The 288,358-nt window shown below is 44.5% G+C and overlaps 3 protein-coding genes and 1 long non-coding RNA gene across 4 annotated transcripts; 3 read left to right on the top strand and 1 right to left on the bottom strand.

Moving 5' to 3' along the window:
* Positions 1 to 64,292: 64,292 nt before the first annotated feature.
* Positions 64,293 to 73,256, bottom strand: LOC129711429 (uncharacterized). The gene is made up of 3 exons (XR_008725841.1): positions 72,668 to 73,256; positions 67,739 to 67,777; positions 64,293 to 64,653 (listed from the first exon to the last, which is right to left on the bottom strand). It is a non-coding gene; the product is annotated as an uncharacterized LOC129711429 (long non-coding RNA).
* A 21,520-nt stretch (positions 73,257 to 94,776) lies between these two features.
* Positions 94,777 to 113,812, top strand: LOC129711761 (CD276 antigen-like). The gene is made up of 2 exons (XM_055659691.1): positions 94,777 to 97,224; positions 111,172 to 113,812. Exon 2 carries the CDS (start codon positions 111,239 to 111,241, stop codon positions 112,628 to 112,630), a length of 1,392 nt encoding a protein of 463 aa, XP_055515666.1. The 5' UTR covers positions 94,777 to 97,224; positions 111,172 to 111,238; the 3' UTR covers positions 112,631 to 113,812.
* Positions 113,813 to 162,212: 48,400 nt separating this feature from the next.
* On the top strand, positions 162,213 to 163,082 carry LOC129711414 (uncharacterized; the record flags this gene model as incomplete). The annotated part of the gene is made up of 1 exon (XM_055659023.1): positions 162,213 to 163,082. A coding segment is annotated over exon 1 (744 nt), but the record flags the coding sequence as incomplete, so codon positions are not given.
* LOC129711760 (tetratricopeptide repeat protein 34-like) lies at positions 163,069 to 276,569 on the top strand. The gene is made up of 7 exons (XM_055659690.1): positions 163,069 to 164,032; positions 174,532 to 174,757; positions 192,968 to 193,160; positions 217,952 to 218,118; positions 226,906 to 227,176; positions 237,478 to 237,692; positions 272,269 to 276,569. The coding sequence occupies exons 1-7, from the start codon at positions 163,137 to 163,139 to the stop codon at positions 272,788 to 272,790; spliced, it is 2,490 nt and encodes an 829-aa protein (XP_055515665.1). The 5' UTR covers positions 163,069 to 163,136; the 3' UTR covers positions 272,791 to 276,569.
* Positions 276,570 to 288,358: the final 11,789 nt, after the last annotated feature.

Below are 288,358 nucleotides of genomic sequence, written 5' to 3'. Positions count from 1 at the left end.
TGTCTAAATGATTTAACCCATTCCATCCTCGATAGTGAATGGTGCACAATCCTGCTTTAGATCAGGTCAAACTTAATCAAGATTAATGGGGCATACATCCTCTCTCTTTGATCTGTACCACCTCAACACTAAATAATTTGGGAGACTCCATCTAATTTTACTTCGGAGTCACGTGAGTGACCACGTGAAGAAGGGCCGTCCGTCTGCGTGCGCGTCATTACGTCTGAACGCAACGCACACGATGGACTGGCAGAGGCACTGCGTCCTCCCAGCCGTCGGGATGGGCAGGTAAGGAAAGTTGAACTACGTACCTGCGTTCTTTCGGCCTTGAAGCTTTTTGTAGTTTCAGAGCCCAGATGTCGAGGAGACGGTCCGCGGGGAAGTCGGCTGCCGAAGACCGCAGCATTCCCAGTAGCGGGTGACGGTCTTGTTCCCGACATTACCGCCGGCAGGACAAGACTTGGTGTAGGAGGAGGAGCTCCGTGGTGGTCCCGGCGGGACGTAAAAACCACCCGCAAGTCTGACAGACCCGTTGATTCGGATGAGTCCGGGGAAGAGGGATACCCTCCCTCAACTGAGAGCGTCTGAGGACGACTCTCCCACATGGAGCAACTTATGCAGAAGTTGCTCCAACAATGATCTGCTCCGATGGAGGGAGCAGTATCAGCACGGGCCCTACAGCAGACCGTGCCAGGAGCCTCGCACATGCGGCAGCCCAATGTCTTCCCCATTGGAGGGGGAAGTACATATGGACGAAACCACTCTGAATCAGAGTACAAAAGCACAGGGGGGAGGGGGGGGGGAACCTTCCCAGGGACAAGCAAAAGTAAGTAAGTAAGTAAGTAAGTAAGTAAGTTTTACTTATATAGCATTGTTTAAGTCAACTTGCATTGACACCAAAGTGCTTTACAAAAAATGAATAATAAGCTTCCATAGAAACAAAAGAAAATAAGTACTTCTGCAATCATCCAGATTCCACTGGGTGCTTCCCTGGATGGAGATCTAGCTAATAATATCAATTGCCTAGCATCCCATGAAAGGAAACATGAACAGGTACCCCCTCCACCAGCTACTGTGCTTCCCTGAAGTAACGGGATCTGGACGATGGTACGGGATCTGGACGATGAGGCAAAAACAATCCGCCTCAATAACCAGAGGTCAGGTTACCCAAAAGCGTCCATCGCCAAGGATGCATCCTTACAGCTCTCGGCGTTTCACGCCTAGAGGGCCAGGCATGGGAGGAAGACCCACACCGGAGTCAAGGTCTTTTAGGGACAGGGCCCAGCCGGCACACAGCGAGGATAAGGAGCGAACAACCACCAGTTCAACCTCCAAAACCTCGCGAATGAAAACCAGCGCTATACCGCCAGTAACGTCAGAGGTAAGCCAAACCAGTTCCTTAGGGAACACCCCAGACAAGCCTCACATACTGGTGGGAGGAAGGTTAAAATATGTTTTGAAAGAATGGTGTGGGGTCACAATGGATCCGTTTGTACCGCACAGTATAGAATGGTTCAAAATTGCGTTCATTTTGAATTCATCACCACCCACAACATTTCGCACATAGGCGTTCTCTCAACAAGAAACTATGGATACAGGAGGAAATTGGAACTTTATCTGACAAAAATGTCATTGAGAGGTCACATACAGAACCTCACCAATTTATATCCAATATATTTCTCAAAAGAGAGAAAAGATGGATGGTCCGCATCATTCTGGACCTTACGGAAGTCAAAAAACATATGTGCAATATAAAAATTTCAAAATGGACAATATTGGAACAGCAACTCAGTTGGTTTCCAAAAATGGTCACATGGCATGCATCGACCTCAAAGATGCATACTATTTGGTGTCTATTCACTAAGATCAGGAGATATTTGAAGTTTAACTGGATGGCATGGCTCTGCCAAATGGGTTGACATCAGCTCCTAGACTATTGACTAAACTACGGAAACCAATTCTGGGTCTACAAAGGTCTCAGAACCACATAGTAATGGCATATTTGGAGGACATTTTCATTTTGGAGTCACCAAGAATTGGCAGAAGCATCAGTCAAAGCAAACCAAAACCCTGTTTGAAAGACTTGGTTACCTCATCCATCCAGTTAAACAAAATTGACACCTACAAGGGTAATAGATTACCTAGGATTTACTATCAAACACGGTAAATATGTTGGTGACGTTGCCTAGGGGCAAACAACAAGATTTAAGTAAGCCTGCTATGACCTGATAGACAAATACTAGCCATCTATCAGGCAAACAGCAAGTGTAATTGGCAAATAGTAGCTGCATTTCCAGCAGTACGTCACGGGCCTTTGCATTACCAGAATTTACAGCGAGCAAAGGAACGAACACTCAGATTCCATGCTGGCCAAATTGGCAAAACTATGGATTGCCATCAGAGGCCATTGTTGAATAACTATGGTGGATAACAAACGTGAGACAGCTCAAGGGAAATCTTGCTCGAAAGCCATCGGTGGTTCTTCAGACCAATGCAAGCGGCTAAGGATGGGGAGCCACAAACACAGTCTAGAGCTGTGGGGGCAGATGGAATGAGCAGGAGTCTGTAATTCCCCAACACATGGAATCAATTATCTACAATTGTTGGGGGCACAATATGGGCTCAAGGTTTTCTGTAGCAATATGCAACCTGTGCTTGTTCAAATTCTGATTGATAACACTACAGCGGTGGCATATATCAATCACAAGGGTGGTGTAAAATCTCTATCTTGCGACAGATTGTCGAACCTCATTTGGCACTGGTGTATCAAGATTTGGGTTACAGCGGTCTATCTACCAGGTAGATATAACATGGTGACAGATGCTGGATCACGAATGTTTAATAACAAGACAGAATGGATGTTGAATCAGGCAGTATTTAACTAAATAACTACACGATTTGGCATACCAGATATTGATCTGTTTGCATCTAAACTAAACCATCAGTTACCCAGATATGTGTCCTGTGAGCTGGATCCAGGAGCAAAGGCAGTGGATGCTTTCTCCCTCAATTGGGGAGGAATGTTTATGTACACTTTCCGCCAATTTGTCTCACAAACCGATGCTTGACCAAAATCAAGCAAGACTAAGCCACAGGCATATTGGTAGTGCCAGATTGGCCTACTCAAGCCTGGTTCCCAAAAAGTTTTGGGAATTATAGTCCAGCCAGTTATGCCTGTACGCAAGAGTAGGGACCACCTAGTGAACCCAGTTACAGGGAGCAATCATCCACTACATGAACGTATTAACTTGTTGGTCTGCAGATTCCGAGGAGGCCATTTCAAGGCATAGGACTGTCCGAACAAATACAACACAGTTCGGATAACGGATCTCTTGGAGTTCCTATCAACTCTGTATTATAACTATAAACAAAGTTATAGTGCAATCTTTAGTGCCAGAGGCGCACTCTCCTCCTATCTGATGCTGGAAGCAGGGCACGGGTCGATAGGAACGCACCCCTTTACAACAAAATTCATGAAGGGAATTTACAATTTAATACCTCCAAGGCCAAGGTACATGGACACATGGGATGTGAGCATGGTACTAACCCTACTTTGACAGTGGGGACTGCCTATAACTAACCCTGAAGGTAGTATGCTGACAAAGAGTCCAGACACTGCAAAAGCTACGGTTGGACTACATGTCCACCAATATGAACAACATAACATTCGTAATCAGGAACCTGATAAAACAGAGCAGGCCAGGAATGCCAGGGATGAAGATCCAGTTCTTGGCATATCCAGAGGACCAACGGTTGTGTGTGTGGTAACATACTAACACCACTTTCTGAGAGTTACGGAGAACCTCAGAGGCTCAGAACAATCAGTCCTCATCAGCCATAAAACACCACACCAGAAGGTGTCAACTCAAACCATTTCCAGATGGTCAAAGGAGGTAATGGCGGTAGCAGGAGTGAACATTTATATCGTTAAATCTCACTCCACCAGGGCTGCATCTACGTCGGCAGCAATAGCTGTGGACATGCCCCTTGACGACATCCTAGTGGCTGCAGGATGGACGAATGAAATAACGGTCCACCGGTTTTATAACAAACCCATAACCGGACTGGGGGTGTTTGCACGTACCATTTTAAGTTCTGTTCCCTAGTTTTCCCCCCAAGATTGGGAGGGGTAACTTTTTTTTTTAAACTTTTCTTTCATTTACAGCATCAGTGTCTTTACTTAACTACGTAATGTCTGAATGCTTTAATGATTACACGCATCCATGGTCAATCCATTCAGTGTGTGACGCTTGGATTCGTAACCAGCGTAACATCACAGAGCTTTGAAATCTTCACGTAGTCACTCACGTGACTCCGAAGTAAAATAGTAAGATTAAACGATAACTTACCAGTTTGAAGTTTGATCTTGATTTTATGAGGAGTTACGATGAGCGATTACGTGCCCAAGATTGACGTGCACGCAGACGGACGGCCCTTCTTCATGTAATCCCTCATCGTAACTCCTCATAAAATCAAGATCAAACTTCAAACTGGTAAGTTCTCGTTCAATCTTACTATTCTTATTGGTCAAAGTTTGGCCAGTGGTCAAAATATAAAGAAATCCAGACCTTGTAAATCAGAAAATTGCATATTCATGTTTGATCCTGATATAGATTGGCAAATACTGAAAAGGTTCATTGAATTCTCTCATTGATATTTTTCACTTTCAATACAAAAGTCACCCGAGATTTCAAAATGCAATATCAGATTCTTCTTCTGCATTGGAATGTTCTTCCTGGATCACTTTGGATATATCTTATCCACCCTTAAAAGACTTTAAAATGCATCACTTTGATCGCCCTTTGGTCACCTCAGTTTGCTGACCTTTGATCTCCCATCGACACTAGTTCAACATTATCCCACTTTCACATCCACTCCCTACACACTAGGAGCAATTTAACCTACAAACACGCACATCTTCAAGATGTGGGAGGAAACCAGAGCACCCAGAGGAAACTCGTGCTGTCACGGAGAGAACGTGCAAACTCCATATAACCATATAACCATATAACAATTACAGCACGGAAACAGGCCATCTCGGCCCTACAAGTCCATGCCGAACAATTTTTTTTTCCCCTTAGTCCCACCTGCCTGCACTCATACCATAACCCTCCATTCCCTTCTCATCCATATGCCTATCCAATTTATTTTTAAATGATACCAATGAACCTGCCTCCACCACTTCCACTGGGAGCTCATTCCACACCGCCACCACTCTCTGCGTAAAGAAGTTCCCCCTCATATTACCCCTAAACTTCTGTCCCTTAATTCTGAAGTCATGTCCTCTTGTTTGAATCTTCCCTATTCTCAAAGGAAAAAGCTTGTCCACATCAACTCTGTCTATCCCTCTCATCATTTTAAAGACCTCTATCAGGTCCCCCCTTAACCTTCTGCGCTCCAGAGAATAAAGACCTAACTTATTCAACCTATCTCTGTAACTTAGTTGTTGAAACCCAGGCAACATTCTAGTAAATCTCCTCTGTACACTGACAGCAGCCGAGGTCAGGATTGAACCCAGGTGTCTGGTGCAGTGAGGCAGCAGCTCTACCAGCTGTGCCCCTTGGTGCTGCAAACTTGTCATTGAAGTGGTCATCAGTAACAGTAGTGGAGATGGGTAATAGCTATTACTGGCCAAGTATTGATGATGACATGATACCACCGCTCATTAGGAAGCATTCCCAAACAACTGGCTGTGAGCAAATGCAGCCCCTGGTGTTCAGAGCTGCCGATCCCACAGCTGATAGTCAGCTGGGCCCTCTCAGTGGAGGCACTCTGATCCACCCTCACAGCCCAGACCAGTGAGCCAATTGACCAAGTGCATTGCCATGATACTGCATTGCAGTGATACTTGCTGGCATCTGAATCCTCCCTGACTCTAAGGAGACTGTGATGGCTCTGCTGTTAAATAGCTCAGTCACACCTTTAGAGTTTTTAGAGTTTAGAGATACAGGGCGGAAACCACCGGGTCCATGCCGACCAGTGATCCCCGCACATTAACACCATCCTTTACATTTACCAAACCTGTACGTCTTTGGAGTGTGGGAGGAAACCGAAGATCTCGGAGAAACCGAAGACCACGCAGGTCACGGGGATAAATTACAAAATCCGTACAGACAGCATCCGTAGTCATGGATCGATCCCGGGATTCCGAAGAAGGGTCTCTACCCGAAACGTCACCTATTCCTTTGCTCCATAGATGCTGCCTCACCCGCTGAGTTTCTCCAGCATTTTTGTCTACCTTCGATTTTTCCAGCATCTGCAGTTCTTTCTTAAACAAGGAACTGCAGATGCTGGTTTACAAAAAATTGCTGGAGTAATTCAATGGGTCAGCCTGAAGAAGGGTCCCGACCTGGAATGTCACCAATCCATGTGTTTCCAGAGGTGCTGTCTGACCCCGCTGAGTTACTTTGTGCGTTTTTATTCCAATTGTAGAACTTTCTATCCCAACAATAACAACGTGCTTTTCCTTCTACTTTTTGCATAAATACATAAATAAAAAACATTTTCCCAATAGCCTTCACTGAGTGGCAATTCGCAACTATTTATATTCAGGCCAGAGTGCTGCTTTGTTAATATTTAATATGAAATCAAAGCATTTGGGGGCCACAACATCATATTATTTATTTACTTTGCTTTGTTTTTCAGCCGACCGTTGACGCGAAAGAGGTGCTCAGAATGTTAAAGGATTTGGGCTGAGCTGGAAATGAGGTCTTGTGAGGGTGAGGGTGAAGAGGTGCTGGGTTAGTGTGAGTAGGCAGCCTGCCACCAACACAGCTTAACTGGAGGCAACGATTGCTAGACAGAAGCCCGTCAGTTTACATTTAATTTATTGTAGGATATTCCTAACTACCTCCAGACCCAGACAGATAATGGTTTAACAGGCATTCTGGTTTGACTTAAGTCCTTGGTAGTATTTCTATGGATCAGATTTCATAGTCAATGAGTAAAATACTTAAGCTCATTCCTGCCCAGTAAGAGGACACTATATCACCAGAAACATTTCCAGATGTTGAGGGCAGTGTGGAAACAGAGGCAGGGTATTGTTGCAGGAACACATTGCCATCTGCTGTTGGACTGCAACCTTGGAAACAAATTCGGGATGGAGGGATGATGCAGTCATTTGAGCCAAAGTGGAGGTCTCCATCAATACTGAAAGTACTTACCCGGACTGAAGAAGCTTCCCGACTTGAAACATCACCGTCATAGCTGGAGTTACCCAGCGGGACAGGCAGCATCACTGGAGAGAAGGAATAGGTGATGCTTCTTCAGACTGCTCCAGCTTTTTGTGTCATGCTGCCTGTCCCACTGAGTTACTCCGGCTTTTTGTGTCTTTCTTTGGTTTAAACCAGCACCTGCAGTTCCTTTCTACACATCACCATCATGTTCTTATCATGTTGTGTCTTTTTTTTATAAACCAGCATCTGCAGTTGCTTGTGTCCATACTTATCCAGTCACTAGTCTTTGCTAATTGTGGAAATTGCCACATGCACATTGGGTGCTGTGTTTCCTGCATTGCAACGGTGACTGCATTTACAATCGGCATTGGTTGTAAAGTGCTCGGGACATGGTGAGATCATGAACGGCACAGAAGATGTGAAAGATCTTCAGTTTATCCAGCTAATATAATGATTCCAGGTTATCACACGGTGATGTCCATGGAGAGGAAGAACTCATTGGATGGTTTACTTTGGAAAATGTAAGAATTCAAAGGGAACCAGACAACAGCAATATTGATAAAGTAAGGAGAGGAAAGAACAATTGGGATAGTGGTAGAGATGCGGACACTGCCCGATACACTGCCCGATACACTGCCTGATACACTGCACCATACGCTGCACCATACGCTGCACCATACGCTGCACCATACACTGCACCATACGCTGCACCATACGCTGCACCATACGCTGCACCATACGCTGCACCACACGCTGCACCACACGCTGCACCACACGCTGCACCACACACTGCGCCACACGCTGCCCCACACGCTGCCCCACACGCTGCACCACACGCTGCACCACACGCTGCACCACACGCTGCACCATACACTGCACCATACGCTGCACCACACGCTGCACCACACGCCACACGCTGCACCACACGCTGCACCACACGCTGCACCACACACTGCAGCAATTTGCTACATCTTTCACGCCATCACTACAAACAAGGACATGGGCAGAAGGTGCATTGAAACAGTCACAAGTCCTTCCTCAACTCACATCATCTTTACTTTAAATATGTTATTGGGTCTTCATCATCACTGGGCTTCCATCTGAGAACTCACTACACAACAGCACTGTGGGAGCACGTCTACTGGAAAATATGCAGCAGTTCAAGAAGGCAGCTCACAGCACAGTGGTCCAGCAGGTAGAGCCGCAGCCTCATAGTGCCAGGAACCAGGGTTCAATCCTTACCCTGGGTGGTGCCTGTGTGGAGTTTGCACGTTCTCCCTGTGACCCATGGGTTTCCTCCGGGTGCTCCGGTTACCTCCCACGTCCCAAAGATGTGTAGATTTGTAGGTTAATTAGCTTCTGTAAACTGCCAGCTCTGTGCGTAGGGAGTGGATGAGAAAGTGGGATATCATAGAACCAGCGTAGACTCAGTGGGCACAAGAGCCTGGGCTTCCTTGCTGCACCTTTCAAACAACTAATCATCTTCCTAAGGGCCTCCATGGATGGGTAATATGTGCTGGCCTTGCCAGGGGCACCCAGGTTCTGAATAATAAATAATTAAAGAAACAGAGCTCTGGATGTTAAAGAAAGTTCAGTTCTCAGTTTTCCTGCTTTACTATGAAGGTTGTTCTCAGACTTAAGGCTTGCTGGCAAGAAAGGATTAAGCATTTGTGAGTGGAGGACATTGCAATATTGATGTTGATTCATGGGGAACTGCAATGGTTTTATCCTGAACCTCATTTTCTTGATTGACGAATGCAGCATGGAAAGGTGCCCTTTATCCATGCCGACCATCGATCACCCGCTCACACTAGTTCTGTTATTCCACTCACTACACACCAGGGGAAATTCCCAGAGGTCAATTTACCATGAACTTGCACGTCTTTGGAACGTTGGTGGAAACCAGAGCACTCGGAGGGACCCACACGATCACAGAGAGAACATACAAACTGCACAGATGGCAATCGAGGTCAGGATCGAACCTGGGTCAACGGTCGTGTGAGCCAGCAGCTCGACCTGCTGCACCACCGTGCTGCCCATAATAACATTTATTTTGTGATTTCAGGGTCCATCCCAACATTGACGTGCAGCTCAGGTAGGTCCTATCCAACTCAGCCTAGATAATCATCATGAATAAATAAATCCCTGCTTGTAGAAGCTATTTTGGTAGCTGTGCTTCTAGTTAGCAACAGTTACTTCATTACATCTGTAAATCTCTTGAGGATGAGGAAGGCTCGAATGAAATTCAAGCCTTTTTACTGCGCGGACTGGATTTGCTGTCTCCTCTATACACCTTGTCCAACAAGATAGCTTTACTATCTTTGGGTACTTGGATGAAGCTCAACTCCTTCCCACCAACCCCCAGCCCCTTAAGTTCTCTTTCCTGTTGTTTTGTTTTGATGGCTTCTCCTCACGTTTATTTGCCTTATTTTTGATTGTTCATTCTTGCATGTTCCTTTATTAAAAGCTGCGATTTTTTATTTTATATCCATCAGCACAGCCTGGTTGCTAACGCTCCCTGTAGGATTATCCAGCAATATTCAGAATATAAAAATTAATCTCCTGAATCCCATTATGAGCAGACCTGAAAGAAAAATTACAGGAGATATTTAACAAAGTTAGCAGAATTATATTATGCTATTTTTGATACTTATGTGTCATTATAAAAAATAAATAGCTGGGATAATTGAGGATCTGTGGTCAAAGATGAGAATTCGAGGGCCTGAGTTACAGCGAGAGGTTGTACAGGCTAGGACTTTATTCCTTGGCACCCAGACAGATGAGGGGTTATCTTAAAAAGGTGTATAAACATAGAAACATAGAAAATAGGTGGAGGAGTAGGCCATTCGACCCTTCGAGCCAACAACACCATTCAATATGATCATCCAAAATCAGTACCCCGTTCCTGCTTTCTCCCCATATCCCTTGATTTGGTTAGCCCTAAGAGCTATATCTTATGCCCCTGTCCCACTTAGGAAACTTGAACGGAAACCTCTGGAGACTTTGCGCCCCACCCAAGGTTTCCGTGTGGTTCCTGGAGGTTGCAGGTGGTTGCCGGAGGTTGCAGGTAGTGGAAGCAGGGAAGGGAGACTGACAAAAACCTCCAGGAATCGCATGGAAACCTTGGGTTGGGCGCAAAGTCTCCAGAGGTTTCCGTTCAGGTTTCCTAAGTGGGACAGGGGCATAACTCTCTCTTGAATACATCCAGTGAATTGGCCTCCACTGCATTGTGGCAGAGAATTCCACAGATTCACAGTATAAGATCCTGAAGGGAATTGACATAGTGAGTGCGCAGAACCTTTTTCCCAGGATAGGGGAATCAAGAACCAGCGGACATAGGTTTAAGATGAGAGGGGAAAGATTTAATGGGGCAAATTTTTCACACCAAAGGTGGTGGATAAAGGGAACGAGCTGCCAGAGGGGATAGTTGAGACAGGTATGATGTAACAGCATTTAAAAAACACTCGGACAGATACGTGGATAGGAAAGGTTTGGAGAGCTATGGGCCAAATGCGGTGAAATGGGCCGAGCATGTATGGGGCATCTTGGTTGGCATGAACAAGTGGTGCTGAAGGGCCAGTTTGCGTGCTGTTTGACTCTATGACATAACGTGATGCCTCCAGAAACACACACAAGTAAAGGTGTCAGCCCTGACTCTGCCTCTCCAGCTGAGTTCAACCAACACAACCCAGACCAGTGACTGAATGTGGAAACTCATTAGTCTCTCTTGTTGCGAAGCATTTACATTTTGCAATGAGTGCTTCGTTCATATTTTTCTTCCTTCCATTGTCGGGATCATATTTCAGATGGGGACATGTAACTGAGTCCAGCCAAAGCTTCCGAAGCTGGGAGATTAGTTTCTTGGGGCCCTGATGCTACATAGTTGCAGGCTGCTTCTGTGATGTATAGGCACCTCTTTCGTTCTTTACTATAGACTTTAGACTTGAGAGATACAGTGCAGAAACAAGACCTTCGGCCCACCAAGACCACACTGACCAGCGATCAACCCGTACACTAGCACTATCCTGCACAGTGGGTACAATTTATAATATTAGCTAAGAAAATTAACTTACAAACCTGCACATGTTTGGAGTGCGAGAGAAATCCGAGCACCCGGAGAAAAGCCACACGGTCACATGGAGAACGTACAAACTCCGTGCAAACAGCACCCGTAGTCAGGATCGAACCCCGGTCTCTGGCGCTGTAAGGCAGCAGCTCTACCTCTGCGCCACAGCACCACTGACGATTCTGTTCAAAAGCTTTTTTACAGAGAAAATCTTTTAAACAAAAATTGTTAACACAATTTACAGACATCTGACAGCATCCTAGAGTTGATAGTGGCTCTTTGAAATATTGTCACTATTGTAACTTTGATATCATGGCAGTGAGGTAGCACAACAAACTAACATCACCACAATATGTTAATGAACAGGTAATCTAATTTAGAAATATAGGCTGAAGGATAAAGGGACTGGTAGACCGTCGTGGGACTTGCTTGAAATAATGGCATGAAATCTTTCACGTGTAAACATGACCAATGTAGATGACACTTCAGTTAAACATTTCATCTGAAAGTAAGCATCTCCTATTGTGCAGCAGTGCCTCAGCACTGCATTAACACATCAGCTTGGATTCTAATACCCAAGCATCTGAAGTTGTTTTTGAACCAACAACCTTCTGGTTCAGACATGTGAATAAGGAATTGCAGAGAGTTGTGGATGTAGTCCGGTACATCACACAGACTAGATTTCCCACCACTGAATCCATCTACATTTCATGCTACCCTGGAAAACCAGATAACATAATCAAAGACTTGTCCCACTACAGTTATTCCTTCTTCTTCCTGCTCCCATCCTCAGAAAGCACAGGAGCTTGAAAGTGTGCACCAGCAGACTCAGGAACAGTTTCTTCCCCAATATTATTAGGCTTCTGAACCATCCTTCCAACACTGGAGTCTGAAGAAGGTTTCGGCCCGAAACGTTGCCTATATCCTTCGCTCCATAGATGCTGCTGCACCCGCTGAGTTTCTCCAGCATTTTTGTTTACCTTCGATTTTCCAGCATCTGCAGTTCCTTCTTAAACACTGGGGTACTGTCTGATTCACCTCCACCCCATTGCAGACATTGGCATTTGTCTCTGGAACGAACGCACTGCAACGCTGAGAACTATATTCTGCACTCTGTATCTTCCCTATACTTATCTATTGTGCTTGAGTATGATTTGATTGTTTCTATGTGTAGTTGTATCCGAGACAGACACAAAAATCTGGAGTAACTCAACGAGTCAGGCAGCATCTCTGGAGAAAAGGAATAGGTGAATACCCTTCTTCAGACTGAGTCAGGGGAAAGGAAAATGAGAGATATGGACGTTACTTGGGACAAATGAATGGAAGATTTACAAGAAGGAACGATAATCAATGAACTGTGGAGCCCTCAATGATAGGTGATAACGAGTTGTACAGACAGTGGAACTCAACAGGATGTCAATGAAACTAGTACGATGACTAGGGTGGGGAAGGGACGGAGAGAGAATTCAAGGGTTACTTGAAATTAGAGAAATCTATATTCATATACTGGGTTGTTATCTGATCTGTTTGATTAACTTGCCAAACGAAGCTTTTCACTGTACCTTGGTCCACACGCGACAATAATAAAGATAATGAATACTCATAACGGAACACAAAATTATATAGTTTGAATGCCAAGGCTTTTTCCAAGTGTAATTAATTAGTGGATTTACATAACAAAAACAATCTGGGCTTTTGCCATTGTCTGGGGAATGCTGGGACTGGTTTATTGCAAAATACAACATCGCTTGTGGGCACTCGTTCATCAGCACTGTTTGCTGCAGCTCCCTGGGAACAGGCTGGTGCTAGGTTGGTAGAAATGGTTCCCCTGGAATGGTACTGGAGCTATGAGGGGGTGACCATTCTTTGTTTTATTTGCAAGCAGTCTCTTGCCCTTCCATCACACCAACTGTTCATGCTGCACCTCCAACAAATATGTGCGCCATTGCTCAGATCTCAACCTGTTCACATCCACAGCGACAACCACTCACTGGGATAAAACATAGAACAGTGCAGTGCAGGAAAAGGCCCTTCAGCCCATAATGTCCATGCCAATCATGATGACAAGCCCATCTCTTATGTCCCTGTGCAAAATCCATATACCTCCATTCCCTACATATCCATGCCTGCACAAGTGCTTCTGAAATGCTATTATTGTATTGGCTTCTCCACCCTCTGTAAAATGAAGAACTCTGGTCTTTCCTCATCCTCTAAAGTCCCTGCAGAGACTGGTTAGCATTTGGTAACAGAATGAAACCAGTGGGTCAAATGGCCTTTGGGGTTGCTGTTGACCTTGTCGTTCAGTTTGCCATTGGGCAGGGTCTTTATTCAGCTAAGCAACAGAAGGAGAAGTTAGGAAAACCTTTTTTTGTCCTCTATTAATTAAGGTGCCAGTCTTGAAGTGCGAGCTTCCCTACAAATAAAAAACTGAAAAGTGTGGCATGCAAAAGTATTCAGCCCCCTTTACTCTGATACCCCTAAATAAAATCCAGTGCAACCAATTGCCTTCAGAAGTCACCTAATTAGTAAATAGAGTCCACTTGTGTGTAATCTAATCTCAGTATAAATACAGCTGTTCTGTGAAGGCCTCAGAGCTTTGTTAAAGAACATTAGTGAACAAACAGCATCATGAAGCCCAAGGAACACACCAGACAGGTCAGGAATAAAGTTGTGGAGAAGTTTAAAGCAGGGTTAGGTTATAAAAAAATATCCCAAGCTTTGAACATCTCACGGAGCACTGTTCAATCCATCATCCAAAAATGGAAAGAGTATGGCACAACTACAAACCTACCAAGACATGGCAGTCCACCTAAACTGACAGGCCGGGCAAGGAGAGCATTGAACAGAGAAGCAGCTCCTCCATGGTAACTCTGGAGGAGCTGCAGAGATCCACAGCTCAGGTGGGAGAATCTGTCCACAGGACAACTATTAGTCGTGTACTCCACAAATCGGGCCTTTATGGAAGAGTGGTAAGAAGAAAGTCATTGTTGTAAAAAAGCCATAAGAAGTCCCGTTTGCAGTTTGCCACAAGCCATGTGGAGGACACAGCAAACATGCGGAGGAAGGTACTCTGGTCAGATGAGACCAAAATTGAGGTTTTTGGCCTAAATGCAAAACGCTATGAGTGGTGGAAAACTAACACTACACATCACCCTGAACACACCATCCCCACTGTGAAAGATGATGGTGGCAGCATCATGCTGGGGGGATGCTTTTCTTCAGCAGGGACAGGGAAGCTGGTCAAAGTTGATGGGAAGATGGATGGAGCCAAATAGAGGGCAATCTTGGAAGAAAACCTGTTAGTGTCTGCAAAAGACTTGAGACTGGGGCGAAGGTTCACCTTCCAGCAGGACAACGACCCTAAACACACAGCCAGAGCTACAATGGAATGGTTTAGATCAAAGCATATTCATGTGTTAGAATGGCCCAGTCAAAGTCCAGACCTAAATCCAATTGAGAATCTCTGGCAAGACTTGAAAATTGCTGTTCACAGATGCTCTCCATCCAATCTGACTGAGCTTGAACTATTTTGCAAAGAAGAATGGGCAAACATTTCAGTCTCTAGATGTGCAAAGCTGGTAGAGACATACCCCAAAAGACTTACAGTTGTAATTGCAGCGAAAGGTGGTTCTACAAAGTATTGACTCAGGGGGGCTGAATACTTTTGCAAGCCACTGTATCTCCGGTGAAGGCATCTCACCAATGTTTTGTTTCAGTCCCCGGATCACCTGAAGGAAGGCAAGTTTTGAAAGCCTGAGTAGAGGTGTAATCTCTGTAAGTTTACACGTGATTTACTGCAGCAGAGATAACAGAGCAATAAAATGCCAAATACAGCAAATTTATGACAGTGGCTCACAGCTACCTACTCTATTGAAATTGACATTCTCCAGGGAAGCCTCCTTCCATCCTGTGTTAAATGGTTTAACACTTTCATTAAAATATCAGACAGATTAATTTCAAACAACCATGTTAATATCATCTAGCACCATTTCACCTGACCAAACAATTATCTATCCCACCGCTCTAATAGAGTGTCCCACTAAAGATAATTCCACATTAATGTAATGACATAACTCAGCTTCGGCCCCAGAGGGGGATTCTAATTAGCCAGGGTTGACAATTCCACTTTTCCCCACTCGGTACTGTCAAGAATTGCAAGGCCCTCCCAACGCACACTGCCAGTCTGTTCAGCGATTCTGCCTGACTCACACCCTGATGTGCCAGCTGTTAGTGACTGTCTCAAGCTGGGCAAGCAAGGGTTTCTAAAATGTGTCATTGGCATCCAGTTGAAGTAGAGAATCAGCCCAGCAGTACACCTGGCCACAAACCTCAGCCTAGGGATTTGTCGCTGCCAAGCCATGCACTGGCCTGCTTCAGCACATGAGCATTGAGCTGGGCTCCACTGACTGGTTGTCTTATCCATGAAGCAGGTCTCCCACTTGTAATGAAAGATGCTCATGTATGAATGGTCAAACCAAACACTGCTCACTCAGGTGGTACTGAATTCCTCAGAAGTAAACCACAATCATGCATTATATGCCTATGGACACGTTTGATACGGACACGTAACATGCATTGCATGTCTATGGACACGTCTCACGAATTGCATGCTTATAGACATGTGTCATGCTTTGTATGCCTTTACCCATATCCTGCCCCCTCCATTTATTTCTGTGTCACCCACACAGAGGACCTGGAAGCAAGTTTGTGAACTTTGTTAAAGATGCATTGAGTAAAATGTGATCAGCTTTCAGATGAAATTCAATAGAAAAGGAAACGTAAGTCGCAAAAGTGGAAAGATTAAATGAAAAGGGGCCTGGAAATTCTATTTGTCTTTGCTGGATATAAATACAGGTCCAGAGGTTAAAGACACCTCAGCCTTTACACTTTCCAGGTGTGTTTAAGAGGTGAAAACTATTTAAATTAAAGAAAACGCCAGATGGTTAAACTACCAACCGAGTTACGAAGACTTTAAATTATACCTGTCCTTAACTCATCGCCAAAATCCCAACAAAATTGCCGGACTAAATTTCACACACAGCTTTATATAAAGACAGGTGACCAAAAGGCCAACCTAAGCTGGGTGTAACGGAGCCAGAGAGAGAAAGGTTGAGCATCTGACGTGTTCCAGTGATGATGAGGCAGGATGATGGGGTGGGGAGGGAAATGGTGCCATATGCTTGAGGTTTAATGGGAAGTTGGCACTTGGCATCTTTCTTACCATTAGGACATGCAGTGAAGATCTTACAGTGGGTAATGTCAGAACACAGCTGGCAATTTGTTTATGCAAGATCTTATTAATGGAGATGTTAAATAACCATCTGCTTCAACATTAGTTGAGGAATATATAATTAGCCTGGAAAATGATTTTTTTTTAAACTCTAAATAAAACTCCCTCACAACATCAAACTGCAGAAAGGTAATACATTATTCCTGTTAATGCAGAACATACGGAGCTAGCTGGCCTAAGGGGTTTGGTTGCTACAATTTTGCTCAGATACAACAATTCACCGTCGAGAGAGTTGGGTGTCAGGGCATTTGGCTGTGAAACCTCACCTGAACTGCTGCATTGTTCCTGCCTGCACCTGTGGGCAATGGGCGCCATCTGCTGGGGTAACCCGGGACTGCAGCACCCCTGCTGCCAAATGCACACATGGCCAAGGTGACCCTTCCACTGTGTTAACCCATCACACACAGCTGAGCTAACCACATGTTTATGCTGGATATTAACAGCTGATTCTGAACAGAGGGACAGGGCAGTGGGAAGAACAAGTTGTAACCATATGAAGAAAGACTGGATAGACTCGGCTTGTACTCGCTCGAATTTAGAAGATTGAGGGGGGATCTTATAGAAACTTACAAAATTCTTAAGGGGTTGGACAGGCTAGATGCAGGAAGATTGTTCCCGATGTTGGGGAAGTCCAGAGAGTGGTGAATCTGTGGAATTCTCTGCCACAGAGGGTAGTTGAGGCCAGTTAATTGGCTATATTTAAGAGGGAGTTAGATGGGGCCCTTGTGGCTAAAGGGATCAGGGGGTATGGAGAGAAGGCAGGTACAGGATACTGAGTTGGATGATCAGCCATGATCATATTGAATGGCGGTGCAGGCTCGAATAGCCTACTCCTGCACCTAATTTCTAATTTTCTATGTAACGTATTTTTATTTCCTTAGTAAAGTCACAGAATCATACTGCATGGAAAGAGGCAACTTTGGCCTAACTTACCCATAACAACCAAGATGCCCCATCTAGACTAGTCCCACGTGCTTGAATTTGGCCCAGATCCCTTTAAACCTTTCCTATCATAGTAACATAGAAACATAGAAAATAGGTGCAGGAGTAGGCCATGCGGCCCTTCGAGCCTGCACCGCCATTCAATATGATCATGGCTGATCATCCAACTCAGTATCCTGTACCTGCCTTCTCTCCATATCCCTTGATCCCTTTAGCCACAAGGGCCACATCTAACTCCCTCTTAAATATAGCACTCCCTCTTAAATATTATCCATGTACATGTCCAATTATATTTTCACTGTTGTTATAGTTTCTGCCTCAACTACCTCTTCTAGGTGCTCATTCCATATGCCCACCACCCTCTGTGTGCAAAGTTGCCCCTCAGGTTCCTGTTAAATCTTTCCCCTCCCACCTTAATCCAACGACCCCTGGTTCTAGATGTCTCAATTCCGGCATGTGCGCTCGGAAAGGTGAATTGGTTTATTTGAGCAGAGATTATGCTAACACACTTACCTGTGTGTTAACCCATCATAGACAGCTGCCCACTTGTATACACAGGATATTAACAGCTGATTCTGAGTAGGGGGCCGGGCAGTGAGAAGAACAGGTTGTAACGTATTTTTATTTCCATAATTTGGGACCACAAAGAGAATTATTGCCAGAAATAAATTATAGAGCCGCACTCAACACCTGGTTGATGATATCCCTCAGTCTGTCAATGTCATCAATGCATAACATCCTTCACTGAAATAGAAGACAGCAGAATGACATGCAAGGAGATTAGAGCAAAGAAAGAAGCTATTTTGTCCATCTTGTATGGATTGCGTTCTCGTTTAAAGTTCTATTGTATTAGTTCTACTCCCCTGTGTAATTTAGTTTTAGTTTTGACATACAAACAGGCCCTTCGGCCCACCGGGTCTGCACCGACCAGCAATCCCCATACACAAACACTGTCCTACACACACACACACGAAGGCCAATTTACAATTTTACCAAAGCCAATTAACCTACAAACCTGTACGATTTTTGGTGTGGGAGGATACCAGAGTTCCCAGAGAAAACCTCCGTAGGTCACGGGGAAAATGTATAAACTCTGTACAGACAGCACCCGTAGTCGAGATGGAACCCGGATCTGTGGCGCTGTAATGCAGCAGCTCTACCAATGCACCACCGTGCTGCCCTGTTCTTTTCCCATGGCCCGGCTGAGCTGCACCAAGTATGATTCCTCAGCAGTGTTCCCATTGGCAGAAGCGTAGGGCACCACATTACACACGAGAGGGTGAATTGATTATACTGAGGCTAAGCAGTTACAGAGAAGGGGGGACAGGCAGGGGGCTTGACGACTGGATAGGGCAATAGAAAAAGAAAGAACAAAAGGCAGAGAAATCGTACAACATTTATTTAGTTAATGGATTTTTCAGTTTATGTTCCCCGTAGACATTGCAGAAACATATTCTGTTACAGTATGTGGCCACAGTTAGATCTAATAAAGAGATGAATATTTATAAGATACCTTAGGGCTGTGTGGGGATAGCTATCCAAGAAATGCTTCAATAGATAAATTGTAATAAAAAGAATAAAAGCCAGCATCTTAATTTCACCATTTGCCCTTGGGCAATTTTTCACCCTGCTCCAGTCTGAGTTCCCTGGTACCTGGCCTTTCAGCCTGGATGTTGCGTTACATTGCAGAACAATCCCAAGCACTGACATCCTCAGCCATAGGAAGACACAGTGGCTCAGCGGTAGAGTTGCTACCTCGCAGCTCCTGAGACCCGGGTTTGATCCTGACTATGAGTGCAGTCTGTACGGAGTTTGTACATTCTCCCTGTGACTGCATGAGTTTTCCCTGGGTGCTCAGGTTTCCTCCCGCACTCCAAAGACGTACAGGTTTGTAGTCACATTGGCTTGGTACAATTGTAAAATGTCCCTAGTGTGTGCAGGATAGTGTTAGTGTGTGGGGATCGCTGATCGGTGCGGTCTCGGTTGGCCAAAGGGCCTGTTTCTGCGTTGTATCCCTAAACTAAAACAAAACGAAACTAAAGATAGATCTCCTTCCACGAATTCATTCTCTCTGCAGAGTTAGCTTATTCTAATCACCGAGCTGTTACCCACAGTGTGTGCGGCAACGTTTTACTGGACTGTGGAGTCAGTATGGCTGGTTGATCGTATAATCACACAGTTGTGAACACAGATTAGGCCATTCAGCCCAACAAAATTAACATTAATGTCCCACAGGACCCTCACACCCTATTTCATCTAAACCCTTTATTTCAAACTCTATTCACTTCTCTCCCATGCACCTCAATCATGTGGTAGATTGAGCAGTCCCAGTATTGAAAGGAAACCTAATCAATAAAACACCTTCGTAATAAAAAGACATTCCCCAGAGTAAAGGACCACAAACTATTCATAAGAATGGAATAGTCCTGGTCAAACCTCACTACTGCACATAATGGGACTCACAAATATACAAACCACCATTCCTTGGCAAAATGGGTATTGGCTTATTACTGCCACGTGTACTGAGATACATCAAAAAGCTTTTTATCCAGGCACTGAGCCACTGAGCAAGGGCCCTGGTACTGATGCCAACATGCGAGGAAGGGGTGAAGAGTCTAGGCAGTGTTTGTCTACGTTTCCATGTACCCCTACAGCAGGAGCAGCTGAGGAGGAACCGTTACACTTGTCTGTTATAAATGAAAAGATAAAAAGACTCAATTAGATCTGAGTGCGTGCCCTTCCATTTTCATTTGTGTTTGAAACTCCCAGTAGCATTAGAGTGCACTAATCTTTCGAAGGTTAATTTATTCATAGATGTCTTGACAGAGATGTATGAGTGAACTGCCAAGCACTGGGAGAGCGGAGCAGCGCAGAATTGTACCACAGGAGCCGGGCTTCTCATAAACCTGACCTCAGGAATCTGTCGAGTTTACCAGTGGGACGTGCGCAGTCTCTGCCCTCGGCTCAGATCCCGTAGGTGTATCCAAAACCCCCGAGCACACAAACAGTGTCGGGAGGTGAGAGCAGACAGAGGCCTGATCAAACTGGATGCATTTTCACACAAGAGACACAAGAGATTGCTGATGCTGGAATCTGCAGCAACAAGCAACCTGCTGAAGGAACTCGGTGTGGGATCCTTCATCTAGTCCCATGGAGCGCAGCTGAAGGGGCCCAACCTGAAACATCAACTGTCCAATTCCCTCCACAGATGCTGCCTGACCTGCTGAGTTCTTACATAGAAACATAGAAAATAGGTGCAGGAGGAAGCCATTCGGCCCTTCGAGCCAGCACTGCAATTCATTGTGATCATGGCTGAGCGTCCCTTATCAATAACCCGTGCCTGCCTTCTCCCAATATCCCTTGACTCCACTAGCCTCTAGAGCTCTATCTAATTCTCTCTTAAATCCATCCAGTGACTTGGCCTCCACTGCCCTCTGGGGCAGGGAATTCCATAAATTCACAACTCTCTGGGTGAAAAAGTTTTTTCTCACCTCAGTCTTAAATGACCTCCCCTTTATTCTAAGACTGTGGCCCCTGGTTCTGGACTCGCCCCACATTGGGAACATTTTTCCTGCATCTAGCTTGTCCAGTCCTTTTATAATGTTATATGTTTTTATAAGAACCCCCTCATCCTTCTAAACTCGAGTGAATACAAGCCTAGTTTTTTCAAATTTTCCTCATATGGCAGTCCCGCCATCCCAGGGATCAATCTCGTGAACCTGCACTGCACTGCCTCAATCACAAGGAATGTTCTTCCTCAAATTAGGAGACCAAAACTGTACACAATACTCCAGATGTGGTCTCACCAGAGCCCTATACAAATGCAGAGCCCTATACAACTTCCGATGGTCTGTTGTATTTGTATGAAAATCAATGGGACTGAGTCTCAGGCAATGTACGGCAGGTTCCAAAGACACAAACTCTTTCCTTACCTCGTGTCGCCCACTTCACCCCAACATCTTTTGTATTCTTTGATTTGAAGCAAAAATGTGGAAAGATAGATGGCAGGCAGTGGGTTGTCAGAGTTAATGCCAGTGAAAGCAGGAGGAGATGTATTCCGGATAGCTGATCACCACTTGGCTGGGTTACACTTTCATCTAACTAAATCAACATTCTCCTCAGCACCATTAGAAGATTGGTGGGTTTGAAGAGGGCATTTCGGGATGAGCATTGTTTTATATTTAACATGAAGGATGTTAAAAAATTGGACTAAAAATGTCGGGGTGGGTGGAATACAGTTAGACCTGCAGCTGGGTGTGTGTATGAGGTGCTCGTCACACTGAACAAACCAGCTGTGTTACAGTTGCCATTTCAGTCCTGTGCAGTTTTGCTGTTAATGCCAGCACTCTCTCGACTGTGTCAGGAGCTTTGTTACAAATGCCAAGCGCATACTTAAACACATAAATCTGAAAATTCTAGTGTAGCCTGATGAGTATGTTGTGCGGTTCTTGCAGACTTCCAGAGCAAACAAAGATAAAGACAGGGGAGGCCAATGTGTCACCTGTGACTGGAGCTGGGTCCTGAGTCATTGGCTTGATCAGGCGAGAGGCAACAGTGGGAGATGACTGGCAATGCAGGGGAAAGTGACTGAGCAATCAGATGGATGGCCAGGGTGGGAGAGTGTAGGCTGAGGTTTGTCGAAACAGGGAAGGTGGTCGAAACAGATACAGTAGCAATGTTTTAATCACATTTAGACAGACACATGAACGGACAGGGCAGAGAGGGACACAGACCATGACCATTTGGCATTAGTTAGTTTGGCTTCAGGGTCAGCGTGGACCCGCTGGGCCCAATCGTCTGCCACAGTGCTGTATTATCAATATTATCCCTCCTCTGAGTACTCCAAGAGAGATCTGGAAATCAGAGGTCAAGGTGGTGGAGCGTGGACCAATCATCTAGGAACCATGGAGAAGATTGATGAAGTGGTAGAATCTATCAGTATTTCTCAGCACGACTGTGGGAAGATGCAAGGACCTGCCAAAACACACAAACCGCAGGCTTACTGGGACCTCTCAGCTGTGGTGGAGTAGGAGCTCACTGAGAGAAAGCCCGAACATCTCTTGCACCAGCTTGGACCTGATGCAGGGAGAAAATGGAACGATACATTATTTTACACATTGCACATTGTTCAGTGTTTCATCTTTTCAAAGTATTTTTGATTATTATTTTTTAAATGTAGTGAAAAATGTTTATTTTTAATTACTTATTTCATTTTAATACTTTGTAAACATTCCTGTACGTCATGACATTTGAAAATGTCAGCAGCTTTCGTCGACGTTCTTGGTCTCTGACTTCCAGGGGGGTTTTGTTGCCGAAGCTTCCCTTGGCCAACTGCATGACCCAGCTACACTGGTGGATGTGAATGAAGGAACTGCAGATGCTGGTTTAAACCTAAGATAGACACTAAAGAAACACAAATATAAAAGATGAAATAGCCACACATTAGGATAGCAGTAACAGGATCGGTCTGAGTCGGCATGGATTTACAAAGGGGAAATCATGCTTGACTATTCTGGAATTTTTTGAAGATGTAACTAGGAAAATGGACAAGGGAGAGCCAGTGGATGTAGTGTACCTGGACTTTCAGAAAGCATTTGATAAGGTCCCACATAGGAGATTAGTTGGCAAAATTAGGGCACATGGTATTGGGGGTGGAGTGCTGACAAGGATAGAAAATTGGTTGGCAGACAGGAAACAAAGTGTAGGGATTAACGTGTCCCTTTCAGAATGGCAGCAGTGACTAGTGGGGCACCGCAAGGCTCGGTGCTGGGACCGCAGCTATTTAAAATATACATCAATGATTTAGACGAAGGGATTCTAAGTAACATTAGCAAATTTGCAGATGACACAAAGCTGGGTGGCAGTGTGAACAGTGAGGAGGATGCTATGAGAATGCAGGGTGACTTGGACAGGTTGGGCGAGTGGGCAGATGCATGGCAGATGCAGTTTAATGTGGATAAATGTAAGGTTATCCACTTTGGTAGCAAAAACAGGAAGGAAAATTATTATCTAAATGGTGTTAAGTTCGGAAAAGGTGAAGTACAACAGGATCTGGGGGTCCTTGTTCATCAGTCTATGAAAGTAAGCATACAGGTACAGCAGGCAGTGACGAAAGCGAATGGCATGTCGGCCTTCATTAGAAGTGGAGTTGAGTATAGGAGCAAAGAGGTCCTTCTGCAGTTGTACAGGCCCCTAGTGATATCACACCTGGGGTATTATGCGCAGTTTTGGTCCCCTAATTTGAGGAAGGACATTCTTGCTATTGAGTGCAGCGTAGGTTTACATGGTTAATTACCGGGATGGCGGGACTGTCATATGCTGAGAGAATGGAGTGGCTGGGCTTGTACACTCTGGAATTTAGAAGGAGGAGAGAGGATCTTATTGAAACATATACGATTATTAAGGGTTTGGACACGCTAGAGGCAGAAACCATGTTCCCGATGTTGGGGGAGTCCAGAACCAGGGGCCACAGTTTAAGAATAAGGGGTAAGCCATTTAGAACAGAGATGAAGAAACACTTTTTCACACAGAGAGTTATGAGTCTGTGGAATTCTCTTCCTCAGATACTTTCAAGAGAGACCTAGATAGGGCTCTTAAAGATAGTGTAGTCAGCGGATATGGGGAGAAGGCAGGAACGGGGTACTGATTGGGGATGATCAGCCAAGATCACATTGAATGGCGGTGCTGGCTCGAAGGGCCGAATGACCTACTCCTGCAATTATTGTCTATTGTCTAAATAGCAGGAATTACTCACCGGGGCAGGCAGCGTTTCTAGAAATAAGGATTGTGTAATGTTCAGGTTGATATCCCTCAGTGTCGAATCTATGCTGTGGATGTCCTGACATTGGGCTGACCCTCACCACTTGCTTCTGGGACCCTCAACACAACACCATCGGCCTTTTTGAACCAAGAGTGGGTAAGTGCAAAGGATTGGGCGGAGTGAGCAGTGGAACAGCACTCAGTAACAATCCAGGCCACGAGTATTGAGTGGAGGTACTGTAATGGTTCATTATTGAGGTGACATATCTTCTGTTCTCCACATAGGAGCGAAGATTCTTCTGCACAATGGGGTCTAGTTCTGTCTACAATTAAATCACCATTCAATGCTGACTAGAATGCTGACTAGACTAGGTTTAGGTTTATTTCTGTCACAGGTAAAGGGAAAGATACAGAGTGCAGAATATACTCTAGTTCTCAGCATTGCAGCACATCAGTTCCATGGACAGGACAGTAAGCAATTGTTCATTAGTGGCCAAACCTGTTCTTACTTAATGCCCACATACACTTCCAGCAGAAAAGGGATGGAAATAGGAATGGGAACCTCAACAGATTTTTTTTTCTGAGATGCAAATTAAAGTGCCCTTAATCCTCACCTCAACTGGGGTTTGAGCCTGTGCCCTTTCCAGTAATGACACACCCATGTTTAATAAAACAAGCACATTCCCGATATTTTTCGGTGAGGCTAATCATACATCTAACAGCTCTCTGCACAAATGCATCTGTGATACCACGCTGAGCTGACAAACATGCTTTCACAATTCTTTATTTGCCCAGCAAACACAACTTTGAAAGGCTGGTAGAGCCGCTGCCTCACAGCGCCAGTCACTGGTTCGATCCTGACGGTGAGTGCTGTCTGTGTGGAGTTTGCCCGTTCTCCCTGTGACCACGTGGGTTTTCTCTAGGTGCTCTGGTTTCCTCCCACATCCCAAAGACGTCTGGGTTTGTAGGCCACTGTAAATTGCCCCTAGTGTGTAAGGCGTGATCGATTGACATGAACTCAAAGGGCCTGTTTCTCTAAACTGAACTAAACTAAATCTCCAGTCAGTGTGGGTGGTGATGGGGGGGAAGGCATTGGCAATGATACCAGGTCATTGTTTGACAAGGCAGCCTATGACTGCAACAGAACGTGTTACCAGACACACCAAATATATTTGGGCATTTCACTGCTCATCAACCATAGCTCAGCCTCTACATCAGAAGATTGTGGCTTCACACCACAGCCAAGCGGCTGAAGTACTATAGGTCTCGGCTGGCTTACTAACCATCACCAACTGGAAGGTTTGCGTGTTTGAAGAGTTTTTAAATTGGAGGCCGTGTGAACCCTCTGAATTGGACACAACATCATTGAAAGAAAACAGCTGGATTGTCTTTGGAGCCCAGGAGAATATTTAACAATGAGATGATTTGACCATCACGATGCTGCCTGCAAATTGGCTGCTGTGTTTCGTACAATGTAACAGTGATTATACAGCAGAAGGGATTGATTGCCTGCATTTTGCTTTGAGATGTCCTGAGGTTCTGAAAGGAGTTTTTAATTTGTATTGTTCAGCCTCCTGACAGAAAAAATAAAAATGCGTGTTTAATTCTGGGCAGGTGAGTCGAGTAAAGTCGAGAGTCACTGAGTGGTGATATTCATTTTTCAACAATGCATTATAAAGGTCTTTGTTGGCTCAATGCTACAAAGATGCATGCCACAAAGTTAATGTATTATCTTATATATTGAATTGCTCAATCCCACGCCGTGTGTGTGTGGCTGTTTGCCCGTGTGTGTGGCTGTTTTCCCGTGTGTGTGGCTGTTTGCCCGTGTGTGTGGCTGTTTGCCCGTGTGTGCTTCCACGCCTATGTGTGCGCGTGTGCATGTTTAGTTTAGTTTAATTTGGAGATACAGCGCAGAAACAGGCCCTTCGGCTCACCGAGTCTGCACCGACCAGCGATCCCCGCACATTAACACCATCCGACGCACACAAGGGACAATTTACACTTATACCAAGCCAATTAACCTACAAACCTGTACATCTTTAGAGTGTGGGAGAAAACCGAAGGTCTCAGAGAAAACCCACGCAGTCACAGGGAGATCGTACAAACTCCGTACAGACCACAATGGTAGTCGGGATCGAACTCGTGTCTCCGGCACCGTGAACACAGTAAGGCTGCAACTTTACCGCTGCTGCGCTACCGTGTTGCCCACGTGTGTGTGTGTGTGTGTGCATGCTCGCACCTTTGTGTGTATGCACGCACTCCTGAGAGTGTGTGTATGTTTGCGTGCCTGTGTGTGTACACACGTGCCTGTGAGTGTGCGCATGTGAGTGGGTTTGTATGCACGGCTCTGTGTGTGCGTATTGTCTGTGCATGTGTCTGCGTGTTTGTGTGTTAGGGATAGGGAAGGAATGGTAGTGGTGAGTAATGAGGGCAGGAAAGGTGGGGGATTCTGTGGTGACATTTGATTGCCTTCAGCACCCTAGGTTTTGGGCTGAGGTGTAATCACACTACATTCTAGATCCCTGATTGCCATTCAATAGCCACGCTGGGACAACTAACAGAATATTGGGTGCACATGGATCAAATCCAAAGTTCTCAATTTAGGTTCTGAACTCCAAACCCCACTATGAATTGTGCAATATTGAAATAGACATGTGGGGTTGGCTTGTCAGATGGACAAGGAGCTCCCCCCCCCCACTCCTGGCACTGCCCCAAGCATGAACCATGGAACAAGGGGAATACTGGTTCAATTGGCCTACAGACCAGGAACAAATAGGACAGGATGCAAAGCCTGGTCAGGCCTCAAAGTGTTAATGCATTCTGAGAGGAAGTTCCGCCATACCTCATAAATCCGAGGATTTCTTTGCAAGAAGTCTTTCCCGTGCAAGTGGCCGCTGTGAGTTCCTGGACTTGTACACTGACAGCTTGTAAAACTGGTCTGCAACATCTGAGAGGAATTAGCAGCCCAGATCTGGCAGAGTTGGAGCTGAAAGTGTCAGTAGCCCAGTCCAGCACCCTGCAGACAGGCCTCTGCCACTGCTGCATCCAATTTGATACAAGCCATGCTAAACCTGGATCTCATTCCTTTCTTTTACCTTCTCTCAGTCGCACTAATGAGGATGGGTAGCAATGCAATTGTTGACCTGCCCATCACTCCCACCAAGAGCTTCCCGTCAATGGAAATACCCCCGTCTCGTGCATCGGTCAAGCTGAAGTGGCTGCTGAAAAATATAGAAAAGAAAGGGTGGAATTTATTGAAAATGATTTAATGAATATATTAATGAAAACTTCGAAAACGGTACGGTCTCACCAGCCGAGCGAAGGGAAACGGAACGGAGCAGAGAATATGTTGAACGGAGCAGAGTGAAACATTCCTTTGTTGTTCCGTGTTTAGAACTCTATCCGTGTTTGTCTTTATATCAATCATTTCTGTCATAACTTCATATCTATTACACTTAAGGACTTGTCAAGCCTATCGTTACTTAATTTGCCTGTTTTATTCCCTGAATTTTCAAATGCTCCACACATGACTGCCTCTTCTGTAAGCAGAGAGGGAGAAACAAAATTCAAGGCAAATCAAAGCTTCCCAGCTCTGAAGTTTTTTTTTGAGCCAAGTCTATGTACAGCTATGCCTTCAATTAACATCATTCTGCTAAATCCTTCATGTCAGCCCAGGGCAATGAATGGAAACCTCTTCCTTCTTGTTTCAATCTTTCGCCAAGTCCATTTGCCTTGAGCTCATCTAATTGAAAGTGATCTTCGGTACGAGCCCCCTCCTGCCTAATCCTTGTCTGAAGTAGCCCACATGGTCCTCATTATAGCCACACCGGTCTCTTTTATTCAATTTCTCATTCGTTTCTGCCAGATGCATTTTTTAAGATGACATTATTAACTCCATGCTCATGAGTTCCTGTCCGCGACAGAGGCCAATAGATGTTATCAAGCAACATAGATGTATACTGTTACCTCTCAAGTATTCTATAGATTACATTTTGTGCAAAAGGCAATTGAGGGCTTTATAACTTTAATAAAATTGAAACCCAAACGCACATTTATGTAAACAGTAATATAGAAGAGTGTGACTGTGTGCCTTTGGTTTTAGTAATATGCGATGCAGTCAGATGTGTGCGATAGACATTTACAAGAGGGGAGCTCAAAGGGATTTCAAATAGTATTGTGGTGAAGGCTGCTTTGCAAACTTCACAATCTTCCCTGGCCAAAATCTTAATCAAATTAATTTTAACAGTGAAGCAATTCATTGGGCAAAATGTCCAGTTACTACACGGAGCGAAACGCCTTCGCAGCTGAAATGCAAAAGAGGTTTTTAAAAGTTGCTGATGCTGGATGCCGGCTGTCATCTGTGAAGTGTCCGTCTGTGAGCAAGTGAGAAGGAAAGCGGGCGGGCAGTTGCATTTAAGACTCGTTCATTTTCTGTTCGATCCAACAACAAATAAGGTCTAAGCTGACAGGTCAAATATGTAGGAAGTAACTTGTGCTTGTTTGTTCAAGGAGGAGAAACAAAAAGGGCACTGTGCGTTGAGAATCGGCAGAGGGAAAAGAGGAGGATCAATAGCAGGCGAAGGTAGACAAAATTGCTGGAGAAACACAGCGGGTGCAGCAGCATCTATGGTGCGAAGGGAATAGGCAACGTTTTGGGCCGAAACTCTTCTTCAGAAATAGGTGACGTTTCGGGCCGAAGGAAATAGACAACGTTTCGGGACGAAACCCTTCGGGTTTCGACCAGAAACGTTGCCTATTTCCTTAGCTCCATAGGCGCTGCCGCACCCGCTGCGTTTCTCCAGCAATTTTGTCTACCTTTGATTTTCCAGCATCTGCAGTTCCTTCTCGAATAAAACTCAATAGCAGGCGAGTCGGGCTGGAGAAGTGAAGACATTTTAAAGCAATGTCACAATCCGGAACATGTGGACGAGTGACAGAAGCAGGTTCAGTTTAGCTCTCAGAAAGGAATTAAATAAATATTTGTAAAGAAAATATCAGCGAGGAAAAGAGATTGAAACCGATGGGAAAGCTCTTCCAAAGAGGTTCAATGGGCAAAATGGCCTCCTCCTTTCTTGTGCGTTTCCATAGTTCCTTCTGGATGTTGAACATATGAGAAGGAAAGTTAAAACACTGAGGAGGGCCAACGTGTAATGAAGAGTATCAAAGTATAATGAGTAGACAAACGCTATTTTAGTATTTTAGTACATTGAAACACGCCATCACAGGGCCACAACAAAATATGACTCAGAAACATACAGGCGCGGGATTACAACAAAGTTAGGAATGTCACAGTAAGGCTGCAACTTATTCCGAACCTTCCAGCTTTGTGAAGAAACAGAGTGGGATCAAGCTTCTGGAAATTGTGATCAATGATCAATACCTCACTGTAAATGAGAAGTGGTATCTGATGGACCTGGAATGTACTTTCATAGCCAGGGGTTAGTGATTATTTTATGTGGACTTTGGAAGGGGTAGGATGGGGACCCACAGTCTCGTTTATAATATGGAGAGTGTCAAGAGCTTCAAATTCCTGGGCGTGCATATTTCTGAAGATCTCTCTTGGTCCGAGAACACTGATGCAATTATAAAGAAAGCACATCAACGCCTCTACTTCCTGAGAAGATTACGGAGAGTTGGTATGTCAAGGAGGACTCTCTCTAACTTCTACAGGTGCACAGTAGAGAGCATGCTGACCAGTTGCATCGTGGCTTGGTACGGCAACCTGAGCCTCCAGGAGCGGAAAAGGCTGCAAAAAGTTATAAACACTGCCCAGTCCATCATCGGCTCTGACCTCCCTACCATCGAGGGGATCTATCGCAGTCGCTACCTCAAAAAGGCTGGAAGCATCATCAAGGACCCACACCATCCTGGCCACACACTCATCTCCCTGCTACCTTCAGGTAGAAGGTACATGAGCCTGAAGACTGCAACGCCCAGATTCAGGAACTGAAACAAAACAGACCATTATCTGTTTATTTGCGCTTTATCTGTTTATTTATTCATGTGTGTATATAATTTATATAATGGTATATGAAAACACTGATCTGTTCTGTATTCATGCCTACTATATTCTGTTGTGCTGAAGCAAAGCAAGAATTTCAATGTCCTATCTGGGACACATGACAATAAACTCTCTTGATCTTGAATCTTGATGTTGAAAACTCTTTGTCACAATTTATAACTGCATTCAATCATTCAATCACCATGATCTATACTAGATCCCTAACTTCCACAATCTTTAACATGAGATCAGAATTCCCATTTCCTCAACTTCACCCTCACTTCATGCTTGCAATTGTTCCAGCTTTTGTATAATTGAGGTAGCACAGTGGTGCAGCTGGTACAGTTGCTGCCCCTCAGTGGCAGAGACCCAGGGTTGATCCTGTCTATGTGGAGTTTACACATTCTCCTGGTTTCTCCTGGTTGCTCTGGTTTCCTCCCACATCCCAAAGATGTGTGGGGTTGTAGCTTAATTGGATTCTGCAAATTGCCACCGGTTCGTGTAGGGAGTGGATAACCAAGTGGGATAACAAAAAGAAGTGTGATCGATGGTGGCATAAATGTTGTGGGCCAATGGTCCCGTTTCCATGTGCTACCTTTCAATCATTTCACTCAGATGGATGGTGTATGTTTGGAGCGAACTGTCAGATGAGGTAGTTGAGGCAAGTGATATAACAACATCCAATAGACACTTATACAGGTTTGTGGAAAGGAAACGTTTAGAGGGATATGGACCAAGTGTGGGCAAATGGGACTTTCTGGCTGGGGCATCTTGGTCGGAATGGGCTGAAGGGCCAGTTTCCGTGCTGTATGAAGGGAAAATAGGAAATACAGCAGTTGCTGATCCAGCATTGACGATATATGTGCAAGGCCTGAACAGAAGAACAGAAGTAGCAGCTTTTGGAAGGGCCTTCACTGCTGGTTTGGGGGCTGGGGAATCCTCACTGTCAGATTATTCATCTACTCTCAGTTTGTGGCAAACACCACAGAGTGGGGCGGGCCGGGGAGACCGTGTGAACTACAGGCAAACTGAGACAACGAAAGATGTAGAAAAGGAGTGAGGAAAACAAATGGAAAGAAGATGTAGGGGGAAAGTGGGAATAAAAGGGGATAGGATATCGGTGCCACATCTGTGGCCTGTGCAGGTTTCCGGTTAACCCCAGTTTTTGGTGCTAATCGTTGCCTCGGATGAATGGCTTGTAGCTGAAAATCTCACACCTCGGGATTGAGCAATGCTGACAGGTCTGACATGGAAAGCCCATCTGCGCACAATCAGCACTTGTTATAGTGCAGCAGGGCCAGAACCAGCTGAGAGAAAGAAAAGCCAATTCCAATTACAAGCAGACAAACATGTTGACAGCGCTCAACTCCGATGGTTGAAAAAACAAAGTTACTGAACTGGGAGAAACAGCAGTGAATAAAACGCACTGTATTCTGGTGAAGATGGGACAGGAAAGCCTTTTTGCAGCGGATAAGGGAATGAGAGTGAGAGGGTCATTTATGCAGGATTACATGTGAAATATTTAGAGCAAGGAATGAGAGAAATGCAGAACTTGTGTCAATTGTTAAATTTGCTTCCAGGGTTGAGAGAGTAGCAATGTCAATATTAAAGATTTTGGTGTGGCACGGTGGCGCAGCAGTAGAGCTGAGACCTGGGTTCGATCCTGACTACGGGTGCTGTCTGTACAGAGTTTATACGTTCTCCCTGTGACCGCGTGGGTTTTCACTGGGTGCTCCGGTTTCCTCCCACACTTCAAAGAAGTACAAGTTCTGAAGGTTGGCTTCGGTAAAATTGTAAATTGTTCCGAGTGTGTGGGATAGTGCCAGTGTACGGGGAGCGCTGATTGGTGCTGACTCGGTGGGCCGAAGTGACTGAGTCCGTACTGTATCTCTAGAGTAAAAAGTAAAGTCAACTGATGGAGAAAATAGGGAAAAGAGATTTGGGAATAGGATGAGTTACTTGGTTAGGAGACCTGCATGAAGTGTAATCACCAACATTAGATGGATGGGCAATAGGGCCTATTTTTGTCTGGCAATTGCAGTATTTTGTTCCTCACAGAGCTGGTATTACCTCTTGCCTGACAAACATGGAGAGAAGCTCACATTAACTAGTAGGCATAGACATCGCTGTGCTGAGCTAAACACACAAGGTCTCAAGTTCTAAAAGAAGAGCTGTTGGAGGTACACCGACCCGATTTGATCCTGTCTATGTGGAGTTTACATGTCCTCCTGGTTTATCCTGGTTGCTCCGGTTTCTGCCCACATCCCAAAGATGCGTGGGTTTGTAGCTTCATTGGACTCTGCAAATTGCCAACACTGTATTGGACATGACTAGGGTTGCTGCGACGTTTGAAGACCTCAGGACCTCTGAGCAATATGGAGCCACCGAATACTGGGGATCAAGTTGTCTGAGTTTATTCAGCCATGTGTGACAAGTGGATGTCCAAGAGGTTGCACACATGGTTCCAAACAAGAAGAATGATCATTGTAGAAAGGAATGGAGGACCATCAGACATACTTTCTTACAGCAAGCACATGAGGAGCAAACAGAGAGATGTGCAGAGTAGGGTGCCAGAGGTTCTTGGTTCTCACTGTTAAATCGGAAAACCAATACATTTAGATTGAACAAGTCCACTCCTTTTCAAAGCAGCATCACACGTTGCATCTACAATATCACCAACATTGCATACTTCCCAGTTGCCATTGTAATCTACACTCCCATCCTGTGTGAATGTCCCAAACTGCACAAGAGGTTTTACTTGTTACTTGTTGTTGTTACTTGTGGGCAGAGCACCAAGCACAACACCTGGAGGCTGCAGCGAATCGTCCAATCAGCTGAGAAGGTTATTGGCTGCAACCTTCCCTCCATTGATGAACTGTACACTGCAAGGGCCAGGAAGCGAGCAGGCAAGATCATCTCTGACCCCTCTCACCCTGGCCGCAAACTCTTTGAATCACTTCCTTCTGGAAGGCGATTCCGGACTATCAAAGCTGCCACAGCCAGACATAAAAACAGTTTTTATCCACGAGTAGTTGTTCTACTCAACAGCGAAAAATCTGTAGCCTTCCTTTGATCTGGTATTTTGTTGGTTCACATGCTTGATCAATGGTGTTTTATCATTAATGTTTTATTATTATTAATGTTTAATGTTTTCTGAGTCATTCGTAACTGTCACTGTATGTCATGTTGTGACTTGTGGGCGGAGCACCAAGGCAAATTCCTTTTATGTGGATACTTGGCCAATAAACTTACTTACTGACTTACTTACAAAAACTAACTTTTGTCTTCATAGAACATAAAATAGTACAGCACAGATACATGCCCTTCAGCCCATTATGTCCATACTGAATATGATGCCAAGTTAAAGTAATTTCAGCAGCTGCCAGCATGTAATCTCTATCCCTCCATTCCCTGCATATGCCTGTGTAAGGCAATCAGGACTTATTTGCACTCTGCATATATAGACCATGAAACAATACAGCACAGTGTCTGGCCCTTCGGCCCGCAATGTCTGTGCTGAATACAGTGCCAGACCACTCTTATCAGCCTCCATTGTCTGCATAAATCTGCCTATCCAAATGACACTATTGTATCTTCTCTAAAATGCCACTATGCCACACACCTGGCAGCTTATTCCTGACACCCATCACCCTCTGCGGAAAAAACCTTGCCCCACACATTTCTTTTAAACTTATTATAGCCGTGCTATTGATAAGGGACGTGAAACTGAATAGCCTTCAGTTATAAACTACCTATGACTATGAACTAACTCCCACTCCCCAAATTCCTGCAGAAAAATCTGAACTAGTTGTGGAAAAGTAGCCACATTTGGGACGTAAGGCACCATCATCTGCTGTTAACCAAACTGAACAGCAAGATGGCACCCAGATGCCCACAAATAAGGAAGCCAGAGATGGACATAAAAGCTGGAGTAACTAACTCAGTGGGTCAGAACAATGCTGTGTTGTTTCAGACTGTAGTTAGGTCTCGACCCGAAGAGTCACCTATTCCTTCTATCCAGAGATGCTGCCTGACCTGCTGAGCTACTCCAGCATTTTGTCAACCAGCATCTGCAGTTTCTTCCAACACAGCCCACCCAACGCCACCCTTCCCAACTGCCTGCCCATCTGCCTATATCCTATTAGATGTATTTAAATAAAGACAAGTCAGATGTAAACACATCAGAGCAAACCATGACACTGTTTGAGGAGAACTTATTCTAAGTCGGCAAACCTTGAGATTTCAGTGGAACTGTAAAATGTAGACACAAGGAACTGCGTGAGGAAGAAGGGTCCTGACCATATACATCACCTATCCATGATCTCCAGAAATGCTGCCTGATCCACTGAGTTACTCCAGTGCTTTGTGTCTTTTTTAGTTCAGTAGCATGGAGTTTATACTCCGTGATATAAACTCGTGGAGTAGATATCTGCATGGAGGTCCCTATGTTGACAAGAACAGAAGACTGATTATCTGAGGGTGTTCTTATCCTCATCTCGAACATGTTCCCCAGGATATCCTGGAACTCCATGTCAAAGGAGAAGGAAAATGGTTCTTGTTCTCCTGAACAAGGGGAACTTGTACTAAAGTCACTCTAGAAAAAAATTTAAAAGTAATTATAATTTGCGCTATTACAAATTAGCCTCAGGAAAATTCCTAGGAAATAAAACACTTCTACACTGGAGAGCCTTGTTATTTTTTTTCAGCTCATTGCTGAAACAGAATGGCCTTATCACTTCCTGGACGAGACTGGCAGCGGTTTCATGTGCGCTGATACTGATACAAGTGAAAATTAAAGTAGTGGATACCCGAAACATGCCAAGTCTGCTTTCAGTGATGCTGCCACAAAATAATCAGTTATTTAAAATAAACATGGCATTCTGATAGAGCAGCCAGGGTATTATATGACAGACAGGTGGTTTACATTTTGTGTTATGAAAGCGAGGCTTGCGAAAAGTGTAAAAAGGAAAAGGAGAAGAGATTCTCCTTGGTTCATTTCCAAAGGCAATTTGCTGGCCAAGCCCTCTAAACAATCAACACTAAACATAGATAATTGCACCCGAAAATTCCTGCAACAAATGAGCAATCCTGGGGGGATTCATGTGCAGTCCGATAGGTTTCAAATAGAGAAATAGTATTAGCCAGTAATTGCGGCATGAGACTTCTTCATTGGGATATTTAGGATCATTAGGATATTGCTGTTCATCAGGAGTAATATCCAGGTGTTGAATCCGACTGCACTAAGTTCCCACTGCGATCTGGGTCAGACAAACAAACCTGAAACTCTTCACTAGAGTTCTATTCCAGTTGTTTCCTTGTACAATGACCAGGATCAGGATAAGGCAGTGGAATAATATCCCAGCACGGGTCAGTACCTCCAGCAAAGGAGTGAAGAAAATGGGTGTTGGTTGAATTAGAGTTAAATTCAAATCCATTTCAGGTCCATGGGTGGAAAATATAAGTTTGCAGAAAAGGCAGTCTAGATGATGTTATGCAAACCAATTGCATTTCATTTGCATGATTCAAATCAGCCTCCTGCTTATGTATTAATATCTTTGTTACTACAACTTGATATTGTTACCATGAAGCACACTTAAATTGCAGACACACGAATGGAAGATGCTGAATTCTTCAGCAAAAAAACAAAGTGCTGGAGTAATTCAGCAGTTCAGGCAGCATCTCTGGAGGACATGGATAGGTGATGTTTTAGGATGGAACCCTTCAGACAAGAGTCCCGACTAGAAACGTCACCTAAGATAGACACAAAAAGCTGGAGTACCTCAGCAGTGCAGGCAGCATCTCTGGAGCGAAGGAACGGGTGGCTGAAAGTCACGGGAAAGGGAAACGAGAGATATAGACGATGATGTAGAGAGATATAGAACAATGGATGAAAGATATGGAAAAAAATAATGATGATAAAGTAAACAGGTCATTGCTAACTGTTTGTTGGGTGAAAACTGATGTGACTTGGGTGGGGGAGGGATAGAGAGAGAGGGAATGCCGGGGTTACTTAAAGTTAGACAGATCAATAATCATACCACTGGGCAGTAAGCTGCCCCAAGTGAAATATGGAATGCTGTTCCTCCAATTTGCATTGGGCCTCACTCTGACAATGGAGGAGGCCTAGTACAGAAAGGCCAGTGTGGAAATGGGAAAGAGAATGAGAGAGTTGAGCAACCGGGAGATCAGGCAGGTCCAGGCGAAGTGAGTGAAGGTGTTCAGTGAAACAATCGGCCAGTCTACATTTGGACTTGCCAAACTGTAAGGGCCCACATCTTGAACAATGGATACAGTAGATGAGGTTGGAGGAGGTGCAAATGAACCTCTGCCTAACCTGAAAGGACTGTCAGGGTCCCTGGACAGAGTTTTGGGAGGAGGGAAAAGGACAGGTGTTGCTTCTCCTGCGGTTGCAGGGAAATGTACCTGGGGAGGGGTGGTTCGGGTGGGAAGGGATGAGTTAACCAGGGAGTTGCGGAGGAACGGTCTCTGCGGAAGGCGGAAAGTGGTGGAGATGGGAAGATGTGATCAGAGGTGGGATCCCATTGGAGGTGGCAAAAATGTCAGAGGATTATGTGTTGTATGCGACGGCTGATGGGGTGAAAGGTAAGGACGAGGGGGACTCTGTCTCTGCTCAACTAGGGATACGGGGAGTAAGGATGGAGCTGTGAGATATCGAGAAGACATGAGTGAGAGCCTCATCTAAGATGGAAGGGGGATCCCCCATTCTCTAAAGAATGAGGAACACCACATATTGGGTTAGGATGCGGCATAGACGGAGGATTTGGAAGTAGGGGATAGATTCTTTGCAGGAAGCAGGGTGAGAAGAAATGTAGCCGAGATAGTTGTGGGAGAGTCGGTTTGTTATGAATGTCAGTCGATAGTCTATCTCCTGTGATGGAGACAGTGAGATCAAGAAAGGGGAGGGAGGTGTTGAGATGGTCCAAGTGAATTTGCATGCAGGATGGAAATTAGTAGTGAGGTTAATGAAGTCCATGAGTTCTGCATGGGTGCAGGAGGAGCACCGATGCAGTCATCAATGTAACGGAGATAGAGTTCGAGGAGAGGGCCAGTGTACGCCTGGAACAGGGATTCCATGTACTCCAGAGATGCTGCCTGACCTGCTGGGTTGTTCCAGCACTTAAATGCTGCCCACAAGGCTTAGTTATGGGATGCCCACATATTTGGCATCTATTTTTCATATATCTCTTGCAATGATGTCAGCCCAGCACACTGGTTCTGATGATGATGATCCATGACCATACTGACAGGAATGCTTTGGCTTTGCTTATTATCATAAAAGTTGACATTAGGAAACTCTTTCTTATTTTGGAAAACACTGACGCTAACTGCAAGGATGTCAATGTGAATATTCTGCAGGACAACCAAAATTTGGGGCAGAGCAAAATCCCTTGTTGTTGCATAAATTTAGTCAGGAAGATGCTTCAGGATTTGTGCTGAGCCAAAATATACTCCAGTATTCGAAAATCTACTCCCAGCTGGCTGTCAGTACATTAAATTGAGATGCACAAAAGTGGTTGATGAATGTTGACACAGATCCTGATGTCAATTTCATGACTGCCTTCTCATATATTTCCCAGATTCCAACTTAATGTGAGTTTTGATGTCAAATTCATATGTGGTACTTGCAGTAATTGCTGCTTGAAGCCAAGCTTTAAAAGGCTCTTTCCAAAACCTCATCAGAAATAGCAGCCAAATATTTTAATTACAACTCCTTCTTTCATTTTAATATTCCAATGTAAGAATTTTACAGTCGATATACAGTTTACTCTCCAGCTCTGTGGCACAGCCTGTGGAGCTGCTACCAGCAACCCAACTGCTGTCTGTGGAGCATTTGCATGTTCTCCCTGTGACAAACACAGGCGAATGGGATGATCTTAGATGGGGCACCTCGGCCAGAATGGATGAGTTATGCTGAAGGATCTGTTACAGTACTATGTGACTCCGCGACTGTGTGAATATCCTTCATGTGCTCCATCAAACATCCTAAACATGGTAAGTTTCACCTTCTTTCCCCTCTGCCCACACCTCAACGAGTCCCACAGGTCCCCTCCTCTTGGACTCCCCTGAACGGCCTTCGGCCCTCCCTTTATTTCTAACTACTGGCATGACATCAACCGCCTCAACTTTTCCACTCAACTTACCTACTCCAACCTCACCCCCTCCACTCACTCTGCAGCAATCTGGACATTATAATCAAACCCGCCGACAAGGCAGATGCCGTGGTAGTCTGGCAAGCTGATCTCTATTGGGCTGAGGCCAGGCGACAACTCTCAGACACCTCCTCCTACTTATCCTTGGACCATGACCCCACAGATGAGTACCAGGCCTTAATCTCAAACACCATTACTGATTTCATCACTTCTGGCTGTCTGCCTTCCACAGCCTCCAACCTCCTCGTTCCCCAGCCCCGCACGGCCTGTTTTCCTGCACAGACCTCTCTGTCCTCGGTCTCCTTGATTGTCAGAATGAGGCTAAATGTAAATTGGAGGAACAGCATCTCATATTTCGCTTGGGGAGCTGACAGCCCAGTGGTATGAACATTGATTTCTCTCACTTCCGGTAGCCCTGGCATTCCTTCCCCACCCTAGTCGCACAAGCTTCTCATTTTCACCGGACTGTTTCCTTTATCATCATTACTTTTTTGCATCTCATTCATTCATTGTTCTTTATCTCTCGTTTTCCCTTATCCCTAACCAGTCTGAAGACGGGTCTTGACCCGAAACATCACCCATTCCTTCTCTCCAGAGAGAATGACGAGTCGGGCTACAGACAGGTGGTGGGAGAACTTGAAGTCTGATGTAAAGCAAACAACCTCTACATCAACGTGGGGAAGACAAAGGAGGTGATTGTGAACTTCAGAAATGGCGGCAACACCCCCACCCCCCTCTACATCGGAGGAGAAGCTGTGGAGATGGTGTCCAGTTTTAAATATCTGGGGGTGCACATTTCTAACGACCTCACCTGGACCTGCAACACGGCTAGCATCATTAAAAAAGCCCACCAACGTCTTTACTTCTTGAGGAAGCTGAAGCGGGCTGGCCTCAGCACCCCAGTCCTGACAACATTTTATAAGTGTGTGGTGGAGAGCGTCCTCACATCGTGTATCACAGTGTGGTACGGAAACTGCTCTGCTGCTGACAGGAAGGCGTTGCAGAGGGTGGTCAAATCTGCTCAAAGAAATCACAGCTAACTGCTTCCCTGCCATTGAGGATATTTAAATCAGCAGGTGCTGGAGCAGAGCCGCAAACATCATGAAGGGTCCCACCCACCCGGCAAATGGACTCTTTGCATCCCCCCCCCCCCCCCCCCCCCCCCCCCCCCCCCACTCAGGGATTAGGCTGCGCAGCATAAAGGCCAGGACAACAAGGCTTAAAGCCAGCTTCTTCCCTGAGGCTGTGAGACTTTTAAACTCCCTACCTCACTGACCGAACCCTCACTACCTCAATGAACTGTCTGCTGCTCCTGCTGCTGCTACGGACATATTATGCTGCTGCCTTTTAACCATGCTGCTTTTTTAACTTTATACTATTTATTCATAGGCTCATTATTATTTAGATTTTATTGTGGAAGGTTTTTATATGTTAGGATTTATTGATGTCTTTGGTTCGGAAAAAAAGAGAGATCTACAATAATTATAGGCAGCATTGAGTACATGAGGTGCTTGAGGAGTATAAAGAATGTAAAAAGAATCTTAAGAAAGAAATTAGAAAAGCTAAAAGAAGATATGAGGTTGCTTTGGCAAGTAATGTGAAAGTAAATCCAAAGAGTTTCTACAGCTACATTAATAGCAAAAGGATAACGAGGGATAAAATTGGTCCATTAGAGAGTCAGAGTGGACAGCTATCTGCAAAGCCAAAAGAGATGGGGGAGATATTGAACCATTTCTTTTCTTCGGTATTCACCAAGGAGAAGGATATTGAATTATGTGAGTTAAGGGAAACAAGTAGAGTAGCTATGGAAACTATGAGATTCAAAGAAGAGGAAGTACTGACACTTTTGAGAAATATAAAAGTGGATACGTTTCCAGGTCCGGACAGGATATTCCCTAGGACATTGAGGGAAGTTAGTGTAGAAATAGCAGGGGCTATGACAGAAATATTTCAAATGTCATTAGAAACGGGAATAGTGCCGGAGGATGGGCGTGCTGCACATGTTGTTCCATTGTTTAAAAAGGGGTCTAAGAGTAAACCTAGCAATTATAGACCTGTTAGTTTGACGTCAGTGGTGGGCAAATTAATGGAAAGGATACTTAGAGATAATATATATAAGCATCTGGATAAACAGGGTCTGATTAGGAACAGTCAACATGGATTTGTGCCTGGAAGGTCATGTTTGACTAATCTTCTTGAATCTTTTGAAGAGGTTACTCGGGAAATTGATGAGGGTAAAGCAGTGGATGTTGTATATATGGACTTCAGTAAGGCCTTTGACAAGGTTCCTCACGGAAGGTTGGTTAAGAAGGTTCAATGGTTGGGTATTAATGGTGGAGTAGCAAGATGGATTCAACAGTGGCTGAATGGGCGATGCCAGAGAGTAATAGTGGATGGTTGTTTGTCAGGTTGGAGGCCAGTGACTAGTGGGGTGCCACAGGAATCTGTGTTGGGTCCACTGTTGTTTGTCATGTACATCAATGATCTGGATGATGGTGTGGTAAATTGGATTAGTAAGTATGCAGATGATACTAAGATAGGTGGGGTTGTGGATAATGAAGTAGATTTTCAAAGTCTACAGAGAGATTTATGCCAGTTGGAAGAGTGGGCTGAAAGTTGGCAGATGGAGTTTAATGCTGATAAGTGTGAGGTGCTACATCTTGGCAGGACAAATCCAAATAGGACGTACATGGTAAATGGTAGGGAATTGAAGAATGCAGGTGAACAGAGGGATCTGGGAATAACTGTGCGCAGTTCCCTGAAAGTGGAATCTCATGTAGATAGGGTGGTAAAGAAAGCTTTTGGTGTGCTGGCCTTTATAAATCAGAGCATTGAGTATAGAAGTTGGGATGTAATGTTAAAATTGTACAAGGCATTGGTGAGGCCAATTTTGAAGTATGGTGTACAATTTTGGTTGCCTAATTATAAGAAGGATGTCAACAAAATAGAGAGAGTACAGAGGAGATTTATTAGAATATTAGAAACATAGAAACATAGAAATTAGGTGCAGGAGTAGGCCATTCGGCCCTTCGAGCCCGCACCGCCATTCAATATGATCATGGTTGATCATCCAACTCAGTACCCCGTACCTGCCTTCTCTCCATACACCCTGATCCCCTTAGCCACAAGGGCCACATCTAACTCCCTCTTAAATATAGCCAATGAACTGGCCTCAACTACCCTCTGTGGCAGAGAGTTCCAGACTCTATGCATTACCTAGAATAAATTGCATACAAAGGCGCAATAAATTACATACAAAAGCACACTATGGTTTAAGATCAAGAATAAAAACAATGAGTGTCCTACCAAGTGATAACTATATCAATGTCTCCACAGCTGGGATTGGTAGCGTGTGGTGCTAAACTTTATGTTTGATAAGGTCAAGATGATTCATTTTCAGAGTCATTCATCCGGCAAATATATTTATACATACGATTTCTTAAGGCAGTTTGTAAAGTATTGACACTGGCAGCCACAAATGTTTCACTTGCACTACACCATCTTGGTCTCTTAAGTAATATTCTCATGGTATCGTTATAAGTTACTTTAAGTCTCTGTAAGATTGCTTTTCTGTAGTTTGACCACAGGTGTGCAGAATAGAGTGGTGTACAATATGCTCTGGACAGAGACATCTTCACTCCATCTGTACATGCACTAAACTTGCGTAAGATAATGTTTGCTTGTGCATACGTCATACGGCGTTGCCTATAAATATCCTCATCATCTGTCATTTGTTCAGAAATAACATTTCCAAGATATTTTACCTTATTACAAACACTAAGATTATTATCAGACAATTTAAAATCAAGAAATTTCAGACATTTATCCTCTTTGGTTCTACGGATCATAATAGCACTCTTACAAGCATTATATTTAATATCATGTTCCACACCATACACAGAACATAGTAAAGAGCTGCTGGAGATCAGCACTAGGCGGACTAAAGACCACAAGATCATCTGCATACATAATATGGTTCACTAGAGTATTACCAATCATGCACCCAGTATTACAGGCTTTCAAGTGCTTGGACAGATGATCAATACAAAGATTAAAAAGAACTGTGGACAAAATTCCCCCTTGTCTGACACCATTGCTAACCCCAAATGGGCCTATTGCCTCATTTTACTTCGGAGTCACGTGAGTGACTACGTGAAGAATCCGTCCAGCACGCATACGCGACATGAGCGTTCACGCAGTGCAACAGCAACGAACGGGAGTACGGGAGCTCCCGCTACAAGCTTGAAGGAATGGACCGTTAGGCAAGTACTTACCCACAGGTTCAAACTCACAACTTTGCTCCTCTTTGTGCACCAGGGGAAACTGCAGCAAAGCAGCACAGAGGGAAACCGCCCCCATTAGACTCCAGGGAAGGAGCGTTCCGTCAGTGGAGGGGGCGAGAGGCGGCACCTGGACCGCACATGCTGCGGTCCACAATCAGGGTACTGATCCGATGCCCAGTTCGCTAAGAGCTGTCTGACCAACAGCAGCAGACTGGAGGGAAATTCAAAAACCGGCCGGTAATCCATGCATACTCCGACAAGGAGACTCGCCACCCGAGAACGGCAGAAATGCCGCCCGAAAACGGCAGGCAGCCTCTAGAGCAAAGTTGGCAACCAAACCTCGGGCTGGAGACAGACACGGAAGATGGAACCGGCACTTCAAACTACCGCCCGAGAGCGAGTAAGTGTCTGTTTTCCAAGCCTAGAGAAAGGTCATGGAGTAAAAACTCCAGCGAGACTTGCCTCGGGAGCTGGGGCAAACTCGCCAAGGGAGCATAACACTCCCGCTCCAGTGCACTAACAGCACTGGCCATCTCCCTCATCAGAGGAGATCGATGGCGACCAGGGCTGGGCTGGTCAAGAAGAGGGGTCACTGGCTGAAGAACATCGGGAGTATGCTTGAGGTACAGGATCAGGAAGAGCTGCTGGGTGTGAGATACCGCTACGTGGCTACACCACGAGCGAGATGGCCGTTTCAGTCTAAACTGTCGGCCAGCTTACTACCTGTCTTTCCAAAAATCCTCTCCAAGACAGGTAGGCATGAGGCGTTGGATTTTATCACGCCTCCCCAAAATTGCATTTACTCAAAGTGCCTACCATTATTGGGGGTACATTGGGCAGGGCATTTAAAAACCCAAATATCTTAAATTGCATTTGATACCCCTGACGTCAGCTATCATTTTCGCATGCTCATTCCAGAGGGGCAGGGTAGTATGGCAAAACACCTGACCCTACTGTTCAACACAGTATGCGATCGCAACCTCTGGAAGGAAGTCATAAAACCTGCCCTCAACCTAAAAGATTCACAGGACTGTGAGAACGCCGACCTCACAACCACAGATCCTGCTATCTGGTAAATTTACCAAATCAAGTCTAAAAATTGGACGAAGTATCCAAGATATTCGGCATCATGAGGGCAGGGCCTGGAATGAGCAAACCACACAAAACCAGACAGCAGTACCTCCACGCATCCACCAGTAGGTGTCTACTTAATGGTACTGGTGAAAGCTCGGGGCCCGCATGCCAGCCCCCGTGATTGAATTAAGAAAATTGAATTAAGAAACTTGCCACCAGTTCAGCATGCACCCCAAAGGGGTTTACCCTCCCACTAAAAAAAGAACATGAGGGACTAGCTGAACTGGAGAAGATATACAAAGGGGTCATAAAGAAGTCTAATATGAACCTTTGGTACCAAAAAACCCAAAGATGGTGAATGTCGCACCGTCATTGACTTAACCACTTGAATATTTTCACCAGGTATACACACTTTAATGGAAAACTTGTAACTGCTAACCATGGATTTCCTAGGATACTTTATGGTAGACATCGACTTAAAAGATGCATACTATTCAGTACCCATTCATAAAAGATCTTCGGAGATACCACAATTTACCTGGATGGGGTAACTATGGCAGTATAAATGATTGACAATGGCTAAATATGAGCCAAAATTGTTTTCCAAGATATTCAAATCAGCCCTGACACTATTAAGGAACATATTGTCATGGCATGTCTCAATGATATTAACGACAGACAAATCCATGGAAATAGCTAAATCAGCAGCATTAGCTACTAAAACCTATTTAGCCTGGGCTCTGTCATACAATCCAGATAAATCTACGTTGACACCGTCCACAACTATGGACTATCTGGTATTCAATTAACTCTATCCACTTGTCTATAACATTGCCAAAAGGAGATTCAGCGTATGGCACAACCTGTAACAAATTAATGGCAACAATCAACCAACCATTCAACAAAGTGGCAAGAGTAATTGGGAATTAGTAGCAGCATTACCAGCTACTTAACTTGGACCTTTCCATTAGAGCTAAGGTGCTAGCGTTTAAACAAAATAACCCATACCCAGAACTGGTGGTAAATGGACTAATCTGGAGTCATCACTGCAGACACTGGGCATAAAACCTAGTTCGAAATATTGAGTGCGTTCTGTGGGTAAAAGCATATTGTTCAGTAGTACACCATTTTGCATGTTTGTTTATAAATTGACAACATCACAGTGGTATACCAAACCACTTGGGCGGAATAAAATCAATATCATGTGACAATTTATTTAACAATTGGTAATTGTAAGTCGTCAAACATATTTGACCATCAGCAACTTACCTACCAGGTGAGCTAAATACTGTAAACAGACATATTAAACCAAAGTATTTGCTGAAATTACAAAGCAATATGGAACACCAGATATCGATTTCCTTGTATTCCAACTGAATCACCACGTACCGATGTATGTCGCATGAAACCAGACCTTGAGGCAGCGGCAATGGATACATTCCCACCGAACTGGGCGGGGGAATCTAATCTCTATGTTCTCCCCTTTACTACCTCATCAGTCAGGTACTACAGCCTCATCAGTCGGGTACTACGCAAAATACAGATGGACTCTGCTTCAGGTATTTTGATATTACCCAACTAACCTACACAGTCATGGTTCCCAGTGGTCCTCGACATGGTCATTAAAACCCTAATGATTTTTCCCAGTAGCCCAGACTTATTAACTCACCCAATATCAGGCATAAGCCACCCATGCCACGATAAATTAAACTACTGGGTTGCATATTTGAAAAGACCACTGCTGGGCCCACTGCTAGGCTTGCAGATTTTGAAAAGACCACTGCTGGGCCTGGATTTGTCAGACAGCACTATCGACACGATGACAGCATCCCATCGCATATCCACAAGGGAACTATACTTGGCGAACATCAAGGAGTGGGAAGATACTGTTCAAATACAGGAACTACATATTCAACTACAACAAAACCTGTACTGGAGTTCCTGGCAGGTCTTCACCACAATGAAGGACTCAGCTACAGTGCCATTAATACAGCCTGAAGTGCTCTGTCAGCCTACCTAACTCAGGCACCAGGACAACAGGCCATAGGGTACCACCCACTGGTGATCAAACTCAGGAGAGGCATATTCAACTCTAATCGCCCAGACCTAGGTACACCCAAATCTGGGATGTCAGTGTGGTCCTGACGTACCTTAGGGGATGGTCACCAGCCAGGTCCCTCACCCTGGAACAGCCTACCCTGAAGACGGTCATGCTGATGGCCTTGTCTCAGCACAAAGAGTCCAATTCCTCCATCTACTACGATTGGACAATATGGTTGTAACACCAGACCGTGTCACATTTACCATTCAGGGGCTGGTCAAACAGAGCAGACCAGGAACATCAGGTCCAGTCATGGAATTCCGGGCATACCCACCTGAACCACGGTTATGTGTCATGACCCACTTATTGAATTACATCGACACAATAAGAAATCCTCGAGGGAGAGAAAAAGCCTTATGGGTCAGCCACAAGAAACCTCATGGTCGGGTGACGAGCCAAACTATCTCAAGTGGCTCAAGCAGATACTGGTAAGTTCTCGTTTAATCTTACTATTTTACTTGCATAGTCTGGTGGGCATACCAGTAAGTCGGAATTCTCACAATGTATTTAGGCACCCCTCTTTGACTCAATCCATGTAGAAATTACAACAGTGTTTATACATAGTCCCCCCATTTCAGGGCACCATAATGTTTGGGACACAGCAATCTAATGTAAATGAAATGAGTCATGTTTAGTATTTTGTTGCATATCCTTTGCATGGAATTGCTTGAAGTCTGCAGATGAGCTCCAAGCAAGCCCAACGGCCATCCACACTTCCGTAGAAGTTGTGGTCACTGTGTACACAGCATTGTAATGCACCGTGCCCAGTGATGTTTGCAATGATGATGATGATATTTGCTGTAGAATGAACCACCTGCTAATGAGTTTTGAGGAATTTGTTTGAACTTGAACAGCTAGGATGTGTCTATACACTTCATTATGCTACCACCATCAGCAGTTGTATCATCAATAAAGATATGTGAGTCAGTTCCTTCAGCAGCCATACATGCCAAGGCCAGAACACCCCCACCACTGTGTTTCACAGATGAGGTGGTAAGCTTTGGATCTTGGGCAGTTCCTTCTCTCCTCCATACTTTGCTCTTGCCATCACTCTGATACAAGTTAATCTTTGTCTCATCTGTCCACAATACCTTTTTCCAGAACTGTGGTTGCTCTTTTAAGTACTTCTTGGCAAACTGTAACCTGGCCATCCTATTAATGCGACTAACCAGTGGTTTGCATCTTGCAGTGTAGCTTCTGTATTTCTGGTCATGAAGTCTTCTGTGGACAGTAGTCATTGAAAAATCCACACCTGACTCCTGAAAAGTGTTTTTCTGATATGTCAGACAGGTGTTTGGGGATTTCTCTTTATTATAGAGAGAATTGTTCTGTCATCGGCTGTGTAGGTCTTCCTTGGCCTGCCAGTCCCTTTGTGATTAGTAAGCTCACTAGTGCTCTCACTAGATACGGTAGGCGGCTCGACTCTGGTCAGCAGCGGCCTCTGCAGCCCGTCCGCGTTTTTATTATTTTTTGTCTATGTTTATATGTAGTTTTTGTTATTTTTTGTTGGGGTGTGTGTGTGTGGGGGGGGGGGGGGGGGGGGGGGAGGGAGGGGGTAACTTTTAAATCTCTCCCTGCACTGGAGACCCGACCTTTTCTTGTCGGGTCTCAGTTGTCGTTGGGGCTGCAATGAGGAGCGGCCTCCAACAGAAGAAGCCGGGGACTCTGGTGCCGACTCACCTCACCGTCGCGGAGCTGGCCGAGTCCGGAGCGGGTGGAGCGGTGGTGGAGCGCTGCTGCTGCTGCTGCTGCTGCTGCTGACTCGGAGGCTGCAACTGCGGGTCTGCGGACGGCGGCACCGGGAGCCCGCGGGTCCCTGGAGGGAGACCGCTTTTAAGGGCTCCTGCAACGGCGACTTCTCTCGCCCAAGTTGCGGGGTCAAAGAGCTCCTGGAGCGGGGCCTTACAGCACCGCCCCGCGCGGTTTGGAATGGCCGCGGGACTATGCGAGCGCACACCGGGGGCTCCAACACCAAGACCCAGTGTGCGACCTCGCACCACCCGGCGTGGCTTTAATGGCCGCGGGACAATCGCCATCGCCAGCCGGGGGCTTTGACTTTGACTCTGTCATCGGGGGGGGGGGGGAGAGTGCAGTGGAGAGATAAGTTTTTTTTTGGCCTTCCATCACAGCAATGTGATGGATGTTTATGTAAAATGTAAATTATGTTGTGTCTGGGGTCTATTTGTTTGTAATGTATGGCTGCAGAAACGGCATTTCGTTTTGACCTCAAGGGGTCCAAATGACAATTAAATTGACTATTGACTATTGATTGACTCTCTTTCTTCTTAATGATGTTCCACACAGTTGATTTTGGTAAGCCTAAGATTTGGCTGATGTCTATAACAGTTTTATTCTTGTTTCTCCATCTCATAATGGCTTATTTGACTTTCATTGGCACAACTTTGGTCCACATGTTGATAAACAGCAATAAAAGTTTCCAAATGTGATGGAAAGATTGGAGGAAATACTAGGTACTGAGTACTCTCTTATACCTGCATTAAGGAGGCAATTAAACACACCTGAGCAATTACAAATGCCTGTGAAGCCATGTGTCCCAAACATTATGGTGTCCTGAAATGGGGGACTATGTATAAACACAGCTGTAATTTCTACATGGTGAAACCAAAATGTATAAAAATGGCCTTTATTAAAATCTGACAGTGTGCACTTTAACCACATGTGATTTTCTTCTAATACAAATCTCAAATTGTGGAGTACAGAGGCAAATAAATAAATGATAGATCTTTGACCCAAACATTATGTAAGGCACTGTAGTTCTCAGCATTGTAGCGCATTTGTTTAATTGACAAAGTCCAATATTCTCAATGGCGTAGAGGAGAATTGGTCAGACCGTTTTATGGAACGCCCATTTAGAAGCCTGATAACAGAGGGAAAGAAGCTGTTCCTGAGTCTGGTGATGCCGTTTTCAATCTTCTGTACCTTTTGCCCGATGGGAGCAGGGAGAAGGAATGACAGGGGTGAGACAAATATTTGATTATGTTGTCTTTCTTTGAACTATTGTAACCAGCACCCGCAATTCCTTCTGTCTCTGCTTTGAACTGTTGCTTGTCTCATTTCCTTTAGATTTGCCAAACCTCTGAATGGCCTAAGGATTGAAGAATGATTTCCACAGTATCTCCCCAGACAACACAGGAGCAATATCATCATGATGTTAAAGAATAATAGTGATTTTGAATGCCTTGGATAATTAATTCTGAAATGCAATGGGGATAGGGGAGACTGTAACTGTACATAATCCTTTGGATAATATAAAGTAGTTGACCCCTCCTGTTTAAGGGAAATAGGCTTCAAAATTAGATGTAAATGGACCTGGGGGTCAGGTGATGGAAGAGTTGTCAACCTTAGTCTGCAGTTAGTGATCACCACGATGGATCCTCTAGGGGGAAGGAGAGATGGGACATCTGAAAGGCAGGTTGTTCTTCAATAGAAATTGAGGGTGGGGACGCTTGAAGATTTTTCTGCTTCACTACCCAAGAGTTGCCGTGCACTCACTCTTTTTTAATTATAAAAATATATTATTTCCTTGAAAATCATTTCCATGTAGAAATCTTCACACAGTCTTTTCCAATCCACATCCATACATTCCCACATTACTGATGGATACTGAGCAGTCGTGTTTTGCTAAGATCAGCTCTGGTCTGCGTGCACATAATCCATATCCCTCTGTTCCCTGCATATCCATGTGCCTATGGAAACATCTCTTAAATGCCACTGTCACACCTGTCCCAACCACCAACGCCAGCAACACGTTCCAGGCACTCACCGTGTGAAAAAGTTGCCCTACACATCTCCTTTACATTTTGCTCCTCTCATCTTCAAGTTATGCCTTCTAGAATTTGATTTTTCCATTCTGGAAAAAAGATTCTGATTGTCTACCCTATCTATGCCTCTCATAATTGTATATACTTCTATCAGGTTTTCCCGTAACCTCTGGTGTTCCAGAGAAACAATCCCTGTAGCTAATACCCTCCAATCCAGGCATCATTCTGGTTAGACATGAAACTGAATGGAGTAGTTATGAGAAAAATGTATTTACACTGGAAGTATTTAGGGCCTGCAACACAAGGCTATTGGTAGTTGTGGATCAGGCAAACAACAGCAGCTAGTTTCCATGGCAACATGACCTGACCCATTCTGGGCAACACCAGGAACTTTACAACCACAGGTTTATCTACACACGATGTATGCCCAGCTTGAATTAGACACACTCAGACATAGTCAGTAAGAAAGGGCCATGCAAATGAAAATCAAAAAACTACAGATACCGGAAATAGTCATAGAGTTATACAACGTGGAAACAGGCCCTTCGATCCAACTTGCCTATACTGGCCAACATGTCCATCTACACTAGTCTCACCTGCCTACATTTGGCCCATATCCCTCTAATCCTACCTCTCCATGTACCTTCTAAATGCTTCTTAAACATAGAGATAGTACCTGCAATCTGAAATAAAAATAGAAAATGCTAGACTCAGCAGGTCAGGCAGCATCTGTGGAAAAATAAACAGAGTTATTGTTTCAAGTCAACATCCCTTCATCAGAATTGGGAGCGAGGGTAAACAAGTTAGTTTTAGATTGCAGTGAAGGTGGAGGAGGGGCTGATAGCATGAGGCCAGGGTTGGTCGGATTATGCACCTGTCCTACTTAGGAAACCTGAACGGAAACCTCCGGAGACTTTGCGCCCCACCCAAAGTTTCGGTGCGGTTCCCGGAGGTTCCCGGAGGTTTTTGTCAGTCCCCCTACCTGCTTCCACTACCTGCAACCATCTGCAACCTCCGGGAACCGCACAGAAACCTTGGGTGGGGCGCAAAGTCTCCAGAGGTTTCCGTTCAGGTTTCCTAAGTGGGACAGGGGCATAAGTTGTCGAGGTCATCTGGTCAGTGGGTTAATGGAATCAATTCCAGAGGGAGAATGCAAAGAAATGTGAGAAGGTGCATAATGCAGGATGTAAGATATGTGGAGGAGACCTTCTCTCCCCAATATATGGAGGGTTTTACTTTGTGTCTTCATAGGTAAGATCCAATCTTGGCTTCCAGCATTTTGGCTTACAGGAGCTGGGCATGAGGGTTACAGCTTCTCTCATATTCAGATTCAGATTCAATTTTAATTGTCATTGTCAGTGTACAGTACAGAGACAACGAAATGCATTCGTTGAGAGCTTCTCACACTGGTCATGCGGATCTTCTCCGACAATCAAGAGGGCCAGCCACTCTGCCCGTCCCAGTGTCTGCTGTAACTTTCACCCAGTTCTTGCGACATGTCCTGGCCTCTCCAAGCCATGTTCCCATCACCTTCAGTTACTGGCATCAAATGGTGAAAGGAACCACAGAACATGACCTTGCTTTTGCAGCAATTAACTCTGGCCCCCAAGGCCGTTTGAACTCAAGGCTCAGATCCACCAAGACAACCTCCTGCCCATCAGTCTTTGTGGCAGATCAGAAAACCTTTCATTTCCATTCCAGTCAATATGTCAACGTACATACTTGTTAAATCCATGGGGACGTTCATTAAAATGATATGTGCTTCTGTACTGCCATGGATACAGAATATCCTTTATGGAGCCACACAGACCTTGAATACATTTTTGTTTTCCAGCAGCCTCATATTTGCATAATTTATTCAGGATTAATTTCCTTCCTCATTCGGCACCCAGAAGTGGCCTGTGTTATTTTAATAATCTGTCTCGGTCTGAGTCTTGAGTTTCTGTCTCTGTGGCATTGTAAATATTTTAAGACAGCATTTGGGGGCATGAGTGAAATGGAAATAGTGGCAGATTACTTATGGTTAGTGGTGTGGCTGCCTGTCAGCAACAAGAAGGTCTGTTTGTGCCAATTACAAAGGCGGGTGAGAGAGCCAGGCATTTAAAGGGACTTCTTGTCGTTGTGCTGAAGGAAGGGTATACAACCAAGGAGAAACATGGTTCCTGGTTTCTGAATCTTGCTCCTGAGAGACTCCCATGTCTGCTTACAAGTCTCTGCAAAAGGTTTTAAACTCTACTTACATCCACTCAGCCCCATTCTTCGTCTTCCGACTCTTTAGCAAAGGGAAATGCCCAAATGAAGTGAAAATATACTTTTTTTTGCACAATGAAGGTATAACCTGGTCATCCAGGTGAAAAACAAGTCTCCCACTTATCATATCTCAGAAACCCATGCTGTGTACACCCACAACTTCCGCAGGCATTTTCCCTTTCTGCATTGTTCACTTTGGGAATATGGGTCTTGATCGTTTTTTTAGCAATGTAATTCGAACAAGAGCTAAGTGTCCAACTCCTGCCTGGGATTGCCATTGTTTGGCTTTGGGCTCTTATATTAGTAGCCCTTCTTTCAAGAGAGTTGGTGTGTATTCTGGGCGAGTATTGCACCAGAAGAAAATGATATGTTTGACAGTCTTCATAGTTTGAAAATTGATATAAATGTATAATTGATTCAGATGAAACGGGCACAAACACTGTAGCTTCATCCAATTGTGACAGAGTAACCCAAGTTTAATCCTAACCTTTGGTGTAAGTGGAGCTTGCACTTTCTCCCTACCACAGTGTGGATTTTGTTGTGCTCTATGAGTATTAGAATGAGATTTATTGGATCGTTCTGATAGCTGACATCAACTGGAAGGGCCAAATTGTCTCATTTTGTGCCAATAACAGAATACAAAAACCATTGTACCTTACCACACAGTAACGTGCAGTAACGTACCACACAGTAGCATCCATCATGACTGCACTGCTCTTTAAAAGAGCTGTTCACTCAGACCTCTTTGTTTGCTCTTATGCCATAGAGCACAGATCGATGTGTCCAAAACCCACGTTATTTCAATAGCACAATGCATCATTCAAGAGTGTTTAATAGTAAGATTAAACGAGCACTTACCAGTTTGAAGTTTGATCTTGATTTTATGAGGAGTTACGATGAGCGATTACGTGAAGAGGGGCTGTCCGTCTGCGTGCGCGTCAATCTTCAAAGCAGCGGTGTTAAATCACAGATTAAAAAGAAGACCTGAGAATAGTAAGATTGTGAAAAACTAGAACTTCCATATGACCTTGATAGTATGAGGGTGGGAGTGGTGGACACGTAATCGCTCATCGTAACTCCTCATAAAATCAATATCAAACTTCAAACTGGTAAGTTCTCGTTTAATCTTACTATTTTACTTCGGAGTCACGTGAGTGACTACGTGAAGATTTCAAAGCTCTGTGATTTCATGCCGGTTACGAATCCAGGCGTCACACACTGAATGGATTGACCATGGATGAGAGTATTATTAAAGCATTCAGACATAACGTAGTTAGTAAAGACACTGATGCTTCAAAACAAAGAAAAATAAATGTTTGATTAGCTTCCCCTCCGAACCTGTGGGAAAACTAGGTAACAGAACTTAAGATGGCACGAGCAAATACCCCTGGTCCGATAATGGGTTTGTTATAAAACCGCTGGAACGTTCTTACGTTCGCCCATCCTGCAGCCGCTAGGATGTCATCAAGGGGCACGTCCATTGTTCTTGCTGCCGACGTAGATGCAACCCTGGTGGAGTGAGATTTAAAGATATGAGTATTTATTCCCGCTACCACCATTACCTCCTTTAACCATCTGGAGATAGTTTGTGTTGACACCTTCCGGTGTAGTTTCTTGTGACTGATGAGGACCGATTGTTCTGAGCCTCTGAGGTTCTCCGTGACTCTCAGGTAGTGGTGTAAATGTGTTACCACACACAATCGTTGGTCCTCTGGATATGCCAGGAACTTCATCCGTGGCATTCCTGGCCTGCTCTGCTTGATCAGGTCCTTAACAACGAATGTTATGTTATTCGTATTGCTGGACATGTAGTCCAGTCATAGTCCATCTGGACTCTTTGGGCTGTTATTAGCGCCATCAGCATAACCACTTTCAATGTTAGTTTTGACAAAAATAAGGCCATTGGCTGTCCCCACTGACGAAGTAAGGTCAGTACCATGCTCACATCCCATGTGTCCGTGTACCTAGGCCTTGGGGGTATCGAATTATAAATTCCCTTCATGAATTTTATTACGAAGGGGTGCGTTCCTATCGGCCCGTGCCCTGCCTCCAGTCAGATAGGAGGATAGTGCACATCTGGCATTGTTGATTGCACTATAACTTAATTTATAGCCATAGTACAGGGCTGATAGGAACTCCAAGACATCCGTTATCCGAACTGTGTTGTATGTTATATCATTTGCATGGCAGAAAGCGTCCCACTTCTTAATATGAGTGGCGTACTGTTTTTTGGTACTGTCCCTCCATGCCTTTGTGATGACATCCACAGTTCGTTTGGATAGTCCAATATCTTCAAATGGCCTCCTCAGAATCTGCAAACCAACAAATTAATCCGGTCAGAAAGTGGATGGTTGCTCCCTGTAACTGAATTTACTAGGAGATCTCTCCTCTTAGGCACAACCATTAATGGCTGGACTATGATCCCCAATATTTTCGGGAACCAGGCTTCTGTAGGCCAATCTGGTACTACTAAAATGCCTGTGGCTTTGTCTTGCTTGATTTTAGTCAAGCATCGGTTTATGAGGCAGAATGGTGGGAAAGCATAAATATACAATCCTCCCCAGTTTAGAGAAAAAACATCCACTGACTCTGCTCCTGGGTCCGGCTCCAAGGACACATATCTGGGTAATTGATGGTTTAATCTAGATGCAAACAGATCCAAATCTAGAGTGCCAAATCGTATAGTTATTTCATTGAATACCGTACGATTCAACATCCATTCTATATTATCATTAAACATTCGTGACCTTGCATCTGCCACCGTGTTATATCTTCCTGGTAGATATACTGCCGTGACCCAAATATTCCTCTCGATGCACCAGTGCCAAATGAGGTTAGATAATCTGTCACAGGATACAGATTTTACACCACCCATGTGATTGATATATGCTACCGCAGTAGTGTTATCAATCTGAATTTGAACATGCACATGTTGCATGTTGTTACAGAGAGACTTGAGCCCATATTGTGCCCCCAACAATTCTAGGTAATTGATTCCATATAGTTGGAGTATTGTAGACTCTTGCTCATTCCATCTGCCTCCACAGCTCCTGACTGTGTTTGTGGCTCCCCATCCTAAACCACTTGCGTCAGTTTGGAGAAACACTGATGGGCTCTCAAGTAAGATTTTTCTTGAGCTGAGTCTTATGTTTGCCATCCACCATTGTAGTTCAATAATGGCTTCAGCTGGTAACCGCATAGAATTGCCAAACTGACCTGCATGCAATTTCAATGCTCGTTCCTTTGCCCGCTGTAAATGCTGGTAATGCAAAGGTCCGTAGCGTACTGCAGGAAAGGCAGCTACCAATTTGCCAATTACACTTCTTCAAGGTTTTGAGGCGGTTGATGTCACGACGGCAGTTATTGATAAAAAGTTCTAAAGCCGGAAATTGGCCACGAGGGGGTTTGAGGGTCCATAGTTGATGTCGCAGGAAAGGCAGCTATCAATTTGCGGTTTGAGGCAGGCTTTCCTCAATCTTGTTGTTTGCCTTTAGGCAAAGTCACCAACATGGTTGATGTCGCGACGGTTTTTGAGGCGGTTTTGATGTCCATGCGACGGAGAAGGGTTTCGGCCCGAAACGTTGCCTATTTCCTTCGCTCCATAGATGCTGCTGCACCCGTTGAGTTTCTCCAGCTTTTCTGTGTAACCTGCCAATTACGCTTGCTGTTTGTCTGATAGTTGGTTTGTGTTTTTCTATCAGATCATTGCAGGCTTTCCTCAAGTCTTGTTGTTTGCCTTTAGGCAAAATCACCAACATGTTTACTGTATTGATAGTAAATCCTAGGTAATCAATTACCTTGGTAGGAGTTAATTTTGATTTAACTGGATGGATTAGGAACCCAAGTTTTTCAAACAGGGTTTTGGTTGCCTTGACTGTTGCTTCTGCCAATTCTTTGGTGACTCCAAAGATGAAAATGTCATCCAAATATGCCATGACTATGTGTTTTTGAGATCTTAGCAGCCCCAGAATTGGTTTCAGTAATTTGGTAAACAGTCTAGGGGCTGATGTCAACCCATTTGGCAGAGCCTTGTATTGTCATAAATGACCCATCCAGGTAAACTTCAAATATCTCCTATACTCTTTGTGAATAGACACCGAATAGTATGCATCTTTGAGGTCGATGCATGCCATGTAGCCATTTTTGGAAACCAACTGAGTTGCTGTTCCAAAATTGTCCATTTTAAAATGTTTATATTGCACATATGTATTGAGCTCCGTAAGATCCAAAATAATACGGATCCCTCCATCTTTTTTCTCTTTTGGAAATAAATTGGATATAAATTGGTGAGGTTCTGTGTATGACCTCTCAATAACATTATTGTCAGATAATGTTTCAATTTCTTTTTGTATATTCATTGTCTCTTTTTGGGAAAAGACATATGTGCGAATATTAGAATGTGTTGGTGGTGGTGGTGATGAATTCAAATTGAACTCAATTTTGAATCCTTCTATACTGTGCAGTATGAATGGATCCTTAGTAACCCAACACCATTCTTTTAAGAAGTATTTTAATCTTCCCCCCACCTGCAAGTGAGGTTTGTCCTGTATGTTCCCTGAGGAACTGGTTTGGCTTATCTCTGTTGTTACTGGCGGCGTGGCACTGGTTTTCGTCCGCGAGGTTTGGGGAGCAGAGCTGGTGGTTGCTCTCTCCTCATTCTCGCTGTCGGCCTGCTGGGGCCTGCCCCTAAAAAAGACCTTGACTCAGGTGTGAATCTTCCTCCGGTGCCTCGCTCTCTAGGTGTAAAACGCCGAGAGCTGCAGGGGTGGAATCTCGTCGATGGACCCCTGGGTGTGGCCTGACCTCTTGTTATGAGGCGCACGGTTTTTGCCTCGTCTTCCAGGTCCCGTATCTGTCTTGACAGGTCTTCCCCAAACAGGTAGTTTGCGGGCTGGATGTCACTAGCTTTGCAAAGAGCTGCAAACTTTGAATTTATTACTGGTTTTATTGCCTCTTTCCGAATGCAGTTTATTTTGAAGCGGGCATTACATAGCAGTGCCATGGTATCCTGTTCCCGGTCAGTGAGGAGGCCTCCTTCCACACCTCCTGCAAACAAAGTGATTCCAGACCCCAGCAGGTTTAATACTTTTTGGAACTTCAGTTCCTGGTTCCTGATGATGGGACCTATTTGCCCCTAAATTATACGGTTCACCGCTTGAACCTTGAGGGAAGCACAGTTAGATGGTGGGGGGTACCTGTTCAGGGTTTCTTTCATGACGAGATCTTTGAGTTGATGAGACGCCAAGTAGTTGATGTTATTTGCTAGGTCTTCATCCAAGGGAGCACCCAGTGATGTGGTAATCGCAAATTTAGTTGATTGTAGAGGTACTTTCCTCTAATCTCCCCTGGGAGTGTTCCCCCCTTGTGTTTCCAAACTCTGAATCCGGGTAATTCCCGTATATACTTCCCCCTTCCATGGGAAAGACATATTGCTGCCCAGAGTATGAGGCAGCTGGCACGGTCTGTAGAAGGGACTCGTGCTGATATTGCTCCTTTTCACCGGAGTTTATCATTGTGGAGCAGCTTCTCCACAAGCTGCTCCATGTGGGAGAGTCGTCCTCAGATGCTTCCCGATGAGGGAGGGTATCCCTCTTCCCCGGACTCATCCGAGTCTACGGGTCTGGCAGACTTATGGGTGGCTTTACGTCCCGCCGGGACCACCACGGTGCTTTCCTCCTGCACCAAGTCTGCTGCTGCCGGTTCTGATGCCGGCGGCAATGTCGGCGAAAATGACTGTCGTCCGCTACCGGGAATGCTGCGGCCTTCGGCAGTCGGTTTCCCCGTGGACCGTCTCTTCGACATTTTTTGGGGCTCTGAAAAACAAATGATTCCTTAGCCCGAACAGAAAGCGCAGGGTAAGTGGTTCAACTTTTCTTACCTGCCGCCTTTTTTTAAATCCCAACGGCTGGGAGGACGCAGTGCCTCTCCAGTCCGTTGCGCGCGTTGCTTTCAGACGTAATGACGCGCACGCAGACGGACGGCCCTTCTTCACGTAATCACTCACGTGACTCCGAAGTAAAATTGTCAATATGTACCCACAACAGAGCAATGAAACTCCTACTTGCTCAGCATAACAGGTCTGTAAACACACTACACATAGATAATAATACTAGACAAAATTCACTATTAATAAGCATCATAGGTGTGTCAAAAAAAAACAAAGTACTTAGTGCAACTAAGGACAGTCCATAGAAGCTCATAGTTGACGTTAGTGTTGTGTAGTATTCAAGAGCCTGCTGGTTGTTAGGAAGAAGCTATTATTAAAACTTGTGGTCACCGTTTTCAGATTCTTGATAATACGAGTGAAATGAGAGCAGGGACAGGGTGGAGTGTGGGTGTTTGATGATATTGGTTGCCTTTTTGAGGCAGTGCCTCCTCTAGATCCCTTTGACAGTGGTGAGGTCAGTACCAGGGACTCTCACCTTGGGCATTCAAGCTGCTTTGCCAAATACAAATGCTAACACTGCCATTAATGAAGATGGCTTGTCTGGATAGCAGTGCATCTGGGAATAGTGTTGGAAGTTTGGACATGGAACCATCTCTCCTGCTCTCCATTAAAAGATGCTGTGGGAACTCTTACAGCTAGGCAGACAAATACCTTATTTAATATCTCAACAGACAAATAGAACTGTCGGCAGTGCAGCACTCCTCCAGTGCTCCTAGGCTCAAAGATTATTTTGTAAGTTGCAGATTGGAGTATATCTGTTCCAAAATGGTTTCCAACTGATATTAGGAGAACATTTCCACATGATTCTGCATTTTAAAATGTTGAATTTTGTTTATCTGGGAAAACTTGGCTCTGACATTCACCATCATGAAGTGCTTCAAGAGATACCATCCACTGGCCCTAAACTCAGCTCTGGAACCTAGTATCAAGATCACCAACATATTAACTACAGCTCTATCTTCAATCATTGTCCCATCCAAACGCAACTCCTAACTCCAAGACCTAGGAGTCAGAACCTCCCTCTACCACTGGATCCACAATTTGCTAACCCACAATCAATGAGGATAGGTGACAACACCTCCTCCAAAACAATTCTCAACACCAGGACCCTGCAAAGATGTGTTCTCAATTCCCTACTATACTCCCTATATACTTATGACTGTACAGCTAAATTGGGCTCTAACTCCATCTACAAGCTTGCAGATGTCACCACTGTAGTAGGCCAGATCACGAGAACTTACTAACACTTACTAACTCCTCTAGAGCTGTTTTGCTGCAATGCTGAGAACTATATTCTGCACTCTGATATTTATCTCTTTGCTCTAACCATAGAATATGGATCAGCACAGCACAAGAACAGGGCATTCGGCCCACAATGTCTGTACTGAACATGACGCCAAGTTAAACTAATCTCATCTGCCTGTACATGATCAATATCCCTCCATTCCCTGCACTTCCATGTTTTTATCTAAAAGCATCTTAAATGCTACTATCATATCTGCCTCCACCACCACCATTGGCGATGTATTCCAGGCCTCCCGCTACTCTCTGAGTAAAACACCAGCACCGCACATCTCCAATAAACTCCCCCCCCCCCACCTCACACCCTTTGAGCTTGTCTTTGACTTGATTGTAGTTCCATATAATATTATCTGATCCGATCGGATAGCACGCAAATAAAATCTTTTGCCATACCTCGGCACAAGTGACTATAATAAATCTAATCCTCACTTGATAGGGGCTTTGCATTGTTTGAAGCTAAATCACGGCTTACCTCTTTCGAGTGTGCTTGATTGGCATAGTAACGGGAACTTTACTCAGCACCTGATGTGCGATGTACTTAGCCTGGGCCTGTCAAATGTTCACACGAGGTGCTTAAACCACAAAATGTCACTTTCCTTGAGAAAAAAAAATATTCCCTGACTTTCATCTGCCTCCAATCCACATAAAAGAATATTGTTGCTCACAGGAGCTTCACACTATGAGATGTATGAACATCTGCTTATCTTTTGTACTGGAATGAAATCCATTAAATATACGATTTCAAATTAAAGGCTAAAAGTGAAGGTTATTGAAATGTATCTGAGATGAATTTATTATGTTTATAAATTAGTTTTGCAGCACATGGTTAATGTCTCAAAAGTCACATCTTTAATGTGACTTAAGTTTAAGTTGATAATTATATTAAAGGAGAATAGAAAGCTTAGACTTAGCAACTATCATCTCAGCAGACTGCCATGGATTAAGGAGCTCTGCCCTTTGCTGCCCAGTGGGAATCAGTATTCCTTGTCTACAAAAAAGGCACACACTACTGTAGATGAAATGATTGCTCTGGCCTACCTGTTCAAGAGTGCCTTTGAATTTCCATCCTTAATTTCCTGTTTAAAAAGTAACTGGACAGTTCAACAACCAACACTGTGAATATTCTATATTCGCTCCATTTCTTCCATGTACATGGCAATATTTGTGATTAAGTTTTTATGCACTAGATAGATTGGATTTGGACCAGGCAATGTTTTGAAGATGTAGACACAAGGAACCTCAAATGCTGGTTTACAAAAAAAGACACCATGTGCTGGAAGAACTCAGCAGGTCAGGCAGCTTCTCTGGAGAACTGGATATGAAATGTTTTGGGTCGGGACCCTTGTGGTGGGGTGCGAAAACTGTAAGAGAGGTTGGGGTGGGAGAAAACCTGGCAAGTGATAGGTGAATACAGGTGAGGGGGTGGGGGGGGGGGGGGGGGGGGGGGGGGTGGGTGGGCAAAGGCCAGAGATGCAAAAAAAGTCAAATGGCCGTGAGATAGGGAGAGAAGAGGATAAATGTCAGCATTCCTCACAATCTTGTCATGTATTCTCAACACATTGCTACCTATCCCTGAATAAGCCACAATACACAGGATTACAGGATATTCACTATTGTTTTTATGGATTGCATTCTTCAGTTCCATACAATCAAAAGTCAAATTTAAGATTTTTTTTACATGAGGTTGTGATATTTTTACTGCCATTTTGGAGATTATCTTCCACATGTTACCCATTTTGAGAAATGTGAGACCAAAGCTTTGAATATTTCCAGCAGGTAGTAATATTTCTGATGCTGTACACTAAACATCCATCTCCAAGCCACTTCACCTCTTCTCCCTGAATGTAAATGCTACACAAGTCCTATCCATACAAACATGCATTAAGCTGCCAAGGCCAAGGTCCTTCTTACTGTCTTGTTATCTTTTTTTTGTCCTATAAATGCCATGGGGGTTTTAAATGTTAAGAAAACATTCTTCCAGTCCCACTTATTTAGGTGAGTGTATGAACAAACATCACATTTCAATCATGCTTGCGCCCATATTGCCCAGATCAAGCCAAATGCGTTCATGGGAAACCAGATATGTTTATTCATATCAATCCAGCATTACTGATTTAATTTTAAAACATAAATGAAATGATTGACACATCCAACAACTTCTATTAAATAAACTTAGAAATCCGTTCTGATCATTCAAAAAGTGCACGCTCTTGCACTGAAACATCCATTTGTGACAAGATGTTAAGATGATCTGATAGGGTGAGTGTTAACCTGATCATTAGAGGCCAAAAGGTTCTGAGATGGGATCATGAGATTCAGGGAGTAAGGACAAAATAATTGTCCTCAGACAGGTTGCACGATGCAGAGGAAAAAAACAGGAAATCATGTGTTGATAAATAGAGGATCGGGCCAAAGTAAATGCCCTAAAATACTCATTAAAGCATGAAAATTTGTGTACGGACTAGTCCGTCAGCAATAGAGCCAATCTAAGCAAGAACTTACACATTCAGGAGAGGATGGAAAGGAGACAGTGTAATTTAGCTAAATCAGGGAGTGACAGGCAATGTGCGTGATCTTGAGCATATAAATAAAAGTGACTTTTCCCTTTGCAGCTTCTAAAAGTTTTTAAAAGAGGGTGCTTTCTTCTTTACAAGCTACTGCTCACTGTAATGAGCAACTTATTATAAAGCACAAGCAGAATGCGCCAATACATCAAGACTGGTTTCTTTGAAGGGGTTGAATTCACTGGTCATTTTCTACATCAGTCCTCTTCAATGAGTAACATTAGTCTATGTATCTTAGAAGCTGGACCATTTCTCACAGAAACAATGTGCAGCCTTACACATCTGTCTTTGATTTTCCCAAAAACTCTTGAACCAGTTTGCAACATATGCATCCCATTGCCAAAGAATCACAGAACACATGGACTGTGTGTGTAAGCACAGTCTATGAGCAATTAAACAAACACTAAAGTGAACCTGAGCGAGACACCAGTTCTCTCTAATCCATGTCATATCTATTTATTTCTTCTGATTTTTAACTTTGAGTGAGTGTTGACCCTGTCTGTAATGCACTAATCTGACACAGCAAAGGGAACCTATGGTTTTGATGTGAAATATCCAACCCCACAGGCTATCTGATTTGATGCGTAAACCTGGACCAAGCGCATGTAATATTGGGTTAAGATGCTGCAAGGGATACCCCGGTGACCTTTGCATCAGCCTCTGCCACTTAAAGGATCGTATAGTTTAAACCTTCACTGTAAAGACATGGAGACTACATGTTGCAGCTTTGAGATTCTCCAAGAACAAAGGCAAAGCCAATTGTCAAAAGCATTTTAATGTAAAGTTTAATATTTATTTTTCGAGGTGCAAGACATTGGAAAAAAGGTTACATTTTTGCCAAAGCAAATTCAAAATGTGTGAGACGCAGAATGCGTTCAAAGATCCTTTGTGAATCAGACTCATATATATGTCAAAGCTAATGTCAACAAACTGATAAATTAAATTTGCCATGTCTGCCAGTATCAATGACAATATACTGATCACTGTGACAGGCAAGCCTCTCAGTAACAATGATAATATACTGGTGGATGAGGCTTGCCAAGTAGAAGAGTTGCCAAGCTTGTCAGTATCAATGATAATGTACTCGGCAAGTGGACTCGTCTAGCCTGCCATTCTCAATGATAACTATTGGCTAGTGGAATTGGTCTAGTTTGCATGAGCCAATGGCAATTCATAAGGCACTTAAACTGTGCAGCCAAGATATATTTCAATATATCAACGAGTTCAATTCACCGATATATTGGTGACTGAAAATTGGCCAAACTGCTTGTTAATTTGTTGTTGTTTCAGTTTGGTGCCAGTGACACCTTGTGAATGAATTAGGTTTATTTGCCTCTCTGGATTTATACCAAATTATCAAAGGCCAAGGAACGTCAGTACTCACGGGGTTAGATGAGCAATATCTATTCTGGAATAAATCTGGTGCTATGAATGGGCCACCCATGATTGAAACCTTCCCAAGCTTTACACGGGTCAAGTTGGCAGTGTACCGCACAATGTTCACACTGGTGAGCAGGGACTAGGCAGATTGATGAACTAGCAAGCATAGCTGGTATGTATTTGTTGGTTTCAATTTAAAATGTTGTAGCCAGTTTGGTAATCACTCACAGCCAGCTGGCTCCAGGAAAGTGAATGGAGCGCATTATAGTTGAGAACATAATACGGCAAAATATGCACAATGAAAACAAGATGGGATAGAATCACTTGAATGGTTTGAAGCTGAAACTGAAATGAAATTGGACATTCTCACTTTTGATATCTTCTTCTTCTTCTTGCGTATGGCATGCACAGCCTAAAGTTGTAAGACAACTTGTTCTGTTTGATCTTCTGTTTGTACACGCCAGGTTGATTGCATTCATCGAAACAGGGCGGACCACGTGAAGGTTGCAATCTCCCACCCACTTTTGATATCAAATATGTGAGGTTAAGTGAATATAGTTGAGCAACGGTTGATACCAGATTTAATTGTAGAAAGATTGGTTTGATATTAAGGGACAAAGAGGTCGACAGGTTGGCAGTGTGTGGATAGTCTGAAACAGTGACAAAGACTGGCACCGGGGGCAGTGAGCAACACTGGTTGGTCTAATGTGCTTCTCTAAAGGTAACATTTGCTTTTGGAGCCCAGAATGTCATATAGGTTCCTGCTGGACATATACAGGAAGAGATGTATCAACAGAGCTATCTCCATCATCAAAGACCCCTACCACCCATCGCATCACATATTCTCCATCCTGCCATCTGGGAAGAGGTACAGGAGCATTAGCTGCAAAACCAGCAGGATGCCCCTCAGCTTCTTCCCGCAGGCTATAAGACTGATAAACGGACTTTGCCCCCTGCCAAAGTATCACGCACCAACCACCAACCTGGACACACTGCAGCAGAGCCACTGTCGTGCCGCTGCCGATCGGAACGCCTGTTGATGTTTAGTAGCGAGTAGAGTGTTTCATTTGTTCATGATATATGTTATTTTATTTCTATTTATTTTTTACTGCACACTGAATGGACACTGGTTGAGCAACGTTTTTTTGTTTCCTCTGGGTATGTGAGTACTCAGGAAAATGCCAATAAAGATATACTTGATACTTGATAGATTGAATTTTTACACAAATGTGAGGGATGAAACTGAAACTGAATCTGTAGCCTTTTAAAAGTTTAGTTGAAGATATTGAAAGTGTAGGTGAAACCAATGATACAACAAGTCCATTATATTCACCGCTTGTAGGACACTTCTTAAGTTATGACCAATGAGAGATTTGATGATTTTATTTGTTACTAAATTAAAGTAGGTGCCTTGAAAGAGAAATAACAGGTTGCTACTCAGCAGTTATATCAATCACCTCCCGTCCTGTCTGTAGAGGAGTCTGCAGTTCCCACATTGGCCTCATCAGTCGCCCCATAACACACATCCAGCATGGAATCAAGTCATCCTTAATCCAGAGGGAGTGCCTGAGAATGAAAGAAGATTGTAATATTGAGTTAGATGAAAACTGGATCAGGCTCTGTGGTTAAGAAGGAACTGCAGATGCTGGAAAATCGAAGGTAGACAAAAGTGCTGGAGAAACTCAAAGGGTGCAGCAGCATCTATGGAGCGAAGGAAATAGGCAACGTTTCGGGCCGAAACCCTTCTTCAAAAATAGGCAACGTTACGGGCCAAAGGAAATAGGCAACGTTACGGGCCAAAGGAAATAGGCAACGTTACGGGCCAAAACCCAAATAGGCAACATTACGGCCCAAATGAAATAGGCGTTTCGGGCCAAAAATTCGGCCCGAAACGTTGCCTATTTCCTTCGCTCCATAGATGCTGCTGAGTTTCTCCAGCACTTTTGTCTACCTTCAGGCTTTGTGGTGATGGCTTCCACTGTCAGACTGCTTTCTGACTCTCACTACCTGCCCCTCTCCCCTGAGGAAAGACTTTACACAGGAACAACCTCTCCTGAGGAAAGACTTTGCGCAGGGAGATTTTTCTTGGGCCGCGGGTTGGAAGGCAGGAGCTGTGGGCTGCTGCAGAGAGAAGCTGCTAAGCCTGACCTTACTGTTCCCACGAGGACCGGAGAGGAGGATGGAGGGAGCCAGCAACAGTGGACGTGAGAGCAAGGGCCGGTAAATGTGAACAGGGGTTTTAACTTCCGCGAGAGTGAGGACGGTTCACTGGATAATCCGGATGGAGGTGATGGCTGGAGGCCCTGCATCAGCCTGGGGCTCGCCTGGATCAGGTGCCGCTCCAGATGACTGAGTGCGTGGATCGACTGGAAGAGGTGACAGGTTTCGGACTTTGCTGCAAAACCTGGCGACTCCTACATGCGGTCGCAGTGGAACATTTCTTTACACTGTTGACTAATCTGGGATTGTTCTCAGATATGTTCTGAATACTCTACTGAACTGTATGCAAAAAAAAGTTTTTCACTGTAGGTTTGTGCATGTGACAATAAAGAACCTTTGAAACATTGGGTTCCAATGTCATCTTGGGTGACAGCATTGGCAGCAATGGAAGAGAAAATCAAGCAATGTGTAATGTGCCATTGCCTGCTGTCGTCGTTCAATTATTTTCATTTTACACAGACCAAGGATCAGAAATGGGATTTACCTGGCCTGTACTACAGTAAACTGTGTACTTATCAATTGTCCGAGACAGGAATGCATTTATACATAATTTTTCATTGATTAGGCCCGTGTCACCAGCATCTTTACAAAGTTACATAAAAAAGGTAAAAAAGGTGCATAAAAAATGGAACTACCTTTCATTCTGCACAGTGGAACTTACAAGCCACTAATGATAGGGTCTGCTATGCAGCAAGCTGTTTCACAATCCTGCTTGTCATTCTCTATACGAATCAGACTGGAAAATACAGGCCACTTTGGCATTGTGTTCAGCATTTAGTTTCTTTTGCTCAGTTCATTAAGAAGCATTCAGTTGTGGGCCCTGCTGTTTGAGTTAAACATCGCTCAGTCTCTTGTATTGTACTGGACGACACGCAGGCCTTTTGCTCTTCAATCCGGTGAGTATCAACAGAAAAGGCAGGCTTTGTTTGCCTGTCAGCTCCCTATTCAGATTGGGATGGATGGAGATATGCACAAGTCATGACCAATGCACTTTCAGTCTGTCACTGGAGCCACAGGGATTCACCTCGGCCCCTGCACTACACCACATCCTTAATATTCACCCTTTGCCAGCACAATGATCAGATGTCGTGCAAGTGCACACCTTGTAATTTATTCTCATTATGTCTTAGGCCTAACCTTTCAATACCCATTCTTTGTTACTTTGCAAAGAAACTGTTAATATAGAGGCACAATTTGGCTCCATGGACGGGCTGCAGGTCGAGGAGAGGAGGCAAATGCCATTAATTCTATCAGTCTCATTCCCCACTGGCAAACACCATTGAACAGCATTACAAGTTCAGGGTTTGGTGAATGCTGAGCTCTCAGCAGTCAAATAGGTTGATTTTTGGGACAGCACATCACAAAGGGACACTCATTCTGCAATATGGTATGCTTAGTTTTCTTGTGAAGTTTCAAGCACCTCTCTTTGACCTGCCCATTTACTGCCACAGGGACCCACGTTCAAGAAAGGAGGAGGAAAATTAAAAGAAAGTTCTAGTGATGGGGGACACACAAAAGGCACATGTTTATATTTTCGAAATTCATGTTAAACAGTAAAAATACGAAGGGAAATCTCACTGCAGTTAATGCCAATACTATTCTTATTGTCATTTTTAAATAGGGCAAACAAAACACAACAGAAAGGCCTGCTTGTTTCAGCTAAAGAGCATTTATAACAAAGCGAGGTACAGATTTTATCACACAAAGATTGCAATTTTGGGATTAAACAGCTGGAGCTCACCTGCCATTTCTGGTGGTGAAATTTGCTCTTTGTATGTGGGGACCACCGACAAGGAACAAATTATTGCCATTTACAGTTAATCCCACGGTAAGTGAGGTCAACCACACAGCATTGGACGAGCTACATATATCTGAACCCCTTTGATTTGGAAACATATTGGTTGAGGATTCTGAATCTCTATTTCAGACAGCACCCTTTGCCAGTCTGTAACAACTGAATAAACTGTTCCTGGGCAATAAGATTGGACAATTATTTCTGGTCTTTCCAGTGAAGGTCACATGCCATAAACATTTACTAAAAGCAGTGAAGAAGCAGATTTGAATTCCATCTCGATTGGTTTGATGTCAACCATTTACCAGGTCTTTATCATATCCACAGTTTATTGCTACACTATTGCCCTTCTACCACTATCCCTTCTTCATCTAAGCTTGGTTAATCCTCTCTTCTCCTGTCCCTTTCTGAACAATGTTTCATTGTTGTCAGTAGAACAATAAAAAATGGGCATCCTTTAAAAAATGCATGTTGATTCTTGCTCACCTACTTTGTGCTTGGAGCCAACCAGCATGCCCCACTGTCCCACAGTAAATATGCAGGAGAGGTGAACCTGCAGCATTGCTTTTATTTATTGCAACGTTATCATGTTCTCATATTACTGGCAAAGGAAACCACAACATAGAATTAAAGAGCTACCTAACTTCCCTGGAGCAGCAAATACAGGAATCACCAGAGCTGAAAGAGAGAAACAACCGTTGTTATTTGTGACTGAATCTTAAAGGTCACCCACAGTGCTGGCTGTGAGCGAGTGCACAACTACATGTGGCATTAATAACCTTCATTTAATTTTCTTGTGAAGTTTCATGCATCTCCATTTTATCAGTCTACTTAATACCATCCTTTCCAGAACCCCCAGCCAATATTAATTGATGCTGACATGATCATCTGGTTCAAAAAGGAACTGAAAAGATGTGTAGGAAAGAACTGCAGATGCTGGTTTAAATCAAAGGTAGACACAAAATGCTGGAGTAACTCAGTGGGACAGGCAGCATCTCTGGAGAGAAGGAATGGGTGGCGTTTCGGGTCGAGACTTTTCTTCAGACTGAAAAGAAAGAAAATTGACTGAAAATTTAGAAACAGGCTCAGAGAGGAACAATTCACTGTCTACGTGGCAATTGTTGGTCTTCTGCTGCTGGTGCAGGGTGGGAATGCAGAGAATGTTTACAGGCAAAACACACCTGGGCTGGAAAAATGGGACAATGAGTGAGTACTCTCAAATTTTGTTCAACCATGTGTGAATTTCAGGAAGTATTTGAGCAGGTTCCTCCTCCAGATGACTCATTAATTTAATGGTTCTGTAGAAGCACTGGGCTCAATGTGTTGAAAATGGATTAAGAGGCTTCTCATTTGGCTGCTCTGTCATCATTAAAATAATTTGCAAAGTTTGTGTTAACATTTTTAATTTATGCTGCATACCTTAAATATGCTAAGTTGTACCCAATGACAACAAAGGCAGCAGCAGTCGTCAGTTACCCATTCTTCCAACTTCAAGATTTCAGCCACTAGTTGTCAAATTTCTGGATTTTGACCTGCAGTTTTGATGATGGTTCCCATCCATTGAATATCTGGGCTTCATTAACACCATTGTCAGTGGGCTGATGACGGAAATCGCGCTTGAATGCCTGTTAGGTTTGGGACGAGCGTGGTGTAGGAGGGTGCGGATGATCATATCCCTAGGATGGGGTAAAGAGACCATCCTGGATTTGTGGAGACAGGCAGAGCACTCCTTGCCTCAAGCCAATGCTTGATCTGGACCAACAGTTGATACTGAGCAGGTATATACAGCACACATTTCACACAGTACAAAGCGTTGGATTGTTATAACCTCTTACACAACCTCAAGACAGTAAGGGCCTGTCCCACGAGCATGCGACTGCATGCGCAAGCGCTGCATGCGCAAGCGCGACCAAACTGGAAGCGGGAGGTCAAGTGAGTCACGTGAAGTCCGCAGGAAGTTCGCGCGTGACTTACGGCGTCAAGACGCTACGTTCGCCATCAAGACGCTGCGCACGCCCGTCGAGGCGATGTGTATGGCGTCGAGGTGGCTGCGGGCCGGTAGGCATTTGCCGCGCGGAATTTTTGGACAGTGTCAGTTTTTCGGAGCCCCGCGCGATGTCGAGACTAGCTCCGCACAACTCCATATGGCACCGGTGATCTAAGTGGGATCGGCCCCGCGAGGCCGTATGGCTCAAGCGACCACGTTAGGTCGCGCTTGCCGCATGGAGTCGCATGCTCGTGGGACAGGCCCTTTACAAAGCACTTTATAGTCTAATTAAAATATAAAGGCAATCTCCCACACATAATAGGAAAGCGATAATGAGTAGTTCAACTATTTTAATGATATTGTCTGGGATAATTGTTGACCAGGATATCAGAGAGAGCTGCATTGTTCTTTTACTACAACTGGAATTTCTCACATGAGAGAGTGGATAGAAGCTTGACTTAATATCATTTCTGAAATACTCCACCTGAAATGATTGTGGAGAATTCCTCAAAATTGGACACATTCAGCTCATGCTAGGAGTGGCTCTCGAATCCACAGGTTTCTGCATCTGAGGTGAGACTGTTAATGGTACAGCTAAGCGCTAGTATAAAAAACCCATCAGGTTCCAATTGATGTCAATAGAATTGCACTTCAAACAGGTCTACTTGGAGTGTGGAGGCTGTTAGCCCAGTAAGAGAGATGGCCACGACATCAGTCAACAGGATGGGAAGACCTTTCCTAATATTTCCGGGGAGTGAACTACCATATCTAGACAAGAAAGGGGACCTCGAAATCTTTCTCTGTCTGTTGTCCCATTTGGTAATCAGCTATTTTCATCAAAAAAAAGAAGTTTCAGAACCATTTTAATCCTTTCTCAATATGTTTCAGCCAGGCTAACTGTAATTCATAACTACGGAAGTAAATTAAGACAAAATGGTTTCCTTTCAATTAAGTGTGCAGTAGCCTCAAGTAACCAGCTGTAATTCTATTTAATGAAAAAATTAAATTATTCTCTTCACTTCATTGCCTTATGTGACACACACAGAGCGTGTGTTCATTAAATGGAATGGATTTATTTAATCTCCACCAAAAAAACTTATTTTCTATGATAAAAGTAACGGTCTGGTAATTAATTGAATGTACAGTTGATTACTCATAGTGGATAATCAAGTGCCTTCTTAAAAGTATCGATCCAACAAGTTGGCAGATGGATTTATGAAATGAATCGATAGCATTAAAATTCTTGTCAGTGTAACAAATCTTTCATGGGGTAATTACATATTGGGAGAGAGAGCACTGTGTAAATGCATGGAGGAGTAAATATATGTCTCAGTCACAGCAATAAGTCCACTTCTCAACTAGGCAGGGGATAACTATTGTTGAAAGTGTTAGTCCTCTGAACTAATGGACACTCCTCGAATCACTTGTATTCCATCCAAACTTGGTGCAGAATTTATGGTCAGCCTGGAGAACCAGGCTAGGAGGCACCAAAGGCACAAACAGGACAACAAGTTGTCCAGCAAACATAAATAGATTTCCCCAGTCTTATTCAAATGGGAAAGGCAGATTATAAATTTCAAAGTCTGTTGTGTCTTTAAATATATATATATATATATATTCAGATTCAGATTCAGATTCAGATTCAATCTTTATTGTCATTGTGCAATGTACAGTACAGAGACAATGAAATGCAGTTAGCATCTCACCCAGAAGAGCGAACATAGAATATTGAGCAGTAAATTATATATATGTGCAAACAGTAGCAGTAGTGCAAATTTTCTGGGGGAAGGAGTGTCCGGGGGGAGTGACTGGCAATCACCAAGGTGCAGAGTTAAGTAGTGTAACAGACGCAGGGAAGAAGCTGTTCCTGAACCTGCTGGTCCGGCAACGGAGAGACCTGTAGCGCCTCCCGGATGGGATATATATATATACTAGACCAAGTGCAGACCCGTTGGGTCTGTTCCCCCAATGTGCGGTTGTGGGGGGGGGAGGCGGCATGCAGAGGGGGGACACTAACTATCCTCCCGGGGGAAAGGTGGGGGAGGAGGGGAGGAGAGAGAGAGGGTGAGAGTGAGGGGGAGAGAGGGGGGTGCTGAGAGGGGGGTGAGGGGGGAGAGGTGGGGAGCAGGGAGGGGGGAAGGGGGTGGAGGGAAGAGGGTAGGGGGTGTGGAGGGGAGGGGGTTTAGGGGAGGGGATGGAGGGGGGAGGGGGGGAGAGAGAGAGAGAGAGAGAGGGGGGAGAGGGGGAAGAGGGGGGAGGGGGAGGAGGAGAGAGGGGGAGGGGGGCAGGAGAGAGGGGGAGCAGAGAGGGGGAAGAGGGGGAGAGAGAGGGGGGGTGCTGAGAGGCGGGTGAGATGAGGGGCGGGGGAGAGGTGGGGAGCAGGGAGGGGGAGGGAGGGTGGAGGGAACGGGGTAGGGGTGTGTGAGGAGGGGTGGGGGGGTTAGGGGAGGGACGGTGGGGGGAGGAAATGGAGGGGAGGAGGGGGAGAAAAAGAGGAGAGAGAGAGAGGGGGGAGAGGAGATGGGGGGAGGAGAGGGGATGGGAGTGGAGAGGGGGGGGAGAGGAGAGGGGGGAGAGAGAGAGGAGGGGGAAAGGGGATGGGGGGAGAGGAGGGGGGGGGGAGAGGAGAGGGGGAGAGAGGAGAGGGGGGGGGAGAGAGGATGGGGGGAGAGAGGAGAGGGGGGGCAGAGAGGAGAGGGGGAGAGAGAGGGGGAGAGGGGGAGAGAGGAGAGGGGGAGGGGAGAGGGAGGGGGAGGGGAGGAGAGGGAGGGGGAGAGAGGAGAGGAAGGGGGAGAGGAGAGAGAGGGGGAGAGAGGAGGGGGAGATGAGAGGGAGGGGAGAGAGGAGAGGGAGGGGAGAGAGGAGAGGGGGGAGAGAGGAGAGGGGGGAGAGGAGAGAGGAGGGAGAGGGAGGAGGGGGAGAGGAGGAGAGGGGGGGAGAGAGGAGAGGGGGGGGTAGAGGAGGGGGGGGGTAGAGGAGGGGGAGAGGAGGGGGAGAGGAGGGGGAGAGGAGGGGGGGGGGAGGGAGGGGGGGGAGAGAGGGGGGGGGAGAGAGGGGGGGGAGAGAGGAGGGGAGAGAGGAGGGGGAGAGAGGAGAGAGGAGGGGAAGAGAGGAGAGAGGAGAGGAGGGGGAGAGGTGAGAGGGGGAGGGAGAGCGGGGGAGAGGAGAGAGGGGGGAGAGGAGAGAGGGGGGGAGAGAGGGGGGGGGAGGGGGGGAGGAGGAGAGGGGGAGAGGAGAGAGGGGGAGAGAGGAGAGAGGGGCGGAGAGGAGGAGAGGGGAGAGGGAGAGGAGAGGGGGGGAGAGGAGAGAGAGAGAGAGAGGGGAGAGCAAATTGGCCTTATGCCAGAAGAGAGGGGGGAGAGGAGAGGGGGAGAGAGGAGAGGGGGATAGAGTAGAGGAGGGGGCGAGGAGAGGGGGGGGAGAGAAGAGAGGGGAGGAGAGAGAGGAGGGGAGAGAGAAAAGAGAGAGAGAGAGAGTGCCTTTTTACTTCAACCCAAACCCAAACAACCATTTGCAGGCAGTGCTTTTTTTTTTTACCTCTAACCATATTTTCATTTTCAAACCAAATTAAGGGTACTCACAGTGCTGTAGATATTTGTTCAGTGTCATTCAGAGCTCAGAGTGACAGAGACTAATTGACAGAGCTCCATCTTGCAGAGATTAATTGAGGCACACCACTTCCTGGTTTTATAGTCCCTCCCTCCTCCCCTGCCGCCAGTGGGGGCAGCAGAGAGAATGGGGAATTTTGTAAAAACATTAATATCTCTGTCATTATTCATCGACGGGAAAAATCCTCGGCACACATGCAGCGGAGGGGGGCTCTGAGCGAGGTGGCTAAAAATGACGGCCGTAGGTGGCGGCATTCTCTCGGAAATCGCAGCACAGAAGGCCAAAAGCGGTCAAGAACAGAGATTTAGTAATATAGATATATCAACACAGTGATTGCACATTGTAAAGGTTGCAACAATTATTTTCTATGTTCTCTGTACAACTGCTGCTAGTGTGTTTGACTTACCCAAAGCGCACGTTTTGATTCTATGACATCGAGAGTGGATGTGAAGATTCCAGAGTATCTTTAAAGGGACTAAAATGATATATTGGACTGACTGGAAGAAGGAAATTAAGTGGAGCGTAGCAGACTTTACTCATGGAAAATTGCTTTGGAAAGTCCTATTAATTGCAATGATTTAAGATTTTTGGGAATGGAAGTCTTAACTGATTAATAATGATAGTTTTGCACGTAATTGCATGCCATGTGTCACATTGGACTAAAGGCTATTCTTAACTGGAGATGAGATACAGAGACGCAGCATTAAATCTCAGTAGTCTCCCAAATGATCTCGTGGGTAAGTGTCCAACACTTACTTTGACATTGGTTGTTTGAGACAGGATCTGAAGGGCCTCCGTAGCAAGTACTGACAACATTAAATCACCATGGAGGACTAACTGGATGAGTCTGACTGGCTGGATAGATCTGTAGATGGTCTTTCTGTTTGCAGTAATGCATAAAAGCTGGTTTAAGTTGATAGACCAATACTATACATAGCCCTCTCTGTTTCGCCCGTACCCAGGAGAGAAACCAATGTTTCACTTCAATTTTCCACAGCTTTCTAGTGACCTTTGGAGAAAATCGGGGACTATATTCTTTGGCACCTAGTGTAGTTTCTGTCATGTAACAGCTAATTCATTCAAACTGTCTTGGTTAATTCCACATGGTGCTCAGAGACAGGGCTCAGAGTACATGCATTGTTGAATGTGATTCCGGCAGTACATATGCTCTCATTCTGCTGACTGCCAGACTGTTACATTATAACAAACAACCTTTGTTTCATTCTTGTCCAGCATTTCAACCAAACTTTCTGAAAGGGAAGAAGGTCAAACTTTACCTTGAGAATGGATTGTGAAATCAAAAGAGAACCTTTCTGGTATTGGCTGTTCTCATGATCTAATAGTTCAATTCCCAAGGGTCATTTTATAAAAAATAAATAGTTTCTTTAGCACATTGCACTAATTGAGGTAAAATAACAATCGATCCCAAAACTCGGGAGTCTTGAATATGCAATGGGTTCATTAACTATCTATGTGGACTGAAGGATTCTCCAGAATAGACCACCGATCACTGCCAAATGATCAGATCTGCTACAGAGTGACATTTTGGATGCAGCATTGCTTCAAAGCTGGGGAATGGAAAAATTCTGCTGGACTTTTCAGAGGTTTAGGCTTAAATTTACTCTTGTCACGAGCAGCTTCAGTGACAAGTGTAGGAAGGAACTGCAGATGCTGGTTTAAACCGAAGATAGACACAAAAAATTGGAATAACTCAGCGGGACAGGCAGCATCTTTGGAGGGAAGGAAGGGTCGAGACCCTTCTTCAGACCCCTTTTTCAGTGAAAAGTGGATCGATTGGGTCAGCAGGTGGGAAACAGCCAGTCTAAACCACAATACATAGATTACAGACAAAGATGCCAGCATTTCTTACAGCTGCAATATTACATGGCCGGACCAAATTACTGATTGAATTAAAGATACTAAAGAATTGTTCCACCGGTACTCATGTGAGGAGTGTACCTTAGAAGAAAAGGGGAGAGTATACAAGAACCAAATACAGATTCAATCAATGTACGGCATAGAGTTTACAGTCGAGTAATAAAAATACTTGTAGGTTCTTGAAGTTCCCATTGGCTTTTCCAAAGGAGAAAGGTTAGTTCATAGAAACATAGAAACATAGAAAATAGGTGCAGGAGTAGGCCATTCGGCCCTTCGAGCCTGCACCGCCATTCAATATGATCATGGCTGATCATCCAACTCAGTATCCTGTACCTGCCTTCTCTCCATACCCCCTATTCCCTTTAGCCATAAGGGCCACATCTAACTCCCTCTTAAATATAGCCAATGAACTGGCCTCAACTACCTTCTGCGGCAGAGAATTCCAGAGATTCACCACTCTCTGTGTGAAAAAAGTTCTTCTCATCTCGGTCCTAACAGATCTCCCCCTTATCCTTAAACTGTGACCCCTTGTTCTGGACTTCCCCAACATCGGGAACAATCTTCCTGCATCTAGCCTGTCCAACCATTTAAGAATTTTGTAAATTTCTATAAGATCCCCCCTCAATCTTCTAAATTCTAGCGAGTACAAACCGAGTCTATCCAGTCTTTCTTCATATGAAAGTCCTGACATCCCAGGAATCAGTCTGGTGAACCTTCTCTGTACTCCCTCTATGGCAAGAATATCTTTCCTCAGATTAGGAGACCAAAACTGTACGCAATACTCCAGGTGTGGTCTCACCAAGACCCTGTACAACTGCAGTAGAACCTCCCTGTTCCTATACTCAAATCCTTTTGCTATGAATGCTAACATACCATTCGCCTTCTTCACTGCCTGCTGCACCTGCATGCCTACTTTTAATGACTGGTGTACCATGACACCCAGGTCTCGTTGCATCTCCCCCTTTCCTAATCGGCCACCATTCAGATAATAATCTACTTTCATGTTTTTGCCACCAAAGTGGATAACCTCGCATTTATCCACATTATACTGCATCTGCCATGCATTTGCCCACTCACCCATCCTATCCAAGTCACTTTGCAGCCTCCTAGCATCCTCCTCACAGCTAACACTGCCCCTCAGCTTCGTGTCATCCGCAAACTTGGAGATGTTGCATTCAATTCCCTCGTCCAAATCATTAATATATATCGCAAATAGCTGGGGTCCCAGAACTGAGCCTTGCGGTACCCCACTAGTCACTGCCTGCCATTGTGAAAAGGACATGTTTACTCCTACTCTTTGCTTCCTGTCTGCCAACCAGTTCTCTATCCACATCAATACTGAACCCCCAATACCGTGTGTTTTAAGTTTGTATACTAATCTCTTATGTGGGACCTTGTCGAAAGCCTTCTGAAAGTCCAGATATAACACATCCATTGACCCCTTCTAATGCTGATTTTCTTTTAATCAGGTACTGGATGGTGCAGTGAGTTAAAACAACTTTAGAAAGGTACCGAGGGTGAGCTGAATTTCTTGTTCCCTCGGTATAATGTTGTGGAAACTTAATTTACCAATGTGGACAGGGTTTCTATCTAAAATCTCAGCTGAAACCACAGGAGTGATTGAGAAAAGCCACGAGGCAATTCCTCTCCTACATATTTTGGGCCTTCAATGATGTCACCTTTCTTTGCTGACCTCAGCATCCTAGCAGACTCACTCTGTCCGCAGGAGCTGTGCTCTCACTGTGCAAAGCCAGATTGGCTAATTTTGTCATTCGGACTCTGTTTTAAAAATAGATGCGGCACGCAGGTCACGTTGAAACCAGATGTGGAGATACAGCGCAGGAAATTTCACGTTACACTCGGTGATTGTTACTGCACTGTGAATTCTTACACTGGCATGGATAAATGCTTCTTAATTCCCAGCTCTGAAATTGTCCATCTTCGAAGAATGATTGTTTTTCAATTTCGTGGGCTGGACTGAAGTTTGAAGCAAATTGGCTCCTCCCATGAAATTGGGGCTGAGACAAAATCAAGCTTGTGAACAATGAAACAGTTATGTGGCCATCCTAGTCATTGTGGTTATTCTGCCTGTATAGTTAGCTCCGTTTCAAGTGTGTAATCCACTTTCCATCCATTTTTATGCACTTATCAGGAACACATGTACAGTATATGGCAATTCCTTCTGAAGAACTAAAAGGCATTATGTACCATTAGTGCCTGTGTAACAAAATATATGGGGAGCCTCACAACTGTGACATATTGTTTGACACCAAATACAGGCCTTCATGGTCGGAATCCATGCATTTTGTGTTAAAGTTTAAGAACACTTTCTGACACCATAGCCTTGAAATTGAATCCATTTGTGCGCATTTTTCATCTACCAATCCGTCGTATAAATTATTCTACTTGAGGGAGATCATGCTGACAATTATTTCAGGGTGAAATCGTGTCCACTAGGAAATTGGCCCAGATACTTCCAGGGTGACTCACCTCAGTTGGATGCTGTTACGCCATGGTAGTTGTACACTTAACAACATCAACAATTGCATGTAGCATATTTCTTCTATTGCCAGCATTAACAGGACCTTTTGGGTGTGACCAACATTTGGACTCTCAGGAAAACTGATCTAAATCATGCAGCCGACAGGATCTGCACAGTAGCACAGATATGTTGCACGCAGCCACTGGCAGCCTCTCTTTTTACTGGTCAGCATGATGGAAACTGTTCATGGAGTTGTACAGCAGTGATACAGGCCCTTCGGCCCAGCTTGCCCAGGTTGACCAAGATGCTCTATCTACGCTAGTCCCACCTGCCCACATTTGTCCACATCCCTCTAAACCTTCCCTATCTATGTATCTGTCCAAGTGCCTGAGATGGCGGGACTGTCATATAAGAAAAGATTGAACTGTAGTTTAGAAGGATGAGGGGGAATCTTATAGAAACATATAAAATTATAAAAGGACTGGACAAGCTAGATGCAGGAAAAATGTTCCCAATGTTGGGCGAGTCCAGAACCAGGGGGCCACAGTCTTAGAATAAAGGGGAGGTCATTTAAGACTGAGGTGAGATAAAACGTTTTCACCCAGAGAGTTGTGAATTTATGGAATTCCCTGCCACAGGGGCAGTGGAGGCCAAGTCACTGGATGGATTTGAGAGAGAGTTAGATAAAGCTGTGGGGCTAGTGGAGTTAAGGGATATGGGGAGAAGACAGGCACAGGTTATTGATAGGGGACGATCAGCCATGAACACAATGAATGGTGGAGTTGGCTCGAAGGGCCGAATTTTCTATGTTTCTATGTTTCTATGTAAATGTTGTGATAGATCTGCCTCAACTACCCCCTCTGGCAGTTTGTTTCATATACCCATCACCCTCTGTGTAAAAAGGTTGCTCCCCAGGTCCCCATTAAATCTTCCCCCTCTCACATTAAACTTATGTCCTCTGGTTCTTGATTCCCTTTTAGTTTAGTTTAGTTTAGCGATACAGCACGGAAACAGGCCCTTCGGACAACCGAGTCTGTGCCGACCAGCTATCCCCGGACACTAACGCTGTCCTGCACACTAGGGACAATTTACTTTTATTCCAGGCCATTTAACCTACAAACCTGTACGTCTTTGGAGCATGGGAGGAAACTGAAGATCCTGGAGAAAACCCACGCAGGTAACAGAGCAAACACGTGCAAACTCCGTACAGATTGGCCCCCGTAGTCAGATTCAAACACGGGTTTCTGGTGCTTTAAGGCAGCAACTCTACCGCTGTGCCACCATACTGTCCTTCTCTGTGTAAAAGACTCTGTGCATTCACCCTATCTATTCCTCTCATGATTTTATACACCTCTCATAGATCATTGTTTATTTTTGTAAACCAGCATTTGCAATCCCTTGTTTCTACTCCGTAAGATCACTCCAAGCCTCATGTTCTTCAAGGAATAAAGTCATAGCCTGCCTAACCTCTCCCTATAGCTCAGGCCCTCAAGTCCTGGAAACATCCTCATAAATCTCCTCTGCACACTTTCCAGCTTAACAATATCCTTCCGGTCACAGGGTGACCAAAACTGAACACAGTACTCCAAATGCCTTGTTTAATAACTGGTCCTCTGCTCCCTTGGCCATCCCACAGCTCACGGATGGGGAAGGTCATCATGTGTGGGGTGCCCAGATCGTGGTGTCCCCACTCCCACTGCAATTCCCATCATCTCCATGGCAGTGTTATAAATAATTGTTCCATGGTTGCCACAGTGAAGTCCCTTTAAGATTGACATTCTCCTCAATGACATTTGCACCCTATTGTAAGACAGGATTCTGGGTGCAAACTGCCATGGTGGTAGCTCTGATGTGTTTTTGTCCAAGTCCACACATTTCTGCGTGAGCACTAAGCAGAACAATTGTTTAGTGCATTAAAGGAAGATTAAATGTAGACAAAGGATTCCTTCTAAGAAGATTTTTATGCAAGTATTATTTATCTGTCAGATGTTAGATTCTAAAAAAATGGTGATTAGGTGAATAGTTGGGTTGGCATTTTGACTTTCCATGACAGTCCTGCACAAATTAGTAAGATCCCAACTCACCCATTGGCACAACCTGAATTACTGCAGGAGAGATCTATCTGGAGTGGTTAGCTGCAGTCCTTTGCAATATGTGTACGGGTCCATTTATGATTGGAGTTTAATCAACTACATATTACATGTAGCCTCATTGCCCCCATTGGGTTGTCCTGTGAATGAAAATATAACTAAAGGTCACAAAATCAGTACCCCGTTCCTGCTTTTCCCCCACAATCCCTTGATTCCTTTAGCCCTGAAAGCTAAATCTAACTCTCTTGAAAACATTTGCCTTTTGTGGCAGAAATTTCCACAGATTCACAACTCTCTGGGTGAAAACGTTTTTCATCACTCAGGAAGGGCCAAGATGGCCTGTTTCCGTGCTGTAATTGTTATATGGTTATATGGTCCTAAAGATCTCCTCTCATCCTTCTAAATTCCAGTGAATACAAAGCCTTGTTGACCCATTCTTTCATCATATGTTAGTCAGCCATCCTGGGAATTAACCTGGTGAACCTATGCTGCAATCCCTCAATAGTAATATTGTCCTTCCTCAAATTAGGAGACCAAAACTGCATACAATACTCCAGGTGCGGTCTCACCAGGGCCCTGTACAACTGCAGTAAGAACTCCTTGCTCCTAAACTCAAATCCTCTCGCAATGAAGGCCAACATGCCATTAGCTTTCTTCACTGCCTGCTGTACCTGCATGCTTACTTTCAGTGACTGATGTACAAGGACACCCAGGTCTCGTTGTACCTCCCGTTTTCCTATTCTAACCCCATTCAGATAATAATCTGCCTTCCTGTACTTGCCACCAAAGTGGATAACCTCACCTTTATCCACATTATACTGCATCTGCCATGCACCTGCCCACTCACCCAACCTATCCAAGGCACTCTGAAACCTCCTAGCATCCTCATCGCAGCTCATACTGCCACCCAGCTTTGTGTCATCCGTAAACTTGGAAATATCACATTTAATTCCCTCATCTAAATCGTTAATATATATTGTAAATAACCGGGGTTCCAGCACTGAGTCTTGCGGCACCCCACTAATGAAGACAGAACCAAAGTACTTGTTCAACTGGTCTGCCATTTCCTTGTTTCCTGTTATAAATGCACCTGTCTCTGACTGTAAGGGACCTACATTTATCTTTACTAATCTGCGTACTCAACCATGTACAAAGTTTCCTTCGTCCACAATATCCTGATTTGGAAATACATTCCTGCTCTTTCATCATTGTTGAGTCAAAGCACTGAAGAACTGAGGAAGTACATTCATAGAAACATAGAAATACATAGAAACATAGAAATTAGGTGCAGGAGTAGGCCATTCGGCCCTTCGAGCCTGCACTGCCACTCAATATGATCATGGCTGATCATCCAACTCAGTATCCCGTACCTGCCTTCTCTCCATACCCCCCCGATTCCCTTAGCCACAAGGGCCACATCTAACTCTCTCTTAAATATAGCCAATGAACTGGCCTCAACTACCCTCTGTGGCAGAGAGTTCCAGAGATTCACCACTCTCTGTGTGAAAAAATGTTCACAATGTTAAGTGGAGTGTTTCATTTGGAGATCCAACATAGAAACAGGCCCTTTGGCCTACCGAGTTCACGATCACCCATACACTAATTTTATTCTACACATTAGGGCAATTTTCAGAAGTCAATTAACCTGCAAACCTGCCGTGTTTGGAATGTGGGAGAAAACAGGAGCACCCGGCGAAATCTCACATGTCAGAGGAAGTATGTACAAACACCGCACAAACAGAACCTGTAGTCATTTTGAACCCATGTCTCTGGTGCTGTAAGCCAGCAACTCTATCTTCCGTGTCACTGTGCCACCCAGTGTCTACCATCAAATAATTTTAGGTTCCTACTTTACGGCAGCACAGTAGTGCAGTTGGTAGCTGGGTTCAATCCTGACCTCCGGTGCTTTGTGAAGTTTGTATGTTCTCCCTGTGACCGCATGATCCAGTTTCCTCCCATATACCAAAGATGTACGGGTTTGTAGGTTAGTTGGCTTATTGTCCCTAGTGTGTAGGGAGTGGATGAGAAAGTGGGATAACATAGAACTAGTGTGAACAGATGATCGATGGGTGGCGTGGACTCTGTGGGTCGAAGGGTATGTTTCCATGCTCTATCTCTAAACTAAACAGAACAAGGTTTTACAAATTTTACCCATGTGGCATCACTTGTTTTGCCACAGATTGTGCAGCTCCCTAAATGAACTGTGAGTTATTTGAGTCTACCAACATTTAACTCATTTGCAGTCATCATCACAGGATGAGCCAAAGCAATGTCATTTTGTGGGTAGCATTCACTTGCTTTTCACTTTGGAGCAGCCTGCCATCCCAGTAGAATCAGTGCACAAAGGTAAGTTTGTTGGGTGGCTATGGAGCAGTTACCTAATATGCAACTGAGAGTACCATGACCTGATAGGCATCTGAGAAGCTGTTATGAGATGCTGGCACCCACTCGTATGGTCAGAGAGCACACCACTGATGTTTTGACGCAGTATTTCAGATATTTGGCTTTTACTCCTGACTAGCATAACCACAAGGCAAACAATGTTTTATCAGTTGTATGTGGTCTAGTTTAGCTTAGAGATACAGCATGGAAGCAGGCCCTTCGGTCCATCAAGTCCTATGTAGACAGCTGGTTTACAAAAAAAGTGCTGGAGTTTCTGCCTTTGTCTTATTTCCACACTGGTTCTATGTTATCCCACTTTCTCATCCACTCCCTATACATTAAGGGCAATTTTCTTTCACAGAAGCCAATCACCCTACAAATCTGAGCGTTTTAGCAAAGTGGGAGAAACCAGGGCACAGGAGAAAACACATGCGGTCAAAAGGAGAGCATGCAAACTCCACCATGAGAGCAGCCGAGGTCAGGATTGAACCCAGGGCTCGAGAGCTGCGAGGCAACAGCTCTGTCTGCTACACTATTATGCTGCCCAGAGTATCACAGAATTGCAGAAAAGACCAGTCGGCCCTTTGAATCTGCACAACTCACCAATACTAATCCCATTCATTTGTATGATAACTACATCCTCTTATTAAAGGAATTAATTAATTCCCCCTTTGAAAATATTTTTTTGAACATTGGTCTGTGTTGGGAAAATCAACATTTAACTCGTATGTGTGAAGATTATTTTTTTCTAATGTCCTTTAATTATTTTTCTGGGGATGGGAAAAATAAGCTCTTTTATTGCTGTCCACATATCCAGAAGAAACAATCCCACAAATCCTGTAAGGGCTTCCCTTGGCCCCAACGACTAAAGTTCTGAACCCATAAGTAACTGCAACTATAACACCCCAATCCCCTTCCCCCATCCCCACATTCCTACTAGCCTCCATGTCATCTACACTCCACCATATACATGCATTCACAACCTTCCAATCATAAGATCTATTGTTGCATCTATAACATTTTCCAGTTCTGAAGGCGGGTTACTGACCTAAACTTTAACTTATTCTCTCCCCCCTGGCATTCTCTAAGGTTTCAGGCTTGCCAGCATTTTCTGGTTATCTATCAGATTAGGACTATTGCAGTTCAAAAAGGCAACTCCGCCATCTCCTTATGGACCATGTGGGGATGCCCACACCATATGGAATGAAATGTATCTTTTCTTCATAAATAAAGCAAATCATAGTCATTTTAATAAATGTTCACCAATTCCTCACCAATCAAAGAATCATATTTTGCCTGATGCAGCAGATAACACAACATAACCAATGTCGGCAGGGAAAACCAAAGGATGAAACACCGACATTTCTCCTCCTTTCCCCAACAACGTCAGTGCACCAGTGCCCTCTGCAGGAGAACCTTAGATCATGTTTTTATAAAGAGATCCCAGCCCCTCAGCCCACTTCAGTCAGCCCACATAACATATTTGATTGGTGTCCAGAAAACTGGCAGCATCAACTACGCTCCTCATTTGTGCACTCTAGCTCAATTTTTTATTGTGTTTTCTTGAAGCCTATGGAAGGCCAGATCAAACAGATGATATCCGGCGGTTCAAATACTGCTGAATTTTGTTCAGCCTCCAAACAAGATGACAGTTTTAGCAAGCAACTAGGAAAATCCCAGGGAATGCTTCTGGCATGATGGATTTCCCATTACAGCAACCCATGCTGAAGGCCTCACATAACCACGCCACCCATTGCCCTCTTACCATCATGCCTATGTCATTCCTGGTTTCCCAGTCCGACTTTTTCCCCACATCAGTTGCCCAATCTACTTTTGAATGTCCCACAGAGGGCGGCACGGTGGCGCCTTATGCCCCAGTCCCACTTAGGAAACTTGAATGGAAACCTCTGGAGACTTTGCGCCCCACCCAAGGTTTCCATGTGGTTCCCAGAGGTTGCAGGTGGTTGCCAGAGGTTGCAGGTAGTGGAAGCAGGTAGGGAGACTGACAAAAACCTCTGGGAACCGCACGGAAACCTTGGGTAGGGCGCAAAGTCTCCAGAGGTTTCCGTTCAGGTTTCCTAAGTGGGACAGGGGCATGACAGTGCCAGACCCGGGTTCGATCCTGACTACTGGTGTTGTCAGTATGGAGTTTGTATGTTCTCCTGGTGACCGCATGGGTATTTTTCCTGGGTGCTTCAGTTTCCTCCCACACTCCAAAGACTTACAGGTTTGAACGTTAATTGGCTTCGGTAAAGATTGTAAATTGTCCCAAGTGTGTAGGATGAAGCTAGTGCACAGGATCGCTAATTAGCACGGACTCTGTGGTATCTCTCAAGCTGAAAGGTCATTTCTGAACCTGAAGATTTTGTCCTTCTGTCCCTTACCCTGCCTGGATTGATTTTACCTTCTTCATCTCCTTATTTGACTAAGAATGCATTGAAAGAACTTAACTCCTGAAGATGGCACATGTGGCTGTGCAAATTTCCCCGGTGCAGCATTAGGGTGCGGGACTGAATTATGTGATAGTCATTAGTGAAGAAAAACAGCATAAAACCACGTTCAATCTTGCTGATTGATGTTAACACTTCAAGATGAGGATCTACAAGAGCAGGCAAAGGTCAGAGCTTTGCAACACATCTGTGTCAAAGTTCACTACTCTACTTGCTTTCTGCATGTTTTATGCTCCTTTATGTTCACCCGCCTGAACTATATTGAACTGAGTCATCAAAACTTTCACAAGGATGTCGGAATGGCTTTGGACACAGAAAGTCAGTGTTATACTATTGGCTCGGAATTTCCTGCCGGGAACAAACCATTCAGACTTGCCGCTGACCTATGTTGAAGGTATGAAATGTTATTGCCAACTTGTTGCTTATATGCAGCAGGGCTGGTTCTTGGTGGCAAAACCTTTGAGATAGCAGGGGCAGATAAATGCAATACATTGTGGTGGGGAGATGGAAAACAAGGCCTGCCTGCCAAAGAGCTGAAACAAAAATCATTGACAGCTCGCAAAAAAATCCTAAAATTATTCATAATTCTCATAAAAGAGCTAAGATTTGCACTAAAAATATTTAAGAATAAATTTAACTGAATTTAACATTTAAGCTCGTCCTCACTGTTCAAATGGGTTGAGATGCTTTCTTATACCAGATTGTGCCAGGTACAACTGAGGGATTACTTTACCATTGGACATGTGGAATTGAGAGTTGGAGTACTGTCAGAAAATTGCCCGCAGATTTGGAATTTCTGTATTTACATGGAAATCCCGAACTTGATGACACTTTTGTGGAAATAGGCCATGTGAAACTGCTGTTTTTTTCCCCTTTGTGATCCAGCCTATTATTACTCCTTTTATTGTTTCTTTTGGATTCCTTGAGATTTCCTTTCACTTTCTAGGAAAAGAGCAGCTGTGGAACTGGAACTTACTTAGCATGACCAGCTTTGCGTATTTGGTTGCAAGGCTCAGGAAGACATTTCTGCAATTGATCTGTTCCTTTTTTAGCTGCCTTTAGATTAAATTGAAACAGAATTTAAAATTGTTTTCTACTTTAACATTATTTCACATATTTTCAAAATATTTGGCCATCTGTTTTTTTCTGAATTATTCCCTTCCTCTTCTACTTTTCACAGGAAGGATCCCTATCGCAATCAGCAGATCAGTTGCACAGCAGTCATGCTTAAGGAAGTGCATTTAAGTATTCTGAGCAACTTTCTGTATGTGCCATCATCAGAGCCAGCATTTTTCATTTGTCCCTAAAATGATCGAAATTTGGTAAAAAAATAGGGCAGCAAGGTGGCACAGCGGTAGAGTGCCAGAGACCTGGGCTCGATCCTGTCTGTATGGAGTTTGTGCGTTCTTCCCGTGACCTGCATGGGTTTTCTCCAGGAGCTCCAGTTTCCTCCCACACTCCAAAGTCTTACAGGTTTGTAGGTTAATTGGCTATTAGGTTAATAAAATTGTAAATTGTCCCTAGTGTGCGTACGATGATGTTAGTGTGCCTGGATCGCTGGTTGCCATGGACTCGGTGGTCTGAAGGGCCTGTTTCCACGTTGTATCTCTAAACTAAACTAAATAGTAGACTTCCTTCTTCAGAGAACATTACTGAATCTGATAGATTTTCCACAAGCTTGTTTTTTCTTGGTCGTCATTACTGAGACTAGTCTATTATCTACATTCCAGATTTATTTCATTAGTTTAGTTTAATAATACAGCATGGAAACAGGCCCTCTGGCCCACTGAGTCCACGATCACCCATACACTAATTCAATCCTAGACACTAGAGAAAATTTACTGAAGCCAATTAACCTACAAACCTGTAAGTCTTTGGAAATGTGGGAGGAAACTAGAGCACCCGGAAGAAATCCACATGATCACAAGGAGAGCATACAAACTCCATACAGACAGCAGTACAGAGGTCAGGATCGAACCCATGACTCTAGTGCTGTAAGGCAATAGCTCTATCTCTGCACCACTGTGCTGCCCATTATTTGAATTTAAATTCCCAGCTGCCACTGCTGGTGGGATTTAATTTCCAGCTGTTTGTGTAATAATGTTCAGCCTCCCACACTATTAGAAGCCATCTGGGAATCAGGGAATCCACATGTTGTTTTTTTTTAGTTTAGTTTAGAGATGCAGTATGGAAACAGGCCCTTCAGTCCACCAAGTCCATGCTGACCCAAATCACGTATTCACACTAGTTCTGTGCTATCCAATTTTCTCCTCCATTCCCTACAAACTAGGGGAAACTTGATAGAAGCCAATTAACCTATAAATCTGCTCATCTTTGGGATGTGGGAGGAAACCAGTGCACCTGCAGAAAACCCACATGGACCCAGGGAGAAAGTTAAGACTCCACAAAGGCAGCACCCGAGGTCAGAATTGATTCTGGGTCTCTGGCACTGAGGCGGCAGCTCCACCAGCTGCACCACTATGCTGCCCTATTCATATGATATGGATTTTGTATTGAATATTATGTATAACCATATAACCATATAACAATTACAGCACGGAAACAGGCCATCTCGACCCTTCTAGTCCGTGCCGAACACATAATCTCCCCTAGTCCCATATACCTGCGCTCAGACCATAACCCTCCATTCCCTTCCCATCCATATAACTATCCAATTTATTTTTAAATGATAAAAACGAACCTGCCTCCACCACCTTCACTGGAAGCTCATTCCACACAGCTACCACTCTCTGAGTAAAGAAGTTCCCCCTCATGTTACCCCTAAACTTCAGTCCCTTAATTCTCATGTCATGTCCCCTTGTTTGAATCTTCCCTACTCTCAGTGGGAAAAGCTTTTCCACGTCAACTCTGTCTATCCCTCTCATCATTTTAAAAACCTCTATCAAGTCCCCCCTTAACCTTCTGCGCTCCAAAGAATAAAGCCCTAACTTGTTCAACCTTTCTCTGTAACTTAGTTGCTGAAACCCAGGCAACATTCTAGTAAATCTCCTCTGTATTCTCTCTATTTTGTTGACATCCTTCCTATAATTAGGCGACCAAAATTGTACACCATACTCCAGAATTGGCCTCACCAATGCCTTGTACAATTTTAACATTACATCCCAAATTCTATACTCAATGCTCTGATTTATAAAGGCCAGCACACCAAAAGCTTTCTTTACCACCCTATCTACATGAGATTCCAATTTCAGGGAACTGTGCACAGTTATTCACAGATCCCTCTGTTCACCTACATTCTTCAATTCCCTACCATTTACCATGTACGTCCTATTTTGATTTGTCCTGCCAAGATGTAGCACCTCACACTTATCAGCATTAAACTCCATCTGCCATCTTTCAGCCCACTCTTCCAACTGGCATAAATCTCTCTGTAGACTTTGAAACTCTACTTCATTACCCGCAACCCCACCTATCTTAGTATCATCTGCATACTTACTAATCCAATTTACCACACCATCATCCAGATCATTGATGTACATAACAAACAACAGTGGACCCAACACAGATCCCTGTGGCACCCCACTCGTCACTGGCCTCCAACCTGACAAACAACCATCCACCATTACTCTCTGGCATCTCCCATTCAGCCACTGTTGAATCCATCTTGCTACTCCACCATTAATATCCAACCATTGAACCTTCTTAACCAACCTTCCATGAGGAACCTTGTCAAAGGCCTTACTGAAGTCCATATACACAACATCCACTGCGTTACCCTCATCAATTTCCCGTGTAACATCTTCAAAAAATTCAAGAAGATTAGTTAAACAAGACCTTCCAGGCACAAATCCATGTTGACTGTTCCTAATCAGACCCTGTTTATCCAGATGCTTATATATATTATCTCTAAGTATTCTTTCCATTAATTTGCCCACCACTGACGTCAAACTAACAGGTCTATAATTGCTAGGTTTACTCTTAGACCCCTTTTTAAACAATGGAACAACATGCGCAGTACGCCAATCCTCCGGCACTATTCCCGTTTCTAATGACATTTGAAATATTTCTGCCATAGCCCCTGCTATTTCTACACTAACTTCCCTCAATGTCCTTGGGAATATCCTGTCCGGACCTGGAGACTTATCCACTTTGGATTGCGCATTGCTCTCTTCAGAACCAACACCAAGTGTATTGCACATTGCTCTCTTCAGAACCAACACCAAGTGCACCAGTGTGACTTTCCTCTTTCCCACAAAAGACATAATCTCAGAGTAAGAATGGTGCCAAATTTAAGGGAGTTTTGTCTAACATTGCTCAATTTAAAAGCAACTAGCCAGACTGCTCTATATGATTTAACAATGTTATAATGAGCAGAGTTAAACTTTTCAACTCTCAAAGATTCAGACTTTCAAAATAAGAGGTGAAAGAATATGTTAACTCTATGCCCAGAAAATTAATTTAACATAGCAATAGATTGAACTATCAACACCTTCATATTTTCCCATATTAAATAATTTCCACACTCATCTACCCCGACAGTGAACTATGTGCAAGAAGGAACTGCAGATGCTAGTTTAAACCATAGACACAAAAAGATGGAGTAACTCAGCAGGACAGGCAGCATCTCTGGAGAGAAGGAATGGGTGACATTTCGGATCGAGTCCCTTCTTCAGACTGAAGCCCCAAAACGTCACCCATTCCTTCTCCCCAGAGATGCTGCCTGTCCCGCTGAGTTACTCCAGCTTTTTGTGTCTACCTATAGTCATCTCTCTATATACTATTCCATCACCAGTGACCTCTCTTTGTACTGAGCAATGTACACATTGTTGGTCAAATATTCCAATCATATACAATCCACGTTAACCAATAAATGTATAATCATATTTGTGAAATACTGAAATAATTTGGTTTCTGTTTGAATGTTTTATTGAGAAATAAACATTAAACAAGTGTCATTAACTTTCATTATTTTCTATCATAACTACTGCTTTTTAAGTCAACCTAGAAATTAAAGCACACATGCAGTGATTATTTTATTTTATTCTATTCCAGAGCTATAATTATAATATTTCTGATGCCATTTGTGATGATGTGGGAGGGAGGGGGCAGCCACTGTCTTTGCCAAGTGCATGGCCCCTAACCCTCACCCTAGCGATCACATCTAGTATCTGATTGTGATTTAGCTTGGAATTTGCTCTCAGGCAGTATGGGAATTTGCCCTAGAATTTATTCCTTTCAAAGCTTAGTGATATTGAAGCTTTGAGGGACCAATTATGAAAAGCCTTCATTATGGCCAATTGCATAGAGCTGGCAGAGAACTGTGCTTACTATGCATGATCCACTCGTGGCCTGACATGTAACGGAGCAGCGAGTTTTCAACAAATAAAACCATTGTATTTACATCTACCTTTTACTATATAAGAGAGGCTGGCTCCTTTAATTAGGCTGAATGATATCCCTTTGATTGCTGCCAAGATTGCTTCGTACAAACCTGAAAGACAGCCTGTTCATTTATTACTTAGAACTGGAGGCATCCTGTCCCTTCTGTTATTCATTATGATTAATACTTACTGATTCATAGACCGCAGGTTTTGTGTATAGAGGAAGGGTTAATGTTAGCTGTAGTTGCATTTAAAATAAATAGCTTACTGCAAAAAAATGCTATCAAAAATAAGATCTTTACACAGCAAAGGCAAGGTTGGTCCAGCCAGTTAAAAACTTTTCATTGGCTCCAACTGGATAATGTTGAGAGTGTAGAAATTCATGATCTGGGCATCATGGAATGGAAATTGGGCAATGTGAGCCTACAGATACAAACCTGGGTACAAACCAAGACTCCTGCAGTAGAACCAACCCAAACTCATTTAAGTAAAATGGCGAGTCACTGCTAGAAGCTCCTGAGATAAACATCATTTGGTTCTTCAGAAATCTGCACCTAGGTCCTGCAAGAAGGATTTGAATATACATGGGATTTAGAGTGGTTGGTGGTATGATTGCAACTCAATTTATTTTTGGCTGACTGGCATCAATGATTCCCTCATTCCACACTCACCAATAATGAATAGGTGGTTCCTATAAATAATATTAGCCTCCAAATAACTTATATTGAGGCCAGATGCTTGACATTGTCACCTGCGTGAGACCTTTAAAATATTAAACCTCACATACTTTGCAATGAATATGCCTGCAGAGATTAGGTCTGGGCCATCCTGCTGCTAAACTCATTCACTGACCAATTCATGCCAACCTTCACTCCTGGTGTCCCAGATCCCCATCCAATTGCTTCAATTATAAATAACAAACCTTATCTCACACACAAGGGCAGTTTGGTAGTTTAAGGTTTAGATATTATAGACAATAGACAATAGGTGCAGGAGTAGGCCATTTGGCCCTTTGAGCCAGCACTGCCATTCAATGTGATCATGGCTGATCATCCCCAATCAGTACCCCGTTCCTGCCTTCTCCCAATATCCCCTGACTTTAAGAGCCCTATCTAGCTCTCTCTTGAAAGTATCCAGAGAACCGGCCTCCACTGCCCTCTGAGGCAGAGAATTCCACACTCACAACTCTCTGTGAGAAAAAGTGTTTCCTCGTCTCCGTTCTAAATGACTTACCCCTTATTCTTAAACTGTGGCTCCTGGTTCTGGACATTGATAACAAGTGCTTTTAATTTAATTGAGAAATCCAAGTAAGGCCTCAGTAAGTAGGTTAAGCAAAATAGAAGTGACCAAGTTCTCCATAAAGAAGATGCCAAGGTGCTTAGAGATAGATCATTGTGGATCATGCTGTTTTCTGATTACCAATCCAAAATTGACCATTAATCCCAGCCCTCTGTTTTTCCAAATTAGGCAATCTTTGTTCCTGCAAATTTAGCATCCCCAACCCTATGCATGGTATCAGTAGAAGTGATTGATTGATGGTAGCTCTTGGAAGCAAAGCAGAAACTTACTTATCTCAGTGCTCACCAAGTCTTATTAAATCATCTCACAATCTATACTGACCTGCAATATTTCCTTGCCCACTAACATAACGATTTATAAATTCTGAACCACATTTGCGAATCCTTCCATGACATCTGCCATTATAGCAATTCTTAGCATTATAACTTTGCAAGAACCCCAACGTTTTTGCAAATATGCTTTATTTTCTCACCCCTCGTAGTCAGAAATGCTTTTGATCATTTAATCCCTCAGATCTCAAGTTCCCATCTATCTATCACTCTCTTCTTTTAATACAATTCTTAAAACATGTGTCTTTAACTTGTTTATAATTATCTTCTCTGAAGTTTAATTGATAGTTAAGATCCAAGATTCAACAAAGTGTGGTTCTTGTCAACAGATATGCAGAGGTGTCCAAAGTAGGTGTCCAATCTCAGAATGATTTATAAATAAAATCAGTACCATTGAGGTGAAATATTTCTGAATATCTCTCCAGAGATTCTGGGGCCCAAATGTCAAGGTAAGTTGCAATACTGACCTCTTTCAATCCCGAGCAAAGAGCACTTGGGGCTCACACTGGATCCAGTTTATTAATCGTGTGGATAATACTGGGCAGATATAACTCCACGTTATTTTTTAAATTAGGGGTTTGAACAGAATGTATTACTCTCTAAACTAACCTATTGCTTGTACTAATAGTAGCTTGGAGTAGGGTTGTAAAATGCAAGGTTTGAGATGTACGACAAACTGATTTGAAGTGAAAAACAAATCACTATTAATAAGTTGGTAAATACAGTCACTGTTAGCACAGAGTTTTAATTTGGCATATAGGCTAAGAATGACAAGTATCCCAAGTAGCCTTATGGAATTATTTATAATGAGTTAACATGCAGGAAGAATCTTTTTAGGCAGCACCGTGTTCAAGTTGAAAATGTAATCTTTAGTGTACATATTTTGAAATTCTTTGGCTAGCTCTAATCAGCTGCAGTTGATGACTGAAAATCTATGATAAACCCTGTAATAAACACAGATATTGCTGAAAATACTCAGCATACCAAGCAGAAACCATGGAGAAAGGGTTAATGTTACATATTAATTCCTTTTATGAATTTCGAACAGATTTACTGACAGAAGCCACTTGTGGTGTAAGCACAATATTCAAGCTGGAGGACTGGGATCAGTTGAGTTATGCAGAGATCTGCTATTTGTGAAATATATATATAAACGACTTGGACATAAATGTAGACAGGTTTGTTCGTACGTCTGCAGATTACACCAAGATTCCTGGAGTTGCGAACTGCGAGGACTGTCAAGGTATGCAATGGGATAGAGATCAGCTATAGAAATGGGCAGACGAATCGCACATGCAGTTTAATCTGAGTAAGTGTGAGGTGTTACACTTTGGGAGTTCAAATGTAAGGGGAAGATACAACTAATGGCATGACCCTAAACAACAATGATGTACAGAGGGATTTGGGGTCCAAGCCAATAGCTCCCTGACAACACAGTAGTTCCAGTGATAAGGAAAGCATATGGTATGCTTGTTTTCAAAGGTCACGGCATTGAGTATAAGAGTCGGGAGGTGATAATACAGCTTTATAGGACTTTTGGTAGGCCGCATTTAGAGGATTATGTGCAGTTCTGGTCACCCCATTACAGGAAGGATATGAAGGCTTTGGAAAGGGTGCAGCGGAGGTTTACCAGAATGTTTCCTGAAGCAGGGGTATTAGCTACAGGAAGAGATTGGACAGACTTGAATTGTTTTCTCTGGGAAGCTGGAGGCTGTGGGGAGGCAAAGGTAAAAAAGATTATGAGGCATAGATAGGGACGACAGTCACAACTTACCAAGGATGGTAAAATGCTAGAGGGCATAGCTTTAAGGGTTGAGGGCAAAATGTAAAGAAGATGTGTGGGGCAACTATTTTTCCAAGGAGGGTGGTGAGTAACTGCAACACAATGCCATGGTTGGCAGTTGAGACATATACGATAGTGGCATTTAAGAAGCTTTTGGAAATGTAGGGAATGGAGAGATATGTACTATGTACAGGTAGATAAGAGATGGTCTTGGCATCATGTTCGGCAGTTATTGTGGGCCGAAGGGCCTGTTCTCGTGCTGTATTGTTCCGTGTTCTATATATTCATTTCAAGTCAAATCAGGTTTATTGTCATGTACACAAGTACAATGAGGTACATGTACAATGAAAATATTACTTGCAACAGTATAACTCACATAGACTCCGGCAACATACAAAACATTTATATCTAAATTGTAGATAGATTATACAAGATAGTGAAAAGTAAAAGACGGTGCAAAATAACTTTAGTGCAGAAACACAATTAGAAAACAGGACCATGGTAGTGCAAGAGGTGGCCCATAGTGTTATATTACTGAGGTAGGATTGGGTGTGTAGGTCAGTTGAAGAACCTGATTGTTGTAGGAAAATCTGATGGTGCGCGACTCCAGACTGTTGTACTTCCTACCTAACAGTAGCAGTGAGAAGAGAACATGGCCTGGATCGTAAGGGCCCTTGATGATAGAGATTTGAATTATGATTGATGAACTGAGTTTATAATCTATTTCAGCATCTGCTCCGTATAACTCAGACACATATTTTGTGCTAAACACTATTTAAATTCAGGATTGTTTAAAACTCAGTGATTTTGGAATTTAACAGTAGAAAATTGATTGTTAGAACTAATTGAATTCAATTGAACAAAGGGGAGTAAGCCATATAAGAATGGCTGCATTTAATTTCTTTTTTGATATAAATGGTTCATTTAACCCTTGGATTTAGTGATCTCCAAGCATTTCTCTCAATTGTGCACCATGCCAGGATGATGTACTGTATACGCCTATAGCCCATACATAAAGCTTCTAATTATCTTCTGAAATACAGGATTCTGCAATTATTATTTAAATGATCCTCCAGTTAAATCTTTGTGGGTTGAGGCTTAGTCAGCCATCTTGTCACCTCAGCTCTATGCTAAGGATTTAACATGAGCGGCCATGCTGATCTGGCTTAATTTTATGCATACTAATGTATCACAGTGCTTGCAATTTCTTGTAAAAAATGATTAAGCTGCTAATTAAGACTGTTTATAACTTGTTTCTCTCCATCTAAGCCATCAGCCTCTATGATAATTAACATACAAATTACCTCGGGGGAAAAAGTCACAGGGGTCCTCCGCTCTCAAGGATTGGCAAACTGATTTAATTATTGCCTGAATACCAAAGCATCACAATTATGAATGGTGGCATTTATTTTAATGGGCAATCAGATTATTACCCAAATGACATTTTGGGAAAGAAAACTTTTTTATTTTAATTTTTATAGCTAGTGGCTAAGATGACGAAGTTACATCAAACATTGTGATGTGCAATTTGCTTTATCCAATGATGATAAAATTGGTGGTACTAATAATTGAGTCTTAGATAACATCCAAAGGGCATACCTTGATTGAGATTAAAGACAATGCAGCTGCATTTGGAATGAAAGGCACATAACACTCCTGGGGCAGTAAAAAAACTATCTAAAGGTTGAAAATTATGACGAGGGCTATAAAATGATGCTGGTAAACTCTGGAAGTAATTGTGGCCTATGATTTTGTTTAAGAATTCTTTGTTTAAGTTTCTTGCTCTTTTATGAATATTTGTGATGTATAAAATAAAAACAATCCTCATTATCTTTGAATTTTGCAGAGCCTCTTTTCCTTGGCGATTATTTTGATTTTACACGGTACAATTAAAATCTAAAGAATTCGACTTTAATTGGCCTTAAGTGTGTGTGTGTGTGTGTGATTCCTAAATATGCATCAAAGAAGGATAATATATTATCAGTGCTGGGATAAAACAGTAGAGATTACTGAGTTACTCCAACTCACAGTCCAGACTCGGACTCAACACAAATTCTGTAAAATCAGAGATCGAAGCAGAAAGACAGAAGGCAGATGCTGCCTGATCCGTTGAGTGACTCCAGTCTCCAGCACTTAATGTATTTTTTTATAAAATTAATTAATTTTGGAACATAGAAACAAGTTATTTGCCCTGACCAGTCTTTGCTTATGTGCTAAACACAAGTCGCCTCCTACCATTCATCATAATAATAATAATAATAATAAATTTTATTTATGGGCGCCTTTCAAGAGTCTCAAGGACACCTTACAAAAATTTAGCAGGTAGAGGAAAAACATGTAATGGGAATGAAATAAATAGTAGAGACATGACTAGCACACAAAGTAAAGACAGAATTCAATTCAAAACACAATATGAGGCAATTAATGCACAGATGAAAAGGGAGGGGGACGACGTGGGACTAAGGATAGGCAGAGGTGAAGAGATGGGTCTTGAGGCGGGACTGGAAGATGGTGAGGGACACGGAATTGCGGATCAGTTGGGGGAGGGAGTTCCAGAGCCTGGGAGCTGCCCTGGAGAAGGCTCTGTCCCCAAAACTGCGGAGGTTGGACTTGTGGATGGAAAGGAGACCGGCTGATCATCCACTAAGTTTGCAGATGACACTAAAGTGGGTGGTATTGTAGATAGTAAAGATCATTGTCAAAAATTGCAGCAGGATCTTGATTAGTTGGGCAGAGAAATTGTTGATGGAATTTAATATGGAGGAATGTGAGTTGTTGCATTTTGGGAAGTCTAACATGGGCAGGACCGATACAGTGAATGGTAGGGTTCAGGGGAGTGTTGTAGAGCAGGGCAATCTAGGAGTGCAGGTACACAGATTCCTTGAAAGTAGTGTTACAGGTATTTCGACCTGAATCGTTGCCTATTTCCTTCGCTCCATAGATGCTGCCTCACCCGCTGAGTTTCTCCAGCATTTTTGTCTACCTCACAGGTCGATAGGGTGGTCAGAAATGATTTTGGAACATTGGACTTCATCAGGCAGAGTACTGAGTATAGAATTTGTGAGGTCAAGTTACAGTTATATATATTTCGTTGGTGAGGCCGCATTTAGAGTTTTTGACTTTTGTATTCAGTTTTGGTCACCATGTTACAGGAAATATGTTGTCAAGCTGAAAAGGGTGCAGAGAAGATTTCCAGGGATGTTGCCAGGACTTGCGGGCCCAAGCTATACGAACTTGTTGAGCAGGAGGATGGGGGGTGATCTTATAGAGGTGTACCAAATCATGAGAGGAATAGATTGGAATAGAACACAGTTTTATTTCCATAGTCGGGGATCGAGAACCAGAGGGCATAGGTTTAAGGTGAGGGGAGAAAGATTTAATAGGAACTTGAACTTGAACTTTTTTACACAAAGGGTGGTGGTTGAATGGAACGAGTTGAGGCAGGGACAATCGCAAAATTTAAGAAACATGGATAGGAACAGGTTTAGAGGGTAAATGGGCCAAATGCAGGTAGGTGGGACATTTGGTCAGCATGGGCAAGACCAAGGGGCCTGCTTCCACCCTGTATGATCATATGACACTACTACCTTTGTCTCATCTTACCTGCAAGCCTTCTACCTTTGTCCATCTGAAATATGTACCTAGATTTCCTTGAATTTCTCATTGTTGTTTGCATCAACTCTTTCTTTTGACATGTTTTCCTTGTGAACTTTCTCCAAAATTCTTGGATGGAGATATTGTTCCTTTCCATTTTTTTTTAAGGTTCGCAGTCTCAGCTCTCACATAAGTGAGGCCATCTGATGAAACAGTTTCTGGTTTATCAAACCCCATTTAAAGATGTTCATGGAGTCACATCTCAGCCACCTCTTTCCTCGAGAAATGAATCCCAGTCTGTTCATGTTCCAGCTGATTTATTTTAGTTCTGATATCGGCCCGCAAGTTACAACCACTCAACATCAGTGAGGTTTAGTTAGCAAAAGTTTAGTTTAGCTTTACCTCTTATTTATTTTTCTCAAATAGAACAGTTACATTTTATCAGAACAACAGGTAGACCCACTGCTTCACAGCGCCAGAGACCCTGGTTCAATGCTGACCTCAGGTGTTGTCTGTGTGGAGCTTGTAAGTTCTCTCTGCGACCCTGTGGGTTTCCACCAGGTGCTCCAGTTTCCTCCCATATCCCAGACATGCGAATTTGCAGGTTAAATGGCCTCAGTAAATTGTCCTTAGTATCCAGGCAGTGGATGCGAGTGGCAATTAAGATAATGATGAAGGGGGAGGATGACTGATTGGAGGATTCTTTGGTTTTGTGATGCCAATAAAGAAGCCTATGATGTCATCAAGCAAGAGGATATGGTTTCAATGATGAAACAATCTTATGCAGATTACATGTATTATTTTAGAGTTTTATGTTGTGAATCACTGCAAACATATTTTACTGGACCAGCTCAATATGATTGTCATAAGATTTGGGATCATGTAGATTCCTTTCAGCAGGTGAGATAAATCCTTAATGTAGCAGTGGTGTATTTAAAGATTATAAATATTAATTAGATCAAATCAAAGCAGCAACGCTGGGCAAGTATCATAACCTGGATGGTGAAATCATGGTGGATTGAGAAAGGAACTGAAGATGCAACTCCTAGAGCTTTATATAAATTACAAGGATTACCTTTCCCCGAAAGGTTCAATAGGTAAAGTATGAAGTAGTTCATAAATTCTTCTCTGTGACGCATGTTCCATTTAGTGATTTTTTTTTCAAATGCTCTGAGCTTGATGTGTGAAATTGTAGTGTTTGCCTGAGGAAAGTCTGGCAAGCCGTAGCAATTGGGATGAAACAAAAGAAAATCATATCAATTGGAATGTATGGAAATCTGGTTTGACAGGTTTGCAGCATTAGGCCCAGAAACAGTAGATATATATCAGAATAATATAACAGATGATAATAATGATGATTAAGAGAACGGGTAAGCCCAGAGCCAAATTCATGTTCCTTCTGATCCCATGGATTCATATAGATCTCTCCTCTAGCATGTTCCCTCTGCCCCATTCTCATTCAAATTCATATGTTCCACAATTCATGTCTTCAATCTGATGAACAAAGTCAGATACCAAGGATAAATTATATTATATTTTGTTAAGCTGTATCATTAGGGAACTTGCAAAGTATGAGGTGGGAGTAGGTGGGGGTCAGGATGTGCCCTCTTCCGAAAGGAGGCTAGACCTAACTTCATAATGCTGGGACATGGATCGCATGAGGACTTGCATAAAGGAAGGTTGCCACATCCGCAGCTGTGACTTCGGCTACCTAGTTCCTAAACTCTGGAAATTCTTCATATTTATTACACTTTTGGTCAACTCTCCATAAATATGTTTTTATATAGCTCAATGTTAAATTTCTGTTGTGAACCCCCCCCCCCCCCCCCCCCCCCTCCCTCCCCTCCCCACAATCCCAACCATAAATGTCACATCCATCTTCTCCAGAGATACAACCTGACCCGCTGAGTTACTCCAGCATTTTGTGTCTATCTTTTGGTGTAAACCAGCATCTGCAGTTCCTCTTTATAACATTTGATAAGTTATCTTTACAAAGTGGACTTTGGTAGAATTAACAGCAAATATCACATTTGAGAGATGCTCAATGAATGATCAGTTCTTGGGCCTTCACAGAAGAACTTCCACAAGTTACAGAAGGAAGGAAATAGTCACCATCCTCATTTGCCATGTAATGGATGGGTCTGCTTCTTGGGTTTTCTCAGTTACAGCCACAATGCCATGGATCAGTGAATCTAGTGAAATGATGATGGCTGGAGTCTACATGGCTGATGCTATCATTTCGTGGGACTGCAGTACATCAGTCCTCAACTTTCTCTCAGGGCAGACCACCTCCAGAACTTGGGAAATAACTTAGGTAAACTATTACAAAGCTTGTCAGATGGAGCTGGTGGCAGCCGCCTGCTAGGAACAGGCTTCCAGAAGGAGTCGCACAAACCTTTGAGAAAATTGAGTAAAGCCTCAAACCTTCTTTGAGGAAACCATAACATTTGTTAAAACTGTAATGATTAGAGTTCACTTTTGTTGTTCTGTTTTTAATGTAGAATATGCACCAACAGCTTGCAAAATAGTAAAATTTAAAAAGGAAATAGCTCAGTTAATGGCTCTGACTTATTTAATTGGGTAGTGGTTACCACAATGAAGTGGTAGAGAGGATTGCATTGTGGATATGCTCTGGTTAAAAACAAGAATGATGAGCTAATCCTTTGTTCGAAGATTAGGAAGGAAGCTGTAATGTACTAATGTCAAAACCAGACTGCATTAAACAGCTTACAACACTTCAGCAACACGAGGCACTCTAATGTTCTTTGGAACATTCTGAGTGAAGGTGATTATGAACCTCTCCTTCCATAATTACTAACATTGTCCAGGTTTTTTCACATCGAGAAGTTAAGCAGAGTTCAGAAGCATCATTCATGTAGGGAAACAAGATGTAATGAACAAAGGACCCTCATCACACCAGCAAGGCAGTAAAAAGACCGTTCTCATTAACCTCTCTTGTAAGGTGTGAAGTTTGACATAACACGCGTCTGCACTGTTCAAGATTCCTTGAATGAGATTATCAATCTTTCAGATGGGAGAGCACAAACTTTTAGAAGTCTTAGGGACCTAAACGATTCCATGGCCTTATTCAAGTAGGAGCCAAAAGAGTTCTCCCCATATCCTGCTTGACATTTATCTGATGCTATTCCATCCATTAATGTCCAATAACTTGACTTTCTATTCTTGCCTTCACTGATGGAAGTGATGTACTGATTGTTGCCTGTGGTGTGGGAAATGATGGTGTAAGAGGAAAGAAGGATTCCTTGGCTGCTAGTAGACCATACTGAAAACGTGAACAGAGTTTGGCTGTGCATAGAAAAGTCATAAACCACGTCAACCCAAATTTCTGACATAAACTACTGGGAAATGAATTTCTTGCTGAGTGTGCAGAGTTGGTTTGCTACTTGAGTGATTTGTTGGATTTTAACAGCACAAGCACAATCTGATAAAAGAATTATGGAATATTTACACATGAAGATCAGGATTAAACCTGGACCTCTGGAGCTGTGAAGCAGCAGTACCAACCACTGCCATCTTAAAATAATTTTCATACAGCCTATTTAAAACATTTATTTAGCATTATAACATGGCATCTGTACAATCTTCAGGTTTTGCACGCATACATCAACATGGATCATATAACTTCAGTTTTGTTTGTCAACTGATACCTCTGCACACCCAGTTATTTGCATGTAGTTTGCCAAGGACCACACACACTGCAAAATCCAGAGCTCATTTCATTTTTCATATGAATTGTTCATGACACAGGCAGAGGATTATTAATTTCCCTTCCTCTTGAACAGTTTGGCCATTCACTGTGATGTTATGCTTCACACAAGACTTTCCTGATGTAGGATGCTGATTCAGATCTTGTGTACATTATGAGAAGATCAAAGTTGCCGCAGGATAAGTAGTCCACATTTTGTTGGATGTCTGACACTGATATAGCATTTGAGATGTCACCAATTAAAAATATACTTCCTGAAATCTTGGCCTCAAGTGTAATATACTCGTTTAAAACTTTCCTGCAATCCAGTATCCGAAGACATGGAGTCATAGAGTTATGCAGCATGGAAACAGGCCGTTCACCGAACTTGTCCATGATGACTTGAGCTTGTTTCATTTGATCTTCAACCCCAAAACATTTCCTATCCATGTACTTGTCTAAACGTCTTTTAAATGTTGTAATTCTACCTGGGTCTACTGCGTCCTTTGGCAGCTTGGTCCACATTTCCAACACCTTCTGTGTGAAATGGTTGCTCCTCAGGTCTCCTTTAAATTTATCCCCTTCTCACCTTAACTCTGTGCTCTAGCATTAGATTCCCTTCCCTAGGAATTAGACTGTCACCATCCACTTTATCAATGCCCCTCATGATTTTGTATACCTCCATAAGATTGCCTCTAAGCCTCCTATGTTCCAAGATAAAATGCCCCAATCTCTTTTTGTAACTAAAAGTATTTTCTGTAGGAAGGAACTGCAGATGCTGGTTTAAATCGAATGTTAGACACAAAATGCTGGAGTAACTCAACGGGACTGGCAGCATCTCTGGAGAGAATGAATGGGTGACGATTCGGGTCAAGACCCTTCTGCACCCTTTCCATCTTCATGACTTTCTTCCTATAGGTAGTCAACCAGAATAGCACATAATAGTCCAAATGTGATCCAAGTGCACAGTTGAAACATGATTTCTCAATTCTTATACTCGATGGCCTGGTGTTATTTGCACTACCATCTCTACCTGTGTCCCATTTTTGGGAAACAATGTACTTCTACCGTCGGCCAAATGCAGACATATGGGACAAAGCCAGAATGCCAACTTGGTCAAGTCAAGTCAAGAGAATTTATTGTCATGTGTCCCAGATAGGACAATGAAATTTGTGCTTGTTGCAGCACAACAGAATATTGTAGGCATAAATAGAGATCAGATAGGTGTGTCCATATACTATTGAATAAATACGTGTGTGTATATATATATGTATATATATATATATATATATATATATATGTGTGTATATATATATATATATGTATATATATATGTATATATATATATATGTGTGTATATATATATATATATATATATATATATATATATATATATATATATATATATATATGTGTGTATATATATATATATGTGTATATATATATATATATATATATATATATATATATGTATGTATATATATATATTTGTGTATATATATATGTGTGTGTGTATATGTATATGTATATATATTTATATATATGTATATATATACACATATATACATATATATACATATATATACACACACACATAAACAAACAGATAAAGTGCAATAGGCTGTTATAGTTCAGAGTTTGTTTGAAGTTGTGTTTAATAGTCTGATGGCTGTGGGGAAGAGTTGTTCCTGAACATGGATGTTGCAGATTTCTAGCAGATTTTGTACCTTCTAACTGATGGCAGCGGAGAGATGAGTGTGTGGCCTGATGGTGTGGGTCCTTGATGATGCTGGCAGCCTTTTTGAGGCAGCGACTGCGATAGATCCCCTCGATGGTAGGGAGGTCAGAGACGATTATGGACTGGGCAGTGTGTACATCTTTTTGCAGCCTTTTCCGCTCCTGGATACTCAGGTTCCTCCTTGACATATCGACTCTCCGTAAACTTCTCAGGAAGAAGAGATGCTGATGTGCTTTCTTTATGATTGCATCAGTGTTCTGGGACCAGGAAAGATCTTCAGAAACATGCACGCCCAGGAATTTGAAGTTCTTGACCCTTTCCACCATCGACCATTGATATAAACGGGACTGTGGGTCCCCATCCTACCCCTTCCAAAGTCCACAATCAGTTCCTTGGTTTTGCTGGTGTTGAGAGCCAGGTTATTGTGCTGGCACCATTTGGTCAATCGGTCGATCTCACTTCTATACTCTGACTCGTCCCCATCAGTGATACGTCCCACAACATGGTGTCGTCGGCGAACTTGATGATGGAGTTCGCCCTATATCTGGCTACGCAGTCATGAGTATAGAGTGAGTACAGCAGGGGGCAGAGCATACAGCCTTGAAATGCTCCCGTGCTGATTGTTATTGAGGATGACACATTTCCACCAATATGGACAGACTGTGGAATGAGGAAGTCGAGGATCCAATTGCAGATGGATGCGCAGAGACCCAGATCTGAGAGCTTGGTAACCAGCTTGGAAGGGATGATGGCATTAAATGCCGAGCTGTAGTGAATGAATAACAGCCTGACATATGAGGTTTTGTTGTCCAAGTGGTCCAGAGCGGAGTGGAGAACCAGTGAGATCACATCCACCGTTGATCTGTTGTGGCGGTTAGCGAACTGCAGTGGGTCCAGATTTTATCGAGGTATGAGATGATTTACACCATGATCAGCCTCTCAAAGCACTTCATCACCACAGACGTTAGTGCCACTGGTCGATAGTCATTGAGGCACGTCACCTTGCTCTTCTTGGGTATTATTGATGCCCTTTTAAAGCAGGTGGGAACCTCAGACCTCAGAAGTGAGAGGTTGAAAATGTCCGTAAAAACTCCAGCCTTTTGGTCAGCACGGAAAAGAGCTATTTTCCCATGTGGCATATGGCTCTCTGTTCTACAACAATCTCCAGGGCCCTGCCTGTGTAAGTCCTGCTGTGGTTTAACTTACCAAAATGCACATTTTGCACTTGTCCAAGTTAAATTCCATCTGCCATTTATTGGCCCACTTTCCCAGTTGATCTAGATTCAGTTATGATTATAGACAACTTTCTTCACTATCAATACCCTGTACCACCAATTTAGGTGTCATCCACAAACTTACTAACCATGCCAACAACATTCTTATACAAATCGTTAGTATAGACTATTTTTCTAAATGGGGTGAGAATCCAGAAATCGGAGGTGCAAAGGGACTTGGCAGTGCAGGATTCCCAAAAATTTAATCTGTAAGTCGAATCAATAGTAAAGAAATCAAACTCAATGCTAGCATTTATTTCAAGAGGGCTTGTATACAAAAACAGAATGTAATGTTGAGGTTCTATAAGGTACTGGTGATGCCACATTTGGAATATTATGAACAATTTTGGGTACCATATCTGAGGAAGGATGTGCTAGCTCTGGAGAGGGACATGTAGAATAGTGAAAGGCTTGGATAGGATGGATGTGGAGAGGATGTTTCCATTAGTGTGAGAATCAGAATTAAAGGACGTTCTTTTAGGAAGGAGATGAAGAGAAATTTCTTTAGTCAGAGGGTGGTGAATCTGTGTAATTCTTTGCCTCAGAAGGCTGTAGAGGCCGTGAGTAGATATTTTTAAGGCAGATATAGATAGATTCATGATTTGTACAGGTGTCAGATGTTATGGGGAGAAGGCCCAGGAGGGTGAGATAGATCAGCCGTGATAGAATGGCGGAGTAGGCTTGATGGGCCGAATAGCCCAATTCTATTCCTATTCCTTATGACTTTATATGGATGACAAATAATAGAGACTCAGCTGCAATTCCTGTGGCATATCACTGGTCACAAGCCTCCAATCTCAAATATAAATCTTCACTACCACCCTCTGACTCCTGCCACCAAGACAATTTTGCAACAATTGGCTAGCTCATCCTGGATCCCATATGAACTAACCTTGCAGGATCTTGTCAAAAGCCTTGCTGAAATCCATGTAGACAGCATCTATTAACATCTATTAACATTCCCTTGTCAAGCCTCTTAGTCACCTCCAAAAAAAATCAACCAAATTTGTGAGATAGGATTTCCCATGCACAAACCCATGCTGACTATCCTTAATGAGTCTTTGCAATTCCAATTGCAGATAGTTTCTGTCTCTCAGAATCTCCCCCAGCAGGTTTCCCACCACTAACATTAGGCTCGTCAGTGCTGTTCCATGACTTGGCCTTGCAGCCCTGCTTAGCCCTTTAACCGCCCTCTAGTCCAGTGGTTCCCAACCCTTTTTAGCTCATGGCCCCCATGGGATTTTTTTAATTTTTCTGTGGCCCCCCGACATTATTAGCTGAAAAAAAGTACTTCAATATTATAATACCTTCCATAAAAATATCAGTGTCTATTAATTGCACATATATTCTCTTTTATTCCATTCCACAAACATCAAAAATATTTCAATTACATTTATTTAAATTTATTAGAACAGAAATTTAGGAGGCAACAGGGTGGTAGCTCTGTGCCCGCCTTCATTGAACCTGTGCCTCCCCCCCCATAAATCACAATTTTTTTTCTGTGGCCCCCCTGAAATTTGCCATTGCCCAGGTTGGGAATCACTGCTCTAGTCTTTTGGGGTACCACACCTGTGGCTAATGATGATACAAATATATCTGCCAGTGCCCTAACAATTTATTTCCAAACTTAGTTTAGTTTATTATTGTTATGTTTACCGAGGTACAGTGACAATATTTTTCTTGCGTGCAATCCAGTCAATGAAGGGACTACATGATTACAATCAAGGACTCCATAGTGTAGATACAGGGTAAATGGTATAACATTTTATGCAAAATAAAGTTGAATAAAAGATAGTTTGAAAGTCTTCAATGTGATAGATGGGAGGTCAGGACTCTAGCTGGTGAGAGGACGGTTTAGTTGGCTGATAACAGCTGGGAAGAAACTCCCTGAATCTGGAAGTGTGTGTTTTCAGACTTCTGTAGTTCTTGCCAAATGGGAAAGGAGAGAAGAGGGAGTGATCAGGGTGAGACTAGTCCTTGATTATGCTGGTGTAGTCCATGGAAGAGAGGTTGATTTGCCTGAAGGTCTGGGCGATGTCCACAACTCTCTGTGATTTTGTCTGGTCTGGATGGAGCTGCTCCCAAATTATGTTGTGATGCATCCCAATAAATAGCTTTCTACGGCACATCTGCAGAAGATGGTGAGGGTTGTTTGGCACATGCCGAACTTCCTAAGCCTTATGAGGAACTGGAGGCATGGGTGTGCTTTCTTGGCCATAGCTTCGATGAGGCTGGTCTGTAAAGGGACTCAGTCAGACACACTGTAACCTTTACTAGAATCTTTATTATAGCACATGACACACACGTCCCAGCACTGGCTGCATCCAGCCTTCAGGTGTACCAGGACAAAATGGGATGAAGGAAAGGGAGGAGATCATAGTTATACTGATATGAGAGGGCGTGTTAATGGTGATGAGGTAGCTACATTATAGGTTGCATGCATAAACCAGCTACATCCTTTCCCATACAATTTAAACAAGGTTGCAAGAATAGCAGGTTAATTATACAGGACCTGCAAAACTAAGCGAAGTCTCCGAAGCGATCCGGAGCTTTGACAATCCGACCCAAGTGAGTGCGCACAGCACCCTCACCCTCCCCACCTGAAAGAAGAGAGGGCAGAACGGGAACAAGAACAGGGGGGAGGGAGAAGGCCGGCGGGGACCCCAGCTGCAAGGGGGAACCGGCAGGCACCGGGGAACCAGGAGAGAGAGAAGGGGAGGAACGAACGGCAGGTGGAGAGAGAGAGAGAGAGACGGGCAGGAGCGGACCGGAGAGCGGAGACCGGAAAGGGCAGAGGGAGGAAGGCGAGGGACGCGAACCGACCGAGTCATGTTACGGGCAGAGGGCATGTTACTGGAGGGGGGCACCGCAGGCGGAGGAGAATAAGGAACAGCAGGAGGAGGTTTCGGCTCTCTGACCGCCAACAGGTGCTGACGGCTGCGCCGGTAGACAGTGCCCTCATAGTCAACCAAGTAGGAACGCGGAGAATCGTCGACCCCCACCACGGCAGCGAGCCTGGAGAAACCGGTAGACGTCTGCAACCGGACGACCTGGCCTGGCAGTAGCGGAGAGAGCGGACGGCTGGATTTGTCGTGCGAGCGGCGCTGGATTTCGTGCTTCTGAGCAATCCGCTGCTGGACGGCAGAAGGCTGCAGGACCCTGGGCACCAGAGACTGCTGGGCAATCGGCATCGGAGGGCGAATAACGCGGGACATGGGCCGTTAGGCAGGCGATTTCATGGTACTGTCTCGGGATATATTCCGAAGGTTCAACAACCCCTGGTAGAAATCACCATTAGAGAGATAGGACTGTTCAAGCAGGTGCTTTGCACTGCGCACAGCGCGCTCAGCCAGGCCATTACTCTGCAGGTACTCTGGACTGCTGGTGTAATGATCGAAGTTCCACTTCGCAGCGAAGGCTTTAAACTCAGCGCTAGTGAACTGCCGGCCGTTGTCAGTCTGTAACCGGACAGGAGATCCAAACTTTGCGAAGTGGCGACGGAGCTTGCTGATGACCATCTCCGAAGTGATGGCAGGGAGAAGGTCCACCTCGAACCAATTTGAGTAAGAATCTACCAAAACGAGGTACTACTTTCCACACCATTCAAAAATGTCGGCAGCCAGCGAGGACCATGGCATGTCAGGGGCAGGGTGTTGTAGCAGCGGCTGACGCTGCTGATGCGGGGCAAGAGAGTTGCTGTCCGGGCAGGAGGCCACTCTGACCTTGATGTACTTCACCATGCCAGGCCAATAGTACTGTTCCTGGGCATGCAAGACGATGGCGTCAGCCCCAGGATGCCCCATGTGGGCATCATTGAAGTACAGGTCGTATAGTGAGGCAGGGACAACTACTTTGTGGCCCTTGATGATAATGCCATCGATGAGCACCAGCTCATCACGAACCAGGAAGAAGGGGTGAACGCCAGCAGGTAAAGAGGTGCGTTTGACAGGCCACCCATGCCTGATGACAGCGGCAAGCTGTTGTAGATCGGGGTCGTCGGCGCTGTGTGCAGCTAGGCATTGGAGCTGCTTGGAAGGGACGAAATTCACGTTCAGCACCTGTAGGTCATCCTGCTCGAAGGGGTGCTGGACACGTGAGGTCCGGGGGGCCCGGGACAGCGCGTCAGCCACATGCATCTCGGTGCCCCTTTTGTAGACGATTTTAAAGTCAAAGCGCTGCAGCTGCAGCATCATTCGCTGCAGCCTTGCGGGAGCAACGTGGATAGGTTTGTTTAGGATCGTCACCAGAGGTTGGTGATCCGTCTTGACAGTGAAACGGTTGCCAAAAAGGAAGTCTCGAAACTTTGAACAAGCGAACACAACTGCCAGCAGCTCCTTCTCAATCTGCGCGTAGCGCTGCTCCGTGTCCGTCATGGTCCTAGAGGCATAGGAGACCGGCTGTAGAGAACCATCATCATTCGGCTGCAAACAAGCAGCACCCAGACCAAAACGTGAGGCGTCACACGTTACCACCACAGGACGCTGCAAATCAAAGAACCTCAGAGTGGGTGTGCTGATCAGCTTTTTCTTCAGCAGGTCGAAAGCTTGCTGGTGGTGTGGGAACCAGGACCAGGCAATGTCTTTTTTAGTAAGCTGTCGTAGGGGCGCGCGCAGCTCGCTGAGGTCAGGAATGAACTTGCCCAAGTAGTTGAGCATGCCCAGGAAGCGCTGTAGACCAGCAATATCCATGGGGGCAGGCAGTTCAGAGATGGCGTTCGTCTTTTGCGGGTCGGGCTTCAACCCTTTGGCCGTGAAAATGTGGCCAACGTACGGGACCTCAGGTACTCGGAAACGGCATTTTGACGGGTTCAACTTGAGATTTACCTGCCTGGCGCGGTCCAGGATTCTGCGGAGGTGGCGGTCATGCTCAGCCACATCTCTGCCGTATACCAGAATGTCGTCCACAATAATCGCACAGGGCAGACCTGCAAACAGTTGCTCCATGGAGTGCTGGAATACCTCACTAGCGTAGTTGATGCCGAACGGCATCCGTAAGAATTTAAACCTGCCGAAGGGTGTACCGAAGGTTGTTAAGTCAGAGGAGCGTTTGTCCAGGGGTATTTGCCAAAATGAACTCCTGGCGTCGAGGACGGAGAACACCGTTGCTTGTCCGACTTGGGCGGCGACGTCTTCAACGGTCCGCATTGGGTAGTGGGGCCGCTTGATTGCCAAGTTCAAGTCCTTGGGGTTGATGCACACCCGTATCTCAGCCTTTCCTTTTTTCATCGTGGCGACCATGGTGGAGACCCATTCGGTGGGCTCGCTGACTGACGCCATAACCCCCATATCAACCATGTCCTTTAGCATAGCCTCTACCTTGCCCTTCATGGCGAATGACACTCTGTGCGGTGGGCGAATTACAGGCACCACAGAGGGGTCAGTTGCAATCTTGTACACTAGCGGCAGCTTCCCTAGCTTACCGTCAAAAAGGTCTGGATACTCGGATAGCGGATCCATCACAGCTTGAACCTCGTGAACCGTCCGGTCGAAAGACACCAGACCGAGATCCTGGCAGGTCTGGTTGCTCAGCAAGGTGACACAGTCGCAATCCAGAATAAAGAACGACAGGTCACAGGATGATTTCTGCAGCACACAGTGGAAAGTGGCCCTCCCCACAGGTGTTAGTTCCTCTCCCCCATAGGCACGCAAAACAGAGCGATCGGCAGACAACAGCTCATTATTTCTTATCTTGTTGAACAGTGATGTTGACATAACATTCACTTTTGCACCAGTATCCAGCTTCGCAGAGAAGGACTTGTTGTTCACCGTAATGAGCACAGAAGGATCAGGGAGGCGATAGTGGCTGTGAAGGACTGTGTAAACACTTGACTCTCCCATGGAATATTTGATCACAGAGTCGTGGGCAGTGTCGACAGAGGACTGAGAGTCCATCTCGCTATCAAGTTGCTGAAGGTTGTTTAGAATTTGCCGAGTAGCTGGTGGCACATTCCCACGGGAACGGCATGCAGCAGCAAAATGATTCATTTTCTTACAGAAATTGCAGGATTTTCCGAAAGCCGGGCACTGAGACTGCACGGGGTGGGCATAGTTGCAATTAGGACACTTAGGTGCCCGCGGGTCCCAAGACGGACGGGCGGGCCGCGGTGGAGGGCGGGAGCTGTCCTGCAAACGTCGTGGCCCTGTAACACCAGTCAGATGGACGGGGCGGCCGTCAGATCCCCTCACCCCATGCGTAGGGGCTACCACCTCGGCGATGCGACACGCATGCATTGCCTGAGTCAGGGTCAGGTCAGGTCGTTGCAGCAAATCAGCACGTAACTTCTGGTCTAACATGCCAGTAACTAGAATGTCCCTGGTGAGCTGGTCACGCATATTCTCGAAACGGCACCGCTGAGCAAGGTAGTGCAGGTCAGCGATGAAACACTTGACAGGTTCATCTGGCTGTTGCTTCCGCGAGAACAACCTAGCCCGCTCCAATATGCGGTTGGAGGGCAGGTCGCAAATCTCGGCAAATTTACGCAAAAGACATACCGGGTCGTCGGCAGATTCCGCTGGCACGACGGGCTGGCCGTTGTCATCCAAGACCGCTGGATCATAGACGAAAGCCTGAGCTCTCTTCATGGCATCGGGACCTGCTAGATTAAGCAGGAGGGAGGCACGGACCGTAGCTGGGTCATTTCTGTGCGCAATATTGACGAAGTGGGTGTAGTCCATTATAAAAGTAGCCCATCGCTCCGCAATGTCCGCATCAAAGACAAGGGGAGAAGGTTTCCTGCACGAGGAGGCCATTAAAACTGACAGGGAATACCGGGCAAGAATAAAAGAAAACCGGTAAACGGGAGGCGCGAGTCTATCTGACACCATGTAAAGGGACTCAGTCTGACACACTGTAACCTTTACTAGAGTCTTTATTATAGCACATGGCACACACGTCCCAGCACTGGCTGCATCCAGCCTTCAGGCGTACCAGGACAAAATGGGAGGAAGGAAGGGGAGGAGATCATAGTTATACTGATATGAGAGGGCGTGTTAATGGTGATGAGGTAGCTACATTATAGGTTGCATGCATAAACCATCTACAAGACAAATTGCTGGTGATATTTATTCCTAAGAACTTGAAGCTTTCGGCCATCTCTATTTCTGCAAAATCAATGTCATCCAGAGTGTGTGTACTGCTTTGCTTCCTGAAGTCAACCACAATCTCCTCTGCCTTGCTGTCATTGAGGGAGAGGTTGTTGACTTACAATGCCCCACGATCTACTTGGGCAGGTCCCCATGGATTTATCCACTGTATGTGCTTCAGGATCTCCAGCACCAACTCTTTAGTAATACTGATATGGTTCAAGAAATACCATTTTTCTTCACTGAATTCCGTAGCTTCCATGATCCCTACCTCAAAGTTTCCTACCAACTGTTCTCTCAATGGTCCTAAAACTCTGTCGTTGTCGGAAATAAGTATCTGCTCGGTATTTGGCCACAGAGACTACCTTGGCTCAAATAGTACAATGGAGGATGACGCTACTCTGTAGCATTGTAAATGGTTGAAAGAGTGAAAATGATAAATGTTACAAATAAAAGGGGGCTGAAATTATTTTAAGGGGCTGTCCCACTTATGCGACCTTTTCGGCGACTGCCGGCACCCGTCATAGAGCGCCCAAAATTTTTAACACGTTGAAAAATCAGCAGCGACCAGAAAGACGCTACGACTCTCTGGTTGACAAGAAGACCTCTCATGACCATACAGGTGACCCCCTGGTGACATGCCCCCTGGTGACACACGCGACATGTCGCCAGGCGTCGCCTGTGTGGTTGTGAGAGGTCTCCTAGACACGCAAAGAGTTAACGTGTTAAAAAATTTCAGCGACCTCTGATGGGTGCCGACAGTCGCCAAAAAGGTCGCGTAAGTGGGACAGGCCCTTTAGGGTGTGTGGATGGATAAATGATGATTTGGGTTAATTAGCTTTATTTATGAGGAAAAACCAAACAGGATCTTAAATCAATGGGACTTTTAAACTATGATTGGGTAGATTATTAAGGGATTGGGGAAAGGAGATTGAAATTTTCATTTCCTCCAACTTTTTAATAATTTTGTAGATTGATATTTGTACTCCTTTTAAAACCAAATTACTACAAGGCCAAGATATCACTAACAATCGTGCTTATTTACAGGTGAACTGTAGAGAACATGGGAAGTTAAAATCCTGGTGGACAGTATCATTAATGCCGCAAAAGGACCATGAGACCTCTACCAGTGTTCTACCTGTATGTTTTGTACCACTTGTCGTGGCTCAGAAGCACAAGAATGAATGTATTATACCCGCTTCCCAAGACTAAACATCAGTCAGTGGTGGGAGTGCAAAAAGGTCAATCGTTTACAGCAATGTGCAATCTCAACAAGATTAAATCTGAATCTGGCTCCTTTGACGTCGAATGGGAGCGAACCACGGATGGCTACACTTTGGAGAGGATCTTGCATCACGCTTATAATCCTAATGAGCAATTAGTTCAATACCTAACTGAAAAGGTCAAAGCAAGAGTACGTGAAAGCTCTCTCAATTCGAGTTTCTCCATTTTGAAGATTAACCCAGCATTGCTTGAGGACAGTGGGAAATACTTTTGCTCCATCAATGGAGTCAAGAATCTCATCATTACTCTCTTTGTTTGTATACCATTCAAGGATATGTTTATGGACTATGAACCTAAAAAAGTTAAAGAAGGAACTAAAGTGACAATAACCTGTGCAGCTAAGGAAGGATACCCTGAACCTTATATTCGGTGGATTGCTTCAGGTAATGACATTTCACAAAAGGCAATCACTGTGATGGAGAGACTACCCAACAAAACATTTGATGTGAGAAGTTCTATTGTGGTCAGTGTCCGGAAGGGAGAAAGGTATGTTTGCAGCATTTGGAACAAATACATTGAAAATTTATTGATCGACTGGGTTTTGCCTTTGCCAAGTGTTAAAGTTTCAACACCATACAAAGATGTAGTGGGAATAGCTGGAAGTAGTGTTGAACTCATTTGTAATATCTCTGTTCCGGATAAAGAGCATCTCACTACTGCTGACTTAGGTTTCTATTGGTTCAATAAAGATCCGAATAGCAGAGAGCGCCTGGTGTACTCTTTTGTCAATGAGGAAGAAAATCTAATTGGCCAGCATCCAAGATATGTTAACAGGGTTTTCTTATACTGGGAGGACTTTCTGCATGGATCACCAAACCTGAAGATAAAAAACATCTCTATTGAAGACATGGGGGAGTACATCTGTAGAGTTAATGACACTGAACAGTTTATTGGTGAAGACCTTTTGGAGCTTCGAGTGGCAGCACCCTATAGTGATCCAGTAATTACATACAAAAAAAACAAAACTTCCAACTTCAAAGACATATTTCTCCTCTGTCACTCCCAAGGAGGTTTCCCTTTAGGAAGCGTCAGGTGGCTATCAAGTAATGGCAGTGACATCACCTCTCGCTCAAAAACTGTAATCTATTTGTCAAATGGATACTTCAATTTCAATAGTGGGATCCATATTTCAATAGAGGAAGGAACTCGTTACACCTGCGTCATATCAAATCCTTGGCTAGCAGAAGATGTAAGCTCAACAGTAACCTTTGTTGAAGATTAAGTCTAGATTTAATTACCTGTGGAATATTTGTTTGGAAAAATATTGTATGGTTTGTTATTAAATGATTGAAATTGCTGCCTTTATAAAGTATGCCTATAGCTTCTGTAGTTCATTAAAGCTTCATATTGCATTCCTGCAGCAAATTACTTTTACATCGTCAGGCAGTGAGTGTACCGATACATTGGCCGAATTATCACGCTGATCTTCCTCGTAGTCTCTGAAGGGAAATAAAAACCTATTTTCAGGCTTTCATAGTCACCAAGACGTAAAACTGACACTGTAGATCAGTTGCTGGACCATGGAAATGCAAAACCTGATGCTACTGCAGGCAATCTGCAGTTCACACCCATTCAGCACTATGCCTTTGCATCAACAAAGGCCATTAAAACATTATACTTACAACATGTCCACTTTCCATTCTTCTTCAGAAAATGCAGTTATTACTCTCACTAAATGTGATCTCATTTGCTCCATTGTAAAATCTTAGTTTTTTTTCCCCCCCTTCAGCAACTCGCAACTCTACTGAAGCCCAAAGCCTTCAAAGAGAGGACGACAAAATAGGTGACAAATAGTTCACGAGAAAATTATAACAATGGCTAAGAGAAAGTACTGGTGGCAAAAGTTAACAATTGAGCACAGGGAGTGAGAGCAGGAGAAACTGTGGTGATTGCAATAGACAGAAATGGCAGGAAACAACAGGGCAAGGATGAATGAGGAATTACCCGATTTATTTATAGGAAATAATATTCAACCGGAGAATTTATTCACTATCCGGAAATCTCATTAATACACTACAACAATTTGTTTGCAAATCCTCCATGATCATCTCCATTCCTGTAATCAACCAGTCATCTTCACTAGTTCTCACTTTTGCATTTTCTGAATCCAGATTTATTTCCATTTCATCATTATGGACAGAACCTTCACCTAAATATCACAGTTCTGAAATTCAGTTCCCAACTTTCTGTTTTGTCAAATGATTTTCAAACATTACAAATCTCCTCTATCCAGCTCTTGGACCTGTCCTTTGAATAACTTATTTCAAGTACCACTTGGTATCTGTTCCCCTCACCCTTTTATGATGCACCTTTCAATATTTAGCTCGATAAATTATTGCAAGTCCTTGAAATCTGATGATGGACTAGCACACCTTCATAAAGGTGGATTACCTGGAAATTATCATAGAGGTATTACTTCAATTATCATAGGTAGACAAAAATGCTGGAGAATCTCAGCAGGTGAGGCAGCATCTATGGAACAAAGGAAATAATCAATGTTTCGGGCCGAAACCCTTCTTCAGGCTGATGTGAGGGTGGGGGGAGGAGGAGAAAGGAAGAGGAGGAGCCAGTGGACAAGCTGAGAAGGGCAGGAGAAAGTAAGGACTACCTGAAATTAGAGAGGTCAATGTTCATACCGCTGGGGTGCAAATTGCCCAAGCGAAATATGAGATGCTGCTCCTACAATTTATGGTGGTCCTCACTCTGGCCATGGAGGAGGCCGAGGACAGAAAGGTTGGATTAGGAATGGGAGGGGGAGTTGAAGTGCTGAGCCACCGGGAGATCAGGTTGGTTAATGCGAACCAAGCGGAGGTGTTCGGTGAAGCGATCGCCAAGCCTACACTTGGTCTCACCAATGTAGAGCAGTTGACATCTAGAGCAGCGGATGCAATAGATGAGGTTGGAGGAGGTGCAGGTGAACCTCTGCCGCACCTGGAAAGACTGCTTGTGTCCTTGAATGGCGTCAAGGGGGGAGGTAAAGCAACAAGTGTAGCATTTCTTGCTGTTGCAAGGGAAAGTGCCCGGAGAGGGGGAGGTTCGGGTGGGAAGGGACGAATTGACCAGTTATCATATCTGTGTGATCCATTTAAAATGATGACCTCCAATTGTGATGAAAGCATTGATTCCACAGACTACTAGTTTTTGGAAAAGAAACAAAAGGGAGCACAATAGGATGTAGTGTACTATAATTTGATGTTAAAGTTAAAGCTGCACAAGCAGATTGGTTTGTACAACTGAATATTATTAATACATTAACAAGAGGAAATTTTAAGGTGTCTTACCTGCCAGCATTCACAGTCAAATAAAGAAAACTGATTTTTTAATATAACCATATAATTACAGCATGGAAACGGGCCATCTCGGCCCTTCAAGTCCGTGCCAAAATTTCCCCCCAGTCCCATCTACCTGCACTCAGATCATAACCCTCCATTCCTTTCCCGTCCATATACCTATCCAATTTATTTTTAAATGATAAAATCGAACCTGCCTCCACCACTTCCACTGGAAACTCATTCCACACAGCTACCACTCTCTAAGTAAAGATGTTCCCCCTCATGTTACCCCTATGCTCACAATAGAAATAAGTATTGTTGTGTCATTTTAAAAAGAAAACCCAAAATCACCAGATGTCCTTTAATTTTGCCTCTCAGCTGAGGGAAACAGGTTTGACTCTTACTCCAAATGCTACTTTTGAGAAGTTTACATGCTTTCTCCATTAAGGCCTTCTGTGGCAGAGAATTCCACAGATTCACAACTCTCTGGGAGAAGAAGTTTTTCCTCATTTCAGTCCTAAATGGCCTACCCTTTATTCCTCAACTGTGACCCCTGGTTCTGGGCTCCCCCAACTTGGGGAACATTTTTTCTGCATCTATCCTGTCCAAACCTTTAGGAATGTTTATGTTTCTATAAGATGCCCTGTCATCCTTCCAAAGTCCAGTGACTACAAGACCAGTCGACCCATTCTTTTATCATATGTCGGTCAAGCCATCCCGGGAATTAACCTGGTGAACCTACGCTACACTCCCTCAATAGCAATAATGTCCTTCCTCAAATTAGGAGATCAAAATTGCACACATTACTCCAGGTGCCGTCTCACCTGGGCCCTGAACAACTGCAGTAGGACTGAAGGCCAACATGCCATTAAATTTCTTCACTGCCTGCTGTACCTGCATGCTTACTTTCAGTGACAGATGTACAAGCATGCACCTCTCCTTTTCCTAATCTGTCACCATTCAGATAATAATCTGCCTTCCTGTTCTTGCCACCAGAGTGGTAACCTCACATTTATCCACATTATACTACAACTGCCATGCATCTGCCCACTCAACCAACCTATCCAAATCGCCCTGCAGCCTCATAGCATCCTCATCACAGCTCACACTGCCACCCAACTTGTGTCATCTGCAAACTTGGAGGTCACATTTAATAGTAAGATTAAACGAGTACTTACCAGTATGAAGTTTGATCTGTATTTTATGAGGAGTTACGGTGAGGTATTACGTGAAGATCCCAGCCCAGTGCGCATGTGCGGCATACTTCGAAGCAGCGGTGTGAAATCACAGGATAGACACAATATTTGAAGTAAGATAGTAAAGATCATGAGACATCAGTTTATTAGTTTGATCTATATATTGAGGGTGGGAGCGGAGGGCACGTAATACCTCACCGTAACTCCTCATAAAATACAGATCAAACTTCATACTGGTAAGTACTCGTTTAATCTTACTATTTTACTTCGGAGTCACGTGAGTGATTCCGTGAAGACTTCAAAGGTCTGTGATTTCAAACCGTGTAACAGTTTTTATTTCACTCACTGCCGAATTTTTTGAGGGAGTAAGTGTTATCGTAATCAACCAGTGGATCTGCTTTCACAAGAAACAGAAAGGTATTTGTTTAACAATAACAACATAAAGAGCTCCCCTGAGCTTAAATTAATATTGCAGTTTGTAATATTCTTTTTGCAATTAAATCAGGTTTATCAACGGTTTATAATAAAAAATGTTCTGAACGTCGTTCCCTTGATCATTCTGCCGTATTGAGAATGTGGTCAACCGGGATGTCCATTCGTTCAGCCGCTGATATCAATGCTGCCCTAGTGGAATGGGATTAAAATGTATTATTATCTATTCCGGCAGCTTTCAGTACCTGTTTGAGCCACCTTGGAGTGGTTTGGCTCGTACCCCGTCTTGGGGTTTCTGTGGTTGACCCATAGGCTTTCCTCTCCCTCTAAGATTGTGGGTTGTGTCTATATATTGTAGTAGATGGGTCACCACACTCAACCTGGACTCTGGTGGGTAGGCCCGGAATCCCACCAGTGAATAGGGCGTTCCTGGTCTATATAACCATATAACGATTACAGCACGGAAAACACAGGCGATCTCGACCCTACTAGTCCGTGCCGAACTCATAATCTCGCCTAGTCCCATATACCTGCGAGTTAGATTTTTACCAGACCTAGAATATGAACGTGATGCATCTGGGGTAATCACCATGTTATCCAGTCTAGTTTTATGGAGTGACTGGACTCTGTGAGCGTGTACGAGAGCCATAAGCATGAGCATTTTTAACATAGATTGAGCAAGCTGAGGGATCTGGCTGGTGCCATTCTCTGAGATATGTCAATATCACACCAATATCCCATACATGGGTATACCTGGGTTTTTGGGGCTTATTATTATAGTTGCCCTTGATAAGTTACCTTCAGTGGATGGGATCCCATGCTCTGCTGTCATGCTGTTTTAGATAAGCAGATAAGGCGCTCCATGCTGTATTTACGGCACTGTAACTCACCTTTTAGTCATGGTGTAGATGTTCCAGGAACTCCAATACGTCAGTGGTTGAATAGTTTGTTGTCCCTGCTTCGTGGCAGTATTTTACCCATGTTAGCTTTTGGTAACTGTTCGCAGGGATGCCGACATGGTGGTAATGGTTCCTTTGGATAATCCCAGTCCCTGGTAAGGTCTATTCAAAACCTGCACCCAGGAGTTTGATGTTTTTCTGGCATGGGTGGCTTGTGCCTGATACTGGGTTGAGTCAGCAACCATGGTCCACTAGGGAAATCCATAGGTGACTCGCCCACCGTGTCGTGATGAACTGGGAACCATGGCTGTGTAGGCCGGTCGGGCACGTTCAATATCTCGGAGACAGATCCCATCTGTATTGCGAAGTGCCCGTCTGATGAGGCAGAAGGGAGGAAGGCAAAGCAGAAATTCCCCCTTCCAGCGTGTAGGCATCTATCGCTGCTGCCTCTAATCTGGTTCCTAAGTCACATACATAGGTTACTGGTGATTCCGTCTTGTGCAACCAAATTGATATCTGGCTTTCAAACTGCTTAATACCTTTAGCAGATATCTTGGGTTTGACATCTATTCAATATTATCATAAATTTTACCCCGTGACATGGTGTCTCCCACTGTGTTCTAGCTTACTAGGACATAGGCAGCTGATAGTTAAAATGTCTTTTGACACACCATTGCCAGATTTGTTTGACCAATTTGTTGCACAATAATGATTATTATGCTCCCCATATGGTTGATATAAGCCACCACCATAGTATTATCAATCCGTAACCACATATGTACGTGCTGCATTTGAAATGCATATGCTTTTTAGCCCAATAGGCGATCACCAATCCCAAGTAGTTGATGCCCGGTATGTGTAGTAACGATGTTTGTGAATTGGTCCATCTGTTACCTGTGCTGGATATGGAGTTTAGTTGCTCCCCAGCTTAAAGTACTGGCATCGGTTTTTAATAACCAAGTTGGGATTGGTGATGATAATAGGGCTGAAAACTATGCCAAATATATGTCTGCCCACCACCGTAATTGTGATATAGCTTCAGTGGGTACATTCATGATTTGATTATAGTGACCCAAGTACCTTGGCAAAGTAACAGTCATATGGACGGAATTATTATTGAAACCCAGATAATCCATGGTAGTTAACGCTTCAATTCTGGTTTATCTGGGTGTGGGATAAACCTCAGAGCTTAGGGAGCTGTTTCGTAGCTAGAACTGCTGCCACAGCTAATTCCTTTGTTTCCCCTAATATGAGGATATCATCCAATATATGCCATGATTATGCTTGTTTCTTAATATTTTCATGGCCATTTTTGTAATATTTATAATAGTTTAGGCCTGAGGTTAGACCATAGGGAATGCTCTATGCTCCCATAGTTGCCCTAACCTGGGATATCCATTATCCAGGTAAAAAATTTTAGCTATATCTATAATGATCCTAGTGTATGGGTATAAGATAGTTAGCATCTTCCATATCAATGCTCCCCATAGGTATCCTTTGGAGATCAGATGTCTGGCAGTGACAAAACCCGTCTCCATCTTAAAGTGTATATACTCAACAGATTATTTAGTGATATTAGATCAATGATGATGCTACATTCACCATCTTTTGTAGTTTTGGTGAATATATTCGATACAAATTCCAATGGTTCATGTTTACTCCCATGATCCGTTTAGTAATGAGCCTTTCTAGTTCAGCTTGACCTTCTCACTTCTCTTTCTTAGAGGGAGAAAATGCCCTTTGGGCGCATTGCTGAACTGGCGGTAATATGCCCAATTTGAATTCGTTTTTATCCACTAATACTGTTGAGTATATTTTGGTTATTTGTGACAGCATCCCATGCTTTATCAACAAGTGTAAATGCCCCCCCCCCCCCGCAGTTAGTAGAACACCCTTATTTAGTGTAAACTGGGAGGAACCAGACTACCTACCTCCATGTTTATTGTTTTTTCATGAAGGCCTAGTTTGCTGGTATGCTGGTGCTGTCGGTGGGGCGGCGCATTTTCCCACGGCTCCGCTCTGGGCCCCTGTCTAAAAAGAACTTTGGGGGTAATGTGAAGCGGTCGCCAGGCTTTCACCAGTCCTTGTTTGATATTGCTGGTGGATGCCGAGGGGTGCTGCCAGCTGGGTGTTGCGATGTCCTGCTCGTTCCATGGCCTGCCCTCATGAGGCGCACAGGTTTAGCTGCCTCTCTTCCCGCAGCAGCGGTTTACATAGCCCCGTATATTTGGGGTTGCGGGCAGGTCTTATATGCACCATTGTTCAGTCTAGTATACCAAATTTGGGAACATCTTAGGCGTCAGCACCCTGGTAGTGCAACGGGATAGTCTCATCCTGGGAGAACCACCTTGGTGATCATGGCGTCTCGCCTGCCAGGTGAGTATGATCCGTGGAAAACGAGCAAAGGCGGTAACATCTTGACCCTCTGTTAGGAGCTTCAGAATTCGCTGCTTTTAGCTCTTGTCTGCGAGTCTGCTGACCCAGCTGCCTGCGGATTTGCCTCTAGAAAGGCCTGCTCCTGCAGGGCTTTGTTGGGAAGATGGTCGCGTGGAGGAGCCATGTAGTGGCCCACGACACCCAGTAGCTCTTCCTGATCCTGCTCCCCTGGCATACTGCTGTTCTCGTCCGCCTGCCCAGCGTTTAAGCCAGCCCAGCCCTGGCCTCCTTAGCTAGCCTCAAAAGAGGGAGCAAAAGGGTGTGCTATAAATTGGAGGAGGCATAGCTCAAACTCCGCTGTTGCATCAATCCCTCGTCAAGGGAGATGGCTAGTGCAATAGCACTGGGGTAGGAGTGTCAGCTCCCTTGGCATTCAGCCAGTGCCCCTTTTTCCCTGTAGGTTTTGAACTCCATGACCTTCTCTGGCTTGGGGAGACAGACATACTTATTTTTGCTGTCTCCAACCTGTTCCAGTTTTGGAGGAAGTTGGCTCCTGTAGAACCTGTTAAATTGGGAAGATTTTTATCTTACCTGTATGTAGAGGCTGCCTGCCGTTTTTCAGGCGGCATTGTAGCGGTTCCCGGGCGGCGATTCTCCTTGTCAGGAGTCTGCAGGGCTGCCGGTCGGGTTTTTAAATTTCCCGCCGGTCCGCTGCTGTTCACCAAACAGCTGTTCAGCGGACCGGCATCAGCGCAGCTCCCTGCAGCGGTCCGCAGCCTGTGCGGTCCCGTTAGCGCCTTTCCCCCTCCACTGTCGGCTCCTTCGCTGGAGTCGAACGGGGGCCGCTTCCTCTGCTACTTTGCTCCCCCTGGAGCAAAAAACCACAAGGCCCGATAAAGGTAAGTACTTACCTCACGTCCTTGGATGCGGGAGCTGCCGACTCCCGCTGGCCGCGTTGCACAGCTGTGCGATAATGCCGCACATGCGCACTGGGCTGGGATCTTCACGGAATCACTCACGTGACTCCGAAGTAAAATTCCCTCGTCTAAATCATTAATATATACTGTAAATAACTGGGGTCCCAGCACCGAGCCTTGCAGCACCCCATTAGCCTGCCAGTCTGAAGACCCCAATACCATGTGCTCACTAATCTCTAATTTTGCACACTAATCTCTGGTGTGGGACCTTGTTAAAGGCTTTTTGAAAGTCCAGATTCACCACATCCACTGGCTCTTCCTTATCCATTCTACTTGTTACATCCTCAACAAAATCCAGAAGATTGGTCAAGCATGATTTCCCCTTCATATATCCATGCTGGCTTTGACTGATCCTGTCACTACTTTCCAAATGCGCTGCTATAACATCTTTAACAATTGACTCAAGCATCTTCCCCATCATGTAAGGATAACTGGTCTATAATTCCCCGTTTTCTCTCTCCCTCCTTTCTTAAAAATGGGGTTACATTGGCTACCCTCTAGTCCACAGGAACTGATCCAGAGTCGTGAGAACATTGGGAAATGATTACCAATGCATTCACAATTTCTTGGGCCACCTCTTTGAGTACTCTGGGATGCAGACCATCAGGCCCTGGGGATTTATCTGCCTTCAGTCCCAACAGTTTACCTAACATCATTTCCTGACTAATTTGGATTCCCTTCAGTTCCTCCCTCCTACTAGATCCTCAGCCTCTTAGTATTTCTGGGAGATTTTTTGTTTTCCTTAGTGAAGAAAGAACCAATAGTCAATATCAATAGTTAATAGACAATTTAATTGTCATTTGGACCCCTTGAGGTCCAAACGAAATGCCGTTTCTGCAGCCATACATTACAAACAAATAGACCCCAGACACAACATAATTTACATTTTACATAAACATCCATCACATTGCTGTGATGGAAGGCCAAAAAAAAACTTATCTCTCCACTGCACTCTCCCCCCCCCCGATGTCAGAGCCAAAGTCAAAGCCCCCGGCTGGCGGTGGCGATTGTCCCGCGGCCATTAAAGCCACGCCGGGTGTTGCGAGGTCGCACACTGGGTCTTGATGTTAGAGCCCCCGGCGTGCGCTCGCAGAGTCCCGCGGCCATTCCAAGCCGCGCGGGGCGGTGATGTCAGGCCCCGCTCCAGGAGCTCTTCGACCCCGCAACTCGGGCGGGGGAAGTCGCCGTTGCAGGGGCCCAGAAAGGCGGTCTCCCTCCAGGGATCCGCGGGCTCCCGGTGCCGACGTCCGCAGACCCGCAGTAGCAGCCTCCGAATCTCCGGAGGTCGGGCCGCAGCAGCAGCAGCAGCAGCGCTCCTCCACCGCTCCACCCGCTCCGGACTTGGCCAGCTCCACGACGGTGAGGTGAGTCGTCGGCACCAGAGTCCCCGGCTTCTTCTGTTGGAGGCCGCACCTCATTGCAGCCCCAACGACAACGGAGACCGACAAGAAAAGGTCGGGTCTCCCGTGCAGGGAGAGATTTAAAAGTTGCCCCCTCCCTCCCACCCCACCCCCACCCCCACCACACACACACCCCAACATAAAATAACAAAAACTACATAGAAACATAGACAGAAAATAATAAAAACGCGGACGGGCTGCAGAGGCCGCTGCTGACCAGAGTCGTGCCGCCTACCGGTTTATTCGTTTAACTGTTCTGCCATTTCCTTGTTTTGCATTATTAATTCACCTGTCTCTGATTGTAAAGGGCCTGTCCCACTTTCACAACCTTTTTTACTCATGGACATTTTTCATCATGCTAGAAAAACGGCCCAACCTACTTGATGCCACGAGTACCTACCAATAGCATCACGGCCTGCTACGACCTACCTACGACCATGCTGCGAGTATGAGTCAAGGGCAAACTCGACAGAGGTTGTGAAGTAGGTCATGAAAGTGGGACAGTCCCTTAAGGTACCTACATTTGTCTTCACTAATCTTTTCCTTTTTACATATCTAAAGAAGTTTTAAGAGTCCGTTTTTAGAATCGCCGCAAGCTTTCTTTGATGCTCTTTCTCCCCCCTCTTAATTAATCTCTTTGTCCTCATCTGTTGAGTTCTACATTTCTTCCAGTCCTCCGGTTTGCTGCTTCCTCTGGCCAATTTATATGACTTTTTCTTGGATTCAACAATATCCTTGATTTCCCTCATTAGCCACGTTTGAGCCACCTTCCCCATTTTATTTTTTCGCCAGACAGGGAAGAACAATTTCTGGAGTTCATCCATGCTGTCTTTAAACCTTTCCCATTGCGTTTTCACTGTCAACCCTTTAAGTATTATTTGCCAGTCTATCCTAGCCAATTCCCGTCTCTTACCTTCAAAGTCTCCTTTCTTCAAGTTCAGGACCCTAGTCTCTGAATTAACTGTTACTTTCCATCCTTATGCAGAATTCCACCAAATTATGGTCACTGTTGCCCAATGGGTTTTGCACAACAAGATCGCTAAGTAATCCTTCCTCATTACAGGATGGCCTAGGATGGCCTGTCCGCTATTCGATTCTTCTACATATTGGTTTAAAAAACCATCCCATGTACATTCCAGGAAATCGTCCTCCTCAGCGCTCTTAGATATTCGGTTGGCCTAATCTATATGTAGATTAACTGCTGATAACTGCTGTACCTTTACTACACACTTCTCTATAATTTCCTGCTTGATGCTATTCCCCAACTTGCCTACTGCTGTTTGGTGGGTGGTCTGTATACAACTCCAATAAGCATTTTTCGCAGTTCCACGCATACCAATTCTACAGCATCCAAGCTAATCTCTTTCCGTGCTATTACATTAATTTCCTTTATAACCAGCAATTCCACCCACCTCTTCCTTTCTGTCCATCTTTCGTGTTCTTTTTCTATGTCTGCATAATACTTGAGAGTCTTCAAGGTACAACAGAAGTCTTTATTACATTACTCAATGCTGGCAGCAAGACAACTCAAAATGGCTGCACACTCACATTGGCTACAGACAGGAAAAACTATATACAAAACATCTTCCTTTGTCCTGTGCAGCGCCACCTGCTGCACGGGAGGAGCAATGGGTCCTCCCACCCCACACAGTCCACCAAACATCACACTATCCTTCCTGAATATCAATGCGGAGGGCCAGACCGCCGGCTATGGGAGTCAAGATCGTTCCGTCAACGAAAGACTCGAGGCCCCAGATCACGGGAGAGCAGAGAAGGGAAGAAATTTAAACTTTTTTTCGTTTTCCATCACAGTGAGGAATGTGGTGGATGTTTATGTTAAAATGTATTTTGTGCATTCTGTTGCTTTTAATTTGTATGACTGATTTGGCAAATTAAATTCCTCATATGTTGCAAAACATACTAGGCTAATAAAGTATTATTGTGATTGTGATTGTGTGATTGTGATCATATTCCTTAACTACTAACTGCACATTCAATTCATCCACCTTATTACGAATGCTCCTTGCATTAAGGCACAAGGCTTTCAGGTTTGTTTTTCTTATCTCCCTTCTACCTTTTGCTTCTGTCCTCATTTTATGTCCTCTGTCTCCTTGCATTGGTTCTCATCCCCCTGCCCTGCAAGTTTCAACATGATCTTTCCTACACTCTCTTTCCTGTTAACTGCACGCATGTTTCCACCTTGTAGAGTTATAGTTTGGAAATACAATTGGATGTTGACGATGAGAAGCAAGGTAAAGTAAAGAGAAGAAGATTGAGAAATATTGTATGAGGGAGTAGATTTTGGAAAATTATTAAAAGACCTTTGCTGCTCAACATCCCATGAACTCGCTCTCCATAACTAGGCAGGATGGGCAAATTCTCATAAATAAAAGTATAACAAGTACAGAGTTGCACATGCTCAAAATGCTTACACCACTGTTCTTGAAGTGTATGTGGCTCTACGACATACTAATTGTAGTTTACCAGACCTCTAATTTCTATATTTAAATATGATATATTGTTACAATAGAGTAATGCAGCATGGAAAAAAAGGTCCTTGGTCAACTTGCCAAATCCGACCAAGTCTCATCTCAAGATTCAAGATTCAATTTATTTGTCATTTGGACCCCTTGAGGTCCAAAGGAAATGATGTTTCTGCAGCCATACATTACAAACAAATAGACCCAAGACACAACATAATTTACATAAACATCCATCACATCGCTGTGATGGAAGGCCAAAAAAACTTAAAAACTTATCTCGCCACTGCACTCTCCCCCCCCCCCCCCCCCCGATGTCAGAGTCAAAGTCAAAGCCCCCGACTGGCGATGGCGATTGTCCCGCGGCCATTAAAGCCACGCCGGGTGATGCAAGGTCGCACACCGGGTTCTTGATGTTAGAGCCCCCCGGCGTGCGCTCGCAGAGTCCAGCGGCCATTCCAAGCCGCGCGGGGCGGTGCTGTAAGGCCCCGCTCCAGAAGCTCTTCGACCCCGCAACTCGGGCGGGAGAAGTCGCCATTGCGGGAGCCCTGAAAAGCGGTCTCCCTCCAGGGACCCGCGGGCTCCCGGTGCCGCCGTCCGCCAGACCCGCAGTTGCAGCCTCCGAATCTCCGGAGGTCGGGCCGCAGCAGCCGCAGCAGCGCTCCACCACCGCTCCACCCGCTCTGGACTCGGCCAGCTCCGCGACGGTGAGGTGAGTAGTCGGCACCAGAGCCCCCGGTCTTCCTGTTGGAGGCCGCTCCCCGTTGCAGCCCCAACGACAACGGAGACCCGACAAAGAAAAGGTCGGGTCTCCCATGCAGGGAGAGATTAAAAGTTACCCCCTCCCTCCCACCCCACCCCCACCCCCCCACACACACACCCCAACAAAAAATAACAAAAACTACATAAAAACATAGACAAAAAATAATAAAAACGCAGACGGGCTGCAGAGGCCGTTGCTGACGAGAGTCGCGCCACCTACTGAACACTAGTCCCATGCTAGTCCCACTTGGTCCTTTTGATCCTTATCAATCTAAACCTTTTTTACCAATGTACATATCCAAATGTCTTTTAAATGTTGTTATTGTATCTGCCTCAACTTTCTCCTCTGGCATCTCTTTCCGTATGCCCACCATCTTCCGTGTGAAAAAGTTGCCTCTTGGTTTGCCATTAAATCTTTCTCCACTCATCTTAAACCTACGGTCTTTGATTCCCCTAATTTGGGTAATAGATATTTGATATTCACCCTGTCTATTCCCTCATGATTTTAAACACCTCCGTAAGATAATTTCTCAGCCTCATGCACTCCAACCCAACGTCTCCCTATTGCTCAGGCCCTCAAGTCCTGGCAAAATCATCGTAAATCTTCTCTGCACTCTTTCCAGCTTAAAGACATCCTTCCTATAGCTATTTCTTCCTAGAGTTATTTCAGCACTCTGTAACCAATGTCTACAGTTCTTTCTTTCTACCACTTATACAATCATACACTCACTTACTCAGTAAAAGTGGAGAATCGGCAATAACGGACACTATTCTCCTCCCACCCCATGGACCATTATTGAATATATCTTATCCTTTAAAATCCTCTCCAGTAACGTGCCTACCACAGATGTTAGGCTCACTGGTCTATAACTCCCACTATTCCTGGCAACCCTTCTTAAAGAGGCACAATATTAGCCACCTTCCAGTTTTCCGGCACCGCACCTGTATCTAATGTTGATTCGTATATCTTTTAAAATGTCCATCTCCTCCTCAACCATAATATGGACTGTCCTCAAGACATGTGTATAATCAAACCCACATTTTGCATTTAACACTGTTAACATTATGACATCAGTTAAAAAATCAATTAGAATTCTTTGAGTAGTAGAAATATAATTGCTTTTTTGAGTTTAAAGTTTCACTTGACCAAATGAAAAAGATAATGATTAAATGCAACAGGCAAAACTACCTTAATGTTGAACACAAAAAAAAGCCTTTGTATTATCATCCCAAGTACAGAACCCAATATCATGGAGATTGTTACTCAGAGTAATCAAACTAACAGCCAAATAGCAACTTACTAAATTTTAGAATTTTTAGCACTGAAGATACATTTGGTGAAAATTATTTTGGCTAACAGTAGTCGTGTGGCTCTTCTGGTAAATGGTGCTTGTTGAAATGACTCTAGAATTACAAGATTGTGAATACCACTGTTCTAGGGTTCTTCCTAGGTCATCCCCGAGTCCAACATGGACCATAATAATAAGCATTCTGGCTGTCTACCTTTTGGTCTTGTCCATACGAAATTGCCCTGGACAATAATCATTTGGTTTTTAAAGCTTTCTGCAACAGTTCAATCTCGTAGGGAGTGGAATCTGCTCTATAAGTTTAGTTCTTAGGAGATGTACACATAAGAAAAAAGTTTGTTTGTTTTTACTTAATGATATCAGGGAACAAAATATCTTGGCTTTCAGAGTCCACAGTGACAAATATCTGCTTATTTTTCCATTTCATCTTTATTTTTACTTCAAATTAATTCAATATTTGGTTTTATCAAGTCAAAGCTAAAGATTTAATTTAAGAACCAGCAGAATTGATGAAATAATGTATTGGAGCTCAGGATATTTTATGCAAACTAGCAGTTCATGGCCCAGCTTACTGTCATATTGCTGGGAGAAAACTGATCTTTCCGTCTTGTTTCACATGACTTGTTTCTCTTTCCGTCTGCCTGCTCTCTCCCAGTTAAAGCCATTTCTGTGTGTAATTTTGGCTCAATCTCTAATTCCAGATGAATCCTTTCATTGCAAATCACCAGTAAAAAGTGGCAGTTAGTTTGGTTTACGATGGCAGAGCTACGGGGAGGCAATGAAAGCCTCGTAGAAGACCTTCTGCAGCACTAAGAATCCTATCAAATTAAAATTGTGGAAAAGTGCTGCTGATTAATACAGAAACTCACTGCAACTCTGACCTTGTTTTATCTGCATTATTGAGGTGATAATCTATTCAATTTAGAAAGAGGATTTTTGTTCTTATCTTTAGCTCACTGTGCTAGGCAGAATATTAAACAATTTTAAAAGGATGCCTATCTTCAGTATGAAAACAGTTAAGAGCTAAGACAATTGTTAGAGGAGTTGCTGACAGTGAAAAAGGTTGTCTAAGGATACAACAGGATATAGATAGTTACAGATACTGGTCGAGAAATGGCAAATGGAATTTAATCCGAGTAAATGCAGGGCTCTCACTTAACTTTTTCTCTCTGTTGCCAGCTGGGCAACCTAGGCAGCTTTTTAGGTGGCCAAATGCAAGTTTAGGTGGTCATTTAAGATGGCTTGCATGACGTGTGCGATAATGTGCTTGGACGAAGTGCGTAGTTACCAGTCGGAATTATGCTCAATGATGCATTCACATATTATTTCTGCTTCAAATAAAGTCACAAACTACACATATTCACCAATCAAGACATGATATATACCACAATGACATGCAGCAAAATTATAATACAGCATCTCAACTCCTTTTACACGTTGCAATGAATGTAATTTCTATTATTTCTTTCTTTCCACTTCCAAACAAAAATGTGGTTGGATTATTCAGCGTATGATCAACCTGTGTCAATAAATCCTGGACCATGGTAACATATATGCTTAACCATGTAGACTACAGATTGATGCAAGCATGTTTTCTGTGAAGGACCGAAAATTATCATGACATGGCCACAGCATGGGCCTTTTCCTCTTGATTCTTCAATCATCAATCTCTGTTGTGCCCAGTCACAGCAAGGTAAGTCGAAAAATAATTGAATCGATCTGTTTGACACCTTTGAAGGTAGACACAGTAACAACATCAAGAGGGGAACAATAGAGACATAATACAGTGCATTCAGAAAGTATTCAGGCCCCTTCACCTTTTCCACATTACAGCCTTATTCTAATTTTTTTTTAAATCATCAATCTACACACAGTACCCCCTAATTAAACAAGTGAAAACAGATGCTTAGAAATTTTTGCAAAGTCATTAAAAATAAATAACTGAAATATCACATTTACATAAGTATTCAGACCCTTTACTCAGTACGTACTTTGTTGAGGCACCTTTGGCAGCGATTACAGTCTCAAGTCTTCTTGGGTATGATGCTACAAGCTAGGCACACTTGTATTTGGGTAATTTCTCCCATTCTTCTCTGCAGATCCTCCCTCTCAAGCTCTGTCAGGTTGGATGGGAAGCGTTGATGCACAGCTATTTTCATGTCCCTCCAGAGATGTCCGATCGGGTTCAAGTCCCGGCTCAGGCTGGGCCACTCAAGGACAATCATAGATTTGTCACGAAGCCACTCCTGCGTTGTCTTGGCTGTGTGCTTAGGGTCGTTGTCCTGTTGGAAGGTGAACCTCCACTCCAGTCTGAGGTTCAGAACGCTCTGGAGTAGGTTGTCATCAAGGATCTCTCTGTACTTTCCCTTTCCCTGTTCATCTTTCCCTCGATCCTGACTAGTCTCCCATTTCCTGCCGCTGAAAAACATCCCGTAGCATGATGCTGCCACCACCATGCTTCACCGTAGGTATGGTATTTGCCTGGAGATGAGCGGTGCCTGGTTTCCTCCAGACGTGACGCTTGGCACTCAGGCCAAAGAGTTCAATCTTTGTTTTTTCAGACCAGAGAATCCTTTGAAATTTTGGGTCCTTTGGGTGTCTTTTGGCAAACTCCAAGTGGGCTGTCGTGTGCCTTTTATTGAGGAGTGGCTTCCGTCTGGCCACTCTACCATAAAGGCCTGATTGGTGGAGTGCTGCATATATAGTTGTCCTTCTGGAAAGTTCTCCCATATCCACAGAGGAACTCTGGAGCTCTGTCAGAGTGACCATCAGGTTCTTGGTCACCTCCCTGACAAAGGCCCTTCTCTCCCCCCCCATTGCTCAGTTTGGCCGGGCGGCCAGCTCTATGAAGACTCCTGATGGTTCCAAAGTTCTTCCATTTAAGAATGACAGAGTCCACTGTGCTCCTTGGGACCTGCGATGCTGCAGAAATTGTTTTTTTACCCTTCCCCAGATCTGTGTCTCAACACAATCCTTTCTCGGAGGTCTGCAGACAATACCTTCGTCTTCATGGCTTGGCTTTTTCTCTGACATATACTGTCATCTAGATAGATGTGTGCCTTTCCAAATCATGTCCATTCAATTTAATTTACCACTGGTAGACTCCCATCAAGTTGTAGAAACATCTCAAGGATAATCAATGGAAGGATGAACCTAAGCTCAATTTTGAGTGTCATAGCAAAGGGTCTGAATATTTATGTAAATATGATAATTTCAGTTATTTCTTTTTAATTACTTTGCAAACATTTCTAAATACCTGTTTTCACTTCTTCATTCTGGGGTATTGTGTGTAGATTGATGATACAAAAATATAATTTAAACAGTTTTAGAATAAGGCAGTAATGTAACAAAATGTGGAAATGTAAAGGGGTCTGAATACTTTCTGAATGCACTGTATATCCCTTCTGCTCTAGGATTTTGTAATTTAAAAGAAATAAAGAGAATGGAAGTGTACTTTGATTTTCTTTTTCTTGTAACATGAAACACCTTTGATGTAAGATGGCGCCTGCATGCGGCGACTTTTGCAGAGCTCCGGAACAAAGGCTCAATTACAACTTCCAACAACTCACCTGAATCAGGAAAATGGCAGAAATCTGTGCCGTTTAGGACATGCTGCTTGAGCACCTCAAGGCTCTCGCAATTTCGCGATCTCCCACAGCCGCGGGAGCCCCGGACTTTAAACTTTCCCACACTGGCTGGAAATCACCCGACCCGACGGAGGAACGCAGGTACTGTACCTGGAAACCCCGGGATGACCTCCAGAGCCGACGGGCTGGATCCTCCAGGAACAACGGAGCTGGAGCTGCCGTCTGTGAAGGAATCCCCGTTCCAGCGCAGGTCTGCAGAAACAGCAGGTACAGTGAACACAGTACCTGGAGACATAGGGGAAGCCTCCATTGTGTCCGGAAACGTGGCCGGCAGGCAGGACTTCAGGTCAGACTGAAGCGCAGGGGACTTCGGCCAACAGGAGTTGGACAGGACTGCCACGTCTGAGCACCACGCAGAGTTGACCATGAGGCAGACGCCCCCTCCTCTCCCTACTATCCTACTGGCAAATGTACAGTCCCTTGAAACAAAGTGGAGGACTTAAGGGCAAGACTGTTTTATCAAAAGGAGCTGAGGGAATGCTCTGTGTTCTGTTTCACAGAGACATGGCTCACCACCAGCTCCCCAGACTCAGCGGTCCAGCCTGAAGGTTTCTCTATCCACCGTATGGACCGTACACTGGCATCTGGGAAAGGGAGAGGAGGGGGCGTCTGCCTCATGGTCAACTCTGCGTAGTGCTCAGACGTGGCAGTCCTGTCCAACTCCTGCTCTCCACACCTCGAACACCTGGGGGTGAAGTGCCGTCCCTTCTACCTTCCGAGGGAATTCACTTCCATCATCCTGACCGTGGTCTACATCCCACCCCAGGTAGACGTCCATTTGGCGCTGGAGGTGCTGCACGCCGTGGTCAACAAACACCAGACGGCTTACCCCGAGGTATTTACCACCATTGCTGGGGACTTCAATAAGTCAAACCTCAAGAAATCACTCCCTAACTTCTACCAACATGTCTCCTGCTGCACCAGAGGACCAAACACCCTCCACCACTGCTACACCACCATCAAGAATGCCTATCGTTCTATCCCTCGCCCTCACTTCGGTAAATCCGACCATACTGGTGCTGCTTCTTCCTGCCTACAGGCAGCAATTAAAGAGCGCACCCCCAGAGGTGAGAACAGTACAGTGCAGAGGAACAACTCCAGGACTGTTTGGAGTCTGTAGACTGGACAATGTTCAAGGACTCGGCAACGGACTTGAACAAATACGTCACAGTCGTTACAGACTTCCTAAAGAAATGTGTGGAGGACTGCATCCCCACCAAAACCTTCAGAGTGTTTCCCAATCAGAAACCTTGGATGAACTTTGAGATCCACACTCTTCTGAAGACCAGATACCGGGCATTCATGTCTGATGATACAGTGGTCTACAAGAAGTCCAGATACGACCTTGGTAAGGCCATCAAAAAGGCCAAAAGGGACTTCTGCTTCAAACTGGAGGATGAGACAGATGTTCGGCAGCTGTGGCGGGGCCTGAATGCAATCACCTCCTACATGGCGAAACCAGGAGGCAGCTCGAATGTCGGCGAAACGTCACTCCCTGTTGAGCTCAATGTGTTTTACGCACGCTTTGATAGGGAGAACACCGATGTGCCTTCCCGAGTCCCCATTCGCTGTGATGGTATTTCAGTCTCAGTCACAGAGGCCGATGTCAGGAAATCCTTCAGAGGGGTGAACCCTCGAAAAGCGCCTGGACCTGATGGTATACCTGGTCGTGTTCTAAAAACCTGTGCGGACCAACTGGCTGGAGTTTTTACTGACATTTTCAACCTCTCACTTCTGAGGTCCAAGGTTCCCACCTGCTTCAAAAGGGCATCAATTATACCAATGCCCAAGAAGAGTAAGATGACGTGCCTCAATGACTATTGACCAGTGGCACTAACGCCGGTGGTGATGAAGTGCTTTGAGAGGTTGATCATGGAGCAAATCAACTCCTACCTCGACAAAAACCTGGACCCACTGCAGTTCGCTTACCGCCACAACAGATCAACGGTGGATGCGATCTCGCTGGCCCTCCACTCCGCTCTGGACCACTTGGACAACGAAAACTCATATGTCAGGCTGTTATTCATTGATTACAGCTTGGCATTTAATACAATCATTCCCTCCAAGCTGGTTACCAAACTCGCAGAACTGGGTCTCTGCGCATCCCTCTGCAATTGGATCCTCGACTTCCTCATTCACAGACCACAGTCTGTTCGTATTGGTGGAAATGTGTCAGACTCGATAACAATCAGCTCAAGGCTACATGCTCAGCCCCCTGCTGTACTCACTCTATACTCATGAACTCCATTATCAAGTTCGCTGACAACACCACTGTTGTGGGACGTATCACTGATGGGGATGAGTCAAGAGTATAGAAGCGAGATTGTGCGACTGTCCATATGGTGCCAGCACAATAACCTGGCCCTCAACACCAGCAAAACCAAGGAACTGATTGTGGACTTTGGAAGGAGTAGGAGGGAGACCCAACAGCTCCATTTATATCAATGGTTGAAAGGGTCAAAAGCTTCAAATTCCTGGGCATTCACATCTCTGAAGATCTTTCCTGGTCCGAGAACACTAATGCAATTATCAAGGGATTAAATCAACTTTAAATGAACAAAAACATATTTGTGAGAACTTGTGTAACTTTTCTGCTTCATATTTAAACCATCTCCAGAAAAGCAAAGTAAAGACAGAGCTGCTCAAATAAATCTAAAAGTCACTTTAATTGTCATCGGAGTCGCTCTCGAGCAGACCATCCTCCTCATCAGACTTGTCAGTGTCAGGGTGAGGTCCCGAGGCAGATGCTGCAGCTGGGTCTTCTCCTGTGTCAGGCCTCCTTGCCCTCATCCCTCCTGCATGCCATAAACTGATGGCTGGCCGGGGATCAAAGTCCTTGATGTTACTGGCTTGCAGCATGATGAGGAGCTGGTCCGTCACCCGGTCGTCCTGGAGAGAACTTCTGATGGTGGTCTTCAGCTGCTTCAGCCGGCTGAAGCCTCGCTCAGCCTCAGCTGAACTTGCCGGTATGGTAAGGATGAGGTCAAAGAGAGTGCAGATGATGGGTAACTCTTCTTTCATCACAGGGATGATGACTGACCAGGTCAGAGCCTTCTTGCTGAAGCTATGTAGTCATTAAAAGTTATTAACAATAAGATTTGTTCCATGAAAATATTTACTAGCAAATTAAATCTCTAGTTTACATCCAGTATGTACGCTTTTTTTGTCAACCACTGTTGTATTAATTTTATTAATTGTATTAATATTAATGGGGGAATTATTAGTTAGAAATGTTGGTAACAACAGGAAGTGAAAAGGTGATTTTTTACATATATGATACTATAGAATCAACTATCAGAAAATAAAATAATGTGATGATATAGAAAAAGTCAAGGCCCTTTATTAAATTGTTTTGAATTCTTCAAAGGTATGGCAATACTACAACTAGATAATTTAAAAGAATATTTGAACATTTACTTTGATTGGGAGCTTGATATCTTGAACATACCAATTTATCATTCTTAAAGTCACATACACTGAAGTTCACCGATCTGGTTAAATTTAAGACTGCGCAAATCATGTACAAAGCAAGAAATAATTTACTTCCAAGAAATATACAAAAACTGTTTATGGAAAGACAGGATGGATATAATTTGAGAGGGGAACATAATTTAAAAAAATGTCAGAATAACTCTTGAAAGTATGTGCATAGCAATCTGTGGGGTGAATTTGTGGAATGGTCTGGAACAGGAGATAAAACTTAGCACAAAGATAATTCAGTTTAAAAAGATGTACAAAAACACATTTTTTAAAGGATACTGGGATGAGGATAGGTGATTGTGAGTGGGATATTTGTTATACTGATTGTATTGGGAAGGGTGATTATAGGGTGATGGGTTGTATATATGACTAAGAGATACTGTATAGAATCTGAGGGTTTTTTCTTTCTTTTTTTCTCTCTTTTTTGTATGGCTGTAAATATTTGATTAGTGTATAAATGTAAATAATTTTGTGTATATATAGCTGCTGGTGTACATATGGTGTTCATATAGCTGCTAAATTTGTATAAGATAATTAATTATAAGCAGTTGAATAAGGGGTGGGAATTAATAAGCTTTGGCTTCTTCCTGCTCCATTTTCGACACATACAATTTCATTTATTTATAGATATTGTTTGTGACACTATACATATTCTTGTTTTGTTTTTGTATGCTGTTTCACACTTGCTTTTTATTCTTTTATTCCGTTCAAAATAAAGCTTATCCTCGCTTTCAGGAGGTCCCACTACCAGTTTTGTTGGGGCCACGTGTACTGTGTTTAGGTTGCACTTGAAGTGCTGTGCCAGTGACTGAACAGCTTCATTTCGGAAATCTGCAGAAGATAAACAAAATAAATATTGAATCAGTCGACTACTAGCTCTTAGGGCACATGCTTTCAACTAATGTTGGACTTAATCAACTGATGTCACTGTCAATGTGCAGAATATCTTCCTGATTTTTATATAAAATCTCAAGTATTTAATTATTGTTATAGACTAGTTGTAACTTTACCTTTAAGTTTACAGTAAAGTTTAGATTATGATCCATTGTAGCTCACAACAGAAAGCTTTATAAAGAAGTAATGTGCAGCAAATTCAGAGAGAATAATACAGTGAATCATTATCTTACATTATGATTTGTTCCAACTTTCCTCAACAGTGGTATTAAAAATACCTGACTCCTTTTGTAAGCTACAGGAACTAGGCTTTGCAATTAAAATTAATTACTTTGAGGTGAATGGAATTATATATACTGAACAATACATCATACTTTAAAAAATCTACACATTTTAAGATTTACTTGAGTTGTTCTGTAAAAATGCCCAGGAAACTTTTGCAACATTACTCTTACTGAAATATCACCTGATAGTTTGCCATCCTCTGACCAGAAGTTGAAGTTGACAATCTTCATTGCCTCGCAGACTCCGTCACTCACGTCGTGAATCTGCCTTGAAGATCAGACCATCCAGCAGTTGTGTCAGTCCAGCCTCAATGTCGGTGCTGCCGGTTAGATCTCCCTGAAAACGTGCTTGAAATTCAAGCATGTTTGGTGTTGACTTCCTGATGCATGAAAAAAAAATTAATAATGCGGTGATCAAAGATTTTTTTCCTGTTAGGTAGCACCCATATGAGCATGAAATTTAAAACAACTTCATTTTGCTAAACTGTAACAAAACTGTTGTGCAGAAATGTGAACCTATCTTTAAAGCATTACAGCAGAGTGTGTGCATGACTGACAAAAAAAATGCTGGGTTCAACATGGTTTCAGTGTTTTTTCTTCTAATCTTACAATTCATTGTATTTGACAAGAATTACCTTTCCTTGTACATTGCAAGCGTGGTTTCAGCAGCATGAATAGAAGCTGCAGCATCTCCAACCGTTGATGTTGACTTATGTGCAACAAAGGACACCTGTGCAATGATCCAAGCAAAAATGCACATCAAATGAATTAATGGACATTTATCATTACACACGGAAATGTTAGTGTACATTCTATCATTAATAAACTGTTTGAAATTAGCACATCCCTGCAGAAATATAAATGGAACTATAGTAACATGTAACATTAATTTGCCAATGTGGGACTAGCCAAAATGAAAATGCCTTCATGTGGCATTTAAGCATATTATCAGCAATTTTTGTGGGAGTTTTCGCTGTAAAATTAAAGTTTGTGGTGTAGCCTGAAATGGGAAGTGAAGTTGATGGCTGATTAGCGGAAAACCCCAGCAGTTGTAAAAGTGTTGAGTTTATGGTCATAATGCACCATTAGTTCATTGGTGATATTTATAGTATTCTTGATATTCATATTTTCAAAATAAAAAACACTCTGATTGTCATTCCGTAATGCTTGATATTGCCCACCTTGGAAAGTATGATGACAACATTGTACAGGAAAAGGATACACATCAGCACATCCCTGCGCTCCAAGAGATTGATGTATCCCTTCGCCTTTACCCTTGGCCTCACTGGAAGTGTCCACCTGTGCTTGAAGCTTCCTTTTCTATCTGCGCATAGTGCGTTCACTCAATGACAGGGTGCGGGATGCAAAAGCAATAGGCTTTTCCTGTCCGTCATTCATTACGTGGGAGATCACTACACCTACAACATAACTTGAAGCATCACAAGCAAATTTCATCTCGCGTGTCGTATCCCGTTGAACAAAAAGTTTGTCACTTGTCATGTTTTCCTTGCAGATGTCATATGCACGTTGCTGTTCCTTTCCCCACGTCCATTTCACATCTTTTTGTAGCAGATGATGAAGTGGCTTTAGCACAGTTGCTAAATCTGGAAGGAATAGTGCATCGAACTGCACCATCCCAAGGAATGATCGTAGCTCTGACACATTGTTGGGTATTGGAGCGTTCAATATTGCTTCAACTTCTGCCTTCACAGGGCGAAGTCCGTTGGCGTCTACTTTGAATCCAAGGTAGACCACCTCTGACTGTGCAAATGCACATTTACTTTGACGCCGTTCGACATTGTGGCAGTTCAGTCATGTGAGAACTTGTTCGAGGATTTCCAGATGTTCTACCATGCCTTCTGTGAATATCAGTAGGTCATCCTGGTTGCACACACAATGCAGAATGCCTTGTAATATTTGGTCCATGACAGACTGGAAATTTTTCAGGGAGGATTTCATACCATAGGGCAGCTTTGTATATGAATACAAGCTCTTATGTGTGTTGATAGTCAAGTACTGCTGACTTTCCTTATCGACATTGAGTTGGGCGTAAGCGTGATCACCACATAGTTGAACAGTTTTGTCGGCCTTGGGTTGCCCAGTTACTCTGGTCTGTCTTCACGAGTACTCCATTACGTTCTAATCTGTCCAGTTCTTCCTCCACTTGTTGCTTTAGTGCATATGGTACAGGTCTTGGTCGATAATACACAGGTCTCACATCTTGCTTAAGTCGAATGTGTGCAGAGTACCCTGTTATTCCCATGTAACTGTCAAGAGTCAAGAGAGTCAATTTAATTGTCATTTGGACCCCTAGAGGTCCAAACGAAATGCCGTTTCTGCAGCCATACATTACACACAAATAGACCCAGACACAACATAATTACAATTTTACATAAACATCCATCACATAGCTGTGATGGAAGGCCAAAAAAAGACTTATCTCTCCACTGCACTCTCCCCCCCCCGATGTCAGAGTCAAAGTCAAAGCCCCCGGCTGGCGATGGCGATTGTCCCGCGGCCATTGAAGCCACGCCGGGTGATGCGAGGTCGCACACCGGGTCTTGGTGTTAGAGCCCCCGGTGTGCGCCCGCAGAGTCCGCGGCCATTCCAGCCGCGCGGGGTAGTGATGTAGGCCCCGCTCCAGGAGCTCTTCGACCCCGCAACTCGGGCGGGAGAATTCTCCGTTGCAGGAGCCCCGAAAAGCGGTCTCTCTCCAGGGAGCCGTGGGCTCCCGACGCCGCTGTCCGCAGACCCGCAGCAGCAGCCCCCGACTCAGCAGCGGCATCGGCAGCAGCAGCAGCCGCGCTCCTCCACCGCTCCGGTCTCGGCCAGCTCCGCGACGGCAACGGTGAGTCGGCACCTGAGTCCCCGGCTTCTTCCTGTTGGAGGCCGCTCCTCGTTGCGGCCTCAACGACAACGGAACCCGACGAGAAAAAGTCGGGCCTCCAGTGCAGGGAGAGATTTAAAAAGTTTCCCCCCCCCCCCACCACCCCCCCCCCCCCCCCCCCCACACACACACACCCCAACAAAAAATAACAAAAACTACATTAAAACACAGACAGAAAATAATAAAAACGCGGACAGACTGCAGAGGCCGCTGCTGGCCAGAGCCGCGCCGCCTACCGCAAAACAGCAAAAATGTTTGCATGTTTGCATATGACATTTTCAAGACGTGATTTGGACAAATCGACGCTGAAAATGTTCTTCCAGTCTAATTCTATTCTACTCAGCCAATCCTTTCCAAGGAGGGTTGGTTTATTTCTGTAGCTGGCTACTATGATGGGCAGTGTTATTGACGGACCATTATGCTGAACTTTATAGTTCATTTGTCCACAAGTCTCCAAAACTTCACCCGAGTACCTTCTCAGCTTTACCTTACTCACAAACAACGGTATCTGTGGGAACTTTGTTTCATACAGATCTTTGCTCATGACCGAACAATCTGCTGCCATGTCAATACACATATCGATTAACTGTTCATTAATCAATAGTTTAGTTCGAAAGTCCTTGCCTTGGCTGGTTGTAGGCTTATCGATGTTGGTTGCATAAATGGTGTACAACCCAAGTTCATTTACATCTGGGTTCACCTCCAAGTTGTGAACTCCTATCTTGATTCCTTGCTTGCTTGATTCCCGCAGATTGTTGGTTTCCTGTTTTAAGCTTGGCCCGACATGCTGAGGCGATGTGGCCTTTTTCTGGCAGTTATAGCACTTGGCCATTTTGAACTGACAAAATTGGGATGAGTGATTACCTTTGCAACGATAACAACTGGCTGAACTCGGCTCCCTGCCATACTTCGGCTTTGGTTTAGCACCTCTAGGTTTGGCCATAGGCATGCCTTGTGACTGTAAACGGCCACTGCAGTTCGTGGTGGACGAAACGCGCGAGCATTCTTTGATGCCATTCTTTGATGCCATCTCCATTGTGGTTGCAATCTTGCATGGTTTCTCGAATGTGAGATCTGGAGTGTTCATCAGTTTAGACTGAATTTGTTCATCCACTAGACCACAAACAAATCTGTAGCGTCGTGCTCGTCCAAGAAAGGTTCCAGTTATAGTGTAAACTTAAGTTTTTCAAGTTAACAATATGATTAGCAGATTGATTGTCTCATTCTGCTTCTGATTTCTAGTGCCAAATTTATAGCTTTCTGCAATTTCCAGAGGCTTTGGGTTGAAGTGCTCCTCCAACTTCTTTATAATGCCATTGAATGGCACGTCTTTTGCCTTTATGGGTGCAAGGAGATTTACGAGTGTGCCATACACTTCAGGACCGATCTCCGTGAGCAGAATCATCTTTCATGCGTTCGCAAACGACCTTATTTGTTTCAGCCACTATCTCTCCTTCACCACTAATCTCCAATATATTGTTTGCCGTGAAAAACATGTTTGCTCTCTCCATATACGAGCTGAACGGCTCTCTACTCTTGTCAAAAGTGCCAAGGTTTCCAATGTAGCCCGTGGATGCTGCCATCGTGTAGTTCTCTTTTTTAAAAATAAAAGGTCCGTTCAAAATCCCTGAATGTTCAGGTGTAACAATTCACCTAAAACTTAGCTGTACAAAGACTATTCAGCTTGAGGAATTCGACAAAAAAAAAGTCAGTCTAAAATGTGTAACAATCTGAAGGATGACATCTTGCGACGTAGACACAACATAGAGATAGCCTGACAAACTCACTGACTTGTACAGCTGATGTTTTAAACTAGTCCCCTGCATAGAAGGATCTGCAGGCCTCTCATGTCCAGCTCACACACAACTGCGACACAACTCCGTATTTACTGTTTAAACTGTTAAACAATATTGCGTGTTGCAAAACAGTCCTGCACTGTATTTAAAGGATGAGTTCACAAACTCTATCCCATCCTCGTCGCCAATTTTGTTATATTCCGGACAGTAGAATGAATAATAACTTACACGCAGGCTGCCTGGATCACAAGAAAGATGGATTACCCAACATTCCCTACTTATATACAGCACCAACTCATTAGCATCTACATGAATATGCATGAATACATTACACCACCTTTGCCACTGCTACAAACTCCGATGGTACCATCGCATGCATGCTGGACATAGACAATCTCATCTTCAGTGATAGAAGAATCAGTTGTCCCATCACTGATGATGGAGACAAATTAAATCTGAATCTGACCTTCACACGTTGGACCATGCTGCGTCTTTCCACCTGTTCATGAAATTAAATACAAAATGACCTAATTCAGTCATTAAATTAACAGACCTGATTTAAAATAAAAATAGAAAGTTGAAGAGCAACTAAGCACTCATCATTGATTATTAATATATTAAAATCAATTGTTTTTTTTTAAATTATAATAGTAATTCAAGTTGATATAAACCAGTAATAAAGGATTAGAAATAACTTCAGTAAGAATAGTTTGCCTTGTGGACTTTAATTCTGGTAGGCTACTGGGCCTATGCAGTTGACAGCATCATTTTTTATAATTTGTTCTCTTTTTAAATTCAGCTATCCCAATTGTCCGTCTGGTCTTAAATATTTTTTGTTGTTTTCTTTTTGCCTTCATACTATAAAATAGTGACCCAGAACTAAGGCAATAATTAATATTTTGCCCACCTACCTTTGCCAAGAATCTTTGATTGCACAAAATATGACAAGGCTAGTCACTACTTTATCACTCAGGTAGAGTAAGAGTAGATCTGGCTATTTTCCAGTGGAATTCCCATACTCTGGATTTCTAACAGAATATATTGTGATAGTAAACATTCACATTGACACTTGTAATGATGAATATAGATATAGATTATGTCCCTAACTGATTTTCACGCTGAAATTTACGATGGATTTTTTTCCGTAATTTTCACTAAACTTCATGAAAAAGAGCACACTTGATTTTACACTCAACCAATCACGTAAGCATCTAGTTTCTCGCAACGACACTGTGATCACAGACTTTGAAATGTGTATTTTCGGGTCTTGAAATTGACTGAACGGCATGTAAAACTAGTCCTATTCTCTGCATTTTCATAATACCAGGCCACAGTAATATATGCAATGAGATGAATATTGTTTCTATCTAAGGAACACTATGCTATGAATTGGATGAAGACCTGCGCTGTACAGTTATTCTGGTAAGATGTGCCAATATCGAGACCCTTCGCGTTGTCTAACTGACACAGCCAGACGTAGTCGGTGAAAGGCCAGCATTGTTTAGCCATGGCATGGGCTTTCTTGAACAGATGTTCCAGCCGGTGAATCGTTGTCTCTTTCATTTTCTTGATCATCCTTTCTGCTTTTGATGATCCCGGCTCCGCATGTCTTGCTGCCATTATTCCAACTCCTTTTTGGTGCTTCTCGCTCTCTTCATGTTTCTTGACTGAGAGCAGCCTAAAACGCATATGTTACCATGAAAAAACATATTCTGTCTTTTCCCTGGCTATCCCGTCACGCTTGCCTCCCTGCACACTTGACAGAACATCTTCCCTTTCTTATCATCGTACCTCAACCATTTGTGATCACGTTCCCATTCCATTCTGTAACTTCTTGACCTTTTCTCATCCTTATCCCATTCATTTTTTTTTTTCGCTGCCTCATCCTTTGGGTTTGCCACATTTTTCACGTAACGCCACATGATCTCGATCGGGTATACAGACCTACTTATGGAAAGAAGCATGTGCAAGGGGTCCCATGTGTCACACTAGTGACGCAACAAGAGTGCTAACTTCAAATCCCATTTTTATAGCCCTTTTTGTTTTGACTGGATTAAGCGATCAGTTGCCTCACTCTTCCTGGAAAACTGTTGATGTGCCAAAGACTTGGTCTTACACAACCAGTGCAAGTCAAAATCGATCTCTGTAATTTCTACTTTTGAGTGGATCATTTCTGAATGTTTACATAGCTGTTCCCACGATCATTTTTTGGGGTTTTTTTGGTTCCTTTTATTTCATTGTCATTTTTTCCTTCCGTGAGTGTCTACATGTATCTGTTATCATGTCATTAAAGAAATCATGATAGAAAATTACAGCATTATTTGATAATGAAATCGCTTAATTGATTAATTCAACGAATGTCCTGGTGTGATGCCTTATAAAGTAATTTTGGAGAGATTTTAAAAAGTTTCAACATTTAAAACTTTTCTCAAAATTAGGTATTTAAACAATGAGCTACAGAATCCTTTGTGAACTTTTATGTCCTCACCACCCCGCTTCCCCCCTCTCTCTCTCTCTCTCTCTATCACACATTCTCACGCAGTATTCTCACTCTTTTACACCTCTCATGAGCTTGTCTTTTTCATTTTCTTTCTCTCGCATAACTTTCATATCATACTTTAAAGACGCTACAGACACATTTGCCGACTACTGGACAACCCCAACTGTTATTTATTCATTCAATCCATGCATGTATCAAAATTCCTTGATTTTTTTAAATGAATTAAAAAAATACAACATAAAAAAATATCCATATTACTCAAAGTCTGATCTTGACCACTTCCTGGTGTTCTGTATATTGATTTTAGAAAAAGCACTGCCACTTACGGCTGTGATTTTTGGCTATCTTCCTCAGAGTCCCCCTCCGCTGTGCAGGTCAAGAGGATTTTTCCCATCGATTAAAAATAACAGAGTTATCAGTGTTTAAAAACTGTTGAGATTCTCTCTCCTGAAGGCCACGCCCCTTCCAGAGGGACTATAAAACCCAGAAGTGTTGAGTGCCTCAGTCAGTCTCTGCAAGATGGGGGATCGAGAGGGTCATGTCTCTCAGTCCGAGCTGTGAATAACACTGAACACATGTCTACTAAACTGTGAGTGTGGTTTTACTGACCTTGAGTGCCCTTAATGTGGTTTGAAAATGAAAATGTGGTTGGTTTGAAGTGAAGCACTGCAAATGGCTGCTGTTGGTGGTGGTTGGTTTGAAATGAAGCACTGCAAATGGCTGTTGGTGGTGGTGGTTGGTTTGAAGTGAGCACTGCAAATGGCTGCCATTGGTGGCGGTGGAAACGTGACGACTTCCTGTTTGCACTGTATATTGATTTTAGATAAAACGCTATCACTTACGGGCTGTGATTTTTGGCCATCTTACTCAGTCTTCCACCGCTCATCAGGTACAGAGGATTCTTCCCATCAATGAAAAATAAAAGTGTTATTAGTGTTTAAAAAATGTTAAGAATCACTCTCCTGTCAATCACGCCACGAACGCCACACCCCTTCCGGTGGGAGTGGGAGGGATTATAAAACTCAGAAGTGTGGTGTGGCTCAGTCTCTGAAAGATGGGTGAGGGAGAGGTCACGACTGTCTGAGCTGTGAATCAACTGAACACAATGAATGTCTACTGAACTGTGAGTGTGGTGTTAATGTGGTGTTTTGTGGTTTGTGTGGTTTTATGGAGATTTCACCCTGTTTGAAATGGTATGAAACTACATTTGAATGTGATGGCCTTGCACCCTGCATGAAATGGTATGAAACTGCATTTGAATGTGGTGGCCATGCACCCTGCTTGAAGTGGTACGAAACTGCACTTGAATTTTTTTGCCTTGCACCCTGCTTGAAGAAGTATGACACTACATTTGAATTTGTTGGCCTTGAACCCTGCTTGAAGTGGTCGGAAACAGCACTTGAATTTGATGGCCTTGCACCCTGCTTGAAATGGTATGAAACTGCACTTGAATTTGGTTGTCTTGCACCCTGCTTGAAGTGGTATGAAACAGCACTTGAATTTGGTGGCCTTGCACCCAGCATGAAATGGCATGAAACTGCACTTGAATTTGGTGGCCTTGCATCCTGCTTGAAGTGGTAGGAAACTGCACTTGAATTTGGTGGCCTTGCACCCTGCTTGAAGTGGTAGGATACTGCACTTGAATTCGGTGGCCTTGCACCCTGCTTGAAGTGGTAAGATACTGCACTTGAATTTCATGGCCTTGCACCCTGCTTGAAATGGTAGTAAACTGCTTTTGAATTTGATGGCCTTGCACCCTGCTTGAAATGGAATTTCAAGGAATAGCCATGAGTCAACCGCCAGCCCACCTGTAGTGAGTGACCTGCCAGCATATCAGGCTTGAGTGACTGAGCTGCCGCCCCAAGAATCCATTTGGCCCACAGTGTCCATACTAGCCCTCTGGAAACCAGTCCCTTCAGACCACAACACCCATACTAGCGCTTCAGAAAGCTCCCCCTCCCCCACTGGCCACCAATATTGGAATTGGTGGAGAGGTGGAATATTGCGTTGGGGGACCAGCTCTCCCATGTGAACATGGGACCCAACGGGTCCCACTTAGTCTAGTAATGCTATATATTTTTCAAAAGCATTTGGTATATTTCTTTTTTTCAAAGGCTCATAATATTAATTACGAATAATATCTTAAAGAATATCTAATTGTATCATGAATAGTCCAATATATTTATTCCGTTTATCTCCAAGCTATTTTAAATTGCAGACTTCAAACCCATATATAGCATTAATTTGGTCATATAGAAGAGAAACACACTCAAAATGATTGATGTATAATTATGTGGATGGAGCCTCGGTAGCAGCGTGAGCCTTGGCAACGATGGGAGCCTCAGCCGTAGTGGGTCCTCAGCGGCGGCGGGAGCCTTGGTGGCGGTGGGGCCTCAAGTTCAAGCCACGATCAGTGGTCAATGAGTGTGAAGGGGAGAGGGGAAGACAATGGGGACCTGGCGTGGCAGGACCACCATGACGGACAGTGGAGAACAAAGGGGGACCCGGTGTGGGGGAGCTCACTCTAGTTTTAGAATCCTCTGGCCAAGGGATAAGCCTGCATTCAATTGTTTGTTCGTTCCAGTTAAGGTGCTCTGCACACGGCAGCCAGCCAACAGTCACTTGTCTTTTTCTTTCTGTTTCCACTTTTAATTTCAAGTTTTCGTGTACCTTGTTGTGTGTTGTGACTGTTGGCAGACCAATTTCCCTCTGGGGGTAAATAAACTTCTATTATATCGTATATCGCATCGTATGAGAATACATTCATGTAGTGTGCATTATAGAGAAAAAGCATGCAAAGCATAGAAATAAACATTAGTTTGTAAGATTGAAATCTCATTTCCAGTTTGTCTGCTCACCAATTCATTTTCAACAATATTATTGTTTTCCACGTTCCTCTTCCACTCTTTCCAAAGAATTGTATGGCTTCATAATCCAACAGTTGCTATCCACTTGTCCCTTTCCATAAGAGAGCAAGGACATAGTAGGCAGGTTGCATCCAGCTATCATGAAGGACCTTTACAGTTCAACCAACATTGGTCTGTTCAGTTGGCTCATTTGCTGTTCAGTTGGCTCATTTATTTTTCTGGACTTCACTGAGTACAATTTGGCTGCTCTGTTTGCTTTGCTATGTCAATGATTACACTTTGGGAGCTTGTTGCATACACACCTAAAATGAGATGTTTGACTAATTTCCCCTCCATAGTCTAGATGCCAATTGCAGTAAGCCTCAATGCTGTGACATGCCAATAGTTGCCCACTCTTTGCCAATGCTGCCTCCATTGAAATCGTTGTCTGGAAAGATATGTTTTACTATTAAATTATCAGTGCCATTGCCAATGACAATTTCATGATTAAAGGTTGGTAATAAAACCTGGTAGAGGTTTCAGAAATATGTTTCATTGACTCACCTGGTGCCCATAATCCATAATTTGTGATGATCAAAAGAGTTAGGACATTTTTGCCATAGCCATTCACACCAGTAAATGCTGTTATACACGCTTAGCCAAGAGTTTTAACATCAGGAGGTAGGTTATGTGGTTAGGAAATACATAAGGTAATAAGATACATACGATTATAATAACATGGTGGGAATTCACACACATTATAATGTAATTCTCTGTACTGTAGTAACAAACATTACCTTCTAATGGTTTTTCTTCAGTGATAGCATTGTTGGCATAGAGTCAACATCTGAGAGAAACATATATCAACAAGACTAGGAAAATTAGTTCTACCACAACCCAAGCCCATCCATTACTCCCAGGTGTTGACTCTGCACTATTTTTTTTTAAAGAGTGACTTGTCAGTGAAATAGATTTGTTGAATTCTGATGCCTTCAGTTAAATATTATAATAGTTAGTCACCAATGTGTGACTAATGGGTGAAGAGCAGGCAGATCATCAGAATCTGTGACTTTTATGAGCCGGGGGTTGAGTTTTGTTAATTAATATGAGTTTTGCACTCGACTCTCAACCAGAAAATTGTGCACGTCCCACCCAGGGGAATTGGAGCAGCAATGGGTGACGTTTCGGGTCGAGACCTTTTTTCAGACTGAAGATCTCGACCCGAAACATTACCCACTCCTTCTCTCCAGCGATGCTGCCTGCCCCACTGAGTTACTCCACCATTTTGTGTCTACCTTCGATTTAAACCAGCATGCACAGTTCTATCCTGCACAAATTGGAGCAGGAAATCTGTCTGACAACCCTGGGAAATACAAGAGCCTGCATAGATGAAAGTGATATCCTTCGAAATGGGTAGTAATCCATGGCTTTGTTTATTCACCCAAGTGAACACAGAAGAGCACTTGCCACTATTTTGAAGATCAGTGAGTTTTGTGTGCTGAAAATCTGATGAAAAGGGCAAAGATATCTCATAGGATTAGACCAAGTGGATGAATGTGCTTGTGCTTGTTTGTATTACTTTGTATTACTGGTTACCAATCACAACAGCACTGAGGAACATTCCCAGCAGGCCAGGCTCTACCAATGGCAAAAGTTCTCCGTGCTGTTCTGGTTTAAAATATATCCATTAAACAACTCACTGAAATTCATTATTTGGCCATTAGTATAGTGTTGTTTGTGGGATCTTGCTACACTCAAATTAGTTTGTTTTTTTCTTAAATTATGTGATAATTAAGAATTATTTCATTTAACGTGTTTGGGGAAGTCATGCGTTTGCGAAATGATCTACATTTCCCCTCACCATTGTTTTCCCCAAAGTTTCCGGTACCAACGTCTAACAGAACTTTCAATGTAACAATATCATTGGGAAATGGGTTAATTTAGGGAGCGAACATCCTGATCTGCACTCTCTCAATTTGTTTATGCAGCGGAGTCGGCGCCGCTTTGTGCTTGTTTGCAGCTATGGCAACGAGGGGCACGTGGCGTTGAAATGGATCAGCTGGCTTGTTACAAATTTGTATCGGACTATGAGGGGGTAACAGCGGGACAGGGGGAATCCCGACAGTAAAGCACCTAGCAGAAATTAGATCTGGAATCGGGTCCAACGATTGCAATTAAAAAAAAAAAAAACTTGCACACAAGTTTGGTTGTCAAAGTAAAGGTGGAGCCTATTTCAGTAAAAAGCCGCCCAGCCTTCAACTGGTAAGTGTTGCTGAAAAGAAACGTCATTAGCAGCCACTAGAGTACAGAAAAATTAATCTCTTCACTCGGAGTTCGAGGGAATTCCAAGTTAAGCAAACAAGCCCGCCGGTAAATTCAAAAAGTTATAATTCGAGTTACCCGGGCATAATTGGAATATAAATGGTGGCGTGAGTAGGATTGCAGATTGATTTGCGTACAAGGGAAGTTATGATCGTGTTTGTAATCGATGACTGATCTGCTTTTTAAGGAGAAGCGTTAGAGTCCGCAATTCTAATTACATTATTATACAGGTCAAGTTCAACCGGAGCAGCGTGCAATCGGTCTGGTCTGTCCTTTTTAATCATCCCAGTTGGGCTATTGTCAATCGACCTCAACAGATACGCCCGAAGACCAGCGAGTGGCTGAATCTCTCGCGAGGTTAATTCGAGGGCAATTTTGCGTCCCTCTAAATCGTCCGGTATTTTTAAATATCCAGCTGTTTCTCCACGGTTAGAAACATAAACAAGACTATACTTGGCGTTCATATAGTTAAATTTAACTATTTAAACAGCACATATAATGTTTCCATTTTATAAACTTCCCCATAAGTAATAGCGCGAGATCACAGGAGTAATTCGGTCTCGCCATGGAGTCGTTTTGATAATTGATGCTCTTTACAAACAAGTGATTTTATGTCGGTGTATTAGTTTCAAAAGTCTGTCAGTTGACAACCATCCTGGTTTTATAAAGCAATGTATATAGTGTTGGGGCGTACTTTTGTTCGTAACTATTCAATGGTAGTAACCGTCTCCTATATTTCTTTGTTAGCGGCACAGGAACAGACCCTTTGGCCCACAATGTCTGTGCCCAACATGATGCCATGTTAATCTACTCTGCCTGCAAGGCTGCGTGCAACCCGTATCCCTCCATTCAATGCACGTGCTTATTCCACTAGCGTATCTGCCTCCACCACCGTGACTGGCAGCGGGCTCCAGGCACCCACCGCTCTTTGGGGGTGGAGAAGAGTCCCGACCCGAAACGTCACCTATCCTTAGATCACAAAAAGCTGGAGTAAATCAGCGGGCCAGGCAGCATCTCTGGGGATATGGAATGGGTGACGTTTCAGGTCGACCCTTCCTTCACCCATTCCTTCTCTCCAGAGATGCTGCCTGTCCCGCTGAATTACTACAGCTTTTTGTGTTTATCTTCGGTCTAAACCAAAGATCTTAGAGCAGAGCAATGCTCTAAGATCTTTGGTTTAAACCAGCATCCGCAGTTCCTCCCCACACAAGGCGCCTATCCTTGATTTCCAGAGACGTTGCGTGACCGTTGAGTTACTCCTGAGCTTTGCCACTTTTTTTCATTCTAATGATGCTCTCCTTCCATGATGCTGTTTTAAGTGTCTGCTCTGATTTTAATTTGACTCCTGTCAATTAGTCCATTAAATTAATCATGGGAAGTTTAATTTATGGAAATTAAATTTATGTTTAATCAATTAAACAGTTTAATTTATGGAAATTAAATTCATGTTTAATCAATTAAATGATGCCTAGCCAATTCCACTTTCTGGCACTGGATCCATAAATCTGCAGTTTATGAATTTTAACTAAACATCTAAATACTGTTTAAACTCAAGTTTCAGCATCTACTTTCTGCTTGGGCAGTCCCTTGGCGTTGAGCTTGGCTTGCTGAAATTCCAATGGTGGAAATGTGGGAACTGGAGACTTCCACAGGTGGGACAGGTTTTTGTTCGGGTCGGAGGAACTCACCCAGTTAGGCAGCTTCGAAGGAAGCAAATACAATATTTTGGGTTGGGATCCGTCTTCACGCTAATGGAGTAGGGGTGGGTGAAGACTGGTATAAACAGTGAAGAAAGTGTGGCAAGAACTATCAAGTGATGGATGGGTTCAGATGAGGAGTTTGATTAGTAGATGCCCATGTGGGGGAGAGGTGATCAAAGGAGGAAAAAAAGTGCAGGTTGTGGAATCTGATGCGGTAGGAAGATGTGGAGTGAAATGGAGAACCAGCGGTATGGAGGGTGGTTGGGAGAAGTAAAATGAGGGGCCAGAGTAAGGAGGAATGGGAAATGATTGGACGGAAGATGGAAAAGGTGGTGGCGGCTGAGGACAAAAAGGTGGGAATTGAGAAGGAGAATTAAACCGGTGAGCAACAAGGAGCTCCAGCAGGACAAAGCAGAGGGCATACAAGTATTTGAAGTGGTTATCTAGTTTATGCTTGATCTCGCAGAGGTAGAGGGCATCGAGCACATCAAATGCTATAAATGAGGTTGGAGGCTTGCAAGTAAATCTCTCTCACCTGGAAGTGCTTTTGAGGTCCAGGACTAGAACCTCTCCAAGGGAGGAGATGTAGGGTCAAGAGAGTGCTGGTTGAAGGGAACTGATTAGGTCTCTGTTTTGGGATGAAACTGAGAGCCCTGTGGCCTTACTGATGAGGAATGGAAGACAATAGGTGCAGGATTAGGCCATTCGGCCCTTCGAACCAGCACCGCCATTCAATGTGATCATGGCTGATCATCGCCAATCAGTACCCTGTTCCTGCACTATCTAGCTCTCTCTTGAAAGCATCCAGAGAACCTGCCTCCACCACTGAGGCAGAAAATTCCACAGACACACCACTCTTTGTGAGAAAAAGTGTTTCCTCGTCTTCGTTCTAAATGGCCTACTCCTTATTCTTAAACTGTGGCCCCTTGTTCTGGACTCCCCCAACATCGGAACATGTTTCCTGCCTCTGGGCTGTCCAAACCCTTAACAATCGTATATGTTTCAATGAGATGCCCTCTCATCCTTCTAAACTCCAGAGTGTAGAAGCCCAGCTGCTCCATTCTCTCAGCATATGACGGTCCCGCCATCCCGGGAATTAACTTTGTAAACCTACGTTGCACTCCCTCAATAGCAAGAATGCCCTTCCTCAAATTAAGGTACCAAAACTGCACACAATACTCCAGGTGTGGTCTCACTAGGGCTCTGTACAACTGCACAAGGACCTCTTTGCTCCTATATTCAATTCCTCTTGTTATAAAGGCCAAAATGCCATTTGCTTTCTTCACTGCCTGCAGCACCTGCACGCGTACTTTCATAGACCGATGTACAAGGACCCCCAGATCCCGTTGTACTACCCCCTTTCCCAACTTGACACCATTAAGATAGTAATCTGCTTTCCTGTTTTTGCTATCAAAGTGGATAACCTCACATTTATCCGCATTAAACTTCATGTGCCATGCATCTGCGCACTCCCCCAACCTGTCCAAGTCACCCTGCATTCTCATAGCATCTTCCTCACAGGTCACATTGCCACCCCGCTTTGTGTCAGCTGCAAATTTGCTAATGTTACTTTGAATCCCTTCATCCAAATCATTGATGTATATTGTAAATAGCTGCAGTCCCGGCACCGAGCCTTGCAGTACCCCACTAGTCACTGCCTGCCATTCTGAAAGGGACCCGTTAATCCCTGCTCTTTGTTTCCTGTCTGCCAACCACTTCTCTCTCCATGTCAACACTCTATCCCTAATACCCCCAGTTGGAAGTATAAAGGAATGGACATCCTTGTAAGAATGAGTATAGAAGTTGGGATGTAATGTTAAAATTGTACAAGGCATTGGTGAGGCCAATTCTGGAGTATGGTGTACAATTTTGGTCGCCTAATTATAGGAAGGATGTCAACAAAATAGAGAGAGTACAGAGGAGATTTACTAGAATGTTGCCTGGGTTTCAGCAACTAAGTTACAGAGAAAGGTTGAACAAGTTAGGGCTTTATTCTTTGGAGCGCAGAAGGTTAAGGGGGGGGACTTGATAGAGGTTTTTAAAATGATGAGAGGGATAGACAGAGTTGACGTGGAAAAGCTTTTCCCATTGAGAGTAGGGAAGATTCAAACAAGGGGACATGACATGAGAATTAAGGGACTGAAGTTTGGGGGTAACATGAGGGGGAACTTCTTTACTCAGAGAGTGGTAGCTGTGTGGAATGAGCTTCCAGTGAAGGTGGTGGATGCAGGTTCGTTTTTATCATTTAAAAATAAATTGGATAGTTATATGGATGGGAAGGGAATGGAGGGTTATGGTCTGAGCGCAGGTATATGGGACTAGGGGAGATTATGTGTTCGGCACGGACTAGAAGGGTCGAGATGGCCTGTTTCCGTGCTGTAATTGTTATATGGAGGCGGTGAGAGCCAAGGAATTGGAAGTTCTTGCAGTGATGGAAAGTGCACGAGGTGACGGGGATGTAGGTGGGAAGGGTTTGGGCAAGATAGACTCGAGGGATGATGAGATTATTTGGTGGAGCAAGAGAAGGTGAAAACAATGGGACTGCTTCGGCAATCCTGTTTGTGGATTTTGGATAAGAGATAGAAACAGGCAGTGCTGTACTGGGGAAATATCAAATTGAATGTTAGCAGTGATGATATTTGTGATCGTATTGAAATAGTGCTAGTTGGTAACGTTATGGTGACAGAACTAATACTCCCATGGTGACAGAACTAGAATAGAATAGAATAGTTTCTTTATTGTCATTGTAACATGGGCCATGTACAACGAAATTTAAAATGTCAGCCAGTCAGTGCAGCATTCAAACATTTCTAAAGCTAACGAAACATCCACGGTAAAATAATAAAGATAAGCAAATAAATAAAAATCACAGACAAAGCACGCATACACACCCAACCCTCCATCCTTCTGTCGATTTCACCGTTACCACAGTCCCTTAGTCTGTATCGCCCCTGCGTTCCTTGGCGGCCACATTTAGTGCTTTTATAGCAGTGGGGTAGAAACTGTTTTGTAGTCTATTTGTCCTTGTCCTTGTGGATCTGTACCGTCTGCCTGACGGCAACAGTTCAAACAGGGAGTGTCCGGGGTGGGAGATGTCCTTTATTATATTCTGGGTTTTTTTGGTGCAGCGGGAACTGTGTAGGTCCTCCAAGGTAAGGAGAGGGCAGCCGACAATCCTCTGGGCGTTGTCAATGGCCCTCTGGAGCGCTTTCCTCTGAGCCACTGTGCAGCTGGTGTACCACACGCATACACAGTATGTTAGTATGCTCTCAATGGAGCACCGATAAAAGGACAGCAGCAGCCTCTGAGTGATGTTGTTCTTCCTGAGCACCCGCAGGAAGTGCAGTCTCTGCTGGACCTTTTTCAGCAGCGCAGTGGTGTTCACGCTCCACGTCAGGTCCTCCTCAATGTGGATTCCCAGGAAGCGGAAATCCGCCACCCTCTCTACACAGTCCCCTCTGATGGTCAGTGGTACCATGTCCGTTTTGTTTTTCCTGAAGTCTATTATTACCTCCTTCGTCTTTGAGGTGTTGAGGAGCAGGTTATTTTCTTCGCACCACACTGTCAGCTGCTCCACCTCATCCCGGTAGGCGTACTCGTCCCCCGCGGAGATGAGTCCCACCACTAATACTCAGCATCATGGAGGGAATAGAAGTCATTGAGGCATGGTCTCAGCTGAGGGAAGACCACTCAGCGATGGCGAGGGGGAATAGTGAAGACATAGCAAGTTACATGTTCTCTGAGCATCTCACATATTACTTTTCTACTTCGAATTTGTGGGTCAGAGATTCCCGAGAGTCAATAGGGACAATGCAATTTTTAAAAATCAGAGCTTTGAGTCTTTTCCTGGCAATCTCTGTGTCAAGTTTAGAATAGTGTCAGTTTTGGGAGTCTCTTGTCGGGTCTAATACAGCCAATTGAGTGTAGCTCTGGTCTCAATGCTAGGATGTTGGCCTAGTAATAGATACTGACATATTGTTCACCCTTCCAGTAAGGTTTATGCAAAGAGGTATATTAGTGCCTGCTATAGGTAGTCAAAGTCCCAGAAACGTATTGGTCAGGGATTATCTATCTTTTCAATCAATGTTTCAGAGCCCAACCATTGAAGGGCAGCACAGTGATGCAGTGATAGAGCTACTGCTTCAGAGCACCAGCGACATGGGTTCAATCCTGACTACGAGTGCTGTCTGTGCGGAAATTGTTCGTTTTCCCCGTGAGTTTTCTGTGCATGATCTGGTTTTCTCCCACATTCCAAATATGTGCAAATTTGTAGGTTTATGGGCTCTGTGAAGTGCCCCTAGAATGTAGGCTGAAAACGTGGGATAACATAGAACTTGTGTACAGAAATCAATTAATGGTGGGGCAAAGGGGCTGTTTCCATGCTGTATCTCTAAACTAAACTTAGAGGTGAATTTCCTCCTTCAATCTAACCCTTCCATCATACTTTAAATCTATGGCTCCTGTTCTTTTACCGTTCTCGTGCACTCTATTTAACCCTCTCATGGGTGGAAATCATTTTTAAAACATGGGGTTGGGGGCACAATGAGGCATGACATCTAGGACAGGGGTTAGCAACCCAAGGCCCACGGGCCGCATCCGGCCTGTAACCCGAAATCATGCGGCCTGCATGCGTATTTTTTTTCAATTCATTTTCGCGACCTAGGAACGGTAGTCAGTCCCGTGGCACAAAGCGACCTGGGCGCTAATGCCAGACCTGGGGCAAGCGAGCCAACCTTGGAACTGCAGTCAGTCTCGGGGCATGCAAGCGACCTGGGAACTGCAGCCATTCCCGGAGCACACAGACGACATGGGTGCTACAGCCATTCCTGGGGCACACAGGCGACCTGGGCACTACAGTCATTCCCAGTGCCGGCGAGCTGACCTGGGCGCTACAGCCAGTCCCGGGGCACACAGGCGACCTGGGCACTACAGCCATTCCCGGGGCAGGCGAGCCGACCTGGGACTGGCTATAGCGCCCAGGTCCCAAAACATGGATGGATTGTCCCCCACCTCGCAAATCATGGGGGGCACAGGCCCCCCCTTCCCCCCCAGGATTTCCGACTGAGTCATTCAGGGTATTCCTTGGCTTCCTTTGCTCAAAAGAAAACATCACGACCTTTCCAATCTTTCCCCAGATTAACAATATTAAATTTTTCGCATTATCCTCATAAATCGCCTCTAGCTGCATGCCAGTGCAAGCACACCTTCCATGAAATATGATGGCCAGAACTGTATGCTGTTACGAGTTTGAACATAATCTCCCTTCTTGGTTTTCCATGCATTGGCTAAAAAGGGGAAGAACATGTCATACCTTGTTTCTGCTTTTACATTTCTCCAATATTGCTGAACCTTGGTGAGCCCCCTCAACTGTAAGTCATGTTCTGGTCTTCACTTTCCAGAGTGGGTTACCACTGGTTCTCCCCACTTTAATCTGGAAGTATTTTCCTCTTGCCCCATTAAGCTCCTTTCCACAACTACTTTTTCTGTTCATCTGGAGATTTTGCAACTTCACCTTCTTCTTTCCCCTAAAATCTAAACCCCTTAGCCCTAATATAAAGTAAAATTATAGCTCTAACTCCAAATTTGTCTGCACACTCACTCAAATCCACTCTGGAAGTCCTTGGTTATCATCTGTTTATTGAAATTGGAGCAAGGGAGGTTCGTTAGATAATCTGCTAATATAATACCAATCTGCATTTAAAATCAGATGATTTGTTTATCATTGGTGTATTTTTTGCATGTCCAGTGTGTATAACTGAGAATCTTTTAGTGGATAAGCTAACTTTGCACCCTCCAATCATTCTGCAAGGGAAGAACCTTTTCCAGAACAATACATCCAATGCATCTGACAGCTCCTTTCATTCACAGGAAAGAATATAGTAATTATCTAACTTAGGAGCCATCTGTTTCTTGTCAAGCATATCCAATTCTGCCTCAGACAGGTCTGTTAAGCTTATGGGTTTTATGTGTACACTCGCCATTCAAGTTAAGGCAGAGAATATGTGTGGTATCACTGTATTAAAAGTTAATTAAATCGGTGTAGTGATAAACTGCACACTTCAGGCATATTGTATTAAGTTATTTGTGATAAAAGTTTGTATTAAAAGGGAATGATTAGAGTAATTAAATAGAGATGAACATTGAATGAAATGCATGGCATTTTCATATGAGCTCTCACTCCATTAGAATCCAATGGATTCAGATATTTGTCAATGTAATTAAGTGTTGAGGAAGGGAGCATTTGGCTTAATGATTTGCAATTTCCCCCACAACCCTTAATTCAGCCCACGCAATGGAAAAACATTTCCATGTCTGTGTGTAGCATTATCTCTGCAAAGGTAATAAGTTTAAATAATCAGAGGTGCAGCATTTTCATGCATAAAATTTCAGATTAGACATAACCAACAACAACCTGCAAGCTAAATTTACTTACCTACTTACTGCCTATTATGCCTCATGGCATGTAGGGCAGCAACAAAGGTCCTCCACTCAGTAATGTTGATTCCTTCAGTTGGTGTTTCTGTAACATTTATTTTACGAGACAGGGTTGTTAGCCCTGTGCTCAACCTCCAACCTGGAGGACCAGTGGATCGCTCTTCATCTCGCATTTACCCTTCGACCTGTCCAGCATGGGGGACCCTAACAGGAGACGAATCTCCTGCTGGCATAGCTCTAGGGGTTATTGAAACACACAAGCTCCCCGACCACGACACGGTACAATGGAAAATTCTCTCTAGGTCTGTTAAGGTGAAACGGGCAATCCACCTTACACAAAACTTAGATACTATGAACAGTGAAATGGGCCCTTTGCAATCCCAAATTGTAGAGCTTGTTGTGGAAAATAGTTAAAGAGATGGAAGGGTTTGAGCAAACTATGATGAAGGGTAACTTGGGATAATCAGGACCTGTCACACGGGAGGTGCTGGTGTGGTCATTAACAATGCAAAATATAGAGGGGCCTCTTCATGCTCAAGAATGGACACTTTGTTCTTATGGGCATAATCCATGTAGAGATGTACTTTTTAACTAATTGAAGGCCTCTGTCCTCTATTTAAGATCTTCAATGTTCAAGGTTTTTAACCACTTGCTAGGATTTAGGACGGGTGATGTCAACTGAGCATTGTACACCATTTATATCATGATATATGCCCAACACTCGATGCATACAGAAATGGCTACAGCAATTTATGTTAGTTTGTAAATGGTTCCCTGAATTCAAAAGATTAGGAACGCTAGGATTAGATATAGATAGATAGCCTTTATTGTCATTCAGTCCGAAGTCTGAACGAAATTGCAGCAGTCATACATATAATACAATAAAAACAACAATAACCACATATTAACATCCACCACAGTGAGTCCACCCAGCATCTCCTCACTGTGATGGAGGCAAAAGTCTTAGGTCTGCAGTCTCTTCCCTCCTCTTCTCCCTCTGCACTGAGGCGATACCCCCCGGGCTGCCGCCCACCAGTCCTGCAAACGCAGCCGCTGGCCCGCGGCCGAACCCCGGACTCAGGCCACCACTGCCAGAACACCGTCCCAGCCACCCTCACGTGAGTACCGCAACGTCTTCAGCCTCGGGCTGGGCCGCCCCGACATGGGCGCCGAACCTCCCCCGGGCCGGGCCGCCCCGACTTGGGCGTCGCTTCTCCCTCTGGCCGGGCTGCCCCGACTTGGGCGGCGCTTCTCCCTCTAGCCGGGCTGTCCCGACTTGGGCGTCACTTCTCCCTCGGGCTGGGCCGCCCCGACATGGGCGCCGAACCTCCCTCGGGCTGCGAGCGCCGCACCTCCCCGAGCTCGGCCGCTCCGATGGGAGCCTCGTTCCACCCTCGGGCTGGCCGCCCTCACGGGAGCGTCCCAACCTCTTCCAGCCCTGAGCCGGACCACCCTCACGGGAGCGAGCTCAGGGCGAGTCCTGACGGGCTCTGTCTCCGAAGCCTCGAGGTCGTCAGCTCCATTAGGCCTCAGTGCAGACGGAGGCAGAGAAGGGGAATACGACAAAAAGGTCGCATTTCCCCGCAGGGAAATCCCGTTTCAACCCCCCCCCCCCCCCCCCCCCCCCCCCCCCCCCCCCCCCAAACACAACTAAAAACCAAAAACTAGACTAACCAAACAAAATAAACAACACAGAAAAACACAAACAAACGGGACTGCCGGTGAGCCACTGCAGCCAGAGCCGCGCCGCCACTATGGAATTATTGGCATGTCTGCTGGTTCTATTGGTTGTTGGAGATTCCATGACAGTACTTGAGCAACAGGCAAGAGTTCTAAGTATGTCAGATAAATAAACAAGGATGCCCTGTTTCAAAGAGGATCCCCATAACCTAAATTAGTGTACTTCAAAATGTTTTTGTGGCATGTAGTTTCAGTGAAATGAATGGGCATTATTCATATTCAAATATTTAGAATGGAGAATTGGTTTTTCTCTTGTGTCACCTCAAGGACATTGGTACTGAATTAATTGTCTCCAACTTAATTCCGCCTCAATCAGCATGGTGGTGCAGCAGTTGAAGAATTTGCCTTCCAGCTCCAGGTCTTGTTTGGAATTTTCTTCCGATGACCAGGTTTCCTCTGGCCACTTCAGTTTTCTCCTACATTCCCAAATTGTTACTGTAAATAGCCCTTCAGTGTAGGTCAATGCCACAAATACAAAAGGGGCTAAAATTGCAGGGATATCCAGGAATAAGACAAAGGGGAATCAAACAAGTGGAATTGTTCTTCTCAGGGCTGACGTGAACTAGATGGGCCAACTGGCAACTTATTGTGCTGTAATGTGTGGAATTAAGTGTACATCATATCTCTACTAATGTAATAGCATTACACCAATTTTCAGGACAGACTTATCTAGGTATAAACTTTAAGAAACATAATGGGCCCAATATATCTTAAGTACAGGTTTGTAGGTTGATTGGCTTGGTAAATGTAAAAATTGTCCCTAGTGGGTGTAAGATAGTGTTAATATGCGGGAATCGCTGGTCGAAGTGGACTCGGTGGACCAAAGGGCCTGTTTCCACACTGTATCTCTAAACTAAACTAGTTATACAAACAAAATACATTAACCTTTTCTGTCCAAATTTCTCCTTGCATTTGGTACCTTTTATACACATATGAAAGTGCCTAGGTTCAAATTTTCTGGAATGATAACTTAATCACATTAGTAGGAGCTTGCAAATGTCAAAGATTGACAAAATGGGAAAGGGGTGATTGGTCTGGGAGGAAAGTCGGATTAGTTTAAAAGGGATGCCAGAGGTGACCTTGTATTAATTGTTTGAAGATATCTATTGCTGAGAGCATTTGATGGTACACTTTCCAGCACTTAATATATGAGCCCATTACAAAGACAATTGAAAACAGGTTTTCCTAATTGATAAAGGATTGAAGGTGATGTAGGACTTGGTCACTGGGCAGTGCAGCTGATCTACTCCATTCAGGGACTGGACACAGTACATATACCTTCATGTAGCCAATGACTATTCATGCCCCATAGTATATAGCATGCAATTAAGTAACCTGATAATAGTTATAATTTTTTTTGTTGGGGGGGGGGGGGGGGGGGGAGACTGCACCTGCTCCAACCCCATCCTTGTCCACGCTCCTATCTGCGCCTGCGCTTTCTGCTTTTTTGGGGAGAAAATCAGATTAAAGGCTATAAACTGAAAGGAATGGTTGAACACACATGAATTGATTTTCCTGGGCTGTTGAGGACTGAAGGGAGACGTGATGGAAGTATAAAACAAAATTTAGAAACACAGATTGAGTAGACAGTTAGAGCCTATTTTCCATGAGGGAAAAGCTTTACGTTGATGACAGAATTGAATGGCAACTAGAACAAGTGGGACCCGTTGGGTCCCTGTCACAGGGGAGGGCTGGTCCCCGAACGCAATATTCCACCTCTCACCCATGGCCCCTATCTGCGCAGGCGCAGCTGACGGCTTCACGTTGTGATGCCAGAGATCCCCGTTGTGATGCGAGTGACAAGTGTGCCTCGCCATCCCTCTCCGTACCTCTATCATCCTCCATTCCTCCTCATCCCCACCACTTCCTCCCCCTCCTCTCCCTCAATTCCCCCCACACACCATCTCAGGATCTGGATGTAAAGCACCAGCAGGCCCATTTTCTCCACCACGTCGGCGATTCATGAGGAGGGGGCTGAGGAACGGGCTATGGGGGGGGGCGGGTCGATCGGCAATTAAGTTATGTTTGAGGCGGGGCCGAGCGGGGAACGGGCCAAGCGGCGTGGAGCCAGGGGAGGGGGAAGAGAGACTGCACCGGCTCCAACCCAATCCTTGCCCCCCGGTTTATGCTGCTATCCTTGTCTGCGAACCCTTCCCGCAGGTTCGGAGCAGCAGATCCAGCCCCAAACTCAGCGCCCGGGTCGCTGGCGTGGCCTCTCCCGGCCCCCGGACACTGCACTGGCTCCAACCTTTGTGTGGCAAGGCAACGATAGGCGAAAGGAAGAAAAGATGGCAGTCTGAAATTATGCAAAGGCTACTGTGGTTGAGGACCAGTTGGGTGTCCTTTGTGATGCCAGTCAAAGAGATCCCATTGTGACGTCATACGCTGCTAATGGCAGTTTTACTTTTTTTAATGTTTAAACATCAATAACTTGTAAAATATACCATTAATCTGAACAAAACTTGATAAAGCATACTGGACAATGATGAGTAAGGTGGGCAAAAAATTGTAGTGCTATCATGTACCGTTTTGGCATAATTGAGGATTAACACAGACATACAGAATCACACACATAACAAACAAGATGAGAGTGTTTGTAATATATATATACTAGACCAAGTGGGACCCATTGAGCCCCATTCCCCCAATGCAATAATCCACCACTCACCCATTTCCCCCAATGCAACCCGTTTCCACCACTCACCCGGTCCCCCAACTTAACCAGTTTACCCCAACGTAATATTCCATCACTCACCCAAAGCCCCGATGGGAGGCCTGGTCCCCCAAGGCAACCCGTTCCCCAACGTAAGATTCTACCTCGCCCGTCTCCCCAGCACTGGACTTTAAAACAATTCCAATTGCACTTCCCCTGCCTCCCACAGAACTTCCAATTCCACTTCTCCGGCCCCCCCCTCCTGCTCAATCACTTGCTGTCAGGACCACGACTAAGTGTTCTATGATGGCAACATTGTTGCAAATGTCGAGTGGAGGATTGTGAGATCCCATTGTGACGTCATAGCTGCAACTGCCAGCACTGAAGCGTTGAAGTGATTATCAAGTGGGTTTCGTAAACTTAAAAATGTGATAACTTGTGAAATATAATGTCAATCTGAAAGAAACTTGATACAAACAACCACAAGTCAATGTTGAGTAATGTGGTGCAAAACCTTTCGCGTTATTGTGTACCGTTTTGGTGTAGTTCCTTGAGATTGCACGTACGCAGACAGACAGATGTCCAAACAAGATGAGACTTTCAGTAATGTACAAGACCAAGTGGGACCCATTGGATCCCGTCCCCCAATGCGGGAAACCACAAAGTTTTTTTTTGCTTTTTTAAAATGCAACTCAAAATGAAAATGTAAAAAAAACTAAACAAAATCAACTCGTTCTATGATGAGCACCAGGCCATAATCTCACAGACCATTTTTAATTTTTCACTTCTGGCTGTCTGCCTTCCACAGTCTCCAACCTTACCGTTTCTCTGTTACATTGACGACTGCATCGGTGCTACCTCCTGCACCCATGCAGAACCCATGGACTTCATCAACTTCACCACCAATTTCCATCCTGCACTCAAATTTACTGGGACCATCTCCGACACTGCCCTCCTCTTTCTTGATCTCACTGTCTCCATCACAGGAGACTATCAACTGATGTCTATTATAAACCTACTGACTCCCACAATTATCTCGACTACATGTCTTCCCACCCTGCTTCCTGCAAATATTCTATTCCCTACTCCCAATTCCTCCATCTACACCGCTTCTGCACCCAAGGTGAGGTGCTCCATACTAGGACATTGTCCTCATTCTTTAGCGAATGGGGGTTCCTTGCACCCCATCCCCCTAATTGCAATAGAGACAGAGTCCCATTAGTCTTTACCTTTCACCCCATCAGCCATTGCATTCAACACATATCCTCTGAATTTTCGCCAACTCCAACGGGATCCCAACACTAGTCACATCTTCCCATCTTCAGCCCTTTCCGCCGTCCGCAGAGTTCCCTCCCCAACTCTCTGGTAAATTCATCCCTTCCCATCCAAACCACCCCCTCCCCAGGTACCTTCCCCATGCAACCGCAGAAGGTGCAACACCTATCCCTATACCTCCTCCCCCGACTCTGCCCAGGGACCCCAACAGCCCTTTCAGGTTAGGCAGAGGTTCACTTGCACCTCCTCCAACCTCATCTATTGTATCTGTTGTTGAAGATGTGGACTCTTAAACAATCGACGAGACAAAACGTAGACTGGGTGATTGTGTAGCTGAGCATCTTCCCTTAGTCCAACTGAACTGACCTGATCTCCTGGTTGCTAAACACTTTAATTCTCCTTCCCATTCCCACACTGACCTTTCTGTTCTAGGTCTCTCCTCCACTGTCACAGTGAGGCTAAATGCAATTTGAAGGAACAGTATCTCATATTTCGCTTGGGCAGCTTACAGCCCAGCAGTATGAATATTGATTTCTCTAACTTTAAGTAACCCCGGCATTCCCTCGCTCTCTATCCTTCCCCCACCCAAGTCGCACCAGCTTCTTGTTTTCACCCAACAAACAGCTAACAATGGCCTGTTTCCTTTATCATCATTACTTTTTTGCATATCTCATTCATTTTTCTTTATCTCTACATCAGCTATATCTCTCGTTTCCTTTAACCCTAGCTAGTTTGAAGAAGGGTCTCGACCCGAAACGTCACCTATTCTTTCTCTCCAGAGATGCTGCCTCTCCAGCTGATATACTCCAGCTTTTTGTCTATCTTTGGCTTAAACCAGCATCTGCAATTCCTTCCTACACATCCAACCTGTAACTTAGCTCCAAATAAACAGCCTCCTCCCTACGTTAAAACTCCAATAGAAACCTTTTCCCTTCACCCAAGATCCTAATTGTTGTTCTACACAGCGTTTTCGGAATATTTGACATCCCTCAACACCAACCGCACCAAGAAAGCGGGTGTTGTGACGTCCTTGGGCATTCGGATTAAGGCCTCATCAGACATAATTTCTAAACTGCTGAATCAAGTTGTGAAAACGATGGCAATCTCACTTCTGTGTGTAGTTGACCAGCTCTAGACAGTACCCATAACTACTCAAACTGAGGGTGAAATTAGACCCAACGCAAGACCAATTTCTCTAATGCTACTGTTAAGAAAATGGTCGAGACAAGCAGCATGTAGATTACCTTTGCCAATTTCAGTGGGAAGTCGTCGAGTTAGGTTGACCCGAAGCGTCGACTGTAGATGGATGTAACCTGCAGAGTTTCCATGTTTCTTTTCCAGCCGGTGTTGTGGTGGCTCGTCCGTGGGCGATGCCAGCCGGGAATCGGGATGATGAACAGGAGCTGCCCGGACGAATGTTCGCCGACGGGGACAGGTACCTGGCGGGCGGCGATGCCTCCACGGCCGTCGCCTGTTACACGACAGTTTTCGGGCGGGACGCCGAGGCGACGGTCCATCACCTGCAGCGCCTGGGGGATGCCGGCCTTGGCAGCATCATAGCCGTGCTGGAGAGCTGGTGCGCTGGACAAACTTGGGTCCCGCCCCGGGCCGGGTGCACAGCGGACAGTGAGGCTCCCGTCAGCGCCCGGGTGGCCGCCGGCTTCCTCCTGCAGTTGGAACCCGGCAACCTGGTGGCATCGGTGCTGAGAGTGGAGGCGCTACTGCGGAGCGGGCAGCACGACGAGGCGGTGAGCCGCTGCAACGTCCTGCTCAACGCGCACCCGCGCCATTCGCTGGGCCTGCTGCTGACCAGGGCGCTGGCCTGGATCTTGTCCGACGGCCATTCGGGCAACGGCGTCGTCGACTACATGCAAGCCTTCGCCAAGCGCCAGGAAGAGACGGTGGCGTTCGTGAAGAACCGGCAGAAGCACGAGGTGCCGCGCATCGTCGGCGCCTTCAACCGCTACCTGTCGCTGCGGGACCGGGACCGGGATCAGGAGCGGGAGCGCGCTCGAGGCCCGTTGCTGGGCGACTGCCGCCGCTTCCTCGCGGCCATAACGGCTTCTGCAGGCGCGAGCAAAGATCGTAGAGGCGCGAGGGGCGAGGACAGCGCGTGCGCAGCGCGGCCTCGCGACAGTCATGTGGACAGCGCGTGCGCAGCGCGACAGATGGCGGAGCTGCCGGTGGTGGAGAGCGCGGGAAGTGAGGGGCCGCCGCCCGGCCTCCCCGACTCCAGCCCTCGGTACCGCACCTCCGGCCTGGTCAGCCGGGCCGCCGCCCAGTTCGCCATGGGCAGTCACCAGGGGCAGGTCATTGGTAACCTGGCCTCGGCCTTCGAGAAGGACCCGGTGCTCGCCAGGAAACACCTGGAGCGGCTCTTCTCCCCGCCAGCCGCCGCCGCCCTCCTCCAGCAGGTCAAGCGCTTCATCGAAGCCCAACTGGCTGAGTACCGGGAGACAGTGCGCCGCAGGCCGGACCTCCGGTCGGACACTGGCTCCGACCTCTTGCTACCCGTCCTCGACGCCCTGCAGCTGCAGATGCAGCTGGACACCCAGGCCGGCCGGGACACGCGGATCCGCCTGGCCGACTGCCGGCTGCTGACTGGCGATGTCCGCGGCTCGCTGGCACTCTGCCAGAGCCTGGCCACTGCCGAGCGGGGCTCCTCCTATCCCCTCACCGTGCTGGCACTCCGCGCCATCTGCCACCTACACGCCGGCGAGCAGGCTCTGGCTCTCGCCGACTGCCAGGCCATCGTGGAGCACGAGTTGCCGCATCCCGACACTTGCGTCCGGGCCATGTGCGGCCGCGGCCTGTTGAGGCTAATGGACGGCAAGCCCTACCTCGCGGCGTTAGACTACATCACTGCGAGCCGGTTGCGGCTGAATGAGACCGCATTCTTCGTCAAGGCCTACGTGCCGTGGAACCAACGAGGTCTCTTGTACAAGGTGCTTCAGGAGGAGGGAGAGAAGATGGTGCGGAAGAAGCTGTGCAATCCAGCCTCCGGCAGCAGACTCCGCAGGAAGGCGGTAGAGACGACAGCCCACGCTTGTTCCAACAAAGAAAGGTAAGTCCTTAATTGAAGTAAACGCACATTAAAACCATCAACGGCCAATTTGATTTATTTTAGGAATTAACTTATTGTGGTGGAAGTTCAGAATACTTCTAACTTCTGGACATGATTTGACACGTTAAGATTACTTGGGTAAAATCGTTTAATGAAAATATTTATGATCCTTACTGGCATTTGCTTTCCAATCCAAAAATGACTCTTCATCCCTGAGTCTTATTTTCTAACTGACTCCTCGTCAATGTTGCTTTCAAATCCACCAGCGACGATCTATTATGGCAGGTAGACACAAAATGCTAGAGTAACTCAGCGGAACAGGCAGCATCTCTGGAGAGAAGGAATGGGTAAAGTTTCTGGTCGAGACCTTTCTTCAGACCTATATAGTGCTTTATCGAAATGCTTTAACTAGCAATGTTACAAAATTTTGAGATTTAAAAAATCAAGTCTGCAATTTATCCCATCAGATAAAGCATAACAATAAGTTTAATTTGACACCTTATTCACTTTCATATCTCAAGTATTAAAAAAGTTATGACCATTTTCATACTCAGAAATTAGCATCTTGTTCCCTATTGATTTTCAATGGGCATTACAAAAAAGCTGTGATCTTGGATGGTCAAACGCACATTTCTTAAGGAAAGATTAACATTTTTAAATAGCCTAAGTGTCCAAAGATTATTCACAAATAATTCACAACATAACATGATTTTTATCTCTAATTTACATTAATTTATAGGCCAAATGGAAGGAATTTAGTGTTCAATTGCTGTAAATAAATGCCCATTTAAATCGGTTTTCCAGTGGGTTTCTGTGAACGCGCAGGTTTAGAACGTTGACAGCGCGCTAGATTAGTGCCGTCAAATGCTGAGAAAAATACTGCGGGATATAAAAAGCCCAAAATGAGCTATTCGTTATAGATAATTATAATTATAGGGTTATATACATGCCCCATTTAATGTAAAAATAAGGTACATACCTTTAATTGTTTGCTTTATAAAACCCTGGGGCTGCGTAAGCTTGCGAACTGAACGAGAGTTTTTAAATTTATTATATCTACTATTCGAGGCCTATAAAACTAATAATAGCTTTTGGGACCGGGTCTTGCAGCGATTCTCCGTTAATGATTTACTAGGCTGAACATCTGCGATTGGAACAGCCTAGTAAAAATCGGGTTTTAAACCCGCCCCCTCCAAACAGCTCCAAAATCACACACAAGGGGTGGGGCAGATGCTCAGCCACGATTCAGGTAGGTTTTGTAACATACCTACTTTAACCATACTAAACTTGCATTTCCTATCTTTGTTCGAGGTATCCCCGAACTCTACCTCCGGTATGTCAAAAACTGCATTGGTGCTACCTCCTGCACCCATACACAGCTCACTGACTTAATTAATTTCACCACTAACTTCCAACCGGCACTCAAATACACCTGGACCATTTCCGACATTTCCCTACCATTTCTAGACCTCCCTGTCTCCATCGCAGGGGATAGACTACTGACCGGCATCTACAGTAAACCCACTGACTCCCATGGCTATCTGGACTACACCTTCCCACCCTGCTTCCTGTAAGGACTCCATCCCCTACTCCCAATTCTTCCGTCTACGCCACATCTGCTTCCAGGATGAGATGTTCCACACCAGGGCATTGGAGATGTCTTCATTCCCCACTTCTACAATAGATGAGGGTCTCTTCTGTACGCCGTGACTCTGCTCTCACTCTCCTGTAGGCGATCGCTTCACCCAACACCTCCGCTCGGTTCGCAATAACCAACCTGATCTCCCGGTGGCTCAGCACTTCAACTCCCCCTCCCATTCCGTATCCGACCTTTCTGTCCTGGGCCTCCTCCATGGCCAGAGTGAAGCCCACCATAAATTGGAGGAGCAGCACCTCATATTTCGCTTGGGCAGTTTACACCCCAGCGGTATGAACATTGTCTTCTCCAATTTCAGGTAGTCCCTGCTTTCTCCTCCCCTTCCCACCTCTCCCTCAGCCCACTGTCTCCGGCTCTTCCTTTCTTCTTCCCGCCCCCCACCCTCACATCAGTCTGAAGAAAGGTCTTGACCCGAAACATCGCCTATTTTCTTCGCTCCATAGATACTACCTCACCCGCTGAGTTTTTCCAGCATTTTTGTCTACTTTCCCATCTTGATGATCTGTATTTCGATGGCAAATGCATTATTTGTAATTGCCAAATTACTGTACATAAATTAAGAGAGGTTCCAGGGGATTGAAACACTGTAAATGTACTAAATTATTCAGGAACGTAGGGAGATGGAAAGTAGGTGATCGTAGGCTAGTTAGTCTGGTATTTATTGAGATAATGTGGGAACCCATTATTAAAAAAGTCTTGGCAAAGCATTTAGAAAACAACTCAAGAAGGGTGGCCATGCTTTAAAAACAAAGACAGTTTTTCTAATGAGGTGGTAATAAAATAGGGTGGATAAATGGGAAGCAGTACATGTACTGATTGTATTGGATGAAGGGTGACATGAGACATGCAGAGGTGGTTGCAAAGAGATGAGAAATAGTATGATTAAACGAGAACTTACCAATTTGAAGTTTGATCGTTATTTTATGGGGAGTAACGTTGAGGGAATACGTGAAGAACCCCGCCAGGACGCATGCGTGTCATTCTTCAAAGCAGCGATGTGAAATCACAGATAACTAATGACTAAACATAGTAAGATTAGAGAAGAGATACCAGCTGAGTATATGATCAAGGGTGGGAGCGGAGGGCACGTATTCCCTCAACGTTACTCCTCGTAAAATAACGATCAAACTTCAAATTGGTAAGTTCTCGTTTAATCTTACCATTTTACTTCGGAGTCACGTGAGTGACTACGTGAAGATTTTAAAGCTCAGTGATTTCATGCCGTGGAAACGAGTCCATGCATCACATCTGCCTTGATTATGGGGAGAATAGTGTTAACATCATTAGACATCAATACGATATTGAAAAACCAATGATAAATTTATTAACACCAAATTATAGCCCCTATTTATGGGGTAAAATTATATTACAGAACTTAAAATTGTTTCTGCAAATGTTCCAGGTTCAATGACTGGTTTGTTATAAAATCGTTGGAAAGTTTTCTCCATTGACCATCCTGCTGTCTTGAGGATTTCGTCCATAGGAACATCCAACTTCATAGTGGCCGATGTAGCTGCAGCCCTGGTGGAGTGAGATTTAAAAATGCTAGTGTCTACTGCAGCCTTTATTAGGACCTGTTTTAGACATCTCGAGATGGTCTGGACTGTCACTTTTTTGTGTGGCTGTTTGTAGCTGATTAAAAGTGCCATTTATTTGCCTCTGATGATCTTAGTATACTCCATATATAATAGTAAGTGTGTTACAATACAGAGACGATCATCTGTCGGGTAGGCCCTGAATTCTATTTTTAGGCCTGCTGACCCCTGTCTGATCTGTTTGACTAATTCATTGATGTGAAAAGTTAAATTTCCAGATTTAATAGTCATGTTGTCCAGCCTTAGTTTCTGTAGCGACTGGACCCTTTGTGCCGTGACCAAGGCCATCAGCATGACTGTTTTCATAGTCAGTTTCTGTAGGGACAGAGCTGTAGCAGGAGACCAGTTTCTTAACATGGTCAGTACAATGCTCACATCCCATATTTGGGAGTACCTGGTTCTTGGCAGATTAACAATAAAAATGTCCCTCATGAGTTTGGTTACCAGGGGGTGTGTCCCAATGGAATGCCGCTCTGTTCATTGCCACAGGTATGTTGACAGAGCACTTCTGGCGCAGTTGATGGCACTATAACTGAGCCCCTCGTCGTAATGGAGGCTTGCCAGGAATTCCAGAACAGACGGGATGTTCATAGATCTGTGGGTGATGTTATTGTTGTGACAGTACATTTCCCACTTCTTGATGTACACCAAGTACTGTTTTTTGGTGGACTGTCTGTGGGCCACTGTTCGGTCCGTCAGTCCCAGGTGTAGCAGAGGTGCTTTCAAACTCTACAAATTAATAGGTTTGTATAATTATGACATGGGTGACTTTCCCTTGTTACGGGATGAACCAGTAAATTAGGTCTATGATGGATGGTGATGCATGGTTCTAATACCATGTCGAGTATCCCAGGGAACCATGGTTGAGTAGGCCTATCGGGTACTATCAAAATACCAGACGCAGAGTCGAGTCTTGCTGTATTTTCCTTAATACCCGACTGATGAGGCAGAAAGGAGGGAATGCATAAATAAACAATTTCCCCCAATGCAGCGAAAATGCATCTGTTGCTGCTGCCCCAGGGTCTGGTTCTCATGAAACATAATTTGATAACTGGTGATTGAGCCTGGATGCGAATAGATCGATATTTGGTGTTCCATACCGTGCTGTAATTTCCGCAAATACATTTTTATCCAACATCCATTCAGTGTTTTCATTGAATTTGCGTGACCTGGTGTCTGCCACTAAATTTAGTTTACTTGGTAAGCAGGTAGCTGATATCCAAATATCTCTCTGGATACACCATTGCCAAATTGTGTTGGCCAGATTGTCACATGATGTCGATTTGTTTCCACCCATATGGTTGATATATGCTACCACGGTGGTGTTGTCAATTTGTAGTCTAACATGCTGGTGATATAACCCAGAACAATATGACTTAAGGCCATGGAATGCACTTAACATTTCCAGGTAGTTTATGCCCAGTGTTTGTAATAATGATGCATCCTGTGCATTCCATCTCCCTCCACAGCTGGAGATGGAATTGGTAGCACCCCAACCAAGTGCACTGGCATCAGTTTGTAGTACCATAGACAGGTTGCTGATAATGATTGGATTGGAACAATGCCTAATGTTATCTTCCCACCATTTTAGTTCCATTAAGGTCTCTGTTGGTAGCTTCATTGGTCAGTCAAAATGACCACCATTAATTTTGAGTGCTCGTATTTTAGCCCTCTGTAAATTTTGAAAATGTAAAGGTCCAAATTGTGTGGCTAGAAACGCAGCCACTATTTTGCCAATTATTCTTGCTACCAGTCTGATGGATGGTTTAGTGATGTCAATGATTTTGCTGCAAGCCTCTATTAAGGCTGTAACCTTTTCTTTCGGCAAAGTCACTGACATGTGAACTGAGTTAATGGTGAACCCCAGATAATCCATTGTGTTAAATAACATCTGTGGTCACCTCTTATGGGTACTGTATAGTAAGCATCTTTTAAATCGATGCTTGCCATGTAGTAACCTTTGGAAATCAATTGCTTAGCAGTAACAAAGGTTTCCATCTTGAAATTAATATATTGTACGAAAGTATTCAAATTAGTCAAATATGATGATGCGGCCACCACCATCTTTCTTGTTTATGATAAAGATTTTGGACACAAATTCCTGTGATTCGTGTTGGGTTTTCTCAATTACTCCTTTTTTATAAAGCCGCTGTAGTTCAGCATGTGTTTTTGATTTTTCTTTGCCTGTAAGCACGAACATTCGGTTCGGTACATGCTGAACTGGAGGGTTATGTTTTTGTATAAATTCTATGGTATAACCCTATACTGCTTAAAATATAAATGTCGGTAGTTAACTTATTCCATGCATCCAGATAGAATTGTAATCTCCCACCAACCTCCATGCTCCCTTCAATTCGTAAGGAACCAGATCCACCTACCTCCATGGTTACCAGTGGTAGGTTTGTTACTTTTTCGGCATCCTCCGTGGATGTTGAGGCGCCGGGGTCGGGATCTGTAGTTGGGTTGGTGTTGAGGGTTTGCGCATTTTCCAGGAAGAACGGTCTGGGCCATGGCCTAAAAAAGACCGATGTTGAGTGTTCCTGGCCTTCGAGCTTTCACCAGTTTGTCTTGGCCGACTGGTGGGTGCGTAGGGGTGCTGTTTCTGGCCGAAGTGGTTTTTGGACGTTGCTTTAATGAGCCCCAGGGTTTTAGCCTCTTCGTCAAGTTCCTTTACCTGTTTGGATAAGTCGCCTCCAAATAGTAATATTGGTGGTTTGGAGGTTCCAGGTTTGCACAGGCCTGCAAATTTGGGGTCTAAAGCCGATTGGATGGCTCCAACATGTTTCCAAATACACTGGTTGACACTGGGAACATTCAGTGATTTGCAGTTCCCTGGTGGTAAATGTCTTGATGTGGTGTCCAATAATGCCTGTCCTTGTAGCTGGTTGAATGGCATGTAGTCGATACTTGCAGCTATTTTGGGCTCCAGGTTTTCGCCAGTTTGGTAGGGTTGAATGAACTGGGACACCATATCCAATAGGTTTTCTTGCACCCCATGCACACTAGGGGTATGTTCTGCACACCCCTCTTCAGGGTCAGCCCAGAATTGACCCCCCGTACTCCCCCCTGATGAGGGAGAAACACTGTGCAACCCTACAAGAGGTACTGCTGTAGGACTTACTAGCTGCCCACTGTGACTAGTCTCCATTTCCCGGAGCCTGCCACTTTGGAGTATTTGCTCCAACAGCCGCTCCAACCGGCTCCAATGCTCTCGGGCACTGGCCGCTCGCGGCTGCTCCTGCTCCTCAAGCCACTCCAACCGACTCCAATGCTCACGGGCACTGGCCGCTCGCGGCTGCTCCTGAAGCCGCTCCAACCGGCCCCAATGCTTACGGGCACTGGCCGCTCGCGGCTGCTCTTGAAGCCGCTCCAACCGGCCCCAATGCTCACGGGCACTGGCCGCTCGCGGCTGTTCAAAGTCGGACTCATCGGAGTCAACGACTCTGTTAGTTTTTTGCTTTGCTTTACCGCCCGGCCGTGGCCGGTGCGGGAGCGAAGTCGGGCACAGCTGTTCCCATTATGGGAGATTGGTGTGCCGTTGGCCACTGCTGGCTTACCGCAACTCCGCAGTTCTCCCCCCGCCAGCTTTTTCGCAGCCTTCTTGTTTCTTGTGGATCTGTCCATGCCTCCACCTGTGAAGTGGAAAGAACGCAGAGTCTCCTTACCTGCTGTTCCCGTCTTTCAAATTCTGCGACTAAGGGGAACAACGTGCTGTGACTCGTTGCAATGCGTGTAGCGATATATGACACGCATGCGTCCTGGCGGGGTTCTTCACGTAGTTACTCACGTGACTCCGAAGTAAAATAAGGGAATTTCACTCTTTAATTCAGTCTAGTTGAGGTTCAGTGTAGTTGAGAGTATCACACAATATGTGCTACAAGAATCCAGGAAGAAACCCATGCAATCTCACAGAATAACATCTTAAACCACGAGAGAAGCGAGAGATATACTCGTAGAAATACGAATATGAGAAGGACGTGTAACAAAAAGAAGGCCAAATACAAGCAGACTCAAGACATCAGAAAATTCACAGGAGGCTGGCCTGTCAAATTGTGGGAGCACTAGGAACATTAAACTGTACGCTTAACAAAGAAAAAGAACAGGGATCCTTCCACGCTAAACTAGGTACTGTCATTAATAAAGCAGACCTCAGCAAATGTGAATCTATAGTGGGATGACAGATGGTGAAGAGCAGATGAGAAAGATTGAAATGGGAAGAGGAGAGGAGGTAGGATACATCAAGACTGAGAAGCAGTGACCTGGAAGTAAATGTGAGTGAAATTAAGGATTTCTGCATGTATCCAAGGTAAACCGATATCTTCTGGCTGTACATTGATCCATATTTCTCTTTCTTGCATTTCCATGTGCCCATCTAAAAGCTTCATAATTGCCAACATTTTTGCCTCCATCACCACCCTTGGCAATGCATTCCAGACCCCCACCACTCTGTGTAAAGGAAACATTTGCCACACACATACCCATGAAACTTCCCCCACCCACTTTATAGATGTGCCCTCTTGTATTGGATGTTTCCTGGGGATAAAAGGTCCTGACTACCATCTCTGTTGTGAGGTTACACTTGGTAATCTGACTTCGCCAAGTTATCTAAATGTAATCCTGAATTTCAAGATCAAGAGGGGCTCGGACAATGACCTGCCCAGAACACCATCATCCCACTTCACTTGACTGGCCCTTGCGCGTCAGCCACATGAAGAACCATTCCTGCATATCCCCTCACGGATGCATGAAGCAGCTGGATGGACAACCACACGTACAAGGTGCATACGCCCTTGGGATTTACACTTAACCTGAGTGTCTAATAGGAAAAACTTTAGATGTCACACTATTAAAAAGGTTCTGTTTCTTGAGTAGTCTCTTGCAATTGAGGATGTCCAAATCCACATTCGTTTTGTGGGTCTTGAATGGTCAATCAGACCAGCAGGGATGGGAATAGATAAAAGAGCTCAGGATGGAATTCAGAATAGTTTCAAGAGCTGGCGATGGGCATGTTGGCTAGGGCTTAGTTGCTGAGGATGTTAGCCTGGGAATGAACACTACTCACTGCTTTTATCTTCCAGTGAATTTGGAACATTTGCAGAGAGTGTGTGTATTGTTTTTCCAGTAGATAGTCTATGTTCTCAAAATATGTAAATTGGCAGGGATCACAGCTGACCAATAAACCATGTTTTGCTTCTTTAATCATACAGCGTGGAAACATCATTCAGCCCAATTATATCCAGCCTAACATTCAAACACCTATCTGCATTTGTCATATTTTTTGTCTCCAATCTCCATCAACTGCCCTGCCTTCTCTGTAACAATTCTTCTGCAATCCATTTACGTTAAGGGCAATTTATAATGGGCAGCTAAATTAACAGACAGTATATTTTTTGCATAAGGGAGAAAAATAGAATCTAGGGAAAAGTGACATGGTCACACGGATAACATGCAAACTCTACATAGATAGCACTGGAACTCAAGATTAAATCCAAAGCTGTGAGGCAGCAAAACTAAACAGTTTGCCGTTGTCAGTCCTGAGCTCTTTATCTTCATATTGCCTTTTCTTTTGACTAAAGGATTACTACAGAAGGTAGGGTGGATGATTTGGGGGAAAACATTGCATATTACCATGGATAGCAGAATGGCTAACTAATAAAAGTCCAAATTGGAGTTCATGGGTCAATTTTGGATTGGCAGTCAATAACTACTGTGGTGCCACAATAGTCCATACTAAAACTCAGTTATTTACAACGTATATAATAATTTGTTGGATGAAGAGACTGTCTGTGTTGCAGTCAAATTTGTTGATGGTACAGTCTATTCAGAGACGGTAAAGCTTGCCCTTCTCTTTGGAAATTAGGAAGGACAAGTGACTGAAGTGTTGGTGGGTGAGTCTTTTAGGACCAGCGACCACAATTCCATTGTGTTTGAAATGGTTATGGATAAGGCCAGACCTGGTCAATAAGTTAAAATTCTGAATTGAAGCAAGGCTAACGTTAATAATATTAGATAGGAGTGTTGGGTTGTAAGGCACCTTAGCAAAATATGAGGTGTTGTTTCTCCACATTTAGTGTGGCCTCACTCTGGCAATGGAGGGGGCACTGTTATTGGAAAGGGTGTTAAAGTGGTTAGCAACCGGGAGATCCAGTAGGCCTTGGCAGACAGCGCATAAGAGTTCGACAAAATGCTCGCTGAGTCTACATTTGGTCTCGCCAATGTACAGGAGCCTGCATTGGGAACGCTTGCAGTAGAGGAGGTGCAAGTGAACTTCTGTCTCACTTGCAAGGACTGCTGGATCTTTGGTTGGGAGCAAGGAAGACTGGATGACGAGATACATTGAGGCTCTGGTCGGGGAAAAAAGGGGCATAGGCCAAGCATAGGCAGCTGGAATCAAATGTTTCCCTTGAGGCGTTTTGAGAACTGATGAACATACTGAAGAGGAAATCAGGATGGCAAAAAGGAGGCAAATGATAAGACGGGATTAAGGAGAATCCAAAAATATTTTAGAAATACGTTAAAGGAAAGAGGAAAAGACTAGGTTAAATGGGACATATTGATCGCAAGGACGATTTGGGCCAAAGGGCTTGCTCCATGCTGTATGACTGATCTATTCTTCCTTCCATAGTGGATAATTCTTAATTTATTTCATTTTGCATTTCTTACCTACTTACCCCACTTATTTTACCAATATGTCTTTGTAGGCTTTATGCCATTCTCACAAATTTCCAACTTATCTACCTTTGTATCGTCAACAATATACTTGGACCTTTCATCCAAGTCCTTAATATAGATTAGCTTTGTATTTCTTTCCTTGCAGTATAAGATTTAGACAAAATAGGCATTTAAAAGTGGTTTATTGGATCTTGAATAAAGTACATAGTACACCAAGTCTCTGGAGGCATGTATACAGAGCCTTTGTATGCACCAGAGCTTCCTGGGGAATTACTACTTAACACTGACAGTACCGTAGTGTTTATGAAACATTGAGCCATGCCATCTGAGAGGTCATTGAATATGTTCTGCTAATTATTTACTACCTATTAACGGAAGAAAGTTACAGAATTCCTTCTGTGAGATTGTATGTGTTCTCACAGCAAGTCACACCTATATTCATTCTAAATATTGGCCTTCTGAACTCGACCCAAGTTAGTAAATACAAGGACACAATACAAAAAATGATGTAGAACATGAATTTTAAAGGAGAAAAACGTATTAAATGCAAATGTATTTCCTTTTTTTTCTTTCAGAGATGCACTGGGTGTCCATTATTTGGCTTTGTTGCTGTTAGAGCTGGAGCCAACAGACGAGGTTTCCCGAATTTTATATGCAGATGCTCTCTACCAACTAGGCCGAATAGAAGAGGCTCATAAAACATTGCTGGTATCACTTGGGATGAACTCTTGGTGTTCCCCGGTCTTGGCTCGGCTCGCCCTTCTTCAGTTGAAGAAAAGCTGTACAGGTGAATCCAATCAGGTACAATATTTGATGCACAGCTGCAAGGCCTTCACCTTGCATCTTCCCCTTTATACCTATGTTGATTAATACAGAATTGTCTTGATCTCTGAATATCCACTCTTCCGTTGACTAAGCGGTTTGCACCCCAGCGGTATGAACATTGACTTCTCTAATTTCAGGTAGTCTCTACTTTCTCCTCCCCTTCTCAGCTCTCCCTCTGTCTCACTGTCCCCACCTGATCCTTTCTTCTTCCCGCCCCCCCCCCCCCCACCCTCACATCAGTCTGAAGAAGGGTCTCGACCAGAAACATTGCCTATTTCCTTCGCTCCATAAATGCGGCCTCACCCCCTGTGTTTCTCCAGCATTTTAGTCTACCTTCGATTTTAGTCTACCTCCAGCATCTGCAGTTTCTTCTTAAACACAGGATACTTAGAAACAGGCGTACTGCACATGTTGTTCCATTGTTTAAAAAGGGGTCTAAGAGTAAACCTAGCAATTATAGACCTGTTAGTTTGACGTCAGTGGTGGGCAAATTAATGGAAAGGATACTTGGAGATAATATATATAAGCATCTGGATAAACAGGGTCTGATTAGGAACAGTCACCATGGATTTGTGCCTGGAAGGTCATGTTTGACTAATCTTCTTGAATTTTTTGAAGAGGTTACTCGGGAAATTGATTAGGGTAAAGCAGTGGATGTTGTATACATGGACTTCAGTAAGGCCTTTGACAAGGTTCCTCACGGAAGGTTGGTTAAGAAGGTTCAATGGTTGGGTATTAATGGAGGAGTAGCAAGATGGATTCAACAGTGGCTGAATGGGAGATGCCAGGGAGTAATGGTGGATGGTTGTTTGTCAGGTTGGAGGCCAGTGACTAGTGGGGTGCCACAGGGATCTGTGTTGGGTCCACTGTTGTTTGTCATGTACATCAATGATCTGGATGATGGTGTGGTAAATTGGATTAGTAAGTATGCAGATGATACTAAGATAGGTGGAGTTGTGGATAATGAAGTAGATTTTCAAAGTCTACAGAGAGATTTATGCCAGTTGGAAGAGTGGGCTGAAAGATGGCAAATGGAGTTTAATGCTGATAAGTGTGAGGTGCTATTTCTTGGCAGGACAAATCAAAATAGGACGTACATGGTAAATGGTAGGGAATTGAAGAATGCAGGTGAACAGAGGGATCTGGGAATAACTGTGCACATTTCCCTGAAAGTGGAATCTCATGTAGATAGGGTGGTAAAGAAAGCTTTTGGTGTGCTGGCCTTTATAAATCAGAGCATTGAGTATAGAATTTGGGATGTAATGTTAAAATTGTACAAGGCATTGGTGAGGCCAATTTTGGAGTATGGTGTACAATTTTGGTTGCCTAATTATAGGAAGGATGTCAACAAAATAGAGAGAGTACAGAGGAGATTTACTAGAATGTTGCCTGGGTTTCAGCAACTAAGTTACAGAGAAAGGTTGAACAAGTTAGGGCTTTATTATTTGGAGCGCAGAAGGTTAAGGGGGGGACTTGATAGAGGTCTTTAAAATGATGAGAGGGATAGAAACATAGAAACATAGAAATTAGGTGCAGGAGTAAGCCATTCGGCCCTTCGAGCCTGCACCGCCATTCAATATGATCATAGCTGATCATCCAACTCGGTATCCCGTACCTGGCTTCTCTCCATACCCTCTGATCCCCTTAGCCACAAGGGCCACATCTAACTCCCTCTTAAATATAGCCAATGAACTGGCATCGACTACCCTCTACGGCAGAGAGTTCCAGAGATTCACCACTCTCTGTGTGAAAAAAGTTCTTCTCATCTCGGTTTTAAAGGATTTCCCCCTTATCCTTAAGCTGTGACCCCTTGTCCTGGACTTCCCCATCATCGGGAGCAATCTTCCTGCATCTAGCCTGTCCAACCCCTTAAGAATTTTGTAAGTTTCTATAAGATCCCCTCTCAATCTCCTAAATTCTAGAGAGTATAAACCAAGTCTATCCAGTCTTTCTTCATAAGACAGTCCTGACATCCCAGGAATCAGTCTGGTGAACCTTCTCTGTACTCCCTCTATGGCAAGAATGTCCTTCCTCAGATTTGGAGACCAAAACTGTACGCAATACTCCAGGTGTGGTCTCACCAAGACCCTGTACAACTGCAGTAGAACCTCCCTGCTCCTATACTCAAATCCTTTTGCTATGAAAGCTAACATACCATTCGCTTTCTTCACTGCCTGCTGCACCTGCATGCCTACTTTCAATGACTGGTGTACCATGACACCCAGGTCTCGCTGCATCTCCCCCATTCCCAATCGGCCACCATTTAGATAATAGTCTGCTTTCCCGTTTTTGCCACCAAAATGGATAACCTCACATTTATCCACATTATACTGCATCTGCCAAACATTTGCCCACTCACCCAGCCTATCCAAGTCACCTTGCAGTCTCCTAGCATCCTCCTCACAGCTAACACTGCCCCCCAGCTTAGTGTCATCCGCAAACCTGGAGATATTGCCTTCAATTCCCTCATCCAGATCATTAATATATATTCTAAATAGCTGGGGTCCCAGCACTGAGCCTTGCGGTACCCCACTAGTCACTGCCTGCCATTGTGAAAAGGACCCGTTTACTCCTACTCTTTGCTTCCTGTTTGCCAGCCAGTTCTCTATCCACATCAATACTGAACCCCCAATGCCGTGTACTTTAATTTTGTATACTAATCTCTTATGTGGGACCTTGTCGAAAGCCTTCTGGAAGTCCAGATACACCACATCCACTGGTTCTCCCCTATCCACGCTACTAGTTACATCCTCGAAAAATTCTATAAGATTCGTCAAGACAAGATTTACCTTTCGTAAATCAATGCTGACTTTGTCCAATGATTTCACCACTTTCCAAATGTGCTGCTATGCCATCTTTAATAACTGACTCTAGCAGTTTCCCCACTACCGATGTTAGACTAACTGGTCTGTAATTCCCTGTTTTCTCTCTCCCTCCCTTCTTAAAAAGTGGGGTTACATTTGCTACCCGCCAATCCTCAGGAACTACTCCAGAATCTAAAGAGTTTTGAAAGATTATTACTAATGCATCCACTATTTCTGGAGCTACTTCCTTAAGTACTCTGGGATGCAGCCTATCTGGCCCTGGGGATTTATCGGCCTTTAATCCATTCAATTTACCCAACACCACTTCCCGGTTAACCTGGATTTCACTCAATTCCTCCAACTCCTTTGACCCGCGGTCCCCTGCTATTTCCGGCAAATTATTTATGTCTTCCTTAGTGAAGACGGAACCAAAGTAGTTATTCAATTGGTCCGCCATATCCTTGTTCCCCATGATCAACTCGCCTGTTTCTGACTGCAAGGGACCTACATTTGTTTTAACTAATCTCTTTCTTTTCACATATCTATAAAAACTTTTGCAGTCAGTTTTTATGTTCCCTGCCAGTTTTCTTTCATAATCTAATAGACAGAGTTGACGTGGATAAGCTTTTCCCACTGAGAGTAGGGAAGATTCAAACAAAGGGACATGACTTGAGAATTAAGGGACAGAAGTTTAGGGGTAACATGAGGGGGAACGTCTTTACTCAGAGTGGTGGCTGTGTGGAATGAGCTTCCAGTGAAGGTGGTGGAGGCAGGTTCGTTTTTATAATTTAAAAATAAATTGGATAGTTATATGGACGGGAAAGGTATGGAGGGTTATGGTCTGAACGCAGGTGTATGGGACTAGGGGAGAATACGTGTTCGGCAAGGACTAGAAGGGTCGAGATGGCCTGTTTCCGTGCTGTAATTGTTATATGGTGTTATATGGTTATATTAACATCGTTTTCGGAAAGGGAAAATTGTGTTTGACAAGTTTATTAGAATTCTTTTGAGGCTATATCAAGTAGGGTGGATAAAGATGAATGCCAAAAGGAAGTTGCTTAACAAATGGAAACGGAAAAGTACGGGACATTGTGGAGAGAGATAAAAGAAAATGATTATCTGAAATTATTAAATTCATTATTTAGTCCTGAGTGCTGCAATATACCCAGAAAAAAGTGAGATACTGTCCCTCAAGCTATTTTTGAAGCTGAGGTTAGAGAGTCAGCGGGACAAAGAAATAGATGTAAGACATTGAAAGGTCATGGTTTTCCCTGCAGACCAAATGGAGGCGTTTTGCAAACCAGTAGCCAATCTGCCTGGTTTCCTCACTGAATGCCGTACATCAAATCGGACGGTACAAATGGCAATGTTTTCATCTCCCATAATTGTATGGGGAAAGTGCCATGGAAAGGTTGATGGTGATGTTAGTGTGGATCAGGCAGATAAGGATGGCATGGTCACTGGAATGTTGAAAAGAGAAAGGAGGGGAAAAACATTTCTGGTGGTGGAATCCAATTGAAGGTGGTTGAAGTTGTGGAAGATAATCAATGGAATGTGGAACATGGATTGGGGGAACAAATTGAGGCACAATTGAGAGCACTGCCACACTTGCACAGTGAGATAGTGGACAGCGTACTGGAACGGTCACTTAAGTTCTTTAAAAGAGGGGGGGGGAGAAGGGGTGGGGAGAAGGAGTGGAGACACCTTTTAAGAAGCCAGAGATACACGGTTGTGAAGCTCGGCGGATTTTAACATTACCGCACCGTTGTCAACCTATGAAAACCTACGACCTCCTGGCGACCCACTACCAATGCACCTGCATCACGAGAATTCTCGCTACTCTCCATGCTGAAAAATTAGCGCCGATCAGATGAAGCCGCGACTAGTTACAAGAATGCAGGAAATACTCACCACCATGCAGGCGACACTCCAGCAACCTCCGGCGACCTTATGGCGACCTCATAGTCGCCTAAAGTCGCGTAAGTGGGACAGGCCCATTATAGTTCCAGTAATCTGGTTTTGAGCCTGACTTCCTTTGCTCATAGATTAATTTAGTCATTCACCATAGAAATAGGACCTTTGGACTACCAAGTCTACACTGACCATCAAGCACTCATTTTGCTCACATTCTCATCATCTTAGCCCAAAATTCTATCACTCACCAATACACCGGGGCAATTAACCTACGAATTCGCATATCATTCAGATGTGAGAGGAAACCAAACTGTCCAGTGGAAATCTATCTAGGCATTTGACACAGCTTGCACAAAAGGCGAAGATCGAACCCCAGTCGCTGTAGTTGCGATGCAGTAGTTCCGTGAGGAATGCAGCTGAGCTGTCTGTGTAGTTTTTGTTCTCCATCTGATCGTATGGGTTTTCTCCAAATTCTTTGGTTTTCTCTCGCAGCTCAAAGCCCTGCTTAGTTGGCTACTGTAAATTGCCCCCAAGGTTAGATGGGATGGAGGAGAATTGGGAAAGTGTTGATGGGCATGTGAGAGAGAATAGGTTTCCAGGAAATAAATGGGGGTGCGGGGATGGATACAATCTCACTGAAGGCTAATGGCTTTATTATATGTTGTTCTGAAATGTGGGGGGGGGGGGGGGGGTGGCGGGGAAAGTAATATGACTATTGTATACCCGAGTTAAGGTAAAAGGAATGCAATGCAAAGGTAGTAAGAAACAGACAAGTGGAATTGAGTCAAGACAGGAAGCAGTGTGGCACGGGACGCAGTGAAGTTAGTTGTGGGTGCCAGACAGCATCTTCCACAAATTAATTGAATCTCAGACTGAATTTGCTCTCATGGAAACAGGACCTTTGGACTACCAAGTTTACACTGACGTTAACGCATCGTATTTTCGAGAAGATATGAAATGCGCACGAACATCCAATACACACACATCCAAGATCAGAGTTTTATAAGGATAAATGTGGTACGACATGTGTAGACTGGATAAAGGTGTTCTACAGTGACAAAAGAGTTTGCAGATGATACAAAAGTGGGTATTTTTGCAGATAGAATATAGAATAGAATAGAATAGTTTCTTTATTGTCATTGTAACATGAACCATGTACAACAAAATTTAAAAATGTCGGCCAGTCAGTGCACCATTCAAACATTTCTAAAAGCTAACGATACATACAAGGTAAAATATTAAAAGATAAACAACTAAAATAAATATCACGAAAATATCACGCATAAACACCCAACCCTCCATCCTTCTGTCGATTTCACAGTGTACCACAGTCCCTTAGTATGTCTCGCCCCTGCGTTCCTTGGCGGCTACATTTAGTGCTTTTATAGCAATTGGGTAAAAACTGTTTTTTAGTCTGTTCGTCCTTGTCCTTGTAGATCTGTACCGTCTGCCTGACGGCAACAGTTCAAATAGGGAAATAGTAAAGATGGTTGTGAAAAATTGTAGCAGGATCTTGATCAATTGGCCAAGTGGGCTGAGAAATGGTTGATGGAATATAATGCAGAAAAAATGTGAGGTGTTGCATTTTGGGAAGTTAAACATGGGCAGGATCTACACAGTGGATGTTAGGGCTCTGGGTAGTGTTGTAGAGCAGAGGGATTGAGGAGTACAGGTGCATAGCTCCCCAAAGGTGGAGTCTCAGGTAGATCGGGTGGTCTAAAAGGCTTTTGGGACATTGGCCTTCATCAGCCAGAGTATTGAGTATAGAAGATGGGAGGTCATGTTGCAGTTGCATATGACATTGGTTAAGCCACATTTAGAGTTTTGTGTTCAGTTCTGGGCACCGTGTTATAGGAAATATGTTGTCAAGCTGGAAAGGGTACTGAGAAGATTCATGAGGATGTTGCCAGGACTAGAGGGTCTGAGCTATAGGCAGAGGTTGTCAGCTGCGACTCTATTCTTTGCGGCACAGGAGTCTCGTGCCAGGAGTAGGTTAATCGAGGATCAGAGGGCATAGGTTTAAGGTGAATGGGAAAGGATTTCCTAGGATTCTGAGGGGTAACTTTTTCACACAAGGGTGGTGGATTTATGGAACAAGCTACCAGAGGAGGTAGTTGAGGCAGGGACTATCCCAACATTTCTGAAGTAGTTAGCCAGGTACATGGAAAGGACAGGTTTGGAGAGATATGGACCAAATGCTGGCAAGTGGTACTAGTGTAGCTGGGACATGTTGGCCAGTGTATGCAAGTTGGACCGAAGGGCCTGTTTCCACACTGTATCACTCGACTATTTAACAGCCATTTCCTGGTTCGGGGCCAATGTAGCCTACATGTTCAGAGATCATTTGGAGAGTCGGTGAGAAAATGCCACCAAGCAGTTCATCATCCTGAAAAGATGATGTTCTGGGGTTTTGGCTCCTGCAGTGTTTTCGGAAAGATGGGTTCACTGCAATATATTGCAGAGAAGAATGGTGTCAGAGATGCTGAAGATTTTTCCAAATGTATCTGGAATATTCTAGTAATATCTTGCATCATGTCACACATCAAAGATGGTACCCAGTTTTTCCAGTAGTAGGGGATATGCGTCTTGGACTGGCTTGGTAACTCGCCTGACCTGAATCTGATTGAGAATTTGTGGTTAATTATCAAAGGGAGATTATGAAAGGAAAAGGGCTGTAGTCGGAGAGAAGCTCATCGCGGCCATAGTTCAGCTGTGGTACCAAGATGGAAAAATCCTCTGTCACTGGTTGATTCTATGCCAAATCATGTCAAAGACTTGATAAAGAACCGTGGTGGACATATAATGTACTAAAGGCACAATTGTGTGATGATAATGAATGAAAGGTACACCTGCAACATGTATACTAACTTGTTATATCCGAGTGTATGCTTGATTCAATTAATCTGCACAAGGATGTACTATGAATATTTATGTAGCATATTCCCTGAGAAGGATGGAAATTGGAAGAAAGGTAATAGAATTTTTGAGTTCTGTACAAGTGCAGAAAGCAGCACCAATTCAGTCATCAAAGTAATGGAGAGAGTTGAGGGGTGGGAGGTTGTTCTGTGGAACAAGAACTGTTCCATGTAGGTCAGAAAGCAAGTTGTGATTGAGACATAATTTGCATTTAGTTAGAAATTGTTTATGTGGATTAAAAAAAGACTGAAGAAGGGTTTTGACTCGAAACGTTGCCTATTTCCTTCGCTCCATAGATGCTGCTCACCCGCTTAGTTTCTCCAGCATTTTTGTCTACCTTCGATTTTCCAGCATCTGCAGTTCCTTAAACATTTGTAATTTTATCCCTGAGCAGTTTTTCTTTTTATTAATTCATTGACCACTAGATGGCAGCAAATCTCTAATTTCTTCAGGCAGTCAGAAATATTTAGCACAGATTTGGTGGACATTGGTCTGGCATCTGTACTTGAAGCCATGTTCTCTCCTCCCTTGATTATATTTAGCTAAATGTGTATGGATTATTTTTGTTTGCGCTGTAAGTTCTGGAGTGTGTGTAGGAGCAGATCATTGAATGAAATGGCATGGGCATTTCATTGACAGTGAAACCTCTGTTAGATCTTTAAGAGCTGGCACACTTCACTCCAACTTTGCTGTTATACAGGTGCACAACCTTTTATCCGAAAGCCTTGGGACCAGACACTTGTCGGATTTCGGACATTTTCGGATTTCAGAATGGAAGATTTTTAGCGTAGATTAGGTAGGTAGCGCGGGCGGCTTGAAAAGTCTGGAGCAGCTGCCTCCTCCCCGGAGACCGGGAGAATCATTGCATAAATGTTAGTCAGTTAGTTTGGAGGGATTTTATGTGGTGGTGGTGGTGGTGTAGGGGTGAAGGGGGAAACTTTAATTCTTAGTCCCCTACCTACCTGGTCGGCGACTCCCAACCTCGCGGAGCTGGGGGCTCCGTCCGGCCGCGGGCGGTTGTACCTCCGACCCCGGCAACTCTACCCCTGGCTGCGCGGCTCCAAATCCAGCGATTCCGCGATGTCTGTGTCGGCGGCCAAGCGCTCCGGAGCTTGCCGCACGGCGACCCGGTAAGGCATTGCCCGCACCCCGCTGGTATCCCAGCGCTGCGACGCCGTCCGACTCCCCCACATTCGCGGAGCTGGGGCAATCTTCCCGCGGGCCGCGCTGGATTTGGAGCGCCTCGCAAGGGGTAAGTTTGCCGGGGTTTCTACAACCGGCCCGCTCAATCTCCCCAAATTCCACAGCGCTATAAAGCTTACTGCACGGCGACCCGGTCAGGCTTTGACCGCTCCCCGCCAGTCTCCGACCAGGTAGGGGACTAGAATTAAGTTTACCCCTTCACCCCCTCTTCACAATAAAAGCCCTCCAAAGATAACTGACTAAAACATTTAAGCAATGATTTACAGATGTTTAAGCGTCTCCCGGTCTCCAGGGAGGAGACAGCCGCTACAGTAGTACAGACCTGGGTTGACCGTGGGTCGTTTCGGGTCAAGTTTGGCGCCAAACGCGAGCTTTGGTGCGCAGACGACATCTGGAAAAAATGGCCGGTTTTCGGAGCTTTTCGGTTTCTGGAACTCCGGATAAAAGGTTGTGCACCTGTAGTTGTAGTTAAAGTTTATTAGTTTGCCAAACATTTTGCTAATTGCTCTTGTCTGGCTGATGAAGATACTCCCTTTATTTTGGTTGGGAGCCAGTAATGGCAAAACAAATTTCCTTCAGGTTGTGTCCAATTTGTAGGATGCAGGATTCCCATGCTCTGTTTATTTTAGCAGTGGTTGCAATTTTAGCAAATGTTAATAAAGGAGCCTTGTCGTGTAACCAGTGGATTTTGTAAATGGTGCATACTACAGATGTGGTGCATTGGAGAAAGTATAGGTGGCTTGGTTAATTTTAGGGATGCTATTTCATTCTGGACGGTGTCACACTTCTTAAATGCGAGAGCAGCTTTCATTTTGTTTGGAATTCCGCAAAGTCCATTCACTCCAATCTCACCCCATTTGCACACTCGGCAACAATCCGAACATTGTGTCCCCCTGAGAAGGGAGGTGCTGTTGTTTGCAACCACGGTGAGGCCAGTCGCCAGCTCTCGGACACCTCCTCATAGCCACCCATTGACCACGACCCCACAGACAAACACCAGGCCATCATCTCCCAGAATGTAACTGATCTCATCACCTCTGACCATTTACCCTCTTGGTTCTTGGTTTCTTGGTCTCCACAGCCTCCAACCTTGTTCCCTGCCTTGCACTGCCTACATCTATCTCCTTCTCAAAATCCACAGTCAGGACTAGCCTGGTTTCCAATAGCTTCCGATCTACATCCGAGGTACCTTGCAACTCCTCAATAACTTTCAATTTTTAGGGCCCTGTTGCCTTGCCTTTACCATTGACATCCAGTCACTTTACACCAGCAAGGTCTCAAGGCTCTCCGTTCTTCCTTGAACAGAGACCCTATCAATTTCCCTCTACTAACACGCTCCTCAACCTGGCAGAACTTGTCTTCACCCTCAAAAACGTCTCCTTTGCTGCCTTTCTTCAAGTTAAAGCTGCAGCCATGGGTACTCGCCTGCCTTTCTGTCGGTGACATCGAACAGCCCTCGTTCCAAACGTACGCTGTCTCTATCCGCCCAAATATATCACCTTTACCTCAATGACCATCGGGGCTGCCTCCTGCACCCATGCAACACGCTGATTTTTATTAACTTTACCATTAACTCTACCCTGCTCACTTGGACTATCTCTGACAACTGTCTCCCCTTTCTTGATATCTCTGTCTCCATCACATGACAGACTATCGACTGACCTCTAATACAAACCCACCAACCCTCACAGTTATCTGGACTACACCTCTTCCCATGCTTCCTTTTGCAAAGATGATATCTCCTACACTCAATATTTAAGTCTCTGCTACAGAAGGCAGGAACGGGGTACTGATTTGGGATGATCAGCCATGATCACATTGAATGGTGCTGGCTCGAAGGGCCAAATGGCCTACTCCTTTTGGCCACATGCACCTATTGTCTATCGTCTATCTGCTCCCATGACTTTCCATTCTATAACATCCAAGATGTCCTCTTTCTTTAGTTAAACTGCTGTCTTGAATGGATGCCTCTACCGCGTTTCCTGTGTCCTGTAGTTCTTCTCTTGTTCTCCCTCCCCATAGATAGAACAAGAGTAGACCTGTTTGATTGTCCTCTTGATTAAATTTAGCTTTGTATCTCGCTGTCACTTTCTCCCAGCTAAAAATGAACTATTCTACATTTTCCTTGACCTCTGTCCCCTTTGATCTCTCGTTTTCATACCTTACTCTTCCATGTCTCTGTCTCCCTCTTCCGTGACTGAAGAAGGGTCTCAACCCAATACCCTTTCCTTCTACTCGGATATGTTGCCTGTCCCACTGAGTTACTCCAGCATTTTGCGCCTAAAGAGTCGAGTTCCTCTGGTTCTCGCCTTTCATCCCACCAGCCTCCATATTGAACATATATAATTCTCTTGACATTTCCACCACCTCCAAAGTGATCCCACTACCAGTCGCATCTTCCCATTGCCACCCATTTCCACAGAGACTGCTCCCTCCTCAACTCCTTGATTCACTAATCTCTCCCCACCCAAACCGTCTCCTTGGGTACTTCCCCAACAACTACAGGAGCTGTAATACCTGTCCCTATAGCCCCACACAAGTATCCATCCAGGGACCTTGGCAATCCTTCCAGTTGAGACAGAGATTCACCTGTACATCCTCTAACCTCTTGTGCTGTATTCAGTGATCCCGATGTGGCCTCCATTACATCGGTGAGGTCAAGGGATAGGTATGAGGAGGTGTCTGCGACTGTTTCACCGAACACTTGCACTCGATATGCCAAGGCTGATAGGATCTTCTGGTTGTTAACCATTGCCATTCCTACTTCTATGTCCTGGGTGTCCTCCATTGCCAGAATAAGGCTACACACAAACTAGAGGAACAAAAGTCTTGCATTCAGCTTGGATAGCTTACAACCCAACGGTTTCAACATAGAACATAGAATAATACAGCACAAGAACACAATGTTTGAGTTAATTGAGTTCAGGGCCATAATATTTATGTCAAATATTCTGCCAAATTCAACTGACCTCATTTATCAGTATAGGATCCACATCCCTCTATTAATTGTACTTCCTCGTGCATTTACAAAATCCTCTTAAATGCCACTATTGTACCTGCCTTGACCACTTGTGGTGTTAAAAAAAAAACTTGCCCCACACATCTCCATTAAACTTTATCTTTCCCACCTTATTGCTATGCCCTCTAGTGTAGGACATTTCTATCCTGGGGGAAAAGGATTCTGACTCTCTACCCTATCGATGCCTCATAAATTTTATGTACTTCTATCCAGTCTCCCCTCAACCACTGACATTTCCAGAAAAAACAATCCAAGTCCACCCAACTTCTCCCTGAAAATCTCCAAACCAGGCATACAGGACTCCAAATGCAGCCAAACCTAAGTCCTTTAGAGCTGCAACAACACATTAAAATCTCCAATTATTGATGATAGCAAACTACACCCCCCACCAGCAAGATCCTGTCTTTGCCCTCAGCCCCACCTGGACGTCTTCCCATTTCTCCTCGCCCCCTCCCCTTCCAGCTACATTTATTCCTTTGGCTTCATAATTCGTAATTCTTTTATGTCTGATTCACACATTTTGTCTTTTCATCTCAGCCTTTGTTCAATCATCTATGCCTTTGAGGGGGCAAAAAACCCATGCCTATATCCATCTATCATACCAGACATGGTTCTGCCTCTCCTCTCTTCCAGCCTTCATTCCCCTCCCACCCCAATTGATCTGAAAAAGGATCCCGACCCAAAACATCACCTATCCGTGTTCTCCAGAGATGCTGCCTGACCCGCTGAGTTACTGCAGCACAGTGTTTTTCTTTGGCTGGGAGTGATGTTGGTATGTAGTGCTTAAGCAGTCTCTGGGTGGCCAGTTTTGTTTTCCTTGTTGTGATTTAACACAGCAGTTTTGATAAGACTGCATGGTTTGCTAAGTTATTTTTAAGACTGTTACATGTCAGCCATTTTACTACAGGCCTGGAAATTCACAAAGACTAGACTGGCTAATGGTGTATTACTTTATTTTCTGAGGGATAATAGTGAAAAGATGTTTTTATACCCGTCCTGGTAGATTTATGTGGCTTTCTGTTCCAGACTATTTAAATAATTGGATTTAGATTACCCAGGTACGTTTCAAACTTTTAAGTATCTGATATAAACCTACAAGGGTTCATCCAGAATGCTGCACAATGTATTGGCATCCTGTTCTTCTGTCCTCCTTGTACTGAGTCAGTACTCTTTCAAACTATAACTTTAATCTGCTGCATTAAATTACACTGCCATTTCACTGCTATTTAATTAGCAGCAATCCTTTAAAGATTAGCCTGTCCTTCATGGAAAATATTGTGTGCTTTTATGTAGTTTTCCTGCCAATTCTCAGTGGTTTGTCATAGTTATAGAATCACACAGCAGAGAAGCATCACATTTCTAATGATAGAGGTTCACCGACAACTGGCAATTGGCTATATTGGAAAGGCAAATTAAAAGCGCACACACAACTTGCATTGTATACTGCTTGTCAAGAAATGAGGTGATCGTTTCAATCAGACTTGTAGTTTCGATCTCTGATTCCACGATCCAAAGTGGTGTTCGTAGGCTTTCGTTTCATTCCCCTTTTCCGTAAGGTGCTAAATCTGATTTCCAAGACCCATTTTTATGCTGTTCCTCTGTTCTCCTCCAATATAGTACTACAACCTTGATATTCCAGTCCAGATCCGTCTATTTCTATTTTGTCTATCTTCGTCCAATTACAGTGCCCTCCATAATGTTTGGGACAAAGACTCATCATTTATTTATTTGTCTCTGTACTCCACAATTTGAGATTTGTAATAGAAAATTGTGGTTAAAGTGCATAGTCAGATTTTATTAAAGGCCGTTTTTATGCATTTTGGTTTCACCATGTAGAAATTACAGCTGTGTTTATACATGGTCCCCCCCCCATTTCAGGACACCATAATGTTTGGGACACATGGCTTCACAGGTGTTTATAATTGCTCAAGTGTGTTTAATTGCCTCCGCAATGCAGGTATAAGAGAGCTCTCGGCACCCAGTCTTTCCTCCCGTCTTTCCATCACCTTTGGAAACTTTTATTGCTGTTTATCAACATATGGACCAGTTGTGCCAATGAAAGTCAAAGAAGCCCATTATGAGACTGAGAAACCTGTAAGAGACATCAGCTAAACCTTAGGCTTACCATAATCAACTGTTTGGAACATCATTAAGAAGAAAGAGAGCACTTGTGAGCTTACCAATTACAATGGGACTGGCAGGCCGAATAATTCTCTATAATAATGAAAAATCCCCAAACACCTGTTCGACAGATCAGAAACACTCTTCAGGAGTCGGGTGTGGATTTGTCAATGACCACTGTCTGCAGAAGACTTCATACACAGAAATACAGAGGCTACACTGCAAGATACAAACCACTGGTTAGCTGCAAAAATAGGATGGCCAGGTTACAGTTTGCCAAGAAGTACTTAAAAGAGCAACCACAGATCTGGGAAAAGATCTTGTGGGCAAATGAGATGAAGATTAACTTATAACCGAGTGATGGCAAGAGCAAAGTATGGAGGAGAAAAGGAACTGTCCAAGATCCAAAGCATACCACCTAATCTGTGAAACACGGTGGTGGGGGTTTTATGGCCTGGGCATGTATGGCTGCTGAAGGTACGAGCTCACTTATCTTCATTGATGATCCAACTGCTGATGGTAGTAGCATAATGAATTCTGAAATGCATAGACACATCCTATCTGCTCAAGTTCAAACAAATGCCTCAAAACACATTGGCCGGTGGTTCATTCTACAGAAAGACAATGATCCCAAACATACTGCTAAAGAAACAAAGGAGTTTTTCAAAGCTAAAAAATTGTCAATTCTTGAGTGGCCAAGTCGATCACCGATCTGAACCCAATTGAGCATGCCTTTTATATGCTGAGGAGAAATCTGAAGGGGACTAGCCCGCAAAACAAGCACAAGCTAAAGATGGTTGCAATACAAGCCTGGCAGAACATCACCAGAGAAGACACCCAGCTACTGGTGATGTCCATGAATCGCAGACTTCAAGCAGTCATTGCATGCAAAGGATATGCAACAAAATACTAAACATGACTACTTTCATTTACATGACATTGCTGTGTCCCAAACATTATGGTGCCCTGAAATGGGGGGACTCTGTATAAACACTGCTGTCATTTCTACACTGAGAAACCAAAATGTATAAAAATGGCCTACATTAAAATTTGTCAATGTGCATTTCGACCATTAATATTTTCTATTACAAATCTCAAATTGTGAAGTACAGAGGCAAATAAATAAATGATGGGTTCTTGTCCCAAATATTATAGAGGGCACTGTATATCTGGACGATGGGTTGCTACACCACCATCTCCATTTTCCGTATTGCGGCAGCGGCGACCCGGCCTCGGAGCTGGAGCAGTGTTCCGGCGGCAGCGGCCACCCGACCTGACCGCGGGCCCAGTGGACGACATCGTCGGGACCTCGCAGGTCACAGGTTGGTGACCTGTCCTCCGGAGCTCCCGCAACAACAACTGCGTCTGCTGGACTGGAGGGTGGCAGCTTCAGCAGCTTCGCCCACCCTGGGCCGCGGAGTTGAACCGGCCCGTTCGCGGAGCTTGGATTCCGCCGCGGGACTGACATTACTTACCATCGCCCGGCGGGGTCACAACATCTGAAGCCTGGATCCCTTCGGCCCAGAGGGAGAATAAGAAGGGAAGAGACAAAGACTTTTGCCTTCCATCACAGTGAGGAGGTGCCTGGTGAACTCACTGTGGTGGATGTTAATTTGTGTTTATTGTGTGTTTTTGTCATTTTTACTATATGTAGGACTGCAAGGCAACAAAATTTCGTTCAGACCGCAAGGTCTGAATGACAATAAAGGCTACTTTACTTTTACTTTACTTTACCGATTGTGTAGCATCTTATTTATTGTTTCTGAGCCAATGAAGCACAGACGAATATGGACACAAAATGCTGGAGTAACTCAGGCAGGCAGCCTCTTTGGAGAGGGAATGGGTGACGGTTTGTGTCGAGACCCTTCTTCAGACCCGAAACGTCACCCATTTCTCTCCAGAGACGCTGCCTGTCCCGCAAAGTTACTCCATCATGCATTTTGTCTCTCTTCGGTGTAAACCAGTATCTGAAGTTGCTTCCTACACAGAGGAACGGAAATGATTGCTTCAGACAATTTCTCCACAATGGTCTTGTGACCAGGTCTCAGCATCTCCATTTTCCATATCACTGATTTCATGTTGTTGTCTTGTTTATCTTTTATCGTAACCAGCTCCGCTGCTTGCTGTTGAGACCTTGCAGCCATGGAAGAAGTTTTCAGAGAAGGTCTAATGATTCATATCTCCCTCCAAACACATGGTTCCTGTCATGATGTTTTCAGTTTATTACCACTTTGAGACTGAGCTCCAGCAAAGCCAGGCAACTCCCCAGTGAGAATAATGAGAATGAAATCATGTTGCTTTGCCTCTTTCCCTGTATAAAATTAGGTCCAGCTTCAGTCCGTAATTACACTGCAGAATAGAAATGAGTGCTATCGATGGCGTCTAAAAACAGTTTGTTTCATAATCATTACTGGAAGATTTGCTCTTTCAATTGTTGTCAATCTCGTATTTTACCGTCCTTGGGAAACTTTATGGCCATTAACTGTCCTTTTATGTGGCAAATATTTGTTCAAACTGAAAATGTTGTCCATTCTCTTGTTTCGGGATGCATTTATTAACCCCTTTGACAATCTCACTGCAGCATCTTTCAAGTGCTTATCTATAATAATCCCATATTCCTGAACTCGGCAAGTCGCCTTTTATGTTATGTTTCTTCCAAGTGTTTGTCTCAATATTTGTTAAATGTTGAGCGAGTACCCGCCTCTACCATCACTTTCTGCCTATTCCAGAATTCAGTCACCCTCTCGGTGAAAAGATTCTTCCTCAAATCTCTTCATGTTTTTGTATACTTTACTCTCTCTAAAGCTTCAAATCAATGCACATCAACCTGTATTTTCCTGAAATGTGCTGTTCACTCATGTCACATGACACTGAAAGGTTGGTAATGTTTTGTGAATGTGATCACTTAGTATGGTTTATGGTGTTGTGTTCTATTAGCACAAAAAGCATTCTGATCACAAAACCTGTTTGAGTTCTTGCCAAAACAGAGTTGTTGAGATTTTGATCAGATATTTTGATATGAAAGGTTTTGTACATGTGACAATCATAAACTCAACTGCTCACTATTTGTCCAGTCCTAGTGATATTTTTCTTGTAAAATGCCTAATGAAGTTTTGCTTCTCAGAATAAATGTTGGACTACAAATTGTGCATTGAATGTCTCAAGTATCCACAGTTTGCACACCAAATCAGATATGACACTAGAAAAGATGAATAAGGTTCCCATTAATCTGTACGAATTAAACAATTCAATCCAAACCTTTAGTATTAATTTCTGCACCATTGAGTTTTTTCCCCACATTAAACCAATGCCTTGCTACAAAAGCTTCCCCATTCTAACTGAAAACTAACACGTATTTGCTCCCTGCAATGGCCTAATACATTTTTATCCAATCACTTTTCAAACAATGCCATGGTTTGTCTGTATTTGTAATTTTGGTCTTAAATTGGCAATAAATTAACCTTTTTAACATCATAAGTCCTTTTTAATGAAAAAGAAATGGGATTTCAGGATTAGACTTTTTCAATTGATAATATTCCTGTCCAAGGGCAACATGTGCATTAAGTCTCCAGTTTAGTGCTTATTTTACAAATTTTGTATTTAGTCTGTATCAAAGAACATCACCAGATAAATGTGCAGTGAGGAATTGGATAGGCATCTTAGTACAAAGTGAGAAGTGTAAAACGAACCTTGCTCAGTGGAACAATCTGTTTTCACAGCATTTGTTATGTCACCCATGAACTTTAAAAAAATTTAAAAAAAAAAAAAAAATCTACCCTTTTAGCTCATTGGGATGGGATTTGAGTTCTTAAATGGAGATTGTAATACCTTTAAGTCTTATTTGCATAACCGCATGAATGTTTTTGGGCAGAGAAATTACATGGCAAGGTCAAAGAGTGTTTTGTGTTTCACCAATTTAATATAGTTGGGGTAGCCAAAAGTGCTGGAGAAACTCAGCGGGTGCAGCAGCATCTATGAAGCGAAGGAAATAGGCAATGTTTTGGGCCAAAACCCTTCTTCAGTTGGGGTAGTATCGTAAAGAAAGATTTGATAGTGAGGTATAAGGGAAAATGGGACAAAATAATTCTTGACTGGCCAGATAGTTTATCGTGATCGTTTCAGATCCTAAAAAGATGGTATTTTGTTGAGAAAGGATGGATGAATTCGTCTCTACGCATTCCTTGAGGTTTTTTAAATTTTTTTTTGTAGTTGATAAAGAAAATTCTTAAGATTGGGGATACCTCCTGTCTTCTGCCTATAATGGACATCTTTAAAGAAGAAGATCGAGACCTACTACAGCAACATTGTCATACCAGTGCCATGTCAATCCTACAAAATAAGGAAGGTGACACCTATGTAAAAGAAGCAGTGGCATATCTATCTTTAGCTATCATAACATCAGGTTAGTGGCAATTGTATGATTTTTCTTAAATTAAATTTCTAGTAGTAACCAAACCTCAATCCAAGTATGACTGCAGTTGGGGTTAGTGTATAGCGAGAGGGACAAAAGTTCATTAATCCAGAATTTTAAGAAGAGTGTAAAATTAAGGATTTAGCATGCAGGTAGTTCAACCTGTCCAATAACTGTTGGAACCTTTGTGAGAATTTTATCCATTAGCCTACTTGGAAGTATGGTATTTGTGGTTTTTCACTTTGGGCACTATATTGGTGCAATAATCCATATTGGAAACATTAGCATTGATGTGGTAATTCACCCCCTTAATTAACCATAATTCAGTTAGTTGAAGAATGAATTGTCTATAGCTAACCAAGAACTATTGATTGTAGTTTTAATCTCCACTGCTTTGGAATTCTTCACTTTTATCACCCTTGTTGTGAAAAGTAGGCTTCCTCATTCCCCTTGTGAATGAGTTAGCTTCAGTGTGAAGAAATGTACTGTAGTTCTCTTTTTCTCTTGCCGTGTGGAATTTGAAGTTCCTTCAGAGAAATAAAAATGCGTGCAAGCCGCTGGAAGCAATTTCAAGAGCACGATTTATTGAAATAACTACTTGGAATTTCTATAGTATTTAAAAAATTAAGCCTATGCAAAATGATCTCACCAAACCAAGAAGGGTTCAGATTCATTTCCTGTTGCGTTTGAGGTCTTAAGATTAGGGCTGTGTTTGCCATTGGAGCCTCTGATTGTGCAAGAGAGATTTACCTAGAACATGCATAACTAAATCATGAAATGATTCCTCTCAAGTTCATGCATGAATACAAGGTAGCCACAAAATGCTGGAGTAACTCAGCAGGATGGCAGCATCTCTGGAGAGAAGGAATAGATGACGTTTCGGGTCGAGACACTTCTTCAGTCTGAACACTTCGCCCATTCCTTGTCTCCAGAGATGCTGCCTGTCCCGCTGAGTTACTCCAGCATTTTGTGTCTACCTTCGATTTAAACCAGCATCTGCAGTTCTTTCCTACTCGTGCATGAATATATTTGGAAAGGATAAAATGAAATGTTTTCTTGTCCTTCCCTGTCCATAATTTAATGAGTACTAGGATTCTGCAGGGAGGCTGATAAAGGAATACTCCAATGTATTTTCAAACATCCTGTGTCATATTTCATCTCTATTAATTTGAAGTGTTTAAGCTTTAAATATTTGGCAATTTGTGTTAGCTTTGAGTAATGGGCGCCTTTCCAAGTAACTGTTATGCTTTATAAGATTACCTTTTATAACAAGCGGCTATAATATTTGATGTTAAATTTGCCAGTGAATTGGGTATCCCTATTGAAATTTGTAGCAATGTTACAACATTTTGAGATTGATAAAATCAAGTCTGCAATTTATCCATTCAGACAAAACATAAAAATAAGTTTAATTTGACAACTAATTCACTTTCATATATTCAGTATTAAAAACATTACAGCCATTTCATACTCGGAAATTAGCATCTTGTTCCCTATTGGTTTTCCATTGACTTAACACAAAAGCTGTGATCGAGGACAGTCAAAAGCCCATAACTTTCTTAAAAATTAAGAGAACCGAATGAAATTTTCAATTATTATAGATTGAAGCATTCTGAAACAAATATAAACCATCTTACTTGGATGGCCAGAGATTAAAGCATATAATTAGTTAATTACCTAATTGTAGCTAATTACAAAATTGACCGTTGTGAAGGAAATCGTAATAAATATCCAGACTGTCTTGAAAATTCAAAAATGTGATATTCTCAAGATCAGAATATTATTGTATTATATGCTGTAAGTCCATAACAGATAGGTAAATAAATTACAATTTCTAGCACTAGACCAAGTCTTTATGGAGAAGATCAGTTGCTAGCTGGTACATTGGCATGTCATAATCAGTAGCATCATCATACTCCTCAGATTGTAACCAATAAGCAACTCTGTACACCTTGTTTTTGCTCAACTTTTCAATTTTGGCATTGTAAACTACAAGTTTTTGCTCTTCAAACCACGCATGACATGCCTTTCTGCCCACTACTTTCCCCATTAAGAATGTCCTGTAGATTCCATTTCTTAAGAAAAGGATAATTTTTAAAAATAGCCTAATTATCCAAATAACAAACTAATCCCATTCACACAAGAATTCACAATATAACATGATTTTTAAATCTCACTGTCATGAACCTATATGCCAGATGGAAGGAATTTAATGTTTAATTCCCATAAATTAATCCAGAAACATTCACCCAAAATATAATCAAAATTATTGTTTTTTGCACAATACATGTGACTCAAACTGTTGTGAATATTTAGTTTAAAAATAATGATCATGGAGATTATGATCATGAATAATACAAAATATAGACAATTTAGACGGCTTACGGCATGATTGTCCAAAAAAAAAAGCATTTTAATAATCTTGCTTCTGGAACGCGGTGAATTTGAACTCCATATCGGCAGGAAAAACACTGCCTGTTTGTATGGGGTCCAAATAACATTTTCGCAACGTAAAATTAGATTAAAGCCATCCCAAGAAGCAAGATTATATGTAAAATAAACGACTTACCTTTGTTTTGTAGGCGTTGAGGGCATTAGAAGTCGCGTTTTATTTTAATCTAATTATTAAATTGTCTAGCGATTTAAAAAAAAAAAAAGAAAAACAGGAACGGAAGTCCAATCGATTTTGCTTCAGCAGCTAGCAGCCCGAGGAAATCCCTCTCCGACAGGCAGTACAAAACTGGATTTTAATCCAGCTCCCCCCTTGCCCCACAAAGGTGCCAAAGTCAGTTTAATGGCAGAACTGCAACGCCGCTGAAGGTAAGTTTTGTAACACCGCTAAAATTTGCATCCATTCCCTTGTCACCTCCCAGCCTTTTCCAATGTCATCCTTTCAAATATCAAATACTTCCCTTCAGAAACATAACTTGATGCAAACAACTTTGCCACAAATTCACCTTTGGTCACTCTCCCTGCCAGAAGCTGCTAAACCTCTATTCCCCATTGGAGTAAACTCTTAAAAATTCATTAAACTTTTGCATCTTCAGAAGCAGGGGTAGATTCTATCAGTTTACATAAGTGGGAAATGTTAGAAAAGGTGAGGAAATAATTCTCCTTGTCCTACATGTTACCATTTTAGCTTAAGTAATACCAGAAACATTGTGAAATTAAATGTGAACCTCTGGAAAATCTCTGTGTGGAACAACAATATGATTATTGAAGAGTACTTAGAGTGGCTTTCATCTATTATTGCTGGACACAATGATGGTCTGCTTTCCAGCACTCCATAGCAAAGGGAGCTTTGATCTGTAACCAAGAGTTTGGGAATTCCAGTGTCATGAATATGTATGATTTTTAACAAATGTTTTCCTTTTCGCTGCATTACATTGCCTTGAAAATGTTCATCTGAAGCTTTCTTTAAAGACTGTTCATGCCCAACAGGAATGATTATTGAAATGGCACTTCAGTTCAGCCATTTGCTAGTCATTTCAAATCATGATGCTAACATCTAGGTTTCATTTTTGATCCCTTACCTAATCCCTTACCTTTATCATTGTTATACCTAATGCTAATGCTACTTTCAAAGCTGACTACCTTCAAGGTTAGCTACCTTGAGAATGTAATGAGGCATGTATTTTCAAAATCAAGCAGCAATGACAGATCTTTCATCCAGAAAATCTTAAAGAGGGGCAATAGCAAAATAGCCATTGACTGCGCAACAGTAAGTAATCTATGGATGAAATTACAGCAGTGAATCTTCACAACTCCTACGGGTTGACATAGCTGGGAAATCTCTGAGAGGACATTAAAATTTGGTAAATAATGCTGGCTCTGATGCATGACCGGGGCAATATGGAAGGGTTCTTCAGCTTCAGAAAGAGCTTACAAAAAGGAGAGCTGCTGGCAGAAATCAGTGGGTCATGCAACATCTGTGGAGGAATATGGGCAGTCAACATTTTTGGTTGAAACTTTTCATCGGGACTTTTCTCGGGAGGGGGGGTGGTAGAGGTTGGAGTGGGTGGAGGTAGTAGACAAATCAATCGTCTTCAAAGTCAAAGTAAACTTTATTGTCAATTCAAATAATGCAACAAGTAGTTACACAGAGGATTGAAATTGCATTTCCCCATACTCCAAATGTGCAAGTAATATTTATAACACAGACAGACCATATACCAATAAAGATAGACAATGGACATATACATTATATAAAATATTCACAGTGTGCCAGAGTGTAGTAAAATTTTAAGGTATGTTATTAAGGTGCAATAATAAAGGTGCAATATAGAAAAGTGCGAATAGCATACTGCAGACATTGAGTTAAAGTTATTTTGACAGTCAGTTGGTCTTTGTTTGTGTAATGTTCATGGAATTTTCTTGAGTAGTCTGATGGCCTGAGGGAAAAAGCTGTTTTTGAATCTGGTGGTTTTGCTCCGCATGCTGCGGTAGCGCTTGCTGGATGGTAGGAGGGTGAACAGTTTGTGTGCTGGGTGGGTGGTGTCTTTGATGATATTGGTTGCTCTCTTGCGACAGCGAGATGGGTATGTCCTGGATTGCTGGTTGGGGTGATCTGGTGATCTTCTCCGCTGTCCTCGCCACTCTATGTAGGGCCTTCTGGTCAGCAGCAGAGCAACTGCCATACCAGACTGAGAGACTGCTGGTAAGAATGCTCTCAATGGCACCCCTGTAAAATGTGGTGAGGGCAGAAGGGGGGAGGTTGGCTCTCCTCATCCGTCGAAGGAAGTGGAGGCGTTGCTGTGCTTTCTTGACTAGGGAGATGGTGCTGGTGGACCATGTCTGATCATCTGTGATGTGCACTCCCAGGAACTTGGTGCTTTTCAAAGACTCCACTGCACTGCCATTGATGGTGAGTGGGGTGTGTGCTGTATGTTTCTTCCTAAAGTCCACAGTTATTTCTTTTGTTTTATTGACATTGAGTTGAAGGTTATTGATGCCACACCAGTTGATGAGTTGTTGTACCTCCTCTCTGTAGGCTGAGTCGTCATCGTGGCTGATGAGACCCACCATGAGATCTTGATGTCATGTTAGCAATTAGAAATGAAAATATTGAGACTGGATAAAAGGACAAAGCAATGTTTACAAGAGGAGGAGGAATGTTGGATGCAGGAGCGAGGGTCATCAGTGGGAGGTGGGTTTGAGGGCTCATTGACAAATGTATCGGCATGGAGGCAGAGGTGATAGAAGATGAACTCGACATCATGGCGGATTCGGTGTAGACAAATATAGTAGTCTTGGTAGAATATGGAGAGTTTGATGGGAGTGTCATAAGAATAAAATCGAATCCCATTTGAGTAAATTCAAATAGCTGCTTAACGGTTGGCATGGACTCAGTGGACCAAAAGGTCTGTTTCAATGTTCAATGTATGGCCCGATGACTAATGAGTCAAGAATGTATTAATGGGAGTATTTCATTTGGCTCAATATATTAGATCCACTGCAAATGGTGCTGAAGTGGAAATTGTTACTACAGCCAAGAAGCCACACCAATGTGTCTACTTCCTGAAGTGACTGATGAAAATTGGCATGTCTTACCAACTTCTACTGATGCACCATAGAGAGCATGCTGTCAGGCTGCATCGCCAGCTTGGTTTGGGAACTGCTCTGCTCAAGACCGCTATAATTACATGGAGTTGTAGAGATAGCCCTTTCCATCACACATACCAGACATCTATTGAACTGTAAGAGGGAACTGTGTATGTTAGTTTACATCAAAGATAGATACAAAATGTTTTGGGGAAAACTTGGTGTGGGTTTGTAATAGACGTCAGTCAATAGTCTATCTCATGTGATGGACTGTGGGATCAAGAAATGGGAGGGAGGTGTTGGAGATGATCCATGTGAAATACCCCACCGACTCCCACAGCCATACAAACTACACTTCTTTCCGCCTTGCCTTTCCACCTTGCAAAAGACCCTATCCCCTACTCCCAATTCCTCTATCTCCACAGTATCAGCGCCCAAGATGAGGTGTTCAATACCTGGCCATCTGAGATGCCCTCATTTTTTAGAGAACGGGGGTTCCCTCTTCTCTCAAAAATGAGGACTCGTACGTCTCCTCTTTATTCCGTAGCTCCGCTCTTTCTCCACATCCTCCCAGTTGCAACGGGGACAGAGTACCCCTAGTCCTCGCCTTTCACCCCATGTTGCATACAGCACATAATTGTCAGCACATAATTTTTGCCACCTCTAACATGATCCCGCCATTCATCACATATTCCCATCTCCACCCCTTTCTGCATAGTCCTTTCAAGTGGGGCAAGTTACTTGCACTTCCTCCAACCTCATCACCTGTATTTGGTGTTCTCAGCATGGACTGCGAGACCAAGCGCAGACTGGGTGAACACCTATGCTCAGTCCGACTTGGCCTACTCAATCTCCCAGTTGCCAAACATTTTAACTCCCCTACCTAATCCCATACTGACCTTTCTGGCCCAGGCCTCCTCCACTGTCAGAGTGAGGCGGCAAGCAAATTGGAGGAACAGAATCCAGCGGCATTCAATTTGATTCCTCCAACTTCAAGTAACCCTTGCATTCCCTCTCTCTCTCCATCCCTCCCCCACCCTAATAGTCCTGCTAGTTTCAATGTTTGTACCCCTTCATTATCAGCGTGTTTCCAGTCAACAATGGACTATTGTGGGCTCCACCTTTCCTGAGTCATCTATGCAGGCTCTGCTTTGTTTGGTGCTTTCCCATACCTTTATATTTCCCCCTCCCAGACTAAATCTGATGAAGGGTCTTGATCTGAAATGTCTCTTATTCACTCTCTCCAGAGATGCTGCATGACCTGCTGAGTTACTCCAGTATATTTCCACTTTTAATTCCATCTACAATTCGTGGTGCCTAAGGAAGGTAGTCAACATGATCAAAGACTTGTGCCAACCTGGTCATTCTCTCTTCTCACTGCTCCTGTTGGACAAAAGGTACAGAAGCTAGAAAGAATACTCCATCAGAGTTGGGAACAGCTTTTTTCCTTATCAGGCTTTTGGAAAATCCTATCCTAAGCCATGGCACTGTCCAATTCACTTTTACCCCCCCCCATTTTCTCCTCTCCTCCCCCCCCCCCCTCTCCTCTCCCCCCCCCCCCCCCCCCTCCCCCCCCCTCTTCCCCCCCCCTCTCCCCCCCCTCTCCCCCCCCCTCCCCCCCCTCTCCTCTCCTCTCCCCACACCCAACCCCCCCCCCCCCCCCCCCTCCTCCCCCCCTCTCCTCTCCCCCCCCCCCCCCCCCCCACCCCCCCTCCCCTCCCCCCCCCCCCCCTCCCCCCCCCCCCTCTCCTCTCCACCCCCCCCCCCCCTCTCCCCCCCTCTCCAACTCCCCCCCCTCCCTCCCCCCCTCCCTCCCTCTCTCCTCCCCCCCCCTCCTCCCCCCCTTCCCCCCTCCCCCCTCCCCCCCCCTCCTCTCCTCTCCTCTCCCCCCCCCTCTCCTCCCCCCCCCCCCCCCCCTCTCCCCCCCTCTCCCCCCCCCTCTCCCCCCCTCCCCCCCCCCCCCCCCCCCCCCCCCCCCCCCCCCCCCCCCCTCCCCCCCCCCTCTCCTCCCTCTCTCTCTCCCCCCCCCCTCCCCCCCCCCCCCCCCTCCCCCCCTCCCCCCCCTCCCCCCCTCCCCCCCCCCCCCCCCCCTCTCTCCCCCCCCCCCACCCCACCCTCCCCCCCCCCCCTCCCCCCCCCCCTCCCCCCCTCCCTCCCCCACTCTCTCCCCCCCCCCCCCTCTCCTCCCCCCCCCTCCCCCCCCCCCCCCCCCCCCCCCCCCCCCCCCTCCCCCCCCCCCCCCCCCCCTCCCCCCCCCCCTCTCCCCTCCCCCCCTCCCCCCCCCCTCTCCTCCCCCCCCCTCCCCCCCCCTCTCCTCCCCCCCCCTCTCCTCCCCCCCCCCCCCCTCCTCTCCTCCCCCCCCCTCTTCCCCTCTCCTCTCCCATTCCCTCACAACACACTCCTCTCCTGACCCCTGCTCTTCTCTGCTCCCCCCCCTCTCCCCCCCCCCCCCTCTCCCTCCCCCCCCCCCTCCTCCTCCCCCCCCCCCTCCCCCCCCCCCCCCCCCCCCCCCCTCCCCTCCCCTCCCCCCCCCCCCTCTCCCCTCCTCCCCCCCCCCCTCTCCCCCCCCCCCCCCCCCTCTCCTCCCCCCTCTCCCCCCCGCCCCCCCCCTCTCTCCCCCTCCCCCCCCTCCCCCCCTCCCTCTCCCCCCCCCCCCCCCCCCCACCCCCCCCCCCCCCCCCTCCCCCCCTCCCCCCCCTCTCCTGCGCTGGAGATCTGATGCCAATGCAACTGACTTCCTGCTCTGCCAGTAGAGTGAATGGGTCAAACACAAATGTCCTAAGATAAAGGGCTACACTTAGTGTGCACTCAGCCACTCGGCTTTTGAATGGAGTCACCATCCTTGATTAAAGACGCCAGAACACATTGGTGTTTCTTATTTATTTTATTTATATATATTGAGTTGTTGAATTTTGAATTGTTTAAAAGTTTATCATTGGAGCTTTTTGCTAACTAAGGCTATCCTACTTGTTGGTAGCTCCACATTACCAAAGCTTCCCACTCCCACTGAATCTGCAGGGCCACCAAAAGCAATTGCACTCATGAGGATAATGTAAGCAGTGGGTTGGATTGAAAGTATTCCAACCTGATATCTAGTGGAAATGTTGGTACAGTGTCACAGCTGGTAAAGCCGCTGCCTCACAACAGCAGAGACCCTGGTTCGATCCTAACCTCAGGTGCTGTCTGCGTAGAGTTTGCACGTTCTTCTATGGATTTCCTCTGGGTACTCCGATTTCCTCCCACGTCCTGAAGACGTGCAGCTTTGTACGTCTGTATTGGCCTCTGTATACATTTCCCATAGTGTGTAGGGAGTGTTGGACAAAGTGGAATCACATCGACCTAATGTGAATGGGTGATCAATGGTGGGCTTGGACACTGGGCTGAAAGGCCAGTTTCCACGATGTATTCTTCAGTTGATCAAATACAATAGCCCGCATATGATTCAGTTAAAGATCTCAGTTAGAAAAGAGGTGGTGATAATGCCTCTGGGTATAACTGTTTCACTGCCATTTCTGCAATCCTTTGAGTACTACTTGAAACTGTTGAGTTCCATATCTGGCAACCCACAGACAAATGATAAGTAATACATGTCAGGCCTCTGTCAAAATTGCTCATGGAACCAATAAATAGGAACTTGTAACTGGAACAGGTTGCTATTTATCTATTACAACATCGTTCAATACGATCATCCCCTCCAAACTTGCCACCAAACCCAAGATCTGTGCCGCCTTCTTCAACTGGATCCTTAACTTCCTCATTGGCAGACCTCAGTCAGTGTTGCTCGGTAACATCTCTTCACTGACCATCAATACAGTTGCACCTCCAAGTTGTGTGCTTAGCCCCCAACTCTCTTAACACACTTGACTTTGTGGCAAAGCAAAGCTCCAATGCCAGCTATAAATTCACTGATGACCCCACTGTGGTTGGCTGAATCTTGAGTGGAAATAAGTAAGTGAAATAACTTACTTTTTTCCTGGAATAACTGGCTAGGAGATGCCACAACGGCAACCTCTCTCTCATTGTCTTCCAGGCAAAAGAACTAATTTACTTCAGAAAAGGAAGAGAGCAATAGGAGGTTCAAATTCCTGGATATGAATTCCATGTCAGTGCATAGATGTAACCATGATAAAGGTATGCAAGTTTCTCTACTTCAAATAGTTTTATAAAATTGGACATGTCACCACATTAACAAACCTCTGCAGATAAACTGTAGAAAGTAACCTAACTAGTTGCATCACAGCCTGGTATGGCAATTCCAACCCTCAGGAACGCAAGAGGCTGCAGAGAGTGGTGGACTAAGCCCAGTCAATCACAGGCACAGCCCTCCTCACCATCGAAAACATCAAGAAGGCAACATCTTTCATGAATGGTCACCGCCATCTTTGCCATCTCCGTCCTTCGTTTCTCTGCTACAATTGGGCAGGAGGAACTGAAGCCTGACGTCAGATGCTATCAAGTTCAGGAGCTGGTACTTTCCGACAACTATCAGGCCCCTGAATCAACCCACACAACCTTTATCATGCCTGAGCACCAGAGCATTAGAGCACCATGAAACTTCTCCTGTCATACCCAGAACATATGTTTCCTAATTGTTTTGCACTAATGTTTTTTCTTTTGCACCATTTCTTTTCTTTTTACTGTCTTTTCAAAATTTGTGATTTATGTTCTTTGTGTTTGTCTGAGGTCATGTGCCTGTGATGCTGCTGCAAGTTTTAATTGTATTCATCTCACCATACATATGCGTATGACAATGAACTCTGCTCATAGAGTCCAACATTACGGAAACAGCCCTTGGGCTAATCTTGTCCATACCAACCAAGATATCCCATCTACATTAGTCCCATCAGTCTGCAATTGGCCAATATTCCTCTAGACCTTTCCTATCCATGTACCTGTCCAAATGTCTTGGTGATATAGTACCTGCCTCAACTACCTCCTCTGACTGCTCATTCCATATTCCCACCACCCTCCGTGAGGAAAAAGTGCCCCTTAGGTCTAATGTAAGAGGGGAAAGATTTAATAGGAACCTATGTCCTCTGGTTCTTGATTCCCCTACTCTGGGCAAACAACTGTGCATTCACCCTATCTATTCCTCTCACGATCTTATACACCTCTCGGATCACTTCTTGCCCTCCTGCTCTCCAGGGAATAAAGTCCTAGCCTGCCCACCTCTCCCTTTAGCTCAGGTCCTCATGTCCTGGCAACATCCTCGTAAATCTTCTCTGCACTCTTTCCAGCTTAACACCATCCTTACTGTATCATAAGTACCAAAACTGAACTATAACTTAACATCTCAACTTCTATATTCAGTATTTAAGAAGGCACTGCAGATGCTGGAGAATCGAAGGTTACACAAAAAAGCTGGAGAAACTCAGCGGGTGCAGCAGCATCTGTGGAGCGAAGGAAATAGGCAACGTTTCGGGCCGAAACCCTTCTTCAGACTGATCGGGGGCGGGCGGGGACAAGAAAGGAAAAAGGAGGAGGAGCCCGAAGGCTGGGGGATGGGAGGAGACAGCAGGGGGACTGAGGAAGGGGAGGAGACAGCAAGGACTAACAAAATTGGGAGAATTCGATGTTCATGCCCCCAGGATGCAGACTCCCCAAACGGAATATGAGGTGCTGTTCCTCCAATTTCCGGTGCTGCTCGCTGTGGCCATGGAGGAGACCCAGGACAGAGAGGTCGGAGACGGAGTGGGAGGGGGAGTTGAAGTGCTGAGCCACCGGGAGGTCAGCTTGGTTATTGCGGACCGAGCGGAGGTGTTCGGCGAAACGATCGCCCAACCTCCGCTTGGTCTCACCAATATAGATCTGCTGACATCTAGAGCAGCGGACGCAATAGATGAGGTTGGAAGAGATGCAGGTAAACCTCTGTCGCACCTGGAACGATTGCTTGGGTCCTTGAACGGAGTCGAGGGGGGAGGTAAAGGGACAAGTGTTGCATCTCTTGCGGTTGCAAGGGAAAGTGCCCGGGGAGCGGGTGGTACGAGAGGGAAGGGAAGAATTGACAAGGGAGTTATGGAGGGAGCGGTCTTTGTGGATGGCAGATATGGGGGGAAATGGGAAGATGTGGCGAGTGGTGGGGTCACGTTGGAGGTGGCGAAACTGACGGAGGATTACTTTTTGTATGTGACGGCAGGTGGGGTGAAAGGTGAGGACTAGGGGGACTCGGCCCTTGTTGCGAGTAGGGGGATGGGGAGAGAGAGCAGTGTTGCGGGGTATGGAAGAGACCCTGGTGCGAGCCTCATTTATGGTGGAGATGGGGAACCCCCGTTCCCTGAATAATGAGGACATTTCAGAGGTCAGTGGGTTTATAGTGTATGTCGGTCAGAAGTCTATCACCTGCAATGGAGATAGTGAGGTCAAGGAATGGTAGGGAAGTGTCGGAAATGGTCCAGGTGTATTTGAGTGCCGGGTGGAAGTTAGTGGTGAAGTGGATGAAGTCAGTCAGTTGTGTGCGGGTGCAGGAGGTGGCACCAAAGCAGTCGTCGATGTAGTGGAGGTAGAGGTCGGGGATGGGGCCCTGGTATGTATTGAGGTATGTATGGTATATATCCCCGCATATCTGCCTTCCGCAAAGACCGCTCCCTCCATAACTCCCTTGTCAATTCTTCCCTTCCCTCTCGTACCACCCCCTCCCCGGGCACTTTCCCTTGCAACCGCAAGAGATGCAACACTTGTCCCTTTACCTCCCCCCTCGACTCCGTTCAAGGACCCAAGCAATCGTTCCAGGTGCGACAGAGGTTTACCTGCATCTCTTCCAACCTCATCTATTGCGTCCGCTGCTCTAGATGTCAGCAGATCTATATTGGTGAGACCAAGCGGAGGTTGGGCGATCGTTTCGCCGAACACCTCCGCTCGGTCCGCAATAACCAAGCTGACCTCCCGGTGGCTCAGCACTTCAACTCCCCCTCCCACTCCGTCTCCGACCTCTCTGTCCTGGGTCTCCTCCATGGCCACAGCGAGCAGCACCGGAAATTGGAGGAACAGCACCTCATATTCCGTTTGGGGAGTCTGCATCCTGGGGGCATGAACATCGAATTCTCCCAATTTTGTTAGTCCTTGCTGTCTCCTCCCCTTCCTCAGTCCCCCTGCTGTCTCCTCCCATCCCCCAGCCTTCGGGCTCCTCCTCCTTTTTCCTTTCTTGTCCCCGCCCCCCCGCCCCCGATCAGTCTGAAGAACGGTTTCGGCCCGAAACGTTGCCTATTTCCTTCGCTCCATAGATGCTGCTGCACCCGCTGAGTTTGTCCAGCTTTTTTGTGTAACCTTCTATATTCAGTACCCTGACTGATGAAGACCAATGTACTGAAAGCCTTCTTGACCATCTTTCAAGGAACGATGGAACTGCCCTCCTGGATTCCTTTGCCCTATAACACTTCCCTGGCCCCTCCCATTCACTGTGAACATCCTGCCCTGGTTTGACATCCCAAATGGCAATACATTGCCCTTACCTGCATTAAACTTCATTATCTAATCTTCAGCCCACTTGCCCAACAGATCAAGATTCTGCTTTAATTTTTGATATGCATCTTCACTATCTACAATACCACCCACTTTAATGTCATCTGCAAACCTAATCATGCCTTACATATTCTCATCCAAATCATTGATATAAACCATAAGGCATAGAAGCAGAATTAGGCCGTTTGGCCCATCGAGTCTGCTCCGCCATTCGATCGCGGCTGATTTATTTTCCCTTCTCAATTTCATTCGAATTGAATTGAATTGAATTGAATTTCCTTTATTGTCATTCAGACCTTATGGTCTGAACGAAATTTTTGTGCCTGCAGTCATACATACAATGATACAATAATAACAACAATAAACACAAATTAACTTCCACCACAGTGAGTCCTCCAAACACCTCCTCACTGTGGTGGAGGCAAAAATCTTAGGGTTGCAGTCTCTCCCTCTGCTCCCTCTGCGCTGAGGCGATTCCCCACCGGGCGATGGTACAAACAGTCCCGCAGCTCACCGAACCCCGCGAACGGGCCGGTTCAAACACTGCGGCCCGGGGTGGTCGAAGCCGCCGCACCTCCAGTCCAGCACACGCAGCCGCCGGCCCGCGGCTGAACCCAGGACTCTGGACACCGCCGCCAGAACGTCGTCCCAGCCACCGGAGCACCGTCCCAGCCCCCGGACCGGATCGCCCTCACGTGAGTGCCGTTCCACCCTCGGGCTGGGCCACTCCAGCGGGAGTGCCGTTCCTCCCTCGGGCTGGGCCACTCCGACGGGAGTGCCGTTCCTCCCTCGGGCTGGGCCACTCCGACGGGAGTGCCGTTCCTCCCTCGGGCTGGGCCACTCCAGCGGGAGTGCCGTTCCTCCCTCGGGCTGGGCCACTCCAGCGGGAGTGCCGTTCCTCCCTCGGGCTGGGCCACTCCGACGGGAGTGCCGTTCCTCCCTCGGGCTGGGCCACTCCGACGGGAGTGCCGTTCCTCCCTCGGGCTGGGCCACTCCAGCCCCTCACCATGCCGCTCTCACGGGAGCACCGTTCCATCCCGGGCTGGGCCGGGAGCGAGCCCAGGAGGAGTCCTGTCAGCTGCCTCCAGAGTCCCGAGGTCGCCGGCTCCGCTAGGCCTCAGCGTAGACGGAGGCAAAGAAGGGGGATACGACAAAAAGGTCGGATTCCCCCGAAGGGAGTGACAGCAGCCCCCGTTTCACCCCCCACCCCCCTCCCCACATAAACACAGCCTAAAAACCAAGAACATAACTATACAAAAACGAAAAAAAAAAAAATACAAAAAAGTAAAAACCAACGGACTGCAGGCGAGCCGCTGCTGCCTTTTCCCTGCCCTTTCCCCTGCCTTTTCCCTGCAACTTTTGATGCAACTACAAACAACTGTGGGGCCAGTGAATCCTGAGGCACACCACTAGTCACAGGCCTGTAACCCAAAAAACAACCTTTCACCATCACCCTCTGCTTCCTTCCTTCAAGCTAAACTGCTATCCCATCGACAATCTCTCCCTGGATCCCATGCAATCAAAACTCGACTTGGTTTTGCTCAGCCTCCACATATACTTTTCTAGTAAATGTTGCTTTGGCCAAATGTGCGATCATGGAACCTTGAAAAACTGAAGGGATTCGGTATTGTGGGCGAGTTAGTTTGAGGGGGGGTTATTGGGAAGAGCTTTCCAGTGGTTGGAGTAATAACCTCTAAATTGAAAGATGGTTGTAGTTGTTGGAGATGTTGTTTTCAGGCATATTTTCAGGCCATTTTCTTAAGGAACTCTTGCAAGTGCCCAGGCCTAAGCATTTTCCTTTGATCTTAAGGTCGGAGATCATGTTTGCTGGTTATTGCATAATTATAAATCACTTGATCAGAAAATTGAGAAAATTACCTTGGTTACAGAATTGAACCCTAGGAAATGGTTATTCTGTTGCAAGTGACCTGTCTTCGGACGTTCCTTTGCTTTCCCACCAAGTAGAAGTTGCAAATCAGGAGTGTAATGGACTACTATCCTGTTGACTGGAGGAGTATTGATCCTGCAAGATTCGAGAAGCTCTGTATTACTTGGGTTACAGTAGCCATTTGCTAGGCAAGCCATCTATCATCTGAACTTTCACTCCACCCACCTCTTCCCCACTGTGGCAGCAGTGTATGGAATCAACGTCATGTATGTCACAATCAGCACCTCCCAAACTCTTGAACTCTGCCACCAGACCAAGAGCAGCAGGCACATGGAAGCTGAGCCATCTCATATCCCTCTCAAAACACAGACTGACTTGGGGTTACACAAAATGCTGGAATAACTCAACGGGACACGCATCATTCCTGGAGAGAAGGAATGGGTAATGTTTCGGGTCGAGACCCTTCTTCAGTCCATTTCCTTCTCTTCAGATATGCTGCCTGTCCCCATGAGTTACTCCAGCATTTTGTGTCTACCTTCAATTTAAACGAGCTTCTGCAGTCCTTTCCTACACAGACTGACTTTCATAGATACATAGAAAATAGGTGCAGGAGGAGGCCATTCGGCCCTTCGAGCTAGCACCACCATTAATTGTGATCATGGCTGATCGTCCCCAATCAATAACCCATGCCTGCCTTCTCCCCATATCCCTTGATTCCACTAGCCCCTAGAGCTCTATCTAACTCTCTCATAAATCCATCCAGTGACTTGGCCTCCACTGCCCTCTGTGGCAGGGAATTCCACAAATTCACAACTCTGGGTGAAAACGTTTTTTCTCACCTCAGTCTTAAATGGCTTCCCCTTTATTCTAAGACCGTGGCCCCTGGTTCTGGACTCGTCCAACATTGGGAACTATTTTCCTGCATCTAGCTTGTCTAGTCCTTTTATAATTTTATGTTTCTATAAGATTCCCCCTCATCCTTCTAACCTCTAGTGAATACAAGCTTAGTCTTTTCAATCTTTCCTCATATGACAGTCCCACCATCCCAGGGATCAATTTTGTGAACCTATGCTGCACTGCCTCAATCACAAGGATGTCGTTCCTCGAATTAGGAGACCAAAACTGCACACAATACTCCAGATGTGGTCTCACCAGAGCCCTATACAACTGCAGAAGAACCTCTTTACTCCTATACTGAAATCCTCTTGTATTGAAGGGCAACATTCCATTAGCTTCACTACCTGCTGCACCTGCACGCCAACTTTCAGAGACTGGTGTACAAGGATGCCCAGGTCTCGCTGCACATCTCCTTAGCCCAACCTAACCCCATTGAGATAATAATCTGCCCCCTTATTTTTGCCGCCAAAGTGTATAACCTCGCATTCATCTATATTACACTGCATCTGCCACGCATCTGCCCACTCACTCAACCAGTCCAGGTCATCCTGCAACCTCCTAACATCCTCTTCACAGTTCACACTGCCACCCAGCTTTGTGTCATCCGCAAACTTGCTAGTGTTGCTCCTAATTCCCTCTTCCAAATCATTAATATATATGGTAAACAGTTGCGGCCCCAACACCGAGCCTTGCGGCACTCCACTCGCCACTGCCTGCCATTCTGAAAAGGACCCGTTCACTCCTTCTCTTTGCTTCCTGTCTGCCAACCAATTTTCTATCCATGTCAACACCCTACCCCCAATACATAGAGCTCTAATTTTAGTCACCAGTCTCCCGTGCAGGACTTGGGATTATATTGTGTAAATAAGGAACTGATGCTGAAGATGCTGATTTACCAAAAAAAAAGGCACAAAGTGCTGGAGTAACTAGGCAGGTCTGCCTGACCCCGTGAAATCATTGGACAAAGTCAGCATGAATTTACGAAAGGTAAATCATGTCTGACGAATCTTATAGAATTTTTCGAGGATGTAACTAGTGGATAAGGGAGAACCAGTGGATGTGTTATATCTGGACTTTCAGAAGACTTTCGACAAGGTCCCACAAAAGAGATTAGTATACAAACTTAAAGCACACGGTATTGGGGGTTCAGTATTGATGTGGATAGAGAACTGACTGGCAAACAGGAAGCAAAGAGTAGGAGTAAACGGGTCCTTTTCACAATGGCAGGCAGTGACTAGTGGGGTACCGCAAGGCTCAGTGCTGGGACCCCAGCTATTTACTATCTATCTATCTATATATCTATAAAACTCTGGGGCCATCCGACCGACTGCCGACCGGCGCCCTTCCTGCCTTTCGATTCGTGCCCGATACTCGCAGATGTCCAATCGGAATGGCCGATGCTCGCAGATGTCCAATCGGAATGGATTCATTTGCATGTACGGCAGCCGGCTGCATTTCTTCCTTTGATTCATTGCCACGCCCAATCCAGACGCTCAATCTCCGAGATATTTTCCATTTCGGTAGAGATTTCGCTTTTCTTTCTAAGTATCCGCTCCTCATTACATTTTGTCGTGTTGAAGTACATGTTTTTAATCAAATCCTCCTCCCCCCCCCCCCCCCACCAAGTATTTTTCAAAAATAAACTGGCTTCTCCATTTACATGTCAGCTTCCAACACACTTCGAAACAAAGTTGCAAGACAGCAACACTCTGAACTTTTCACTGCTGCAGCAGGCAGGGAAGGTGCCACTGGATTTTTTTTTAAATCCATTGCTGAGGGAGGCAGGGCAGTGCTGGAATCTTACTTTTGAGAACGGCTTCAGTTCCATTGGAGGAGACGGGTGCATGGTGGAATATTGGGTTGGGGGATCACACCATTGGGGGAGCAGACCCAACGGGTCTGCACTTGGTCTAGTATATATTAATGATTTGGACGAGGGAATTGAATGCAACATCTACAAGTTTGCGGATGACACGAAGCTGGGGGTAAGTGTTAGCTGTGAGGAGGATGCTAGGAGGCTGCAAGGTGACTTGGATAGGCTGGGTGAGTGGGCAAATGCATGGCAGATGCAGTATAATGTGGATAAATGTGAGGTTATCCCCTTTGGTGGCAAAAACAGGAAAGTAGACTATTATCTAAATGGTGGCCGATTAGGAAAATGGGAGATGCAACGAGACCTGAAGCTCACCGTTTGACCTGTTTTTACAAAATGTTAAATGGTCAGCTAGACATAGATCACAAGACCTACACTAACCCCAAACCAATTAGGAGCAGACGAGGGCATTCGATCCAATTTGTGATCCCAACTACAAAGACAGATGTGTACAGCAATTTGTTCTTCCCACGCACAATTAAAGCATGGAATAATCTCCACCAAACTATAGTTACCCAACCAGATGCAACTAAATTTAAAGTAGCACTTTCTCCCCAATAACCCTTTCTGGCTTAATCCCTCCCTTCACCACCTCCAGTTTAAATTCCAGTTGGAATATTTTGGAGGACCAAGTAACCAAGAACCAAGACCTGTGTGTTATGGTACACCAGTCATTGAAAGTAGGCATGCAGGTGCAGCAGGCAGTGAAGAAAGCGAATGGTATGTTAGCATTCATTGCAAAAGGATTTGAGTATAGGAGCAGGGAGGTTCTACTGCAGTTGTACAGGGTCTTGGTGAGACCACACCTGGAGTATTGTGTACAGTTTGGTCTCCAAATCTGAGGAAATACATCTTGCCATAGAGGGAGTACAGAGAAGGTTCACCAGACTGATTCCTGTGATGCCAGGACTTTCATATGAAGAAAGACTGGATAGACTCGGCTTGTACTCGCTAGAATTTAGAAGATTGAGCGTACAAAATTCTTAAGGGGTTGGACAGGCTAGATGCAGGAAGCTTGTTCCCGATGTTGGGGAAGTCCAGGACAAGGGGTCACAGTTTAAGGATAAAGGGGAAATCCTTTAGGACCGAGATGAGAAAAACATTTTTCACACAGAGAGTGGTAAATCTCTGGAACTCTCTGCCACAGAAGGTAGTTGAGGCCAATTCATTGGCTATATTTAGGAGGGAGTTAGATGTGGCCCTTATGGCTAAAGGTATCAGGGGGTATGGAGAGAAGGCATGTGCAGGATACCGAGTTGGATGATCAGCCATGATCATATTGAATGGCGGTGCAGGCTCAAAGGGCCGAATGGCCTACTCCTGCACCTATTTTCTGTGTTTCTATGAGTTACAGCACCACTTCGTCATTCTTGGAATTATATCAGAATCAGAATCACACTTTATTCGCCAAGTATGTTTTGCAACATATGAGGAATTTCATTGGCCAGGTCAGTCATACAATTAAAAATAACAGATCACTCAAAAACACATTTCAACATGAACATCCACCACAGTGATTCCTACACATTCCTCACAGTGATGGAAGGCAAAATAAAGTTCAAGTCTCTTTTCCTCCCTCTGCTTTAAATCATGGAATTATTATTGAATATATACCATAATATTGAATGGAAATGAAGCTCTAAGCAATAATTCTCACTCTCCAATGGCTTCACTGTGGGTGGGTGAATGCAGCTGGTTGAACTACAATTAGTGAATTATAGACTGTTAAAGTGGGCTGTGGAAAAATAAGTTTTTCAATACTATCTGCAATAGCAGACTCAATTTTAATCTGATGAAATCTGTATTAATGAGTAGTATTGGTACCAAAATAATTCACTTGGCTTGCCACACTAAATAGCAATGATTGATCAGTTGTGACTTGAATTGAGGCCTCCCATCGGGTGTCCAGGACACCTGCCGAATGGCATAATTGCTGTATTTAGATTAAAATAGATGTTACAAGTTATATTTTAATTTATTCTTACAAGGGTTCAGAAAGGAATGAGGACCCAGAAGTCAGAAAATAGTTGCCGAGGGTGGGCTAAAGGAAGTGGGGAAAGCACTGGAGGCCAGGCAGGAGGAAAGAGATTAGAGATAAGGAAGGTTGAATATAGGCTGTGAAGGGCTTTCAACATGTGGATAATTACTTAAAGATTGAAGCATTGATAGACTGGGAGCTGTTTCTGGTCAGTGAGCACAGGGATCATGGGTGAATGTGTCAGGAAGTAGAGAATGTACTTCTGGACAAGCTCAAATTTATGGCAGATTGAAGGTGAGGGGTTAGCCTGCAAAGCATGCAAATAGTTGGGTCACTGTCCTTGTAGCTTTAATCACCACAATAAATCACCCACTCTTTTATGACTGGGCCACAATCTAATTACTAGCTGTACATTGCTTTTGAATTTGAAGCATTTAATCAAAACAAAACGGAAGCCAATAGTATAGAAATTGAATTGTTCTCTTATCTGCCAATGTCAGTGATTATGGCCTTGTTTGAATTTGAGTAATTTTTAACAGCTGGCTAATGAGAGAAATGCTTTGGTTTTCTGCAATGCATCTCAGCTGTCGTAGATGCTTTCAAACACTAATAAATTAGCTGCATTTAATTATGGAAAAATAAGACTAGCAATTTTTGTATGGCTGGGGTCTTGATGAATATACTGTTAATTTAAGTGTATGATTAATTCACATTTTGTCCATTATCTCAGTTAAACCAAATCATTTTATAATACATTCCATGTTATTAAAATTAAGATCGCCATTCTGAGACATTCAGTTGGAAAAGCAAGATACCGCGGCATTGTCTAACTTGATGAGATTTTTTGATGAGGTGGCGAATGTGATTGATGAGAGCAGGGCAATGGATGGTGACAACATGGATTTTTTGATAAAGTCCCCCATTATAGGTTGATCTAGAAGATTAACACTGGCTTGATCGTATCGATTAGTACCTAATTTACCGATAGAAGACTGAGGGTTGGGTTGTATTTATATGGATGACTTGGACGTAAACATAGATGGATTGGTTAGTCAGTTTGCAGATGACACCATGATTGCTGGGGTTGTGGACTGTGAGGAAGGCTGTAAAGTATACAGCAGGATGTAAATCAACTACAGAAATAGGCAGAGAAATGGCAGATGGAATTTAATGTGAGGTTAAAATGCACCCTTAAAAGCATTGATGTACAGAGGGATCTTAGGGTCCAAGTGCATAAACTCCCTGAACATGGCAACACAAGTAGGTAGAGTGGTAAAGAAGACATATGGGGTGCGTGCTTTCATAGGTCAGTGCACTACGAGTCAGGAAGTCATGATGCGGCTTTATAGGACTACGGCCGCATTTGGAGTAATGTGTGCAGTACTGGGTGTTCCATTACAAGAAAAATGTGGAAGCTTTGGAAAGGGTGTAGAAGAGGTTTACCAGAATGATGCTTGGATTAAGGGGTGTTAGCTACAGGGAGAGGTGGACAGGCTGGATTGTTTTCTCTGGAACACCGGAGATTGCGGGGAGACCTGATAGAAGTATATAACATTTTATGAGATGTATAGATTGGTGAGTGCCTGGAATGTGCTGCTAAGGTTGGTGGTTGAGGCAGATATGATAGTGGAGTTTAAGAGCCTTTTTTATATGTGTGAAATGGAGGGATATGGGTTATTTTCAAGTAGATGTGATAGTCTGGGCATCATGTTTGGCACAGACATTAAGGGCTGACGGGCCTTGTGCTGCACTGTTCTATATTCTATTATAGCTGTGTCATAGTGGTGGTCAGTCAATAAACAACAGAAGTTGTATCCATATAACCATATAACAATAACAGCACGGTAACAGGCCATCTCGGCCCTACAAGTCCGTGCCGAACAACTTTTTTCCCTTAGTCCCACCTGCCTGCACTCATACCATAACCCTCTATTCCCTTCTCATCCATATGCCTATCCAATTTATTTTTAAATGATACCAATGAACCTGCCGACACCACTTCCACTGGAAGCTCATTCCACACCGCTACCACTCTCTGAGTAAAGAAGTTCCCCCTCATGTTACCCCTAAACTTCTGTCCCTTAATTCTGAAGTCATGTCCTCTTGTTTGAATCTTCCCTATTCTCAAAGGGAAAAGCTTGTCCACATCAACTCTGTCTATCCCTCTCATCATTTTAAAGACCTCTATCAAGTCCCCCCCCCTTAACCTTCTGCGCTCCAGAGAATAAAGACCTAACTTATTCAACCTATCTCTGTAACTTAGTTGTTGAAACCCAGGCAACATTCTAGTATCCAGAATGCTACATCAAATTAAACCAAAACGTTACAACATACTAAGAGGTATGTTTAGCCTTTAAATTAACTTCAGATATTCTTATGAACTTTGAATTTTTTTTAAAGCGGGTAAGGAGTGGGAGTGTTTGTAGATTGGCTATTTCATACTAGCCAATTATAGTGTTTGTTAGTAGTAACTCCGCTTAGTATGTGCTTCATATTATCAAGAGCCTGCTTACGCTAGTTAGGAGTAGCATCTCGGAGATGTGATGACTGCAGATCCTTGCTGTATGGAGATTTAATAAATATGCGTGGTATCTTGATGTGTGTTCGAGTCGACTCATTACACGGTGTCAGAAGTGGGATTCGAACCCACGCCTTCAAATGACCAAATACATACGAGAAAAAAACCGAAGTTAGCTTGTTTAGCCGTCTGCAAAAGACTGATGCCACATCAGCAAATGCAGCCTTTACTTCTGCAACCGGTACCCCCCTCTCCTGTGGACCACGTTAGCTACTGACATCTTTGAATGGCATGGGAAACACTATCTGGTTCCTCTAAACTCTTACTCTGGCTGGTTCGAAATCGATTTACTCCAAACCACTACTTCTGAAGCAGTAATCGAAAAGTTGCCGCGCCACCTCTCCGTGCACGGCTCCCGTGCACGATCCAGCCCGACACCGGCAGACAGTTCACCAGCCAAGCTTTTCATAACTTTGCAAAACGATGGGACTTTAAACATATTATCAGCAGCACCGAGTTCTCACAGTCCAATGGACTCGCTGAACGAGTTGTCCGAAGTGCAAAACAACTCATGGAGCGGTCCTACCTTGCCAAATCACACGTGTACCTGGACTTGCTCAACCTAAGTAATATTGCGTGGGATCCCATACTGGGTTCTTCAGCCCAACGACTGATGTCTCGCCAAACCCGTGCTCCTCTGCCTGTGTCCCATCAGCTTTGCAGCCACGTTTGTTTCCTACCTGCAGTTCAGAAGCAACTACAATCCAAATGTGTCACGCAGAAACACTTCTTCAACAAGTCCAGCAAGCCACTTAAACCTCTCGCACGTGGACAAGTGGTCCGTCTCCAGGCAAGCAAGGGGTATGCACGTCTGGGACACATCTACGGCCCTGCCAAAGAGCCACGCGCTCTTATCTGGACGAAGCGGACGGAGTCATCTACAGACGCAACCATCAACATATCCTTCCGGTGAAGGAACCGCGTCCTGCGCCTCCTTATCCTGATATCTTGCGTTTCTTATACCCTTCCACAGTCGGTCCTACGTCCCCACTACCGCCTATCGTTCCCACCGCAGTCTCCCTGCGGCGTTTGGCGACTAGCTCGCCTATCTCGTCATCCTCCCTGTCTGTCAGGCCGCCAGTCGTTTCCCCATTTACCTCCCCGGTATCTTCTCCAGTGAAAGGAGGTGAGGCGGACTCGTACCGCACATGGACCGGACCGGTGGAGGAGCGCTGCTGCTGCTGCTGCTACCGGAGAGTCGGAGGCTCCAACGACAGGTCTGTGGACGGCGGCACCGGGAGCCCGCGGCTCCCTGGAGGGAGACCGCTTTTCGGGGCTCCTGCAACGGCGAATTCTCCCGCCCGAGTTGCGGGGTTGAAGAGCTCCTGGAGCGGGGCCTGACATCACTGCCCCGCGCGGCTGGAATGGCCGCGGGACTCTGCGAGCGCACACCGGGGGCTCTAACACCAAGACCCGGTGTGCGACCTCGCACAACCCGGCGTGGCTTTAATGGCCGCGGGACAATCGCCATCGCCAGCCGGGGGCTATGACTTTGACTCTGACATCGGGGGGGGGGGAGAGTGCAGTGGAGAGATAAGTTTATTTGGCCTTCCATCACAGCTATGTGATGGATGTTTATGTAAAATGTAATTATGTTGTGTCTGGGGTCTATTTGTGTGTAATGTATGGCTGCAGAAACGGCATTTCGTTTGGACCTCCAGGGGTCCAAATGACAATTAAATTGACTCTTGACATGGGTCTCTAGCACCTTGCAATGTATTATAACCATCAGTAAAGCCCATGAAGCCCAGTCTTTCACAGACACCTACCATTTCCTAAAGTACCCAAATCCCTGCATATCCACAGGAGCGAAGCAAAATGGTTTCAAATACCATGTACTATTTACAGATTGATTAAAAATGCTAAATTTTGCCACTGTAAAAGGAATATTTGGGAGGTTATAAGATCCAATCCCTTCTGAAAGTCAAAGAAGATGCTACTTCTGTTGTTTATCAACTGACAGCACTGTGACTCATCCATAGTCAAATCACTTAACAAGCACATCATCGCCGAGTCAGTCAAAATGAATGGGCTTCAATGATTCCCTTGGATTTAAATGAATAGCACTGCAAAATTCAACAGTCATTTGCGTGGATATTGGAAGATGGCAAGGTTGTTCAAATAATAATATTCTTGCCAAATTTTTCTGGCAACTATTTACATTTTTGAAAGCAAAGTTATGTTTTGAATATCCATGTTCTCCACCCCAATTTGCTGAATGCAACAAATACTAACTGCAGGTAGCAGACACAAGGGACTGCAGATGTTTGTTTACAAATAAACCCACAAACTGCTGGAATAACTCAGTGGGTAGGGCCACATCTCTGGAGGACATGAATAGGCAACATTTTGGGCCAGAACCATGCCTCAGACTCGCTGAGTTACTCCAGCATTATCCACAGCTTGCCTGGCACCTAAATCTTTATGATGACATCTAAAGCTGCAGCCACTGCAATTACAATTCTGACTTTGTTTGTAATGTCCATATTCTGACATTTAAAATAAAATTAATGTACTTTAAAATTTAATTTTTGTAAAGCTCTGAAATGTTATATTTGTATTATTCTAGGGGGCATTGATGAAGCTTCATTACTCACTAGAGCTCGATGCTATGCATATCTTAATCAGAAAAAAACAGCAATCTTTGACTTTGGCACTATCTTAAAGGCAAACCCAGCCCATGTGCATGCACGATGTGGACGTGCCTTCATGTATGTAGTCCTAAATAAGCAAAAGGTAATTTAAATTCTCTTATGTGGATGTAATTAATGAGAACAATCCGATCAATTACTAATGCTTTTTTCCCCCTAAAGTTTGTACTGTTGTTCCAGAGACTCGGTTTGAAAATACATTCTTAATATGTGGATTTAACATTTAATTTCTGTTATGAACGACCTCTTGTGCCGCATCTCCAATGGCTTTCTTTCAGACTAACTAAACTGTGTGTACATTTTATGCTTATACTGACTATTTTTGTCTTTCTTGCATTAGCTTTTTTTCATTTGTCATTTAAGATATTATGACCACAATCTTACATTGTACATGATTGTAGACTGACTAAATGGTGCCAGAACACTAACCTTGCTCATAATGTCAGTAAGACAAAGGAACTGATTGTGGACTTTAAGAGGAAGAACAAGGATCCACAAACCTGTCTTCATCGACGGGCCAGAGCTGGCTCGAGGGCCAAATGGCCTACTCCTGCACTTATTGTCTATTGATCTGTGCAGGACCCAGCACATTGATGTAATCATAAAGAAAGCCCATCAATGCCTCTACTTCTGTAGAAGAATGAGAAGATTTGGAATGTCAATGAATACTGTCTTGACTGCTACAGGTGTACAGTAGAGAGCATCTTGACAGATTGCTTGGCGGTCTGGTTCAGCAACTTGAATGCCCAGGAATGAAGAAGATTGCAAAATGAGGTCCACTGCCTAATCTATCATGGGTACTGACCTCCCCACCATCAAAGGGATCGGCAAGGGACGCTACCTCAAAAAGGCAGCCAGCGTCTTCAGAGACCCACACCACCACCAGGCCGCATTCATTTCACTCCAGCCATCAGGAAGAAAGTATAGGAGCCTGAAAACTACAATGTCCAGGTTCAGGGACAGCTTGATACCTACTATTTTACTTCGGAGTCACGTGAGTGACAACGTGAAGAACCCGCCCAGCACGCATGCACGACATGAGTGTTCACACAGTGCAACAGCGACGAACGGGAGTACAGGCGCTCCCGCTACAAGCTTTATAAAGACGGACTGTCAGGTAAGTACTTACTCTGAGGTTGTTATTGGAAAACCTTGTTCTGCTTTGTGCTCTCCAGATTGAGAAAAAACTGGAGAAAATTAGCAAAGCACGACAAGGAAAAAAGACCGCCCCCCATTCGACTCCAACAGAATAGGAGCGTTCCATCAGTGGGGGGCTAGAGGCGGCACCTGGACCGCACATGCTGCGGTCCACAATCATTGATACCGAGCCGAGCCCAGTACCGCTAGCGCAGCCTGACCCACAGCAGCGGACTGGAGGCAAATCAAAACGGAAAACTAACCGGCCGGTAATCTCTGATGACTCCGACCAGGAATGCCGCCTGAGCCGCATGGTAAGGCTCATGGAGCAAATGCTCCAGCGAGACTTGCTTCGGGAGCTGGAGCAGTCTCGCCAAGGAAGTTCAGGCACTCCCGCCACAGTGCCTTGCAATGCACTGCCCATCGCTTCTCCGTCAGCCGAGGGCAGCGTTGGCGACCAGGACTGGGCTGGTCAGGAACAGGGGTCACTGGCCGAAGATGTCGGGAGTACGCACGGGGTACAGGACCAGGAAGAGCTGCTGGGTGTGGTGAATCGCTACGTGGCTATACCACGAGCAGGGCGGCCGTTGCAGCCAAAATTGGCGGCCAGCATTGACTACCTGTCCTTCAAACCCCTGCAAGAACAGGTAGTCAATGAGGCACTAGAACTATATTCGCCTCCGGAGAACTGCATTTCGCTCAACGTACCGGCCGTCAACAGCCAAATCTGGGGGTACGGGGGTTGGGCAAAGTATCCGAAACCAGGAACTGAAATTGCAGCGTATCCTCAAGCTCCTGACGTCAGCTATTACATCCTATGCTCGTTCCGTGGATGGGGTGGACATGACCACCAACCAGCAAGACACTCTAGCTCTGCTGTGTAATACCCAATATGAAATAAACAACCTCCGTAAGGAGATAATAAGACCTGCCCTCAACCCCAAATTTGCAGGACTGTGCAAAACACCGGCCTCAGAGCCACAGATCCTGCTGTTTGGTAAGGACTTGTCAAAACAAGTAAAAGACCTAGAGGAAGAGTCCAAAGCATTCGGCCTCATGAGGGCAGGCCCCGGAACGAGCAGACCCACACAACCCAGACGGCAGTACCCCACCGCGTCCACCAGTCGACGTCAAACCCATGGGACTGGTGAAAGCTCGGGGTCTGCATACCATCCCCGAAAGCCTTTTTTAGGCATGGGCCCAGAGCGGACCCCATGGAAAATGCGCCACCCCAACCAGCAGTACATCCAGCAGCACAACGACGGATGAAGAAACCGAAGAAAAGGCACACACCCATAACTATGGAGGTAGGTGGGTCTGGTTCCTACCAGCATATGAAAAGTAGGGGAACTGTACTAACAGGGAGGAGATTACATCTGTTTTTGGAAGCATGGAGGTCTATCACAAATGATAGTTATATACTTAACAGTATTTGTGGATACAAAATAAAATTCATCCAAGAAAACATGCCACCAGTTCAGCATGCACCCCAAAGGGTCTTTACCCTCTCAGTCAAAGAAAAACTAGAGGGTCAAGCAGAACTGGTGAGGTTACTCACAAAAGATATCATTGAGAAGTCCAAACATGAACCTTTGGAATTTGTCTCAAATATATTTACCAAAAACAAAAAAGATGGTGGATGTCGCATCACTAAATACCTCACTAAATACCTTTGTTAATTATATACATTTCAAAATGGAAACATTTGTAACTGCCAAACAACTGATTTCCAAAGGATACTTTATGGCAAGCATCGATTTAAAAGACTACTATTCAGCACTAATTTTAAAAGGATCATCGCAGATCCCTGAAATTCACCTGGATGGGGCAACTATGGCAGTTTAAAGCGTTACATAATGAGTTAACATCAGCCCCAAGACTATTTACCAAGATATTAAAACCAGCCTTGGCAACATTAATAAAACAGAGACATATTGTCATGACATATCTTGATGATATTCTAATAGTAGGCAAAACCATGGAATTGGCTAAATCAGCTGTATTAGCTACCAGACAATTGTTTGAAACCCTGGGATTTGTCTTACATCCAGATAGATCTAAGTTTACGCCATCCACAACTATGGACTATCTGGCATTCACAATTAACTCAGTCCACATGTCTGTAACATTGCCAAAAGATAAAGCAGCAGAATTGGCACAGACGTGTAACAAATTAATGGTTAGCAATCGACCAACTATCCGACAAGTGGCAAGAGTAATTGGGAAAATAGTAGCAGCATTTTCAGCTACACAATTTGGACCTCTGCATTATCAAAACCTACAAAGGGCAAAAGTGCAGGCGTTAAAACGACATGCAGGTCACTTTGACCGAACCATGAAATTACCCATTGAAGCAATATCAGAGTTACAATGGTGGATATAGAACATTTGGCATAGTTCCAGCCCTATCATCAATAACCCAACGTTAACTATACAAACAGATGCCAGTGCTCAAGGCTGGGGAACAACTAATACCATATCCAGCACAGGTGGTAGATGGACTAACCTAGAATCATCTTTACTACAGACACTGGGCATAAATTATTTGGAAATGTTGGGTGTGTTTTATGGTTTAAAAGCATATTCTACGAATATGCATCACTTGCATGTTCGTTTACAGATTGATAATGCCACGGTGGTGGCCTATATTAACCATATGGGCGGAATAAAATTGATATCATGTGACAATTTGGTCAACACAATCTGGCAATGGTGTGTCGATAGACATATTTGGCTATCAGCAACTTACCTACCAGGTAAGCTAAATACAGTGGCAGACACCAGGTCACACAAATTCATGATAACACCGAATGGATGTTAAATCCCAAAGCATTTGCTAAAATTACAAAGCAATATGGCATGCCAGATATCGATCTGTTTGCATCCAGACTAAATCACCAGGTACCAATGTATGTCACTTGGGAACCAGACCCTGAGGCAGCAGCGATAGATGCATTCGCGCTGGACTGGGGAAAATATTTATTTTATGCCTTTCCCCCCCTTCTGCCTCATCAGTCGGGTACTTGCAAAATACAGATGGACTCTGCTTCAGGTATTTTGATAGTACCCGACTGGCCTACACAGCCATGGTTCCCAGTGGTCCTCGGTCATTGAAACCCCAATGACCTTTCCCAGTAGCCCAGACCTATTGACTCACCCGGAATCAGGCATAAGCCATCCATGCCATGATAAAATTAAACTACTGGGTTGCAGATTATGAAAAGACCACTGCTGGGCCTGGGATTGTCTGACAGGACCATCAACACGATGACAGCGTCCCACCGTATGTCCACCAGAAAACAATACCAATCGAGCATCAGGAAGTGGGAAAGATACTGCTCGAATACTGGAACTACATACTCATCTACAACCATAACCAATGTACTGGAGTTCCTGGCAGGCCTTCACCATAATGAAAGGCTGAGCTACAGCGCCATCAATACTGCCAGAAATGCTCTGTCAGCCTACTTAAAACAGGCACCAGGACAACAGGCCATAGGGTCTCACCCGCTGGTGATCAAACTCATGAGAGGTATATTCAACTCCAATCCCCCTAGACCTAGGTACACCCAAATCTGGGATGTCAGTGTGGTCCTGACATACCTAAGGGGATGGTCACCAGCCAGGTCTCTCACCCTGGAACAGCTAACCCTGAAGACGGTCATGCTGATGGCACTAGTCTCAGCACAGAGAGTCCAGTCCCTCCACTTACTGCGACTGGACAACATGGTTATAACACCAGAACGTGTCTCATTCACCATTCAGGAGCTGGTAAAGCAGAGCAGGCCAGGAACATCAGGCCTAGTTATGGATTTCCGGGCACACCCACCTGAACCACGGTTATGTGTCATGACCCACTTACTAAATTACATCAACACAACAAGAGGGAGAGAAAAAGCCTTATGGGTCAGCCACAAGAAACCTCATGGTCGGGTGTCGAGCCAAACTATCTCAAGATGGCTCAAGCAGGTACTGGGAGCTGCTGGAGTAAATACTGACGTATATACATCTCACTCCACCAGGGCAGCATCCACATCGGCGGCTAAGAGGATGGACGTGCCAATGGACCACATCCTGGTCCATGGAGAAAACGTTCCAAACGTTCTACAATAAGCCGTTGGCAGAACCTGTATTGTTTGCAGAAAGAGTTTTAGAATCTGCAAATATATAATTTAAGCGAGGGGGAGCATTTTTATTTTTGTTATTGTTTAATAAATACCATTATTGTTTTACAAACAGATTCATGGTTAATTACGATAACATACTTCCTTCCTTGAATGACTTCGGCAGCGAGTGAAGTATGAACTGTTATACGGTTTGAAATCACAGAGCTTTAAAATCTTCACGTCACTCACGTGACTCCGAAGTAAAATAGTACAATTAAACGAGAACTTACCAGTTTGAAGTTTGATCTGTATTTTATGAGGAGTTACGATGAGGGATTACGTGCCCTCCGCTCCCACCCTCAATTATAGAGATCAACTGGTATCTTAGTTCTCCTTTTCTTTACTATGTTTTATTTCAATTATTGTATGTCCTATTATTCCACACCGCTGCTTTGAAGTATGTCGCGCATGCTTGCTGGACGGGTTCTTCACGTAATCCCTCATTGTAACTCCTCATAAAATACAGATCAAACTTCAAACTGGTAAGTTCTCGTTTAATCTTACTATTAAACACTACACCCTCCTAATATCAGGCTATTAAACACTACACCCTCCAAATAGACTCCGAACTTCGCATTGCATTTCGTTGTCTCTGTACTGTACACTGACATGACAATTAAAATTGAATCTGAATCTGAATCTGAACTACATGGACATTATTTTTGAACTTGCACTGTTATTGTCCATTTATTGTCTGTTATTTTATATATTTCATATGTTTACTATTTCTGTTGTGCTTCTGCAAGTAAGAATTTCACTACATCCACTGGCACCCCTGCATCCATTTTACTTGTCACATCCACAAAAAATTCCAGAAGATTGGTCAAGCATGATTTCCCTTTCATAAATCCATAGCTTGTAGCTAAATAAACTCTTATCACCAGACTCTAATAGCTAAAAAACTTTAATCCGTACAAAGTCCCAGTGGACCACTTTTGTGCACTCTTGTCCCCATATCTTCTCAAAATGTTCCAAGTGTGGCCTTGCCCCCAATGTTTATACAGCTGCAACATGACTTCCTGACTTTTGATACTCCATCCCTGACCGATGAAGACAAACGTGCTGTACGCCACTTTTACCATTGTATCCACCTGTATTGTTTCCACTTTCAGTTAGCTATAGACTTGCACCAAGAGATACCTCTCAGATAACAGTGCTGCTAAGGGCCGTGCCATTTACTGTATATTTTGCTCTTGCATTTGACCTTCCTAAATGGGTCACCTCACATTTGTCTAGATTAAATTCCATCTGTCATTTCTCTGTCCAAATTTCCAATAAATCTGTCCTATATCGTTTTGCAACTTTCCCAACTTTTGTGTTGGCTGCAAACTTATGAATATCATAACAGAAATCCCAGCACTGATCCTTGAGGAACACTACTAGTCACAAACTTCATTTTAGAAAAACGCCCGCCACCATTACCCTCCATCTTCTGAGTCAATTTTGTTTCCAACGTACAAACTTTGATCCCTTGTGACAGTCTTTTGGATCTGTTTACCATGAGGGACCTTGTCAAGTGCTGTCAAAAGTTCATGTTTATAACATCCACTGCCTTGCCCTCATCAAGAATCTAAGTCACCACCTCAAACTAAATCTCAATCAAACTTGTGATTACCCCTACACAAAGCCATGCTGGCAATCCTACTAAGTCTACACTTCCCCAATAATTTCCTTACCATTTCTGCAACCCTCACCAGTCTGTCATTTCCAGGATTATCTATGTTGTCCTTCTTAAACATTAGAACAATATTGTCTATCGTGGCGTTGTTGTTCCTTCCTGTCCAGTAATCTCTTCCTCCAATCCTCCAAGCTGTTCAATCCTTTCAATCCTCCAAGTTGTTTGCACTGTTTCATTTTTAGTCTTCAATTTTAATAATCCCCATTAGAGGCCATTGTTATAGCTACTCAGCCCCTAAACTTTGGATTTCCTTTTGTAAACTTCTCTATATTTTATTACTGACCTCCTTTAGTGTCATCAAGCCCATCTCCAACCAAGCCTTTGATCCTGTTAAAACACACTGCTTAGCATTAGGTTTTGTCAAAACATGGGGAACATTTTGTGCATTAACAAATGTTCAAATGTAAGTTGTAACAACACTAAAAGCCCTGTCCCACTGTACTCGTGGTAAGCGCGTAGAATGTACGTAGCGGGTGCGTCGGAGCTCGGGGATGTCTCTTAGCGGCTCGTAACGCTAACGGCAGGTACTCGGGAAACACCGTAAGCTCGGGAAGACTCGTGAAGATTTTTCAACATGTTGAAAAATGTCCACGAGAGCCCTGAGTACCTTCGAGCGGCTAAATGTGAGGTTATCCACTTTGGTGGCAAAAACAGGAAAGTAGACTATTATCTGAATGGCGGCCGATTAGGAAAAGGGGAGATGCAACGAGACCTGGGTGTCATGATACACCAGTCATTAAAAGTAGGCATGCAGGTGCAGCAGGCAGTGAAGAAGGCGAATGGTATGTTAGCTTTCATAACAAAAGGATTTGAGTATAGGAGCAGGGAGGTTCTACTGCAGTTGTACAGGGTCTTGGTGAGACCACACCTGGAGTATTGCGTACAGTTTTGGTCTCCTAATCTGAGGAAAGAAATTCTTGCCATAGAGGGAGTACAAAGAAGGTTCACCAGACTGATTCCTGGGATGTCAGGACTTTCATATGAAGAAAGCCTGGATAGACTCGGTTTGTACTCGCTAGAATTTAGAAGATTGAGGGGGGATCTTATAGAAAGTTACAAAATTCTTAAGGGGTTGGACAGGCTAGATGCAGGAAGATTGTCCCCGATGTTGGGGAAGTCCAGAACAATGGGTCACAGTTTAAGGATAAGGGGGAATTTTTTTAGGACCGAGATGAGGAAAATATTTTTCACACAGAGAGTGGTGAATCTGTGGAATTCTCTGCCTCAGAAGGTAGTTGAGGCCAGTTCATTGGCTATATTTAAGAGGGAGTTAGATGTGGCCCTTGTGGCTAAAGGGATCAGGGGGTATGGAGAGAAGGCAGGTACAGGATACTGAGTTGGATCATCAGCCATGATCATATTGATGCGCGGCGCTGGATTTGGGGCGCCGCGCAGCCAGGGGGTAGAGTTGCCGGGGTCGGAGCTCCAACCGGCGCTGCCCGCGGCCGGACAACCGCAGCCCCAGCTCCGCGATGTTGGGAGTCGGCGGCCACAGCCCTCCGGAGCTTACTGCACGGCGACCCGGTAAGGCATTGCCAGCTCCCTGCCTCTCCGACCAGGTAGGGGACTAAGAATTAAAGTTTCCCCCTTCACCCCCCCCCCCCCCCCCCCCCCCCCTCACATAAAAGCCCTCCAAACTAACTGTTTAACATTTAAGCAATGATTTACAGATGTTTAACTGTCTCCGGGGAGGAGGCAGCCGCTACAGTAGTACAGACCTGGGTTGACCGTGGGTCGTTTCGGGTCAAGTTTGGCGCCAAACGCGAGCTTTGGTGTGCAGACGACATCCTGGAAAAAATGTCCGGTTTTCGGAGCTTTTCGGTTTCCGGAACTCCGGATAAACGGTTGTGCACCTGTAGTGTATCCATTATCCTTTTGCTTTAACTAACAGGAAGCAATTCAAGACATTGCAGAAGCCTTGCAAAGAGATCAGAAGTTGGCCATACAAGAAATCTCATCTCTGAAGCTGGAAGCTCAAAGTCTGATTTGCTGTTGGCTGCATGAATATTGTGTTAATGCCCTGACTGGAATGGTGGATGTCGAGGAAAAGATCTTCGGTGAAGATGATGTTAATCTACCTGCAATTGGCCAATCTCTACTCTTGATCAATGGCAAAAATTCAACCTGGCACATCCTGTACATTGATATATTGATTGCAAAAGGTAACAATCGTTTTTTTTTCAATATGTTCAGGTGCTAATAATAGGGATCACTTTATATTAAATAGACTCACAAGAAGCCAATTAGAATCATTAAAAAATGACAGTAAAGAAATGGGCTTTATGGGCAAGCCTTAGCCATGTTACGTACCTCGGTGAAACCCATTTGTTCACACTTAGGCCTGGATCACTTTCGACTTTCCTATCTAAGAACTTGTTCAAATGCCTTTTAAATGTTATAATATTATCTCCCTCCACCATCACCTCTGGCACATTGTTCCAGATATTCATTTTGCCAAAAACGTGCCTCTCAGATAACCTTTAAATTTCTCTCCCCTCAGCTAAACCTGCGCCCTCTAGTTCTTGACTAGCGATCTGGAGGAATAATATTCAGATGATCCAGTTAACGGCCCCCATAATGGTATAAACCTTGTTGAGGTCACCCTCAGCATCTTATATTACATGGAGAATAACCCCAGCTGTCCATTCTCTCCTTTTAATGAAGGCCCTCCAGAAAATATCCAGGAGAATATCTTCTAAACTCTTGCAAGGTTTATTAATAACCAGGTGTACCGAAGTACAGTGATGAGCTTTTGTTTGCATGCTTTTCAATCAATTCAGATAATACTATACAAGTAAGATCGAGCCACATTCAAGTATTCCCGTGTAGACAAAGAAAAGGATAGAGTGCAGAATATAGTTCTCAGCGTTGTAGTGCAACAATTCTTGAGACCAAGTCTAATGTCCGCAATGAGGTAGTGGGGAAACTACCCTAAGGCGCAACTCATTAGCCTAGAAGCAGAGGGGAAGAAGCTGTTTCTGAGTCTAGTGGTGCGCGCTTTCAAGCTTCTGTATCTTATGCCCAACGGGAGCAGGGAGAAGAAGGAATGACCAGAGTGGGACGTCTTTGATTTCCTAAAGCAACCTGAAGTGCAGATGCAGTTATTGTTGGGGAGTTTGGTCTGTGTGATGAACTGGGCTACATTCCAAACCCTGCAATTTCTTACAATCTTTTGCAGAGTTCCCAAAGTAAGCTGTGATGCAACCTCACAGTATGCTTTCTATGGTGCATCTGTAGAAGTTGTAAGAGTCTTCGGAGACCCGCTGAATTTCCTCTGCCTTCTGTGGAGGTAAAGGCATTAGTGTGCCATCTTGGCTGTCACATTAACATGATTGGTTGTTTACTGTCACATTAACATGGTTGGTAATATTTATGCCATGGGATTTGAAGTGCTCAGCCATTTCCACTTCACCACTGATGCTGATTGAGACATGTGCTCCTCCACACTTTGTGAAATTGATAACCAGCTCCATCGTTTTGCTGACATTGAAAGAAAGTTGTTGTCTTGAAACCTTGTTACTAAGTTCTCTCCTTCCAGCACCAACTACTGGTGTTGGTAATCCAGCCCACCGTAGTGGTGTTATTTGCAAACTTGCAGAAGGAGTTGGAGCCTAATTTGGCCGCACCGTCGTGTGTGTACAGCAGGGCTGTGGAGTCGATACCCAAAACACCCGATTCTGACTCAGACTCCGACTCCTTAATTTCTTGTGTATCCGACTCCACGACCCCGACCCCTAGGTTTGATCATTCTAAATCTGCTATGATGACTTTAAATAAAATGGCATTTCATAAGAACTACATGAATCATCAGGCTACCTTTAAAGCCCATGTCCTTATAGTTTTTAGTCCAATGGTTGTAGCTATGCTATTGTGTGTTTTTTAAAATTGTTTATTCTTTAAAAATATATAAAATTCATTATGTTAAAAAAAAAACTTATAGGTCAATGACAAAAGTAAAATTCCATTGAATTAAATAAAAATTATTAAAGTATTACTCCAAAATGTATTAAACTAAGGCCACAGGTATAATGATAATACATTTTATTTATGGGCGCCTTTCAAGAGTCTCAAGGACACCTTACAAAAATTTAGCAGGTAGAGGAAAAACATGTAAGGGGAATGAAATAAATAGTAGAGACATGACTAGTACACAAACTAAAGACAGAATTCAATTCAAAACACAATATGAGGCAATTCATGCACAGATGAAAAGGGAGGGGGATGTGGGGCTAAGGATAGGCAGAGGTGAAGAGATGGGTCTTGAGGCGGGACTGGAAGATGGTGAGGGACACGGAATTGCGGATCAGTTGGGGGAGGGAGTTCCAGAGCCTGGCAGCTGCCCTGGAGAAGGCTCTGTCCCCAAAACTGCGGAGGTTGGACTTGTGGATGGAGAGGAGACCGGCTGATGTGGATCTGAGGGACCGTGAGGGTTGGTAGGGGGAGAGGAGGTCAGTGAGATATGGGGGGGGGCAAATGGTGGAGGGCTTTGTAGGTGAGGACCAGGATTTTGTAGGTGATCCGGTGGGAGATGGGAAGCCAGTGAAGTTGTTTGAGAACTGCAGTGATGTGATGCCAGGATTTGGTGTGGGTGATGAGTCGGGCGGTTGCGTACTGGACCAGTTGGAGTCGGTTGATGTAGGTGGAGCTGATGCCAAGGAGAAGTGAGTTGCAATACTCCAGTCGGGAGGAGATGAAGGCATGGATGAGTCTTTCAGCAGCGGGAGGTGTGAGAGAGGGTCTGAGTTTGGCGATGTTGCGAAGATGAAAGAAGGAGGTTTTAATGACATGGCGGATGTGAGGCTCAAGGGAGAGGGTGGAATCAAAGATCACGCCAAGGTTGCGGGCCTTGGGAGATGGGGAGACAGTGGTGCCTTCGATGGTGAGAGTGGGGTTATTGATTTTGCTGAGTGTGGATTTGGAGCCTATGAGGAGGAATTCTGTCTTATCACTGTTTAGTTTGAGGAAGTTATGTTGCATCCAGGTTTTTATAGCTGACAAACAGGAGTTGATATTGGAGAGGGGGGGGTTGTGGGGGGATTTGGTGCCGAGGTAGATCTGGGTGTCATCGGCGTAACAGTGGAAGTCCAGGTTGAAGTGGCGGAGTATCTGACCAAGGGGGAGGGTGTAGATGATGAAGAGGAGGGGGTCGAGGACGGAGCCTTGGGGAACGCCTTGAGTGACTGTGGCTGTAGCAGAGGTGTGGTTGTGGAGAGAGATGAAGTGGGATCTGTTGGAAAGGTAGGAACGGAGCCAGCTGAGTGCAGAGCCTTCAATGCCGAGGTCTTTGAGTCTGGTGAGCAGGATGTTATGGTTCACTGTATCGAAGGCTGCGCTCAGGTCGAGGAGGATGAGGATGTTGAGGGGACCAGTGTCAGCAGAGGAGAGGAGGTCATTGAGGACTTTGAGGAGAGCAGTTTCTGTGCTATGGAGGGGGCGAAAGCCAGATTGGAGGGGTTCAAGTAGGTTATACGCAAGGAGGACATCCAAGATGGCGGCGCGCACGGTCGCAGCGGCTCACGGCTACCGGACTCGGTGCTCTTTTTTGTTGTTTTTGTACGTTGTGTTGTCCGTGTACGTCTTTGCAGTCGGTTCTGCGAACACCCGCTACACCCGCTACTCCCGACAGAACCTCGTGGATATCGGGGATATCGTTGTACAGCGTCAGCCTGCGGTTTCGGGTGCCTTCCACCGCAAGTATAACATCCCGGGCGACATAGCAAGACCACCGGGGTCCCCGTGGATTGTTGTCGGGTCTAGGAGGCGGCGCAGACGGAGGAGGGAGAGGAAGCAGAAGCGAGGCCGCAGGTCTGGAGCTTTGCTAAGGCTAAGGAATCGACCACACAAGCCACCTCTACCGAGCCTGTATCTCTCCAACGCCAGATCCCTGGTTCACAAAATGGATGACCTGGAAGTGCAACTCGCTGGGAATCGGTATGTTCGTGACTGCTGTGTTATGATCATCACCGAAACCTGGCTTCACCCGGGGATACCTGATGCTAGCATGCAGCTAGCAGGTCGCTTTCTGCTCCGCGGGGACAGGACTATGGACTCCGGTAAGAGCAGGGGAGGGGGTCTCTGTATATACGTGCATGAGAATTGGTGCAACAACGGGACAATCATAGACAATCATTGTTCCCCTGACCTCGAGTACATGTCTGTCTGTAAGATGCCGGCCTTTTTTTCTACCGAGAGAACTAACAGTCGTAATTGTCACGGCTGTGTATATTCCACCTGACGCCAATGTAAACAAGGCGCTCTCTCTCCTGCTGAACACCATTAACGAACAGCAGCGGGACCACCCCGAAGGTGTTCACATAATCGCAGGGGACTTTAATAAGGCCAACTTGAAGACTGTACTGCCGAAATTCTACCAACATGTCAAGTGTTCTACTAGAGGGGTGAACACGCTGGATCATGTTTACACCAATATCAAGCACGCGTATAGAGCCATCCCCATCCCCCAACTCGGCCAGTCAGATCATCTCTCCCTCCTGCTCTCTCCAGCCTACACCCCCCTCAGACGCAGTGCCAGGCCCACCATAAAATCTGTTACAACCTGGCCTGAAAATGCACTCTCCAATCTACAGGACTGCTTTACCCAGACAAACTGGGACATATTCGAACACCAGGACCTGGAAACTCTCACAGAATCGGTGCTGGACTATATCAAGTTCTGCATCGGAAATGTGACTGTAGACAAAAACATACGGGTTTTCCCAAACCAGAAACCCTGGATGTCCAGTCAGGTCCGCACACTCCTCAGAGCCCGCGATGCTGCCTTCAGGTCAGGTGACAGAGCTCTGTACAGGGCTGCTCGAGCCGACCTGAAAAGTGGTATTAAAAAGGCCAAGGCGGATCACAAGAGGAGCATAGAGTCCCACTTGTCCAGCAATAATACACGGGAGGTATGGCGGGGCATACAAGACATTACCAACTACAGAGGCTGTGCCACAAAGTCAGAAGACCTGAGTGCGCCGCTGGCAGAAAAGCTAAATTGCTTCTTCTCCCGCTTTGAAACATCACAACAGCAGCACTCACCTGCTACAGCCCTGTTCCCCCCCTCACCTGGCTCCTGTACTACCCCACTCACTGTCGGGGAACACGATGTCAGACGGGTGCTCCTGGCAGTGAACCCCAAGAAGGCTACCGGCCCAGATGGAGTCCCTGGTAAGGTGCTCAAAGCGTGCGCCCACCAGCTCACTGCCATCTTCACCAGAATTTTCAATCTCTCCCTGGCCCAGGCAGTTATTCCGTCCTGCCTAAAATCAGCCACAATCGTCCCTGTGCCGAAGAAGTCTCCCATCACCAGCCTTAATGACTACCGTCCTGTTGCCCTCACTCCGGTAATCACGAAGTGCTTCGAGAGATTGGTCCTCCAGCACATCAAGGACTATCTACCACCAGACTTCGACCCCCACCAATTCGCTTATCGCCAAAACAGATCCACAGAAGACGCCATCACCGTAGCTCTCCACTCTGTGCTGAGCCATCTGGAGCAGGGGCAGAGCTACGTCCGGATGCTCTTTGTGGATTTTAGTTCAGCCTTTAACACAATCATCCCGGACATCCTCATTGGTAAACTGGTCACTCTCGGCCTCCCCACTGTCACATGTGCCTGGATTAAGGATTTCCTCACAAACCGGCCCCAGACTGTGAGACTTGGCCCCCACCTCTCCTCCACTCGCAGGTTGAGTACCGGTTCCCCACAGGGCTGTGTGCTAAGCCCCCTCTTATACTGTCTCTACACCTACGACTGTAGTCCGGCCCACAACAACAACCGCATCGTCAAATTTGCTGACGACACTACTGTGGTCGGACTTATTTCAAAGGGAGACGAGGCAGCCTACAGAGAGGAAGTCCTGAAGTTGACAACCTGGTGCTCAGAAAACAATCTGGCTCTGAACACCAGGAAAACAAAAGAGCTCATTGTCGACTTCAGGAGGCACAGCACCGACTTAGTCCCCCTACACATTAACGGCGAGTGTGTGGAGAGGGTCAACACCTTCCGGTTTCTCGGCGTCCATATCGCTGCTGACATCTCCTGGACGGACAACACGACGGCGGTCATCAAGAAGGCTCAGCAGCGGCTGCACTTCCTGAGGGTCCTCAGGAAGCACAACCTGGACTCTAACCTGCTGCTGACCTTCTACCGCTCGTCCATCGAGAGCCTGCTGACATACTGCATTACAGCATGGTATGGCAGCTGCACCATGGCAGACAGGGAGAGGCTTCAGAGGGTAACCAGGACAGCGCAGAGGATCATTGGTTGCCCTCTCCCCTCCCTGATGGACATCTACACCTCCCGCTGCCTTAGCAGGGCAAAGAAGATCACCAAAGACAGCTCCCATCCTGCGTTTGGACTGTTCGACCTGCTGCCCTCTGGAAGGCGCTATAGGTGCATCAAATCCAGGACAAACAGACTCAGGAATAGCTGCTTCCCGAGAATTATATCTACCATAAATTCAAATCCACACATGCACTGACTACACCGCCCAACACGGACTTCCATCTGTATATATGTATATATGTATGTAGCGCCGTAGAATTTGTGCACCTATTCCCCCCCCCCCATCTCCCTTCTGTTTTGTTTTTCTGTTTCTTGTTTTTTGTGTAAAATTGTATGTATGCACTGAGTACGAGCAGCTTTCAGTTTCACTGTACATGTATAGTGACAATAAATGGCATATCTATATCTAGGTGGGAATGAAGTTGTGACGCAAAGATACGCTCCAGGGTTTTTGAAAGAAAGGGGAGGTTTGAGATTGGGCGGTAGTTAATGAGAGAGGAATGTGCTAAATGGCTAAATCATGACAAGAAAACATTCTCAAATGCAATAGAAATTGAAACTAAATGCATAGGCAGTTAAGTTTGTTACAAAAGTACAAACCTAAAATGTATTAATAACTTGTCCTTAGGAACAGAATTGCTCCTGCCAGATCCTCTTTCATTGAAGCCCTTTAAGTCGGATTTAATTATTTTTGGTGCGGAGAACAGTCTCTCCACGCTGACCTGAGTGGGTGGTATGGCTGTTACTATCATAGCTGCAAATTTTACTATTCCTGGATATGCAGGGACGACTTCTTGTGCTGTAAGTTTCAATGAGCGATCATATTTCTCAAGAAAATCTTGCTTAAATTCCATTAGTTTAACATCAAAAGGCTGTCTTTGCATGTTTAAACGGGAACGCTTTGCTCTCGACTGTTCAATTTTATCTAAATATTTAGCAAAATCTGACTCTTCATCATTTGGCGAGGATGAGAAGGATTTGGTTCTCCCATCTTCATTTTGTGGTTCTGACTTTTCAGGTAGTAGCCCTTTTATCCGAACTGCAACATCACAGAGGGCCTCTTTTGCTTTAGCAATTTGGTCTTCGCTCAACAAGATTTGGTTCATTGGATCCACGTGGACAGCAGCTAACAAGATCTGATTTTCAATTAGCTGACCCTCTCTTTTCTTCATTGACGATACAATTCCTTCAGCAATTAATCCTCCAGTTTTGGATAGGTGAAATGTTAATTGTTTTCACTCCTATAGGAATGTACCAGGAGTTAAATCCTCTGCTTGCAGCTTTTTGGTGACTGCATAAGGGTGAGCAAGCAGAGCTTCTAATTGTGATACCAACCTCCATTGACTTTTAGTCAATAAGACACTGGGATTATCAATGTCTTTTAGAAAGGGTTTTAGGTCAAGCAGATGATTAACCATCATATATGTGCTCCGGAGCGCTGTGGCCGCCGACTCCAAACATCGCGAAGCTGGGGCTGCGGGTGTCCGGCCGCGGGCGGCGCCGGTTGGAGCTCCGAACCCAGCAACTCTACCCCTGGCTGCGCGGCGCTCCAAATCCAGCACGGCTCGCGGCCGGACGCCTGCAGCCCCAGCTCCGAGATGTTGGGAGTTGGCAGCCACAGCTCTGGAATACCAGTGGGGAGCGGGCAATGCCTTACCGGGTCGCCGTGTGGTAAGCTCTGGAGCGCTGTGGCCGCTGACTCCCAACATCGCGGAGCTGGGGCTGTGGGTGGGCGGCGCTGGATTTGGAGAGCCGCGCAGCCAGGGATAGAGTTGTCGGGGTCGGAGCTACAACCGGCGCCGCCCGCGGCCGGACGCCCGCAGCCCCAGCTCCGCGATGTTGGGAGTCAGTGGCCACAGCGCTCCGGAGCTTACTGCACGGCGACCCGGTAAGGCATTGCCCACTCCCCGCCTCTCCGACCAGGTAGGGGACTAAGAATTAAAGTTTCCCCCTTCACCTCCTTCCCCCCCCCCCCCCCCCCCTTCACATAAAAGCCCTCCAAACTAACTGACTAACGTTTAAGCAATGATTTACAGATGTTTAAGTGTCTTCCCGGTCTCCGGGGAGGAGGCAGCCGCTACAGTAGTACAGAACTGGGTTGACCGTGGGTCGTTTCGGGTCAAGTTAGGCGCCACACGCGAGCTTTGGTGTGCAGACAACATTCCGGAAAAAATGTCCAGTTTTCGGAGCTTTTCGGTTTCCGGAACTCCGGATAAAAGGTTGTGCACCTTATCAGTGACGATGCATAGAATCTGGTCTTTCTTAATTTCAAAATTTCTTCCACTAAGTTCTGGAGATAAATGCTCTCATTATGTGCCTTGATGTCCTTTATTCCTAATGTCCGAGTTATTGTTTTCATCAACAAATCTATCTTTGATGGCAAAATAGTTACACTGTACTGAGAGTATAGTGGGGGACTGAGAGCGCAGCCTTGCAAGGCAGTGGTGTTGAGAATTATTATGGAGGAGTGTTATCACCTATCCTCACTGATTATGATCTGTGAGCAGAAAGTCAAGGGTCTAGTGGTAGAGGGGAGAGCCAATTCCTCGGTCCCAGAGTTTGAAGATAAGTTTGGATGGGATTATGATATTGAAGGTGGAGCTATAGTCGATAAAAAGGCATCTGACATTGGTGTTCTTGTTACCTAGGTTTCCCAGAGATTAATTTAGGCCAGGGAAATGGCGTGTGCTGCGGACCTGTTGCGAAGGTAGTGGAACTGCAGTGGATCAAGACTGTCTTGGAGGCTGGATGTAATGTGCACCATCACCAGTTTCTTGATGCACTTGGGTCATGGGTGCAGAACTAGGTCATTCGGCCCATCCAGTCTATCTGCCATTCTATCATGGCTGATGTTTTTTTTCCCTCTCAACCCCATTCTCCTACTTTCTCCCTGTAACCTTTGACCTTGCTGATCAACCTCCACTTTAAAAATACCCAATGTCTTTCCTCCATAGTCGGCTGTAGCAATGACTTCCACAGATTCACCACTTCATTCCACCTTGTCTCCATTCTAAAGATACGTCCTTTTATTCTGAGGCTGTGCTCTCCGGATCTGGACTATCATTACTGGAAATATCCTTTCCATGTCCATTATATCTAGGCCTATGGTGGATGTCAGAGCGACTGAATGGCAGCCACTGAGGCATGCTATCTTTCTTTTCCTTTGCACCAGGTTGACAGTGGTCTTATTAACATAGGTGGGGACCTCAGAATGGAGTACTTGAAGAGTAAAAACATCCATGAATACATCTACTGGCTAGTCCACATTCGTCCCGACCATTAACTCCACCCGGCCCAACTGCTTTCCGCAGAATCATTCTCAATAAGGCCGATCCTATGTCTGTCATAATTACTATTGGCACAATTGCATCCAAGACTAATGAGGCAAGTTACGTTCCTCCACCGACCATCTGCTCAAAGCCAGTGAAGGATGCATTGAGTTAATTGGGGAGGAACTGTTACCATTGGTACTGCCCATCTTTGCTTTATAGCCTGATATAGCATGCAAGCATTGCCACAATCTATGCTTATCCATGTTATTGCCTTGGGACTCAAGCCTGGTTTGGAATTCCCTCTTGGCATCCTTAATGACTCTTCAAAGGTCATAGTTAGATTTTTTTTGTGATTGTTTGACTTGAATATTGCAGATTGGGATCAGGAGTGGACTTCACAGTTCATCCATAGTGTCCAGTTGGGGAACACACGTTTTGTTGTCTTTGGTACGCAGTCCTCCACACACTTGCTGACAGCAGTGGCATATTCATCTAAGTTAGCTACTTGAATGTGGCCCAATCTACCAACTCAAAACCGTCATGAAGGGCTCATCTGTTTCCTGCGTTCCTGTCATTTACTCCATATGTTCTATGAACAATTGGCTCCCCAAATTCCATTACTTGCACTTACCTGGATTAAATTCCTAACAGCATTGCTCAGCCCAATTACCTATCGATCTATGTCCCGCTCTATACAATCTTCATCATGATCTATCTCCATTAATTTTTATGTATTCACACAGTGATTATGAGAGAACTCCTTTAGAAATTGGTAAATTTTCATTAAAATTCTCAAAAAAATCTTTATCGTTCCCTCTAAATGATTATAAATGCCCTGATATGATGTAAAATATTATCATAGATGCTGGAAATAACTATACATGCAAATCTTTTCTTTCTGCAGAAATGTATGATGATGCCTTGAAACATCTGCAGGATAATTTTGGGCAACCTCCTAATGATGATGCTGCCATGTCCAGGCATGGGCTCATTCAGATGAAGATGAAGAATGCACAGCTTGCCGTTCCGAATCTGAGCATTCTTGCGGAAAAGGATAACAAAGCTTTGGAATTTCTGTTAAAATACCTGGATAACAAACAACTTCATACTGTAGTTCAGGTAATGTTTTTACTCAGGATAACATGTATATTGACTTGAGGAGCTAAGCGCTCTCACCTATATCTGCTAGAAAGAGAATTCTACATACAAAACATAGCAAAGCAGATTTTAGTAGCTAAAACATTATTAATAAATAATCATTATTGTTTAATCTATTTGATGTTGGAAGTCTTGTCAAATATTACCTAAATTGGTTACCTCTACTCTACTTGGAGGGGTAAGGGGGAAACCGCTTCCCAGTCGCTTCCTGGCGAGGATGCGATTATTTCTCTGAGTCGCGTCCTCGCCCCCCCCCCCCCCCCCCCCACCTCGCGATCTACCACAGGATCAGAGCGGCCTTTCCTACTGGAGACCGAGGACTGGACCAGAGCTTTGGCAGCGTCGGTGTGGTACTGGATTCAACGCGAAGTGGGCGATACCTACCTAGATCGCCGTTTTAAGCTCGAGAGCGTTGGGCCACTGCTCCAACATCGTGAGGCTGTGGTTCGCGGAGCTCCCACGCGCGGGGGGCGCTGACCGATATCGCGGAATCCCTGGGGCCCTTTGCTGAGGCCCGCCAGCGTTGAATCTCTGCCCAGCGCGGCCTGGGGACGCCGGGAGCTGCGGAATCCGGTGGGAAGCGGCCGATTTGGAGGTCCAAGCCGCTGAGGTTGGCCTCCCCTTCCGACGTCGGAGCTCCCAACATCTCGGCGAGAGGGCCTGAACGGCGGGCTGCCCGTAGCGGCGACTGCGGAGGGCTCCGGAGGCCCCGACCACGGGTGAACATCAGAGGAAGATGACTGACTTTGGTGCCTTCCCTCACAGCTGGAAACTTGATTCTGTTGTGTGGGGATGTTTTCTGTTGAACTCTATTGTGTGTTGTGTTCTTTATTTTATTGTATGGCTGTATGGTGATCACATTTCACTGTGCCAACTGACACATGTGACAAATAAATGTAGCTTGTATCTATTAGTGTTGATTTACTTCACTCGAAAAGTATTGTTCCCACCGTTTTCTCGTATCTAGCGATGTTTTATCCAACATGTGACGGTGGACAGCACTCAGCATGAAGTTTGGAATATTGATTAAAGATCAATCAGGGTTAAAAATCCAATTTTAACTGGCATGGTCTATGTCTATCCTTGCATGTTCTGTTTATGCAGCTGGATATTTTGGTGGTTTAGTTACATTTGTTTTTCCTTTTTTCTCTTAAGACTTCCCTTGATTCAATATCAGTTCAGTCTAATGAAAATGTGCTGTGGGTGGTCCACAGCAAGTATGGTGTATTGAAACTGGTATGATGAGTTGTTTGGCCTGTAGTTTCAACAATGCTATGGCCTTTAAAACATAGCACTATGGCCACAGTGCTATGGGTCACAGACTGTTTGGGAAAATTCTCGTATAACAATGAGTCTTTGGAAGTGTTGAGTGCCTCAGTGGAAGTTGAGCCTTTGGTTATTTTTCAGGCAGTGGTAGAATTCTGGATAAGCCTAGTGGTGAAAAGTTACCAGTGGGCGGTAGAATTGCAGTTATTGGGATTGACCATGATTTTACAGAACGGTGGATGGGCTCAAGGGGCCGAGAGTTAGAGAGGGAGAGGGAGAGGGAGGGGGGAGGGAAGGACGGAGGGAATAAGGGAGGGAGGGAAAAAAGGAAGGGTGAGGGGGAGGGAGGGAAAGAAAGCGGAGAGAAGGAGAGGGAGGGACGAAGAGACGGAGGGAGGGAAAGGGGGAGAGAGAGGGAGGGAGAGTGGGAGGGAAAGGGGGAGAGAGAGAGAGAGGGAGGGAGAGAGTGGGAGGGAGAGAGAGCAGAGACTGACACATGAGAGCAGGTTGAAAAAACGAAGACAAGGAAAGGTGTTGGAGGCAACGAAAGCTGCTTTGCATAACACTGTACAAGGGAGTAACAGAAGCAAATAAATATGGTGCAGTTACATAGATCTGTTTTGCCTTGTTCTTCCAGTTGTTGACGTGTGCCCATGGGAAAAAAAAACAACAAATGGCACGCAGGATGCATTTTTGAAAATTTCAGGAAATACCATCAAATTCCAGGAAATTTGGGATTCTATTTAAAGACATTGTTTTTTTGAGGTGTGGAAGCACTGGCACAAGCACACCCAGGTCTTGTTGCACCTCCCCTTTTCCTAATCTGACACTATTCAGATAATAATTTGCCTTCTTGTTCTTGCCACCAAAGTGGATAACCTCACATTTATTCACATTATACTGAATCTACCATGCATCTGCCCACTCACCCAACCCTGCAGCCTCATAGCATCCTTATCGCAGCGCACACTGCAACCCAGCTTTGTGTCGTCCGCAATCTTGGAGATGTCACATTTAATTCCCTCGTCTAAATCATTAATATCTATATCTATCTATCTTATATATTCATAAAAGTCTGATCTTGACCACTTCCTGTTCTGTATATTGATTTTAGAAAAATCACTGCCACTTACGGCTGTAATTTTTGGCCATCTTACTCGGAGTCCCATTGATGAAAAATAAAAGAGTTGTTAGTGCTTTAAAAATGTTGAGATTCTGTCTCCTAAAGGCCATGTCCCTTCCGGAAGGATTACAAAACCCGGAAGTATTGAGTGCCTCAGTCAGTCTCTGCAAGATGGGGGAGCAAGAGGGTCATGTCTCTCAATCTGAGCTGTGAATAACACTGAACACATGTCTACTAAACTGTGAGTGATTTTACTGACCTGTCAGACCCCTTGATTTTAAGGACCTGCCATTGGTTTGAAAATATAGTTTGGAATTGCTAAAACTGTGTTGCCTTTGGTTTGGAAATGCTAAAGCTGTGTTGCCTAATTAAAGTTGCCTTTGGCTAATTAAAGTTGCCTTGGCTAATTAAAGTTGCCTTGCCTAATTAAAGTTGCCTTGCCTTCCATATAATTAAAAGTCTAATCTTGACCACTTCGTGTTTGCGCTTTATATTGATTTTAGGTAAAACGCCACCACGTACGGCTGTGATTTTTTGCCATCTTACTCAGAAACCCCCTCCACTTATCAGGTACCGAGGATTTTTCCCATTGATGAAAAATAAAAGAGTTATTAGTGTTTAAAAAATGTTGAGGTTCTCTCTCCTGTCATTCACACCATGAAGGCCACACCCCTTCTGGTGGGAGGGTGGAGGGACTATAAAACCCAGAAGTGTGGGCGTGGCTCAGTCTCTGCAAGATGGAGGAGGGAGAGGTCACGACTCGCTACACAACACCGACCAGCCATCCCTGGAATGAAGCTGGTGGCTGAGATCCGACACAGACAGTATGGGTCAGCTGTATTCAGCAGACCAAACCTCGCGATCGAAGAGGTCTGCACCCACACCACCGAAGGGCAAATGGAAACCATCACAGTTGCCCTCCCAAACATCTCTGTCACATCAGTGTATAAAACCCCCCAAAGTCCGTTCCTCCACTCTGAACTGCCAGACAGATGCAAGAGGAAATACCACATTAGCATTGGGGACTTCAATGCCCATAGCTCATTGTGGGGCTATGAAGTGAACAATCAAGATGGAGATGAAGTCAAAACCTGGCTCGAGTCGAAACACCTGACCCTGATCCATGACGCCAAACTGCCAAATTCTTTCCACAGTGCCAGATGGAAGCGAGGATATAACCCAGACCTTGTTTGTGTGAGCAGCGAACTATCATCCAGAGCTGTGAAAGAGGTCCTGGACCCTATCCCCCATACGCAACACCGGCCAATCACCATAAAGACAACGCCAGTCCCGTGCCTCTACGCCCTAGCTGGCATTGCCCCCCCCCCATATCAGACGATCCATCATCGCCCAAGACGAGCAGAGAGCACAGGAGATCGATACCAGGCACCCCCTGCACGGACACACAGCACCTCCATCCCGACTGAAATCTAGAGCCAGTTTCTTGCAGACAGTCCCACCTCCAGACAACCAAAGAAACAGCAAGGACCAACATCTGGAAAGATGAATGGAACCAGCTCAACACACGAGCCCACGACTGGACGGAGAGTGGGGGAGTGTGAAAGGTGAGAGGTGAAGGAGGAAGCGACTGAGGGTAGGGTCATCAGCAGCTTCCACCTCAGGGAGGGGGGGGGGGGGGGTTAAGGAAGGAGTGAGATTTTAAAAAAAATCTGATTCTTACAGAGGGCTTTCCTTTATAAAAACAAATTCCAGAATTTTCCTTGTAGGGGGTGGGATGGAGGAGACATCCACATGGCGATTTTCATTGTGGGAGGGGAGGTTTCATTTCCAGAACTTTTCTTTTGGGGGGGTGAGATGGGAATCCCGTTTGAGAAAGATTCAGCATTGTGGCAGTGAGAGCTATGCATCACAATGGGACCTGCCCGTGGACAGTCTTCGAGCCCACATGCTGGCAGTTGAAGATATGATGTCACAATGGGACCTCACAGTCCTTCACCCGACAAGAATTGGCTCCGGGGGGGAGGGGCTGTCTCCAGGTTTCATAGTGAGAGGGTGGAATAGGGGGAAATTATTGATATTTGTAACTTAAAAAAATAAAATGGTGCCCCCACTTGACCCGCCCCTCCCATGTTTACTTGACTGGCGTCAAAATGACACCCCACGGATCCTCAGCACGGCCTTTCCAGACCGCGGTGTCTCCCTGGGGGGTGGAGGTTTTCACGTGGGAAGGATTGATTGCCGTTTTTGAAAAAAAGATTACGGAACATTCCTCCGATGCCGATCCCCCCCACCCCCCATGATGGAAGGATTTCCTTGTGGGGGGGTGCGAGGGGGGGTCAGTGCCGATGCCCCTCCCCCCACTGAGGGTTTTATTGTGTGGGGGGGGGAATAGGGGAGAGGTTTCATTTCCAGAACTTTCCTCGTGGGGGTTTTCATTATGGGGGGTGGTTAATGTGTGTGGGGGGGGGGTGGGGACGTTCAGTGTGTGTGTGTGTGGGTGGTTAGTGTGTGTGGGGGGTGGGAATAGGGGAGAGGTTTCATTTCCAGAACTTTTCTTGTGGGGGTTGGGGTTTTCACGTGGGAAGGATTGATTGGCGTTTTACAAAAAAAGATTCCAGAAAGTTCCCACGTGAAAACCTCAACCCCCACCCCCCATCCCACCCCACCACAAGAAAAGTTCTGTAATGAAATCTCTCCCCGGCTCCCACTGGCTCTCCCTTATCCATTCTACTTGTGACATCCTCAAAAAATTCCAGAAGATTAGTCAACCAGGATTTCCCCTTCATAAATCCATGCTAACTTTGACCGATCTTGTCACTGCTTTCCAAATGCACTGCTATAACATCTTTAACAATCGACTCGAGCATCTTCCCCACTAGCGATCTAAGGCTAACTGGTCTATAATTCCCCGTTTTCTCTCTCCCTTCTTTCTTAAAAAGTGGGGTTACATCGGCTACCCTCCAGTCCACAGGAACTGATCCAGAGTCGAGAGAACCATATAACCATATAACAATTACAGCACGGAAACAGGCCATCTCGACCCTTCTAGCCCGTGCCGAACACATAATCTCCCCTAGTCCCATATACCTGCGCTCAGACCATAACCCTCCATTCCCTTCCCATCCATATAACTATCCAATTTATTTTTAAATGATAAAACGAACCTGCCTCCACCACCTTCACTGGAAGCTCATTCCACACAGCTACCACTCTCTGAGTAAAGAAGTTCCCCCTCATGTTACCCCTAAACTTCAGTCCCTTAATTCTCATGTCATGTCCCCTTGTTTGAATCTTCCCTACTCTCAGTGGGAAAAGCTTTTCCACGTCAACTCTGTCTATCCCTCTCATCATTTTAAAAACCTCTATCAAGTCCCCCCTTAACCTCCTGCGCTCCAAAGAATAAAGCCCTAACTTGTTCAACCTTTCTCTGTAACTTAGTTGCTGAAACCCAGGCAACATTCTAGTAAATCTCCTCTGTACTCTCTCTATTTTGTTGACATCCTTCCTATAATTAGGTGACCAAAATTGTACACCATACTCCAGAATTGGCCTCACCAATGCCCTGTACAATTTTAACATTACATCCTAACTTCTATACTCAATGCTCTGATTTATAAAGGCCAGCACACCAAAAGCTTTCTTTACCACCCTATCTACATGAGATTTCACTTTCAGGGAACTGTGCACAGTTATTCCCAGATCCCTCTGTTCACCTAAACATTGGAATGCATTTCTAGGGCCAACTCCTTGAGTACTCTGGGATGCAGACCATCAGGACCTGGGGATTGGCCCTTTAGTCCCAACAATTTACTAAACTCAATTTCCTGACTAATGTGGCTTCCCTTCAGTTCCTCCCACCTATTAGATACTCAGCCCCCTAATATTACTGGGAGATTGTTTGTGTCTTCCTTAGTGCACATAGAACCAAAGTAGTTATTTAACTGTGCTGCCATTTCTTTGTTTCCCATTGTAAATTCCCCTGTCTCTGATTGTAAGGGACCTACATTTGTCTTCACTAATCTTTCCCTTTTTACGTCTAAAGAAGTTTTTAGAGAGTTTTTATATTCCCCGCAAGCTTTCTGTCATTAAATTTTCAGAATTATCTGTTCCTCTGCACACACTGAAGACCAAGGAAATGGAGATGACAATATTAGCAAAAACTGTTAAATTCAATCGTATCAGTCACGTTGAAGTTTATTTCTGCTTAAGCCACCAGAGGAAAGCATAGCCTTTGCCTTCAGGATTTCTTTCTTTGTTAAATAAGAATGCTATAATCCATTCCAAAAGCATGATTACATAATGGAAATCTTGCCACATTGCCAATCTTAAATGGCTTAAAGGAATTTTTTGCTGTAAATATTTTTTTCTTCATCACAAAAAATGGGTCTTGATGGATTTAAATCCATTAACCAGCAAAATACTATTTCATATTGTATTGGCAAGAAATCTCATTTTACTTTGCACATTGTTCTATCGTGACATTGATCATGAAGACATAAATGCCACGTGGCCGTCTCATTAATTATAAAGACTGAAGCTGCTACTTTAACCTCAACATGAAATGCTTTTTTTATTCTCTCATTGCAATGCTTTCAGTTAACAACTTGTAATAAACAGAAATAATGAAAAGTGCATTATGTGGCATGGTAGCTCAGTGCCTTAATGGAAAAGCTGACATAGGTTTGTTTTCAATAGCTGACAAATCTTTGAGAGCCTTATTCTATTACTAGATTTCAGCAATTCAATTTTTTTCTGCTTTTCCACCACTGTTGAAGCTGTGTTAGACTATATTCCAGGCTTTTTTTTAAAGCGGGGAGTAGTTGTCTCAGTGCTGATATTGATTGTGGTTTTTGTGGCAGGAATATTGGCTTGGGGGTGCAAGTGGACAATCTATTATTCAAAGGAAAGCTACAATGCCCACAATGTGTCTGATGTCAAGAACGTCATGTTTGAGTCAGATGGGCCATCAGTTACAGTGAACTGAATTTTTTTTTTTTTATTGTCCTTAAATGTTTCTCAAGAGTGGGGAGAAAGCAGGTGGGGAGGGAAGAAGACAAGGAAGGATTTGATTTATTAACTCAGCTTTGATACCTAAGCTGTAGATAGTTTGTATCAGAATTGTCTTTGAATCTGCTCCCACTCCACTGTCCAACTACACTCAGTTGAAGTTTGTTAGCTCTGGGTTAAGCTATTACAAAAGTAACTAGATGGTAACTTATCTTAACAAAAAACAAGTAAAACATGAGCCTTGAATACTCTTCAATCATAATTGCCATAATAACGATTTATTTTCCTTGGGTATGTAAGATGTTTATATGGAGGATGGGTCCATATCTGGTGCTGAGGTTTCCTGTAAGGATGGTAGTCTTATATGTATTAAATGTTGCTGTGACTGCAGGAAATTTGGGATTTTTAAGCTAACTTGAAGTAACTTCAATATTTTTAGCAGTCCGCATATTTCAAGTTCAAATTCAGTGTAACTTATTGGCTAAGAAAGATCCCGACCCAAAACATAATCTGTCCATGTTGTTTAAAGATGTACCAGATTTGCCGATTTATTCCATAATGTTGTATTTTTTGTAAACCAGGATCTGCAGTTCCTAGTGTGTCTAATTGATTTGTGTAGTGATTCAGAGCATAATACACGAGTAGGTGCTTTGCTTTGGCATCAAGGATTCATGAGAAGACTAATTCACAATTAGTACAAATAGTTACTACCAAAAGTATACTGATCAACCCTAGAGCTAGAATAAGAAAAATAACTCGGGGGATTGATTGCCTTGAAAATAGTGACTGTACACATTGAGTGTTATCTGGTAATGTTGACAAATGAGATAATCAAGTAACTAATGTAGTAACTGATGTAGTGGAGGAGCTTCTGATAAACCTGACTATGACAGAAATTTCTTTCTATACATTTTGTACTAAGGCACTGTATATATCTTTTGAACGATACCTTAGACCAAGGTATCTGGTGCCCGTAGAAACATAGAAAAATAGGTGCAGGAATATGGCATTTGGCCCTTCGAGCCATTCAATATGATCATGGCTGATCATCTAAAATCAGTACCCCATTCCTGCTTTTCCCCTATATTCCTTGATTCCTTTTACCCTAAGAGCTAAATCTAACTTCCTCTTGACAATATCCAATGAATTGGCCTCCGCTGTCTTCTGTGGCAGAGAATTCCGCTGATTCACAACTCCTGAGTGAAAATAAAGCGCTCACAATAGAAAAAAAGTGTTTTGAATGAGTCATTTTAAAGAAAAATCCAAAATCACCAGATGTTCTTGCTGGCTTCCTTTTATTTTGCCTTTCAGCTGAGGGAAACGGGTTTGATTCCTACTCCAAGTGCTGCCTTTGGGAAGTTTACATGCTTTCTCCATGACAACATGAAGTTCCACAGTTTACCTCCCCACGTCCCAAAGATATGTTGGTACGTTAGTTGCCCAGTATAAAATATCCCTTACTGTATATGTAATTGGCAAGATCGAACGATTGATGGGCGCCTGAGAAAAAAAATACGGAAAACCAGGAGATAAGGGAATGAGACTGGGATTACGATATGATACGACATAACTTTTTCATCCCAGGAGAGAAATTCTGCCAACAGTCATAAAACACAAGAAGCATGAAATTAACATGATGAGTGTAAAAGATTGGGGAGGTGCAAAGATTCGGAATGGCATGGGGGGGGGGGAGGGAGGGAGGAGTCAGTCTACCCGATGACAGAAGGGGGAGGAGTTGTACAGTTTGATAGCCACAGGGAAGAAGGATCTGTGGCGTTCTGTACTGCATATTGGTGGAACAAGTCTGTGGCTGAAGGTGCTCCTCAGATTGACTAGTGTGTCATGGAAGGGGTGAGCTATATGTCCAGGATTCTCCGCAGGTTGAGGAGCATCCTCCCCTCCAACACCACCTCCCATGAATCCAACTCCGCCCCCAGGATGGAGCCATCCTTCCTGATGAGTTTGTTAACCCTGTTGGTGTTTAAAAGTACAGCCGGCTCTGTCCCTTCTTGTACAGGACCTCAGCTCCTGGACCAGTCCAGGAACACTCCAAGGTATTTGTACTATTTGATAAGCTGCACAGTCACGCCATTGATGGAGACAGGGAACAGGGATGTTCCTCTCCTCCTTAGTCTTGTTAGTGTTGAGCTGCAAGTGATTCAGCCCACACCACTCAAAGTCGTTGACCACACCTCTGTATTCAGCTTCTCTTCCCTCACTGATGCAGCCCACAATTGCAGAGTCATCCAAAAACCTCTGCAGGTGGCAGGAGTTTAAGTTTTATCTGAATTCCGAGGTGTAGATGGTGAATAGTACAGGAGAAAGGACCATCCCCTGTGGGGCCCCTGTGTTGCTCACTACCATGTCCAATGCGCAGTTCTTTAGTCTGGCATATTGTGGTCGTCCAGCCAGGTAATTGGTGATCCAGGACACCAATGCAGCATCCACCTGCATCTTCGTCAGTTTGCTCCCTAGCAGTGCAGGTGGGATGGTGTTAAAAGCACTGGAGAAGTAAGAAAACATGACTGTTGGGAGCCAACAAGGATCCTTTTGGCATAACGGTCTCCTCCTGAGTCATTGATGAAAGCATTGTCAACATTACTCAAAACAGATGATCTCGCAGGGGCCTTTCTTTGCGCAAAATGGCTGCCTTTCTTGCATGTAGTAATAATTATTACTTCCTGTTTTACGGTGAAGCCAATTAATCCCACACTCCTGCTTGTCCACCATATCCCTGCCATTCTTTTATCTCAACTATTTAATTCCATTCTGGAAGCTGTTACTGACCTTGTTTCTTTCACCTTGAAGATTTTGTTTTTCCCTGTGGTCATCCCTGCAGACCATCTATGCTTTCTGGATTTCAAATCTTACTTAATTTGCTCTAAGCTCTTCATGATTTAAAGTATCCCAATCTAATCTCTTTAGCTTGCTTTAATTTTAAAGATGATATGGGCCAAAATAGAACAAGTTCAGCCTTTAAATTTCTTTGTGAAACCACCCTATGTGGAAGCCTGTGCCTCTTGAACAAGAGGCTGAAACTTTTAAAAGGCGAGTGAAATTTAACTTGGTTAATAATATAGAGAGCAAAAATGTAGTCTTTAAAGTGTATCTAGTGCCTTAAAATACTGACATGAAATGATTTATCAAGGAATTGACACAGGAGAGCTGACATTTGCCACCTCTGGAATATGCTAATATTATTGGTTTCATGGTTTTAGTCCTCCCACATGGACTAACAATCATGAAATCTGTAGTGAACCCATGACCTGTTGTTTTCAATGGGAAGTTAAGCTGGCGTGGAAGATAGACCTGAGAATTGAGACTCTAATATTGGAACCCTGTTGGCTTCCACTTTTTGGCAGCTGCTGTAAGTTTATCTATCATCGATCTGCAATATCTTTGGCCCAGTTTTTCTCTGTCATTAGCACAACCTAATCTGCTGAGCATGTCCTACAGCCTTATGCTTCACAATGTTTTTAATTCCCTTGATTATATTTTCAATCTTGAACTGTATCCGTTTCATGATATCTATCATTTTTTCTCTTCCTAACTGCCCCCATTAATACATTGAGTGGATAACTTCCACAACATCTCCACAGTAAAGGGCCTGTCCCACCAGCATGCGATTGCATGCGTCTAGCGCGACCAAACGTGGTGGCTTGAGGCGTATGGCCTCGCGGGGCCGGTCCCACTTCCAACCGCGGAGCCGTCTGGAGTTGTGCGGGGCTGGTCCCGACATCATACTCACCAATCAGCTGGGCAGGAGGCGGGCCGACTGAATTTGGACGTCGCACGGCGTCGGGCGGTTACGTCATCCCGCAACGGCACGCCGGGCGGTGACGCCATCGCGCAACGCCACGCACTAGGCGTACGGCATCAAGATGCTGCGTACGGCGTCAAGACGCTGTGTATGCCCGTCGAGGAGCTGCGTACGGCTTCAATGCTGCTGCGGTCCGACAGGCTGTTGTCGCGTGGAATTTTTGGACAGTGTCAGTTTTTCGGAGCCCCGCGAGATGTCGGGACCAGCCCCGCACAACTCCATACGCCTCCGGCGATTGAAGTGGGACCGGACCCCGCTAGGCCGTACGGCTTTAGTGACCACGTTAGGTCGCGCTAGCCGCATGCAGTCACATGCTGGTGGGACAGGCCCTTGGATCATTTAATTGGGGGTATTTCCTATGTCCTATCCACTCTGCTCTCCCACTTGAAACTAACTTGTTTTCTCACTTTACCAATTCTGACAGAAAGACTTTAACCTGAGAGATTAAATCTGTTTCATTTTCCATAGCAGTTTTTCTAATTTTACTTGAGATTTCCAGTGTCTACAGTTTATCTGATTTCCTTATTGTCAACTCGACTTTTTCACTGGGAATTTGCAATTACATTATTGTAATCCCCCAGTTATAACACGTGCATTAGAACCATGAGTTATAAATGTAAACCATTGTTTATTAATGGAAGTCTCTTCTACTCTATTGTGTGGATTTGATCTCCATCTCTTTCAGTATCATGCAGACATGTATTCATCATTGACATGGGACAGTAAACTTCAGAATTCTTCCTACCCAGAAGCAACACATTACCTGTTGGTCAAGTTCTCTGTCCTCCTTGGTTTTCCCAATACCTGAATTACCTGCTTTATACTCATACATACAGCTGCTCATCTGCTCGCTTGCTCTTTCTCTGCATTCATGCAATTCTTTTTCCTCCAATTATTTATCCAATCTATTCTGAAAGTTAATACACTCAGTTTTGAAGAAATTTATATTTCATAGTTTCCTGTGGTTATTTTCCTGTAATTTGTAAAAACGAATAAGTAATGATTGTAAAACATTTTAATATACACGTTAAATGTTATCCTGAAGAATTAAGCCGAGGTTCATTTGCTATCGACATTAGATCATTCTTGTTCCAAGCAGTATTACATAGAATAGTTTATTTTGTGCTGTTTTAAATCTTCATTGAGGAACACTGGCTTTATTTCATTTGATATCCTACGAAATGAGGATATGTCAGAGAAAATCTTGGATTATACTCAGAGAGTGGTAGCTGTGTGGAATGAGCTTCCAGTGAAGGTGGTGGAGGCAGGTTCGTTTTTATCATTTAAAAATAAATTGGATAGTTATATGGATGGGAAGGGAATGGAGGGTTATGGTCTGAGCGCAGGTATATGGGACTAGGGGAGATTATGTGTTCGGCACAGACTAGAAGGGTCGAGATGGCCTGTTTCCGTGCTGTAATTGTTATATGGTTATAAACTTGTGCATGCATTTATGCACCTCTTCTACATTTACATTTCTCCTCTTGATAGTGCCACCATTTGCTTTCATTGTGTTTCATTTATATGAGGCAGGCATTTCAAAAGCCCAGTGTAATCCACATGAGCACCATACAATTTTTGAATTGCTTCAATATTGTATTGTCAATTTTGAATTGTTTTCTAATTCTCTGCCAGACTTGCAGATTAATAAAACCTGTTCATGCAGTGACTACTTGTGCATGCATTCCGCTTATTTATAAACCTTTTAAATTACGTCCTAATCAGTTGCTGCTTCATAATATTTGCAAGTTACAGTTGCCATTTCCATTCCACTAAAGGCAGGGAGAAATACACAATTGCCACCATAATCAATCACTCAAGCTTCCTCCGATGGATTTCGAGAGTGCATGTGGACAAGGCAAAAGTAAATGGATTTGTAACCGTTGTATTGTGGCTTTGCCTTACCACCCAATGTTTGATATTTTGGAACATGTTATGTGATCAATTGGAGATGGTGCTCCAATTGATCACCTGATTCACAGGTGGTAGAGCATCGAACAACTTTCAGTGAAGATTAACTTCAGAATAAGCAAGGCCACACAGGAGTAACGGACAGATGAGCAGATCTGGACCAAGCGGTAGCAAACCCAACTTGTATTTTCAACTCTAGATTGTTGAGAGCAGGTAGAATTCTCAACTCTATAACTGTCTTGGTCCCCTTGCCATTGGACTTGAGTCCTTTTCTATTAAGGGTTATGTGAAAGTAGTTACACAGCAGCATATCAGTGTAAAGCCACCCACCAACATTTTTAAAGGAACAACATCTCTCAATATTTTTTCTTCAGACCTTCATAGAAAAGCTTCTGGTGGGAGCAGAATTTAGATTCTAGATGCTGCTAATCACAAACTGCGACAAGGGCAACTGAAGAAGGCTGTCCAGCATTTAGATGAATTACCATGTTTCTCAGCCGCTGTATTTGCAATGGAGCAAGTCTCTTCCCAATCTGTGCTGAAAACTCTGCAAAGGAGGGTGTTAATAAAAGATGCCTAAAATATAGTCTCATCTTTTTCTGACTGGTAAATTTGGCAGAGATCACCTTTGCCATGATCAAAATTAGTAAATTGCAAACTCATCAGTGGGACCTTGAAGATTAAGATCTTCATGGGCATCTCTTGTAGTGAATGCCTGGAGTGCAGTGACAGGCGCAAAGTGCTGAATTAACTCAGTGGGTCAGACGGCATTTCTGGAAAAAAGGGTGAGTGAGGTTTCGGATTGAGACTCTTCTTCAGACCAGAAATCTTCATCCCTTTTCTCCAGTGATGCTGCCTGACCCACTGAGTTACTGCAGCACGTTGTAGCTGCCTTCAGCATAAACCGGCATCTGCAGTTCCTTTATGCACCCAGAGTGCAGTACTGCAAAAAGCTTTAATTTCCAATCAGATCAGATACTACAGTACATAAAACCAATCAAGTCAAACCCAAGTACAAAAGAGAGAGCAAAGGAGAATATACAGAATGCAGAATATAGTTTTCAACAGCTCCATAGACAAAGTCCAATGTCCACGATGGGGTGGAGGTGAATTGGACAGTATACTAGTTGATAGAAAGACTGTTCAGAAGCCTGATAACAAAGGGGAAGAAGTTGTTCCCGAGTCTAATGGTGCACGCTTTCAAGCTCATTTCCCTTCAGTGGATGGTAACAGTGAGAAGAAGGAATGACCAGGCTGGGATGTCTATGATTATGTTGGCTGCTTTTCTGTGGCAGTATGAAGCGTGGATAAAGTCAATGGTGGGGATATCTGATCTGTTTGATGGACTATGCTACATCTACTACTACTTGCAGTCTTGGGTATATCTGTTCCCCAACTAAGTTGTGATGCAACCTGAGTGTATGTTTTCTGCGGTGCATTTGCAAGAAGAAATTTGTAAGAGTCATTTGGAAATGTGCGGAATTTCCTCAGTTACTTGACGAAGGTGATGCATTGGTGTGCCTTCTGGCTGTAGCCTCAATGTAGTTGATCCACGACAGGTTGTTGGTAATATGTATGCCAAGGAACTTGAAGCTCTTAACCATTTCTACTTTGATGCTGATTGGACATGTACTCAAGCATGCTTTGTGATGTCAATAACTAGCTCCTTTGTCTTGCTGACAAAAAGGAATAGGAATGCTTTATTGTCGACCCGTGAGGCGCCACCGCCGAGCCCCCATCGACGCGAGGCTTCACCGCCATCGAGACCGTACCCCCGTCGATGCCCCACTTCAAGCCTCCGTGGGCTACAGCCGCGGGCTCCGTCGGCCGCTTCTCCCGACCCGGACTTCTACCCATGAGGCCCCAGCCGGGCCCCAACCTGGGCTTCTACACGGCGATCCGGGGGGCATCGAGACTACAGCGCCTCCATAAAGGCCTCCAGCTGCGTTCCCAGTCCACCGCCGCGGCCCGTCAGGAAGCCTTCTGGCCACGCAGCCCATCGGGAAGAGGTGATTGTCCTGGCAGCATTTTACAAAGTTCACCATCTCCTTCTTGTACTCTGTTTTGGCACTGTTCATGATCCAGTCCACCACAGTGGTTAGCAATGTTACAAAATTTTGAGATTTTAAAAATCAAGTCTGCAATTTATCCCATCAGATAAAGCATAACAACAAGTTTAATTTGACACCAAATTCACTTTCATATCTCAAGTATTAAAATAGTTATGGCCATTTTCATACTCGGAAATTAGCATCTTGTTCCCTATTGATTTTCAATGGACATTACAAAAAAGCTGTGATCTTGGATAGTCAAAAGCCCGTAACTTTCTTAAGAATTAAGAGAACTGAATGAAATTTTCACCTATCATAGATTGAAGCATTCTGAAAAAATATAAAACAATCTTACTTGGATGACATGAAATTAAAGCATATAATTAGCTAATTACCTAATTGTAGCTAATTACAAAATTGACCGATGTGACAGAAATGGTAATAAACGACCAGACTGCCATGAAAATTCAAAAATGTGATATCCTCAAGATCAGAACTTTAATATTATTGTATAATATGCTGTAAGTCAGTTATGGATAGGTAAATAAATTACAATTTCTAGCAAAAGACCAAGTCTTTATGGAGAAGATCAGCTGCTAGCTGGTACATTGGCATATCATAATCAGTAGCATCATCATACTCCCCAGACTGCAACCAATAAGCAACTCTGTACACGTTGTTTTTCCTCAATTTTTGAATTTTAGAAAAAAAGGTAGAGATTATAAAGTTAAACGCTAAAACAAATAGTAAATACTAAAAAAGAAAATCATGTTTAATCAAAATTCAATTACTAGATATAAACATCTATCCATTTCTTAAATAGCCTAAGTGTCCAAAGATTATTCACAAATAATTCACAATATAACATGATTTTTATATCTAATTTACATTAATTTATAGGCCAAATGGAAGGAATTTAGTGTTCAATTGCTGTAAATAAATGCCAATTTAAATCGGCTTTCTAGTGGGTTCTTGTGAACGCGCTGGTTTAGAACGTTCACATTGCGCTGGATTAGTGCCATCAAATGCCGAGAAAAATACTGCGGGATATAAAAAGCCCAAAATGAACTACTCGCTATAGAAAACTTTATACACAGGGTTATATACACGCCCCATTTAATGTAAAAATAAGGTACATACCTTTAATTGTTTGCTTTATAAAACCCTGGGGCTGCGAGAGGTTGCGGAGTGAGAGAGTGATTTTAAAACTATTATAACTATTATTCGAGGCCTATAAAACTAATAATACCTTTTGCGACCGGGTCTTGCAGCGATTTTTCGTTAATGATTTACTAGACTGAACATCTGCGATTGGAACAGCCTAGTAAAAATCGCGTTTTAAACCCGCCCCCTCCAAACAGCGCCAAAATCGCGGACATGGCTTTGGGCAGATTCCCAATGACGATTCAGGTAGGTTTTGTAACATACCTACAGTGGTGTCATCTGTAAACCTGTAGATGGAGTTAGAGCAGAATTCGGCTTCACAGCTGTGATGTTATAGGGAATATAGTTGGGGATTAAGAACCCAGACTGCGGTGTTGAGAGTTACTGTGTTATCGTATATCCTCACTGATTGCGGTCTGTGGGTTATAAAGTTGAAGTTCCGGTGGCAGAGGCGGGTGGGGGTGTTGATTATTATTTCCACGAGATTGCAGAACAATTTGGATGGAATCATGTTGTTGAAGGCGACGCTATGGTCGATAAATAGAGGTCTAACATAGGAGTGCTTGTTGTCTAGGTGTTCCAGAGATGAATTTAAGGCCAGGAAGATGACATCTGCCCTGGACCTGGTGGACGTTTTGTGAATTATCAGAACTATCTCCTCCATTGTGGTGAAACAAGGAACTGCATTGTTGGTTCTTCAGTCTGAAGAAGGGTCCAGACCCGAAAGTAACCTATGTTGTCCAGAGATGCCGCCTGGCCTGCTGAGTTACTCCAGCACTCGTGGCCCTTTTTTGTTTCCTTTTTTGTTTTGGTCGCTCTTTTAAAATCATGAACTGCTTTGAAAGACCAGTGATGGGACGCATTATCACCAGCTTTGATCCACTGCAGTTTGCTTACCCTTGCAACAGGTTTGCTGCAGACCTTCTTGGCTCTAAACTAATCTTTGGAACTCTAGACAGCAGGCACCACCAAACTCATGAACAATTTCTGCTCCTCAGTTATCAGGCTTCTGAACGGCCCTTCTATCAGCTAAGGTACTGTCCGATTCACCTCTTCTGCATTGTGGATATTGGACTTTGTCTGTGGAACATGCGCCACAGTGCTTAAAAATACATTCTGCACTGTATCTTCCCCTTTTTTCTTTATTGTATTTGAGTTTGATGATTGTATTTACATATAGTATTTCTGATCTGTATGGATAGCGTGCAAAACATTGTTTTTCACTGTAGTTAGGTTTATTATTGCCACATGTACCGAAGCTAAACCAAAAAATCATGGAATATTTATTCCCAACCTTGATCAATTTCAAATCTCACCTCTAGATAATGGACATAGCTATGTCTGTCTATTAACTTGTGAATTTTGATATAAAGTCCTCGGGTTTTACTTTTTGCTATTTTCCCCCTTATGTCACTTGTCGTTAATGTTCTCTTACTTTTAAACTTCATATAAAATTATGAGAAGCATATATAGCATCTGTATTTGTTTACTATGACAGGGGTGTCTAAAATGAGAGAACATACAGTGTCCTCCATAATGTTTGGGACAAAGACCCATCATTTATTTATTTGCCTCTGTACTCCACAGTTTGAGATTTGTAATAGAAAAAAATTGCATGTGGTTAAAGTGCATGGTGTCAGATTTTATTAAAGGCCACTTTTATACATTTTGGTTGCACCATGTAGAAAATTACAGCAGTGTTTATACATAGTCCCCCCATTTCAGGGCACCATAATATTTGGGACACAGCAATGTCACGTAAATGAAAGTAGTCATGTTTAGTATTTTGTTGCATATCCTTTGTGATTTTTTTTCTAATACAAATTTCAAATTGTGGAGTACAGAAGCAAATAAATAAATGATGGGTCTTTGTCCCAAACATTGTGGAGGGAACTGTAGGTTTAAACTGCGAAGAAGGAAGTTTAAACGCAATCTGAGAAATAAATTATTTTACACAGAATAGTTGGTATTTGCAATGAGCTGCCAGAGGTGGTGGAGACAGGAACAGTAACAATATTTTGAGAAGTATCTTGCCAGGTGCTTGAATAAGCAGGGCATATAGGGATCTGGAATTTTACTTCGGAGTCACGTGAGTGATTCCGTGAAGACCCCAGCCCAGTGCGCAGTTGCGGCATTATCGCACAGCTGTGCACACGCGGCCAGCGGGAGTCGGGCGCTCCCGCAAACCAAGGAACGTGAGGTAAGTACCTACCTTAATCGGGCCTTGTGTTTTTTGCTCCAGGGGGAGCAAAGCAGCAGAGGAAGCGGCCCCCGTTCGACTCCAGCGAAGGAGCCGACAGTGGAGGGGGATAGGCGCAAACGGGACCGCACACGCTGCGGACCGCTGACAGGGAGCTGCGCTGATGCCGGTCCGCTGAACAGCTGTTTGGTTAACAGCAGCGGACCGGAGGGAAATTTAAAAACCCGACCGGCAGCCCTGCAGACTCCTGACAAGGAGAATCGCCGCCCGGGAACCGCTACAATGCCGCCTGAAAAACGGCAGGCAGCCTCTAACTACAGGTAAGACAAAACCTTACCAAAACTACAGGTTCTACAGGAATCAACTTCCTCCAACACTGGAACAGGTGGAGACAGCAAAAATAAGTATGTCTGTCTCCCCAAGCCAGAGGAGGTCATGGAGTTACAAAACCTCCAGGAAAAATGAGGGGTCACTGGCTGAATGCCAAGGGAGCTGACACTCCTACCCCAGTGCTATTGCACTAGCCATCTCCCTTGTCGAGGGATTGATGCAACAACGGAGTTTGAGCTATGCCTCCTCCAATTTATAGCACACCCTTTTGCTCCCTCTTTTGAGGCTAGCTAAGGAGGCCAGGGCTGGGCTGGCTTAAACGCTGGGCAGGCGGACGAGAACAGCAGTATGCCAGGGGAGCAGGATCAGGAAGAGCTGCTGGGTGTTGTGGGCCACTACATGGCTCCTCCACGCGACCATCTTCCCAAACAAAGCCCTGCAGGAGTAGGCCTTTCTAGAGGCAAATCTGCAGGCAGCTGGGTCAGCAGACTCGCAGACAAGAGCTAAAAGCAGCGAATTCTGAAGCTCCTAACAAAAGGGTCAAGATGTCACCGCCTTTGCTCGTTTTTTCCACGGATCATACTCACCTGGCAGGCGAGACGCCATGACCACCAAGGTGGTTCTCCCAGGATGAGACTATCCCGTTGCACTACGAGTGCGCTGACGCCTAAGATGTTCCCAAATTTGGGATACTCGATTGACATTTGTGCATATAAGACCTGCCCTCAACCCCAAATATACGGGGCTATGCAAACCGCTGCTACGGGAAGAGAGGCAGCTAAACCTGTGCACCTCATGAGGGCAGGCCATGGAACGAGCAGGACATCGCATCCAACACCCAGCTGGCAGCACCCCTCGGCATCCACCAGCAAATATCGAACAAGGACTGGTGAAAGCCTGGCGACCGCTTCACATTACCCCCAAAGTTCTTTTTAGACAGGGGCCCAGAGCGGAGCCGTGGGAAAATGCGCCGCCCCACCGACAGCACCAGCATACCAGCAAAACTAAGCCTTCATGAAAAAACAATGAACATGGAGGTAGGTAGTCTGGTTCCTCCCAGTTTACACAAAATAAGGGTGTTCTACTAACTGCGGGGGGGGGGGGGGGCATTTACACTTGTTAATAAAAGCATGGGGTGCTGTCACAAATAACTAATATATACTCAACAGTATTGGTGGATAAAAACTTGAATTCAAATTGGGCATATTACCGCCAGTTCAGCAATGCGCCCAAAGGGCATTTTCTCCCTCTAAGAAAGAGAAGCGAGAAGGTCAAGCTGAACTAGAAAGGCTCATTACTAAACGGATCATGGGAGTAAACATGAACCATTGGAATTTGTATCGAATATATTCACTAAAACTACAAAAGATGGTGAATGTAGCATCATCATTGATCTAATATCACTAAATAAATCTGTTGAGTATATACACTTTAAGATGGAGACGGGTTTTTTGTCACTGCCAGACATCTGATCTCCAAAGGATAACTTATGGCGAGCATTGATATGGAAGATGCAAACTATCTTATACCCATACACTAGGATCACTGTAGATACCTAAAAAATTTACCTGGATGATGGATATCCCAGTTAGGGGAACTATGGGAGTATAGAGCATTCCCAATGGTCTAACCTCAGCCCTAAACTATTATAAATATTAAAAATAGCCATGAAAATATTAAGAAAACAAGCATAATCATGGCATATATTGGATGATATCCTCATATTAGGGGAAACAAAGGAATTAGCTGTGGCAGTAGTTCTAGCTACGAAACAGCTCCCTAAAGCACTGAGGTTCATCCCACGCCCAGATAAACCAGAATTGAAGCCGTTAACTACCATGGATTATCTGGGCTTCAATATCAATTCCATCCATATGACTGTTACTTTGCCAAGGTGCTTGGGTCACTATAATCAAATCATGAATGTACCCACTGAAGCTATATCACAATTACAATGGTGGGCAGACATATGTTTGGCATAGTTTTCAGCCCTATTATCATCACCAATCCCAACTTGGTTATTAAAAACCGATGCCAGTACTTTAGGCTGGGGAGCAACTAAACTCCATATCCAGCACAGGTAACAGATGGACCAATTCAGAATCATCGTTACTACACACACCGGGCATCAACTATTTGGGATTGGTGATCGCCTATTGGGCTAAAAAGCATATGCATTTCAAATGCAGCACGTACATATGCGGTTACGGATTGATAATACTATGGTGGTGGCTTATATCAACCATATGGGGAGCATAAAATCATTATCGTGCAACAAATTGGTCAAACAGATCTGGCAATGGTGTGTCAAAAGACATTTTAACTATCAGCTGCCTATGTCCTAGGAAGCTAGAACACAGTGGGAGACACCACGTCACGGGTAAAAATTTATGATAACATTGTATAGATGTCAAACCCAAAATATCTGCTAAAGGTATTAAGCAGTTTGAACGCCAAATATCAATTTGGTTGCACAAGACGGAATCACCAGTAACCTATGTATGTGACTTAGGAACCAGATCAGAGGCAGCAGCGATAGATGCCTACACGCTGGAAGGGGGAATTTCTGCTTTGCCTTCCTCCCTTCTGCCTCATCAGTCGGGCACTTCGCAATACAGATGGAATCTGTCTCCGAGATATTGAACGTGCCCGACCGGCCTACACAGCCATGGTTCCCAGTTCATCACGACATGGTGGGCGAGTCACCTATGGATTTCCCTAGTGGACCATGGTTGCTGACTCAACCCAGTATCAGACATAAGCCACCCATGCCATAAAAAACATCAAACTCCTGGGTGTAGGTTTTGAATAGACCTTACCAGGGACTGGGATTATCCAAAGGAACCATTACCACCATGTCGGCATCCCTGCGAACAGTCACCAAGAGCATGGGAAAATACTGCCACGACGCAGGGACAACATAACAAACTATTCAACCACTGACGTATTGGAGTTCCTGGACCATCTACACCATGATTAAAAGGTGAGTTACAGTGCCGTAAATACAGCATGGAGCGCCTTGTCTGCTTATCTAAAAACAGCAGGACAGCAAAACCCAGGTATACCCATGCATGGGATATCGGTGTGATATTGACATATCTCAGAGAATGGCACCAGCCAGATCCCTCAGTCTTGCTCAATCTATGTTAAAAACGCTCATGCTTATGGCTCTTGTATACGCTCACAGAGTCCAGTCACTCCATAAAACTAGACTGGGATAACATGGTGATTACCCCAGACGCATCACGTTCATCATTCTAGGTCTGGTAAAAACCTAACTCGCAGGTATATGGGACTAGGCGAGATTATGAGTTCGGCACGGACTAGTAGGGTCGAGATGGCCTGTGTTTTCCGTGCTGCAATTGTTATATGGTTATATGGACCAGGAACGCCCAATTCACTGGTGGGATTCCGGGCCTACCCACCAGAGTCCAGGTTGAGTGTGGTGACCCATCTACTACAATATATAGACACAACCCACAATCTTAGAGGGAGAGGAAAGCCTATGGGTCAACCACAGAAACCCCAAGACGGGGTACGAGCCAAACCACTTCAAGGTGGCTCAAACAGGTACTGAAAGCTGCCGGAATAGATAATAATACATTTAAATCCCATTCCACTAGGGCAGCATTGATATCAGCGGCTGAACAAATGGACATCCCGGTTGACCACATTCTCAATACGGCAGGATGGTCAAGGGAAACGACGTTCAGAACATTTTTTATTGTAAACCGTTGATAAGCCTGATTTAATTGCAGAAAGAATATTACAAACTGCAATATTAATTTAAGCTCAGGGGAGCTATTTATGTTGTTATTGTTAACAAATACCTTTCTGTTTCTTGTGAAAGCAGATCCATTGGTTGATTACAATAACACTTCCTCCCTCAAAAACTTCGGCAGTGAGTGAAATAAAAACTGTTACACGGTTTGAAATCACAGACCTTTGAAATCTTCACGGAATCACTCACGTGACTCCGAAGTAAAATAGTAAGATTAAACGAGTACTTACCAGTATGAAGTTTGATCTGTATTTTATGAGGAGTTACGATGAGGGATAACGTGCCCTCCGCTCCCACCCTCAATATATAGATCAAACTAATAAACTGATGTCTCATGATCTTTACTATGTTACTTCAAATATTGTGTCTATCCTGTGATTCCACACCGCTGCTTCGAAGTATGCCGCAACTGCGCACTGGGCTGGGTTCTTCACGTTATCCCTCATCGTAACTCCTCATAAAATACAGATCAAACTTCATACTGGTAAGTACTCGTTTAATCTTACTATTAATACAGCTAAGTGGGATTAACAGCGGTAAGCATGGTGGACAACATAGACACAGTGGACCGAAGAGCCCATTTCCATACTGACTCCAGAAGATATATTAAAAAAAAACAAAAGCCTTATAACCATATAACCATATAACAATTACAGCACGGAAACAGGCCATCTCGACCCTTCTAGTCCGTGCCGAACACGTATTCTCCCCTAGTCCCATACACCTGTGTTCAGACCATAACCCTCCATACCTTTCCCATCCATATAACTATCCAATTTATTTTTAAATGATAAAATCGAACCTGCCTCCACCACCTTCACTGGAAGCTCATTCCACCCAGCCACCACTCTCTGAGTAAAGAAGTTCCCCCTCATGTTACCCCTAAACTTCTGTCCCTTAATTCTCAAGTCATGTCCCCTTGTTTGAATCTTCCCTACTCTCAGTGGGAAAAGCTTATCCACGTCAACTCTGTCTATCCCTCTCATCATTTTAAAGACCTCTATCAAGTCCCCCCTTAACCTTCTGCGCTCCAAAAAATAAAGCCCTAACTTGGTCAACCTTGCCCTGTAACTTAGTTGCTGAAACCCAGGCAACATTCTAGTAAATCTCCTCTGTACTCTCTCTATTTTGTTGACTTCTCCAAACAAATACAAACATTGAAACAATGATCATCCTACATTAATTTCTCTGACCAGCCATTGTCCAGACTTGTGAAGCGTGCCCTTTTTTTTGCTTATCATAATCATAGTGTAAACTTGGAGAAAAGACTAAACCCTGAGGGTGTTCTCAAGGCATGCCTGAATGCAACCTCGTAAGAGATTATCACCCAGGATCTTTCTAAATGCACTGGGAATGCTGATAGGCAAGGCAAGGCAACTTTATTGATATAGCACATTTCATACACGAGGCAGACTCAAAGTGCTTCACATAAAAACATGTCATACAATAAAATGAAATAATAAAATGAAATAAAATAGAAGAATTAAAAGAAAAGAAAAGCAAAGTTAAAAATGTATTATAAAAAGTACAAAGGTTAAAAGTGCAATGTAGTTAAGATTTAGCTGAAAGCTAAAGTAAACATAAAAGTTTTCAGTCTTGTTTTAAAAGTGGTCAAAGTTGAGGCAAGTCTTAAGTCTTCAGGAAGTTTATTCCAGCTATTTGTTGCATAGTAACTAAATCCTGCTTTCCCATGTTTTGTATTTACTCTGGGAGTCATTAACCGATTGGTCTCAGAAGATCTTAGCGGTCTAGAAGGCTTATATAGTGGAAGCATGTCAGTGATATACTTTGGCCCTAAACCATGTAGTGATTTATAGGTGAGCAGCAGGATTTTGAAATCAATTCTCTGACATACAGGGAGCCAATGTAAGGATTTAAGAATTGGTGTAATGTGTTCAAATTTTTTGGTCTTTGTTAGAACTCTAGCAACAGCGTTCTGAACAAGCTGTAGCTGCCTGACAGTTTTTTTTCGGAAGATCTGCAAGGAGACCGTTACAATAATCTAGCCTCCTAGTAATAAAGGCATGTACAAGTTTTTCTAAGTCTTGAGCTGACATGAGTCCTCTTAATCTTGCTACGCTTTTGAGGTGATAGTAGGCCGATTTTGTTACTGATTTGATGTGACTGTCGAAATGTAAATCTGAATCCATATTAACCCCGAGATTTCTGGCTTTGTTTGAAGTTTTCAGGGACAGAGAGTGTAGGTGTTGGGTTACTTTAAGCCTTTCTTTTTTAGCACCAAAATCAATTATCTCCATTTTGTCCTTATTTAGTTGGAGGAAATTTTGGCACATCCAGTCTTTGACTTGCTCAATGCACTGGCACAACAGATCTATGGGGCTATGATAGAATTGCATTGTGGGTCTCCGCTCTTGCTCCCCATCCCCCCTGCTCATAACAAGGGCAGAGTCCCCCCTGTCCTCACCTTCCACCCCATCAGCCGTCGCATACAACATATAATCCTCTGACATTTTTGCCACATCCAACGGGATCCTACCTCTGGTCTCATATTTCCATCTCCTCCCCGCCGAGACCGTTCCCTCTGTAACTCCCTGGTCAATTTGTCCCTTCCTACCCAAACCACTCCCTTCACCTGCACCTCCTCCAACCTCATCTATTGCATCCACTGTTCCAGGTGCCAACTTCTTTACATCGGCAGGACCAAACGCAGGCTCGGCGATCGCTTCGCCTAACACCTCCGCTCAGTTCGTATTAACCAACCTGATCTCCCGGTTGCTCAGCACTTCAACTCCCCCTCCAATTCCCAATCTGACCTTGCTGTTCTGGGCCTCCTCCATTGCCAGAGTGAGGCCCAGTGCAAATTGGAGGAACAGCACCTCATATTTCACTTAGGTAGACAAAAATGCTGGAGAAACTCAGCGGGTGAGGCAGCATCTATGGAGCAAAGGAACTATGGAACATCTATAGGCGACGTTTCGGGTTGAGACCTTTCTTCAGACTGATGTGGGGGGGGGAGGGAAAAAGAAAGGAAGAGGCGGAGACAGTAGTCTGGGAGAGCTGGGAATGGGAGGGGAAGGAGGGATAAAGCAAGGACTACCTGAAATTAGAGAAGTAATGTTTGTACCGCTGGGGTATAAACTACCCAAGCGAAATATGAGGTGCTGTATGAACATTGACTTCTCTAATTTTAGATAGCCCTTGCTTTATCCCTCCTTCCCCCTCCCCCTTTCCAGCTCTCCCAGAAAGCCTACTGTCACCGCCTCTTCCTTTGTTTTTCCCAGCCCCCCCCCCCATATCAATCTGAAGAAGGTTCTTGACCCGAAACGTCACTTTTTCCTTCTCTTCATAGATGCTGCCTCACCCGCTGAGTTTCTCCAGCTTTTTGTCTACCTTTGATTTTTCCAGCATCTACAGTTCTTTCCTAAACAGATAAATAACTGTGTCTGACGAAGGGTCTCGAACCAAAACGTCACCTATCCATATTCTCTAGAGATGCTGCCCAACCCACTGAGTTACACCAGCACTTTGTGTTCATCAGATCCAGAATGTGTCTGTGGTATTTAAATTTAGATTTTACTTCGGAGTCACGTGAGTGATTCCGTGAAGATCCCAGCCCAGTGCGCAGGTGCGGCATTATCGCACAGCTGTGCAACGCGGCCAGCGGGAGTCGGCAGCTCCCGCATCCAAGGACGTGAGGTAAGTACTTACCTTAATCGGGCCTTGTGGTTTTTTGCTCCAGGGGGAGCAAAGTAGAGAGGAAGCGGCCCCCGTTCGACTCCAGCGAAGGAGCCGACAGTGGAGGGGGAAAGGCGCTAACGGGACCGCACAGGCTGCGGACCGCTGCAGGGAGCTGCGCTGATGCCGGTCCGCTGAACAGCTGTTTGGTAACAGCAGCGGACCGGCGGGAAATTTAAAAACCCGACCGGCAGCCCTGCAGACTCCTGACAAGGAGAATCGCCGCCCGGGGAACCGCTACAATGCCGCCTGAAAAACGGCAGGCAGCCTCTACATACAGGTAAGACAAAAATCTTACCAATTTACAGGTTCTACAGGAGCCAACTTCCTCCAAACTGGAACAGGTTGGAGACAGCAAAAATAAGTATGTCTGTCTCCCCAAGCCAGAGGAGGTCATGGAGTTCAACACCTCCAGGAAAAAAGGGGCACTGGCTGAATGCCAAGGGAGCTGACACTCCTACCCCAGTGCTATTGCACTAGCCATCTCCCTTGACGAGGGATTGATGCAACAGCGGAGTTTGAGCTATGCCTCCTCCAATTTATAGCACACCCTTTTGCTCCCTCTTTTGAGGCTAGCTAAGGAGGCCAGGGCTGGGCTGGCTTAAACGCTGGGCAGGCGGACGAGAACAGCAGTATGCCAGGGGAGCAGGATCAGGAAGAGCTACTGGGTGTCGTGGGCCACTACATGGCTCCTCCACGCGACCATCTTCCCAACAAGCCCTGCAGGAGCAGGCCTTTCTAGAGGCAAATCCGCAGGCAGCTGGGTCAGCAGACTCGCAGACAAGAGCTAAAAGCAGCGAATTCTGAAGCTCCTAACAGAAGGGTCAAGATGTCACCGCCTTTGCTCGTTTTCCACGGATCATACTCACCTGGCAGGCGAGACGCCATGATCACCAAGGTGGTTCTCCCAGGATGAGACTAGCCCGTTGCACTACCAGGGTGCTGACGCCTAAGATGTTCCCACATTTGGGATACTCGACTGAACAATGGTGCATATAAGACCTGCCCGCAACCCCAAATATACGGGGCTATGCAAACCGCAGCTGCGGGAAGAGAGGCAGCTAAACCTGTGCGCCTCATGAGGGCAGGCCATGGAACGAGCAGGACATCGCATCCAACACCCAGCTGGCAGCACCCCTCGGCATCCACCAGCAATATCAAACAAGGACTGGTGAAAGCCTGGCGACCGCTTCACATTACCCCCAAAGTTCTTTTTAGACAGGGGCCCAGAGCGGAGCCGTGGGAAAATGCGCCGCCCCACCGACAGCACCAGCATACCAGCAAACTAGGCCTTCATGAAAAAACAATAAACATGGAGGTAGGTAGTCTGGTTCCTCCCAGTTTACACTAAATAAGGGTGTTCTACTAACTGCGGGGGGGGCATTTACACTTGTTGATAAAGCATGGGATGCTGTCACAAATAACTAAAATATACTCAACAGTATTAGTGGATAAAAACGAATTCAAATTGGGCATATTACCGCCAGTTCAGCAATGCGCCCAAAGGGCATTTTCTCCCTCTAAGAAAGAGAAGTGAGAAGGTCAAGCTGAACTAGGAAGGCTCATTACTAAACGGATCATGGGAGTAAACATGAACCATTGGAATTTGTATCGAATATATTCACCAAAACTACAAAAGATGGTGAATGTAGCATCATCATTGATCTAATATCACTAAATAAATCTGTTGAGTATATACACTTTAAGATGGAGACGGGTTTTTTTTCACTGCCAGACATCTGATCTCCAAAGGATACCTATGGGGAGCATTGATATGGAAGATGCTAACTATCTTATACCCATACACTAGGATCATTATAGATACCTAAAAAAAAAATTTACCTTGACCAATTACCCGGTTAGGGCAACTATGGGAGCATAGAGCATTCCCTATGGTCTAACCTCAGCCCTAAACTATTATAAATATTACAAAAATGGCCATGAAAATATTAAGAAAACAAGCATAATCATGGCATATATTGGATGATATCCTCATATTAGGGGAAACAAAGGAATTAGCTGTGGCAGCAGTTCTAGCTACGAAACAGCTCCCTAAAGCTCAGAGGTTTATCCCACGCCCAGATAAACCAGAATTGAAGCGTTAACTACCATGGATTATCTGGGCTTCAACAATAATTCCGTCCATATGACTGTTACTTTGCCAAGGTACTTGGGTCACTATAATCAAATCATGAATGTACCCACTGAAGCTATATCACAATTACGGTGGTGGGCAGACATATATTTGGCATAGTTTTCAGCCCTATTATCATCACCAATCCCAACTTGGTTATTAAAAACCGATGCCAGTACTTTAGGCTGGGGAGCAACTAAACTCCATATCCAGCACAGGTAACAGATGGACCAATTCACAAACATCGTTACTACACACACCGGGCATCAACTACTTGGGATTGGTGATCGCCTATTGGGCTAAAAAGCATATGCATTTCAAATGCAGCACGTACATATGTGGTTACGGATTGATAATACTATGGTGGTGGCTTATATCAACCATATGGGGAGCATAATAATCATTATTGTGCAACAAATTGGTCAAACAAATCTGGCAATGGTGTGTCAAAAGACATTTTAACTATCAGCTGCCTATGTCCTAGGAAGCTAGAACACAGTGGGAGACACCATGTCACGGGGTAAAATTTATGATAACATTGAATAGATGTCAAACCCAAGATATCTGCTAAAGGTATTAAGCAGTTTGAAAGCCAGATATCAATTTGGTTGCACAAGACGGAATCACCAGTAACCTATGTATGTGACTTAGGAACCAGATTAGAGGCAGCAGCGATAGATGCCTACACGCTGGAAGGGGGAATTTCTGCTTTGCCTTCCTCCCTTCTGCCTCATCAGTCGGGCACTTCGCAATACAGATGGGACCTGTCTCCGAGATATTGAACGTGCCCGACCGGCCTACACAGCCATGGTTCCCAGTTCATCACGACACGGTGGGCGAGTCACCTATGGATTTCCATAGTGGACCATGGTTGCTGACTCAACCCAGTATCAGGCACAAGCCACCCATGCCAGAAAAACATCAAACTCCTGGGTGCAGGTTTTGAATAGACCTTACCAGGGACTGGGATTATCCAAAGGAACCATTACCACCATGTCGGCATCCCTGCGAACAGTCACCAAAAGCTAACATGGGTAAAATACTGCCACGACGCAGGGACAACAAACTATTCAACCACTGACGTATTGGAGTTCCTGGAACATCTACACCATGACTAAAAGGTGAGTTACAGTGCCGTAAATACAGCATGGAGCGCCTTATCTGCTTATCTAAAACAGCATGACAGCAGAGCATGGGATCCTATCCACTGAAGGTAAACTTGTGAAGGGCAACTATAATAATAAGCCCCAAAAACCCAGGTATACCCATGTATGGGATATTGGTGTGATATTGACATATCTCAGAGAATGGCACCAGCCAGATCCCTCAGCTTGCTCAATCTATGTTAAAAACGCTCATGCTTATGGCTCTCGTATACGCTCACAGAGTCCAGTCACTCCATAAAGCTAGACTGGATAACATGGTGATTACCCCAGACGCATCACGTTCATATTCTAGGTCTGGTAAAAACCTAACTCGCAGGTATATGGGACTAGGCGAGATTATGAGTTCGGCACGGACTAGTAGGGTCGAGATCGCCTGTGTTTTCCGTGCTGTAATCGTTATATGGCTATATGGACCAGGAACGCCCAATTCACTGGTGGGATTCCGGGCCTACCCACCAGAGTCCAGGTTGAGTGTGGTGACCCATCTACTACAATATATAGACACAACCCACAATCTTAGAGGGAGAGGAAAGCCTATGGGTCAACCACAGAAACCCCAAGACGGGGTACGAGCCAACCACTCCAAGGTGGCTCAAACAGGTACTGAAAGCTGCCGGAATAGATAATAATACATTTTAATCCCATTCCACTAGGGCAGCATTGATATCAGCGGCTGAACGAATGGACATCCCGGTTGACCACATTCTCAAAACGGCAGAATGGTCAAGGGAACGACGTTCAGAACATTTTTTATTATAAACCGTTGATAAACCTGATTTAATTGCAGAAAGAATATTACAAACTGCAATATTAATTTAAGCTCAGGGGAGCTCTTTATGTTGTTATTGTTAACAAATACCTTTCTGTTTCTTGTGAAAGCAGATCCACTGGTTGATTACGATAACACTTCCTCCCTCAAAAACTTCGGCAGTGAGTGAAATAAAAACTGTTACACGGTTTGAAATCACAGACCTTTGAAGTCTTCACGGAATCACTCACGTGACTCCGAAGTAAAATAGTAAGATTAAACGAGTACTTACCAGTATGAAGTTTGATCTGTATTTTATGAGGAGTTACGGTGAGGTATTACGTGCCCGCCGCTCCCACCCTCAATATATAGATCAAACTAATAAACTGATGTCTCATGATCTTTACTATCTTACTTCAAATATTGTGTCTATCCTGTGATTTCACACCGCTGCTTCGAAGTATGCCGCACCTGCGCACTGGGCTGGGATCTTCACGTAATACCTCACCGTAACTCCTCATAAAATACAGATCAAACTTCATACTGGTAAGTACTCGTTTAATCTTACTATTTATTGACATTCTAATCTTGCACATTAAGCTCTTGTTATTCCATGTTCTTTGTTTTTAATTTTGAGGTGCCAATTGTTTGCACATTGTTGAAGGACGGCTGCCCAGAGAAAACACAAAAGTAATAATTGAAGAATTATAATGACTTATTTGTTTAGAGAAAGTTAATTTTTATGATCTTGAATTTTTAAACATGATGATATCCTTTGGCAGGATGATGCAAATCTGTTGAATATATTGGACCCTGAGCGGTAATTACTGCTGCTCTGCTATTGTTGATGTGGTAATGGACTATGGTTAACTGTAACATAAATATTGTAGTAGAGCAGCAGCTGGTTGCTTTAATTTGGAATATTTACAAATGATCCCTGTATGATTGCTGCTTTTAGCGAAGCCATCTTTCTGCATATTCGATTTGTTGATGAATGGATATATTTCCTTGCTCTCCTATTTTCCCTGGGAAATAAGTCAGGTAAACATCTTGAAGACCGTTACAATAGTGCTGTTCTCTAAAAGGTCTGTGCTTCATTTATCATTATCAACATTTAGAAGATGAGATACAAGGAACTGCCAATGCTGTTTTACGAAAAAAGCCACTAAGTGCTGGGGTAGTTCAGCGCGTCAAGCAGTATCTCTGGAGAACATGGATAGGTGACATTTTGTGTTGGGACCTCTCTTCAGACTGACATTCATTTAATTGAATTATTAGCTTTATTAGTTATGGATTGGCTTACTACTCCATTACATAGGATTTTTGGGTGTGGAATGAGGCCCATAGATTTTATTTTAAGTCATTCTTTCCAATTTTTTTAAATCGCTGAGACTCGAACAGAATTCCAATCAGGCAAGAATCACAATTTCACATCTATTCAACTTAAATTCTGCTTGTATTTAATCACATAATGGTGTTATATGGTGACAGACTGTACCAAAATGATGAGTGAAAACTGTTAAAAGCATTCATGTTGATTTCTGTCAGCCGTAGACACAAAATGCTGCAGTAACTCAGCGGGACGGGCAGCATCTCTGGAGAGAAGGAATGAGCGATGTTTCGGGTCGAGACCCTTCTTCAGACGCCTATAGTACAAACATTTCTGTCAGCCGTCTATAGCACAAACATTGATCATCCTACCTACCTCCTCCGACCAGCCATTGTCCACTGATAGGATCAGGAAGAGGTCTACATTCTGATTATCCCACAATGGCATGGTAAAGGGAAGGTGTACGAGAGCAGGTATAGGAAAGGCTGGAGGAATAAATAAATACTTTGTTCTGTTTGGGGAAAGGTTTGCCACAAAAAAGACAAGCTAATTGTGGATTTGGAAAATGGAATTGCATTTTATATATTCAAAAACCTGTAACTTTATTAAGGTTTTTTTTTGCTCTCATGTATCTACTAAACAAGCAGTATGGGCAGTAAGAATATAAAAAATCTTGCTTTTTTGGTACCCCTAATAAAAGTCATGTGAGGAATAGATCAGGTGAATGTACAGAATCTCTTGCGCAGAATAAGGGAATTGAGGTTTAAGGTGAAGGGGAAAAGATTTAATAGGAATCTGAGGTTTAACTTTTTCACACAAAGGGTGTGAAGTATCGGCGCTGCCCTGGCAGCAGCGGCTCGCCTGCAGTCCGTTTGTTTTTACTTTTTTTGTGTTGTTTTTTTCGTTTTGTTTAGTTTAAGTTTTTGGTTTTTAGGTTGTGTTTGCGTGGGGGGGGTTGAAACGGGGCTTGCTGTCTCTCTCTTCGGGGGAATGCAACTTTTTTGTCGTATCCCCCTTCTCTGCCTCCGTCTGCGCTGAGGCCTAATGGCGGAGCTGGCGACCTCGAGACTCCGGAGGCAGAGCCAGTCAGGACTTGCCCTGGGCTCGCTCCCGTGAGGGCGGTCCGGCTCGGGGCTGGAATGGCGCTCCCGTGAGGGGCTGTGATACTCCCGTGAGGGCGGCCTGTCGCGGGGCTGAGACTCTCCCGTGAGGGGCTGTGGCGCTCCTGTCGGAGCGGCCCAGCTCGAGGGTGTAATGGCGCTCCCGTCGGAGCGGCCCAGCCTGACGGTGGAATCGCGCTCCCGTCGGGGCGGCCCAGCTCGAGGGTGGAACGGCACTCACGTGAGGGCGATCCGGCTCGGGGCTGGAACGGTGCTACGGTGGCTGGGACGGCGTTCTGGCGGCGGTGACCTGAGTCCGGGGTTCAGCCGCGGGCCAGCGGCTGCGTCCGCTGGACTGGAGGGCGGCAGCTTCGACCACCCCGGTCCGCGGTGTTTGAGCCGGCCCGTTTGCGGGGTTCGGTGAGCCGCGGGACTGTCTGTGCCATCTCCCGGTGGGGTATCGCCTCAGCGCAGAGGGAGAAGAGGAGGGAAGAAACTGCAGCCCTAAGATTTTTGCCTCCACCACAGTGAGGAGGTGCTTGGAGGACTCACTGTGGTGGATGTTAATTTGTGTTTATTGTTGTTTATTATTGTACTATTGTATGTATGACTGCAGGCACAAAATTTTGTTCAGACCGTAAAGTCTGAATGACAATAAAGGTACTTCTGGTGGGTGTATTGTACGAGCTGCCAGAGGAGGTAGTTGATGCAGGGACCATCCCAACTTATAAAAAGCAGACAGATACATGGATAGGAAAGGTTTGGAGGGATATGGGCCAAACACAAGCAGATGGGACTAGTGTAGCTGGGACATGGGTGTGGGCATGTTGGGCTAAAGGGTCTGATCCATGCTGTATGACTGACTTCATCTCGATGAGAAATTGGAGAAGGATTTTTACTCCTTGTTGGCTCCTTACACAGCATTTCTTTTTTCAAAAGCAGATAAATGGCAATTTATTGCATTGTTGTCCTGGGATACTTTGCATGAATGCGTTCACATGTAATTTTCCACCAACAGGAGGCTAAGGGTGATGTATAAAATCATGAGGAGATTTGATAGGATGTAACCACTGAGTATTTTACCCAGGGTAGGGGTATCAAGACTAGAGGACAGATTTAAAGTGAGAGGGGAAAGATTTAATAAGAATCTGAGGGGAAACTTATTCACTCATAGGGTGGTCGGTATATGGAACAAGCTGCCAGAGGCCAAGTTGAGGCAGATACAATAACAACATTTAAAAGTTACTTGGACAGATGCATGGATAGGAAATGTTTAGAGGGATATGGACCAAATGTGGGAAAATGGGACTATCTCAGATGGGTCATCTTGGTTGCCATGGGCGAGTAGGGCCGAAGGGCCTTGTTCATTGCTGTATGACTCTGACTCTTATTTCACTGTAATTTATTGTGTGGGAAATGTTTTGAGATTTGAGATAGAAAATACTAAATAAATACTTTAAAAAATGTGTTTGTTAAATTATTTCTCTTTGCACCATGAATGACTTCAGAGAACGTTACCAGTTTGAAAATTCAGTTTATAAGCAATTTTGTGGTCTCTTGAATGAAAGTAAATGCATTTTCTGGTTATTAAATGGCTAGCTGTCCCTCAAGTGTGACAGAATACCTACCAGATATTGTTTTCATCCTCTAATTACAACCTCTAATTTAGTACTCTTTGGTGTTCTGCCTGCCAGTAAATTATCTTTCATGGGAAAGTAATGATGATCTGTTTCCCTCTTTCTTTTACAGATCGCATCACAGGAAGCCATTGCATTGGCCAAAGGGAATCAACAGGAGAAAGCACTGAAACACTATACACTAGCTGTCCTTGCAAGTAAAAATAAAGCCAAATATGTTCGTCTGCGTGCAGCATGTCTAATCAGACTGAAGCAATATGAAAGGGCCCTAAAGGACCTGCATGAGGTCGTCATAAGAAGCACCAACAGAAACTCCTCAGACTTGGTAGAAGATTATTGTTCCATAGGACATATTCAACTCCTTACCCTGAGGGATGAAGAGGCTTGTGCGAACTATATAAAAGCCTTGCAGTTAGACCAGTCTTTAGCATTAACCAACATCTCCAGTAGGCCAGGGCAGTTCAGCTTGTCTCAACACTTCCAGCGAAATGCTCTCCGAAACTTTGAACAGCAGCGTTATGAAGAAGCTTGGAATGCAGCAGAATATGGACTGATGATTGATGAAAATAACAGCGAATTGAAGAAACTGAAAACTAGGATTAAGCGAGAGGCATCAGGATGTATTGTTCATTAGTATTGTACATCATTCAATAATTAACAAAATATTTAGACAATGTGCCTTTATGGTGGCATACTGTAACTCCATGAAAGGCTGAGGTCAAAATCGGAATTCTAGTAATTACAAATTTTTGGTATAGATTGCAGATTGAGCTGGAACTGACAGTATTAAGAATAATTGTGAGCATGATATGAGGAAACAGAAACATTTAAAAGACAATGCCTTTATGTAAATTGCCAGATCAGAATTTTCTTTCAACAAACTTGAATTCAATTTTTCTTTGAACTGGTTTGGACGGTATGTCAGAATATTGTTTGATGCTGCACTTCCGGTGAAATTATGAGAATGCAATGCCAAGGAACTCTCCTAAGTTTCATTGCAATTCAATTTTAAGATGTTTTAATCCACATTTAAACAGGATATAGGGCCTGGTTTCAAGTTAACACAAGGCTAAAGAAAGCCTTTCAACAGGCTACCCGCTTTACATTCATATGGGCAGTCATTTGTGGTCTATTCACTTGTTAGAAATTTAGCACTGATCTTTATATAATATTACTTTTTAAATATGGTAATTTTAATTTGCTCTTGCCATTAAAATGCCTGACATTCACTTTTAAAGGGCTGTGTTGGTATAACTGAAGGAAAGGTTGAATGACACTGAAGTCTGAAAGAGTATGCATAGGAGGATAAACTGGTGAGTACCATTGGAGTCTAAAGTTGGCCCCTTCATTAAAATTGTTTCCTTCTTGTACATTTTACTAGAATGTTGCCTGGGTTTCAGCAACTAAGTTACAGAGAAAGGTTGAACAAGTTAGGTCTTTATTCTTTGGAGCACAGAAGGTTAAGGGGGGACATGATAGAGGTCTTTAAAATGATGAGAGGGATAGACAGAGTTGACGTGGATAAACTTTTTCCATTGAGAGTAGGGAAGATTCAAACAAGAGGACATGATTTGAGAATTAAGGGACAGAAGTTTAGGGGTAACATGAGGGGGATCTTCTTTACTCAGAGAGTGGTAGCTGTGTGGAATGAGCTTCCAGTGGAAGTGGTGGAGGCAGGTTCGATTTTATCATTTATAAATAAATTGGATAGGTATATGGACAGGAAAGGAAAGGAGGGTTATGGTCTGAGTGCAGGTAGATGGGAATAGGGGAGAATAAGTGTTCGGCACGGACGAGAAGGGCCGAGATGGCCTGTTTCCGTGCTGTAATTGTTATATGGTTATATAGTTATATTTTGGTCCTTTGTATTGAACACATAGGCACTCTTTCACCTGGGGTCTTTTAGCACAGGGGAAGAGATTGTGAATATTGCTATTACATATATACTTTTTATTATGTACAATAAACTGCATGTTTAATTAATTTTATTAAATTATAATTTTGCTGGATTAGTAATTGAATTTGGAAATCCAACAAAAGTAATATATGATTTAATATACATAATTAACTTCTTGGAAACAAGTTACAAGGACAAATAGTTTAAATGTAAAATTGATGTGCTGTGTTAGATTTTTAAATAAAACGTTTTTATTATTCTGCTTTCTTTTTTCCTGAATTTCGATATTTCCCTTCAGTAGGCTTAAGTATTTTTTTCCAGAGGTGTCAACAGCATCAATACATCAATACCATGTTGCTGATCTTCATGTGATTCCTGAGACCTGATGTTAGCAGGGCATTCAGTGGCAGGAGATGTTACAGAGGGGCTGGACCCTGGCCTTGCTTGGATATTCACTCTCACACATTTTTTTGCAGTAGTCGCTGGTCAGCAATCAGTTATTCAATTGTTCCTGTAGAATTTTCACGATGACAGAGAAATTTCAAAACAATTTACCTTGAAAATGTCACCGTTAATTGTTTCCTACCTTAAGAATAAAAATATTCATGATGGAATTCATAGTAGATTGTATTGTAAATGTTGAGCAGAAGAGTTGTGGTTTTAAGGACCTAACAGTTTCTCAAATATTAGCGAGACTGGTGGCAGGTTTTGTTAATGTGACTTTTGTTCTTTTTTCACTATTCATTGATTACTATTCCACTGAAAACTGCCGAACACTGGGAGAATGTGAAAATGCTATCTATTGTAGTTAGGAATATATCAAACTTGTATTTAAGATATTAGATTTATACAACCTTTGTGATGATCTTAGTGAGATTCTTAACCTAATACGTGCATGCATATTTTTAAATAGACATTGCATTATCCCACATCCAATCTATTGATTTCCTGGAAGGAACAAGGAACTGCAGATGCTGGTTTACAAAAAAAAAGGACAACGTGCTGGAGTAACTCAATGGGTCATGTAGGGTTGCCAGAGAACATGGATGTGACGTTTTGGGTAGGGACCCTTCTTCAGACTGATTGTAGGAGGCGTGAAAGAAAGCTGGAAAAGGAGGGGCAGGACAAAGTCTGACAGGTAGTAGGTTGATACAGGTGATTGGGGTTTTGATAGGCAGATGATGATTGGACAAAGGACAGAGATGAAAAGACAGAGGTGGAATCGTGGCTTGATCCGACGAGCAGGATCTCCGAGCAGCAACGGAGCTGGAGCTGCCGACGGTAAGGGAACCTCTGTCCCAGCGCAGGCTCGCGGAAACAGCAGATAGAGTAAGTACAGTATCTGTAAGCATGGCCTCCATTGTATCCGGAAACATGGTCGTCGGGCAGGACTTCAGGTCAGATTGAAGCGCAAGGGACTCTGACCCCCCTCTCGCTACCATCCTACTAGTCAATGTACAATCATTGGAAAATAAGGTGGAGGACCTAAGATCCCTTACGAAAGGGAGCTGAGGAAATGCTCTGTGTTCTGTTTCACAGAGGCATGGCTCACCCCCAGACTCAGCAGTCCAGCCTGAAGGTTTCTCCATCCATCGCATGGACCATATACTGGCATCTGGGAAAGGGAGAGGAGGTGGCAGTTCTGTCCAGCCCCTGCTCTCTGGAACATCTGGCGTTGAAATGTCGCCCCTTCTACCTACCGAGGAAATTCACCTCCATCATCCTGTCTGAATCTCACCCCAGGCATACGTCGTCTGGCACTGGAGGAGTTGCATGCCGTAGTCAACAAGCATCCGACAGCTTACCCCAAGGCGTTTACCATCATAGCCAGGGACTTCAACAGAGCCAACCTGAAAAAATCTCTCCCAAACTTCCATCAATATGTCTCCTTCAGCACCAGAGGATCAAACACTCTTGACCACTGCTATACAACCATCAAAGATGCCTATATTTCTATCCCTCACCCTCACTTTGGAAAATCCAACCGTTCTGCGGGGCTGCTTCTTCGTGCATACAGGCAGCAACTGAAGAAAGCACCCCCAGAGGTGAGGATTGGACAGAACTGGTTGGTGGAGGCAGAGGAACAACTACAGGACTGCTTGGAGTCTGTGGGCAATGTTCAAGGACTCGACAACGGACCCAAATGAATTCACCACAGTCGTTACAGACTTCATAGGAAATGTGTGGAGGACTGCAATTTAACAAAAACCTTCCGAATGTTTCCTAACCAGAAGCCTTGGATGAACCATGATTTCCACATTCTGCTGAAGACCAGCTCCCGGCCATTCAGGTCTGGTGACGCAGAGGTCTATAAGAAGTCCAGATAAGACCTTGACAAGGCCATCAAAAGGGCCTTCCGTTCAAAGCTGGAGGATGTTCAGCAACTGTGGCAGGGCTTGAATGCCATCACCTCCTACAAGGCGAAATCAGGAGGCAGCTCAAACGACTGCGAAGCATCACACCCTGACGAAGTCAATGTATTCTACGCACGCTTTGATAGGGAGAACACTGATGTGCCTTCCCGAGCCCCCATTCACCCTAATGATATTATAGTCACAGAGGCTGACGTCAAAAGATCCTTCGGGGGGGTGAACCCTCGGAAAGCGCCTGAACCTGCTGGTTTACCCAGCCTGTGCAGACCAACTGGCTGGGGTTTTTGCGGACATTTTCAATCTCTCACTGCTGAGTTCTGAGGTTCCCTCCTGCTTTAAGAGGGCATCAATAATACCGGTGCCCAAGAAGAGTAAGGTGACGTGCCTCAATGACTATCGACCAATGGCACTAACGTCCGTGATGATGAAGTGCTTTGAGAAGTTAGTTATGGGACATATCAACTACTACCTCAATAAGAACCTCGACCCACTACTATTCGCCTACCGTCACAACAGGTCATCGGAGGATGCGTTCTCACTGGCTCTCCGCTCCGCACTGGTCCACTTAGACAAAAAAAAACACGTCAGGCTATTGTTTATTGACTACAGCTCGGTATTCAATACCATCATCCCCTCCACGCTGGTTATGAAGTTGGGGACCTGGGGTGGAGGGGATTGCACTGAGGAACTTTTGCAGGCTGGAAGAGTCCATGTACCACGTGTACACGGAGTGTGTGAGGCTGCAGCCACTGTTTCAATACCTAAAGGGGCTTCTCCTTGCCTTCTGGCTGCATTTTTCACCCACCATCCTCACCTGTGCGTAGGGGAGAGGGTAGGGCCGAGGATGTCCTGGTTGGGTTGCTCCTGGGCCTGGCCAAGCTGGCCATCCACGAGTCATGGTGCCAGGCGGAAGAGGGCTCTGCCCGAGCCGGCTACCTGCCCCTCTTCTAGGGTTACATCCGTGCCCGGGTGGGGTTAGAAAGGGAATATGCCCTGTCCACGGGCACGCTGGGGGATTTCCAGGACCGCTGGGCACCGCAGGGGGTTGCATGCATCCTCATTAAGGATTGTAAACATAGCTGTATAGTAGTTTATTTAGTATTTTTGTTTGTATTGTATTATGGTGGTGGGTTCTGGTTTGTTTTATTGTACTGTAAATATTTTTAATTGAATACATTAAAGCTGGTTACGAATGGACCAGTAGATCATTCCTTGTAGCCAGGATCCAAAGGGCAAGGAGCACCGCCACCCCACCTAGGATCCGCAAGGGGAGGAGTGGCTCTGCTGTCGGTGACTGAAGGACTGGTGACAGGATCTAGGGAGCGGGCAGGGCTGAAATGTCCTAGTTGGGTTGCTCCTAGGCCTGGCCAAGCTGGCTATCCGCAAGTCACGGTGCCAGGCTGAAGAGGGCTTTGCCCGAGCCAGATGCTTGCCTCTTTACCGGGGTTGTATAGTAGTTATTAGAATATTTGTAACATCATTGTTTGATGATTTTGTAACATGGTGGTGGGTATGCCACCATGGTTTTGTTTTTTTTGGTTTTTGTATCGTGCTGAAATTAAATTAATTATTTTTTGATACAAAAAAAAAGCTAGTTACGAAACTCATGGAACTGGGTCTCTGCAATTGGATCCTCAACTACCTAACCTACAGACCACAGTCTGTTCGAATTGGCAGAAACACTTCATCCTCAGTGATAATCAGTACAGGAGCACCTCAAGGCTGCCTGCTCAGCCCCCTACTCTACTCATGATTGCGTAGATGGACATAGTTAAAACTACATCATCAAGGTCGCGGAGAGTACAGAGGAGATTTACTAGAATGTTGCCTGGGTTTCAGCAACTAAGTTACAGAGAAAGGTTGAACAAGTTAGGGCTTTATTCTTTGGAGCGCAGAAGGTTAAGGTGGGACTTGATAGAGGTTTTTAAAATGATGAGAGGGATAGACAGAGTTGACGTGGAAAAGCTTTTCCCACTGAGAGTAGGGAAGATTCAAACAAGGGGACATGACATGAGAATTAAGGCACTGAAGTTTAGGGGTAACATGAGGGGGAACTTCTTTACTCCGAGAGTGGTAGCTGTGTGGAATGAGCTTCCAGTGAAGGTGGTGGAGGCAGGTTCGTTTTTATCATTTAAAAATAAATTGGATAGTTATATGGATGGGAAGGGAATGGAGAGTTATGGTCTGAGCGCAGGTATATGGGACTAGGGGAGATTATGTGTTCGGCATGGACTAGAAGGGTCGAGATGGCCTGTTTCCGTGCTGTAATTGTTATATGGTTATATTATATGGTTGCTGAGGGACGAATTACATGGTGATGAGTCAGAGTCTAGATGTGAGATCGACCGACTGACCAAGCCCAACAACCTGGCACTCAATATCAGCAAAACCAAAGAACTGATTATGGAGTTTGGAAGAGGAAGGATGAGGACACACAATCCTGTTTACATCAATGGGACGATGGTGGAGAGACTCAAAAACCTCAAATTCCTGGGCGTGCATATTTCTGACGATCTTTCCTGGACCCAGCACACTGACTCAGCGCCTCTACCTCCTGAGAAGATTACAGAGTTTCAGTATGTCAAAGAGGATTCTCTTGAACGTCTACAGATGCACAGCAGAGAGCATACTGACTGGTTGCATCGTGGCCTGGTTCAGCAACTTGAACGTCCAGGAGTGGAAAAGAACTGCAAAAAGTTGCAAAGACTGCCCAGTCCATCACCGGCTCAATGACTTCCATGACCTCCCCATCATCAAAGTGATCTATCGTAGTCACCGCCTCAAAATGGCAGCCAGCATCATCAAAGACCCACACCATCCTGGCCACACACTCATCTCACTCCTGCCATCGGGAAGAAGGAACACAAGCCTGAAAACAGTAATGTCCAGGTTCAGAAACAGCTACTTCCCTACAGCCATCAGGGTATTAAACATTACAACCTCATAAGCTATGAGCTACAATAGACCATTATTATTATTATTATTATTGCACTGTTATTCTTTTTTTTCTTCTGAGATTTTGTTATTATTTGTTATGATTACATATTCTGTTGTGCTGCAGCAAGTAAGAATTTCATTGTTCTATCTGTGACATATGACAATAAAACACTCTTGAGTCGCTTGACTCTTGACAAAAGGACTGTAGATCTGCAAATTGTAAAGCTATGGGGAAGGAATATAGGTAGAAGGAGGGGGAGAGAGGAGAAACAGGTGCGAGTCAAAGTGGGGCACGGGAATGGGGTGAGAGTAGAAGGAAAGAGTGGGGGAGTGGGAAGATGCATGGCAGATGAAGTTTAATGTGGATAAATGTGATGTAGCAAAAACAGGAAGGCAGATTACTATCTAAATGGTGTTCAAGAAGGAACTGCAGATGCTGGAAAATCGAAGGTACACAAAAATGCTGGAAAAACTCAGCGGGTGCAGCAGCATCCATGGAGCGAAGGAGATAGGTAACCTTTCGGGCCAAAACTCTTCTTCAGACACTATCTAAATGGTGTCAAATTGGGAAAAGGGGAAGTACAACGGGATCTGGGGGTCCTTGTTCATCAGTCTATGAAAGTAAGCATGCAGGTACAGCAGGCAGTGAATAAAGCGAATGGCATGTTGGCCTTTAAAACAAGAGGAATCGAATATAGGAGCAAAGTAGTCCTTTTGCAGTTGTACAGAGTCCTAGTGAGACCACATCTGGAATATTGTGTGCAGTTTTTGTCCCCTAATGTGAGGAAGGACATTCTTGCTATTGAGGGAGTGCAGCGTAGGTTTACAAGGTTAATATCCGGGATGTCGGGACTGTCATATGCTGAGAGAATGGAGCAGCTGGGCTTGTACACTCTGGAGATTAGAAGGATGAGAGGAGATCTCATTGAAACATATATTAAGGGTTAAAGATTGTTAAGGGTTTGGACACGCTAGAGGCAGGAAACATGTTCCCGACGTTGGGGGAGTCCAGAACCAGGGGCCACAGTTTAAGAATAAGGAATAAGCCATTTAGAACAGAGATGGGGAAACACTTTTTTTCACAGAGAATGGTGAGTCTGTGGAATTCTCTGCCTCAGAGGGCGGTGGTGGCGGGTTCTCTGGATGCTTTCAAGAGAGAGCTAGATAGGGCTCTTAAAAATAGCGGAGTCAGGGGATATGGGGAGAAGGTAGGAACGGGGTACTGATTGGGGATGATCAGCCATGAGCACATTGAATGGCGGTGTTGGCTCGAAGGGCCGAATGGCCTACTTCTGCACCTATTGTCTATTGTCTATATTGGAAGAGGGGCAGAATTTAATAGTTACCTAAAATTGGAGAATTCAGAAATAGAGGGGTCCAGATGGGGTACAAGGGAGGGGAAGGGGGGTAGAGGGAGAAAGGTGGAGAAGGTTGTGAGAAGTTAGCTAAAATTGGAGAATTTGATGTTCATACTGTTGGGTTATAAAATACAATCAAAATATGAGGCGCTGTTCCTCTAGTTTGTGTGTGGCCTCACTCTGGCAATGGAGGAGGCACAGGATGGAAAGGTCAGTATGGGGAGAGTAGTTAGCAACCAAGAGATCCTGCTGGCCAAGTGTTCGGCAAAATGGTCTACGCTTAGTATCGTCAATGTACAGGAGATCACATCGGATACATGATTTTAGAGGAGGTGCACGTGAACCCCTGTCTCACCTGGAAGTACTGTTGGGAATCCCAGGATGGATGTGAGGGAGGACATACAGGGACAGGAGTTACATCCTCTCTGGTTGATGGGAAAGTACCTGGGGAGGAGGCCCAGGACACAAAGGTCAGTGTGGGAATGGGAAGGGGAGTTAAAATGGTTAACAACCAGGAGATACAGTAGGCCTTGGCGGACTGAGCACAAGTTTGAACAAGGCTGGAGTTCCACTGATCCGCACCTTTCACCCCACAAGGCTCCACATCCAATGCATCATCCTATGAAATTCCCATCATCTCCAACGTGACTTTTCTGCCTTCCATAGAGACCACTCCCTTCCATCGTGAAATTAGTGATGGACAATCAATGCTGGACTGGCCAGCTAAGCTGCTATCTTGAAAAAATTAAGTTATGTACAGAAACACAAATCAATAAAAATGATTATGGAATAGAATACTGTATTATAACATGTGACAAGGCACAGTGAAATTATTTGCTTACATGCCCAATGTATACAAAGATTAGGTTAATATCCCATTTAAAAATAAAACATTATTTCTGGAAGAATAGAAAATAAGAAAAGGATTTGTTAAAGTTGTATTGAATCCTGGTTTGTGCATAGTGTGTTCTGCATCAATCTGGTTTATATTTGTAAATAACTTGACTCTGAAGCTGACTAAGATGTTTTACATATCCGGAGAATTTGAACGGGCTGGGACTTGTTCCCTTTGAAACAAGCAGGGTGAAGGTGGCCCAAGGAGGGACTTTAGCATTCTGGATGTATTTGATAAAGTAACTGTTGTGAAGATATTTTCCAAAGTGAGAGATGAGTACCATAACATATCCAAATTCAATCAGAAATTCAGGAGAAAGTTCCTAAACATAAGAGGTGGCGGCACGGTGGCGCAGCCGGAGAGTTGCTGCTTTGCGGCGCTTACAGCGCCAGAGACCCGGGTTCAATCTCAATTATGGATACTGTCTGTATGGATCTTAGACATTCTTCCCGTTACCGCGTGGGTTTTCTGAGATCATCCGTTTCCTCCCACTCTCCAAAGACGTACAGGTTTGTAGGTTAAATTGGCATGGTACAAGTGTAAATTGGCCCCAATGCGAGTAGGATAGTGTTAATGTGCGGGGATTGCTGGTCAGTGCAAACTCGGTGGGCCGAAGAGCCTGTTTCTGCGCTGTATCTCTAAATTAAACTAAAAGTTAACGTATAACTTACTACCACCAAAAAGTAGATGAATTAAAGAGAAGGCTAGATAAAATACTCACGAGGAAGAAAGTAATAGGTTATGCCTTGTCACACGTAGACACGGGCAGGTGAATATAAATTTACATTAATCAGTTAGAAGAATGATCTTTTACTTCACTTTATATTCTATGTAATCAGATCTTTTAAATAAACGTTTACGTGTGAATTAAAATGTATATCTAATATGTAAATATTTAAATATGTCGTTACTCACATTTATTGTCCTGATGTTTTAATTGATTGTCATAATTGCAGGCAGCTGTGGAGCCTCAGTAATTCAATCTAATTACAGTGAGTGGCAAATGGGGCTAATGAGTTTCATGGCCTCACCACAGCAGTAGAAAGGGCAAATCAGTCACCGCATCGACAGCAAACGTGCTGATACTACATTTTGTTTTCTCTGTGAGGGAGAAAAAGAGAGAATTATTTTTGTCAAAATGAATCTATCAAGAGCAAACATACAAAGAAACAAAACAGTTCAGATGAGCTATAGGTTGTTATTTGATTAGAAACATAGAAAATAGGTGCAGGAGTAGGCCATTCAGCCCTTCTAGCCTGCACCACCATTCAATATGATCATGGCTGATCATCCAACTGAGTATCCCGTAACTGCCTTCTCTCCATTCCCCCTGATCCCCTTATCCGCAAGGGCCACATCTAACTCCCTCTTAAATATAGCCAATAAACTGGCCTCAACTACCTTCTGTGGCAGAGAATTCCACAGATTCACCACTCTCTGTGTGAAAAATGTTTTTCGCATCTCGGTCGTAAAAGACTTCCCCTTTATCCTTAAACTGTGTTTGACCCCATTGTTCTGGACTTCCCCAACATCGGGAACAATCTTCCTGCATCTAGCCTGTCCAATCCCTTAAGAATTTTGTAAGTTTCTATAAGATCCCCCCTCAATCTTCTAAATTCTAGCGAGTACAAGCCAAGTCTATCCAGTCTTTCTTCATATGAAAGGCCTGACATCCCAGGAATCAGTCTGGTGAACCTTCTCTGTACTCCCTCTATGGCAAGAATGTATTTCCTCAGATTAGGAGACCAAAACTATATGCAATACTCCAGGTGTGATCTCACCAAGACCCTGTACAACTGCAGTAGAACCTCCCTGCTCCTATACTCAAAGCCTTTTGCTATGAATGCTAACATACCATTCGCTTTCTTCACTGCCTGCTGCACCTGCATGCCTACTTTCAATGACTGGTGTACCCATGACACCCAGGTCTCGTTGCATCTCCCCTTTTCCTAATCGGCCACCATTCAAATAATAGTCTACTTTCCTGTTTTTGCCACCAAAGTGGATAACCTCACATTTATCCACATCCATACTGCATCTGCCATGCATTTGCCCACTCACCCAACCTATCCAAGTCACCTTGCAGTCTCCTAGCATCCTCCTCACAGCTAACACTGTCCCCCAGCTCCGTGTCATCCACAAACATGGAGATGTTGCATTCAATTCACTCGGCCAAATCATTAATATATATTGTAAATAGCTGGGGTCCCAGCACTGAGCCTTGCGGTACCCCCCTAGTCACTGCCTGCCATTGTGAAAAGGACCCGTTTACTCCTACTCTTTGCTTCCTGTCTGCTAGCCAGTTCTCTATCCACATCAATACTGAAACCCCAATAACGTGTGCTTTAAATTTGCATACTAATCTCTTATGCGGGACCTTGTCGAAAGCCTTCTGAAAGTCCAGATATAACACATCCACTGGTTCTCCCATCCACTCTACTAGTTACATCCTCGAAAAATTCTATAAGATTCGTCAGACATGATTTACCTTTCATAAATCCATGCTGACTTTGTCCAATGATTTCACCATTTTCCAAATGTGCTGCTATCCCATCTTTAATAACTGACTAGCAGTTTTCCCACTACCGATGTTAGACTAACTGGTTTGTAATTCCCCATTTTCTCTCTCCCTCGCTTTTTAAAAAGTGGGGTTACATTAGCTACCCTCCAATCCTCAGGAACTACTCCAGAATCTAAAGAGTTTTGAAATTATATTGGAGTATGTCAAAGCTGTGCATTATTAGACTACCCACAGCTGTACGTGGACCCAGGTAGAGTAAAACCATTGTGTTTAACGAAGGAAATTTTTTTGATTCGATCAATGTTAGACACTTCAATAATTTAGAGCAGAAACCTTTTTCTCATAGTACAACATACTCTTCCATCTGCCTGTTCTCCTAACTAAAGAAATGATAACTGTCATAAATAAATGCAAGGTAGACACAAAATGCTGGAGTAACTCAGCGGGTGAGGCAGCATCTCTGGAGAGAAGGAATGGGCGACCTTTTGGGTCGAGACCCTTCTTCCGACCCTAAACACCACCCATTCCTTCTCTCCAGAGATGCTGCCTCACTCGCTGAGTTACTCCAGCATTTTGTGCCTACTTTTGATTTAAACCAGCATCTGCAGTTCTTTCTTACACTTAAATAAATGTATATACATTTCCTTACAAAACCCAATACTGATGAGGAAATACAATGTTATCCTCTACTTACACCCGTTTCAACCATGCTGTTGGGTAGATGTGACCTATAATATGCCTGCAACTGTTCAGTCGATAATGTAATACCCTGTTTTTAAAACACATTGCTTATTTTGGGCAGTTTGGTAAATTCCTCATCTGAAGAGTGTTTTAATGTAATATGTCCCAGATAGGACAATGAAATTCATGCTTGCTGCAGCACAACAGAATATGTAAACATAGTACATAACGGGAGAAAAAAAATTCAGTGTGTGTATATATACATGCACACATACTCAATAAATAAACAAATATAGTGTAATAATAATAATAGTCTGTTGTAGTTCAGAGCTTATTTGTTTCGTGTTTAATATCCCGATGGCTGTAGGGAAGAAGCTGCTCCTGAACCTGGACGTAACAGTTTTCAGGCTCCTGTACCTTCTTCCCAATGGCAGTGGTGAAATGAGTGTGTGGCCAGGGTGGTGTGGATCTTTGATGATGTTGGCTGCCTTTTTTAAGGCAGCGACTTCAATAGATTCCTTCGATGGTGGGGAGGTCAGAGCCGATGGTGGACTGGGCAGTGGTCAAAACATTTTGCAGTCTTTTCCGCTTCTGGACGTTCAAGTTGCCGAACCAGGCCACGATGCAACCAGTCAGTATGCTCTCTACTGTGCACCTGTAGAAGTTCAAGAGAATCATCTTTAACATACCAAATCTCATTAATCTTCTCAGGAAGTAGAGGAGCTGATGTGCCTTCTTTACAATTGCATCAGTGTGCTGGGTCCAGGAAAGATCTTCGGAAATATGCACTCCCAGGAATTTGAAGTTTTTGACCCTCTCCACCATATAAACAGGATTGTGGATCCTCATCCTGTCCACAATCAGTTCGTTGGTTTTACTGATGTTGGGAGCCAGGTTATTGTGCTGATACCATTTGGTCAATCGGTCGATCTCACTTCTATACTCTGACTCATCACCATCTGTGATTCATCCAACAACAGTGGTGTCGTCGGCGAACTTGTTGATGGAGCTCGCACTATGTCCGGCTACACAGTCATGGGTATAGAGTGAGCACAGCAGGGGCCTGAGCAGGCACACAGCCATGAGGTACTCCCGAACTGATTGTTACTGAAGATGAAGTAACAAATAAGAAATGATGATTCAATTTACAAGAACAACTAGCCTTTTTATTGTACCTTTAATCTGGTGCTTAAGCAGGAATGGTGTTCATTTTAACTTGGAATGTTAAATGTAGCATTCAATGGAGCAGATATGTAGACAGATCATGGAAAGATGCAAAAACTAAAGTGTTGCCGTAGTGGACGGCTTTAACTACCACAATATTGAATAGGACTTCCATCTTGCAAAAGACTTAGATGGGGCAGAATTTGTTGGGTATATCCAAGAGGGTGTGGATGGTTCAATTAGAGGAGGGACCATACTGGACCATGTATTGGGAAAGGTCTGGCCAGGTAACTGGTGTTTCAATGGAACAGTATTTTGAGAACAGGGATCACAACTCCTTTAGTTTAATGGAAAGACTTGAAATTTAATAAATATCAAATACTAGAGGGCAGAAAATGCTGGAGAAACTCAGCGGGTGCAGCAGCATCTATGGAGCGAAGGAAATAGGCAACTTTTCAGGCCGAAACCCTTCTTCAGACTGATGGGGGGGGGGGGGGGAGATGAAAGGGAAAAGGAGGAGGAGGAGCCCGAGGGCTGGGGGATGGGAGGAGACAGCAAGGGCTAACAAAATTGGGAGAATTCAATGCTCATGCCCGCAGGATGCAGACTCCCCAAGCGGAATATGAGGTGCTGTTCCTCCAATTTCCGGTGTTGCTCGCTCTGGCCATGGAGGGGACCCAGGACAGAGAGGTCGGATACGGAATGGGAGGGGGAGTTGAAGTGCTGAGCCACCGGGAGGTCAGGTTGGTTATTGCGGACCGAGCGGAGGTGTTCGGCGAAACGATCGCCCAGCCTCCGCTTGGTCTCACTGATGTAGATCAGCTGACATCTAGAGCAGCGGATGCAATAGATGAGGTTGGAGGAGATGCAGGTGAACCTCTGTCGCACCTGGAACAACTGCTTGGGTCCTTGAATGGAGTCGAGAGGGGAGGTAAAGGGAGTTACGAAGGGAGCGGTCTTTGCGATGTAACTGAGGTAGAGGTCGTCGAACAATCCTTGTTCAATATGTACCAGGGCCCCATCCCCGACCTCTACCTCCGTTACATCGACGACTGCTTTGGTGCCACCTCCTGCACCCACACACAACTGACTGACTTCATCCACTTCACCACTAACTTCCATCCGGCACTCAAATACACCTGGACTATTTCCGACACTTCCCTACCATTCCTTGACCTCACTATCTCCATCGCAGGTGACCGACATCCACTATTAACCTACTGACTCCCATGGCTATCTGGACTACACTTCTTCCCACCCTGCTTCCTGTAAGGACTCAATCCCCTATTCCCAATTCCTCCGTCTACGCCGCGTCTGCTCCCAGGATGAGGCGTTCCACACCAGGGCATCTGAAATGTCCTCATTCTTCAGGGAACGGGGGGGGGGGGTTCCCCTCCTCCACCATAGATGAGGCTCGCACCAGGGTCTCGTCCATACCCCGCAACACTGCTCTCTCCCCCCATCCCCGCACTCGCAACAAGGGCAGAGTCCCCCTAGTCCTCACCTTTCACCCCACCAGTCATCACATACAACAAGTAATCCTCCGTCAGTTTTGCCACCTCCAAAGTGACCCCACCACTAGCCACATTTTTCCATCTCCCCCCATGTCTGCCTTTCTTCTCGCTGCCCCCCCCCCCCCCCCCCCCCCCCCCCCCCCCATCAGTCTGAAGAAGGGTTTCGGCCAAAAACGTTGCCTATTTACTTTGCTCCATTAATGCTGCTGCACCCGCTGAGTTTCTCCAGCATTTTTGTGTACCTTCGATTTTCCAACATCGGCAGTTCCTTCTAAAACACTAGAGGGCAGAGCTTTAAGAAGAGTAGGGCAAAGTTAAAAGGAGACATATGGGGCAAATTTTTCACACAGAAGATGGTGCCAAGGACGGTGATAGCAGCAGTAGTGGCATTTAAGAGACTTCCAGATAGGCACTTAGATACGCAGGGAATGGAGGAATGTGGATTATGTGTCGGCCAGAAAGAGTTGGTCTAGGCATTATGGTTGGCACAGACGTGGGGTGAAGATGTTGGAATCATGAGCAAAAAAGAAACAAAGTATTGAAGGAAATCAGCAGGCCAGGCGGCATCTGTTGACAAAAATGCAAAGACAACTTCTCAGTCTGTGTCGTCATGGAAGCACATACAGCGGTATTTAAGAAGCCTTTAGATACATGAATATGTAGGTAATTGGAGGGATATAGATCCCATGAAGTCAGAAGGGATGAGTTTAGACACAAAAAGCAGGAGTAACTCAGTGGGTCAGCCAGCATCTCTGGGGAAAAGGAATAGATGATGTTTCATGTTGAGGCCCTTCTTCAAACTGAGAGTCAAAGAAGAGGGAACGGAGAGAAATGAAAAGCTACATGGAACAAGTGAATGAAAA

This window comes from Leucoraja erinacea, chromosome 30, assembly GCF_028641065.1.
Source record: "Leucoraja erinacea ecotype New England chromosome 30, Leri_hhj_1, whole genome shotgun sequence".
Taxonomy (NCBI): domain Eukaryota; kingdom Metazoa; phylum Chordata; class Chondrichthyes; order Rajiformes; family Rajidae; genus Leucoraja; species Leucoraja erinaceus.
This window is presented reverse-complemented; position numbering and strand designations above follow the sequence as displayed.

Coding starts and splice junctions, on each gene's coding strand:
- LOC129711761 (XM_055659691.1), top strand. CDS start 111,239: ATGAGACCTCTACCAGTGTTCTACCTGTATGTTTTGTACCACTTGTCG.
- LOC129711760 (XM_055659690.1), top strand. CDS start 163,137: ATGGCGGAGCTGCCGGTGGTGGAGAGCGCGGGAAGTGAGGGGCCGCCG. Junction 174,758..192,967: donor GTACAGGTGAATCCAATCAG/GTACAATATTTG, acceptor TTTTTTTTGTAG/TTGATAAAGAAAATTCTTAA. Junction 237,693..272,268: donor AACTTCATACTGTAGTTCAG/GTAATGTTTTTA, acceptor TTTCTTTTACAG/ATCGCATCACAGGAAGCCAT.